This window comes from Leucopleurus acutus (genome assembly GCF_964270905.1).
Source record: "Leucopleurus acutus genome assembly, chromosome: 1".
NCBI classification, from domain to species: Eukaryota; Metazoa; Chordata; class Mammalia; order Artiodactyla; family Delphinidae; genus Leucopleurus; species Leucopleurus acutus.
In genome coordinates, this window is record NC_139142.1 from 5,071,157 (window position 1) to 5,354,126 (window position 282,970).

Genomic DNA, 282,970 nt, shown 5'->3' on the forward strand with positions numbered 1-282,970 from the left:
AAAAATTTCAAGACAGTAACAGCAGAGCATTAAACCAAGCGTGGGCACTTCAGAGACGGAGCCCCGGGTAAGCACACAGCCCGCACATCCATGAAGCCGGACTCAGGTGCAGGCTTTACTGAACACCTGCTACGTACCAGGAGAAGCACAGGGGTGAACAAGACCAGCTTGGTTCCTGCCCCCTCAGCTCAACCCCACCTGCTGACCAGCAGGAGGCAGTCAGGAGCTGACTTCCAGTTCAGAAGCCTCCAAGGCTGGTGCCCAGGAGTTTCCACATACTCTGGAGCTGCCTCCACTTCGGAGCGTGAAATGGAGAATTTGGCATCTTCAGAAAATGTTGATCTCGTCCCTTACTCCCTTCTATGCCTGTCAATCACCTATTGATACTTTCAGGCCCTGCTCAGTCATCCCCTCCTCTGGGAAGCCCTCCTGACTGCCCCTGTGCTGGGCTTCCCCAGCACTGCTCACAGGCTCTCTGAGGCTGGACTCGAGTGGACCGAGTGTGGGTCTGTCTCCCCGACTTGGGTATGAGGTACTCGCCAACTCTGTTGCTTTGGCCCTGGCACAAAGCCTGACCCAGCAGAGGGGTTTGGGAAGTGTTGGCAAAATTCATTGAATTTCTGTGTTCAGGTGGCTTGGGCACTCCTGGGAGACGGCAGAAGGGAAAAAGGAGAATCGGGGTAAAAAAAAGGGGTTTCATCTAGACCCATTTTCCAGATGAGATAACCGAGTCCCAGAGGGAGACCCTAAGCTGGGAGAAGGACCCAGCAACCAGAGGCCCAGGTCAGGGTTCTCTGTCAGCTCCAGCTGTCGATGCACTGGCCACAAAGCCACCCTAGGTCAGCAGCCTGGAGGAGGTAAGAGTTCTGCCATCCTCGGGCTTCCTTATTTCCTCTCCCAAGACACCCAGTTCAGCTGCCCTTACATGGAGAGGCTAGGGTGGGAATAATTAAGAACTGGTGGTCCAGTGGTTAGAATTCCACGCTTCCACTACAGGAAGCCCGGGTTCAATCCCTGGTCAGGGAACTAAGATCCTACAAGCTGCACGGTATGGCAAAAAACCAAACACACAAACAAAAAATTCATTTCACAGGAGGCTGGAAGGGTCCTCAGGTAACCAACAGATCCTTCCACCTTATTAAACAAGCAAAAAAAAAACACAGAAATTGAGCACATTCTAGACTCTAAGTGCTGTATGTGTATGAACAGGTCTCAGACAACCCTAGTAAGCAGGTACTATGATCATTTTGCAGGTGAGGAAACTGAAGCACAGAGTGGTGAAGTAAACCGGCTCAAGGTCACATGGCTAACAAGCGTGCCAGGCTTTGAACACAGGCCATCTCAGCTGTACTTTTAAACATCATGCCAGGTGTGTAACTTCCCTGGGCCTCTCTGGTCCTCAGTTTTCCCCCTCTATACAGCAGGAGAACGAGATGGTCCTGAGTCTCCGTAAGCTCCCCTGGGGAGAGAGTCTGACCCACAGCAGGCTTGGGAGGTATGTTCTACCCCCTCTGAAACCTGTTTGGGGTGTGACTCATCCCAACCCCTCTCCCAGACACACACACACACACCCTCTAGGGGCTCAGTGGGTGGAGGCAACACTGCCATAAAGCATGGCTCCACGGGTCCCACGGGCAGACCCCAGCTGGAGCCCCAGCTCCCCTCTCTCCAGCAGGGTGACCTCTCTGGCCTGTTGGCGCAACGGCAGGTCCTGGCTCACAGGAGCCAGATGGCCCCGGGGCTGTCAAGGGTGTTGTACATTCCCCCACCTTTCACCTCTGCAGTCCCTGCCCCCTCAGAAATGTTGTTAGGCCACTTACCCGCTCATGAAGTCTCCGAAAATGTAGAGGCCGTTCAGGTTCGGGTACTCGCAGCCCCGGTACACGTAGCCCCCAGTGACCGACTTGCCCAGTTTGTGCGGATAGGCGAAAATCGGCAGCACATCATCTGCAGAGGCCGGAGAAGCTGGGTGAGTCTGCGGCCGGTTCCCAACAAGGCTTCTTGGGTGGTCCTGAGTCTTGCGGGGTGGGGGTGGGGAGGAGGGAGGGGATGGGGGGAGGTTCCCGAGAGGGCCCCAGACAGTCAACCAGAAAGGGTGGTGTTTCAAGTTTGTAAAGCGGGGGGAGGGCATGGGTTTGCGCGGGCAAGGAAGTCCCGGTCGGGGGCGCGGTTGGCCACGGAGGGAGGCGCGGGCGCACAGCCGTGGAGTGGAGGGCAGATCCGGGGAGACAGATTCTCGAGGGCGCGGGGGTAGGGGGCGGGGGGCGGTCACCGAGGGAGGTGTTGGCACACAGCTTGCGGTCGTAGCACTCAAAGCCCTCGCGGGCGCGCCAGCCGTAGTTGCGGCCGCGCTCCACCAGGTCCACCTCCTCGAACTTGTTCTGGCCCACGTCGCCGCAGAAGAGGCGCCCGCGGCCCGCGCCCGACGCCGGGTCGCCGCGGTCGAAGGAGCAGCGCCACATGTTGCGCACCCCGAGGGCGTAGACCTCTGGCCGCGCGGCGGGGTCGCCCACGAATGGGTTGTCGGACGGGATGCGGTAGAGCGGGCCGCGCTCGTTGCGGTTCACGTCGATGCGCAGCACCTTGCCCAGCAGCGCCGACCTGCGGGCCGGGTGAGAGAAGGAGCCGGCTCGGGGTGTCCCCGCGCCAGGGGCTCGGGCAGCGCGGGGCAGGTGCGGGGATGGGTGTGCCGGGGCCCGGGGCCCACGGCCAACCCAGGTGCAAGGAGAGCCTCGGCTGTGCGGCCAGAGACCCCAGGTTCACGACCTCCTCAGCCACTTACCAGCTGGGTAACCTCATTCATTCATTCAACATTTATGGGGCACCTTACCAAGTCCCAGGCCCTGTCCTAAGTATTGGGCATACGTACCATCTATTGCTTTGTTTCATCCTCACAACGAATCTTTTAGGTAGGTGGGTGCTATTGTGATCCCCTTTTTACAGATGGGGCAGCTGAGCTCAGAAAGGGCATAAAACATTCCCAGGAAATGATAGGACTGGGATCCAGCCTAGGCAGCCTGGCTGCAGAAATCCAAGCTCTTTACCACACTTTCTAATCTCCCCGGACCTTGGTGTCGTCCACTGTGATATTAGGTGGTCCCTCTCTTTCCTGCCTACTCACAGGGCTGTGCTACAGGGTGCAAATCATACCAGAAAAATTATTTCTATTTACAGCTTTCTTCCAGCACCTAGCACAGTGACTGGCACGTAGCAGGTGCTCATGAAGTGTTTGCTGAGTGAATGAATGAACACCTGCAATCAAAGTCAAGTGCCCCATACAAGAGTACAGGCCAGGGCAGAGAGACGAGAGAGAGAGCACCTCAGATCTTAGCAGGAAACGGGAGGCTGGGGTACTCGCCATCTCTCTCATACACCCCCAGTGCCATCGCAGCATGTCAGAGAGCCAAACAGGCCTCAGAAGCGGTTTAATTCACCCCACACTCCACACACCACCCTGATCTCAAAGATGAGGGGGACAACTTGCCAGGTCCCTCAGGCAGCTCTGGACCGGAAGCGAGGCCACTCGTCGGCACTGTGCAACATCAACTTCTGGAGCCCTTGGAGCGAGGAGACCTCAGGATGTGCCCTCCAGAGCCACGCAGAACGGGGTGCAGCCCTAACCTCCATGCAGCCACTGGGGGTGAGCGGCTTTTGGGTCTCATTCATCGCATAACAAAAGTGACACATGATGGAGCCTGTAACATGCTTAAAGATGTACGCCCTCTTCATCTGTGATTTTTTGATGCGCTTACTTACTGCGTGGTTTTCCCCAGCTGTTAGCATTTTGTTGCACTCCCTTTGGCTTGCTTTTCAAGGCAGGACTGGCTGGTCCGCCCATTTGATGCAACTGTGTACCCCATCATTCTCACATAGCATCAGCACCCAAGCTTTTCCCTCCTCATTAAAGGTACCTCACAAGTATTCTCTTTCATGATGATAAAACGCTCTCCCCCAGTAGATGTCCCACAGTTAATCCCCTATTGCGGACTTCTAGGTTTTGCCCCAGTGAGTTCCTCTCATACGCTCCAGTCTGCTCACCACCAAGCTACAGATTACTCCCCGGAGCCCATACGCCACGCACCAAGCTTTGATACATAAGTGGGCAAAACTCATAACAGCAAAGTAATGTTTTAAGTCCTGTCCAATTATCCACAAATCCTTAATTTCTATTTTCTCAACTTCATCTCTAAATACATCCCAAACATGAGAACGCTGCAATGATTCTTACACTGTCACATATGAAAGCACAAGTCACAAATTGGGAGCACTTTAATTACTGTAATCAACGGCATACTCGCTATTTTTACTTTCTGGGCTGAGGAAGGTTTTGTGATTTTGACTAAAAGAATGGAGGAGGCTGCCCTGAGACTCCTAGATATCCTCATCTATATGCACTAGGTGTGTGTGTGTGTGTGTGTGTGTGTGTGTGTGTGTGTGTGTGTGTGTGTAAGGAGGGGAATGGTGGCAGGCCATCTACTCAAGTCCAGAAGTGAGGAACTGAAAGCAAGACTATGCTTCAATTTCTGGGCCATCTTGGGTGACCCTTGGGGCAGAAAACCCACATGCCCATCCACACAGCCCTGCCCCAACCAGCCCACACTCCCCATTAGGTCTGAAAAACACCCTTTTCCTTCCTCTGGCTCCAGCAGGGCTGGGCAGACTTCAGAGAAAATCTGATCTTCCCAGAGGCTCTGTGATGTCACCTCTCAGGTACCCATGACAACGTGATCACCTTTATTCTTCATGACTAGATAATGATGATGATGATTATTCCCTCCATGGGGATTCTTCTTCTCTAACTGATGAGAGGAAGTGACTGGGTTCCCCAGCTAGCTAGCTGCAGACTGAGCTGGGGTCCAAAGCCCTTTCTACTACCCTACACTTCGTGGCTGAGGAAGTAACTCCCCCTCCAGGATAGTATGTAAACTAGGAGTATGTAAAACAACCCACCAGCCAACCAAATCAGAACATACTTGTTTTGGGCATTTCCAAACTTTCCAAAGGGGTCTCCAGCCATCCCGCCATCTCCAGTAAAGATGTAGAGGTACCCATCATCCCCAAAGAGCAGCTGGCCCCCATTATGGTTCGAGGCTGGTTCTTCGATCTCCAGGATTATCCTAAAAGAAGATAAGCACCCCGCCCCCCCCAAAAAAAACCTCAGCCAAAACACAAAACAAGATCACAGCAATAAAACCTCCTGTCTCCTGGATGCGGTTTCATAGTTGGAAAGACTTTTCATATCCTTTATAGCAGGTGATTTTCATAAGGATCTGGCAGGCTGGGCAGGAGGAATAATTCACGCCATTGTGCCAATGAGAACCGAGAGGCTCAGAGAGGTTGAGCAACTTGCCCGAGGTCACACAGCCCGTAGATAGCAGGGGTGGGACTAGAACTCAGGACTTCTAGTTCTGGTCTAGCGCTTTTTCCACTCTCCCCACAGCTAGCACCTGCCCTGTTAGGATCAGGCGAAGCTGTTGACCCAATCACGGGCACAACTGGTTTCTTCGTCATCACAGCTACCCACACGCCAGCCACTTCAGCTGAGCACTTCTGACACACTCTCTCATTGATCATGTGCCGTAGCTTCTAAGGAGGTGGGCTGGATGGTGTGGGCTGTGCTCCATCACACTCATTCCTCAGCAACCTCCTTTCCTGCCAGGGCGGAACCTTCCACCATACTGCCAGCCAGCTGGCTTCCGCTTAGGGGCTTGCCAACGGAGGATGGAAGGCAAGGAGAAGGGAGGGGCCACATTTCCCTGGTTTCTGGTGCTGCCTCCAGAAGGGGTGGTTGCAGGAAGGGCAACAGTGGCTGGCAAATATGGACTCCTGGGTTTCCACCCAGACATCTGGGTGCCAGGAGGGGCAAAACTCAGAAGCACAAAGATGCTTGTGCCTTTTCTTCCTCTAGCTTCTCACAGGAACTCATCTTTAGGTAACCTGACCATCCCCTTTTCCTTCTCCATCCCTCCCGATCCCTTTGTAGCAACTCCTTGTACTAAATTCCCTCTGATCGAAATGCTGAGGCTGGTTTAGGTTTTCCAGGATTGGTGACTGACTTGCCAAGCCCGTATTAATAAAGATGAGAAACCCGAGATACAGAAATGTCAAGCAACTTGAACCCAGGACTTTGGACCTTCAGAGCCAAGACCAGAAGCCTTTCTATTGTGAGGCCAACACACACGACTTGGTAAGTCATACACAACCCCAAACTCCAGGTCCTCCATGGAGAGGACAGCTCAGACTGTCGGTCATCCATCTCCCATTGGGGTCTCAGCCCTGAGAAGAGAGACTGACAGCTGACTCAGGCAAGGATGATCACTCCCTCCTGGTTCTGCCCTGAGCCAGCTGTGACTACTTCTGCCCCTGCAAGAGTCAATTACTTGGCTTGTACTAGTGAGGTCCCCATAGAGCCTTTGCTGAACCCTAACTCTGCAATATATTCATCTGTTTATTTTGTGTTCCATCTTCAGTCTTCATCAGGAATCAATATTTAAAAGTCACCATTGAAGACACATCCGCTCTGTCCCTCTCTCTCCCCTCTGTGAGATCCATGTGATAAACTTGGCCTCTCTTGGAGAACTGGTTGTGCAGCCTCATATAAGGTAATGAGAATTACGTTTTCTCCTTTTGCCCTGGCTGCCGGGAAGCTCACAGGCAAAATCTACATTAGACCTCACATTAGCCAGCATATTTAACTCCTTCTTTTTATAAGTTCAATGTCAAGAGTTTACAATTTTATTGAATGCATCATGTGCTATTATTTGTCTATTTGCCCTCAGATCAGTCCTGGTCCTCCCCTTACATGCTCCTCTACTTCAGGGGGCCAGCTCCTGAAAACTACATTTCCCATGCTCCTCCGCACTGTGGCCTCCAGCTAGGTTCAGCCAGTGGAAGGCATTAGCCAGAGACTGGAGGGCGGAGAGTGGGGAGTAGCAGGTGGAGAGGCAGCGGTATTTCTCTCTCTCTCTCTCTCTGTTTCAGGCAGTGTCTTGGCAGTCCCTGACTCCAGCTGGCTTCAGCTCCCCCCACCCAGGTCCACCATGGTTCTAGCTTCCACCAAGTGGCCCCAGCTCAGGGGCTCCAGTAACCCCACTTCTCACAGCCCAAGAGACGGAGGCAGCTCCCTCCAGTTGTTAAGCCCAGAGTTGCCTCCCTTCTTCTCCAGGTTGCTCTTTCATCATTTCCAACACCCGAGGAACTAATTCCCAGTATCAAATTCTGCCTATTTGAGTTACCTGGTACAGGATTTATTTTCCCATTGGAGACAGATTATGTATGCCCTTCTTGCCAGTCTAGGTCAAACCTGTTTTGAAAACAGTTGGGGCATAACTAATACCCAGAGAGCAGGCTGGGTGTTGAGAGGAGCAGAGGCCTGGAGGCAAGGAACAGATAAAGCTGTTGGGGGAGGGTGGGGAGGAGAGCAATCTGCCTGGGGGGCAGAAGGTCCAGGTGAGGAATAGGAGGTGGGGCCAGGTGAGACTGGGGCCTTGGGGCCATAGTGCCCTGGTAGGAGCAGTGGGTTGGGCCTGGGAGGGAGGCAGACAGACCAGGGTTCCAGCTCTGACACTTCCTAGCTGTGTGACCTAACAGTCCCATCACCTCTCTGAGCCTCCACTTCTTGTAAAATGGGGCTGTATGAGAACCAAATGAAAGGCACCATCTAAAGTACCTGATCCAGGAGTTGGACATGAGCCGGTGATGTCTGTTTGGCAACTACGCCTCCCCTGACCCCAGAACAGGGGGTTCGGCCCCCTCACCAAGCGTGACATTCAAAATATTTCACAACTCCTGGGGGGCGCAACTCCAATTGGCCATGTGTGGTCACGCCAGGGCTCATCCACGCTCGCAGCCCCGCCCCTCCCGCCTGGGCTCCCGGGGAACCACCTCTCCGAGTCGTGGTCCACAGCGTTCATGTCATCCTCTGAGACCCTGAACTCGCTGATGCGTATCCACTCGTGGAAGCCCACACCCACTGAGTAGTAGACGTAGAGCTTGCCATTGTGCCGGAAGCGGGGGTGGAAGGCGAGGCCCAGGAAGCCCCGCTCGTCGCCCTCCCAGGGCGAGGTGAGCACGGCCCGGCTGATGTTCAGGAAGGGCTTCTCCAGCCGCGAGCGGTCAGGCAGGTAGACCCAGACCAGCCCCAGCTGCTCGGCCACGAAGAAGCGGTGGGAGCCGTCCTGGGCGTGGACCATGGCCACGGGGTTGCGCAGCCCATTGGCCACCTCCTCCAGACATAGCTGCAGGCAGCCCATGGCGTCGGCCACCACACGGCCCAGGTTGGAGTTGAGGTTCTCATTGACCAGCAGGTACGGGAAGCAGTAGTCCGTGTCGTCCAGGGACAGGTAGCGGCAGAACTTGGCACGGTTGCCCTCCAGCGTCCAGAGCTCGCGGTCGGGCGACAGGTGGCGGAAGAGGCCCCGGCACGACTGCCACAGGTCCAGGCAGTAGTCCTCGCAGAGCCCGGGCACGGTCCTCAGGGGCGTGGACGGATCCTCTGCGTCGTAGAGGTGGGCCGCATACGGCGAGCATTCCTGCACAGACAGGGACGGCTCAGGGATGCTCTGGGGTGGTCTTAGCAGCTATGTGACCTCAGGCAGGTCATCCCATCTCCTAGAACCTCAGTCTGCTGATCTGTAAAATGGGAGGACGCCATCTGTCCATTACCACCAACTGTCTCAACCACAGCAGCAGCTACACAGGGCCTGTATCTCCTTGCCTTCATTCCTTCTCTCTCACCTGATGCTTCTGTTAGAATAACCACACTATTACTACTACTACTAACATTAGCATCAGGAGCTAATCTTAAGGACCTACTGTGTGCCAGAAAGGATCTGAGGCCTTTTTATACACTTTCTCTTTTAATATGCTGCCTCTGCCCTATGCCTCCATGATTCACTCCACTTTTTAAATTTTTAAAATTAATTAACTTTTTTGGCCACGCCATATGGCACGCAGGATATTAGTTCCCCGACCAGGGATCGAACCTGCATCTCTTGCATTGGAAGCATGGATTCTTAACCACTGGACCACCAGGGAATTCCCTCACTGCACTTTTTTTAGATCCCTACTCAAGGGGCACCTCCAGGAAGTCTTCCCTGACCGCCCAGCCATCAGCTCCATTCCCTCCTGGCCTCTGACTCGGCTTAAAAAACAAAAGAACAAAATCTTAACATTCCCTGATATTATTACAAAATCAGTGTGTTTACATGTTTATTGTCTGCCTTCCTCAGAACCTAAATTCCACGAGGGCAGGAATGTTGCCTGTCTTGGGCACTGCCGTATTCCAGAGCCTGAGACCATGTCCAGCACATAGGAGGCCCACAGTGAACACCTAGGGAGTGTGCTGAGCACTGACCCACCCTGACCAGCCCTTAACAGGGAATAAGGGCTCCTCCCTCCATTATTCATTTAATCATCACAAGGGCCCATGAAGGGGGGGCTTCCCTGGTGGCGCAGTGGTTAAGAATCCTCCTGCCAATGCAGGACACATGGGTTCGAGCCCTGGTCCGGGAAGATCCCACATGCTGCGGAGCAACGAAGCCCGTGCGCCACAACTACCGAGCCTGCGCTCTAGAGCCTGCGAGCCACAACTACTGAGGTCCGCGCGCCTAGAGCCGGAGCTCTGCAACAAGAGAAGCCACTGCAATGAGAAGCCCACGCGCCGCAACGAAGAGTAGCCCCCGCTTGGCATAACTAGAGAAAGCCACGCGCAGCAACAAAGACCCAGTGCAGCCAAAAATAAATAATAAATTAATTAATTAATTGAAAAAAAAAAAAAGAGCCCATGAGGGTGAGAGTGCTACAGGTGGGGAGACCCAGGTGTGGGCCCTCCAGTGTCACCCAGCGCCATCGGTCAACATGGAGGATCTGGGTTTGGTCTCAGGCCAACCTCATCCTCCCAGCACCGGGGAGGCTGGTGCATGTGCACGTGTGAGTGTGTTGATTACGCACATGCCCACATGTCCCCCTGACCACCGGGACCCCCTTCCTCCATCCCTTAGTCACCTTGGGCTCAGCCCCTCCCAGGCAGGGCCCTGCGGCTGTCCTCTGCTGCCAGAGCTGTTGTTCTGTGACACAAATGAATCAGGAACCCCCCCAGCCCCGGGCACCTCTTCAGACCTTCTTGACCTCACTGGTCCTGGGGTCTAACGTCACAGGGCAAAACCCAGCAGCCGTGGCTCACCCCTCACCTCCCACCGAGGGCATCCCCATTGATGAGACGCTTGGGACCCTACTCATCTCCCACGTGGGCCCCAGCCGGAATGTGGGGGAGTTAATGCCTGATGTGACAGACCTTTGGCCCCTGGGAAAAGGGAGCTTACAGATAACCTGCTCCGCCTTCCTCCCCCCAGTCCCCGCCCCAGGACAGTCCTGATTCACAGTTTGTGTGGTTTTCTTGGAACCCCAGTCTTGCCAATTCAAGCAGCAGTCACGTTTGGCAGCAGCCGACTCGCAACTGCATTCCTGACCGGGCTCTCCCTCTGCCCCTTGCCACGTCTGCTTACAGCGTCCTCTCACCATAATAAGGGAAAGAGCCATGAGCTTTGCCCCGGGTTCTGCTTTCTGGGAACCCAGGCAGTGGCAACAAATGTGACCAGGCCTCTCCCAGCTTCAGGCTCCAGTGCCCACCACCTGAGAGCTGAGCGCTGAGAGCCCCCCAGAGCAGAGGCCTCAGCACCCCAGGGACTCCCTCGGCTAGAGCCTCTGACCTGAGCATATGTAACTGTTATGAGTCCGGTACCCCCCGCCCACCCCCTGCGTGAGCTCACCAGGCCAAGGCCCGGTCTGACTCAAGCCTGGGCCCCCGAGGCATCAGGGGATGCTCTTCCCACAGCAGGGGAGGCGCAGACAGGCACACGCTCCGCCCTCACAGGCAGGGCCAGGCTGGGTTCCAACAGGAGGCCCTCAGGGGCAGAGGGTGGCAGGCTGCCCTCCTGACCGTGTTCTCAGGCTCCTGGCCAGGGGCCGTACCCTCCCTTTACACGACTGGGGCTTTTAGTCACACCACGGCCTGTCCTCCTGGCCCAACTACTGCTACTGTGGGGCTGAGGGCCACTTGGTGACGTGCTTGTGTTTCTGGTCAGTACTGCCCAGGCCCAGACAGGGAAAGCGTTTCCACATGTTCCGGACAGCCAGGCCCTGGCCTCTGTGCAGTGCCGCCTCTCCCACGGTTCCCCTGGGGCCTCTTGTGAGTGCAGCTAGCAGCCGTGGGTGGACCAGGGAGGGTCTGTGTGCGCACACGCCTCATTTAGTCATTGCGAGGTAGGGTCATTGTGATTTCTACTGTACAGATGAGAACCTGAGGCTTCAAGAAGGCCAGGTGCCAAAAAGTGGCCAAGCCGAGGCTCAGACCCGGGCCCCACGATGCCCAGACCAGGGCTTTTCTCAGATTACTCAGCAGAGTTTCATTCAACAAGCGTTTACTGGGTACCGACTCTGTGCCAGGCACTGTCCTCGGCTCCAGAGACACAGTGGGGAGCAAAACAGACTTCTGAAAGCCAATCTGAAAGCCTCCACTCATCCAAACCCCACCCAGAACTAGAGATGGAGCAGGGAGGGCCTCCAGGGAGCCAGGCTGGAATTTCAGCATCCATGCGTCAAACCCACTGGGTCCGGCCAACCCTTACTCATGACCCATGCACTCTTACTTACACACAATACAAACCTGGTGCCCAGGCCTGAGTAGTCCAGAGCAGGAAATGACAAGAGGGTGCAGCGGTCGCTGCTCACAAGGAGTTCAGTCGGCAACTAGCCTCACGGTTGTCAGTGAGGGGGAGGCAGCAGAAAACCCATGGAAAACCAACCCAGTATGACATTGCTTAGCTGTCTGGGCCTTTCAGCACAGGGGCAAACAGCCTGCCCACATTATTGCCCCGAGGTTGCCAATGTGCCGTCACTGACACTCATGACCCATGGTCCTGAGTCCCGAAGGCTTCTTATGTCCACCGTCTGCTCTCGAGGTGGACCAAGTCTATTGTTTTTTGGTTCCACCATGCAGCTTGCAGGATCTGAGTTCCCCGACCAGGGATTGAACCCGGGCCCTCAGCAGTGAAAATGCTGAGTCCTATCACTGGACCGCCAGGGAATTCCCCAGGAAGACTGAGTCTTTGTACACAATATTCTCTTATAGGACGTTCCCTCCTCGCCCACTTCTGCATCTGGCAAACTCCTATTCATGACTCAAAGTGCAACTCAACAGTCTTCCCTTACACCTCTATTCTCTCAGGGCCCTGATCCCCCAGCCCCTGTGGATGATCCTACAGCTCTCTGTCCGTATCTCAGACACAGCACTCACCAAACTGTAATTCTGTAGCTTGCAGTGTGAGCTCTCCACTTCTGCTGTCTCCCCACTGCTCAGCTGGTCTGCTTGACTAGGACTTAATTACCTCTTTGTGTGTCCACCCCATAGGCTGTGAGACCGTCCAGGGCAGGGACCCCAGGGCCCAGTACATGGTGGGGCTTCAAGAAGGCAGGCAAAGTGATTAAGAGAGGGGTTTTGGAGTCAGAGCACACTGGAGACTGAGTCTACCATTCCCTGAATGACCTTGGGCAATTTCCTTAACCTCTCTGTGCCTATGTCTTCATCTATAAAAGGGGAAAAAATTCCAACCTCATAGAATCATTGGGAGGAATAAACTGAAATGATGCATGTGTTTGTTGAAATAATGCTCAGACAATATGGACTATCAAGAGGCAACTCAGTGTCCCCTCCTCCAGGAAGGCTTCCCTGACTTTTTCAGGGTAAGTGTGGCCTTTCTCACTATGGCTCCACAGTCACCCTTGGGAAGCCTTTTGGCCATTCTGGTAAGTGTCTGTGTGTCTGTCTCCTGAAATGAACAAGGGAACTTTTGAGACTGAGCTTGCTACTGGCCAACTGCCTCTGGGCCCAGCATCCAGCATAGGGCCAACTCCTAACAGGCTCCGAGGAAATGTCTGCCCAGTACCTGAGCCTGCAGAGCATGTTTTGCACAGACTTCTATCAGAAACCATGCTTTGATGATTTTAGGTACTTAAAGAGGCCATCTCAGTTACATGGGAAGTTCGCTATGTGGACTGGCTCCCATCAATCTGGGACCTGAGCTGCCATGTGTCACAAGTTGTCTCTTCTCCTCCTGATGACATAGGCATCAGATGGACGAGGGCAAAGCCCCAAGAAAGGGTCTGAAGGGGCCAGGAGGGACTACTGGCCTCTGGCTAAGGAGCCATCCTGGGCATCTATAGGAGTTGTGGGTGCCAGATAGGGGCAGGTTCGGGGGGGGACTTGGGCGTAGGCATGGTTTCATGGTCTCTCTCCCCATCTGGAGTCCAAGCAGATGTGGATCCCTGAATGCCGTCATTGACTGAAACTTGTAAATAAAGTACCTTGGCCGCCTCCCCTCGTGGAAATCAGGAGGTGCTGAATCCAGACGCAGCCTTGGCTTGCAGAGAATACCATCCCCCATCTAGCATTCTCCTTCCCTCCCTCCCACGAGGCCCTGGCAGGGAAACTGTGATGCAGCCTCGGGTGTACTCTCCAAGCTTGCTGCAGACAGGAGGTCACTCCCAGAAGCGCCTGGGGTGAGATGCTAGTGGCCCTTCTACCTCTGCTTGCTCAAGGCCAGGCCGTACTGGGAAGGTTCCCAAGGGGAGAGGGAGCCTCCTGCCAGGGGAGGGGTAGCAGGCCTGACCCTTCCCTTCTCCCTCCTCAGACCTGCACACCTTTGGGCCCTGCTGAGCCTGGCACATAGTAAATGCTCAATTAAAAAAAGTGGGGTGGATGCATGTACTCTGCTATGTGACCAGGGTGGGAAGACCAGAAGATCTGCCCCAGGAGTCCCCAGGCAGGTGAGCTAGGGGGACACCTGAACAGACCATTCCGGCTCCCCTGAGCTGCACAGTGTAGGTGCTCAGCAGACTCCGCCAAAGGACAGCTGCCCACCCCCTTGCATTCTGGAGCTCCCCAGGGTCTGTCTCCTTGTCTGCTCCCAGCCCCCCCTTATTTCTTACCCGGATGGCTCATTCACATGGCAACGATCGTGGTCCAAGTGCCACCACTGAGTTGTGTGACCACCAAGCAAGTCCCTGCCACTCTGGGCGTTCCCTGAATCAGCTTGTAGGCCCCACTCAGTCCCTGCTCAGGGCAGGGCAACCAGTGGGGACCAAGGAAGCACTAGAGAAACCCAGGCAGAATCGTCCACTGAGCCCTGAGTATGTGTCATTTAGTCTTCATGGCAACCCTGGGGGGGAAGCTAGGGTCACCCCTGTTGTAAACACGATGCAACTGAAGTGCAGTGATGACCTGCCCAGGGTCGCAAAGCCAGGAAGTGGCAGAGCCAGGATCGAACCCTAGTATGTCTGGATCTAAGCCAGCCCTCTCGCTCCTCCCATCAGCGCCTGCCCCTGCCAGCTGAAGGCTACGACTCTGTGCTGTGTGGGCAGGACCCCTCCACCCATGGGTCCTCCCACTGTCCAGCTGCGGGGCCAGGGCCAGCCTTAGGACTTCTCAGCCTCCACCCATTGCCGGCCAGGGCTTCTGCTCAGGCACTCCGGAATCAGGAAAACGAACAGCTAAGGCACAGTCTGGTGCGAGCAGAAGCGGGAACTCAGCCCCCACAGGGGCAGAGGGGTTTCACCAAAGGGATCTCACTGGGGTAGTCTTGGAGGATGAGAGTGCCTCTGCCTACGCCGGGTGGGAGTGCCATCCCGGGAAAAGGGCACAGCACAAACCAAGGTATGGTCTGGAATCACCTGAGACATCTCAGCACCGGGGGTCACCCAGGATCGAGCACCAGCGCATGTCAGGATCCCGGAGTACTGAGGGGCTGTCAGACAGCTCCTCCAGGTTGCGGGAAGGGCCCTCGCTGGGAGCAGTGTGCCCCAAACCCCGCGGCAAACCCAAGTCCAGCGCCTTGACCATGCCCTCTGCAGGGGTCTGCGGGTCCCATCTCCCCGGGGGGCAGCGCAGGGGCGCCCCGAGCGGGACAGAGGCTTCCCACCCTGGTACTCCGACAAGGGCAGGGCTCTCCAGGGCCGCGGCACTGGGGGTCTTTAGGCGGTGCCAGGGCAGAAGAGCCCCCCAAACTCTGAGGGAGTGATGACCTCATCAGGAGGGGAAACCGAGGCCCAGATAAAGCCCAAGTCACAAAGCTAATGATGGCAAAGCCCAGAGCCATCCCAGGATGCCCGAATCTCTGCCACGTGCCCAGTTACTCCTGCGGGGGTGGGGGTGGGGGCTCGGGTTACAAAGCCCGCCGCCCACCCTTGATCTTGTCCCAGTGGGGTTGCCAGAGCCGACCTCCCATCTAGGAACTAGGCCCCTGGCGCGCGCCCCGCGCGCCCGCTCACCTGGCACAGCAGGTCAAGCGCGTAGCCGGCGCACTCGGCCCAAATCGCGGCGTCCACGCGCGCCGCCAGGGCCCCGAAGCGCCGGGCCAGCGCCGCGTCGTGCTCGGGAGCGCAGCAGCCGAAGGCCGAGTACTGCGCGCAGAAGCGCAGCGGCTGCGGGGGCCGGAAGGGCGGCCTGAAGTCCAGGCACTGCGGGTGCGCCGCGGCGCCGAGCGCCCGCAGCGCCAGCAGCGCAAGCAGCGTCCAGACCCCGGTCCCGGCCCCGGCCCGCCGGCCCGCCATGCCGCCGCCCCGCTCCGCCCCGGCCCGGCCCGGCCCGCGGAGGAAGAGGCGGAGGGAGGGCACCCCCGGCCCAGTGCGGCCCACAAGTAGCCGCCGGCCGCGCCCTGAGCGCCCGCCCCTCGCCCCGCCAGCACCCTCCCGGGGCGCCCGCCCCGCAGGGCCTGGGGTTTGGAGACCTCCCCTGCTAGGAGGTCACCTCTGGTCGGGGACGTCCCGGCGGGACTGAAGGAAGAGGGGCGCGGTGCAAAACTCGGAACTCGTCGCAACCTCTGTTCCCGCCGTTGGGGCAGCCCTTTCCTCCTGGACCTGGAGTCTTTCCAGTTATAATGGCAGTGACCCGGCCTCCTGGGGCCTGGGTGTGGACTGTGTTTCCCGTTGCCGTCTGGGACGCAGCTGGCCCCCACCCCCGGCGCTTTTTAGCGCAGGACGTGCAGGAGCCCCCAGCAGAGGTTTGGACCCCTGGATTCCCAGTCCTACCTCTGACTGGGCCAGAGGAGGAACACGATGGAGCCAGTGGTTGGGAGTGCTCACAGAATCACTTAAAAATGGGACTGCAGCCGTGTAAAGGGCTGGTGGTGTTGCCCTGACACTCACAAGAAGTGAAACCTCGGCCCGGGGTGGGGAGGGAGGATGGGGCAGACTCTAGAATCCAACCTTGGCCCCCACCCCAGGCTTCTTCCCTTCCTGCCCTCCTGGGCCAGCAGATTCCCTGACAGCCTGGGACTGCAGGCCGGCCCCTCCCCACCCCCCACCCCCCGCCCACTCCTGTGTACCTCCTGGGTGGGCATCCAGTCCATCCTCCAGCTCCTGCCCCAGCTTCTGCCCTGCATCACGCACCTGGGTTATGGAACCAGCTTCCCCAGCAGCCCCAGGCCTCTCCTCCCTCCCCATCACCACCACTCCACAGAACCAGAGAGGTTTTTCTGAAAAGCAAATACCATGGGGTCCTTCCCCTGCTGAACCAGGTCTGAGGCCTCTCGGAGCCCAGGGCAGTGGTTTGCACACTCTTTGGAGCAAGCCAGCCCCCTAAGAATGGACCTCTGAGGCCCAGAGATTGTTACGGCCCCTACAAAACTCTAATTCAAGAAATTCTGGGATCACTCTTTGAGCAGCCCTGGTGTACAACACACAGAGCAGGCCGGGACTCAGCCTCAGCTCCTGCTGCTCAGACAGGACCCCCTATATGCACGCGCACGCGCACACACACACGGCCCCCCCCCCCAGAATCTCATGGCACCAAACCGCCCCCCACCCCTGGGCAATTTCCCAAGTGGACCTCAGCACTTGCTCCTCCCAGGAATGCCTTTCCCCATCTTCTCTGTCTGGCAAACTCCTACTTAGCCTTCATGGCCCCAACTCACAAACCCAGCCTGGGCAGGTCTCTTTGGGCTGCCCTGGGGAAGGGGATCTGTGTCTTTGTGCCACCCCTCATGGCAGGACTGGGGGTGGATTCGATTCTGCAGGACTGTGAGCTCCCTGAGTTCTGCGGCTTAGGCCCAAACAGGTGCCGTGTATGAGCCAGAGAGTACACAGAAGATCAAACATCTCTAAGTATTTAAAACAAGGGGAATTTAATGCAGAGAATTGATGGCCAAGAAGCCATACAGGGGACAGTGAGGCAACCTTGAGACTAGCAACAGCAGGAATATTCCACAAGTCCCTGACTGACGGAACAGCAGGAAATGTTACTAAAGCCAAGGGGCGAGGGTCACCTGGTCAAAGCCAGACACCCAGTGGGTCTGTGTGGTGGAACTGGAGGAGGCAAGCCCTTCAGAGATTCTGCCTGAGACAGAGGGAGAGAAATTCCCTGGCTTCTCCCTTCCTCTGGCCTTCCAGCTCCTTTCACTGGCCTACCTAGCAGGTGGAGGCTGGAGCTGAAGCCTGGGAAATGCAGCCCTCAGGGGCCCTCCTGCACACGATCTGGGCAAGGGCAGAGCCAAGACAGGAGCTGAAAAGGGCTTCTGCAATGGCCCCTTCCTCCCAGCCTGGAGTCAGACAGGGTGATGATACCTGTCTCAGTCTGCTCAGGCTGCTATAACAAAATACCACAAACTGGGTGGCTTGCAAGCAACAGAAATTTATTTCTCACAGGTCTAGAGGCTGGAAGTTTAAGATCAGGGTGCCAGCACAGTTGGGTTCTGGTGATGGTTCCCTTCTGCGTTGCAAATGGCTTTCTTATCATATCCTTATATGGCAGAAAGAGTGATAGGAAGCAAGCTCGTGTCTTTTTACAAGGGCACTAATCCCACTCATGGGGGCTCCACCCTTGTGACCTAATCACCTCCCAAAGGCCCCACTTCCTAATACCATTGTCTTGGGGGTTAGAATTTCAACATATGAATTTTGGAGGGACACAAACATTCAGACCATAATAATAAATAACATCAACACAGGGCCCTGGAAAGGGTGTATGGGGATGGGAGAGAAGGGGGAGACACGGAGCCTGGGCTATAGCCATGAACTTTGGGGACAGCCTCATCAATGCCCAATGTCATTCCCACAGGAGATGGCCAGGCAGACACCCTCCCCACCAACATACGCACCTGGCATGGCCAGTTACCGAGGCACAGTCTGAGACCAGCGCATGGAGTCATGCTGAGCCCCCATCCCCATCCGGGTGGAGAACCTAGAGATGTGTTCATTAGTTCCTTTAATAAATGTTTATTAAGCAGCTATGGGGCACTAGGCTCGAGGCCCCTGTGCCCACCTGGCTGTTTTCTGGTGTGCTGGGCTGTCTGACCTCAGAGAAGGCCTGCTGCCTGAGGTCACGGGGAGGGAGGCTGGAGGGCCCGGACTCTGGTGACTCCACCACGGACTCACATTTGCCAGGGTCCCCAACACGCCTGTTGTGACAGGTCTTGGCAGCACGTGGCCACAGAGTCTTTGTGTTGAGACCCGCTAGACAGACGAGGAAACACAGGCTGCGTCACACAGCAAGCTGGTGCCCGAGAGTCTCTGGTTCCTCTCTGGCGTGTAGGAGCTTGGAAGTTGTTGCTCCTGTCTTGCCACTAAGAAAGAGGCTGAACAAACTGAAAACTGGTGACTTTTCCCAGACCCATTTGAGAACTGAGGTCCGAGGGTCAACCGCCACCCCCAAGTCTGGAGAGACAAATAAGTCCAGAGTCCCAGCGGTGATCTGGTCACCTGGAGCAGAAGTTTCTGGAACCAGAGCCTGTCGGCAGGCTTCAAAGGTCATGTTGACGAATTGCTGGGCGCTCAGTGCAGAGGAACGTGAGGCTGAGGAGCTCCCGGGGCGGGGGTGGGATTTCACAGTCTAAAGGAGGGGCCGTGGTTTGGGGACTTTACCTCTAGGGAGCCCTCAAGCCCCCCTCACAGCTCTTGCGGGGGAAGGGAAAGTGGCCCTCAGTGAAATACTCCCAGAGTGGTCTCCATAACAAAGGCCTACTCTCCAGGATTAAAGGCTTTCTCAGAGGCTGTCCTCCACCCCACCACGGCAGTCCCCCAACTCCAGCCCCGTCTAACCTGCCTTCTTACCTAAGCGGGGGACAAGCTAAGAAGCACCAGTGAATGTCATAGCCCCTGAGGCCTGGGCTCCTGCCAGAGCGGGGGGCCATGGGCTAGATGGCCCGGACGATTTCACCAAATGCCATCTGGAGCCAGGGACATTTGTCAGGGGGAGGGGGACACTACCTAAGCAGCAGGAACAAAGCTGGTTCTTTGAGCCCCACGTGATGGAAACAGTGGCGGAAGCCAGGCCTGTGGCTAAGGAAACCTCCGGATTTTCTTCCCCAAACACTGGCTTCGTGTGTGCTGTCAGCAGATGCCTCAGGGCCCAAAGGCTGCCTTCTTGCCCAGCCAGGCCCCTCCTGGCACAAGAGGACACCCAATCCTGCTGTCGACTCCCCTTGTGACCCTAGGTAGGACCCTGCCTCAAACTCAGCCCCAATTTCCCTACCTCTTGAGTGGGGGTAGGGTGGAGGTGAGACCAGGCCACTGCTGGCCGCTCTGGGTCCCAGCCCATTGGTCCTGAGGATTGCCGGAGGGTCCAGGCGCATTGCCCACATTTCCGGGAGCCCAGAGGGCACCGCCAGATGCCAGAACCAGGACACACAGGCCAGAGGAACACCCAAAGCCTATGCTAGCCAGACTGGGGCAGTGTGGGCAGCCAGCCATGCATCAGCTCCTGCCGACCAGACGCCCGCTATTACACAGCCATCAGTTTCTTCCCCAGAGCGATGGGAAAGGCCATGGGCCAACCTGTCTGCCCAGCGGGGCCACTTGCCCTCCCTGTCTCGATGGGGCAGCCCAGGTATTGGCTGATTCTTTCTCCCCAGGGCCCAGGCCACCCAGCCGCAGCAGGAGAATATGCTAGGCGTCATCTCATGAGCACTGTGGGGGGAGGGAGGGGTGAGCTGGTCATTGCTCAGCCACCCGGGGAAGCTGGGCTACCGGTGTGATGTGGGTCATGGCCGGGCAAAGGGCCTAGGGCCAGAAGAGGCTTTTGTAAACATTTCACACCTACAGGAAATTATACAGCACAGAAGAAAGAACACCCGAGGACACACCACCAGACTTCACCCATGTTAATATTTGACCACAACTGCTGTAGACTCTTAAGTCTTTTCTCAAAACACGAGGAACGCTGAGCCATAGTGTGAGAGGCGATGTGGGTTAGTAATCCAGAGCGTGGCCTCTGCCACCTACTGTGTGACTTTGGACAGGCCGCTTGACCGCTCTGTGCCTCAGTCTACTCATCTGTTAAATGGGCTGGTAGGCGAGCCTGTTAGAAGAGTACCTGGCACGTAGTATGTGCTCAATACAGACCTAGTCGGCTCCCGCCTCCTGCACCTCACATCAGCCTCATGGCCTTTTCCTCTGCTCCTGAGGGAAGGTTCTCCTGAAGGTGGGTGCACACAGGCACCACAAAGAATATAGAACATCGTCTAACATCTTAAACTTGCTACAACTGAGCTCGTGCTGTGTACTTTTCCTCCTGTGACTTGCTTCTTTCCCCTCGCCCCGGTGTTAGAGATATGTCCGCAAGGATCAGGGTGCTCACTCATCGAGCTGCCACCTAGGACCACAGGGCTAGGTGGACCGTCAGGGCTCCCTTCTGCCTATCTCGCTAGTCACCAAAAGGCAGCTCAGGCCGTCCCCGAAGACCTGCTCGCCTGCCAGTCTGCTGGTCTCTTTTCAAAACATCTATTTTTAATTTTAAACTTGGAAGAAGAAGAAAAAAGCAGAAGACAGAGTTAGCGTTTATTGAAGACCTGCAGGGGTGGGTGTTGGGGCTTTGTCCGTGCCACCTCGTGCAGGCCTCACACAGCACGGCTGCACACATGAGCTGCGTGCCACCAGGTCTCAGGTGCCGCGGGAGCCACACGGACCCGCATGCCGCCTCCACCCCACCCCTGTGCCTGCAGGATCCCCGGGTCTCCCCAGCTGCTCCGAGTCTCTGGGGGTGCGGCATGAACTCAGGGGCAAGCTTGTTGATGTCTCGCAGCCCTCGAAGACCTCCCTCGCCTCTTGCCTGCACCAGCCCATGTTGCCACTGAGGTCCCTGTCACATGCAGTTGGAGACAGTGAGGCACGGGGTGCTGATGACAAGGCATCACGATGGGGTCAGGAAATGACGGGGCCGGGATTTGAACCCAGGGCTCAGTGTCAGGATGCTTCCCAGAGGCCCTGAGGGTGAAGGCAGCAGACTCTGTCACCTCAGCCTGCTTCCTCCCTCTGACTGGCTGCCAGCTATGTGGCCTCATCGCTCCAGCCCTGCCTCGTTATCCTGCTGATAAATCAGGCGGACAGGCGGCAACCGCCTGCTTATCACCCCGTGGCTTTGGTGAAGCCTCCAGTTTAATGAACTAGCCCCAGCCACACTCCAGCCCTCTCCTAGGAAAGGGTGCTCTAGGCTGATTCTCAGGGCCCTGGTCCTCTCGGGCAGCACCTCCAGCCTGTGGCCTGGGTGCAGAGAGGCCGGCGGCTGGGGCGGGATATTAACTCCAGGCCGAACTCGGAGCCCCGATGGCCCCAGGAGCCGATGCCAGAAAGGGAGTGTGGAGAGGGTGGCCGTGCCGACAGGATCGGGCTCAGCCCTTGGAGAGCGGGCTCCCTGCGTCAAGGAATAAATAACTCTTTCTTTAGTCGGAGGGGCCCAAGGGCCAACCTGAAGGCGGAGGGGTGGGAGGCCGAGAGGAAAGTCGCCTGGACACCGTACAGTCCTGGGCTCAAATCTGCATTCTAAGTTGACCTTGGAGAAATCCCTCCCTGAGCCTCAGTTTTCTCATTTGCACCACGGGAAGATGGCCCAGCTGTTCTGGGGGATCCGGATTTTACATGTTCTCTTCTGACATTTCCTATGCGCTGTTCTGTAGAGTAGGGGTCCTGGGCGCTCTTATCAGGGGCTGGGCTGTGTGGGGTGCCACGGTCAGGTGAGTTTGGGAAACACCACATTCCAAGCCTCTCCTAGAGATTCAGGACGCACCTCTGCATGCTAAAGGCTCTGAGAAGTCCTGCAGCCAAAGCCTGGTTTATTTATTTGCTCAGATAAGACTTCAAAAGGACTTCCCCAGTGGTCCAGTGGTTAACACTCTGCGCTTCCGCTGCAGGGGGCATAGGTTCTATCCCTGGGTGGGGAACTAAGATCCCACATGCCGTTTAACTCAGCCCACACAAAAAAAGAAAAAAAAAAGTAAGGCTTTTTCTTTGGCCACACTCTGCGGCATGTGGGATCTTAGTTCCCCGGGCAGGGATCGAACCCATGCCCCCTGTATTGGGAATGCCAGTCTTAACCGCTGGACTGCCAGGGAGGCTAAAACCAGGACCCAGAAGTAAGGCTTCTTATTTTCCCAGCACACATGTTAACACTCTTCTAGTCTGTTGCCTTGATACGTCTCTAAGTCAGAACCCTCACATCTGCACTTCCTCATCTGTAAAAACGAATCGCATTCTCACCCTAGGAGGAGTGGAGAAGACTTAGATGGGAAATGCAATGGAAGGGCCCCCAGAGGGGGGGCTGGTAGATGATGGCCCTGTCCCCCAGCATCTCTAGAGCACACGCACCTCCTCTCCCAGCCCTAGATAGAGGTTAACCCTCACTCCTGCTCAGAAGCCCTGGGGAAGATGTTCCCACATGCTGAGCACCCTTCCCCTAGGGGTCTGGGGCTGGGAGATTTTTCTGGAGCAGACTGTGAGAGCTTCTGCCTTCTGGGAAGCCTCCTTTCCTCATCCCGAGATTCCATGAAGAATAAATGCCCGCTTTGCTCCTGTCCTGCCGGGCTCCCAGCAGTGGGAGCTGCAGCCTTGCTCTAGGACAGACCTGAACCCCTCTGGCCCACTGTGGGCTGTTCAATCGTGTCCTGGAAGTGCAAGGAAGGAAGGAACGGCAATCAAAAGACATCAGAGCCCTTGTTTCAAAATCAAAGGTCTGGGGAAAATCCCAGCAGGCGGATGTCAGCTGGAAACCGGGCTGTCATTTCATAGACAGGAAGGCTGAGGCTATCTGATCTCCTCTGCCTTCCCTCTGCTTCCTGGAAGGACAGTGGCCCCTGGAAAGAGTCCGTGAAGACAGCCTCGCTCACCTGATGACCCTGGACTTGGGAAGTGGGATAAGTTAAAGCTGTCTTAGAACTGTTGCCAGGCGTCTCTTCTAAATCTGCCCCTTCTCTGCCCAGAACCCACCCACAGCGCCTGTATGGTACCCCCAGAACAGTCTGTACCCTAATGCTGGCCTCAGGGAGCCCCTGGCTGGGGCTGACTCATCCCTCCCAATCCTGCAGGTCTCAAGCCATAGGGGCCCACACTCCATTGGTTGTGACATGGCTCTGGGGTCCCCCGGCTTGAGATGTGTTGCAAATAGTTCTGCTTAGTTCCTTTGGGGGGTCTGCCTGACAGCATAGATTCTCCCTTAGGTGTCCCCACAATGCCTGGCAGCTGGTGCTCCCCTGAGGCTTCAGCTGAAGCAACAGAGGGCTTGATAGGTGCAGGTGTGCTGGGCTTGGGTCACCCCCCCTCCCCCTCCAGGGTTGTGGGCTGCAGCATCTTATAGGGCTTCCCTGGAGTGGCTGCCTTCCCCAGTGTGCTCCTAGCCCCTCATGCGTGGCCCTCCTGCCCTTAGAAGGCTCCTCATCCATCCGGTCAGGCCCACCCATCACTTGGCTGGACATGGCCAGACTTGCCCAGGTGGGTGCAAGTCCCAGCCATGGATAGAGCTGAGACCCCAGATGGAAACCTCTCTCCACCCCTCTCCCCCTCATCAGTAGGTACATTCAAATATGTGTATATGTATATATATTCATATGTATATATTTCTTCATAGTGTGGGTTTGGAATAATGTAAATCCCACGGCTCCATCCTGTCCACTCACTGGCAGCGGCCTGGGTGGGGCAGACCCATCTCCTCCATCACCACCTCTGGCTCCTCTCACCCCACAGTGTGCGTCAACTATCATCTTACTTGATACTCACAGCGACCTTCTAGGGCAAGCATTATTATTAACCCATTTTACAGATGAGGAAACTGAGGCTCCGGGATGTTGATACTGAAGACCGATCCGAGGCGCCGGATCAGAACATGACAACACAAGGGCATTTCTGTAGACACTGGACAGGAGGAAGAGGGGCAAGAGGATGCAGCAAGAGGAGTTTATGGGTACTGTGCGTGGATGGGGGAGCTGGGCAGCAGGGCCTTCTCCCTGTTGGTACAAACAGCTGCCTGCCCTGTGTGTGGTGGGCGAGTCCTATATTGGCTGGGGGCTTGTACACAATGGCCTCAGAGTCCCACCTGTTGCTGGGATTCCAGAAACTGGACTCTGAGTTTGTTGGAGGCTAAAACCAGGACCCACGGCTCCAGGAGATGCTCAGCCAGTACTAAACATCCTACTGATACTCAAAAGGTCATCCCAGGAGAGGGAGTTTAAACCAGGGAGATATGTTTCTGTCCATAGACAGAGGGTCTTTCCAGACTGGGAGCTGACCCGTTAAGGAGTAAGCTTCCCATTGCTGGAGGCGTGCAAGTCAGTGCTGCTATAACAGGGGGAAGATCTGATCACTTCCAAGTTCCTTTCTGTCGCTCAATCTGTGAGTCTATGAATGTTTAGATCTTTCATGTACTATATATATATATATGTGTGTATATATATATATATATTTATTTATTTATTTATTTATTTATGTATTTATTGGCTGGGTTGGGTTTTCGTTGCTGTGCGCAGGCTTTCTCCAGTTGCGCTGAGCGGGGGCTACTCTTCGTTGCGGTGCGAGGGCTTCCTATTGTGGTGACTTCTCTTGTTGCAGAGCACGGGATCTAGGCGTGCAGGCTTCAGTAGTTGTGGCACGTGGGCTTCAGTAGTTGTGGCTCACGGGGTCTAGAGCACAGGCTCAGTAGTTGTGGCGCACGGGCTTAGGTGCTCCGCGGCATGTGGAATCTTCCCGGACCAGGGCTCGAACCCGTGTCCCCAGCATTGGCAGGTGGATTCTTAACCACTGCGCCACTAGGGAAGCCCCTTTTCATGTACTTTTAAGTATAGGCAATATTTCTATAGAGTTCAAAAACCAGAAAGCACGAAACTAAACCGGTGAAAAGGGCTCCTTCCCACCTATGCCCAGGCCTCAGGTCCCCTTCTGGAAGCCATGGGTGATACCAGGCTCTGTGCCATCCCCCGGAGTCTGTGTGCGCCAGCACACTCGCTCTTAATTTTTCAAATAAATACATGCTCATGTTATTTTTAATTGTACTCTGTCTCTTGCTTGTCTCTCTGACAATGGTTTTTTGGCGGCAGCCTGATGATTCAGGACAGTCCCCTCCAGGTGTCCACATGTATAAAGTGGAGGTAACCCCTACCTCATGGGGCTGTTTGGAGGTGACCTTTCCCTGGTGACACCCAGCAAAGCACCTGGCAGGCGTTCAGCTTCCTGAGAACGGTCCTATGTCAGGGAGTGTCCGGGAGTGAGCCAGCCCCGGCCTGCATGTCTGCAGGAACTCCTCAGGCCACCAGGGGGCCCCATAGAGCGGCCCGGTCCTGCTGGTGGCCACACCATGTCCCGAGGTGACCAACACAACACCGGAGGCTCCTTGGCGGGAGGGAGGCACCTGGGCTGGGATTCAGCATCTTGAATTTCCAGGAGCACTGCCTCTCCCTCCATCCTGTCACTGTCCTCCTTGTCCAGGAATGCAAGGGCAAGAAGCTGAGGTCACCTGTGACCCCACTTACCTCTCCTGAAAAGAGCAACAGTTTTTTTTTTTTTTTTTTTTTTGCGGTACGCGGGCCTCTCACTGCTGTGGCCTCTCCCGTTGCGGAGCACAGGCTCCGGACGCGCAGGCTCAGTGGCCATGGCTCACGGGCCCAGCCGCTCCGCGGCATGTGGGATCTTCCCGGATTGGGGCACGAACCGCGTCCCCGGCATCGGCAGGCGGACTCTCAACCACTGCGCCACCAGGGAAGCCCAAGGGCAACAGTTTTTAAGCCATCTTTTTGGGTTTTTTCATTCAAAGACAGAGAGGAAGAGGTTGTCCCATGCACAGCCACTGCCCACCTGCCCCGTCCCGTCCTAACCCCTCAGCACCTGGGCCCTCGGCTGTTCCTGGATGCTGGGACCCCAGCCTGCCTTAGCAACACTCCCTGGGGACCTTGGTCCCTGTGGGACCTCATCACCTTCATGCTATCCATTTGCTGAAGGAACCTTGCAAATCCACCCTCTCCTCCTCTTTGCTCACGCTGGTGCCTCCCCTCTGGGTGCCCCAGGTTTTCTCAACCCTGTGTCTGCGAGCTAGCCTTCTGGGCAGCCTGCAGGCCAGGCACCCATCCTGCTGGGAGCCTGCAGGGCCAGCTTTGGGCTGACACAGGCGCTGGCGCTGGATTCCCCATTCGGAGGCCGAGACTTAGAGACTTGGTCTCTAAGCCCAGAGCTGGGGCAGCTGGGCGGGCTGTGTCCCAGAGGCTGGAAATGGGTCTTCAGCAGTTTCTACCCCTGTCTCTTGGTCCCAGATGCAGGACAGACCAGAACAAGATGGAACTGGAATCCTGGCTGGAGCAGGGAAGCAGGGAACCTGTTAGGCAGGCTCCACCGGGGCCTCTCAGCTCCATGGGAACGAGGACCCCCAGGGACAGCAAGCCCTCTGGCTTCACCAGCCCAGAGCCGATTCCCCCTGGGGCTACAGGGCTGTCCCAGCCACACATGGAGACCACCACGCCACAGGGTCTATCACCATCAAGTCCCGTCCTGGTGACCCCACCTCTTCTCCAGCATCAGGGCAGACAGCCCCTTCTTCAGCTGACCCCACCTGGAGGGATAATGGTGCAAACGTTTATTGGACACCAGCACAGGCCAAGCACACTTCCAGCCCGCGGTCCTCACAATGACCTTGAGCTTTGCCCTGTTGTGCAGATGGGGAAACAGAGCAGCAGCTGAAGTCACTTGTCCAGGGTCACACAGGGAACAAGCAGGAGCGCCAGGATTTGAGCCCAGGGACCATGCGCTTACCCAGCAGGATGCACTGCCTTTTGGAGCAGGGATACTTAGCTTGCCTGGGGGGTAGGTCTGGGGGGACTCTGCTTTATGGAAACAGTGAGTGCCTCTGGTTGAATTTTCAGTGTTCCCATCCATGAATCTCTGCTGTATCCATCACCAAATGCTTCCAGGAGCAGATGGGCACTGAGTGGCTGCCAGTCCAGGATCTGCCAGAGGGTGGGAGAGACCCCATGTTGTTGACCCAGCCTGCAGACTCAGGCCGCATGATGGGGCCTCACATCTTCAGTGTAGTCCTGGAGCCAGATGGGACAGGACTCTGCCGAACCCTGGACACCAACCAGGCACCTGGTCCCCATGACGCAGCCACCCAGACCTGCCTGCCGAGGGCACTGCCCTCAATAATAATAATTACAACCAGTATGAGTCTTCTATTGTGATGATGGTAATAACCCTGGAAGCAGTTTTGGCGTGGTGGCCAGGACACCAGACTCTGTGTCAGGCAAACTGACACACCTTGGCTGCAAGACTTTCTGCCAGTGACGTGACCTCCCTGACCTCAGTTTCCGCCTCTGCAAAGTGGGATGAGGTTGTGGAGAGGTGTCAGTTCCTATGGGCTGCCCGGGGGTCGGGCTGCCCAGGGCAGGGTCCCGGACAGCCTGGTGGGGACCGAGTTGCACCCACAGGAAAGGAGGCCCCGAGATGCTGCCACGTGGTGGAGCCTGAACCCACCAGCAGCTCAGGGAACCTACAATCCCACGTTCCGTGGGCTGCAGCACCTGTCTGTCATCAACAGACGCCCTCGGCTGGTGGCTTCTGCGCTTCACCCTCAAGGCAGTTTCACTAGGTCAGGGACTAGTGTTTTCTCCAGACTCCTCTCTGTTAAGCAGATTTGAAATGGATGGGCTGCCCATTTTATTTATTTATTTTTATTTTAATTTTTTTGGCTGTGCCGCGAGGCAGGTGGGATCTTACTTCCCCGACCAGACACTGAACCTGTGCCCCCTGCAGTGGAAGCGTGGAGTCTTAACCACCGGACAGCCAGGGAAGCCCCTGGGCTGCCCATTTTAGAGATACGGTGACTGAGGCACACGGGAGGCCAAGGGCTTGCTTCGGATCTTAGAGAGGGGCCCAAGGCCAGTAGTTCAAGCAGGGATTCCGAATCTGGCCTCCTCTGTGTAGTGAACTAGGCTCCTGGGGGAAAGAAAAAGGGACACAGATCACAGTTGCATGAACACGGGAGCGAGAAGGGAGTCGGGTGGCTTACAGAGGCCACCAGTGCCGTGAAAAAACTCACGCTTACAGGCCTGCTGCTCCAGCTGCCACCAGCCTGCTCTCCTCAGATCGCAGGATGGGGACACGGGGGAGGAGAAGCCAGGTCCCACTTCTGCCACTACCAGGGTCAGAGAAGGGGCAGGGTGTCCCCAGGTCGGGAGCTGGGGCTATAAATGCCTCATCCTGTGTAAGTGGATAAGGAGGCCAGACTTGTCCTTTACCGAGCCCTTTTGCCCAGACACCGTGTCACCGGCTTTGCATGTCTCCAGTTGCCACAACAGCCCCCCTTGGGGTAGGCACTGTTGCTACCCTATCCACAGGGGAGGTGAAGTCCAAGAGGTGAAGCGACTGTTTAGGCCACACAGCTGGTGGAGGGCAGGGCTGCCCTGGAACCTGGGTCGGGGAGCCTCCAGGACCCTTGCATTGTCTCATCTCACGCTCCAGGGAGCCCCCCTGCCAAGGAGAAAGAGGAACAGCTGGGTGTTTAGAACAGAGCGAGGTGGAGAGTTAGGTCTGGGCTTGAATTCCAGCTCAGCTCCGCTAAGCCCTTGTCCTTCTGAGATCCCATCCCCTCGCCTCGCGTGCAGGCATGGGTAACTCCCCCGCCTTGCCAGGCTGTCTCGTAGACTTGAAGGCAGTGCAGGGGTGCCCAGCTCACGTAGCGGATGCTCATTAACAGTAACTTTCCATCTTCCTTTCCCTTGATAATAAAGCACTTAGTAGGTGCTCAATAAAAGTTAGTTTCCAACTTCCTTTCCCTCGGTAATAAAGCAAAATGTTCCCTCTCCCAGATAAAATATTTACATTTTAGTAGAAACCCTTGTCTTAAGAAGGAACGTCTTTATGACCGCCTGGAGGGGTGGGATAGGGAGGGTGGGGGGGAGGAAGATGCAAGAGGGAAGAGATATGGGAACATATGTATATGTATAACTGATTCACTTTGTTATAAAGCAGAAGCTAACACACCATTGTAAAGCAATTATACCCCAATAAAGATGTTTAAAAAAATTTTAAAAATAAAATAAAAAAGAAGGAACGTGCGGGATAGTGGAATTCGAGGCGGCGGCATGCTGTGTCAGGCCAGGAGGCTGCTAGGAAAGGCTCTTCGTGAGCGGCCCCAGGGAAGCTGGCGCTGCCAGGGTCCTGCCCCCCTCCCCTGCCAAGCGGGGTTATCATCATCTCAAAAGCACCACTTCTAAAAATCACCCAAATTCTCCTGAGCTGAGCTCATTCCACAATCTTGAGATAATAGAGAAGGACTTCCCTGGGCTCATACATACCTTTGGGAATCGTGGTTCTCAGAGCCAGCCTCAAAGGGAAACAGGCATTCAAAGAAATACAGAATAAGGCTGCTCCAGCACCATTCATCCCTATTAAATCACACACGCACGCACACACACACAGCCGTACATCATTAAAATGATAAAAGCCAGTGCTGGCAGCTCTGTAGGAAACAGCACACCCAGGAAGGCTAGAATGTTCTTCCCCAACTCTGCTGCCTACAGAAATGGGGAGCCCCCTTTCAGGCCCAGCACATGCATCTCCTCTACCACGAAGCCTTCCTAGCTTCTCACTGGAATCACTGCTCCTCCCGGCAGCTCCCATAGCACATTAGTCTCATTTAAGGCATGACTCTCTGTCCCCTTCTCTAGCCCCAGCCACACTGTGAACTTGATGACGGGGACCGTGGCACCTGGCTCATTCAGCCGATGGACACAGAGAGCCCGCCCCACGCTGAGCATTTTGTCCACATGATCTGTGATCCTCAGTAAGCCTTGACCCGGCGAGCGTCCTCATTGGACAAACGAGGAAACTGAGGCTCAGAGAGGTTCAACCATTTGCCTGAGCCCAGCTGGCCCCGAGCCTGGGCTCTTTCAACAGTACAGAGCTTCCTCTTCAGGTGCCGGGTCCTGCCTGGGCTTTGGGAACCCCGGGAACCCCAGGGTGTAAGTGGGGGGCTGGGCAGACAGGGCCAGCACTGTGCATGGGAGCCACGACCAGAGAAGCCAGGGGCCTGTGGGAGCCTCATGGATTGGGAGGGGGGTGTGGAGACAGACTTTACAAACCTGTGTCCTGGCGTGGGAGTCAGCCAGGTGAGGAGGACGGACAGGGCATCAAAGGGACAAAGGGAACACTGTGGCCCAAGGCATGGAGGTGTGAAAGATAAGAGTGTGTCTAGGGGACAAGCTCTTTATGTTGTCCTTTTGGTGGAATGGAAAATGTAGGCTGGAGAGCAGAGCAGTTAGGAGGGAAGTCATAACTCCCTGGACAGAGTGACGTAGGGACAAAGTTCACCTTGTAAATCAGTGCAATCTGATATGAGGGTCTCTAAAGATGGGCCATAGGTCTCTGCCTTCAGCTCTGTTCACTTCCATCCAGCAACTGCATGGAGCCACGGGAGGCTTGCTTATCAGATGTGCAAATGGCAACGCCCCATGAGAACACAGCATTTCCAGGAACCTCAGCAGGTGAAACAAGGGACTGAAACCAACAGACTGGAATTGAACAAGGAGAGCCAGAATAACCCGCCTTGAGGCACAGAAGGTTGTATGCACAGACTGACATGGCATTGGTGAGGCTATTTTCCCCGCAAATTGTCTTAAAAATGGGCATCTCCTGTGGCTGAGATGGGGAGACCTGTTTCCTGGGCCTGCCCACAGAAGGTTCTTTATAGACTTTCTGTGGTCTGTGGGCCCCAGAAGGATGTCCTGTACCATCAGGTGTCCTGGCCCTGGGAGGGTCCTTCAGAGGAGGCGGCCAGCGGCCTGGCTCCAGGAAAGGCATCCCCAGCCATGCCTGTAAAGCTCCCCTACCCCCTCACAACAGCTGGGGTTGGCCTAACCCACATAAGCCCTCAGTCCCACCCAGGAACAGCCATCCCCGCTGCCCTGAGACCAAAGAGGGCCACTGCCGGGTGAATGGAAGCTCTGGGGCAAGGCGAGAGGAGTTAACTCCTTTCCTGTGGGAGTGGATGGACGGTGGCTACCTGTGCCTGTGATGAAATACAGACAATGGCTGGGAAAACTGGTCAAGGGGAGACTCAGGAAGCAAGGCAGCCTGGCGCACAGCAGGTGCTCCGTAAACAGTGATGAGTCGTGAATGAGTCAGCCGTCTTCAGATCACCAGGCAAGCCGATTTAGCCCCTGTGCCTCAGTTTCTGCAGCTGTAAAGTGGGTATAACCTCCAGAGAAGAGTAAGTATTGGGCAAGCAGTGGCGTAGGCTGGGCACTGAGCCCAGGAAGACCCTTCTACCCAGCCATGGTCCATGCTGCCTTAGCTTGTGCACCTCCAGGGACAGAGAGCTCACTTCCTGGAGTCTGAAACAGAGCAGACACCAGCCTGCCTTCAAAGAATTCATAGTGGGTGGTGGTAGAAGGGAGCACACTAGTGCCAGGCTCTGTAGGACCATGGACACTGAGAGGCTGGCCTCGTAGGGCTGACTCTCCCTGCTCCTATTAGAGGCGTTCCCATAGGGGTGGGCCAGAGTGTCCCATAGAGGGGCCCTGGAGGCGTGGCCCCCACCTCAGGCAGGTCAGAGGGGCCAGGGGCCAGAAGCCCTTCGCTGTCTGAAAAGACAAGGAATGATCAGCCCACTGGGTTTCCAGGCCTTCTTTCTGGCCTCTCCCAAAGCTGCTGACAGATCTGCCTCCCCAGGGAGGTGAGGGATGGTTTTCTCGCTTCCTGTGACCTCCACGGAGAAAATCCATCACCTGCTGGTGGACCAATCCGGGCGGGCCCCAGAAAGATGGCATTGAGTCACCTGGGCCCTCGCTGCTCTGACAGCCGTGAACGCGTCAAGCCGGTAATTAGCTCTTACAGGAAAGGGCCAGATCTGTCATTTTCCTCCGGAAGTGCCAAGGGGGACTTGCCGGCTGCCCCTCCTTGAAGCCAGAGAAAGGCCGGATCCTCGTCCTGGTGCTAGACTAGATCAGGGGTGTGGATAGGAGCGGGAAAACATCCATCCTTCCGCTCAGGAATCCCACTTCTGGGAACTCATCCCAAGGAAACAATCCGACAGGAAAACCAAGCTGTGCACAAACACGTCCCCACGGGAGTTATTTATAATAGTTCAGCCCTGGAAATAAACCTCGTGTCCAGCAGTGGGGGAGCAGCTAAGCACCTCTGCTGTTTAAATATCACACCCAGTTGTGAAACGGGGTGAACTGGGGGGTGGTGCTTGGAGGTCCTGGATCAGTCACCCTGCGATTCCTGATGGCCCCATCCCCAGCCTGGCCCCATCAAACAGACCAACTCCAGGCTTTACCCGGAGGTGGTGCATCAGAATCTCCAGGGAAGGGGTCCGGGTGACAAGCGTCCCACGTGATTCTTATCACCAGGCAGGTGTGGGAAACCCTGCTCACAGCTAAAATTGCAACTTCAGCAATGCAATTATTTAAACCTTGGTAAGTCTTAGTTTTTGCATCTGTGAAATGGGCCTAGCACCGGGCCTACCCGTGGGATGCTGGGAGGGTTAGTGAGATTATGGTTCCGATGGCCCCATTGGGATACGGGGTTCTGTGAGCTTCTGTCGCCACTTACACAGGCTGTGTGTGCCTCTTCCTCTCCCCAACCCCGTCCTATCACCACCAGGGGAATTTACAGCTGTGCATTGCACTCAAGCCACACAGGCTGGTTTGAGGACATCAGTGCCAAGGGGTGTGGGAAGGCTGGTGTGATGTTTCTGCGGGGGTCTTCTCCCTGCTCCCCACTGCCCGGCCGGGCTCAGTTTCAGTCAGCGGAGGGGAGGAGGGAGGCTCTCGTGAGAGCGTGGCCAGCCCTGCGCACCAGGGTGTGTCAGGCTCCAGAAGGGGGACTGCTGCTCCCCTTCCCATTCCTTTCCTACCTGGGCCCCCAAGAGCCGGGGTGTTCCTGGGTGTTTCTGAGCCCCTGCTCTGTACCCAACCTGGTCCAAGCATTGGGAGGGGCCCCGTGGAGGGAGGCTCCTGAGGGAAGCAGCTGGGCTGAGTTCCCAAGAATCTTCCAGAGAGAAAGAAAGGCCAGGCAAAGGCCTGGGGCTGTTAGCTTTTCAGCTGAGGGAACAAGGCTAAGGGGACATTAGGGAAGTGGTTGTACATGCAGGTCCAGAGCTTCGGGTCCTAGTGGGTTTATTTTTTATATTTTTTTATTTAAAAAAAATTTTGGCCACACCGTGCAGCATGCAGGATATTAGTTCCCCAACCAGGGATCGAACCAGTGCCCCCTGAATGGAAGATGGAGTCTTAACCACTGGGCCACCAGGGAAGTCCCCCGAGTGGGTTTAAAAGGCATGAGGCTATAGAAGCAATTATAAAGCCGGGCTGGGTGTGCCTCTCCAGGCAACCAGGAAGATCTAGGCGCAGAGTCCGCGGAGGATGAGGGTGTCCCACTCCTTGGATGGACGAGTCTCTTTCTTCCGAATAACTCTCGGTATCTCCGTGTGTTCACTGGAGGGACTGGACCAGGTTGGTGGTCCTGAGCCATTGCGTATGCTCAAGGGGCGTTTTTGTTTTGTTTTGTTTTTTCTTTTTTGCCGTGCCATGCTCCATGAGGGATCTTAGTTCCCCGACCAGGGATGGAACCATGTCCCCTGCAATGGAAACGTGGAGTCTTAACCACGGGACCACCGGGGAACTCCCCCGAGGGGCCCTTTTGAATCTTAAGAGTTTGGGGCTACAAACCTAGATAGATTGGACAACAGCAAACTCGTCAGCAATAAGCATGACTCGGAGCCCATCTCAGAAGCACGGAGACCCCTGGAGCCACCCCTGCCCCCGTCGGCTGCACCTTCCGCTTGGAGGTGCCTGTCCACTGCCCTGCCGGCTCTCTCACAGCCCCCAGGATGCCGCATCTAAGTGCAGTCCCAGCTGATGCCAGCCCTTCCTTGGCAGCTGGTGGTACCCCCTCGACAGGACACCCCCCACCTGCTAGGCGAAATGCTCCTTCCATCGGACACTGGGGGTGGCGTGTGTGACTACATATTAGGAAAGATAAACTGTAGAGTCGAGTGAAGAGTTTGCAGCCTCCCTGCTGAGCACCTCCAGCCCAGGAGGGGTGACTCCAGCCCTGAAATCCCAGTGAGGCTGCCTCTCCCTGGCTCTTCAATGGGTCTTCCACCGGCCTTTGTAGCAGGTGCACCTGCCATGGCAGGGACCGGTTACGGACCCCCAGATACACACAGAACCTCAGCTTCTGTGGGCACGAATGGGCGTAATAATTCCCGCTCACCTCGCAGGCTTGCTGGGAGGATGGGAGGAGGAGGCTGCCCAGAGAATGCTTTGTAAACTGGAAATGGCCATGAAGAATGTCGGGGTGGATTAGGCTGGGCTGGCCGCCAACGGGCGAGGCTGCAGGGCCTAGGCTGCAGCTGACGAGGGTCAGGTCTGGGGGCTTCTGTCAGGGAGCATCGCTGGTTCTTCTCTCGTTCTTTTTCTTTCTTTAACTTTTCACTTTATATTGGAGTATAGCTGATTAACAGTGTTGTGTTAGTTTCAGGTGTACAGCAAAGTGATTCAGTTAGACATATACATGCATCTATTCTTTTTCAAATTCTTTTCCCATTTAGGTTGTTGCATAATATTGAGCAGAGTTCCCTGTGCGCTAGACAGTAGGTCCTTGTTGGTCCTCCTCTCTTGTTTAGCACACGCTGGCCTGGATGTAGGTTTTATTATTATTATTTATTTATTTATTTATTTTTTTGCGGTACGTGGGCCTCTCACTGTTGTGGCCTCTCCCATTGTGGAGCACAGGCTCCGGACGCTCAGGCTCAGCAGCCATGGCTCACGGGCCCAGCCGCTCCGCGGCATGTGGGATCTTCCCGGACCGGGTCACGAACCCGTGTCCCCTGCATCGGCAGGCAGACTCTCAACCACTGTGCCACCAGGGAAGCCCAGATTAATTATTTTTATACTGCAAACAAAACAATGTATGAACTTAGGTTAAAAAAAAATCAAATAACATGAAAAGGTTCAGAAGGAAATGAAATATTTCCCTGGCCCTTCCTCCCCTTCCCCACTCCCCAGAACCACCTGTTTCCACATTTAGTTGTTCCTTTTGGTTTTGGTCTCCATGTTTCTCAGTAAGATGCTCCCGTGGCTATTTCTTGATTTTTCAATTCTAGACGTTTCTAGAATTCCTTCCGGTCATGACAGACGAGGCTTCAGCTCCCACTCCCTCAGCATCCCCTCAAAGGCTCTACCCAATTCTTAGTTGACCAGTGGTCCAGGGTTTTATTATTATTCTGTAAATGTTACCTGTGAAAGCACCTAGTAGGGCTTCCACTGGTGGTGCAGTGGTTAAGGATCCGTCTGCCGATGCAGGGGACACGGGTTCGAGCCCTGGTCCGGGAAGATCCCACATGCCGTGGAGCAACTAAGCCCTTGTGCCACAACTACTGAGCCTGCGCTCTAGAGCCCACGAGCCACAGCTACTGAGCCCATGTGCCACAACTCCCGAAGCCCTCACTCCTAGAGCCCGTGCTCTGCAACAAGAGCAGCCACTGCAATGAGAAGCCCGCGCACCGCAACAAAGAGTAGCCCTCGCTCGCCGCAACTAGAGAAAGCCCACGCGCAGCAACGAAGACCCAAAGCAGCCAAAAATAAATAAATTTATTAGAAAAAAAAAGGAAGTACCTAGTGGTTCCTTTTATGGTGGAGCTTTGTTTGTTTATGTCCTGGCGTTAATGCGCTTTAAAAAAAAACAAACTTGGGAATTCCCTGGCGGTCCAGTGTTTAGGCCTCCTCGCTTCCACTGCAGGGGGGCAGGGGTTCGATCCCTGGTTGGGGAACTAAGATCCCACAAGCCGTGTGGTGCAGCCAAAACAAACAACCAAACAACAAAAAAACGTGTTAGGTCTTTATGTGTCTCTTCTTACGTTCTCTATCCGTTACACTCTCACCTAGTGGTAGGATGGTCAAACGCCCAGGCATTTGGATATCTTATCTAGCCCCTCCGGGCCTGGGCTCTTCCAGGCTGAGCCGTCCACCCCCTGCTTTGGGGCCTGGGCCTGACCCTCCCCCTGCTCCCACCAGGAAAGGACCTGCCCTCCTGGGGAGCCCTCCTGTGCCCTGGTCTACTCTCAGCATCTCGAGGAGCATGTGCTTCCAAAGCTTCCTGAGAGGTGCACAGCAGTTCACTTTTTTCCTTTTCATGACGACCTTGCATTTCCGAAAATGTTTAGATTCCAGTCTCATACATGGCTCTCTGTGGGCCTAGAATCCAGGCAGGAAATCCTTTTCCCTCAGACTTTTAAGGCAACTGATTGCTCTGTGATCTTCTAGCTTCCAGGGTTTCTAATGAGAAGTCCAATGCCAAGCTTTTTAAAAAATGTATTAATTTAAAAACACGTGCACAGGGTTTTCCCTGGTGGCGCAGTGGTTAAGAATCTGCCTGCCAATGCAGGGGACACGGGTTCAAGCCCTGGTCTGGGAAGATCCCACATGACGTGAAGCAGCTAAGCCTGTGAGCCACAACTACTGAGCCCGTGTGCCACAACTACTGAAGTCCGCACGCCTAGAGCCCATGCTCCACAACGAGAGAAGCCACCGGGATCAGAAGCCCGCGCACCGCAACGAAGAGTAGCCCCCGTTCGCCGCAACTAGAGAAAGCCCGTGCGCAGCAACGAAGACCCAACACGGCCAAAAATAAAAACAAAAAAAACCAAAACACGTGCACAGAGTTTCAAAAATCAAATACGGTTATAAAACTTAAAAGAAAAAAACCCAAAAAACAATCCCTTGCCTCATGGCTCCGCCCCTGATTCCTGCTTCCCAGAAGCAACTACTTTCGATTCTTCTGTGACTTTTCTCCACATTTGAAAACAACACACTTACACTGCTCTTGACGCTCCAGTTTAGGTAGTACCACTGCCTTTCTCTCAGGGACCAGGAAGGTTTAGTCTACTCATGCGCCCACCCTCACACATGCCACCCCTTCCCCCACCCTCCTAGTATAACTGTATCGCAATTTTTTGGTTAAATCAATGATGTTTACATATTATACTATTTAAACACTATGGCCAACAGAGCCACGATATGTCCTATGACTGTATTTCCTTCCTTGTAGGACTTCTGGGTTTCCCTGGTGATTATTAGTTGCCTCCTTATTTTGACTTGCTTGGTTTTCTTTGTGCTTGTCACTATTTCACCACCAGACTCTCTGACATAGCTCTGATGTTCCTCTCAAGACATCCAAGGCCCCAGGGACTCCATGAGTTGTGTTCTCTTTCTTGGCCAGATCCTCCTGGCATCCTCCCTCCCTGTTCCAATCTGCACTGACTGCTTCTAGCCCTGAAGCCCTCCCTGTCTCACTCCCCTATACCATCACTTTGGGATTCCCCATTTCCTGAATTTGGGTCCTTTCGTTTCTTTATTTAATTCCTAAGTTTAGAGAAAGAATGTCTGAGAGGTAATTTTTATTTTTTTAATCTGAACATGTCATACTCTACCCTCATACTTAATTGACTGGATACTGAAATAATTTTCCTTCAGAATCTCGAATGCATTGTTCCTTAGTCTTCTAGTTTTTGGAGATACTGTAGAGAGTGGCTCCTAGGGAAACCTGCTGCCAACGAACAAGAGCTTCATCTAACCCAGCGCTTCTCAGCCCTGCCTGATGGACTCCCATCCTCCAGATGTTCTGATGGGATGGGTCTGGGGTGGGGTCTGAGCGTCTGCATTTTACCAGCTTTTAGGTGATTCTAACCAGTGCCCAGAGCTGGGAACCGCTGCGCTGACCCACTGGCCTTGTTCAGAGTTAGCCTGACTAGCTGCGTCCTTAGGACACTGACTTGTTCACAGGGGCTCTGAGCGCTTAGGAGGCTAAGATGTGATTCTTCGTTGCAAAGCTGTGTCCTGGTATTGGGTCTTGGGGGTGCTGAGCCTGTTCTGGAAAGAAGGCTCAACTCTTCTCTTAGGGTCTCAGAGTCTCAGGCTGGGCTCTGGGGCATTCCCAGGCCTTCCCCTAGCAGACCAGCACCCCACCTGCCTCATTGTGTGGCTTGTGGTTCAGGCCTACCTTTTCTTGTGCATTTGAGTCTCTTTCTACCCCAGGAGGAGGCTTGGAATGATTCCATTTCCAGGTAAGGTCCAGAGGCTCGGAGAAGGGCAGGACTCCCCAGGGCTACCCTGCTAGGAAATATCAAGTCAGAGACACAGATTCTAACTCCAGGGCTTTTCTACTTAACCCAGCTTCCTCCTGTACCGTTCATTATTCCACAAGCACTCACTGAGTCCCCAGGCTCTCTGCTGGGAGGGCACCAGGGAGCAGCGATGAACAAAAAGGTGAACCTGATGGTCCAGTTTTAAAGTTATTCATGTCACAGCTTCTCTGCCCAGCTGTGGGCTCAACTGGGGGCTGGGGGGACAGCTTGACTTCAGCCCAGCCTCGCCCAGAGCAGGTCACAGGAGGAATTACTGTTACTGCTGTTGCTGTATCAAACAGGAGGAGCAGAGAGAGAGGGTGGGGAAGGCTGGTGCTGCGGTCGGCCAGCAGCCACATTAACAATTAAGGTCGTCACCGACTTCGTTCCACCATCAGGGCATAAAATATTCAGGCAGTGGAGGAGGCTGGTCTCCAGTGTCTGCAGAGGGCAGGGCTGGGAGGGGCAGCGTTGCTGGCTGTAGATACTGGGCCAAGGGCAGCCTCCAAGGCCTGGGGTGCAAGGCATCTGGAGGCTGTAGGGGCTGGATGGGCGTGGCACGGGGGTGTCTCATGCAGATGGCGCAGCTGCAGACACCCATGGAACACCACGGGGACCAGGCCCCTGAGGGCCCTGGAGAAGAGGGGGCTTTGTCCTCAAGGACAGTGCAGCTGCGGGGAGGCAGATGAAAACCACCCACCACAGGTGGGCCCGCCCGCCTGGGCTTCACGCTTCCCAGCACAGTGACGCCGGCAGTCACAGAGATACACAGCTGGCCTCAAAGACCGTGTGTCTGGGGTCTGGAACTTATCACCTGGAGTAAACCCTGCGAATCTGACGAGTAGCATAAGTCTTGTAGCATTGTATTTGTGCATGTGTGAAAGCGTCAATTTTTTTTTTTTTTTTGCTGTACGCGGGCCTCTCACTGTTGTGGCCTCTCCCGTTGTGGAGCACAGGCCCCCGGACGCGCAGGCTCAGTGGCCATGGCTCACAGGCCCAGCCGCTCCACGGCATGTGGGATCGTCCCGGACCGGGGCATGAACCCGCGTCCCCTGCATTGGCAGGTGGACTGTCAACCACTGCACCACCAGGGAAGCCCCGAAAGCGTCAATTTGATAAAACAGACATTTCAAAGAAGTCATGGTAGGCAAGGCTGCTATACTGTTTCTTCTTTTTTTTCTCCCTTAATATACAGGGTGCCTCGAATATAAAATTTGACCTGGGTTTCTCCTGTGCTCTGAGAGCTATGAGAGTACAGACCCCAGAGAAGCTTGTGCCCCTGAGCATCAGGACCCATGTACAGGGATGTCCATGGCAGCATTGCTGGTTACAGCAAGAAAACTAGAAACAAATGTCCTTCAACAGGAGAAAAGTAAAGGTAATGTATTCATGCAATGGAAATTAGATGGCAGAGTTCTCAGCGGGGGAGATTTTGCCCCCAGGGGCCATTTGGCAAGGTCTGGAGACATTTTTGGGTTTGTTTATTAATTTTTATTTTATAATTGGGGTATAGTTGATTTACAATGTTGTGTTAGTTTCGGGTGTACAGCAAAGAGGTTCAGTTATACATATACATATGTCTATTCTTTTTCAGATTCTTTTCCCATTTAGGTCATTACAGAATATTGAGTATAGTTTCCTGTGCTATACGGTAGGTCCTTGTTGATTATCTATTTTATATATAGCAGTATGTATCTGTTAATCCCAAATTCCTAACTTATCCCTCCCCCCACTCCCAGCTTTCCTCTTTGGTAACCATAAATTTGTTTTCTAAGTCTGTGAGTCTGTTTCTATTTTGTAAATAAGTTCATTTGTATCATTTTGTAAGATTGGAGACATTTTTGGTTTTCACAACAATAGGGGCAGGGGTGCCACTTCCATCTAACTGGTGAAGGCCAGAGATGCTGGTAAACATTCGGCAGTGCCGAGGGACGGCCCCTGCCGGCCCCGACAATAAAGACTTCTCCAGTCCAAATTGTCAACATGCTGAGGCTGAGAAACCTCTTTATACAGCCAGCCGCACAGATAAATGAACCACAGTTACATATATCAACATAATAATACAGGACTTAAAAGCTTGTTGCCAAAGAACACATGAAGTATAATACCATTCAAATAAAGTTCAAACACATGCAAAATTAAGCAGTATATTAGAAGGGAGAAATACAGTATTGTGAAAGCACAGGAATACGCAATGCAGCATTCAGGATCGTGCTTACCCTGGGGTCAGGTGGGCTGCCCAGGTGACCAGGAGGGGCTCCAGGGGCCGGCGAAAGTGGTGATTCCTTAAGCCGGGCAGTTGGGCTCCAGGCACCTGCTGCTCCGCAGTTTGTTGTGATAGGAAATCGTTCATAATAAGAATAGCGTTTATAAGTGCACTGAGGTGGGAGCTGGTCCTGCAGAGAGCTCCCCTGACTCAGTTTCCCCGTGATTGAGCATCATCCCTGCCCTGCTCCTCGGGGCAATGGTCTGAGTGGATGTCAGCATTTGAAAGGGGAGGAGGGTATTTCAGTGGCTCCAGCTGGGAAGGGAGAGACAGGGAGGAGGGATGCAGATGCTGATACCTGCCCCCCCACCATTGGTCCCTAAAGGCACCTTTCCCCCACCTCTGCCCTGGCCTCTGGCCAGCCTGGCTTTGTAGCCTCCTGCCTGTCTCCTGGCCTCAGCGGACCCTCTCTGATCCATTCTTCCCCTCACACCTCCTGTCACCTGCTATCAAACAAAAGTCTGCCAGTTTTCTCTTTGCTCTATACTCTTCTGTGGTTCCCACCGCCCTCAGGTTAACCTTGAGGCTTTTGCCTGTGACATCCGCAGTTCCAGGCAACCATCCTATGCATCACTGACTTCCTGATCCCCAGAACAGGGCCTGACCATTGGATAATGGTGTGAGTGAACGAGCCCACCCTCCCCCCAGGCCGCCGAGTGCTGCCCTCCAAGGGGTCGACATCCCCGCAAACTTGCCTACTGGTGGCCCCAGCATCAGTGCAGTTTCCTCACCTAAAAATGTGGGAGTTGAGACAGTTCATCACTAAACCCCATATTCCATGCTGCGTCCATCCCAGAAGGAAGCTGGTGGCAGCCCAGGGCCATAGCTAGCATCCTTTGTAGTCCCGTTTGCCAGGGGCAAGCACTAGGCTTCCAGGAGAGCCCTTGTTTCCATGTACCTCAGGGTTTGCATCTGGAAAATGGGTGCAATTTCAATGTACATTATGGGAAGACTGTCCTGATCCAGAGGGTAGGGAGAACGCACAGGGAAGGGAGGCACGTGCATCTCTCCAGAGCTGGGCAAGAGCCCTGCTAGCTGCTTGACACTGGCCCTTGTGGAGGAAGGCTCGTATGAGAAAACTGTGGCTCAGAGAGGTTAAGGAACTGGCCTAAGGTCACCAGCAAGTTGGTGAGAGAGGAGCTGTGAGATGGAGCTAACAACATGCAGTGACTGATCTGTCAGCAGGAAGAGCTGGAAAGCTCTTCCCAGTGGTCCATCCAGAGGCTCGGGGAGTCTCTCTGGCTTGGTGACAATGTGGAAGGCTGAAGTAGGAGGAAGCTGGGTGATGGACATGGTCTGGGCACAGCGTAGGCCTCCACATTGTAGAACCAGAGTCACAGTGAAAGGGATGTCACAGAGCAATTGCAGCACAGGAGGCTGTAGTCTATGGGGTAAGGTGCACTCTTGGGCCGAGGTGGTCGTGTGTTTCAATCCCAGCTCATTCACTTGCTTGCTGTGTGACTTTGGACAAGTGACTTAACCTATGAGCCTCAGTTTGCCCCTTTGTAAAATGGGGATAGAGGCTCCTAACTCACGGGACTGCAGCGAGGGCTCAACGAGACAATCCTTGTAAAGCATTAGCACAGTGCTGGGTAGATACATAAAAAGTGCTCAACTGCGAGTTCCCTGGTGGCCTAGTGGTTAGGGTTCTGGGCTTTCACTGCTGTGGCCCTGGGGCTCAATCCCTGGTCGGGGAACTGAGATCCCGCAAGTCACGTGGCAAAAAAAAAAAAAAAAGTGCTCAACCAACACTATCCTTTATTAATAATAATGACAGCTGCTTTTGCATGAGCCCTGATTTTTCATCATAGCCCCTCCTCTGTGCATGGTGACTTCCCCTGTTCAGGATCCTCCCTGAGGTGGGGTGCAGGGAAGAAACCCCAGAGCCCAGCCCCAGACCTGGTCAGCTGCCACTGCCTTGCTGACCTGCAGAAATAGTCAGCCACCACGCAAACCTCCACTGGCCACACCAGAGCCCTTGAGCATCCAGCAGCCTCCGAACACTGCCCATAAGTTCACACACAGTGGTCTGAGCTTTGTGGAGACAAACAATCTAGCCAACAGGAATCCACGTTAAATCCTGAAGAGCTAATGACACCACCATTCTGATCATCACGTGAGGGCTGGTTTGGAACCCCTGGCACCCACTGGGCGCTGGGTAAGTGGTAGGAGGTGGTAGTTATTATTATTGCTGTTGTTGCTGCTGTTAACTATCAGAGCCCCAGGGAGGGGGCCACACTTCCTCTGTGACTATTCCCCGCTGTTCTCTGCCTCTCCTGTATGTTCCGGCAATAAGGCACGGCTGTGTCTACACACACCCCTCGCCATTGCTCACCTCTAGGCCTTGGCTTTGTTGTTCCCTCCACCTGGATTATCCCAACCCTCACCTTCCCCATCTACAATCTGATAAACTCCTACTCACTCTGCAAGATTCACCGGGGGGGGAGGGGGGGTCACCGCCTCCGGGAAGCTGCTCCCACTGCCTTAGGATGCTCCCACAATGATGTGTTTTGCCCCGCTCTTCTGTGGTACTTACAAAGTGTGCACAATGCATATGGGATTGCACATACACATATGAATTTATGCATAAATACTTAACCAATTATGCTTGTGTGTTCAGGAAATCAGTGAATGAAAGTGACCTTGGGCAAGTCATTTCCCTTCTGGGGCTCAGTTTCCTCATCTTCAAAATGAGGGGCTCAGACTCAATTGGTCACGTACTGAAGGGTCACACATTCACTCAGCAAACAGCAAATAATGGCTGCTCTGAGGTCTCTGTTCAGCGCCCCAGCCACAGAGGAGATAGGAAAGCCCCATCCCCTCTCAGTGAGGAGACAGTCTGCTTACTGCCAGTGTGCTCTCACCATTTCCCAGGTTCACAGACACTGCGATCGGGAATTATTTTGTCTACTATGTATTAGTGTACTGGCTCTCAAAAACATTTGTGTGGCTTTAAATGGACACACACAGTCCTGGAGATTCAGAAGAAAAAAAATTGGGGAGTGGTGGTACATCTTTATTTTTTAAAAGACCCACAACTACTTTTACTGGGCATCTAGAGAATTACTGTATTAGAGGTCCATGATTTGGTTTTACGGATTTCATGACAAAGCAGAGCTAAAACAGCAAAGACACTTGACATTTCAGATCCTGGCTCGGGGTACAGGGTCTGTTGGATGGTGAGTATTCGAGGGGGCTTGGCACCTCTTGCAGGACCCTTAGGGAGGGGGCTCTGGCTTAGATGGTTCCCCTTGCTTCAGGACCCTTTTTTAGCTCTGGACCCTCTCAATCTCCTGCCGTCTATCCTGCTCTGCCCCAGCCTGTCCAGCCATGGTGTGGAGAGCAAAGACTGTCCCTGGGACCACCCACCCAGGAGCCTCATCTCTAGCACCTTGTCTTTGCTGCACCAGGGGGGTGTTAGGGATGCTCTCCTGAGTCTTGGTGAGGGGGACCCATGGTCCCACAGTCTGTAGATGATGCAAGCAAGCCCCGTCTAGATGGAAGCTTTTTTTTTTTTTTCTCTTGGAGAGTTCAGCTGAAGCTGCCAGCTCTGCAGGATCAGAGGGCAGAGATGCAGGCCATGGGAACCACCTGGGGCCACACACAAAGTTGGGGTGGCGGTTCCCACAAGCAGTGTTAACCATCTCAGCAACTTCCCTAGTGAGCCCATGTGTCCTGTGCTCACCCCTCACTCTCCCAGCTCAGGCTTTGTTCTGGGGAGAGCCTCCAGTGAGCTATTTAATCTGGTTGGCCTTTTGGGGTAAGAAAGACCTGTACCCTGCCCAAGCGGGAGCTGGAACCCTTTCTCTCCTCAAACTCAAACTCAGATGCCCTGGGCTGGGTCCTCGAAGCACATGCCCCAGTGGGGAGGGTGACCCCCAGCAGGCTCACCTGCCTGGGGGAACCTCAGCTACCCTGGAGCTTGACCCTCAAAGTTATGCTCTGCCTGGCACATCCTCTCCCTGAACATCTATATGGAGAGAGGGGGAGAAGGGTGGGGAATGAGGTCCTGAATCTGGACCTCTCTGCAACGCCCCCCACCCCCATCCCTTCTCCACACATGGGCCAGAGTGAGTCTCTTAAAAGGCAAATCAGGTCATATTGCATCCTGCTAACCCCCCACTGCTTTCCCAGCTGCCTTAGAATCATGGATGATCTGGCCCCTCTGACCTCATCTCTCACTCTTCTTCCCGAGCCCCCTCCCAGCCCCATTGGCCTTCTTTGAATAGGCCACTAACAGGCCAGCCCTCGGGCCTCTGCACTAGCTGTTCCCTTCACCTGGAGTGCCCTTCCCCCTTATCTTTGTCCTTCTTGTCACTCAGGTATCAGCTTAAACGCACCTCCTCAGAGGTCCTCCCTGACCACGGGATCTAAAGTAACTGATAATCACCTTCTGTGACATCAGCTTGTCTTAATCCCCTGCACAGCACTTATTACAGACTCATAGCTATCTAGTTTATTATCGTCTCTCCCCTCCTCCCCGCAGGGTGCAAAGTCCCCCCCCCCCAGAGGGCAGTGGCCTCTGCCATTGTCCCCTACAGAATCCCCCAGTGGTCTAGAAGAGGCCTGGCTTACAGTAGGGGCTGTACACAGTTGTCCAATGAATGGCTGAACAGCTGTAAATGGGGACATCAGCTGTTGCGCGGGCGCGCGCGCCAGGCCGTGGCGCTCACGGTCGAGTGCGCGGATTTTATCTCGTTGCGGGTCCCGGGGGAGGGACGCCCACCTCTGGCCGGCTGGCAGCAGACGCGCAGTAAATGCACTTCAGGGACGCGAGGATAAACGAGACGGACTCACACAGACAGTGGGAGGACCCGGGTGCCGGGCCAGGCTGCGGTGGGGAAGGCTTTTCGCCGCCGACTCGGCGCCCCCACAGTTAAGACCCCAGTGGGAGACCATCTTCCACCTTCCCCAGTGGTCTCCACGTCGTGAATCACAGATTCTCTCCCGAATTCCGGGACGAGCGGTCGGGTTGGCGGGGGAACGGTGCATGTCCCCGGCGCCTTCGCCCCCTCCTGGCAGGGAAGAGGGTACGGACCGTGCTCCGGGACGGTTGGCGAGGCCATGGCCTTCCCGGTGCGCAACCCGGGGCTGGAATGGAACGCCGCAACCTCGGCGCGCTCCGGCAGGGGACGGGGGTGGAAATGGGGGCGGAGGAGCCGGGGGCAGGGAAGGGGACAAAGAGCCGCTCTGCCGCCGGGGAGAGCGACCCCCGTGTCAGAGTCCTATTGTCCGTCGTATCTCACACTAAGCTGGACTCTGGTGCCCCCGGGAGGGAGAAGGGGAGCTGTCCTTCGGATCTTGGGTATTTGTTTATTTGGGGCGGGGGAGGCCGGGCGGGGCACGCGGGCCCAGGAAGGGGCTGGGCGACCATTTCCGCGCGTCTCCTTTAAGGGAAGCCCTGCCCTACCTTTCCCACCTTCCCCCTCCTTGCAGCCGTACCTGCATTTTAAAAGCGCCCTGTAGCCCTGGGATTGGCCGAGGCCGCGTCCTCCCGGCGCAGAAACTTGAACCGCCAGTGGACTGTACCATCTCCGTGGCGTCCCCCGCTTGCGCCCCGCCCCTCCCGCACACCCCCGGAGAGGCCCAATCGGACGGGCTGGGGGCGGGACCACGGCTCGAGGGCGCCTGTGGCAGGGCCCCGGGCGGGCGGGCGCACGGCGCGGAGGGACGTGGGGGCAGGCCGTGCCTTGCTCGCTCCCTTCCCCGGAGGCGGGGCCGGGCCGCGGCGCCCCGCCCCTCCCCGCCCGGAGTGGGCGGGGCGGCTGGGGCTCCGGAGCTGGGCCGGGGGCGGGCCTCCGCTTGCTTCGCCTAAGCCCGGAGAGCGCCCGGCACTGTAGCCGCCGACGCAGCAGCGGTCCCAGCTCGCTGAGCCTCGAGACACGCGGGTTCCCGGGCGGCCCGGGAGGGCGCTGCGTGAGGGCGCGCGAGGCGGCGCGGGGCAGGCCGCACGAGCCCCTGGTCGCCCCCCGCCCGCGGGCGGACCGGCCCAGCGCAGCCCCGGCACGGGGAGCGCCGGCCGGGCGAGGGCGCGGGCGATGCCGCGGTGACGGCCCCGCCATGGCGAAGCCCCCGGCGGCAGCGGCGGCGGCGGCGGCGGCGTCGTCGGAGGAGCTGAGCCAGGTGCCGGACGAGGAGCTGCTGCGCTGGAGCAAGGAGGAGCTGGCGCGGCGGCTGCGGCGCGCCGAGGGCGAGAAGGTGGGCCTCATGCTGGAGCACGGCGGCCTGATGCGCGACGTGAACCGGCGGCTGCAGCAGCACCTGCTGGAGATCCGCGGCCTCAAGGACGTGAACCAGCGGCTGCAGGACGACAACCAGGAACTGCGCGAGCTCTGCTGCTTCCTCGACGACGACCGGCAGAAGGGGCGCAAGCTGGCGCGCGAGTGGCAGCGCTTCGGGCGCCACGCGGCCGGCGCCGTGTGGCACGAGGTGGCCCGCTCGCAGCAGAAGCTGCGCGAGCTCGAGGCGCGCCAGGAGGCCCTGCTGCGTGAGAACCTGGAGCTCAAGGAGCTGGTGCTGCTGCTGGACGAGGAGCGCGCGGCGCTGGCGGGGGGCGCGGGTGGCGGCGGCGGCGGCGGTGGCGGTGGTGGTGGTGGCGCCGGCTCCCGTAGCTCCATCGACAGCCAGGCCAGCCTGAGCGGGCCGCTGGCGGGCGGCGCGGCCGGAGCGGGGACCCGCGACGTGGGCGACGGCAGTAGCACGTCGAGCGCCGGCAGCGGCGGCAGCCCCGACCACCACCACCACGTCCCGCCCCCGCTGCTGCCCCCCGGGCCGCACAAGGCCCCGGACGGCAAAGCTGTCGCAACGCGCAGGTCCCTGGACGACCTGTCGGCGCCACCGCACCACCGAAGTATCCCCAACGGCCTGCACGGTAAGGACGGCACCTGCCTGGCGGCGCGGGTCTCGGGCCCAGAGTCCCTTCCCCCGCGGGCGGCCGCCACTCCAGACCCCTCCTCCAGCTGGCATCCAGAGGCTCCCGAGCCCACCAGCAGTGGGGCTTTGGGTGGTAATTTTCTGGTTAAGTGATGGAGGCGTGCCCCTGCCCCTCTGAATACGCAGCGGGCCGGGGGCCGCCAGACCCCAGAAAAGTTTCTCTCCTGCGGAGTTTATCAGTATCAGTCTGGCACTGTAGGGCTGGCCGGAGGCACCGCATCCCTGCCTGGAAACCGTTGTCCGGGAGCGGGAAGTTTTTAATGGAAAAGAAAGAAAGAAAGGCCCTTTGAGGGAAAGTGAAATTCCCTCTCTTATCTGGAGCAACAGGCAGCCCCAAACCTAAGCAGTGTTCACCTGTGTGCTGGGGCTGGAATTCCACCTGACCTCCCTGCTGCCTGCCCGCTGGGAAGGATCAGAGGCAGGTGGGCCAGAGTACCCGGGGCTAAGAGCCTTCCTCGGTTGTTGTTAGTCCTGCCTTTCTCAGGGCTCAGGGACCTTTCTCAACTCAGGCTCTAAAACTTTCCAGAGGAATGCGGGCTTGGAATGAATCCTGGCTTTTTGTCTCTGCAGGCCTCGGTTTTCTTATCTGTAGAATGGAGCCAATGATCCCTACCTCCTGGATTTGAGGTGGAGATAAAAGCCTCTGAAGGGTTTGTAAACTGTTGGTCACCTTACAGGAAGTGCCACAGTCGTCTGCGGTGGCCAGGGTGTGGGTGGGAGGACCTTTGGCCTCAGGAAAGCTCAGCTACTGTCTTCCACGCCTGTGTGACTGTCGGGCCCAAGGCAGAGGGCTCTGTAGGAGCGGAGCAGCCGGCCCCCATCCCCAGCCCTCTGATCAGTGGTTCTGCCTGCTGCCTGTCTCCTCTCCCACCTCCCTGTCCTTCCACATTTTTCAGTGGCTTGGCTCCTACTTCTGGTGGCATTTGCTGCTGCCTGAACTCTTTGCCTGAAGGTGGAGATTAAACAGCCCTTTCTGGTTCTCCTTAAAGGCTCTCCTAGTTCAGAGAAAGTGTATCTAGGCTTTAAGTGACTGTTCTTCCCCAGAGTGACAGCCTGGAGGGGGGGTGGGGTGGGGACAGGGCGCTCTCTCTTTGGTTTGGTGGCCAAGTGGCCTCGCAGGTGCCTTGGGGGGGGCGGGCTGGGGTGGGAACTGGACTCCGGGAGGTGGGGTGATAGCCCAGCACCGTTTTTCCTTCGTTTACCTTCCCAGCCTGTGAGTTCAGGGCAGGACTAGGTTTAGAGGGATATTTTGTTACTGATTAGCAATCTAAGGCTACAACTTGGGTTTCTCTCGGTAACTCTGTATCCACCCCACCTCCCACCAGCAGTCTCCTTAAGGCCAGTGGGAGTAGCTCAGCGTTAGGAGGTTTAATATGTTAAGGTTGCACCATCTGGGAAGTGAGGAGTCCCAGGCCCAGCCTCTCTGGCCTCGGCTTCTTGGGGGCCTTGGGAGGGTCAGATTTCTGGGCCTCGGTTTGCCCGAGTGCAGTACGAGGCGGGGGGTTGCTGCAGTCCTGCCTGTGGCTAGGAAATGAAACGGTTCTGGTTTTCAGCTGCGTCATCAGTGACACTTGGCGAGGGCGATTCTCAGCAGGGCACTGAAGCTCTGGAGTGTCAGAGCATATTTGCTGAGAAGTTCTGTCATGTTTTGGACAAGGAGACGCGGACCCCGTCTGGCTCAGCGTTTTGCTGCCTCAGTGAACAGAGCAGGAGTGAGGTTCCCACCCCACTGGGGGAGGGCGGGACGGGTGGAGCTGTAGGGTTTCCTGCAGAACCCATGCTGCCACCAGTCCCATGCACACTCGGAACAGGACTGCCACAGATTTTGTGGTGGCAAAGCTTTGTGTTGGGGTGACATGAACATTCAGCATTCTCATCATGAATTTCAGTTGTCGGTGGCATCGCTGTCGTTTAGTTTTGTCTCATAAAGTCAGGCGTGGCCTTGAGTTGTTCTCCAACAATATGAGTAGGATGCCTGGAAACAAGGAAAGGCCCATCTCTTAGAAAACACTTTTCTGTACTTGGACCTGTAGTTTTGAGCGGAGAGCGAGCCAGAGATGGAGGCAGGTAACAGGCCTCAGTCTGGGTGGTGGCGAAAGGAGTCGGATACCAGGGTTGTGCCTCGGGCCCTTATCCCCATTTTAAAGCCAAGCAAGTGGAGGCTCAGAGAGGTTCTGAGCGTTTCCTGGGAAAGCAACTGAGATTCAGGTGTCTCAGTCCCAGCTGCCTGGGTGGTGCCCTGGGGGTCCTCTCCTGCCCAGACCCGTGGGCTGGCTTGCCTCTCCAGCAGCCCGCTGTCACTGTGGCCGATAATATTCATCAGCAGACACTGCTGACTCCCTATTCTTGGTTCCTGACCCACGTTTGCCCTCCTTCTCCTGTCCTGGGAAGTGTCACTTCCTTATCGGTGACCACTGAGCAGATGGCTGATAACCCCGATACCCAGAGGGCTCAGACTGTCTCGTGTTCAAGTCTACACTCTTCCCTCTTCTCTTTGGCCAGTGACGTAACTGCCCTGAGCCCCTTTCTGCTCTTCTGTAGAGTGGGGCAAAACCCAGAGTGCCCCCTTTATCCCTACACACAGCGGGCCTCGACGGTTGTCAGCATCCTTGCCGTGCATCCTTCTTCCAAGGCTCCTCAGGAAAAAGAGAGGGACCTGTTGGGGGTTTGCCAGGTAGACATCGGTGTTCTCTTTGAAACTCTGTTTGCTGTTTAGACAGACAGCTCGCTTGAGTGTCTGCGACTGAGCCGGCGTCTGGTGACACTTGCGGATGTGCTGGGGAGCAGTGGCCCTGTAATCCTCTCTCGGAAGCTGCAGGGTACCTGCAGCCCTTCAGGATGCCGTAAGGGCCCTAAGCAGCTGTGCTGGGTGGTGGCCCATCGGTATTCCAGGCCGTCCCTGGCTGGGGCTGGGCCTGGTGGGCCTGTGAATGGGGATGCAAATAGGCCTTTCTCTGGGTTGTTTTGTTTTGTTTTGTTTTGGTAGAGGTCTGGGCTGGGCTGACTAAAGTCTGGGCTGGGATGCTCTTTACTCTAATCCGGTGGGGCAAACTGAGGCAGGCGAACCCCAAACATCAGAAGGTCAGGTTTGCCACTCTGAGCTGATACAATTTCCAAACAAAAGTACTTTCAACAATTCTCCCCTCCCCCTCCCCATCCTGGGTGTCCCACCTTCTTTCTCCCTTCCCCCCCACGTCCCCATTCACATCTGTCCCAGTCCCCCCATCACACCACGGGGTCCACTCCCCTTTAGCTAACCCACAGAAACCGGGGCCTCCAGCAGCCTTTGTGTGGGCCCTGTTTACTTTTAAAAGTTTGGATTAAAAATTTGAGCTTCTCAAAATAAGATGGGCTTGTCCTCCTGCTTGTGTTTTTGTTGGTTTAAAGGGAGGATGGAGCGAGGGTGGTCTGGGCCTCTGGCCCTGAATAGGTCTTTTATGAGGGGCCTCCCGGCTCAGCAGCTCCTGGGCAGGATGCTAATAAGGCAGCTTTTCCTAAACCCAGTCAGGCCTGGGGGCAAAGGTCAGCAAAGACAATGGGGCAGGTTGAATAAGCTTTTCCCCCTCCCTCCGCATCCTGACCCTGACCATCCGTCACTGGCCTTGGGGTACGGAGCCCCCAGGGCCACATACCAAAGGGGGCTGGTGGTAAGGAGCTCACTGGCCTGTAGCCCAGGGTGGGACCAGGGTGTGCCCAGCACTTCACAGTTTACCACAGAGGGTGTCCCAGTCCCAGCTCCATTCTGTTCAGAGCTCCCAAATGGTCCCATATCGCAGGTGGGGAAACTGAGGCATGGAGCGGTATGGTGACCTGCTCCCAGTCCCGTGGGCTGGCTGGGGGGCCTGGGATCAGTCTGGGGAATCAGTCTTGGCCTCCGGTGTCAGTCTGGGCCTGCTGCCCTGTGCCTGCTGCCCCTCTGGACCGGGACAGCCTGAGACTCCCATGGGAGACCCCCACCAACAGTGGAAGGCTGTCCGGAGCTTGGTCCTGGGCAGGGCCCCCTGTAGATGGACCCAGGCAGGATGGGGCGGGAGCTCCAGGGGCTGGACCTGTGTAGCAAAGGTGTGGCACCTGTTCTCAGTCCAGACCCAGAGGCTCAGTCATGCTGTCCTGTTTCCTGGCATGACAGTTCACGGTTCCGGACATCAGTGGGATGAGGAAAGCGCAGGCTTCCGCGCACGGAGTCCCTCCTCACTTATAGTTTTCATTCCCTCGCTTCCCTGCCAGGCTGGTTTCCCTCTGCTGTCGTGGCCCCAGCAGACCCCTTACCCATGGCCCGGCCTCTGAGTTCTTAGGACACACACTTGGTTTCGTATCGTTCCTGGGGCAGCGCGATTAGCAAGGAAATCCTCTGCTGCTCATCGTCAGTGTTTTGCACCCATGGGGATTTTCTGTGCCGTGTTTGTCCTTCTCATCAGCACAAGGAATTGGAAGCCTACGACTCTGTTCGAGTTCCAGGACCCCTGTGGACCTCTGTTTTCTCATCTGCAAAGTGGGAAGCCGTTGCCCGCCCTTGGGTTGAGGGAGGAGGGAGTGTGGTGAAGTGTGTAAACTGTGCAGCACGTGTGAGGTGACAGCTTACTGCACCTCGAAGCCTCATCTGTGTCTCGAGGATGATACTACTCTGGTCCTAGAACTGAGCCTTAAAGGATGGGTTCAGTGACCCTCCACTGTCACCTGGACCCTGCAGACTTGCCTCCTTGGGGTGGGGATGGGGGAACCCCCTGACACATGCTCATGAGGGGGGCCCTTGTGCCCACCCCGTGTTAGAGTCAAATGAGTTGTTGTCTAGTTGAACAGAAGGGGGGTGGCCTTCCAGCGGCAGCAGCAGGTCTGCAGGTGGATCTGGACCATGGGTGCCGAGAGCCCAGGGCCTGTGAGGTGTTCTCATAACGCGTGGGGGAGGCCCGGGGCCTGGAAGCCTCCTCATGGGAACAGAAAGAACCAGAACATTGAGCCGGGGGAAGAAAAGCTTTGGGGCTGGGGAGCTGCTGCTGGGCGGGGAGAGCTGTCAGCCCAGCGGGGTCAGTGCTGTGTGTAGCCCCCAGGGTGGACCCCCAAAGTTCCAGCGATTCGGATTTCAGCCCTCACAGACAAGAGCGGTCCAGGTGGACTAGGTTGCATCTGGAGGTGGGGAGCTCCCTGTCGGGGGAGGCATGCAAGCACAGGGCATTCCTGAACCCACTGTAATGGGACACCCAGAGAGCTGGGCATCTGGTTGTGTGAGTACAAAACAGCGAGTAGAGAATAGTCAGGGAGGTGGACGGGCATGGCTGGGTGGCTGAGAGAATTCACCCTTCAAGCAGGAAGGAAGACAAGAGCAGACGTTTATTGAGTGGTTACTCAGTCTGAATTCTGAGTGCCGCTCACGGTGATTCATGTAGCCGGGCTTGGGGAGCGGCGGTTCCGGAGCATTAACCTGGGGTCTGTCGTGGTGGCGGCCAGGCTGGGGACAGAGGGGCAGGAAGCTTGGGGCCTCCAGGGTGGCGATAGCTGTGACCGTGGTCATGGGAGGGAACCTTCTCTGAGGTTCTCAGATCAGGAGGGTCTGCCCCAAAGCCCTGCCCCCCCCCCCCCCCCCCCCGTCTGCCTGCTTGTGACTCCTGACCTGTGGGGTCAGGGGTCAGTCCTGAGCCGCCCTGGGGCTCGGGCAGAGCAGCACCTGTGGGCGACAAACTCTCTCTCTCTGCAGCCTCACTGCACCTCTCCACAGGATGGTTACACCCACGGTTGCTCTGCCCACACCTGCAACCTGGGTGCCCGGGATCCAGGCAGGGAGTGCTCTGGGATTTCATCAGAGCTGGGGAGGCCATGAGGGGACCCCAGTGGCTTCCCCAAAGCCTGGAGACAGAGGAACAAACTTGTCTGCTAAAGGGACGTGTCGCTCCTTTGATCATGAACAGGGGAATGGTGCCCCTCTTCCCAGGCACCCAGAGCTGGTCATTGTCACACGTTCCCCTCTTGCTGTCCTCTGCTGCCACAGGCCAGAGGGGGCAGGTGGGTGGAGTGTGATAGGGCAGGTCTGGAGCTGGGTCAGTCCCCTGGTGATGAGTGCCTGCCTGCTCTCGAATGAGTCACTGTTGGTCTCTGCTGTCTGGGGAGCAGGGCAGAAGGATCAGGAGTTTTATCGATTCGTTTGTAAGTGTTCTTGGGGTCACCCTGCGTATGATGTTTAAACAGAGGTGCGGAGCATCACTTAACCAAAGCAGAAGCCGGGCGCCCTGGGACGTAGGTGAGGGTCTGTTTCCCTTTCCTCCTTCCTGCTTCCCCATTGGCCAGAGGCCTTCGTCATTTGTTATTTCCTGAATTCAAAGATGGGCTTTCCCCTCCTCTGTGGCAGTGCAGGGTGCATCTTAGAATCAGTGTGTGTGTTTACTGCACGGTCTTCCCCTCCCTTACTCTGGAAAATTGGGCATCTGTGACTGATGGTATCTTAGAGTGGAGGAAATGCCATGCCTGGGAAAGCCGGAAACCCTGGAGCAAACTGCCCGGAGCCCTAAAGGCGCTCAGAGGAGACTTGGAAGGGAAGGGGGAACCGCCCCAGGCTTGGCCACAACGGTGCTGAGATGCACTGGGGTCCCCGTTTCTGCTGAGGAAAAGGCTCAGGGCAATGAGACAAGTCACATCAGATCATGTGGGGTGGGGAGGGGGCCGTCCGGCGTGATGCTGGAGCCTGCGCCCACCTGTGCCCCCCTCGTCCCCGTATGAGTGTTCATCAAGCCCCTTTCACTCTTGGAAGTGCCCTAGTTTGGCTCTCAACCCCTTCAGGTGTGCCGGGAGCTCAGCGGAGGGGGTGGCTGGAGTTGGGAGCTGAGATGGGCCTGGGAGGTGGAGCCGGTCAGTACAAGCAGAGGAGAGTAGGGGAGAGGCCAGGCATGGCGGGAGGAACAGCTGGGGAGCAGGCACATCTGGCTCTGAGGGCTGACGGGTGACTGGGCGATGCTGGGCAGGTGGGGTCTGTGGCACTCCTCCCACTGTACCTGCATTCCCCCTCCCACCCCCCCCCCGAAGTCCCTGGGGTGGGCTTTTCTAGCTGTGAGTGGTTCCAGCTGTGACCTTCTCTGAGAGTTTTTCCACAGTTACGTGTGAGGGGTGTACTCAGAAACCAGTACTTTTACATAGACCATCCCCTCCCTTTCCCCTGTGCCCCACTTAATACATAATACTTAATACACGGGTGGCCCCAGCAGCTGATATGGTCGCTACATCTGGGGCTTTGGGGACGTGGCTGTGCCCTCCAGGGCTGTTCTGTGTGGATTAGATGACACAGAACGAGCAGCTTGAGCCCACTTGTGACGTGACCTAATGCAAGCCCCTTGTTTGCCCATCTGTAAAATGGGAAGCTTGGATGGGCCCCGCCCAGGGTCCCAGAGACCCTAGCATCCTCTACAACTGGCAGAGCCACAGGGAAAGGGCCACCTGCCCTGCCCATCCTGCCTCTTGTTGTTACCTTTGTGGTTAGTCTCCTGGTGCCTGGCCCTCAGCTTGGGGCAGGTCTGGGTGGTGGCGGTGCTGTGGTTGCCATGACACACAGGCACTGCTCTGTCCAGCACTGGCTGAGACCGAGACCCCTGGCTGGCCAGCCTGTCCTCGTGAGGGGCTGTGGTGAGTGCCCCGGTGGAATTACCTGCTTCTGCCATCCGATCACCTCCTGCAGGGCTGGGTAGCAGGTTTGGTGCTAGAGGAGAATGCCTGGCTCTGGTTCCCTGGTGTGGGGTTGCCCGGGACGAGGCCACCTGTTCTGGACTTTTGCCATTTGCTGTCCTATCTCTGCCCAAGACCATAACCTTCCCCAGGGCGGGGTCCAGTCTTCTTGGCACATGGTGGGTGCTCAGTAAATGTCGGAGTGAGAAATGGGCAGCCCGGAGGCACTGGACGAGGTCTCCCTCTTGTTTTAAACCCGACAGTGATCAAGCCACTTTGGCCACTTGCCTTTCTTTTTTGCATTTGTTCCATTTGGCACCAAATGGTCTTCAGCTTCTTCAAAACAAACAAACAAACCTGCCCCCACTCCCAGGATGGTAACTTGTACATCCCGCTGCCTCGCCTCTCCCCAACTTCCCTGTTTCCTTTTAACAGTTACTAAAAAATACATGTTTGCTTTTTTTCGCTTGTTGTTTTTGGTTTATTTTTATTTGTTTAATTAGTTATCTGTTTTATACGTATTAGTGTATATATGTCAATCCCAATCTCCCAATTCATCCCCCGCACCCCCGGCTTTCCCCCGCCCTTGGTGTCCATACGTTTGTTCTCTATGTCTGCATCTCTGTTTCTGCTTTGCAAACCGGTTCACCTGTACCATTTTTCTAGATTCCACATAATACGCATTAATATACGATAGTTGTTTTTCTCTCACTGACTTACTTCACTCTGTATGACAGTCTCTAGGTCCATCCACGTCTCTACAAATGACCCAATTTCATTCCTTTTTATGGCTGAGTAATATTCCATTGTATATATGTACCACATCTTCTTTATCCATTCATCTGTTGATGGGCATTTAGGTTGCATCCATGACCTGGCTATTGTAAATAGTGCTGCAGTGAATATTGGGGTGCATGTGTCTTTCTGAATTATGGTTTTCTCTGGGTATATGCCCAGTAGTGGGATTGCTGGGTCATATGGTAATTCTATTTTTAGTTTTTTTTTTAAATTAATTATTTATTTATTTATTTATGGCTGTGTTGGGTCTTCGTTTCTGTGCGAGGGCTTTCTCTAGCTGTGGCAAGCGGGGGCCATTCTTCATCGCGGTGCGCGGGCCTCTCACTATCGCGGCCTCTCCCGTTGCAGAGCACAGGCTCCAGACGCGCAGGCTCAGTAATTGTGGCTCACGGGCCCAGTTGCTCCGCGGCATGTGGGATCTTCCCAGACCAGGGCTTGAACCCGTGTCCCCTGCATTGGCAGGCAGATTCTCAACCACTGCGCCACCAGGGAAGCCCCTATTTTTAGTTTTTTAAGGAACCTCCATATTGTTCTCCATAGCGGCTGTACCAATTCACATTCCCACCAGCAGTGCAAGAGGCTTCCCTTTTCTCCACGCCGTCTCCAGCATTTATTGTTTCTAGATTTTTTGATGATGGCCATTCTGACTGGTGTGAGGTGATACCTCCTTGTAGTTTTGATTTGCATTTCTCTATAATTAGTGATGTTGAGCATCCTTTCATGTGTTGGTTGGCCATCTGTATGTCTCCTTTGGAGAAATGTCTATTTAGGTCTTCTGCCCATTTTTGGATTGGGTTGTTTTTTTTAAAATATTGAGCTGCATGAGCTGTTTATATATTTTGGAGATTAATCCTTTGTCTGTTGATTTGTTTGCAAATATTTTCTCCCATTCTGAGAGTTGTCTTTTCGTCTTGTTTATGGTTTCCTTTGCTATATACACGTTTGCTTTTATCAGTCGTTCCCAACCTCGGCTGCATATTAGATATCACCTCGGGAAACTTTAAAAAGTGCCACTGCCTGGACAAACCCCCAGAGATGGGCACCAGTTGGTCCTGGAGCCTCCCGTGGTTGTAGACGTTCCTGGGCGTTCTGCTGACTGCAGAGCCACTGTGGGAAGCTCTGGGAGAGAAGCTGCTGGGTCCGCAGGGCTGCTCAAGCTGGAGATGGCCCATCAGCAGGTGAGCCGGAGGCAAGGACGTGGCCCCACACTGGGGCATCACGGAGCCTGGCCCGCAGGGCGGGGAGGCTGGTGTCAGCTCACGTTAGCCGTGAGGGTGAAACAGGCCCGTTTGTACACTGCCTTGCCGACATTCGCCGTGTGGATGCCCCGGGAGCTGGCTTTGGTTCGCCCGGCGGGGCTCCCAGGCAGCAGTGGAAAGCTGGGTTTGAGCCTGGCCTTGCATTTCCTGAGCACCTACCCCAGCTCTGGACACAGCCCGGTTTGCTCCCCCAGCTCCCCGCCCTGGGAGCTAGAATAGACTGCCAGGCATCGGCACGGAGGCGCTGCCTTTGCCACCCCTGTTGTGGGGTGCTAGGCCGCCCCAGACGGGGTGGGGGCCTTTTAAGGCTGCGGTCAAGGGAGCAGAGGCAGGCTGGGCCAGTGGCACCCAGACGGCAGCTTGGGAGAAGAGCCGACCCATTTCCAAAAATAGCCCATCCACTGTCAGGGGAAGCATCTCTTTGTCTTCCCAAATCTGTCTTTCCGTCGGCTCCCGGGTTGTAAGGCTAGAAGGAGGCACGCTCTTGTCTTGGAATCAGAGGCTCCGGGAGGCACCCTCCCACCCCCCCCCCCCCCACAAGGGCCCGATTGTCCGGCGGCCCTGAATGAGCCCGCCCGTCACGGAGCGCGCCGCACCGGCTCCTCTCCCTAATGAGCCCGCTCTGGGAGTGGCCCTTTGTGGCGGGTTCCGGCCACGCTGCCTGTGCCAGGGCTCTCAGAAGGCTCGATTTCCCGGCCGCTTCACATCTCTCGGAGCTGATGGGACAATGGGAGGCTCCCGCCGTGCCCTTTCTCCTTTTTTTTCTGTGTTTTCTGGAACGTGCACACACCGCCCTTATACGGGACAGAAAATTAAGCAGCAGGTTTCTCCCTCTCTCAGCACCCTCTGCCCTGGCGGGGAGGGGTCCCCGCCTCTCCTCGCCTTTCCCAGCCCTTCCCGTGGGACCTCCCCCCACCATTGTCTCCCTCCTCTTGTTCCCGGGTCTCTCCGGGCTCCTTCCCCTGAAAACAGGCTCATGTTTCCTAGTCCAAAGCAATAAACAAAATCTTCTCCTTTCTGTTTTCCTGCCCCCGGCTCCCTTCCTTCCCCACCCAATCCTCTGAGGAGCACCAGAGGCCCAGCCCACCTGCCCACCTGCAGCTTCTTGGCCCCTGGCAGTCCTGGACCCCGGGAAAGGCAGTTCCAGCTTGGTCCAGTGGCCTGTTCTCATCCTGACCTCTTGGTGGTGTTTGATGCCCACTGTGGGCTTGTCTTCTAGAACAGGGCAGGGTGGCTGGGCACCGCCGACCTCCCTGGCAGCAGCTCCTGGCTTTCTCTAACTGTCTCCTGCCCGTACTGGGAAGCATCGCTCCCGGGCTAAGCCCCCAGTCTTTCTCTACCTTTCGCTCCTGACCTGGAGACCCAGCAGTCCCGTGTCATCCTGGTCACCATCCTGTTGACTCTGTGCCCTCTGAGTTTGGGCCCCTTCGTCTCACCTACACTCCTGTCCCCTCTGCCTAACGGGTGGCGACCCCACTTCAGGGTTTCCTGGCTCTAGCCCTGAGCTGCCCACTAGTCACATGAGGCTGTTTCAATTCAACTTAATTAGGATTGAGTAACACGAGCGTTTCAGTTTCTGAGCTGCGCTTAGCCCCCTTGCCAGTGCTCTGCACCGTGTCATTGCAGAAAAGGAACATCTCCGTCCTTCCAGAGAGTTCTGTCGGCAGCGCTGATCTGGACGACTCCTTGCTGCGCCGTGCACTGCACTTGTGCACAGAAAGAAGCTCTGCGTGTGAGCGTGGTGTCGGGGGCTCTGTCCCTTCCTGCCAGGCTCCACGCACGATCCCAGGGTCTGCTTGCCTTGCCGGTGCACAGCAGGCCCTTAGGGCTTCTACTGGCAGGAATTGCCCTTTCTTACCTCCTGCACCCACTGAGATCCCGCCCTTCCCTTGAGGCTTAGGTCTGTCCTTAGAGATGGACAGTCACAGGATGTGTGACCAGCAGCCCTCGTCCACTCCTCGTCTGCAGGAGCCTCAAGCCGGGCTCTTGCCGTTTGCCCTGCAGCCATGGATGGATGCCACTCCCGCTGGTGGCCTTGTGTGTGGGTTCACGTGTACGTGTAGGACACCCAAGCCCAAGAGGCCACGGGGCTCCAGGAGGCTGCAGAGGTCTCCCCCGTAGAGCCCAGCCCCCCACTCCCAGCCACCAGCTCCTTATCCTCGAAACAAGGCCAGGAGGCCTGCGGGATCCGAAAACAAAGAAAATGGCTTTTCAGACGGTGGGGTGAGGTGGGGTAGGTTGTGGGGGATGGACACAGGCCCCCTCCTCCCTCCCCTCTGTGTAGAGGAGGGTGCGGACCTGCTCCGGCCGGTCCCCCTCCGGCCCTCTGTGCGTGGCTGTGACGGGCAGCAGGCGTTCTCACCATCTCGGGGTTAACGGAGCTGCCTGGGTGCAGCTGGGGTCATTGCGCCAGCCGCTCCCTGGCGGGTGAAGCCATTACGCACCGCACCTGGTGCTCTGGCCCTGGCCTCGACCCCCCTGGTTACTGCCCTTCCTGTGCCCTTGAGCCCACTGTTGGGTGTGTGTGTGTGTGTGTGGCGGGGAGCATCAGGGCAACCGGTGAGATGATAGCAGCATGGCTCCCCCACGCCCCCTCCCCCCTTTGAAGGCCTGATGAGGCACTGGCTTGGACCCGGGAAGAGGGGCTCATATTCGGGCTTCCCTGACCTTGGGGGCCAGGAAGGTCTGAGGAGAGCCCCATTCTGAGGTATCTTACTCTGGAGATGCAGTTGGCGGTGGGGGGCTGGCGGGAGGGGGCGATCCTTGGCGTCAGCTCCCTGGAGGCCCCCAGCACCCCGTGCAGCCGCTGGGCCCCGTTCCTGCTGCTGTCACTCCTCTGCTGAGGGCATTTCCTGGCTTGGGGCCGAGGGTTTCCTGTGAGCCCTGCTCCACGCCCCCATGCAGCCCCTGCAGCCCCTGCCCCGCCTGTGGGAACTCCTGCTGACCCGCAGCAGCTCCTCAGTGTGTCCAGGAGGCCCCCCGGGATGCTCCCTGCCCTCCCTCCAAGGTCCCCGCCCTGGAGGGTGGTCCCCAGCACCGTGCTGTTTTCATCTCGCCTCTCTCCCTGCAGAGTCCATAATCCCTGTCCCCCGAGTTAAGGCCTCGTTCCTGTGAGCTGGCCTGGTTGTGGGCAATGTGATCCGCTCCCAAGCGTGTGGGGCTGAAACACTGTGGGTAATGCTGGATGAAAAGACCCCTTGTTTGTGGTGCAACCCAAACTCATGAGCGGGAAAGTGGCGGGGGGGGAGGTCGGGGTGGTGGCCGGCCCCCCCGAGTCTGCCCCCTTGCCCTCCAAAAATGCGGCACAGGTGGGGTCACTGGAACCTCCTGGCCTGGGGCTTTATTTGGGGGGTTGTGACGGGAGGGAGACACCCGGGTCAGCTCAGCCTCCTCTGGTCCCTCCGCAGTCCCTGCTGCTTCAAGGTCAGCTGTGCCCTGCTCTGTGCTGACCTTCAGTGGACACACGCTCAGTGGTCTCCTTAATCTGGGCATGACAGGCTTTGGGGAGCCCTGGGCCCCCAACATGGCTGTGTACTTATGCAGGTTCTCAGAGGTGGAGAGTGGTCTGTGGCCCAGGAAAGATCCAGAACCACAGTGGGAGGGGTAGTGAAATCCCTCCCTGAAGCCTTTAACAAATTTTTTTAAAAAATTTATTTATATATATGTATATATATTTTAAAAATTTTGTTCAGTTTCTTTTTTAAAATTTTTACTGAAAGAGTTGATTTAGTTAGTGTGTGTTGTGTTTCAGGTGTACAGCAAAGTGATTCAGTTGTACTTATATATAAAAATATACTTTTTTTACATTCTCTTCCATTGTAGGTTATTACAAGATATTGAGTATAGTTCCCTGTGCTAAACAGTAGGTCCTTGTTGGTAATCTATTTTATATACAGTAGTGTGTATATTTCAATCCCAAACTCCTAGTTTATCCCTCCTCCCCCTTCTTCTTTGGTAACCGTAAGTTTGTTTACTAAGTCTGTGAGTCTATTTCTGTTTTGTAAATAAGTTCATTTGTATCATTTTTTTTAGATTCCACATATAAGTGATATCATATGATAATTTTCTTTCTCCGTCTGGCTTACTTCACTGAGTATGACAATCTCTAGGTCCAATGCCATTGCTGCAAATGGCATTATTTCGTTCTTTTTTATGGCTGAGTAATATTCCATTGCGTATATATACTGCATCTTTATCCAGTCCTCTGTCAGTGGACATTAAGGTTGCTTCCCCTTGAAGCCTTTAAAAAGTAAAAATGAATGAGCTTAATGCACGCGCCTTGCCGGGAGGCTCCACGCAAGAGTCAGAGTGAAATCTAAAGGCCGCCTTGGTTTGAGCCTGTGGTCTGGGAGGTGTGGGTGTTGAGCTCTGGCTCACGCCCACCCCATCCTCTGTTCTCAGGAGTCACACCTCTTGTTCCTCTTTCCTGAAGTTGTCTGTATTCATGTGAGGGTTTAGAGTTGGGTAGATGTTTCCACGTACATCTATCTTTGCTTCCTGGACTTTTCTCTACGTGTTGCTTCCTTTCTGCCTCGTTTTCCCTGGGCCTCAGTTTACCCAGCTGGGAGATGAGGCAGTTGGACCAGGTCCATGGGGGCTCAGAGACCCTGGAGGAACTTGAGGAAGTTCCTCCCTGGGTATCAGCCTTGCCCTGGTGGCTGTTCCCAGCCTGGCCCCTTCTCCCCATGCAGCTGAACCAGTGCCATTGGGCCTTCTTTTCTGTGTGACATTCCTGCCACGCTGGGGCTTTCAGCATCCACGGTGGCCCAGTTTCTAACCTCAGGCCCTCACCTTCCAAGTGCTTGCCCAGGTGGGGGACTGATCTGACCCAAAATCAGAAAGCAGTGGCCAGGAGGGATCGCTTGCTGCCCTCCTCCACCGCACCCACCGAGGCTTCGCTTTCCAAGCTCCGCCCCCGCCCCAGAGGCACACATGCCAACTCCCTGCGGCTGTGGGCACAGCAGCCATTGCCAGCGGGAGCAGAATGAAAGTGGGAAAGTCTTCTAATTTCCTTCTTTTGAATTGCAACCTTGATCCTTCCTCTCTCCTCCTACAGACCACGCCTCTGGTGACTTTTGACTAGGTCTGTGGGCTCCCTTTTCTCCGGCTGAAAATATATGCAGTAGTGTCTCATTTGCCTTAATGAAAATGGCAGGCTTAGGGCCCTGGGGGGAGGGGGAGGCCTGGGGGCGAGGAGAAGGCGATTTGGACTGCCGGGCCAGCGCCCAGCCAATGACTTTGACTCTGAAAGGTGCTCATTCACTCACGTGCAAGCTGGTGTTTGCAGCCTCCTGGGGACCAGTGGGGCAGGGCAGCTTTGGGGGAGGGGGGAGCCCTGCATCCAGCCGAGAGGCCGTGTCTCCCGGTGGCATCCCCACTGGCCCTTCCGTGGTTCGCTGATTAGTGCCTGGAAGAAGCGGAAAGGACGGTCCCAAGGGGAGAATGGGGTCTAGGAGGCCTCAGGGGGTATGCGGGGGGCGCCAAGGGGAGATGGAAGGCATGCTGGGCTGGGTTCTCTGTGTTCCCCGCGAGGACGGGGAGGGTGACGTGGCTTCGGTACTCGCGCGGCAGACATTTCTGAGGCTGTCAGTGGTGTGGACCTGCGGGCGCGAGTGACTGCCTGCTGCTGTGTCCTATTCCTGTACCTGGGAATGAGCCTGCGGGAGGAGGGGTCAGCCCACCGCAGGGACAGGGAGGTGGGGAGGGGCAGGGAATCCTCAGGTGCACCTGCTCTGCCGTGACCACCTCCCCACGGCGCGGTGCACTCGGGTGTAGACCACGCCGGGCCCTCTGCTGGTCCAGTTGGGCCGCGGAGCCCCTCAGTCAGGGGAGCGGTGAGTGACAGTCTGACCTTGTTGAGGCCCCTCCCCCCTCCCCTCCCCTCCCAATCGTCAGGCTCCACTTTGTCACCAGTGAAGCAGACCCTTGGGTTAGGGATCTCGAAGGGCCCCTTCATAGGGGGTTGGAATAAATCCACATACGCCATTCTCTGATGTGTTAGAAGACCAGCATACACAACCTCCCTCAGTGGTCTTGAACGAGGCTTAGTTCTGACCGTTTACTGCAGGCACCGAGGCTGTTTTTGGTCACGATTCATAGAGGACGAGGGGGGAGAAAGTCTTGGCAGGGAGAATGGCCCATGTCAGTGGGGGCGGTCAGGCCCAGAGAGTCCTGCCCTGAACCACTGGGCACTGGGCCTCCCCCGAAGCAGGTGGCCGCCTCGGATAAGGCGCCCTCGCGTCCTCCCTGCTGTCCTTAGGGTTGCCCTTTTAATACTCGGGGTGCGTGCGGTGTCCAGCAGGCCCGGGAGGGGAATTTGTGGGGAGGAGGAGGTCCCAGTGGGAGGCTGCCCTGCTGGAGGGAAGGTGAGGCGGCCTGGCTGGGCCCCTGCTCTGCCGGTACCTGTCCTGGGTCAGGAAGGCAGGGACCCAGCTCCGGAGGTTTGCCTGTGGCTGCAGGGCTTAGCTGCGGCACGCCAGCCCTGAGGCCGCCTGGTAGGATTCGGGGACCTGGACCGGCAGCGGCAGGGGTGGGGGAAGGGCCAGTGGGGCCGGGGGCTGGCTCGCTGGCTCAGCACTATTCCCGTCCATGTCCCGAGAGGCTCAGACAAGGAGACGCTTGTGAGCCAGAGTTGTGAGTTGGCATCTGGAAATGATGCCTCATTACAGAGCTTGCTTCCCAAACATGCGTGCATTTATCATGAAGGGCCTTTAGGAGAAGTCCTCGGGGCTGCCGGGGCCCGGATGTGGGGAGGTGGAGCTGGCACGGCCCCGTGGCACAGATGAGGACACGCAGTCCGCAGGCCCATGGGATTTCACAGATACCGCCGCCCCATCCCTGTGCCTCAGTTTCCTGCCTGTCTCCCGGGGGCAGAGTGGGGATTTTGGTGGTCTTCTCAGCTCCGTGCTGTGCTGTCTCAAGCAGAGTGCCTCCAGCTGTGAGGGGTGGTAATGGTGGATGGGGCCCGGCCCCTGGTGCCTGCTGACCGCTGCGTCCCTCCCTGCAGGCTGCTGGCCCCTGCTCGGGAGACACTTAGGGTCTGGTGTGTCTCTGAGTTGTGTGTGTGTGTGTGTGTGTGTGTGTGTCTGTGTGTGTGTCTGTGTGGTGGGCAGTCTTCTGGAGAAGCCCTGGAGGAGGGTCAGGGGCCTTGGTCTGGCCTCAGCCTGTCCTGGACCCCTCTGTGGGCCTCATCTGTAAGGGGCCCCTGAGGTCCCCCAGCCCTGCCCATATCTGGGCCTTAGAGTCACGTTGGGGTCATTATTACCGTTTGGTCTGAGCACCGCCCAAGGCAGGCAGGGGCCATCAGGAAAGAAAGATCTGCCCAGAATGGGATGGTCCTCCCTGCAGGGAGGAGGAAGGAGTTCCCCGGTGGCTGGCCTGGCCCCTGTCCCTGGGCCCTGAGCGTGGCCACCTCTCAGCCTCCCGCCTGAGGTCCAGGGAAGAGGGGCTCTGGCCATTCACACACCCCACTGCTGTGCTTGGCCAAGGCCAACTCACCCAGCGGGTCCCAGCTGAGGCTGTGATTCTGTTACCTGGCTGACACCGGGTGCCACCTGATAGGGTCCAGATGGAGGGTCCTGAGCTCTGGTCGTGGGTCCACCTGTGTAAACCCAGGCAGGTCACACACACCTGTGTGCCTCACCCTTCCGCCTCTGTTAGATGGAGTGACCGCATCCAGTTCATCTTAGGGCTCTCGAGGATGGACCAAGATGCTCGCATAGTAATAGTGGGAACAGTAGTAACTCGTGGGTGCTCAGTGCTGTCTGCGTATCCACTCCTTTAACCCTCACAAAGCGCAGGCACCTCTGTTTTCCCCGTTGGACAGGAAGAGGAAGCGGAGGCCCAGAGGTTAAGCTGCCCAGGTCCCGTGGAGAAAGGGGCAGAGCGGTGCCCGGCTCTGGGGCCCGCATCCCTGACCACGGCCTTGCACTGCCTCTCCACGCACAAGCCGCATCGTTCCCATGGATGCATCTTCTTCTCCTAAAACAATTGCCTGTTTATTATAGACAATTTAGAAAAATAATCACCTTGGGCCCCAGCACCCAGACGGCCTCTGTGTACCAGTGCGGTGTGGCCAGCGGCGGTATTGTCAGTAATCGGTACATTTTCTCACTTCCCGTGGGAGGCCTGGCCATTGAAATGGGTGGGTTAAGGAGACAGTCAGGAACATTCTAGTTCTGAGTGCGATTTTCCTCCTCTCTGTGGGCAGTGGGGCAGTTAGTGGGCTTGAAACGTGCGCATCCGTAGAACGCGTTTTCTGGAACCTCTTGGCTCCAAAGCCCCTTTTGCAACATGGCGCACATTATAGATATCTCCCAGTGCATCACATGCCGCAGTCTGGGGACACACAGCCCCCTCTTGCAAGCCTGAGCTCAGCCTTCCTAATTTATCCTGGGGTCCCCTGACAGGAGTTCCCAGGGGGCTAGAATGTCTGCTGATGCGTGAACCCCACTGGGGATGGGGAGCGAGGCAGCCCCTTCTTTGTCTGGACTCTGTGGGTGGGAGTGTGTGAGGAGCTCCGGACTTCGTTCCGGACAAATGTCGTGTCCAGCTGGGGGTGGGGATACCCCTACAGTTGTCGTCTCACCTGGTCCTTTCAGGCTGCAGACTCCAACCCCCCGTGGTTTATCCTGGCGGAGACGCAGAGTATTGCCCACCCCTAAACAATCCTTTGCTTATTGTGTGCCCGTAATGGGGGGCTTGGGAGGTACTGGAAGGCTCAACATGGAAATTTGAAAATCACCTATAATCCTGCCCTCTGCAGAGAACAGATATTAACGTTTTCCTTCTTTCCTAAAGGAGGAAATGCTGGGTGGAAAAGGGAAGTCTGTATACACCTTCTGTTAATTTTTTTTTTTTAACAATGTATTGAATATAGTTCCCTGTGCTATACAGTAGGTCCTTGTTGTTTATCTATTTTATATATAGTAGTATGTATCTGTCAATCCCAAATTCCTAATTTATCCCCTCCACCCCCTTTCCCCTTTGGTAACCATGAGTTTGTTTTCTATGTCTGTGAGTCTGCAGATAATGCCATTTGCAGCAACATGGATGGACCTAGAGATGATCATACTGAGTGAAGGAAGTTAGACAGAGAAAGACACATAGCACATGATGTCACTTACATGTGCAATCTAAACAGAATGATTCAAATGAACTTATATACAAAACAGAGGTAAACTCACAGACCTAGAAAACAAATTCTCTTAACTTTTTATTTTGAACTAATTATAGACTCCTAAGAAGTTGCAGTTGTAGCATAGAGGGCTCTCGTGTGCCCTTCCCTCCAGCAGTGACATCCTCGTGAGAACAGGACATTATCACTTCTTTTAAAAAATTTAATTTTATCTATTTTTTATACAGCAGATTCTTATAAGTTATCCATTTTATACATATCAGTGTATATATGTCAATCCCCATCCCCAATTCATCACCCCCCGCCCCCCCCCCGCAACTTCCCCCGCCTTGGTGTCCGTACGTTTGGAGAACGGGGCATTACTGAAACCAGGACAGTGACGTCGGCACCACACAGTGAGTGACCAGACCTCAGACCCTCCCTCTGACAGCGCCTGTCTTTCTGTGCTCTCACTCCTATGTGTGTGGAGAGTTTTATGAGCTCTTGCCACATGTGTAGAGTTGTTATACACACTTTTAAAAATAAATGTTGCTGTTTAGAACTGTTTTTAGATTTACAGAATCATGGAGAAGATAGCAGGGTTCCCATAAACCCTGCGCCCCGTTCCCTGGTTGCTCACTTCATCCGCTGGTATATTGGTGCATCCGTTACAATTCACGAGCTGACATTGATACACTGAGTGAGTCCACACTCCACATTTCCTTAGCTTTTCCCTAACGTCCTTCTTCTGTTCAGGATCTAATCTAAGACATGCATTTTATTTATTTATTTTGCGGTACGCGGGCCTCTCACTGTCATGGCCTCTCCCTTTGCGGAGCACAGGCTCCGGACGCGCAGGCTCAGCGGCCATGGCTCACGGGCCCAGCCGCTCCGCGGCATGTGGGATCTTCCCGGACCGGGGCACGAACCCGTGTCCCCTGCAGCGGCAGGCGGACTCTCAACCACTGCGCCACCAGGGAAGCCCTAAGACATGCATTTTAAAAATCAACTTTTGCCATGTTGTATTACAGTTTGTAATCCCTTTTTTTCCCCCGGGAGCATGTTGAGAATATCCTTTTTTTTTTTTTTTTTTACCTTTTATTGAAGTATAGTTGATTTACAGGTTGTGTTGAGAGTATATTATCAGAGCATCACTGGCAGTTCTTACATGCCGGTTTGAGTGGCCCTCTGCTCATCCCACCTTGTGGGCGTCCCCGCCGGGGCCTTCAGAAGGGGTACCGTGCTCCCCCTTGGCTTCTTTGGTCGTGTCAGCACCCCGCCCCCCCTCGGGTGGTCCGAGGGGCAGGCCTGGCACCCCTTCCTTGTGAGGTGGGGCAGCTTTGGGGGAACACAGGCCCCTCCCAGGGCGCCCCTGGGTCCCCAGACTGGATGAGGTCACGCGGGAGGGCAGAGCGTGGCAGCAGGGTGGCTGGTTTGGAGGAGGAGGGCTGGCTCTGCCCGCCACGGCCCCACGTGCCTGGGCGAGTCCCACCACCTGCGGACGACCTTGCAGCCCAACGATCGCTTGGGCTAGAGTAACCACTCGCGTCCGGGGCCAGTCCCAAAGGCTCGTTGGCCCCCACCCGCTTTGTGGCCTTTCCAGGCAAGGCCAGGAGCCGCAGGTCCCGCCGACAGGATGTTTCTCCACAAGCCCATGGAGAGATCCCTCTGGAAATCCTCCTTTGGCCCTGGTGCAGGCGGGCGAGAGAATTGAGGACAATGGGACCTCAGAACAAAAGGCAGTTGTTGGGCAGGGTCAGTGGATGCCCCAGGCCAGGGCAGGCCTACCATCAGGCGGGTCACTGGATCTCTGCCCATCAGGGGGCTGGCCCCGAAGGAGGGGAGTCAGGTCCCAGGCCTGAGATGCCACACTGCGTGCTGTAGAGCTTGGAGTTTAACTTTGGGGCCCGTGTGCTTTGCAGGAGGTCCAGACACACAGGGGGTCTGCCCGGCTTGGCGTGGCGCAGTCCATGGCCTACTCCCGCCTTGCGCAGGTCTTTGCTGCCCCGCCGAGCATGTGGTTTATGGTGAACCGGTGGCACCGTGAGTGTGGGTCTGTGATGTCCAGGTGTGGGGCGCTCCTGCCCCGCTCTGTCGCTGCTGGTGCTGGGACTTCACCCCCCAGGCCCGCCTCTGCTCCAGCCTCCCAGGTGGCCTCCCTGCCTCCAGGGTCTCCACCTCCAGCCCTCTCTCTGCCCTTACAGAATGTTCTTCTGGAAATACAGCCCCCACCTTGCGCCTCACCCACAGGGACCCTCAGCCTCAACATCAAACCCAGGCTCCTGGGAACACGGCTGGAGGCTCTCTGTGATCTGACCCTGACTCCTTTTCCATGCCCCCTCCCAGAAGCTTCCGTGACTCCAGGCCAGTAGCGTTTCCGAATGCTATCCAGGCATTTCCATACGCCCCTGCCTTTGCCCTGACTGTCTCCTCCACCTCCAACCCCCTTCCCCTCCCCTCCCCTCCATTTCCATTTGGAAAATCCTGCTGGTGTGCAAGCTGTGGCTGAAATGCCACCCCCTTTTCACAGTTCCAGCCACCCTTTCCCCCCAGTGCTTAGCATGGGTCTCTCTGAGTCATGTCTCACTCTGCCGGGGCTGCATGCGGCTGTTTCCGCATCAGCCTCTGCTGTGAATTCCCAGGACGGCCCCACGTCTGAACCGTCGTTGGTCTGGCACCCACTGCCCGCGTGGGGAGTGCCCTGTGGGTGCCTGGTGCCTCCCCTGCCCGACGCCGCGTGCCACACCGAGCTGCCCGTCCCCTGCTTCCTCAGGGGCCCCGGTGGCCAGGCCGCCTGCTTCCTGTCCCAGTGGCTCCATCCACCTCGGTGACCGAGTTCCTGGAAGGCGTCTGCTCTCCAGCAGCGGCCCAGGATTGTGAGGCTTTGATGAAGTGGCCAGCCTCGCCCTGGTGACTCGCTCCGGGGTGTGTGTGGTTTGCCACAGTGGCCGCTGCTGGGGTCACTCCATGTCCCAACCCCAGGCCAACGCCCAGAGCTATTGACGCAGCCAGATGGGGTGGTCAGGGGTGTCTCAGGCCACCTGCGGGCGGACAGCCTGACACCCTCTGTGCCTTGGTGTCCTGTTGGTAAGATGAGGACAAGTGAGGGTCAGGAGAGGTGGCGGCGGGCAGGAGGTGGTGTGGGAGCCCCTCCCCCAGCGGCCCTGCCCTCGCGGCCTCTCAGCAGGTGGGGGTGGGCAGGGCCCTGAGAGTCACCAGGCAGCCCCGCCGTCCCATGCCCTCCTGGGTCACGAGGGCACCCCGCCTGCCCTCAGCGATCCTGAACCTGCTCCTTGCCTTCTGGGCTCTGCCCCGTCCATCTGTGTTTCTTGCCTGGACTCTTTGGGGCTGGGTTTCGGCAAGGCTCGGAGGAGGGTGGGCTGAGTCAGTCACTGGCCCCCCGGCCGCCAGGGGCATCTGGAGCGCCCGGGGCCCATCATGGGTGCCTGGGGGTCCTGAGGGGTCCTGTGGGGCGAGCTGGCAGGAGGCTGGGGTTCGGGGTCCCCCCGCCTGCCCCTGAGCCCCGGGTCTCCTGACTGTGGAGTCAGCCACCAGCTTCTTGGATTAACTCAGCTGCAGCGATGACCCGGGAAGCGGAGGGAGCATGGCCTCTCTCAGCGTCCCCTTGACCAGGCTGCTGGGAACAGGGCCCCCCTGGGCTGCCCTGGGCCCAGTGCCTGGCGTGGGGAGCCGAGGGGATTGGCTTGGGGAAGACATGGGGCGGCCGGGATGGAAGGGGTGTGAGTGTGTGTGCATGTGAGAGAGTGCATCTATGTGAGTGTCTGAGTGTGAGTGAGAATGTGTGTGTGTGTCTGTCTACATGTTTGTGTCTACCTGTCTACATGTTGTGTCTACTCATACCTGTCTGTATGAGTGTGTGTGAACGTGTGAGCCTCCAGCCTGCCCACACAGCCTGTCCCCGCTCCCCTCGGTCACGTTCAATAGCCTGAAAGCATCCCTCCCCACGGCTTCTATTTCTTGCTTTGAAGTCACCTTTATTTAAATGCTCACAACTGCTGGGCCTTCGGTGTGGTGCTGAGTTTATCACGTGTAATTGGGAGAGAGGGCGATTTCATTGCTTTTAGCACCCATGCTGCCCACCCCCTCCAGCCCCTCCCCAGAATAGAGCTGACTTCTGCAAGCTTTTTCCTGGGGTGAGGATTCAATGATCTGCCGGGTGGTGTGACTGCACCCACGGAAGGTTCTAGGTGACAAGCCAGTGCTGTCTGTATCCGTGTTGGTGTTTACACACTCACGGCACCCTCCCTCCATCCGCACGTCCTGTTGAATGCGTGGGAGGGTGGGCGTTTGCTGAGCTGTGCCCCTGTGGGAACACCGGCCCTTCCTCTTCGCTGCATCTGAAGCCTCAGTGCAGGTGAGGAAACCGAGGCCCAGAGCTCAGAGGGAGCTGCCTGCTCATGCAGCAGACACCTGGCAGACCCAGGTGGCCCTGAGCCCTGAGGTGCCCCTGAGATGGTGCCCGGGAGACGCTGGACCAATGGGACAGAGAAGTGGAGGGGCTGGGCGCCCACCATAGGCAGCGTCCTCGCCGTGGTGTCCCCATGGCGTGCCGGTGACACACCCTGGAACCTGCAGGCCAGTGGAGGAGGAACCGCCCTGGGGGCGTGCCGGGCCGGGGGGTCCAGTGTGACTTGCCGCCCACTCGCTGGGCAAGTTGCCCACCTCACCTGGACTTAGTCTCCGTGGCTTTAAGTGGACTCAGGGACACTCAGGTGGTTCCGTGCAGGTCGGGGGCCCACACCCAGCACAGAGCAGGCTCTCAGTGGTAGAGATGCCTTTGTTCATCCAATATATGTTTATTAAGCACCCTGAGCGCGAGAGACGAGCAAGATGCAGACTGGAAACCAGAGAGGAGACAGGCCAGGAGTATTGTTTCTGGGGTTGGAACCGGTCCAGCGGGGCGCAGGTGCAGCCGCATCCCCTGCCGGTGTCTGCTGTGACGCTGAGGCCTCCGGCCGGCCGCAGAGCTCATCAGGAGTGGGGGCCCCTGGGGCCTATGGTGGCCCCCCTGTGAGCCCAGGCAGCCTGGGCCCGGTGGGACAGCTCATCCATGGGTGTGGGCAGGGGCTCTGACAGGGGCATCCAGGGTGGTGGGGTGGGCAGGGTGGTGTGGAAAGAGTTGCTGACTTGCTGTGTTACCTCGGGCATGTGTTCTTACCCTCTCTGAGCCCTGATTTCCTGCCGAGTGACTGAGAGTCTGTCCCTCTCCCCCTGCCCCCCGAGTCCCCAGGGTGTTGTGGGGTAAGAGGGCTGTAAGCCTGAAAGAGGCCTTGCAAATGTTTGCTGCTATCCAAGCGCCCCTCATCAGGAAGCCCGTTCTCAGCAGGTCTGGTGGGAAAGGGCTCGGGGTGAGCATGGGCCTGGGGGAGCTGCGGGCGAGCTCTGTAGCCGTGTGCGCCCTGCATGCTCCCGGCATCCCTGCGTGGATGTGGGCCTCGGCTCCTTGCTGATTACTCCCTGGATCGCACAGGTTCTCGGAGGTGAGGCTGCCGTGCCAGAGAGGTAGGTGCCACAGGTGAGGTTCGTGGCGTGTGAGTGGACGGCGCCGTTCTGTCCTGGGGACGGTGTGTGACCAGGCAGAGGTGGGGGTGAGCCTCCCGGGAGCCCCTTCTCCCAGGGCAGCCTGGTCCCGTGTGTCGGAACCGGGATGGACGCCATGCACTGTGGCCGGCTCACCCCATGTGCAGGGACCCTCAGGATCACGCTCGCTGTCTCGAGGCCTCTGGCCCTGGGTTTTAGATGTGGTCAGTGGGGAAGGTTAGCAGCCACACTTTACGAAGGCATCTAGAAATCCCCGCCACATGTCACCGCTTGATCTGGTGATCTGTCACCCCCTTGGATGTGCCCTTGGCCCCCTTCGTGGGATTGTGGTTTCTCTTTGGGGATGGGGGGAGATGTGACTGTCAGTCTAGCCATGCCCATTAGAACTGCATGGACAGGGGAGATTTGTGGGGTGGGCGGAGGACGCACACCCTGGGTTTCCCCAGCGTTTCCTGTCGCGACTTGAGTTCTGGACGGGAATGGAGGGGATCGCTGGCCCCCAGGTATCTGATTTGGCCTGGGAGGTGATTCGGATTCCTGACTTCCACCCCATCCCTCCGGCCAGCAGCCGTGAAACACAGGCCATCTGTGAGGGGTCAGCCTGTGGGGAGCGTGCCGACCTTCTGTCCTGGGTGTCCCGGGCTGGGAAGCTGCCTTCCCGTTGGTTTTGTTTTCTCTGATGGCCTGTGACTGTCGCTGTGACTCAGGGCAGGGCTGCGAAGCCTGGAGTAGGTTAACCTCTGCTGTAGGGCCTGGGGCACGAGTGTTCCCTGCACGGAGCACGGCTCGGAGATGGTCTGAAGCACGTGAGTGTGTGGAGGTCTGCCGCTTTGTGGAAACGTTTGTGAATGATTTCCTCCGGTGCGGTCGGCGCGGGCTTCTGTGCAGCACTGTGCTCCAGAGAGCTTCCTCCGTTTCTTGCTGGGTCCTCATGGCAGCCCTGCAAGGCCCATTACTGACAGAAGGGGACCAGGCTCACGGAGCGATTACTGGGTGCTTGTGTCCTCCGCGCCCTGCGGGGTGAGCGGTGTGCCATGGGCCCAGGTGGCAGAGGCGGCCCAGCACCGTGGGTGTGAAGCCGCGGGGCCTCTGCGTCTCCCGAGGTCCTTGCCAGTCCCCTGGTTCGGTCACATTAATGCCTGCTGAGCGTCCTAATCCCCCGCGCTGGCCCAGGGTTAGGAAGCGGGCCCCACCCCGTGGCTCCCGTGTCAGGGAACTCGGCGGGATCCTGGGGGTGGTGCTAGTTAAACAGGAAGGAGGAAGCACAGGCCGTCCCCGCAGAGGCCGGGACTGAGCCCCATTCTGGATGAGATCCTGAAGGCTGCCCTCTGGCTGCAGTCCCCACCTCCAGGAAGCCTTTCCTCCCTGTCGCTGGTCGAAGCCATTTGCTTGGTGACCTTGGCAGTCACTCGCTTCTCAGGGACTCCGGGCGTCAAAGTGGGATGCCCCGCGGGGTGGCCGGCGTCCCACTGAGCAGCTTCCGCAGCCCATCCCTGGGTGAGGACCTGACCCATGGCCTCGTCATCCTCCAGAATGCCCTGTGGCGGGTCCTTCTTTGGTCCCTCTTTGCACTTGTGGGAACATGTTTAGGAATGTGCCCAGGTCACGGAGCTGTGAGTGGCGGGGCCGCAGGCACACCCCAGCCTGCCCGCTGGTGTACCGCTCAGGGCAAGTGTGAGGGCCAACACAATCATTTCACTTTTTGTTTTCTGGCTGCGCTGCGTGGCACGCGGGATCTTAGCTCCCAGGGATCAAACTCACACCCCCTGCGCTGGAAGTGCGGAGTCTTAACCACTGGACCGCCAGGGAAGTCCCAGAATCGGTTCACGTCGACGAAGCCCCTGGTCAGTGCTCGGAACCCCAGCAGATGTGCCTTTAGCCCTGATTGCCTCTCTTCTTTTCGACCCTTATCTCCCTACATTCCCTAAATTCCAGGCCCTCCTGCCTCCCAGGTCCCCTTCATCTTTATCCCCTCCCCCGCCCGCACTCCCCCGGATCTGGATTGAACTTGTTGGGTTCTCTGTGCCTCAGCCTGGGACGGGCGGGGGGAGTATGCTATGCGTGTGCCAGGCCCTGGTTGGGGGGAGAGCCAGCTGCGGTTGGGATACTGCTCAGCCAGCATCTCTGCCTCCCTGATCCAGGAAAGATTTATGCTGAGATCTAACTGCTTCTGTGAACACACAGAAACCCCCAGAGCAATTTTCAGTTCTTCATTGAGCTGCCTGCCCCCCCCACCCCCCTCACCCCCACCCCCGGTCCTCTGCTGCGAGGTGGTGGGAGGCCAGAGAGGAAAGAGCAGGTGTCGCAGAATTTAACCCCTGCACGAAGCTGGCAGGTGAACGTGCCCTCCATGAGCAAAGATGTCCGGCCAAGATCCCGGGTTCCAGATGGCAGCTCCTGCATTCAGCCGTCCCCGTCTGCCCTTCACATCCCAGGATAACGAGCAGCAGGATTCCAGCAAGGCAGGATCTGGAGACGCCCTGGACTGCCCCTCACTTGTGTATGGGCTGTGGGGACCAGAGGCTTTCTGCAGGTCGGGGGGCAAGTGTTAACACGCCCAGGAACCTGAGGCTCAGAGATGTGGAGGGACTTGCTCAGGGTCACCCAGCAGCTGCCTGGGCCTGACGCAGGCTCGTCTCTTTGCCTGCCCCGCCACCCTTCCATGGGGAAGGAGCAGAGGGCATTGAGCGTCTAGGTGGGGTCGTGGTGAGGGGTGCATTGGGCGACGGCGGTTGTAAAAACCAAGTCGTTCTGGAAGGCTGACACCCCTCCTCCCCCACCAACCCCGGCAGCACACACCTGCCAGCGATTGTGGAGGACGGGGGCTGTGTGGAATGGGGGCATGGTGCTGCCTGGGGCTCTTTGGAGACAGGAGGTTGGAGCCAGGGCCGAATGCTGCTGCCCAGGGCCCCGACCCGGGCGGGAGTACAGCCTCCTGGGTACGCACTGCTCTTCGAGCCAGAGCAGCTGGGCTGCGGGGACCTCATCACTGACCAAGCAAGGCCCTGTTCAGCCCGCTCCTCTAAGGGGACATCAAGGCCCAGAGCGGGGGAGGGTGGTGACGACTGTGAAGCCTGTGGCCTCAGCCAGTGCCTGCAATTTGGTGACAGCAGAGGGTCCTGTGCTTCTAAGTGAGACCAAATGGCCTTTGGTGATGTTAAACCTCCCCTGAGCAGTCAGGCAGTGCAGGCTGCGGAGGGGGGCAGCACCCATTCCTCGTTGGTGCGGGCTGGTGTAACAGAATACCACTGCCTGGGGGGGGTTATGGAAACAGAAGTTATTGCTTACACTTCTGGAGTTTGGACGTCCAAGATCAAGGCGCCAGCGTGGTCGGGTTCCTGGTTCACAGCTGGCACCTTCTCGCTGTGCCCTCACAGGGTGGCAGGGGCAAGGGAGCTCTCTGGACTGGAGCCCATGGTAAGGCACTCATCCCATTCATGGGGTGCCGCCTTCATGGCTTAAGCTCCGCCCAAAGGCCCCGCCTCCAGCAGCATCACCTTTGGGGGTTAGGGTTTCAGTATGAATTCTGGAGGCGCACAGACATTCAGACCATAAGAACCCCCGCGCCAGGCAGAGCCAGCTCCCTGGGGGCTCCCGTTAGAGTCTTGGCCACCCAGGGCTCCTTCCTCTGCCGGGAGCACCCAGGGGGCTGGCGTTCACTCTGGGTGGTCCGCCCAGCTGCGGGCGTGGTGAGCAGTGACAGCAGCGGGGCCGCCAGGGATGCTGGGGGCTCCAGGAGATGTTAAGTGGTGTGTGCACGGTGGCCATCTCTGCCTGGTTTCTGAGTGCCCCCAGAAACGGTGGCAGCCTTACTTCTCCCCTTTGGCACCGGGCACGTGGCGTCGTCTCCCGTGGTCACCGTGGCGCTCTGAGGTTTTCACCATCCCATCTTATGCACAGGGAAGGTGGAGCTCAGAGGTCCAGGAGCCTGGTCAGAGTGGTCCCGTGCCCTTCACCCTCTGCGGTGCCCGGGGCGTGTGCTGTCAGCTGTTTATCGAGCACCCGTTTCATGTCGGGGCCCCGTTTCCACGCTCTTGGGATATTCCCAGGAGAAAAATAGAGCTCTCACTGGGGAGACAAACTAGCCGACAGATCAATGGACAAGAGGGTTTTGTGTACTGGTGAGTGCTGGGAATGGACCAGAGATGGGGGCAGGGGTTGCATCTGGGAGGAGGGCCGCCTGGACTGGGCCTGCATGAGCAGCAGCTGTCCCTGGAGGTCTTGCAGCCCAGGGAGGATGCGGAGGTGGGTGGGGATGAGCCCGGTGCTTTTCAGGACAGCACGGAGGCCGCTGTGGCTGGAGTCTGGTAACCGAGGGGGCAGAGTGGGCGGAACTGTTGGAGTTGGGATTTTATCTAAGTTGGGCAGAGATGACACCATCTCATCTCACTTACACTTCTCGATGTGTTCTGGTTTCCCGGTGGAGGATGGGCTCGGAGTGAGGTGTGGGTGCCTGCATTGGAGGACCCCTGCGGTGTCCTGGTGACAAAGGCCCTGTACACAGCTTTCAGCCTAGGGGGAGGAGGTGACACCCCAACATGCTGGCGTTGGAACTTATGTATTATTTCTTAGAGAAAAGTAATTCATTTTGTAAAAACAATTCATTTTGGGGGACTTCCCTGGTGGCGCAGTGATTTAGAATCTGGTTTAGAACCTGCCGATGCAGGGGACTCGGGTTCGAGCCCTGGTCCGGGAAGATCCCACATGCCGCGGAGCAACTAAGCCCGTGCGCCACAACTACTGAGCCTATACTCTAGAGCCTGCGAGCCACAACTACTGAACCCGTGTGCCACAACTACTGAAACCCATGCGTACCTAGAGCCTGTGCTCTGCAACAAGAGAAGCCACCGCAATGAGAAGCCCGCGCACCGCAATGAAGAGTAGCCCCTGCTCGCCACAACTAGAGAAAGACCGCGTGCAGCAACAAAGACCCAAAGCAGCCAAAAATAAATAAAATAAATTTATAAAAATAAATAAATAAATATATAAAAATAAATTAAATAATAAAGAGAAGTGAATCTAACACCTGGCACATATTCTTTTTTTTAATTTTTAAATTTTATTTATTTATTTTTGGCTGCGTTGGGTCTTGCTTGCTGTGTGCGGGCTTTCCCTGGTTGCGGCGAGCGGGGGCCACTCCTTGTTGCCGTGCGTGGGCTTCTCATTGCAGTGGCTTCTCTTGTTGCAGAGCTCGGGCTCTAGGCGCGCGGGCTTCAGTAGTTGTGGCACGTGGGCTCAGTAGTTGTGGCTCGCAGGCTCTAGAGCACAGGCTCAGTAGTTGTGGTGCATGGGCCCAGTTGCTCCACAGCATGTGGGATCTTCCCAGACCAGGGCTCGAAACTGTGTCCCCTGCATCGGCAGGCGGACTCTCAACCACTGCGCCACCAGGGGAGCCCGTGGCACATATTCTTAAAAAAAAAAGACCCCAAAACCAATTCGTTTTTGAAGGGGGCGTGGCTGTCCCCCCGGGGATGGAGGACTTCCCAGGGTGGCCGCAGCTTGGCCGTTCACAAACATTGCTCCCCACCCCCTCCCCACCAAGGCTGGCTGTGTGGAGCCAGCGTCACAGGAAGCCCACCCCCTTGGTTCCCCCAGGACCTACCGCCCTGTGAAGGTGAGCCCATGGGCTTGGGAGAGCGTGTAGAGAATTTCACCCCACCCCTGACTTCCAGAGGCTTCCAGAGCCTGGAGTAGGGTTCGGGTTATAGGGCCGCGTGTGGGGAGCCTCTGGGCCTCATGAAGACGCCCCGCTGGGGGTAGGAGGCCCACACTGAGCAGTTTCTAGCTCCTTTGCCCAAACCCCTCACCCCGTCCCTTCAGCCCCTCTCCCTGTGGCTCAGGGCCAAGATAAAGGGCGAAGAGGCCGGGCAGGTGTGATGGTCCCTGCTTCCCATGGGTCAGGAGGCAGGAGGGAAGGGGCGAGAGGGATTTGTTGTTCTAATCAGCCTGGCGGAGCCTGGCTCATGAAACCAGGGTCCTGGAACCTGGCATCTGCCTGCCCAAAATATGTACATCCGTCAGCCCCCGGACAGGCCACAAATTACCCTGTGCCTGTGATTCAGGTTCCCACCCACCTTTTTCTCCAAGGAGTTCCTGGCATCCTAAATCTTGCTGCATACAGAGGGGAAGAAAGGAGTCCGAGGTGGTACGGAGCGCTCTAGCATCCATGGACCAAGTTTGACCTTCCTGGTGGTAGAGTACCCGGCCGGCCCGCATCCCTAGCGTCCTGCCCAGGGACGCCCTGTTACCTTGGCCTTGGGCCCGCCCTTCGCTTCTCTGAACTGCTGCTTACCTGTCACATGGGGCTGGGGAGCAGCTCAGCGCCACGCATGTACAACGGGCACTTGGTCATCATAGCAGTCAGAGCTGGGTGTTTTTAATTAAATTGTTGGCTGTTATTATCGCTGCTGTGGTAGCCCCGGCTGGCAGACCTCGGCGAGGTGAGAAGGCCTGGTGGCCCCGTGCTGGGCTTCCTTTGACTCAGTCCTCCTTCCTGTGCGTTGCCCTCTCGCTGGGGTGGTTTGTTGGAGAGAGTGAGCCCCTGGCAAAGGTGGGGATGGCGGGGCTGGGGGGACAGTGAGTGGGTGGTGGTGGGGACCCTAAAGGCTGGCCTTGCCGCTTGGAGCTGGGGAGGTGGCAGGGAAGGGGTCCTCTTTCTGTCACCTGGGACCCCCCCAGACTGCTGCCAGCCCCAGCGCCAGCCCCAGCATGTGCCACCGTCTCCATGTTTGCTTTTGCCCTTCAATTTGTATCAGGGCCTGAGTCTGCTTCTCTCCGAAGCCACATATACCCATAAGGTTTGTGTTTTCTGAGGTCAGTGGCCAAGGAGGTCAACACCTGGATAAGGTGCACTTGGCTCCAGGAGGACCGCTCGTTCCCAGGGGCCCGCAGGGCATATCTTGAGGTCCAGGGACGCGTTTTCATTTCTCCTATCTGTCCTGTCAGGTTGTAGCCTCATGCTCCCCTCTGACCGCCCCCTGCTGGCCTGTCACCACCTTAGAAGCCTCTGCCTGGGCCACTTCTGGTCCCTTTTGTGGTTCTATAGAGTGGGGTTGATAAGGGACCCACATCACAGGGTCTGTGTACAGTAAGGGGCCAGGCACGCAGGCCACCCCCGCATTCCTGACCATCCTGAGGCCGGTGGGAGGAAGCTCTCTGTCCAGGGCCCTTTGAGGGTTCACAGAAAACCCCAGTGTTGGCTGCTGTGTGGCTTTGGGCTGGCCGGTTAACCTCTCTGTGCCTCTTTCCTCATGGGTCTAGTGGGGGACTGTTAGAACCTTCCTTACTGCAGGGTGTGGTGAACACTGGCTGGGATGAGGTGTGTGAGGTGCTCAGATGTGTAAAGGAGCGAGGCCGTGATGTCCGCACGTGGATGTCACTCCCTGCGGAGGGTGAGTTGGTTTTGGGAAAGCATATTTCCAGCCCCACATCAAGGGTTCCTTCTTTGGAGCCATTCTCACTTGCACAGGTCCCGTCCTGCTCTCATTGTAAGCTGCCCGGTGGAGGCTGGCCCTTAGCTCAGGATCTTTCCCACCAGCTCAGCGGCAGCAAATGTCCTAAATGAGCCCGCGTCTGGGACGGTAACTTTAATAGTGATGGTCCGCACCTTTGTGTGGAGACACCACACTCAGCACTCCTGTGTGGTACCTCAGAGGTGTGAGATCGGAATGAAGGTCTCAGGCTCTAACGAGGACGCCTGGGGTGGTGTGGGATCCCAGTGTGAGGTCGGATGCTCTTGGTTTTCACGTGTTGGTTCTGGAGTGTCCTGGCTTTTTAGCCTCAGGCAGCTGGGTCCCTGTCTCTTGTCTTCTTAGGGCCTCTCTGGATAGGAGACGTTGACTTTTGTGGCTGCAGGTTTTGCCTTGGCACCAGGGGCCCCCCCGTAACTGCCAAGAGCCCCGGGCAGCGGTGGTGTGCTGCCCCCAGCCACACGCACTGTTTCGGAATCCCGCCTGGTGCAGCTGAGCAAACACCCTGCTGGCCAGTGGCCTGTTGGCTGGGGGCATCAGCGCTTCAGAAACCGGAGCCCTGTGTCGTGTGGTTTCCAGCTTCCTGGTTCCTGGGCTTATAGCTTCCTTGCCGTGGGACCACACTTGGGAGTTAGAATTTGTTATTTTATTTTATTTTTTTTGCGGTACGCGGGCCTCTCACTGTCGTGGCCTCTCCCGTTGCGGAGCACAGGCTCTGGACGCGCAGGCTTAGCGGCCATGGCTCACGGGCCCAGCCGCTCCGCGGCACGTGGGATCCTCCCGGACTGGGGCACGAACCTGTGTCCCCTGCATCGGCAGGCGGACTCTCAACCACTGCGCCACCAGGGAAGCCGGGAGTTACAATTTGGATCTTCCTTTGTGGATAAGGCATGAGGTCACATGGGTCTTTTGTCAAAGTTGGCTGTTGCGTGGCCGGGTTTGGGGGCAGGGGCTGGACTGTCGGGCCGAGGCTTGGGGTCTGACCATCCCTCTCTGCCCCCTTTCTCCCTGTAGCAGCCACCCCCTCGCGATCCCCGGGACCCTCGGTCAGCCCACCGAGGGGGCTGTTTCTGGGGCCCATGTTCCTGCTGCTGTACCAGGCACCGGCCTCCCCAGGAGAGAGTGCCCTGCCTGCCTTTCAGGACCACGTTCAAGGTGGAGCAGGGGTGGGGACGCTGGAGAAGCCGGATGGGAGTGCTCCCACCCTCACATCGTTTCCAGTTCTGTCTCTGACGAGGTAATCCTCTCCTTTGTTGACAGCCTGACTGAAGTCATGTTTTATCTGCCCTTTTCTCTGAGCCTGTCTGGCTTTTGGCCAAACCACTAGTAATCACACAGCTCGCAGTAATCCTTACAGTTGTGGGATGTGTGGCCCGGCCCTGTCCCACAGCCCCAGAAAGGCCCAGCTTCCTCCTCCCTGAGGACGCTGCACCCTCGTCAGCTGGTCTGCGTCCCCCTCCGTGTGGGCACAGGGTCCGGCGGCGACTTCTCTCCTTCAGCGGTGTCCTCACGTCTGCTCACCTGCCAGCCCGTCAGGAGGACGCTGTCTTCTGAGCGTTGGCGTGTGTCCAGGGGTCCACAGAGGAGGCCCCTGGGGCTCGCCCGCACCCTGCAAGGCAGCTAGGGAGGTGGGATGTGCCTCGAGATGCCTGGGACAGAGGTTCCAGGGCGAGGAGGGGCAGAGGAGGTTGGAGGACGTTGGAGGGGGCCCAGGGGCCCTGGGATCGTCCTCCTTCCCAGGCCCTCGGAAATGCACACACCTGGCTAGCAGCCCCCCACCTTGGGTCTGGAGGCCTGGGTTACACAGCAAAGAGGCCTTTCCCACTGCCGCTCTGTTGAACAGCTGTGGATGCCCCCAAGTACACAAGGCTGGCCCTCCACTCCCAGCAGAAAATGGGCACCAAAGTGGCAGAGGCAGGACTATAGATGCTGGAACTCTGGGACCCTGGCCTTCCCTAGGCAGAGGCCGGAGGGCACAGGGGCTGGCCCAGTGTCCTGACTCCGGCCAGTCTGGGCCAGTGGCCCCTTGAGGGCTAGCCCTGGGTCAGTGAGGCCAGAGTCAGGGAGCAAATTCATGGGTAGCAGGGAAAGGTTACAGACACTGGCCCCTGAGGGTGTCCCGGGCCGGGGGTCCCTTCTGCCGTGAGAACAAGGCTCTCATGGAACTCTTTACAAAAAGTGTGCTGTCCTGTCTCATCGGTCAACACGCCGTGTCCTGGTGCCTGGGTCAGGGCGGCTTTTCCAGGGGCTCCTGGGACTGCTCCTGCCGTTTCATCCTCGTGTCAGCCAGACCGGGGATGGGGGCCTGCCTTGCCTGTTCCTCAGATGAGGGGCCCCAATGGAGGCCCAGACACGGGCCGAGCTGGCAGCTCGGGGACTTGGGGCAGCTCTCCGCGTGACTTGGGGAAGCTCTCTGCGTGACTTGGGGAGGCCAGGGGGTTTGGGATCTGCGGGCCTCGCCCTGCCTCGTGGCGTCTGGGTGCGGCAGGCGTGGCATCACAGCAGCACCCTGACCGTGGCGGGTTGCGCAGAAGTTCCAGCCTCCTCAGCCGCTGCCGCTTTGGGGATCAGAGCCACCGAGCCCCTTCCTTTCAGCGGAGGGTGAGGGACAGTGAAGCGGCCGAGAGCCCACTGCCACTTGCAGAAGGCAGGTGCCCAGCCGGGAGGGACACGTGGGGCGGTGGACCGTGCTGGACTCCGGTCTAAGGGGGTCGCTGGGCATGGGGCGGGTGGCGGACGTGCTTGAGGCCTTTTCAGGGCAGCAGACACCTGGCAGGAGGCGGGCGCCTGCCCAGACCCTGATACTGAGAATCTCTCCCGCTGTAAACGCGTGCAGGGTTCACAGGGTCAGGCGGGGAGCTGTAGGACCTGGGCACCTTGCTCACGCTCCAGGAGGGGTTGAACAGGACGCCTCCCCCCCTGGATGGCTGGCGGCGGGTGGGGGCGGGGAGCAGGGAGGCAGGAGACCGTAGGTTAGGGATGAAGAGCCCAGCTCTGAGAGGGTCAGCCCTGGACTCAAGGTCTTAGATCCACCAGCTACCATTCTGGATGATGTGGGCCCTTGACACCACCCCCCTGGAGCCTCAGTTTCCCCGTCTGGAAAATAGGGCGATGACGGCGCATCCCTCGTAGGCCTGAGTAATTCGTGTGATGTGTTTGGCAGAGTGCCTGGCACGTAGCAAGTGCTGAGCAGACTTTGGCAGTGGCCGTGACGGCTGTGTGTGAGCCTTCCCCGCAGTCAGTGCTCAGGAAAGACCAGCTTCCTTTTGCAGTAGCACCCAGTTTAAGCCGGGAGGATGCGGGGTCCCTTGCCGCGCCCCTTCCGATCTCCCGGGACCCTCTATAAAGTTGCCCCGTTGTGGCCCACAGCTGCCTTCCCTTGCCTTGGGGTGGGGGGCCGCCAGCGTGCCCCTCCTGCATCATGATGCCTCTTCTTTGGGGTCCCCCTGCTCTGCTGGAGGCCTGTTTGTGTTTGTGGCTGTTCTGCTCGGGTCCAGTTCTGTTAATAGAAGAGCAGACAATGGTTATGAAGCGGCAGGGGCTGGCGAGTGGGGCGGGGCATGGGGGTGCCGCTGGCGTCCTGCTGGGCTCCCACGTCCATCACGCGGCAGGAGGAGGTGGCAGCCTGCCCGCACCCAGCCTGGGCACGTACCGCCCTCTCTCCCAGGGCTACATAAATCATGGGGACACTCTGCCCCTGGGTCAGTGCAGTGGAGCTCGTTACCTGTCTGGTTTTTAGGTCTCCTTGTGCTGGTCCCAGGTTAGTGCCACTCAGCTTTTGGATCATCTCTGGTAGAGGGTCCTAGGTGGCCCGTCTTGTACGAGGGGGACTGAAGTCCCTCCCTCTCGGCACAGTGCAGGGCGTTGTGTGCCAGAGGGGTGCCCGGCCCGGTGCCCCCCGCCGGGGGTCAGCTCTCCTCCCCCTACATGCATGCTCCACGTCCTGGGAGATCCTCTGAGAGCCTGAGTCCCGGGCTGTGGTCGCAGTGGAGGAGGGGACCACTGCAAGGAAGGGGACAGCGCGTCCAAGTGTCCTGGACAGGAGCAGAGGCATTGCACTGTTGGCAGGTGTGGGAGGGACTCATTGCTGTTCATGCCTCTTCCCGGGGCTCCCGGAGGCCCGTGGCGCCTGGCGTGGCCCTTCCCGGCTGACTTTTCAAAACCATCCACTGCCCGCTCCCCCGCAGGTCTGGGGAACGCCGAGGGAGTCCCAGCCCAGCCCTGTAGTGGGACTCAGCCACCCTACCTCCTTCAATTTCCTTCTCCCCTCCAGGCCCCTCTGTCTCCATGTTCAGGGACCTTGGCCCGGTAGCTGGCCTCTGGGGCTGGCGTTTTCTTGTGACCGCCCCTGGGCTTTAACTCCCGGGCTTTCGGTGGGACGGAGCGGTGTGCTCAAGCCGTGCTCTGCTGGGTTGTGCAGGCTTGTTGTGTGGCCCCCTCCCCCTTCTGCAGTCTTGTTTGCCTCGGCTGGCAGGCGGGTGTCTGTACCATGTGAGATGCTCTCGGCGGGGCACGGAGCTGTGTCTGGGCCTGCAGGCAGACGATCTGGGCGCACATCCTGCGCCCTCATTTGTGGAGTACACTTGGTCAGTGGGGGACTCTGAGCCTCAGTTTCTTTGTTGGTTAGATGGGAGAACTTAATGTAAGCTGGTCCATGAGGCTGTTGGGAGGCTCAGACGAAGTGATGGGGCAAATGAGTTTTGTGTCTGTAAATAGACCTCCTCAGGATGGACATCCCAGCTTCGTGTAATCGGTGGGCACGTCTGCCGCCTGCCCTGAGACGGTGAGCGCCAAGGGCGGGAGCTACAGGTGCCGCATCCCCGAGTGAGGCCCAGGGTGGTGCGCCTCTGTCTTCGGACCCCCGTCCCCCTCTGCAGCCCCCCTTATCCCTGCCCACCCAGGCCCACCCCCATATCTTGGGGGTGGGATGCAGGGAGGCCCCCATCAGCTGAGTGTCACGGGTCAGCTCTCCCTTGGTGACGTCGTATCTGACCTGTCAGGTCCTGTGACTACACGGCCCCTCAGCCCGGTAGCTGTGAGAGGACTGCGGACTGGCTGGGAGGAGGGGAGGGGTGGCAGGAGTTGACGCAGTGCTTGGGGACCAGGGTCCCCAGGCGGCTGTGCTTTAGCCTGAGCTGACTGTCACTGGTGAACCCAGCTGGGGGACAGTGCGATCAGTGGCCCGTGACTAAGCTCCGGAGCGGCCGCTTGGCTGCGTGCTCAGAGGCCCGAGGCCACCTGGGGAGGGGCCGTTTCCCTTCTTCTTTGGGGCTGGTTGTCCCCGGTGGCCGCTGCTCCCGCCCGTATTCCTGGCAGTTCCAGAGCATTCCGGGGACAAGCACACTTTCCTCACAGACCGTTTTCTCCTGCATCTGCCCCCACCTACTCCCCACCCTCCATCCAGTCGCCCTGTAAACCCATGCAGCCTGTCCCGAAGGTCTCAGGTTGGCCACATGCCCATCTTTCTGTAAAGACAGTTTAATTTGGAGCGTCCCCGAGGGGGCTTGACAGGCTAGACATTGTTCCTGGTATCGGGAGATGAGCCCGGATGAGCCACCAGCCAGCTCCCCCCGCCTCAGCTCCCTGACGGCTTTAACCGGCCACTTCCCGCCGTCAGGATCCATGCCAGGCACCATCCAGGGAGACGCACACACGTGACCTGAGAGACGCACACACATGACCTGAGAGACGCACACACAGGTTGGCCGAGTCCCGGCCCTCAGGGAGCTCACAGTCAGATGGTGGAGGCTGATTCGGGGAAAAGGTGACACAATGAGACGAGAATCAAAGAGAGCTTGAAGCTCTGGTGCAGGTAGCTGGAGAGCACGCGTCCCCAGCGGGGCAATTCTAGAAGGCTCTGTGGAGGAGGGGGGCCTCAGAAAAGGGGTGACTTGTGCCTGCTGAACTCGACGCTGGGATACACACATCTGCCGAGCTGCAGGGGGTTGTGTCCCGGGGTGAGCCGGGTCCTGCTCCCCTTTTCCAGCCATGCCAGCCAGGGGTGCGGGGGTGCGGGGGGGCCAACACCGGCCAGAGGAGGCACTTCCCCGGGTGAGAGGACCAGAAAGCAGCGAGCAGGCGGCATGCGGAGCCTAAAAGGCCTCCAGCCGGCTAACTCCTTCTCTTCAAAGAACAAAGGACGAGACAGAAAACTTTTCTCATACGTGCTAATGGGAGACGGAGGCTGTCATGCACGCTAATGGGAGTGTGAATGGGGCCAGGCCCTATGGAGGGCAGTTTGGTGACTTAGAAAATTGCAGAGGCATGTCCCCTTTGGCCCAGCAATCCCACTGCCGGGAATTTATCCTACAGCGGACAGCACGCGTGCAGATGGGGCACGCCCAGGCCCTCATGGCAGCGGTGCTTGTGATGGTTGAGATTGGAGACAGCCCAGGGGTCCACTGCCTAGGACTGGTGCCTGCCATCCCCCCACCCCATGCCCCGTGCGCCGTGGGAGCCATCCTCAGAGGGAAGGCGGGACTCAGCCAGCCCAGTCTGGCGTGTCCCCAGGAGTTGCAGAGCCCACCTGCTCCCTCGTGTGCCGTGCACAGGACCCCTTTCCCTTGGAGAAGCACGCTGGGGCTGCTGGCACATGGAGGCCAGGGCAGCCCATGGGAGGGGATGATTTATGCCTGCCTGCTGGGAAGCACTGCGCCTTCTGCCAGCACTCGGGGAGTGTGGTGCCTGGCGTCTCCCTGCCTGCTCTGTCGCCCTTCCCATTTCGTCCCGGTGTCTTGCAGATACAGTGACCACTTAATCACCCCGTGGTTCTGCCTACTCCCCTGGCGGCGATACACCTGCCTGAGGTCCTCTTGATGGTCCAGCTGTGCCCTAGGCCGCCTGTGCCTGAGGGCCAGGGACCAGGAGGCGGTCAGGGCAGGGGCGAGCGAGGCGTGGCTTGGGCCAGTTCCCGAGTGTCCTGCCCACAGCCCCCGCTGGGTCCCGACAGGATGAGCGATTGGCTTGAAGGGGCCGCCGGCCACGCCATGCCATCTGGCAGGGCCATTGTGGACCACACAAAGGATGGAGCATGGCAGGGCAGGGGCCAGCCGAGCAGTGGACAGAGGAGCGGGAGGGAGGACGCCAGCCTCCCAGCCCACACCCTGCCGGCGGGAGCCGGCCCGTTTGTTCTTGCCGTGGACGCGGCTTCAGAGCAGAGACCTGGGTTATCACTTCCTGGGGCGCCGAGGGGTGATTTCTCACCGTGCCCCCCCCCCCCCGAATCTTCGGCTAGAATGCTTTAAACAACTCTGGCTCTGAGCTGATTTATTGCTCTGCTAAGATGCAAAGGCAGTTTTATGTACTAGGTAATTAAGTGGCATTATAGATGGGTCGAGAGTAAGTGGCGCTGTTTTAATAATTAAAATAAATGACCCCTTGACTGCTTCCCAGCTCAATACTTTTTCCTCAGTGTCGAGACCCTGGAGAGAGGCGGGGCACGTGTGTGGGTGCATCCCCGTGTGAATGTGTGTACGTGGGAGTGTGTGCGTACGTGCACACGTGCGAGCTCACGTGCGAGCTCACGTGTGTGAGTGTGAGGTGTGCAGGGGAAGGAGAAGTGGGTGGCTCCTTCGCAATGTCTGGTCTCCAGCACAGCCCTCGGGGAGCACGTGTCACTCGGGCCAGGCGGCGCGCTGTCCCGGATAGTTTATCTCTCTTCCGCTTGTGAGGCCAGGCTGACCCGGGGTGGGCGCTGGATGTCACCCCGCCCCTGTGAGGCAGCCCTGATTCAGACCCCAGCTCTGGTGCCCTCTGGCTGTGGTCAGGCTGCCCCCTTGGAGGCTCAGTTTCAGTTCCCGTACGACGTGGTGACAGTCCCCGTCTCTGTACTGGGTGCCAGGCACCCAGGGGCATGTTAGCTCTCCTCTGAGGATTGAGAGGCAGGGAGCTCCAGCTCTGTTGTGGCACTGGGTGGGGGTGGCCACCGCCCTTGAGACCTGAGTGAGCAGTAGGCTTGCCAGAGGGGTGCAAGGTCATGGGCAGCAGAGGCAAAATGGGGAGCAGGACTTGTGGCCGGGGAGGGACCTCGGCCCCGGCTGGCTGGATCGTCTGTCCCTCCGAACATCTGCTGCCTGCCGGGGGCTGCACGAGCCCAGGAGGCAGCGGGCCAGCCTGCTGGGGCACGTCATTGTCTTCTGCCCCAGACTGTGCTTTTGTTTTGTGGGAGGGTGGCCTTCCCCCAAAGACGTGGGCTGTGGCGAAACACACAGGCACCTCCGTGGGGCTGACCCTTGGCTGGCTGCCCGCTGGGCATTTCTGAGGGAGGATGGCATTGAAGGAAGCAAGAGGCCCAGTGGGCAGCTCTGCACCGAGGTCATCACATGCGTGGCCGGGGAGGGGAAGGAGGAGACGTACACATCGCTGGGGGTAAGGCCTCCCCACGTCCTGTGTCCTGCAGAATTGAGTTTGATTGAATCTTACCGGCTCTGCAGCAAAGGTGCTTCTTTCACAGCTGGGAGAGTGGCAACGCAGGGGCCCAAGTCACAAGGCGGGGCCGGGTGTGAAGTCCCCTCCCTCCTGGCCCCCGATCCTCGGTCTGGCCTCCCACTGAAGTGTCCTAGGCCGCAGTGCGTGCAGGCAGGGTGCTGGGAGCTCATGAGTGGAATGTGGCTGGACCGAGCCGGGCCCCCAGGCAGAGGCGGCCCTGGCGCAGCCTGGCCCTCGGAGGGCGTGTGCTGCCCTGTCTGCGGGTGCCTCACTCTGGCCCCCTCCCTTTTGCTGCTGTGAGCTCCCAGGGCGAACCCTTGTGCTCAGTCTGCCTCCAGGGCCTGGCACGGTGGGGGGCACCCACTGAGCGTCATCTGGGCCTGGGTCTGCCCATCGGGGCACAGCTCTGTGGTTCGAAGCCCCTCTTCCTCTGCCCCTCTGACCCTACCGCTCTGGGAGGCCCCAGCCAGCCCCCCGGCACGTCTTTCGCTAGGGCGCGAGTGTCTTTTCAAGCCGGGTAAATGGAGTGAGGCCAGTGAGGTTTGGTTGCCAGAGGAGCTCGCCCGGGCTCAGGCGGTCCCAGCGCTCACATCCAGACACGTCTAGGCTTAGCGTTGCCTGTCGCAGCAGGGGCAGCCATGCGAAGGCCACCCTCGGGTGCTCTTGCTTCCTGAGGGACCCTGGAGCTGTGGGGGACATCGCTCCAGACGGGCACAGCCTCCTGAGGCTGCCCCGTGAGCACCCTTCCCGACAGGGCCGCAGGCTGGGGTCCTACTTCTTGTGGGCAGAGGTGAGGTACCTGCAGGCCCGGGAGGGAGAGCGTGGCGTGGGGTGGACTCGGGCAGGGCCTGTCTGCGCTGTGGCTCCCTGAGGACCTGCTGCTGCCTGTCCCCACCCCCCCACTGCCCCGCCGCCTGTGTAATCACTGAATTTTGGAGCCTGGGGACTGAAGATGGTCCTGAAGATCGAGGAGCTTGCCCGGCACCAGGCAGGGGGTGTGAAATAAGCCTTGCTTCTTCCCCTCGCTCCCCTTGGAGCCCTGGAGAAGGGCCGGTGCCACCTGAGGCTTCTCTCCTGCGGTGGGATGGGCTCCGGCCCAGGCTGCGTTTGGGCCTCGGGGTAGGAGGAAGTCGCGAGAAGCAGAGAACCACGTCAGAGGTGTTCTGGTCCAGCCCACCGTACAGGCTGGGACCACACAGTGAGGGGTGGCAGGCCAGGGCTCCACCTGGCCTGGTGCAGAGAGGCCATTGATGCCCCACATGGTGCCCTCCAGGGGCAGTGCCACCTGATGGTGCCTGCACGTGAGTGAATTGCCCTGGCTGGACGGAGGGCGCTGGCCTGTGGCTGCAGCCAGTCCCCCGGTGCAGCTGGAATCCCCCCAACGCTGCGGGGGGGGGGGGCAGTGGGCGGGCCCTGGCTTCTCATCCTGGCTCTGTGACTCCCCGAGAGGCTGGACCCCTCTCTGGATCTTGGTTCCCTGCAGAAGGGATTTCTCAGGCTCCTGCGGGCTCCAGCGTCGGGGCAGAGCTGGGCAGTGGTTGTTAATTAACCAAACTGCGCCCTTGGGGGTGTGCGACCAGCACAGGGACTCTCTCAGCTGGGAGTTTTCTTGCATGTGTGACCTCTCTCCAGGCCGTGGACCCACCTGGGCGGAGGAGCATGCTTTGAATAGCTGACTCCCTCCAGGGCCCTCTGAGAGGGAATGTCTCCTTTGCACTCTTACTCAGTGGCATGGGAATGTCCGCGGGGAAAGGGCAGGACCCACTGGACGTTACCGAGCCCCCTCCCTGCCTCTCCAAAGCGAACCTGGTGCTGTGGCCTCGTGGGCTGCTCTGAGAGTCAAGATGGGGAGCGCTGAGGGCCTGTCCGGCGCCTGGCCTGCTGCAGGGGAGGGCTCTAGAATTGCTCCATGAGGGCTTTGTCATTCCCCTGTCTGCCCCTGGACTTTTATTCAAGGCGATTTTGCCAGCACTGCTGCCTTCCAGTGATCGCACCACGTGTGTGACCATCACCGTTTCCCGGATGGGAAACTGAGACTCAGAGGGCTCATCCCAGGATCTCCCAGTCCAGACCCTCCCGCCTGCCCCTGTGCTGGTCTGAAGACCCCTCTGTTGGCCGGGACAAGTGGGCAGCCTTGGGTGGCAACCACTCAGAGGCAGCTCTGGCCCGAGAGCTCCTGGGTCTCGTCCCTTGTGTCCAGGGCACGTCTACCCGGGGAGGCAGCTGGTGTGAGCCAGTTCCGACAAGGAGAGGAATTCCGTGGCTGCGCAGGGCGGGGAATTGATTTGATCGATTTTATTTCTAAGGCGATTTTATTTCTTGTTAGAGAAACAGGAAGATTTGGAAAAGTAGAAAGAAAATCAAAACATGTTTAGCCCAGGGCTTCCCTGGTGGCGCGGTGGTTGAGAGTCCGCCTGCCGATGCAGGGGACATGGGTTCGTGCCCCGGTCTGGGAGGATCCCACGTGCCGCGGAGCGGCTGGGCCCGTGAGCCATGGCCGCTGAGCCTGCGCTTCCGGAGCCTGTGCTCCGCAACGGGAGAGGCCACAGCACTGAGAGACCCGCGTACTGCAAAAAAAAAAAAACCCAAAAAACCCCCAAAAAACATATTTAGCCCAGTCCCCTCCCGCACCCCGACCCTGCTCTGAAAATCTCCCACTACAATGGCAGTGTTTTATCCCCCACCCCTCCCCCTCTCCCCCCCACCTCTCCCGCCTCCCCTCCCCCTCCCCCCACCTCTCTCCCCCCCCGTCCCCCCCCCCCCCCGCCCCCAGCGTGTTTTGGCTGCTGGTTATCTCGCTGTGTGTTTAGTGTAGAATCTGGCTTTTTTCCCTCAACATTGCATCAGACGCGCTTTTCCTCTTGGTCTTCGTAAACCTTGTTAGTGTCTATACAACACCCCTTCAAGTGAGTTACCCAGAATTTACGTGACTGGCGCTCTGTTGTTGGAAAGCATAGGTTGTCTCCTGGCGTGTTGGCAGCTACGTTTCCTGCATGCAGTGCTTTAGGTCAGTGGTCAGCCTCTGCCTGGGAGGAGGGCTGTCGGTTTGGGGGCTGTGACAGGGACTCCAAGGCCCCGCCGTGGACAACCCTCTGGGCAGCACGGCAGGGTGACGCCCGGGATGGCTCATGGCTCATGTCGGAGGTGATGTGTGTGGCTGCGAGTTGCTTGGCATGTCCCATTCTTGCCCTTAAACATCCCTAAGAGAGAGTGTGTTAGTTTCCTCATCACTTGGTCATTCCTTCCCTGTAGGTGGGCTGTCCTTCCCCTGAACCATTTGAGAGAAGTTGGGGTTAACACACCCCTTCAGCCTCAACACTCCAGTGTGGGTTTCCTAGGATCGAGGACTTTCACTTAGGTGGTGACAGTACGGTGACAGTGTCCGGAGATTGAAGCTGGCCCGCTGCGCGTCCCAGCACGGTGTTTTAGAACAGTTGCTTTCTGGTCGGGGATCCAGCGCAGGATCACACACTCCCTTTAGCCTTCCTTCATTCGGAAAGTCTCCTCCCTCCGCCTTTGACATGTCATCTACGTTTTGAAGACCACAGACCAGCCCCGCGTTTGGCTCACGGTTGGATGCAGGCTGTGTGTTTGGGGCAGGAACGACCCCGAGGGGTTGCTGTGCTGTCGGCCTGTCCTGCCAGGAGGTACCTGGTGTGGCCCGTCTTGGGAGCAAACTTCCATCCGTTGGGTCAGGAGGTCTCCCCACTGTGAGGTTAGTACATATAACTTTGTAATTAATAAGTAACTTGTGGGAGGCACTTTGAGGTCACACAGGTGTCTTGATCCTCACCGGGCGCCCACAAGGCTTGCGTCCATTGGCACCGCTCTGGCGGTGGTAATGATGACTTGCTAACTTGTCTGTCCGTCTGCACCCAGCAGCTGGAATTCTGCTGTGAGGGGCCTTCCCCTTCTCCCTCACTGGGCTGTGTGTGTGGACGTGTCTTTTATCAGTGTGGATTCTTATTTTATCCAACGTGATTGTAATCTCTGGCTCTCACTGTCATTGTCATTGTCACCTTGCCCGGCACAAACAGCTGGCTAGATGCCGGGGAGGAGAAGGGAGTTGGGATTTGACATGTGTCCACTGTAGGGCCTGGGGGCCAGGATGACCTGTGACCTCAGGCAAGTTGGTGAGTACCTCGGGGTTCCTCGTTACCCTGATGTTAGCAAGAGAGGTTGGGCTGACCTTGAAGGCCCTTTTGCTCCCTTTGGGGTCTCCTTCCAGGCCTTGTGCTGTCCCCCTGCTGAGACTGGGAGTTGGCTGTGGGGCAGTTCCTGGTGGCCAGCTGTCACCTGTCGTCTGTGGGCGTGATGACGCAGAGGGAGGCTCCTTGGTCCCGCCCACCTCACTTCCCCATGGTGCTTCTCCAGCAGGGCCCTTCCTGTGCAGGACTGAGGTCTGTTTATTCTCGTTAGTAACCAAACACTGACCTCATCCTGGCACCAGCTCTCCTGACCTTTGGGTCTGTTAGCGTTCATATCTTTCTTAAAGAAACACAGCTGCGTGGGCTGGCGGAGTGCTGCAGTGATGGCCCCTACCCCCTGTGCCCACCTGTGCTCGCCAGGCCGGAAGGGCCCTTGGAGGCTTCCAACTCCCTCATTGTGCAGAGAGGTGTTCTGGGGCCCAGAGAAGGGAGGGGACCTGCCCAGGGTCACACAGCAAGTGATGGCAGGACCCGGCCCCTGGTGCGTAGAATCTACTCCCCTCACTGCTGGTGCCCACCCGCCCTTTCCAATGCCGAGCCTCGCCGTCCCCTCTCAGCGCCCGGGCGGGGTGTTTGATGCCGGGGAGAGGGCTGATGTTTCCTGCTCTGTGTAGCGTACAGGAATGTGAGGGTTGCCAGCCTTCTCCAGGTGCTGTCTTGGTGTGTGACACAGCCCTGCAAGAACTTGCAAAGGGGCGTGAGGGGCGGGCACACTCCAGTAAGAAGCACCCTGCAGCCCAGGACCCAGCGCATCCCGGGGGAGTGCCTCACCTGCCAGCTTGGGCAGGGACTGGGGGTCTCCCCCGCAGCTGAGGCTTGGCCAGAGGCGCCGTGGAGGAGTTGCTGTGTGGGGACAACCACAGTCACCTTCGGCTGAGGGTGAGGAAGTGAGGGCATGGGGGGAGGGGGAGTTCAGGCAGGAAAGCAGGGGGGCAGATCCGTGCAGCGAGTGGAACAGGATGTCTCCAGCAGTCCTGGGTGGTGGGAGGAGGGTCTGCAGGGGCTCTGCGTGCAGTCACAGAGCAGCCCGGCGGGCCACCCTGAGAAGCAGGCCTGCCTCTGCAGGTGGCGAGGCCGAGGCCCTAGGGAAGTCCCTTGCTCAAGTGCCACACGGGGATGCGAACTCTGAACTTGTGCTTGTGGAGACTCTGGAAGGATCTGTGAGAAGACTGTCTCCACCCCCCCCACCCCCGCCCCAATTCTAGGCTGCAGGGGCCCGGCCTGGGTGTTCCAGAGTCCTCCCCGCAGCCCAGTGAGGAGAAGCATCATTCCTCCCATTATGAGGACGCAGAGGCTCAGAGATGTTTAGTCGCTAATGTGAGGTCGCAGGGCAGGTCCCTCTCCCGTGGAGGATCACATCCCGGCACATCCTTAGCGGCCTGGGGTGACCAAGTGCGTGGCGAGTAGGATGTTGAGCTCCAGGCTTGCCAGTCCCATTGTGAGCCACCGACTGAGGTCACGGTGGGAAGTGGAGGGTTTTCCAAGCCCTGCCCAAGGTGAGCAGGTGACCTTTGAGTCCTGGAAGCTTGTGCACCCTCTCCCTTGTGCGGAAAGCTGTGGGTCCAAAGGGCAATTTCAACTCAGTTTACTGGGTGAAAGGCAGCCCGGGCCGCAGGGTCATTCAGAGAGCTGAGCCGATGAGCGATGGCAGGACCGGAGTGCACCTGGGGTGACGCGTGAATCCCAAACACCCAGAGCCCCCCATCAGCACCAACACCTGCAACGCCGTGGCCCTTCTCTGGAAGGGTGTTGGGCAGGGAGCAGGCCCTTCCTTTTGGGAGGCTCGGGGAACCTGCTCTGTCTTTTTGGTTCCCAGGGCACACTGAGGCTTGGGCGGGGATGCCCCTGTCCAGCAAATGCAGCCGGCTCGGACCTGCCGACCCCATGCCCAGGCCCTCTCTGCTGTGTGGTGGGGATTGGGGCGGTGCCCGTTTCCTTGCTGCCAGCTGGGCCGGTCCATGCCTCCCTGGAGCCAGCCTTGAGAAGGCCCCCACGATGACCTGGGGTGGACACGCAGGTCTGTGAGCTTTCTCAGAGCTGTTGGGTCACACAGCAAGCTCACGGCACCCCCAGGCAGCAGCCCGGGTCCTGCCCACCCGCCCTGGATCCGGGAGGAGACCCCTCCATTCTTCTGGCGTGGGAGCCATCTGGGCACAGGCTCCTCTGGCCTGGGAGAGCTTTGTCCTTCCTCTCCCTGAGTCTCACACCTGGACCCCCAGCTTCGGGGTTTGCCCCATCATTGCAGCATTCGAATCAGACCTCCAGGCGACCTGTGACCACGGACGTCCTCCCTGGTCTCCCTCAGCCTGGGCTTCTCATTGCCACATGGGCCTGGGGCCTGGTTAGTGCCAGCTTGGGCCATTTCTCCTCTCGCCACGTTCCTTTCCTCTTTTCTAGACCCACTTTCTGCCTGGACTTGGCTCGGACTGTCTCTTTGAGACCTGTTTCCCAGGGGGCTTTGAACTGGGGTGGGGCGCAATTTGCTGGGAGGCGGGGGGCTGAACCTGGACTCACCTGCTCGCTCATTCCCTCCCTCCCTCTAGGCTGCCTGCTGTGCGTCCATGAACACAGGGCTGGGCGCGGGCTGTCAGTCACTAGGGTCTGTCCAGCCCCAGTGGTCCAGGCACACAGGACCCTCACCCGCCCCAGGACTCTGCTTACGGTGGGGAGGTCTTCCCTGCGGTGTATGGAACCGGCCTCGGTTTGTTCCCCCATCACAGCCAGCTCAGCGGTCCCTGTACTCCATGCTCTACAAAAATCTCAACTTAAAATAGAGAAGGGGGCCTTTGCTTTATGAGCAAACAATACCACCTTTGCTTCAGATAACCTCCGAGTGTGACATTCCTAAATTGGATTCACTTTTAAAAGTTTGTGGTGATGCACCAGCCTTTGCTAGATTTGAAAGGGAGGCAAATGCAGGGGGCTCGGGTGGGCCAGGCCCCAGGTGGGCAGTCATGCAGTGGAGGTGAGCGTGGCCTGATTTCTGCCGTCTCCATGGTGACCTGATGCTGGTGTGCCCTCATCTGGCAGCGTGGAAGCCTCAGCTCGCCGTTCTTTCCCATCAAGGTCATGCCACTGGAGTGTCAGCAGTGGAGAGGTTGAGGCTGGTTTTTATTGAGCATCTACTAAGGAATTGCCAGGCACGATGCCAGGGGCTTTTAGAGCTGCTCCCTTTCTTAATCCTCACAGCAGCCTTCCAAGGTTGGTGTTTTAAATCTCATTTTTAAATGAAACTGAGGTTCAGAGTGGCTAGGCAAGTCACCTGAAGTCGCACAGCCACAGCTTTTAGTTCCTCTGTTAGATTCCTGTGGCTGCTGTCACAAATTACAACCTTGGTGGCTTGAACAACACAAATGTATTATCTTAGAGCTCTGGAGGTCAGAAGTGCTAAAATCAAGGTGTCAGCAGGGCTGCGCTCTTTCTGGAGACCTGAGGGGGAATCCTTCTCCTGCCTCTTCCAGCTTCTAGACGCCACCCACATTCCTTGGCTCGTGGCCCCGTTCCTGTCTTCAGAGCCAGCAACAGGGCGTTTCTCTGACCATTCCTCAGTCACCTCTCTTGACCACAGCCAGGAAGGGCTCTCCGTTTTTACACAGTCATGAGGTTAAATTGGGTCCACCTGGATCATGCAGGCTAATCCCCCCTCTTGACCGCCATAACCTTAATCGCATCTGCAAAGTCTCTTTGGCCGCGTGAGGTCACATATTCACAGATTCCAGGGGTTGAGCGTGGGCATCTTTGGGTGGACAGTAGTCTGCCAAGTACAGTTCATAAGCGCAGGCTGATATCTTTATTGTGATGTCATTTGGGGAGACTGAGGCCCGAGGGTGCTGCCGGAGCTGCAACGTTTCACCAGTTTTCTCCTCTTGCGACACGCCCTGGCCACAAAAGGAGTTGGTCCTTCACTGGCTGGAAGGACGCGCCCTCCCCAGGACCTCGGGGGATGCACCCTGAAGCACAGTCTTGTCCATGATCTTCTGGTCGGCAGTCACCTGCTGTGGGTTTTCTGTGAAGGGGGAGGGGCAGTTTGCTGTCCTCGTGCCGAGTCTGTGTCATTTTGACGGGCGGGTCCTTGCTGCCCTGCCTATTTGCAGGGATGCGGCCTTGTAGGCGCTCTTGAGTCACATCTCTGTCCTGCCCTCTGACCCTCTGGGTCACCTGGGCCTCCTGCCTGCATCTCTCTGGGCCTGGGTGAGGGAAAGGGCTTGGTCAAGGTCACAGAGCAGTTGGGGCAGAGAGGGAACCCGCTCTTGTCCCCAAGCGGTCTGTGGGAGGGTGGTTTCCCACTGCTGTCAGCCTCCCATCCCTGTGGCCCTTCCTCCCCATAGGCTCCTGACCTGCTGCCATTTCACTGCTCCCAAGGGGTGGGGGGCGGCACCAAAGGAGGCTCGTTGCCAGGGATGTTGTGAGGTTTTTCCAAAGGCAGCCCGGGAATTGGGACCGAGGGAGGGGGTGTTCCAACATCAAAAGCTTCCAGTATCTTTTCTGGAGTGTCTGTTGCGCTGCCCCAACTCTCTTCCTTTTACTTAAAAAATGTTATCATTCCTATTATTGTGAAGAAATATATAAAAAGAAACAAACTTGGAGAATAATGAGACTATTGATTCCACTGCCCACCTTTATCAGATTGCCAACAATAAAGCCTTTTAGCATCAGATCCTTTTGAGAAATAAAGTGTTACAGGTAGAGTTGAGGCATCTTGTGTGTCACCTCCTCACCCCCGCCTCCCCAGAACCTTCCCTCGCCAGGAATTCGGTACCTAACCCCTCTCCTGCACAGATGTTATTTCTCTTACAGGTTGTATGTCCATAAGCAACGTACGATGATGCTTTGCAGGTTTTCCGACTTTATAAATGATGTCACATTTATATGTGTCCCTCGGTTCCGCCTCCCCGCCCCTCCCCCCATCGTGCTTTTGAGATGTATCCTTGTTGATGGTACCTGTAATTCCACTTCATTCGTTTCCAGTTCTGCATAGTATTTCATTGTTTGGTTAAACCACAATTCATCTGGTCTCCCAGGGAGGACTTTGAGGCGGTCTCCATTTTTTTCACTACTTTGGCCAGCGCCGGGACACGTTCTTGTACCTGTTTCTGCACGCCTGGACCGCCGGGGGTCCTTGAAGGCAGGTGCATCTTCAGTGGCGGGAAGCCATGCCGGGTGGCTGTCTGATCTGCTGTGCCAGGGCGCCCCGTGTCCCGCTTCCTGCTTCTTACGCTCTTGCCATCACATGAGTGACCACTATTCACTTTCTGTCGGTCAAATGGCTGAAACTGTCTCATTGTCTTTGTTTGCAGGAGGCTGGTCTTCTGACTGTGCTCACAGATCTGTGGTCTGCTGTTGGGCAGGGTTTTTAATGTTCACACAGTTGAGTGTGACAGGTCTTCCCTTTATGGTTTGTTCGTTTTGCTTCTTGATTAAGAAATCCTTTCCTACTTGAAAGCTGGAACTGCTCTTTTTATTTTTTTTCTTCTTTTTCTTGTTTTTCCTCCCTCCCTCCCTCCCTCCCTCCCTTCCTCCCTTTTTGGAGTTGCTCTTTTTATTGAATTTGTTACAATATTGCTTCTGTTTTATGTTTTGGTTTTTTGGCCGCGAGGCATGTGGGATCTTAGCTCCCCGCCCAGGGATCGAACCTGCACCCCCTGAGCATTGGAACCCGAGCATTGGAAGGCGAAGTCTTAACCACTGGACCGCCAGGGAAGTCCTGGAGTTGTTCTTTTTTAACAACAGCTGTACTGAGACAAAATTCACACAGCTAATATATACATGGAAGTCTACAATTCATTGCTTTTTACTACATTCAGAGTTGCCCAACCATCACTGTCTAATTCCAGGTCATTTTTATCACCCCAGAGAGAGAGTCTGTGCTCGTCCGCAGTTACTCCGTGTTCTTCCTCCCCCTCGGCCCTCGGCAGCCACCAATCTATTTTCCGTCTCTGTGAATTTGCCGACTCTGGACATTTCATATAAATGGAGTCGTACAAGATGTGGTGTTTTGTGACTGGCTTCTTGCCTGTAGCATAAGTTGTCACCCCCTTTGTATGAAACAAGCCCAAGTCTTTAGAGTTGTTTTTTCCCATAGAACTCTCTGTCCTTCTCGGAACTGCCTTCTGTGTGTGGTGTGAGGTTGGGATTGAATTTTTACTCTCCGCACCCGCCGCAGTCCCTTTCATGAAACAATTCAGCCTTCCCCCACCGGCACAGAATGCTGCAGGGCATGCGTGCCAGGCGCGCAGAGCTTCTGTGGGCCCTCGCCACCCCGGGAATCCCTCCACCTTTCTTGTGATGACTTATTCTTGTTTTTACTGAATCAGCAAAGCACTGTCCAGACATGGCGCTGCCACCAGAGCTGACTGCTTGGAGCCCCTCTTCCTCTTTCTCTTGCTTCCTATGCTTTGAGCCCCAGCTCTGCTGCTCACGCGTAGGGTGGGGTTCCTGCTGAGGTGTCAGATCTCCGGCTGGACTTCCAGCCACTCCCCTGTGTCCGATGACGCAGCCGCACCTAGATTTTCTGTGTGCTGGGCCCGCTCCACCTGCCACAGCTCCCCGCACCTCACCGCCTCTGCAGGCGGCTGGAGTGTGCCCTGCCGTCCTGCCCCCTCCCTCCTGCCTCCTCTGCTGGACAGTTGGCTCCATTCTGGGCCCACCAGCTTTACATGCTTGGTAGAGACATGCATGATGTCTAACAACGAAAGCAAACTCCCTTTCCCCCAAAACCAGCAAGGTCTCCACTTCTGGCTACCAAGGGGCTTGGCACATACACTCAGGGGCTCCCTGAATGTTTACCCGCCTACCCCCTTTCCTCACCACCTTCAGACATCCGTCCCGCATGTCCTGGCCGCCTCGGAGCCCCTGTGGTATGGCTGTGTTTGCAGGGGTTGAGCCCAGTGAGTAGTCAGGGCCAGGAGGTGTGGGGTCCCTCGGGAAAGGAGCCCGAGAGGGGGACAATTTGAACAGTCACTGCTCAGCATAGATCAGGGGTCCCCAGCCCTGTGTGCACGTTAGAATCACCTGGAGGACGTTTAAAAAGTATGGACATCCAGGCCCCTTCGCTGGAGTCCAGTTTAGTTGGTTCCAGGGGAGAAGAGATCAAATGTTAAAATGTCCCCAGGGAGACCCAGGCCAGGTGTGACTTGCCTTCTGTGTGGCTAGGTGGCCATGCTGGGGCCTCTAGGTGGTCTGTTCAGCCTCTATCAATAATTCCCAATCATTCAGAGTTAAATCAGGCTGGGGGGGAGGGGACATGAACAGTGCTGACACCTGAACTGTCACCTAAGCACACAGGTTAATTTCTGGGCCTGATAATTGAAGGCACAGGAAAGGAATTCTTTTTTTCCTGTTTTCCCCTGGTTTTGAAGTAATGACGCAGTTTCACTTTGGGATGGTCGGGCCTCCCAAGCGGTAGATGGAAAATTAAGTTTGAGTTTTCAGCTTGAGAGCACCCGTGGCTGCAGGCGGATCCAAACCGGGCTGTATTCTACTTTTTGTTTTTTTTTTGCGGTACGCGGGCCTCTCAGTGCTGTGGCCTCTCCCGTTGCGGAGCACAGGCTCCGGACGCGCAGGCTCAGCGGCCATGGCTCACGGGCCCAGCCGCTCCGCGGCACGTGGGATCTTCCCGGACCAGGGCACGAACCCGCATCCCCTGCATCGGCAGGCGGACTCCCAACCACTGCGCCACCAGGGAAGCCCCAAACCGGGGTGTGTTCTAAATGAGCCGGGTTGGACTCGGCCTCCTGCTTGGTCACTCCGTCGAGATTTCAGCGCAGGTTGAATTAAATGCCAGGCGGCCCCGGGTGGACAGAGCACCGATCCGTGGGGTCCTGGTCTGTGTGTGTGGCACACGGAGGGGCAGGTGGGAGCCAGGAGACAGCCGTGCGCCTCGTCAGGAGAGGCCGAGCGGCCAGCGTGGCGAGATCTCAGTTCGCATCAATGCAGTTGTTCCTTTCTCTCTGTGCCCATTAATTTTCTTGCCTCTGCAGTCTCAGGATGGAGAGGGTGGGTCACGGCTGTCCACTTGAGTTGGGGATGTGGGATTTGAGGTTTCCAGGATCCCACGTATCAGGGCATGGAGGGGGGGAGCTTGGGAGGGGCTGGGGGCCAGCCTTTCGGACATTCATGACCCCATGAGGCCCAGAGTCTTGGGGCTTGCAGGTGCCCTGGGGTGGGGGTCCCAGGGGCGAGAGGGCCAGGAGAACGCCATCCAGGGTGGAGTTCCCTGGAGCCTGGGCCCAGTCTTAGAGGCTGAGAGTCTCCAGAACTGCCCCACGAAGAGAATTTTTGCTCAGGGAGGGGAGGGGAGCCATGAGTCTTCCCAAGCCCTGCCCTTCTCTGCCTCAGTGGGTGGCCTGGAGGAGCACCGGGTTTGGGGATGGAGACACACACGCACGCACGCGCACGTCTTGACTTTCAGCCCTGCTTTTATGACTCTGTGACTGGACCGGTTACTGGGCCCCTCCTGAACCTTGGTTTCTGTGTCTCCCTGGCAGAGTCAAGGCTTGGAATGAGCAGTGCCAGCCACCACGGTGCTGATGTTCTGCGAGGCCCAGGGTGATCGTATGGGGCCCCCAGGGCTGCTGGGGGAGCTTTGAGGCAGGGTGGAAAGAACCTTGGCTCTGGACAAACCTGGGTTCAAATCCCAGCCCTGCAGTGTTTTTGCTGTGTGACTTTGGACTTGCTACTTAACCTCTCTGAGTCTCAGGCTCCTCTGCAGTAAACAGGGATAGCTCGGTGTGAGGATTACGGGGGTGTGCTGGGAGGGCTGGGGTTTTGCTTGGCGTCTGCTGGCACATAAGAGGTGCTCAGTAACATCTGCGTGTGCGAATGGGAAAGAAGGGTCCCTTCTCGATGTCCTGTGTGGACAGGGGAACTCTTCTTCACGCCCGAGGCTCTGGTAGTCATCTCAGAGTTTGCAGCCGGCTGCTTTGGCCTGCCCACCCTGCAGACCTACTGGTGGGCAGCTCAGGTGGGCAGGCCCGCCTGGAGGAGGGAGGGGCAGGGGCAGCCCTCCCCGCCCAGCGCTGCCACTCCTCCTCGCAGGAACCTGATGTTCCTCTGATATGCCTCCTCAGCCTTTTCGCCTTCATCCATAAATAATATCTGTCTCACATTCAGCCCGCACCTCCTGGGGCCGCGATGTATGCCAGGAGGCAGATGCGCCCTCAGCTGGGACTCGCCTTCCATCCTCCCCATCCCCACCCTGCCTTGTCTGCCTGTCAGAGTCCTGCTTGCTCTTAGGTGCTCAGCTCAGATGCTGCCTCCTTCAGGAAGGAGTCTCTGATTTCTCCCCATCAGCGCATCCTTGCTCTCGGCCCCCCTCGTCCCTGGGTTGAGCCTCTTCACTCCACCCTTTGCCCTTCCGCAAACGTGGTTATTCCTGCAGCTCCTGCATTAGGCTGAGAGACCCTCGCAGTAGGGGACCATGCCCTTACACGAGCATGCGTGATTGCTGGTCCTGCCGGTGCCTGGCTCTGCGACGTCGGGTGGACCCATTCACTCGCTGAGCGTTCTTTTTGTCCTCTATATGATAGGCCTTCTGCCGCCCACCTGGCAGGGTCCCTGGGGGATCTAGAGGGTAGTAGAGTGAGTACGTTGGCACCGGGGCCCTCTTCCCAGCTATGTGGGGAAACTTCAGTGTTCCAGGGGCTCCCATCCAGTACTGAGCTTCTGCTTGCTTTTCCCTACTGATGGGGAGCTCACAGCCCCCTGGTAGCCTGGACGGTCGTGAAACAGGTAACTTGCCTTTCTAGTGCTGGATTTGGGGACCCACTGCTCTGCAAGGATTCAGTCCTTTGGTGACCTTTGGGATTGTTCAGCGTCTGGGGAGTAGGTGGGCCTGGGGTTGGAACATCCTCCAAGTCCTTGAAGAAGGCAGGACCGTTCCCAGGCTCCGCCGGATCAGTGTCCCGGGCCTTGATGGGGCTGTGCATTCATCAGAGGTGAGGGCAGCAGGGACACCAGCCTGGTCTGTGGGCAGGGTGGGAGGGCAGCGGCCGCTCTGGCACTGAGTACCGGCCTGTTTCCCAGCAGGACTGGGTACTGCAGAAAGTGTGGCCTTTGCCTTGAGCCCAGGGCTGCACTGAGCCCGAGGTAGGGAAGGCTGCCTGGGGAGAGCAGGTTGCCCTGTCACTGCCTGGTCCGCAGCTGTCCCTTCACTTCCCGGAGCCTCAGTTTCTTCATCTGTAAACAGGGGTCGGTACCTGCTCACAGTGAGAGACGATGAGGACGATTGCCTGTAAGTAAGGCACACCGTTGGTGCTCATTAAGTGTGTGGTTACTGCTGCTTCTTGCTGGAATGACCTCGCCTTGCTCTGTGTCTGTCTGAACTGTTCGAGCTGCTATAACAGAATACCACAGACTGGGTGGCTCATAAACAGCAGGAACTTCTCTCTGGTCTGGAGGCTGGAAGCCCAAGGCCAGGGCGCTGGCAGACTGAGTGTCTGGAGAGGGCCACTTCCTGGTTCACAGACGGTTGTCTCCCTGCTGTGTCTTCGTTTGGCGGAAGAGGCAAGAGAGCTCTGTGGGGGTCTCTTTGGTTAGGACACTAATCTCACTCACAAGGGCTCCACCCTCGTGACCTAATCACCTCCCAAAGGCCCTGCCTCCTAACACCATCACATTGGGCATTAGGTTTCAACATATGCATCTTGGGGGACACCGACATCCAGACCATAGCACTGTCCCTGGTGCCCGGGGCTGGTCCGAGCTCCCTGGGGGTGGTGCTCCTGGTGGCCCTGCCTGTGTGACTTTGTGCATCACTGCGTCCTTGTTTCTGTGCCTGTGGGGGGATGGGGATACCTCCCCAGGGGGGTGAAGTGTCTGAGGTTACCTGTGAGAGCTGACAGCTCCACCACATCCTGGGCAGGTGGGAGGCACGGGTGGAGACTGAGGCTCCGTGGTGCAGAGTGGGCCTGCCCTACTTGGTTTTGATTTCCACGGCCCGCAGGTATGTGTGGCACTCACCTGTCCCCTTGGGGGCCAGTCCTGGGGCGGGGGAGAAAGGAGAGAAGCCCAGGAACCGACTCATGGGAAGGCAGATGCTCTCAGGAGCTGCCCTCATCCTCTGGGGCAGAGAGGGAGGGAAGCCTGGAATGGTGAGGGTGCTTCTGCTTAATGAGGCCCTTCCACCTCGGTGGAGCCACTGGCCCCGGTGCCACAGCCGACCCCTCGTAATGAAGTGGAAGGAGAAGGGAATTGAATCAGCTGGGCTGCGTTGTGGAAATGCCAGCCATCTCACGGCAGAGCTGCTGGGTGTGAGCAGGGGCCCAAGGTGTGGCGTTGCTGAGTCTCCTGCTGATGACCTGCCGCAAAGCCTGCCTGTCCCCGAGACCTTATAGGGACCCCGCTCAGGGAGAGGGGGTAGAAGGGAGGCAGGGCTGGTGGGGACCCTGGAAGAGGCAGCAGCTGGAGAATCAGGCCCCGCATGTGGCTGTGTGTCACGGTGCCACCCCCCAGTCCCCTGCCCCAGCCTCCATCCACTTCCTCCTTTGCACAAAGGGAAAGTTGTACTTTTTCCCAAGCTGTGGCAGATACTGTGGGCGCCCTGCCCAGATCCCCGTGGCGCTCACCGCCTCCGTGCCCACCGCCCGCTTCACCTGTGGGCACCTGCAGCTCTGCCTGGGAGCTTGCCCTGTCCCCTCTCCAGGTGGGCACTCCTGGGGCATGAACACCACCCTCCTGCCATGAGCGGCTCCCACCAGGGAGCCCTTGGGCAGGCGAGCAACTGTGAGACCCCCAGCGGGTTCACACCCTTCTCATCAGCTCCCATTCCCCGCCTCACCTCTCCACACCCTCACCTGGGCTTCCTGGGGTCACCTCCCACGTAACCCGCTTGTATGCGAATCCTTGTCTCACCCAAATTAAGATGAAAGTTCCTGGTGAAGTTGGCACAAGACAACAGGGTGAATGCTGTGGGCTGAGGTCTGAGGGACAGTTGCCCTTGGCCGCTGGCATGCTGTACCCTCTGTGGCCTTGGGGGTGCCAGGTCACTGTCACAGGCTGAGCGCTTCTTACTGTCATTGCAGCTGCTGCTGATGGGAGCTCATAGGATTGAGTCAACTCGTTTGGGGAAACCTGTTCGACCCAGCCTGTAGGACTGATTCCTGTTAGGTCTTCAGGTTTTTCCAAGGGCCTACTGCGTGCTTAGCGGTGAGCTAGGTGGGGAGGGGGTGACAGGGGTGGTTGGACATGGCCTCTGGCCCCCAAATTCTTGCAGTTTGGACCGATGGTGAGGCTGGGGTGACATTGCCTAGGCAGGCAGGGGGCCAGGCTGCAGGGGGCGGAGATGTGACCTGGCAGCTTCCGGGAGGGCAGAGTGCCCTGATGGTCAACGCCAGCACCTGGCACAGGACTCCTCGGTGGAGCCGATCAGCGCCAGTGGGGAGGGGCTTGCAGACCCTCGGCTCCAGGACTCCACCCACCCACGGGCTGCTCTGGTCCTGCACGACCCGGGAACAAGGACCTGTGAGGAGGGGCGTAGGAGGGCTGATGTTCAGGCTCCTGTGGGCGAGAATGTTGCGGGAGCTCTCCCTGTCACTCCAGATGGAAGGTGGATCGTGATTCCCCCAGAATTGGACCAGTGGGCCCTGGGAGGGTCAGGGAATGTCCAGGGGATACCTTGGCCAGCCTGGCTCGGGGTCCTTTTCGTAGTCACCTCCCTCATTCCATTCCCCCCCGCCCCCCAGCAGTCAAGCCAGGAAATGGCTCTTCCCTCCCTGCTGGCTCTACTCCTTGTTACTGCAAACCTGGGATTAATTTAATTACACGCTTGTCTCCAAGAGGCGGGGGCATGGAGGCGCCCCGTGGGATTGTGAGTTGCCCGAGGCTGCTGGGAAGGATTGTCCTCCCAGGGAGCCGGGCCCTTCCTGGCATCCCCTGCCCTCCTGCTCTCGCCCCTGCCACCAACCCCGACTTGAGGGTCCACCTAGCTCTCACTCTTCCCCACGGCAGGGCACCTGCTCTGACCCCCAGGTGACCAGATGTCCGACTCCCTGGCTCCTGGCAGCATGCAGAGCCTGGCTTGGGGAGCTGAGGGTAGGGGCGGTGGGGACGGGGTCCCGTGTGGCCGGGGAGGCTTATCTGGGTCTTTGAGGAGGCGGCCTCATAGCCTGTTAAACTCTGCAGGATCGGGCAGGCTCGGGGCTGAGCCTGGGCCTCGGAAAAGGCCCCCAGAGCAGAGCTGGGGGCAGTGGGCAGAGGGTGGCCGATGGGGCCCACTTTCCACGCCATCCTCTGGGCCACCCTTCTGTTTCCCTTGACATTAACATGGGACTCTGCGATGTGAAGGTACAATCGTTTAGTCCCTTCTCCTTTTTTATAAAGAAAGATTTCTCCCTATTCTAAAGGAAGATTACTTGAAAATTAACAAGAAACAGTGTGAATAAATAAAGTCACCCATCTCCTCGTGAGCAACACCACGGTCAGTATCTCTGTGTGCCTCGTTCCTGGATTTCTGTTTCAATATTTTTAAACATAATAGCAATTCTACGTGCAGTTTTGTGTCCAGTTCTTTTCACGGGCGTTTAAGTGTTTTTCTTACCGTTGAGGAGAGAGACTCTCCTAAACGTCGTTGGTTGGCGACAAGGGTATAAACTCTGCTGTTGTTGGACGAAGAGTTGTTTCCAGTTTGGGTCACTGTAACGCTGTCTGCATTCTTCATGATTGCAATTAATTCCTTAGGACACGTTCCATTGGGAGCACTGGGTGATTAAAGGCATTTTAAGCTTCTCACGTTGTTCTTTTGAAATTCAAAAGAAAAACCCAACAAACCTTGATGTCTGAAGCGTAGTTCATCCTCTGCAGCCTCTTGGGGTTTGGGGCGAACCCAGACAGATGGGCTGAGCGGAGCGGCTCCTTGCTCTGGGGCCGTGGACGCGGCCTGTGGTTTGTGGGATGAGCGATGGCCTGTGTCCCTTCTCGTGGCGCTGGCTCTGTCGCCGCTCCTTCTTCCCGACTGCCATCCTGGGAGGTGGGCGTGAGGCTGCGGAGTGGCGGTGTGCCCGGCCCGCCTGTTGCCCAGCGCGGGCGCTAAGCTGGTCGGCACGTCTGCTGACTCCCTCCCACCCAGGCCAAGCTCCAGCGGCAGTCTGACAGAGAAGGGCAGGGCTGGGAGCTCCTGGCTCAGCGCATCGGAATGGCAGAGGGACACAAAATCGCCCCCACAGCCAGGAGACCATGGGCGGGCGGTGTGCCCACCTTCCGGGTGGCTCTGCGACCGTACAGGGCAGCGTGAGAGTTAGTGACCTGACTCAGGTCGCTGGTCCTTCTCCTGGCTTCAGGGCTGTGCCTGGCAGCACATCCCCTGGTGGGGCTGCGGTGCGCAAAGGGGCTGGCTTGCGGCCGTGCCCGCGGGTTGGGCAGTAGTGGGGCGTCCAGGGGAGTCGCTTGACCAAGGGCCACGTCTCATTAGGGACCTCTGCCGGCTTCTCACAATGGCACGGTGCTGTCAGCTCCTCTCAGAGCGGCGGGACACTTGGGGTCCTGAGCACTGACCTATGGGGGTGGGCCTGGGTGGTGGGGAGAGGGTCTGGAAGTCTGGGCCCTGGGCCCCCCTGCTCGCCTGCCAGCAAGTAGGGACACTATTCCTTGTGGCCTCCTCGTCTGGAAAACGGGGACGATGTCTTTTGGCCCCTGTGAGCCTTCAAGGAGGCGCCAGGTGCAGGGGCTGCCGTGCGTCACACAGGGGGTGAATGGGGGGGACCTTCCCTCCCCCGCCGACCCCACCCAGAGGGGGACCACATAGGGGTCAGGGGTTGTTTTAACGTGTAAGGTTGAGGGAGCTGGGAGGGTCTGGAGTTTACCTTATCCGCTGTTTCCCGGGTGGTGTTCCAGGGAACCCTCCTGCCGGCAGCAGGTGGAGGACACAGAGGATTGGGGAGGCCAGGCTGCGCCCCATCTCCGTCCCCCTGCTCACAGGGCCCAGCACCCCTGGAACACTGAGGCCCTTCCCATCAGGCCTGTTCGTGAGGGTGGGTGCGGACACGATGTGGGAACTGCTGGTCAGTTTGGGCTGATTGACAGGTAAACCGAGGCCGGGGGCCAGCATGGGGCGTGAACTGTAGTGACTGCTGAGGGTCCCCTGCCCGGGCCCTGGGCACAGGGAAGCCTCTGCAGTCCCCGCCTGGGGTCTGGTCCCCCCACCCTGCCCCGCCACTGCCCCGCGTGTGTATGAAGAAGCCATTGCGCCTCTCGCAGGTCACACAGCGGGGCTCCTCGCAGAGCTGCCCTGTGTTACCAGGGTCTCCCTGGGAGTGAGGGGGAGTGGCCTGGCCAGTGACCCTCTTCCTCTCCAGAAGGCTCCGCATTCCTGAGAGGTGACTGGCAGGGAGCAGGGGGGAGGAGTTGGTTATGTAATTGGGGCGGGGTGGGCCGCCCCCCATTCCTGCCCAGGGCGGGGCTGAGGGCTCCTGGGCCTGGTCCAGGGCTGGGGAGACAAGGCTCCTGAGGGTATGCTTGGGGACCACAGTGACCCACAGCAGGCAGGTCAAGGGGCACGTGGGCACCTCCTGTAACTGGGGGCACGTCAGAGGCAGCAGCTCGGCGCTGCTGATGGGCGGAAGCTCGTGAAGCCTGGGCCAGCCTCCAGCGCAGGGGGCTTGGGGCCCTGGGGAGGGGGCCACTGGCCGCCGCATCCTCACAGGGCGCCCGTGGACCCCTCCTCTGCCGGCAGGCCCTGTTGGGGAGGGGCACGGCGTCCGCGTCACACACCTAAGGGCCCAGGGTTCGCCCGCGGTCATGCTGACTGTGCTGGCGTGGATGCATGACGGTCCCGCTTGTCCTTTGCCTGCACCTCAGCCCCCTTTGCCCACCTGGGAAGGTTAAGAGCCCCCTCGGGGGGGCAGTGGTGTGGGGCATTAGGGAGCTGGCTTTGGTCGAAGGTCTGGTGCCTTCTGAGATGAAGGGCCGCTGGTGTGGTCCGGGAAGACCCTGAGTCCTGCTGGGGGTTGGGGCCGGTGGGTACAGCAGGAACAGCAACTGGCCCAGGGGTGGGCAGGGCCCAGGCTGGCGTCTGGGCTGTGTGGCCTCTGGCCGGGCGCTCATGCGGGTCAGAGGAGCATAGCCGTCCCTTAGCAGGTGGCAGCAGGCCTCCTGGGGGAGGTACCCTATGCTGTCACAGAGGTGCTCAGACCCACCTTTCTTCCCTCGGCACCGGCACCTGCTGTGACTCTCCGGTCCCCTTGCCTACCCTACCCTGTGTTAACCTTCCCTGTCCCGTGTTCTGCCTCCCTCCCCTTGCCCTCTCTGCCCCATGTCACCCTTGGCCTCCACCCAGGCAGGCTCCCTTGTCCTGGCCTGGAGTGAGTTAGTCATTAGTTTTCTCTTCTGAGCTGATTTCCAGCCCAATGGGGAGGTAGGACCAGGGCTGTGGGTAGGCAGGGTGGCGGAATTTCTCCCGCTTCTTTTTTTTTTTAATAGAGACAGGATGCTTTAAGGTGGTTTTTAAAAATTAATTAATTACTTAGCTTATATTTTGGCTGCGTCGGGTCTTCGTTGCTGTGCGTGGGCTTTCTCTAGTTGCGGCGAGCAGAGGCTTCTCTTGTTGCGGAGCACAGGCTCTAGGTGCGTGGGCTTCAGTAGTTGTGGCACTCAGGCTCAGTAGTTGTGGCACACGGGCTTAGTGGCTCCGCGGCATGTGGGATCTTCCCGGACCAGGGCTCGAACCCGTGTCCCCTGCATTGGCAGGAGGATTCTTAACCACCACGCCACCGGGGCAGTCCCTCTCCCACTTCTGATGTGATTGTGCAGCGGGGTCAGCGTGGTGAGGGAAGGTGGATTTCACCCCCTCCGCGTTCAGGAACTGGGGGCGTGTGGCTGGAGGTATCTCACTGGCCTCTGACTGCAGGAGGGGTGGTGGGTTATCTGTGTTACGCAGCCCCCCGAACAGATCGCTTGCAGAAGTTCTGTGCGTCAGGCAGGATGGAGCAGAGGAAGCCCAGATGCTGACTTGGCATGCTTGGGGCCTCAGTTTCCCCCCTGAGCAGGGGAGGGCCTCCCTGGACCCTGGGCCTTGGGGTGGGCTGCCCCTGGGTGAGGGTCCCATCAGGGGAGCATTTGTGAGAACTCTTTTTGGACCTGAAGCATTGTGGAAGTTGAAGGAATCAGCTCAGGACGAGCTGGTGAGGGAACCCATCACCCACTTTCTGCAGGTCAGGGAAACCTGGGCTCAGAGGCCCACCGGAGGGGGCCCAGGGGAGGGTGGGCCCTCCTGTTGGATACAGTTTGCTGACGGGTGACATGCCCCCTTTGTGTCGTTACAGATCCCTCGTCCACCTACATCAGGCAGCTGGAGACCAAGGTGAAGCTGCTGGAGGGTGACAAGCTCCTGGCACAGGTAGGCTGGCTGTGGGCCAACCCCACCCTGAGGGCCAGCGCAGGCCCTGCTGCCCACCCACCACTCTCGCCCCAGCACGCCTGGGGTTCCCTTCCCCCTTCCCACCCCTAACCTTCCACCTGCCCCCGACTCCTGCCCGGAGTCACCTCCTGGGACACCTGGCCGAGGACGGCCACCTGCCTTCCCTCCATCACAGCCTTTCCCTGTCTGTCCCCGCTGTGGTCTGCGAGCTCCTTGGGGGCTGGCGCTGGGCCCGTCCCAGAGATGGTGCAGAACACACACGCAAGTGCTGAAGAAATGGACTGCTTTGCCCTCTGGATGGGCGCATCAAGGCCCAAGAGGCAGGCTGGCCCGTCCCCGCTCAGACCCCCGTGGAAACTTCCCTGCCCCTGCTGTGCCAGTTTCTCTCTGGGCTGGGGTCTGCCCTCCTCCCTCCTGCCTGGCCTGAGTCCACGGACAGGTGAGCCAGGCCTCGTCCCCGGCCTGCCCCTGGCCTGTCCGCAGCACAGGGACGGCGGGTTAGAGACGGGTGACGGGGTCAGTGCTGGGAGGAGGTGGTGCAGGATGAGAGGTGGGGGGTGGGCGTCTGTGCCCTTGGCGACTGCGCTGGAGCGTGGAGGGGGCGTGGCTGCCGGGACGAGGCTGTTGGCAGGGTGGTGATGGGGGGCTGTGATCAGCCCGGTCGGTCGGGGTGTCTGGGGCCAGCTGGCTCGGCTGACCCTCCAGCCTCTTTCTCCCTTGTACTCATCCCTGACTTCATCTCAGTATCCCTCTCCCCTGCCACATCTGCTGGCCCATAAGTGGCTGGCCGGGATGCCCAGAGCGTTTCTCTGGGAACCAGCCCCAGGGAGGGCTCAGCTGCCTGGCCTCGTTGCTAGGCGACCCGTGGGCTTGGCGCCACTGCCCTGCTCAGACACCCTCTCTGCCCACTGGGCGGCGGCTGGGATGCTCACAGCCCCAAGTGCAGCCCGACAGCTGCCATCCCACCTCTCGCCCTCGCAGGGGCTGCTGGAAATTCCCCCTAGCTCGGCAGGACCCTGCAGAGTATGTGGTTCACGTTTGGGTCTTTGCTCCCCCACATCCCATGGCCACCACATTGTGTCAGGCGCATAGCCAGGCACTGAATCGCAAGGCTTGTTTTCAAACAAAATGTGTCACTTGTTAAGGTGCTGGAAGGGCCTGGCTGCAAGATATGCTGGCTCCTCGGGGCTGGCAAGGGCAGGGAGGGGCTGGGGCCTCGCCAGGCGGTGGGCTAGGGCTCCTTAGACCTGAACACTCCATGTGGGCTTGTCCTGGTTGCTAAGGAGGGTGTGTGGGGCGGGCTGCAGGAGCTGTAGGCAGGGGCGATGGGGGCAGCCTCAGGACTTGGGGGCCTTTGCTCTGGGGCTGGTTCCCATCCAGCGAGTAGGGAAGCAAGTCACTCACTTCAGCCATGTACAGCAGGGTGAAGGCCAGGACCTCGCTCTGGCAGTGGAAGCCTCCGACCAGCGGGTCAGCAGCCTTGTGAGTCTGCCCCAGCCCAGCTGTTCTTTGTGTCACTGTTTCTGGGGAGAGCTTGGACCCCAGATTTGGGATGCCATTTGCAATGCTGTTCTGCGGTCCAGGCAGGGCATGGCTTGTGGTCCTGTTTCCAAGGACAAGGACAGGCTGCAGAGTGGCAGTCCTTCCTCTTCCTCCTGCCTCTGGGAGCCCCCTGGTCTCATAAGGGAGCCCCCCATAGCTGTGTCCCCTTGCCCCGTGCCCACAAGTGCAGAGGTGGAGGTTGACGGGGCCCTGTGTCTGGAGCATCAGGGGTGCGGGCCGCCACCTGCGCAGGGGGTTTCTCTGCCTGGTCCCTCCCCACCAAGCCTGCTCTGACCTGCTCCCAGGGGTCAGACCGGGGACATTGTCCTTGTCCTGGAGGCAGCAGCAGTGGGCTTCTGTCCCCGACCTGTACCACGCCAGGCTCTCCGGAAACACACAGCCATCAGATGGGGGCGCGACCTCTCGCCCGGGCCCAGGCTTGTTGGCTTGAGGCAGATGGGGCTTTAGGGACAAGAACATGCTTTGGCCCGGCTCCTCGCTGGTACAGGAGAAGTGCTGGGAACTCAGAGACCATCCAGTGTGCCAGTGTGCCAAGTTTCTTGTTTCCTGAGTAGACTTTTCTTTCTCCCCAGATGAAGCCTTGTGAGGCTGAGCTGCTCCGGTGATAGCTGTGGGTGCTTGTGTGTGTCATGGGGGTGGGGCCCCTGGGTCCTATCCTCGTCTCTTCCTCACGAGGACTCTGCTGGCGAGTGGGGGTCTTGCCCAGGGTCTCCCAGTGAGCGGTGTCAGGGCCGTACCCAGCATCCCGAGAAGGGGGCAGCCGTGTGGTGCTGGGGCCTTGGCCCTCCAGTGCACTGCATAGCCACCTGCCCTGGTCCCCTTGCTTCAGCTGAAGGCTGACCCTCAAGCTACAGTATGCAAAAGCACCCAGGGGCCAGGGTGTGGGCAGGGCATCTCCAGGGTCATGGGCGGGACTCCTGTTGCCCCTGCCACCCGCTGCCACCAGGGCTTGGCCTTGAGGGTGGGTGGGTGCCCTGGAGGAGGGCGTTGCTGTTCTGAGCCACGCAGGGGATGTGAGAAACAGTGAGAGGAGGGTCGCTTCTGGCCTGCTCAGGGCTTCCTGGCAGAAGTTGACACCTTGCCTGCCTCTGGGTTCCTAGGGTGGCTCAGGCGGCATCAGCTTTATGAGGACCCTTGAGCCACTTCCTCTCCCCTGGCCTCTGTTTGCTTACCTGTAAAATGGGCACTCGCTCACTCCATGTGTAACTGATCACCTGCTGTGTGCATGGCCGGCGGGTGGGTGGGTGGGTGTACAGTGGTGTCCAAGCAGAGGCCTACCCACAGGGGGCACTCTTGTGCTGCCTCCTTGTCCTGGCCAGCAGGCTCATGTATACGGGGGGGCTGTGGAGGACAGTGGAGGTGGGGAGAACTCTGTGGGCAGGGCTCAGCCCACAAGTAGAGTACTCGTCTTATTTTGATGAGTACTGGTCCAGGGAAGATGGGGTTTTCTTAGCCTCCTTCCTCCTGGCCTCCTGCCAGTAGCCTTCCCCAGCCACCCCCAGGTGGCCCGGCACTTGCTCTGGGCTCTCTCAGCCCCATAGGCTGCCTCTCTTGCTGATGGGATATTGGGATCCTCCTTGTGAAGCCTGGCCCTGACCCCTGCTGGACTGTTAGGTACTCAAGGACTGGGCTGCTGGGTCTCAGTGGTCACATCTGTGTCTCAATGCCCAACTGGACTTGGTGGATGCATCTTGGGGAACCCTGGCTGCACCTGCCTGGTCTCCCAGGCTGGGAGGGGAGGCTGGTTCTTGCCCAGAATAAGGAAGGTCTGCTTAACCCAGGGAGAGTGGCTTCATAAGGTAGTGAGTGTACCATCTGTGGAGGTAATCAAGTGTGGATGGATGGATAGATGGATGGATGGGGGTGATGGATGACCATGTTTGGGAATATTGAAGAAGGAGATTGCTGCCATGGGTGGGATTCTGGCCACGGTCTCATGGGCTCTAGCTTGTGAGATTTTATGACTCTGGCACCTATATCTTTTCAGTGAAATCAAATTGCACAGAAACCTCCAGCTCTGTGCAAAGTGGAAAATCTGCCTTTGGCGAAAAGCAGGGGAGAGCAGTGTTATTCTTTTAACTGTCTTCGGGTGACGTGGCTTTGGGGTTTGGGTGGGAGGGCAGAGAGCCGCTGTGGATTCCCGTTCCCCACTGCCCACCCTCTCCCTCCACGGCCTCTATTTAACTCCAAAACAGCTTTAATTAAAAATGTGCCAGAGTGTTCACAGGCTAAATTACTGTATTGCAGTTCATATTTTCTTTCTCATGTCGGCTTTAAAATTTCATCAACACAGCTGCTTCCTCTGCAGTGATTCATCTGGAGCCCAGTATGTGCTATGATTTTTCCCGTGGATTCTGTGCCTAGCCGGGCTGGGCTGGAGGCGGCTCTGATTGACGCGGGGGCCTACGCTCTGTGGTTCCCTCCATTCACTTCCCTGCTGGGCTGATCAATGAAGGCTCCGCATGTGCCCAGAAGCCAGCTTCACAAAAGAGCAAGAAGCAGGTTGGGCAGGAGCGGGCGGCCGTCTGGGGGAGAGGAGGCAGCGGTCCAGGCCCGTGGCTGTGACGGGTCCCAGCCGGCCCCCCTTCGCCTGTCCCCGGGGCCCGCTCTTCCCATCCCGCCATGCCACACAGGGTCACTGTATACTCAGGTTGGAAGTGACCCCAGGATTTACACCAAGCATGGATGGGGAAACTGAGGCCTGGGTGGAGGAGGATTTCCTGGGACAGGTGATTGTATTCGTTTGCTAGAGCTGCCGTAACAAAGAACCATGCACTTTGTCGGAGCGGGGTGCGTGGAGGAGGGGCTTAAGCAACTGAAATGTATTGAATGTATTGTCTCACAGTTCTGGGGAGCATGGGGTCAACAGGTCAGCATATGAATTTGATTGGGACACAGTTCAACCTGTAGCAATGATGTTGTTGGCCTGATGGTATAAGAAAGTGGGTTTGAGCCCCAGAGGAGCCTGGATTCAGATAATCCCTGCTCCACCACTCACCGGCTGTGTGGCTTTAGGTAAGATACCTTATGTCCCGGCGCCTGGTTTCCTCACCTATAAGACAGGGGCGATGGTGATGCCTGCTACAGCACTGACTGGAACCTGGGGGCGCCCAGGCAGTGCTTGCCCTTCTCTCCTTTTCCTGGTCTTGGGAGCCTGGGATTTTTCAAGGTCTGGCAGCCCACGCCTGTTCAGCCGGGCTTGGTCCCTGATGGACTGCTCCTTCTTGCCTTTTGTCTGCGTTTTGAACCATCCAGGCCTTGGGACTGAGGAACAGTCTGCTACTATCTGAGCCCATTGCTGACACCTCAGTACTGTTTCCCGCCTCCCCAGGGAGGGCTGTTTTGGTTGGTTGGTCCCCTTGCCCAAGCCCTGCAGAGATGCTGGCCTCATGGTGTGTCTGTGGTGGCAGTGCTGCTCGCTGGCATCTTCTGTGACGTGCTGGTTTGTTGACAGGCTCTGGGCTGTCCCTGCTTCGCCCGTTTGGTGTTCCGGGGTTGGCTGTCATGTCCCCGCCCCTTCTGTCTTGAGAGATGTGGTCTCCGGAGGGCTTCATCTGCTTCATTAGCAGAACCTTAGAACCAGTCCAGCCTCTTCCTCAGCCAGGGAGGAAACCCCCTCTTTCCATCATCCAAGCAGATGGTCAGTCTAGCAACGTGGGCAGGAAGAGAGACAAGGAATTCTACCTCTGTCCCTTACGCCCGAGGCTTAACCAGTGTCCACCGTGAGCCAGACACCAGGTGCTCAGCATGGTAAGAGGCTAACCCCAGAGCCAGAGGGCCTGGTTCCAACCCGCAAAGTGCCACTTACCAGCTGGGTGGCATTGGGCCAGTGGGTTAACCTCTCTGTGCCTCAGGTTTCCCAGCTGTAAAACGGGGACACTAACGGTGTCTGCTCCAGGATTAAAGGGCAAATCACGGAAAGCACTGAGGGCCGGGGCTGGCTGGCGATAAGGGTCGTGGGTCAGCCACTGTGACCTCACCTGTGGGCCATCCAGCAGCTGAGTGTCCTACTGGACCCCAATTGACATGCAGGCAAACAGAGACCTGGAAGTGGGCGAGTTGCTCAGGTCCACTCAGTTGCGATGGGATTTGGATTTTGCAACACCTGTGCCCTCCAGAGTCCCCCACCTGCCTCCACAGAGGTTACATGGCCCGCCCCTCACTCACCTCATCGGAGCAAGTAATGGTCCCACCAGGGGACCCGTGAGGGGATGACGGTCATTGCGGTTGGGACCCGGTCAGCGCGGTACCCATCAGTTACAGGCCACGTGGTTCTGGGCAGTACACACATCCGGGTTTGAAAAATGGTTTAGGACCTGAAGTCGCATGGGGGTAGGGGGCAGTACCAGCTGCGGGTGAGACATCAGCCACGCGTTAACCGCACGTGGACGACACGCTGCCTCGTCTGAACAGTAACCGGGAGAACCCGTGGATCCCCGGCCACGCCGCAGCCCCTTTGATTCACGGCCTGCTAATGAGTTCTCGTAAAATTAAAGGGGGAAAAAAGCAGGTAAATCTGGTTGGTAGGACCTGTATGTTCTCGTGAGAGGCCTTGCAGGCCACATTCGCCCTGAGGACGGGCAGATATCTGGCCTCGCCCAGCTGGCTGGGATCTCGGGGTGCCTCTCAGAAGGGCAGCTGTGTTCCGGTGTGAGCCTCGGGGAGGGCTGTGAAGGGGTTGGGGCCCCAGTTCCTGGCGCGTGGTAGGCACGCTGTCAGTCCTTGTGCAATCTGGAGTTTCTAAAAACACGGGGCTCCTGTGAGGCGCCTTGGGGACCCCGACCTCGGCCCTTGGCCTCCCTACGGCAGCCCAGCCGAGGTCCTGGCGGCTTTGGGCTAATGGGCGTCCAGGGGAGGGAGGGCAGAGGTGAGGGTCGTGGTTGGCATCGCTGGGTGACACTTGCTCTCTTCCCTTCCAGCTGCCCCGCCCCTATGGCCGCCCGAGAAGCTGGCTTCAGGTAGAGCTGCCCGGCAGGGCTTGTTTGCAGTGCTGTGTGGGGTGGGGGCTGCTTGCAGTGCTGTGTGATGCCCTGTCTGCTCTGGGTGCCCCCCTCAGCGCCCTTCCATCTCTTCCTGGGAGCTGACCACCACCCAGGGTGCCCTGATCCTGCCTTTAGATTCATTGTGGGATCCGCCCTCTCTCTGAGCTGGTGTTACTGCCCGGTTTTACAAAGTAACAGCAAAAGAGTTATGAGACAGTGGCCTCTTGTGATGCTGCACCCAGGCCCCTGCTTACCCACCTCTCACCGGATCTGCCCGGCTTGTGAGGTCAGGGGGCAGGTCGAGATCTGCACTTTGCAGGAGAACCTGCAGTGCCTGGTAGGGTGAGGGCTTGCCGAGGCCACGGGAGTTAGTGCTGGCTCCCAGCTGGCCCAGGTCCTCGGGCGAGGTCTCCAGGGATGCCTGGAGGTAGGAAGAACCCACCAGCGCCCAGTGCTGGGCTCCCGCCCTCTCCTAGCGCTACAGCCTTGCCACCCCTGGGAGGTAGGCGTCACTGCCCTGTGTTAGGGTTTCGGAAAGCGGGGCTGGTGTCACTTGTCACCTGTCCCCATGATAGAGACATCGACACCTCCCTGTACCACGAGGGCTGGCAGGCTGAGGGCTGGCTCCCACTGATGGGGTCCTGCCCCTGGTCACTGCATACACATCGGCCCATGGGCCCTGCGTCTGGGGATCTGAGCGGTCACCTGCGGGCGGATTGCCAGATGGAGACGCCCGGGCGCCCCCGTGTCGGTGCTCACCTTCCATCTCCGCAGTGGCAGGCCCTGCTTCACCTGTCAGGCGCTGCCTCCCTGCCTGGGTGCACCTGGTAGGACCATGTCCTGTTGTAGCCTGCGGCCCACCCGAGGGGCTGAGAGCCCTTTGGGACCAGGAAGGCAGGGCGAGTAGCTGCCTCTGAGCGAGCCCAGAAAGCGGCCCCCCAGTGAGGAGCCCTGAGTGGAGGGGCGGGGAGGTGGGCGCCTAGCCTTGTTTTCTCTGAGTTCTGCCCTTGGCCCGTTTCTGTGCAGCACCTCCTTTGGCGGTGCTCCCCAGGAGGCTCTGCAGGTGGCCTCAAGGGATCCCCCGGCTTTGCAAGCAGGAGTCCCTGGGCAGGTGATGACTAGGTGCTTCTGTGGCTGGGGGCCTCCTTGCAGCCCCACAGAGGCCCGGAGAGGCCGGGGTAGCCTGAGTTCACACCACCCACCGCGACCCGCTCTGAGCTGGATAGCGTTGCAGTGATGGCCCTGGACGGAGGCCCCGGTGCCCTTAACAGTGGGATGGGAGGCTCTGCAGCCTCCTGGGTCTCTCCCTCCCGGTCCAGAACTCTTGTGCTGCTTTCTCGTGGGGGACAGGGCGGGGTGGAAGCGGCCGTTGCCGTAGCTGCAGCGCTGGATCGTTTCCTTCCCTTTTAAGGATCCGGGCAACCCTGTTCCAGCTCCTGCTCTGTGTGTCAGATCCGCTTCCCTGTGTCCCGAGGGACCCCGTTAGGGGGCCTGGGGGGCAGGGCAGTCCTCTCCTGGGGAGCAGTGGTGCGCCCCGTGTCCTGCCCGCCCCGCCGCCCCAGAAGGCCCCTTCAGCTTCGCTCCACCTCAGTGGTGAAACCCTAGGGATTTCATCTTCCAGGGCACCAAGAGGCAAGAGGCAGGAGTTTTAATTGGGTGTGAGTGCAGTCGTGTTGCTTCATGTCGATGCGTCATTAGCTGCGCTGCCCCAGCATTCTCCCCGCCAGCTTTGTGGCTTTTTGCCCATCAAGTGCTGTGGGCTCGCAAATAGTTATGGACATCGCCGGAGGCAGGGGTAGGAATTGCGTGCTGCTAAGTAAAAACTCCCCACCCTCTTGCACACACACCTCCTCCCCAGGGAATTATCTGCCGGGAGGGAGGAGACACACAGACCTGTGTTTTCAGTAGCAGCACGTGGGCTGCTTCTGAACCCATTTGGTCCGGGATCAGAGACGCTGTGGAGGAGGGGAGACTCAGCCCAGAGCAGAATCTAGACGGGGTGCGGGTAAGGACAGGGCAGCACCCGCCGTCCTGGTCCCAGGGGCCGACGGGAGAGAGCAGTGGCTCCAATGCCTGGCCCTGTGGTCAAATCCATGCCAGTGTGTGTGTGGCCTGCGGCCCCAGGGGTGGACGTTCAGCATGTTGAGTTGAGAACGCGCTTTCCACTGGAGAAGATTTTGTAACTGTCACAGAGATCTGGCCAGGAAAATAATTGGCTTTGGGATTTTTGCCTATAAATGGAGCTGGGGGGGCGGATCCCCATGGGAGGGTGAATGAGTGCTGGGCGAGGGGCGGCGTCTCCTTCCTGTTGGCGCCCGGTGGCAGAGGCTCGCTCAGATAGACCCCTGGCTGGGCCAGGGAGGGTCAGTATGCCTTGGGCTCTAACGCCTCAGGTTAACCCAAACAGGCCTTGGTCGGTGCGTGACAGTCCCATTTTAAGATAGAGGACTGTGACCGAGATCCCCCTGTAAGACCCTGCTGCAACTCAGGGGACCCCACTTCTCTCCCCTCTGTGTCCCTTGGTGACCTTGGCCACACTCCGGTGCTCCCTAGGCCACGAGAACAGTTCTTAGCTAGGCGGCTGGTCTCGGCTCTCCTGGGGCCGGCGGGAGCCTGGGGTGGGGATGGGATGGGAGTGGGGTAATGAGGGGAGTGACTGCCTTTCTCCTGTTCCTCCGGGCCGCCTCCGCTCCTGTCCTACAGATACTTACAGGGCACTGCTGTGTGTGCCCAAGCCCTTGAGACCTGGGGCGTCTGACCTGGGTCTGATGGGGGCGGGAAGGCAGAACCCAGGGAGTTGATGAGGCTGGAGGCCCCGTGAGAAATGGGGGCCTGGGTCCAGTGGCGGCGGGGGGGAAGATGGGTGTGTGCGGGGACCCCCGGGCAGAGCAGGGGAGTGCTGGAGAGGAGGAGGGGCCCCCAGGAGTGGCTGCCGCCCTGTCTTGCTCCCCCAGCCCTGGCCTCTTCCCCTCCAAGGGTTTGTTTGGGCAACTCAACGGCCTGCTGCTGATTTATGGGACGTTCCGCTGCATTTTATCTGCCCAGAAGTGTTTCCGCAGTTCCTTTGAAGTAGAAGAGGGTGTCGGGGTCAGAAGCGCCACCCCAGGGCTGTAGTGATGCAGAGGGTCCAGAAGCCAAGGTTTCTGCTCAGCGGGACCAGGGGGCCTCCGCTGGATTGAGCGTGACCCCCGGGTCCCCCCCCCCCCACCCCCGCTCTGGGTCCAGCCCCAGCTTCTGCGCGGCTCTGCTTTGCCCCGAGGGGAACCACCTAAGACCAAATAGATGCTTGTTCATTCATTCACTCACTCACCCATTCATTCAGCAATTCATTCATTCCTGCTTCCCCCCCCTTCTGAGCGTGCCCTGGGCATTCATTAGTCATGAGCCCGGCTGCGCTGGCACCTGTGGATACAGAGGGTGAGGCCCAGGGCTCACACTTACGCGCTGCTTTCTGACGGCGGAGGCTCACGGGCAGCGTGTCAGAGCGCTGTGCAGGCTCACACCTTGGGCAGCCCCAGCCCCGTGGAGGCGGGAGGACTTTCCCGAGGACGTGGGCCCCAGGGGCTGCAGAGGCCGTTCCCCAGGCCATTCGGGGACCGAGTGCAGGGTGCTGGAGCAGAGGAACGAGGGGGGCGGGGCGGGGCGAGCCACGCTCCCATTCACTCACCTGTCTATTCAGCCATGCAACAAACGTTTATAAAATACACAGCAGGGAGCGAAACGAAGCCCCTGGCCTCGTGGCTCTGACACTTGAACAGAGAGATGGATGTCAATGGCTACTGATGACAGTGGCAGTGAGATAAAATTGGGGTGGGGGCGGAGGGAGGGTGCACAGGCTGGGCCTCCAGGCAGGTGTGAGGAACAGAGAGGAGGGAACCCACGGAGGGAGCCCTGCCTGGACCGGGCAGGGGTGTCTCATCCAGCGGTCCGAGGACCTGACGGGAACATCCTCGGCCCCCTCCGCCCAGCCCCTCGCCCCTCACGTCTAACCCCTCTCCTCCCCTTCTCTCTCACGCAGCAGGCAGGCTCCGGAGAGTTCCGGACACTGCGGAAAGGCTTCTCCCCGTACCACTCGGAGTCCCAGCTCTCCAGCCTGCCGCCCTCCTACCAGGATGCCCTGCAGAATGTAAGTGTCCCTCTCGCAAGAGCCCCACTGTTCCCATGTGGACCGCCCACCTCCGGAAGTGGAGGGGTGAGGCTCAGACCGGCTGGTGACCTGCCCAGGGCACGAGGATGGTCCACGGCTGAGCTGGGATTGGGATCCTCAGCTTCTGCCCGAGCTGCTTCCAGGGCAAGGCTTGGACGGCGCCTGGGCTCCCGACCCTTGACCCTCCACCCTCGACCCTTAGAACCTTGTAAGGGCCCGGCGTGGTGGTGAGAGGTGGAGGCCCAACTTGGGATACCGTTGCCGGCAGTGCAGGCTGGGGCAGAGGCCACGCGGCCCAGCCGCTGTCTGTCTGTGCAACTCGTCCGCCTCTGTCACTCCTTGGACACAGCAGGGAGTGGCTGCCCTGTGTGTACGTGAGGGCGACTACCCCAGACTTTATAACGGAGGTGGGGGAGGAGCTCAAGTTTATGACCGTGGGCTTCCGTTATCACCAGGGCGCCTCCAAGGTGATCCTGGCTTCTCGCCTGGGCTCTGACCTGCCCTGGGTGGGACAGGGAGGGCAGCGTGCGGCCAGCTCCCTGGGATGTGCATGCCCGGCTCAGGACTGCTCCCTGTGGGTGAATGTGCCCGTCATCCCTCTGTGACCGAGGGATATATTCTTGTATTCAGAATACGCAGATCTACAGAAGCAGAAAGTACATTAGTGGTTGCCGGGGGCTGGCAGGAGGCAGGAGGAGGTGATGAAAACGTTCTGTTGGATGACTGTACAAATCTGTGAATGTGCAAAAACTACCTCCCAAGAAGCACGCGTTCGCATGAGCTCTGTAGATGTTTATTGAGCATCTGCTACGTGCAGGGCCGTGCTGGGCGCTCTCCACACACAGAAGCCCTGCAGCAAGGCAGGGACTTGGTGAGAAGTCCCCATGGAACAGATGAGAAACCGAGCTGGCCTGAGGTCCCTTGCAAGGTGGGCCTGGACTCTCCCCCAGGGTCCCAGCCCGGCTGTCTCCCTTCCATCCCAGCCAGCGAGGGCAGCCCCGGGGCTCCTCCCTGGGCCTCTGCACTGGCAGGAACAGGCCGATGCTGCCGCTGGCTGCTGGCCGAGCGCTCTGCTGTTTCTCTTCTGAGGCCCTCGCACCTTCTCCAGGAATGTAGCTGCTGACGCTGTGCAGGCAGCAAAGCCTGCTGATGACAGATAATCCAAATATTTATCCAGGAACCCCGTGGCTGAATGAGGCTCCATGATGAAGGGCTCTCAAAGCCCAGCATTGCATTGCCCCCACAGGAGTGGCTCCCCCGGCCCTTCATACCCTCTGCCCTCTGTTCATTCTGATTGACTGTGGGAATCCTAACAGCTAACGGGACTGGGCACTGAAGACTTCTTGGTGAACTGCAAACTGTAAAGTGCTGTGCAAGCCTGGCTGGCTCCTAGGACGTGCAGATGGGAGCAGAGGGAGCTCACTCCCCGAGGCTGAGCCCCTGAGGCCTTGACAGTGCTAGCGGAGGGCATGAGTCTTCCGGAAGGCTTCCTGGAGGAGGCCTTAGGAGGGGCTCCCTGTGCCTTCTTTAGGCTGCCTGCATGCCATAGGCTGTCACCCCCTTTGGAGGGAAGGAAGCTGAGGCCCACCGGGATGGGGTGGGGTGGAATGGGACGGTTTGCCAGGGTCGCATGGCTAGTGCGTGCCAGCACCAGGCCAAGCCGGGCTTGGAGGCCAGGGGCCGGCGTGCAGCACGAGGCCGCGGGCAGGTTGTTGGGGCAGACAGAGAGGGTGATAGTGTCTTGTGGGAGGGGCAGCCACAGAGGCTGCTGAGGAGGCAGTAGAGGGGCCGGAGCTGAGGTGGGAGTTCAGAGGCTAGGCCCCTATAGGGCGCTGAGCCCTTGCTGGGCCCTGGAGGGCCCGTGGGTCCACAGGGAGAGGAGGTTTGTGTGGGGGGACCCCCTGTGCTCTGATGCTGCCGGGGGCCTCGTCTCTTCCACAGCTAGGTGTGGGCACGTTTTCTGTAAGGCTACCTGCATGTCCACATGTCAGAGAATCCCGGGGTGAAGCAGGTGACCCTGTGGGGTGGGGACACCTCCTCCCTGCCCAGCTGGATGTCCCCACCCTCCCCGACCCCATCCCTACCCACTTCTCCCACCCACTGCCTGTCAGTGGGGCGAGCAACGGAGGTTGCACCCATCAGGGTCTGAGAGGAGGAGGCTTTTGACAGCTCCCTCGGGGAAACTGGTTTCCCTACTTTTTTTTGGTCAGTTGACTATTTTTAAGTGTCCATTTCAGTGGATTTTAGAATCTTCACAGATTTGTGCAGTCATCGCGGCAGAACATTTTCATCACCCTGGAAAGAAACCCCGTGCTCCTTAGCAATCCCTCCCCGCAGCCCCCCGCCCCCAGCCCCTTGGCAACCGCTAATCTACTTGCTGCCTCTCCGCATTTGCCTTTTCTGGATATTTCATATAAACCGGAATCATAAAACATGCCATTCTTTGTGACTGGCTTCTTTCACTTAGCACCGCGTTTCTGAGATTCGTCCATATCGTAGCCTGTGTCAGACCTTCATTGCTTTTTATTGTCAAATTTTATTGTCCACATAAATTTGGACAGAGTTTTATGTGCAACAGCTGTGTGGGTGCCCCACATCTTGTGTGTCGTTCATCAGTTGCTGTGCATTGGTTTGTTTCCATTTTCTGCCTGTTGTGACTCGTGCTTCTCTGAACACCCCTGCACGGGCACGTGTGTGGACGCCTGTGTTCAGTGCTCTTGGGAGCACCTCCCCGCTTTTGGCTCCAGCGCTGGAGTCCCACAGACCCGGGGTGGAGGCTCGGCCCCCTGGTTTACTAGCTCTGTGGCCTTGGCAAGTCGTGCAGCCGCCCCTTACTCATCTGTAAAGTGGGAGCATAGAAAGACAGAGTCTGCGCAGAGGGTTGCAATCGGCACTCCGTGGGCTGCTCTGCTCCGAGTGGGCTCTTAGGAAGTCGGGGGGAGGCATCACCGGGCTTTCCAGGCTGTGGTCCTCCTGCCATGGCAGGCCTGCAGGGGTGAGCTGGGTTTGGGAAATGCTCTAAAGGTCGCAGTCCTGACCGCTGTCCGGTGGTGGCTTCAGTCGCAGGAAGCCGCGGCTACGCTCTCATTAGCACCTGCCGTCTGTTTGGTGGGGTGGCCCAGGAAGCGGTTGGATTGCACGGCCTATCGTGGCCACTCCTAGTCTTTGCTTCAGAATCGGCCCCCTTACAGTGCGGGCGGTCAGGGAGCCCCAGGCGCAGACAGGACCTGAGGCCAGAGGAGCCCAGGGCCAGGCGCCTTCCTGGGCTGTACTTGTGTGCGGTCGCCCCCTGCTGGCCTTTAGTGGGGAGGGCAGCCTTCTGCCTCAGGGTGCGCACCTATGTGTGTGTGACCCGCCCCCCACCTGTCTCCCAGAAGCCACTTTGGTTTCCCCCGCATGACACACCCGGCCGGGATCCAGAGACCGGGCAGCCTGGGCCAGAGTTAGGGAAACAGCATCCCAGGCTCTCCATACAGCCTGGGACACAGGGACCCTAGCTGTCGTGCAGACAAGGAAACCGAGGTGCAGAGTGGGTCGGGCCTGCCTGGAGAACCCTGCCCAAGCCCAGCTCTGCTGGACATCAAGGCTGTGGGGTCTGGCCTCTGCCTGGAGCCAAGAGCAGGGCGAGCCTGCGAGGCTCTGGGATCAGGTCCGGGCCATGCGGGCCGGTGGGGAGAAGGCAGAGGGTGGCTGCTGGTGGTGGAAGATTCCAGGCCCCGAGGTTCCCCGCACAGCGTGGTCTGGCTGGGCAGGGTCCCAGGGCGATGGCCTCATGAGCCGAGCTCACTGAGTTGGCCTGGTCTCTGGAGGGGTCATCGGGGGCCACCGACGGAGAAGGAAACCAAGACTCAGAGACAGGAAGGCTGCCCAGACGCCAGGGTCTCCCCTTCATGCACTCCCTGGGGTGTTCTTGGTGTTTAATCTCTGCCTTCCAGCATCCGGCCGGTTCCCCTCAGGTCCCCTCCCAGCGTCTCCTGACCTCCCGGGTCCTGCCGCCCCGCGGTTGCATCGGCCTCCTTGTGTGTGGGCTCCTTCTGTGTGGCCCTGATCCCTTCTTGGCCTTGCTCTGGGGCCGGGGTCCCCGCTGCAGCCCCAGCCAAAAGCCCTGCCTTCCGCCCCATGGACACCTGGCCAGCCGGGGAGAAGCCGGGCAGACAGACACTCGGCTTCCGACACGGGCGGGCAGAGGGCCAGGGAGTGGGTCCCTTTCTCTCCCGGCCTGCCTCCCGGCCCCTCAGGCTGATGTGGGTGGTGGGCACATGGTTGCCAGTTAGGGTGTTGGCAGAAAGAGGTGGCACTGTTCCTGGGTGGCCGGACAGAACTGGGAGGGTCAGGGCTGGAAGCCCCAGGAATGCCCTGGGGGGTGGAGGCTGGGGAGGGAGAGAGACCTTAGGAGGCAGGCCGCCTGGGGCTGGAGCCCAGGTCCTTCGCATCTTCCCGGGTGACCGGCAAAACAGACAGCAGACCTTCCCTGTGGGCTGTTTAGAGGAGCCTGCGGGATGTGTGTGGGGAGTCCCGATGCTGCCCCCCTGCCTCACGCCCAGCCTCCTCTCCCCCGTCACCTCCACCCCCATTTCCTCCCGCCTGGGCCCTGGCCACGCAGACGCAGTGCCCTCTCCCAGCTGCTGGCACACCTGTGGCTGCCACCTGGGAGCCAGCCAGGGCGAGCTGAGACGCACTTCCTTCCCACAGGGCCCGGCCTGCACGGTTCCCGAGCTGTCCCCCCCGCCCTCGGGCGGCTACAGCTCTGCGGGACAGAAGCCCGAGGCTGTCGTACACGCGATGAAGGTGAGGGCCAGGCCCTGCCGCTCCCTCGGGGGCCCCCAGATCCTGCTGCACTTCAGGAACCTGTGACCTTGGACCCCACGTTTGCCCTTTCTGAGCCTGGGGGCAGCTGAGCGGCAGGGCAGGGACTTTGGCCTCTGGGTGGCCGTGGCTGCCTGGAGCACCGTGGTGTGGGGATTCCGCGGGGTGCTGGGTAGCGGCCAGGGAAGCTGAGGCCTGGGGGAGGTGGGGGGAGGGCTGGCACTCCTCAGGGTCGGGGATGGGGGTTGGGGGGTGAGGCTCAGGCTCCCAGGCCCACTCTCCTCCTGTGCCCTGCTCAGGGCCTCCGGGTGCGCCGTGCGGTGCATCTCCCAGCATGGCATCCCCATCCCTTCACGTGTATGCGCGCCGCGGACGCAGTGCACGGTCCCCCGGGTGTGAGGCCTGGCACGGCTGCACAGACACGGCACACTCGCGCCTGTGCGGGCGGTGACCGGGACACACCCCTGACGTGCATGAGCCGGGCCGCCCTGAGGCCCAAGTGGGGGCCCGGGGGCGGAGTGAGTCCCCCCGTGTGACAGTGGTCCCCACCCCACCTGTCCTCCCTGCTCCCGTGTGACCTGTCTTCAGCTCTGCCCCCGATGCTGACACGGGGTGCTGCTTCCCTCGTGCAGCGTCCCCGGTGTCGCTGTACCGCGGGGAGAGGACGCGAAGCGGGGAAGGACCACCTGGCCCTTAGGCCTCTCCATGCCCCTGTTCCCTGCACACCACCCCTCCGTCCCGGGACCCCACGGCTCCCGTTTGCAGCCGGGGCTCAGGGCGACCTGCCTGAGGCCTGCCTGGTGGCTTCTGCCCCTGACCCTGGGCCCTGTCCCCTGCAGGTCCTAGAGGTACATGAGAACCTGGACCGGCAGCTCCAGGACAGCTGTGAGGAGGACCTGAGCGAGAAGGAGAAGGCCATCGTCCGAGAGATGTGCAACGTGAGCCTCCTGGGCCCGGGCCGGGGGTGACCTGGGGGGGTGGGCCCTGTGTGGCCATTACTCCCCCAGGAGGGGCCGGTGACCTGGGGGGCTGGGAGCGGGTGCTGGGGCCTCGGGAGCCCTGGCCTCTCTTTGTCCACTTGACTTCCTCCCCCCTCCCGCCTCCCTTCCCTCTTCCCTTCCCCTCCCCTCCCCCTTTCCTTTTCCCCCCCTCCCTCTCTCTCCTTTCCCCTCCTTTCCTTCCCCCCTTCCCTCCCCAAGAACAGGGTCCCTGATCTCTGGTCTTGCTCGCCCCATTTATCCTGACCCTTGGCCCCTGTCCCCTGATGTCTGTCTGGCTCCCAGCCTCCCAGCATGCTGGTGCCCCTGCTGGCTGCTAGCGCACAGGTGCTGTTCACGGGGGTGCAGGTGGAACGCTCCATTCTGCAGCACGCCCCACCCTGGAGCTAGCTGCCTTGGCTTTTGGAAGCTGGGCTTCTCTGGGTCTTTGGGGAGGCAGAGCGTCATCCCCCGACCCGCCTGGCCAATACGCATGGTCTCCTTGGACTCGTGAGGGAGCCAGCAGGGAAGGTGGATCACGGGGTGCACCTGGGCCTCGCTTGGGGTGAGGTGTCCCGAATCCCCCTCCTCTGCCGCCTCCTGGGTCTGTAGGCCCCACTGGACAGCCGCGAGGCCAAGTCTGCCCCCAGATGTGACCTGCTCGGGGTGGGAGGTGTGGTTGTGAAGGGTGGACGTGCAAAGACGTACTCTGAGGGTCTCTGGGCCTCACGCGGCCTCCGTGTCCCCTCCTGGCCCCATGGCTCTCGGGACGCAGGTGATTCTGAAGAGCGATGGGGCAGTCTGTGCGCACAGGCCCCTGGGCAGGCTTGGGATGGGCCCTCCACTCACAGCTCGCCCCTCCCCACAGGTGGTCTGGAGAAAACTGGGAGATGCCGCCAGCTCCAAGCCCTCCATCCGGCAGCACCTGTCTGGAAACCAGTTCAAAGGGCCTTTGTAGGGCCGTTCCCCTGTGGACGTGGACTGGCCCTGCCTGGGGTCCCCAGACGTGGGCAGGCCCTCGCGCCGAGCCACTGTCTTCTTTTTCCGTGGTGAATTGTACATAGGACGCTGCCTGCTGTGGCCTGGCTGCCGGGGGTGCGACTCCATTTCCCACCTCTCACACACCAGCAAACCGGGAAGACTATTCCCCGCAGCAGAGCGGCCTGGACAACCTCGTTCCTGCTCGGGGGCCCGGGCTCTGGGCTCCATTGGCGAGAGGCTGAGGCTGCTCAGAGATGTCCGGCCCAGGAACCGTGCCGGGCTGTGCCCAGCCTTGGTGGAGGGGCACCTCATCAAGACCTCCATCCCCGGCTGCCACCTGTGCTGGACAGAGGCCGCTGGCAGCTGGACTGATGCACGGGGCACCACTTCTGACCCGCCTGCTGTGGCCTGAACACTGGCTCCATAAGCAGTGGGTCCCCAGAGTCGTGGACGAGGAAACTCACCCGCGACCCTTCCTCTGGCTCCAGGGCCCAGCCTCCCCGCTGCCGGCTCTGCTTGTTTTTAGAGTTCACGCCCCTACCCCTAGCCACACACTCTGCAGTGTCCCCTCACCCTGTCCTAGGCTGTGCCCTATCCTTTTGGGTCCCTCCTGCCCAGGGCCCGAGGCACCTCCATTTCTGTGCTTCGCATCATGGGCTGTGTGGAGTCTCTGGGCTGGGCCTCTCTCTCTGCATGGGTGGCACCGGGCCGTGGCCAGGCCTCTGCTCAGGAACGGTTGCCCCCGGAGCTTGGACCCCTCTTGGATCACTGTGGACGGAGTCACGTGGCCGTAGGTGAAGGAGTTCTGCCCTCCTTGGGAGGAGCCCTGCTTGGCTCTGGTTTTCATTTTCCTGTGTGACCCTCAGCAAGTCACTCAGCCTCTCTGGGCCCCTGGTCGGGAAAGGAGGGCTCAGAGGTTCGAGGCCATCAGCTCTAGTCAGCCTGTATCCTCACTCACAGCACGCAAGCCAACGGGATCCTCCTGCTGGAGAGGCGGCTGGTGGGTGGGCTGGGAGGGGCGGAGGCCCCAGCTGAGTTCCGCTGCCTTGCTGCCTCCTCTCGGTGGACGGTCACCTCCCTTCCTGAGCCTCAAGTCCTCCCCTGCAGAGTGGGCAGCCTAAGGTCCTCCTTGCAGGGCTCTGGGGATCAAGTAAGACCTTCAGTGTAAAAGGATCGTGTATAAACTGTAAAGCGAGACATGTAAATTTTAAAGTTTGTGTGCGAGGGCAGTGAGGCCCCGAGGGCGTAAGTGATCAGTGGCGTATCACAAACGAGATCCCAGAGCCTGGGGGGCGGGGACAGGCCGCTGTTGTAACCAGCGCCCCCCCCCCCCCCCCCCCCCCCCCGGTCCACCCGCTGTCTGCAGTTCCTCCCCCATCGCTGGACTCCAGTGGTCATTAGAGCTCTGTGCGCGGGCGAGCGAAGAGCCCGAGAGGCCGGCTTGGCATCGGACAGGCCTCATCCGAGGCTCACGCGAGGGATGGGGACCAGGTGAGGGAACGGACGAGGCTGCCCCGTCCCTCTCCCCAGCGGGGACGCTGAGCCGTCCCCACCGCCTGTCTGCCATCGGCACCCTTGGGTCGACACTCAGGGGAAAGGCCCGCGGCCCTCACTGTGCCCGAGGAGTGCTGAACGGGTGCCGGTGACGGCGTCGGGCACGGCCCTCTTGCCCTGGGTGTTACAGGAAGCTATGGGCTCTCTGGAAGGAGCTGGTCCCTAGGTCATGTGGTGAGTTCCCTGTCATTAGGGGTGTGCACTTGGAGCTGGGTGAACATCCTCGGTCATGTTCTGGGTGACTTCTGCCCGGGTGGGCAGTCAGCTGGAGGGCAGAGGCCCCCTCCCGGGTCCTGGAGTCCAAAGAACCATGGAGCAGCTCGAGGGGGGGTCTGGGTCTCTTGGGTGGGAGCCACATCTGAGAACCCGTGTGTCACGTCTGGGTCAGGCTGGCTTGGCCACCACTGAAAATAAGCAATAAGTCAGGTGTCCTGGTGACTGCAGGTCTCCTGCAAACTGACCCAGGGAAGAACAGCCTCCAAGGGACCTTTCCCTGCCAGAGGGAGGTGACCGTGTCCCCTAGTGCTGCGGTGGCGTCCGGGGAGTGGGTCAGGCGTTCCCTCCAGAAGCAGCCTCCCGCCCGCCATGGGGGCAGCACCAGCTGGTGCCGACGTCTCCTTCCTGCCCCTGCCTGTGTCCCGGAGCCAGCACTGCATGGGAATGGCTTTTGAGGGCAGAATCGTACCTGTGACGGCATCTCTTTTAACATAAGCTGTCGAAAAGCCTGCAGCGCCTCTGCGCGCCCCACGCCGGCCTGGGGCCCAGCTGCAGCGGGAGCCCACGGCTGGGAGGAGGGTCCCGGGGGCCAGCTCGGGGTGAGTCCCTGCTCTGCCACTAGCAGGGAGTGTGCAGGGGGTGACACCGGCGAACCTCCCATCTGGAGCCTCAGCTCTGAGAGCTCGTGGTGGGGTGTTGCTGAACCTGATGACCTTTCATAAACACACTGTTTCTAGCGCCCGAAGCCCCGTGTGACACCTGTGCTGTGGCTTCCTTTCCCACTGTGATGGATGTCACCCTTCCAGCCTCATCCCAGGTGGCCAAGCCCATCCTGGAGTCGGAATCCACTGAGCACATTTTTATCCAAAAGTTATTAGCCACACATCAGTGTTGTTTAAAGAGAAAAAAGTGACCTTTTTTCTTTTTCTTGAAAACTTGAGAGGAAACAATACATACTACTGACTTTTTTTTTTTAAGAAACAAAGGAAATGCATGACTGCAGAGCGGGAGAGGTGTATATTTTTCATAACGTGGGGGAAGTACTTGTGCTGCTCTCTGGGAATGGGCGGACCGCCTGGCCCCTGGCCCCAGGCCGGCAGCCGCGCTCTATCTACCTTCTGTCGGATGTGACCGCCCGAGTACTGGGGCCGCCCCCTCCCCAGCTCTGGGCAGAGCTGGGAGCCCTGGACTCCTGTGCCCGTTTCTACCTTCTATTGAACCACTTTGATTTGGGGAGAGAAAAAAAATTAGAACTTTTTGATAGTGTGGTAAAAACATTGATTTGAACTATTTTAGTAAAAGGAGTAACAGAAGATTGTGATAGTGTATACTTTGCGCTAGATAAATAAAGGCTCTTGCAAGCCTCTGGTGGGTACGCAGTGCTCATTTGTTTTGGGTGATGGGGCCCCTCAGGGTGGATGGTGGGGGCAGCTGACTGCTGCTCCATGGCCTCTAGTCATAGGCCAGAAATGCAAAGCATTTCAAATCCAAACCCTGGTCTAACCCAGGACCCTGTCTATTGGAGGGACACTGACAGTTCCAAACCAGCTTGAAATTCAACTGCTTCCTCCCAAGAAAGCCCACGCAGGCACTGGACGTGGGAGGCTGCCCCATGAGGGTACTGCCCAGGGAGGGGCTTGGGTCTGGCCGGTGGCCAGGCCTCTCCTGGGCAGCGTTCCTCCACTGCCTGCTGCTTGGCCCCCAGGGTCCAGAAGGAGAACATCTGCTTCTGGGCTGCAAACCCAGGGGCTGCTAAGGCTTGGAGCCCCACCTCATGCCCGTAACAAACAAAGGCGTCATTTCAGAACTGATTTTATTTGGGTAACTGACTGAAGGAGTCTCATTTGTAACCAACCAAGATGGAATTCACAGTATGTTGTTACATTCACACTTAAAAAATATATCTCTATGTATAGGAATTTGCAAATTGATGTAAACATACATTACTTCCAAGTACATTTCTCCCCTTCTTCCTGGAGGAAAAAGAATAGAGCCATCCAGCAAGTCAACCCCTTCAAAATAACTTAAACGCAAAGGATGTAAGTATCTCTAAATCAAAAATGTGGTTCAATTGACCTACACGTGTCATGGGAGAGAACATCATGGAATGACAGCAATGACAACAGCTTGACTTCAGATGGAACCGGACTATTTAAAATGGAGTTTCCAGGAAAAATAGGCACTGATTTCTAGAAGGAAATTCACTCCTTACTGAAGCTATTTATTGAGCCAATATGGCTGGTTAACATTCTCACTAGTGTAAAGTAACTCAGCGCAGGACTCGCGGACGACGCTGGTTGAGACCAAACGCACAGTCGGGTCACAACCGGCTCTGCCTGGGCTCCAGTGAGAGCTGCTGTCCCCACTCCCCAGATGTGGAGGACCACCCCAATTTCACCTTGGGGGTCCGGTCCATTTCTTCCCATACTACAACTGTGTAGCATTATACAAGGTACCCTGCGGCTTACCCACTTAAACTACTTTTCAAGTTAATTAGAAAAACTTTTCTTTAAAAAACAAAGGAAGAAAGAAGGGCGCCAGGTTACCTCATCCAGGCTGCCCGCCCCAGCCCCCCGACTGGAGGCATGCCAGGTGGCGGGATGGGTGGGGGCACAGGCGGCTGCCCTCCAGGGGGCACAGCTGGAGGCGGGTAGCTAGCCGGTGGCAGGCCCAGGCCTGGAGGAGGGTGAGGGGGCACTGCGTGGGTGGGCGGCATGCGGGGGGGTGGCGGCGGGAAATTGGGGTTGTAGGTGGGCGGGGGGGGCGGGTAGCCAGGGGCGGGGGGAGGGATGGCGGGTGGCGGGAAGGAGGCTGGCGGCGGTGGCACGGGCGGCGGGGGCGGGTTTGGGGGGTAGACGTGCGGATGATAGGGCAGGTGAGCCGGCGGGCCGTAGGCGGGGGGCAGAGCCCCGTAGGAGGGGCCCTCGGTCTTCATCATGGACTGGAGGCTCTGGTAGCCCTCTCCGGACATGTAGGAGCTGCTGGTAGACATGCCGGTGATGTAGCTGGAGGGCGGCGGGGGCGGGGGCCGGTGCGGCAGTGGTGGAGGCTGGTGCACCGGGGCCGGGTGGGCCGGAGGGGGGATCTGGACTTTGGGGAGGTCACCGGCTTCCACAGGGCCTGGCGGCTCAGCCTCGCCCAAGGCGGCTGCAAGGGGTGGCTTCCGGTCTGCAGAAGGGAGACAGGCCACTGCCAGCTCTGGAACGGCTCCCGGCAGGGCGCCCCTGGGGGCTGCGCGTGTAGGGGGGGATCCACCAACTCCCTCGGGGCAGGGAAGCCCCCCCCGCAACCCCGACAGCTCACGGCCACCCCGGGGGTTCCTGGCCCTGTCACAGCACCGTGGGCCGTCTTCCAGAGGAGCGGCAAGCAGCTGTCACCTTTGTGGCCAGACAGCACGGCCTGCGCCCGTGTCCCGAAGCCAGCGGCTCATGTGCTGTCACGCAGGCCCTGCACCTCGCCTCCAGCCACTCTGGGTGTTCCCTCCCCGCTCCCCAGCGCACCAGGCACGGGCAGTCCCGGGGGCGCACGGAGTCCCTTCCGCCCAGACCCCCAGCCCTCTTTCTAGTACAAACGTGCGCGGGGCCCCTTCTTTCTGCCCGTCTTGCCTCCAGAGGCTGTGAGCCCAGGGCCAGGATGCAGCACCGTCTGCGGGCGGCACTGGCATTTGGCAGGACGCCTGAGAGGTGGTCACACGAGTGACGTGGCGTTAAACACATGCCGGGACGGCCTCTGACACCCCAACGACCCACGTGAGCGGCATTCTGGCCCGTGCCCTGTGTGGCGGGGGCACCGCTCCCCGCCCCGGCTCCCTGGCGGCCAGCAGCTGACTGGAAGAGCTGAAGCCCCCAGAAGCTCAGAAGTCGCTGGAGTATCTCCCACCTTCTGGCACACACACCCTAACTCCTGCCTTCTCTAGTTGGACACTTCACCTTCCAAAGTGTCGCCACAGCTGAAGAATGAAAGTTCTTTACAACCTCTCCTCTATTTTTAATGCCGCTGAGGAAGCGTCCCAGTTCACTGTGTGCCTGTGAAGGCCTTTTCACTCTATTCTCCACATGACTCCATGAACAACTGCTTACTCTCCAAAGGGTACTGAGGAGACGCCCTGCCAACGGGAAGCCGACGCGAGAGCCTGGAGTCTAAGGTCGACAGCGATCTGCCCAGATCTCGACAATGTTCCTAAGTTGCAGGGCTTTGTTTTCCTAAAACTGATTCTAAAGTCATTTATCCTCCACCATTTCTGGATGCGAGAGGTCAGAGAATATTCAGATATACTTAGAATTCACATCCTCAAGCTATCTGGTTGTAAAAAAACCAATTTTTTGAAAAATTCTAGGTCATTAACGTCTCTCTAAATTTCTGAAATTCTTCCATAAATCCTCCCCAGGATTTCCCAAGTGTGCCCTTCAAAAAGGCAGCGAGAAAAGCTGGCCCTCCCAGCTGCCTGCAGGCAACTCTTACCTGGAGGTGGATGGGCTGGAGGCAATGGAGGGTGAGGGGGCTCAATTTTGGGAATTTTAGGTGGTGGTGGTTCTGAAAAGAAAAAGTAGATTAAAAAGCTACTCTTCATATAGAGTAAGTATGTCAGAGAGAGCGAGAGAGGAGAAAAAGAAAAATGCACTGTTAAGGAATTTTCTGGGGGAAAAGGCTGATATGACCAAGGCTTGAAGGGAAGCTGAGGAAGGCACCAGCTAAACCATCCTTTTAAAAGAACAAAACAAATGAAACAAATACATCCCCCCTCCAGCTCCTGCCACCCCACGCCTCTCACCTCCTTCCAAAAGTAAAAACCCTCTCGCTTCTTACAGTCCGCCAGCCCATTTTCCACCTCTGCCCAACTTCCTCCTGACCACTTAAGACGAGCCCTCCAATGACATGAGAGCAGCAGACTGCATCTCAGTTACCAAGGGGTACCCGTCAGGGTCCTCACTCACACACAGAGCACCGAGAAAGGCCCCAAGTGCTCCCAGGAGAAGCCGGCACCTTTTATCTCTTGTCTAGGCACACTTAAGTTTGTTTTCTCTCTCACAAATGTTTACTCCTAGTTATAGCAGCACACCTGAACTGGCGTCGGTAGAGACCTGGAGGCTGGCGAATGGACAGAAAAGCAAGGTAGTTGGGACCGCTTGGGGCAGAGGACAGAGCCCATCCTTTAGGGTTGAGCGGCTGCATGTAACCAGCATCCTCACTGACAATCCTAAGTCGCCAAGACAGGCTACGCCACATCCAGCACCTTCCGTCTGTGACGGCAGAGAGTGCGCGCACACTACCAAAAAAGAATGCCTTCTCTTCGCTTGTATGGTTTGGTTCTTTCTTCCTGAAACTCACTTTATTCTGGCTCGTACGCTGCTCTGCTCTGCTTCTGCTCTGGCACTGCTCAACGTTCTTGGCTTCCTGTGTCCCAGACACACGCTGGGTTCAAGGTCCAGGGACATCCCTCTCTCTATTCTCTTCCTCAGAGACCAAATCCCCCGTCTCTAGGCAGAGGAGCTGCAGATCTATGCCTCTGCCTTCCATCTCTCCTCCCAAACCGTGGAGCAGGCTCCTGGGCCCTGTCCCGAGACCGAGCAGCCCACCCCTCTCACGCAGGCGCCCCCCTCCAGCCCCTCCCACAGACGGCTGAGCTGAGGTCATCTAGGTCAGTGCTGTCCGACAGAAATATAAGGAGAGCCACACAGGCAATTTTACATCTTCTAGTAGCCACGCTGAAAAGTACAAAGAGGTGAAATTAATTTTAATACGGTCTTTGATTCAACCTGGTATTATCAAGAATTTTGTCATCTTAATGTGGAATCAATGTAGAATTTTATTAATGAGATTTTTAATGTTCTTTTCTCTAACTCTTAGAGATCTGTGTGTCTTCTGCACTGAGGGCACGTGGTGTTTTTGGAGTAGGCCACATGTCAAGCGCTCACCAGCCCTCTGCAACCCAGAGCACAGTGGGGTCCTGCTTCCAGGCCCCAAGGCACCCCCGACACCACGTCTCACTCTGGGGCTCGCAGGCTCCTCCCCATTCCCCACCCTCTTGCCATTACTGCTGCCAGGGGAACTCTCTCTACAATGAACTCAGAGCGTGCCATTCTCCTGCTCAAACGCCTCCACTGGCTCCCCTGCCTATGCAGAATCCACCCTCCACCAGGTGGGCGCTACCACCTGCTTCTAGCACATTTTCAGTCCTAGCAAAAGCTACTCCTTTTTAACCCTTCACAGTCCAGTAAGACTCCCCTCTCTGTTATCGCCCAAATTCTCCACCCCACTGTTCACTCTGCTCCTCTGCCTGAAGGCTCCACCCTGTCAGCCCTTGTTGCTCAAGGCAAGTCCCCCTCCAAGGCCACCCGGGCTCCTTTCTGCCTCTTGAAGACACAGCGCCAGCTCAGCTGACCCAACATCCATGCGGCACGGAGTGCAGCCCCCTCTTCTGTGTCTCGCACTTACTGTTTGCCCATCTGGAGCTAAAAAAACTCCCCTGTAATGAACTCATCATCCCCACAAAGATCCTGAGAAAAAGGAGCTTTACTGTAACTTGAAGATCTCACAATAGTTCAATAAATAATTCACTGGGTTCCTACCCTGGAACTAAGTGACAGAGAAACAGAAATGAGTAAACATGGTCTGTGCCAGCACAGGGTTCAGTACTGCAGGCTGACCCGGAGACAAAACACTTCTGGTTTTCTCCTCTGTGATCTTTCAGGTTTTGCTCACACTTTGTTAGTTTCCAATACAGAAACAAGTTAATCAACTCTGGGCTCCACAAATATGGGGGAAAAAACGTGTTTAAAAGAAGCCTGCCCCCGTAAGCAGCAGGGCAGCACGCCTACTGCGGCTCCGATCCTTTCTACCCATCGCTCTGCTGCTTGGTGCTCAGTCTGGGGGTGCCGGGGCCCTTCACTCTGTCGACTGTGGTGGGCTTAACTAACCTCCAAAAATAAATGTTGCTGCAGCAGTTCGCCTACTTTCCTAATTATATTTTGATATACAGTCGGCCCTTCGCATCCGTGGACAGGGAGGGTGGACTACGAAACCCAAGCATCTGCGAGTTCTGGCATCCAAGGCGGGTCCTAGAGCCAATTCCCCGTGGATACCGAGGGATGACTTATGTTACCAAGCACAATTTTATTGCCACTAATTTTTTTTTTTCTGTATTGATACTGTTAAAGTACAATCCAAAAATATACAGTCAGGGAATACACAGAGAAGACAACGCAGCTAGCGTAAAGTTTTTGATGGGCTCTAACGTTAAATTTTAAGGCCAATCTAAATCTGAAAGGAAACAACTTTTGACTAAGAATTTAAAGTCTTGATAAACAACATATAAAACTAAAAATCGAAACACAAGAACATAAAATTACCTGATGCTTTGCTCTCTTCTTTGGGAGAAACAACCTGTTACAAAAGAAAATACACAACTGTTAACCAAGGCCCTAGATGCAGTGAGGAAAAACTGATTATTCAGGCACTGAACAGAATCATAGCCAGAACGTGGACTCAGACAAAAATTAATTTTGGCTTGAACTTGCAGAGCAAACCATGGCACCTAACAGATCATTTCTGCCTCCTTCCTCTTCCCCTTTCAAATCAGACAGCAGGCAGAATTACTAACTTTTCTGACTAGTGAGTTCTGAGCACTAAGTTTCATGCCCTCCATCGAGCTGTCTTAACCGTGGTGAGGGTGCTTGCTGACCGCCCCTATCCCGTGGGGCTTCCTTGGGGTCTGTGTCACAACGTACGGCTTCCTCCACTGGCGCGGCTGCTACCATGGGGAGAAACTTTTACAAGTTTAAAGACATGGGAGACACCTATTCCGGCAGTCAGTGTGCAGATGCGGAAACTACACCCGGGCACGTTTTGGGGCCCTGACACAGGCAGCAGCAGCTGGAGGAGGACAGAGCCGTCCTGGCTCCAAAAGGTACCTCTCCTCTGACCACGCCAGCTGTCAGGCTGCCTGTGGCCATACAGGCAGACGGGGAGGTGGATCGTGTCACTCCCTGCTTTTGGTGTTCCGTGTGCTGCCTCAGAAAGGGGAACACACACAGGTGGGGTGTCGCCACAGGAAGCCGGCCGCACCCAGTGCCAACCTGGCGCACTCACCACGGCGCGCTTCGCCTGCCGGGGGGGACTAGGCTGCGGGGACGGTTTCTTGGGCTGCTGGGCCGGTGGTGGTGGCTGCGGCTGGGCTGGCTGCTGCGAGTCCTTCTGCGGGGGCTGGGGCAGCTCGGAGCCTTGAGCCGACTGTGACTGTGGCACTTGTGGTGCTTGCGGTGTGGGCTGGAGAGGTGGGGGCTGCTGCAGCTGATGGGGCGTGTGATGAGGCATCTGTTGTTTCCCTTGTGAGTAAAGATCCAGGATTTGGTGGCAGATGTCTAAATGATAGGAAACAATTACATTTGCCACAAATTGATATTTTAAATAAAATTCTACCTAGAAAAAAACATACTCCCATTTCCCTTGCAGGTGCGATTCCCCTACAAGGGCCAATATGTGGCTGTCATATTTGTAATTCACCAATCCCTGGTGTGCACAGCACTGGTGTGCATTTTTAGTTCACCAAAACTATGTGTTTGGATAGAATGAACATTACATTAGAGAATTTAATTAAAGAATAGTTTGCATGGACTTGTTTGGGAGAATCCATTCTCGGGACTCATTCTTCCTCACAGGGAAGAATGATCTAATGTGGAACACCCTGCAGAAAGCTCAGCACGCCCCGTACCTTCCAAAACATCCACAGGGACGTCTTGCACAAACTGCTCCCACCATCTCCGGTACATGGGTTTGGAGGTCCATTCCTGTATTTCAAATTTGCACAAACGTCCCGCAAGATACATCACTGCCACTGCTATGATCTCTGGTTCCCACTGTAGTGACAAGGTCGTGCAGAGACTAGTTCAACAAGAAAAAGAGGTGACTTGACTTGGATGAGCAAACGTTTATGATTAACCCAATGCATGGAGATTAGATGCCATATCTAAATGTCAGTTTGCTTATTTTTCCCTATACATGATCAAATAAAGTATTATAAAGAAGCAAGTTTTTAGTCTTCTAAATGTACCGAGATAAGTTACTTTAACTATAGCTACTAATTTGTTCCTTAAAAAATCAGAATTCCAGCACATTCAAAAGTTGCTATGTTGGGCTTCCCTGGTGGCGCAGTGGTTGAGAGTCCGCCTGCCAATGCAGGGGACGCGGGTTTGTGCCCCGGTCCAGGAAGATCCCACATGCCACGGAGTGGCTGGGCCCATGAGCCATGGCCGCTGGGCCTGTGCGTCCAGAGCCTGTGCTCCGCAACGGGAGAGGTCACAACAGTGAGAGGCCCGCGTACCGCAAAAAAAAAAAAAATTGCTATGTCATGAAATACAAATGAAAATGCTTAAGTTCTTCAAACGGCTGGAACCCTAGCACTGAACCATCTCCTTACATGATGGCAACTCGCGGGCATTCTGTTCCCTATCCAGCACCTCCTTAGATCTCTCAGCTCCAAGAACATCAAGGTTCTAAAACCACTACAAGGATGTATAAAGTTGCAAATATATAGTTTGCAATTTTGCAAAATGAAATGGATTTAAGTATATACTTGTCAGAATTCTCTGGTGTATTGTTTAGGACTTATGTTTCAAACCGGTGATAAGATTTCAGCATCCTATACCACCGTGATGTGGCAGGGTATCCCCTCTGCCGGGAAGCAGGTGACCTGGACTTTAACTCCAAGTCTGCCGTTAACTGGCTCCTTAAGCTGGGGCAAGTCAGTTTCCTGACTACAAAATAAGGGGTTTGGATTAGATGACACGTAAAGTCCCTACCTATTTTAAAACACCATAATTAAACCAACATTTGAACCCATGTACCTGTCGTTTACGAATGTCCAAGCCATTTGAACCAACTTTTGAATTTTGTTTTTATCACCTAGAAACGGGGAAGAAAAGGCAAATTAGTAATAGAAAGAAAAAAAAAAAAAAGAAGAATGAATGAGAAGCAACAAGTACTTATTTAAAGCCTACTGTGTGCTTAGCACCACCCCCAATACACAGCAAAGAGCTTCTGCCTGGGAAACAAGGACAAATGAGCAGGCCCAAGCCCCACCTCTGTCCCCTTTCTGCATGACCTACACTGAACCACCATTTATGGGAAACCTGGCTCCAAGCCTGATTTTATTAGGCTATTTAAAAAATCCTTGCTCATTTTCCTGCCTCATATCACTTGGCAACTGGATGACAGAATCTGTTTATACATAAAAGGAAACAGCGTTAACAGCTATAATATTGAATTATCTGGCAAGCTATGGCCTAGGTACTTCACACACTGAACTTTCTGCTGTCCTCTTTTGAGAAGCGTAATCTGAGTATCATCAAATTATTATAAAGATCTGATTTCAGAATGAAAAAGTTCTCTTAACTTTTTTTTCTTACCTTTGAGCTGTTTCGCATACTTGAGTAGGAATTGGTACGGATGTTCCACCTGTAAATCAAACTTTATGGTCTGTAGTAAGATTCTCTCCAGAACCATTACTTCTTCCTAAAAATGAAATAACAAATGTTGAGACAGTAATTTCAATCACACGTCAGAAACAGCATTAAAAAAGTGAGCTTTCCTTTTATTCTCTCTTCAAGTTATATTTTAGCAACTATTTTTCATTCCTTTTCTCCTCTCTCCCACTCAGGCCTTTAACATGCTCACAGACAATGATAAATTCTGAAAAGAACTAAAAGTAGGAAGACAAAACAATCAGTTAATTTTTAAAACCTACTTGAAACAAAGTAAACATTCTTAGAAATGTTATTATTTTCCATACAGATGAGCCCCCTTTACAAAATAGACCTTTACTTTACAGATACTTTAGTTTCCTTCCAGACCTCCATTAAAAAAATGCAATCTTCCAGGCATTTACATTGAAAATTTTAAGCAAGTAAGATTATGACAGTGGCAGCTTCATGCAAACCTGGACAGTGAATTTTGTGTGTGTGTGTCTGTGTGTGAGAGAGAGAGAGCGAGAGAGAGAGAGAGAGAGAGAGAGAGAGAAAGAGAGAGAATGCGGGAACATCATTTTTGTGTTTTAATCATTCATCTACCTGAAACAAGGTATCCCAATGTCATTTACTAAGTAAATTATCATTTTCTCTTCTATTAAGCCACATCCTGAACTGTCTATACACACACACACACGTGCGCATATACACACAATCTTTTCTGTTCACTGCTCTGTTTGTCTACTTCTGTACCAGGATCAGAGATTTAACATTTGGAAGGGACAGTTCAATGATTATTCCTCTTTTAAAAACCTTTCTTGTTTTAGCCATGTTCCCCCCACCACCTGCATTTTAATATCATTTTATTTAGTATCATTCTAGGAAAAATGAAAGCTACTGATGTTCTGATTGGGAACTCACTGAATTTACAGAATAATTTAGGGAAATGGGCATTTTAAACTACACTGAATCTTCCTATCAAAAATTTATTTATGAAAATCTTCTTTTCAGTCCTTCAGTAGTTTTAAAGCCTCCCCGCCCCAACATGGTTTCCACAAATTTATTATAAGGTTTATTCCTGGATATATTATCTTACTGCTGCTACTGTAAATGGAATCTCTTCTTTTATTATGCTTTCTAATGTCCATAAACAACTGCTTGAATTCAACCTCTGTAGAGCCTGACTGTCCGAGCACTTATAATTTTCCTTGATTGTAAAATACAATTAAGATGCTCTGTGTGGCAAGAACAATTACAATCACTTGTTTGAGTCGAAGAAGAAAGGGCCTTGGAGAGACTGACAATCTCATCATTAACAGCTGCATAAACCCGTTAACTCTGGGAAGAGAAGCCACGTAGATAACTGGCTTTCAGGTTAAAGTATGGCACCACACTTCACAGAATGTAGAGATGATTCTACCATGAGTGTTATTCCAAATGGCAGGGCAAGGTGAATGTCTTTCCACCCTTGTTTCCCAAGTGTTCTCTCAGGAAAGCGTCTTAAAATCTTAAGGTTTTCACACAGTATCAAAAAAAATCCCACTATCACTGTCCCCCCACCCCACTTTTGTTACCATCTGTTTTCCAGAAGTTTCAACATATCCCTTAAATTTAGAAACAATCTTTTACCAAGTGTCCAGACTGTAGCCCATATAGTATTACGAGACAGCCCAAGGCCTGGCCTCCCTTTGTGTTTCAAATACTCAATTAATGGAATAATTATAGGTCTGTGTGCCAACATGATTCCTCAGGGAACTTTCCCTCAGCCCCACACTTCCTGTCTGGAGAACCTGTCTAGGTTCCCAGATCGAATGCCCTCACCGCACCTTTCAATAACTTTTATAGCATTTATCACAACTCATAATCAGGTAGCTGGCTATCTGAATATTTGATTAAAATCTGTCCCACCACTCGACTGTAAAATCCATGAGAGCAAAAGCCAGGCCTGCTTTGCCACCTGTTCATGTCTAGTGCCTAATGCAGAGCCTGGAACAAATATTTGTTGAACACACGAGAAATTAATGTAACAGGGAGAAACCACAGAGTTAGGGCAAAGCTAAGTAAGACAAAAAAGTTGCACATGATTCAGGACCGTATTTTTTCTAATTGTTTATATTGCCGCCTCCCCCCAAACTTCCCTCCTCTCCTCTCCGGCGAGGAAAATGTCTTCCACAATGTCCTCACCGCTCCCAGATCCTGGGTTCCTTCCTTTGGCCCCGACACCCAGTCATGCCTGGGGAGACTGCACATGAGAGAGGGGAGGGCAGGCTGCAAAGCCCCTCTGCCCACCTGAGTCAGGCTGGCCTGGCTTAAAAGCCTCATTAGCATGGCTGTTGCCCTCTTCCTGACTTCTGGGCCCTGGAGCTGCAGAACTTCTGCCTCACTGTGCCTGGCCGGGATCTCGGTTTCCTGATGTGTTGGTACAGTGGGTAAAGGCTGAAAGCAGAAGGGGACTCCTCCAAAGGCGCCCTGGACAGAACACGCCAGCTGCTGCCACGTGCCCTTGCCCTGCGGTGCTTCCAGATCTTTGCGACTCCTTCTGCGTAACCACAGCTCATCAGCCACAAGGTCCCTCTGCCCCTGTGACCAAGACCTGACTAAAGCACAACACATTCCTACAACTGTCTCCCTGCTGTGTGAAAATCAAAAACCCACAGGCACTGGAAACATTATCTGATGCTACGTTACTTTTATAAAAGTACATTTTTGACCACTGTTAGTATGAATTCCTCATGGGCTCACATTTTTATAAACAGGTGAATGGATTTATAAAATAAGTTCAAGGGACAGAGTTATCCACACTGACATTACTTACAAATCACGACCACAGTATGTGCAAAAGCATTCTGGGCCTGTTACCTCCTGGAAGGCACACACGTTACAGACACACACACAGATTCTGCTGGGTGGGGGAGGCCGACTACCGTGGGAGGCAGTACCAGCTGACTAGGAAAAACAGGGCTGTGGACGTGCTGAACGGCATCGTCTGGCTTAGTTTTGCTTTAACTGTGATTCTGAGTTTCTCCCCACATCCTTAGTTTGTCATTTATTCAACAAGTACCTGTTGAATGCCTACTCTATCTAGCCACTGCACTAGGTATCAGGCAAAACAGACAGGGTCTTAGCTCTCACAGATCTACAGTTGAGAAGAGGAATGTTCTTTGTGTGATTATCTGGTTAAAATCTATCCAATTGTGAGCTGTGACAAACATTATGAAGGCTAATTCGCAAGTGCTATAAGGGTTACAATGGGGGGACCTTGACAAGAACAGGGGAGGAGGAAAGCTGCCACCGACCCGAAGGTGGTCTCTTTAGAACATAATAAAATCATGTATACAATTATTTTACCATCATTTCCTGACATTAGCAGGGGTTGTGGGGAAGGGACAGGATGGATAGTATATCAACCTGGGTGTCTGCAAATGTTAATACCTTCCACCACTCTTGGGAAGCAAAAGACACACAGCACACGTAGACACACTTGTACATCCAGCATCTGTACATTCTGTCTTCCCAGAAGCCAGCTGGAGATGAACCCAAGAAGCCAAACTGCTTCTGGGCCTAGGAGTGCTAAGGGCCACGAGAGGACTTTGCTCACACATGTTCCATGTGCTACTGCCCCTAACAGGCTCACAACCCAGCATGGCACATTAGCAGATGCTACCTAAGTGTAGGCTACGTTATCTTCCCTCCTTTCTCACAGAAGCAAGGAAGAATACCTTCTGCGTAAGTCCTCTTAGGGACACAGGGGACTGGCAGATACAGGGCCACGGCCGTTGTCAACACAGGGAACTCTATCATAATGCTGTTGTGAGGAATCAAGGCCTGAAGGCAGGAAGTTATGACTCTTACCTTTGGGTCATCTCCAAACTGGCCAAATTGTACATCATTTAATAAACTCCGAGCTGTTTTGATGATATCTTTACATTTTTTTGGTGTTTCTTCTACTTTCCCAGCCAGAAAGAGACAACAAGCTCCTGTCACCTAAAAGGGAGACAAAAGCTCCTGAGACCCTGTTATCAAAGCTCACGCAGAACAGAAAAAGCATTTTGGGCCTTCACAACAAACTGGGCTCCCTCACTCTCCTGCCGGCTTCTTTCTCATTTGCAAACACCTGGACACTCTAAAATCTTGAAGGAAATGTCACATACAAATACTCCACCCGCCCCGCCATTTGGCTTCATAAATTATTTTAAATTTAGTTTTCTGAATAAAATGTCATGTAAACAAAGTAGCCACCAGAAAGGTAAAAAAGTCACAGAAACAAATTTTCTTTTCACATTGCAATCTTAAAGACACTGACTCCCTGACTGGTGCACCCAAATGCATGTCCTCTGGAATTCGCCTCTGCACCACTGCCCACGCTTTCTCTTTCCTCCTCACGCTGCCTGGCTCCTGGTCCAGTTCCTACTCCACTGCGATCTTCTCACTGCTCTACCTTCAGCTTTTCTTTGCCCGCTCGCTGCAGTCTCTCCTACATGCCCCTCCCTCCACAGAATCCTGACCACGTTAGACATCAGTGAGATCCTGTGCCGGGGTACAAAGCGGATCCTGACACGGTCTCCTTCCCCTAGAACGTCACAAATTAATGAGGAAGATGTGTACAAAACTAAGTAAAATCTTAGCAAAAGGAAGACCCCCAGCAGACTAACTTCCTGTTACATCTAATTCTTCTCTTCATGAAACCCTTCCATCACTTCAGTTTACCTACTGAAGCCACAGTTCCCTAGTCTGGCATTCAAGGCCCACTATGGTCTGGTTCAGTCTACCTGGCACCCAGGGTCCCAGCATGCCCTTCCCGCCGAGAGGCGTCCTGGCTGCCGCGCAGGCCTCCGCCAGGCCTTGGCTCACGCTGCTTTCTGTAGGACTGCTGCTCTGTCCCATCTCAGCACGGGTAAGTCCTACTTACAGTCAAGGCTTAACCCAGTGCTGGCACCTCCTCCCCAGCATTTTCCTCGATCCCTCTATGATGTAGTTAATCTCTCCCTTGAATGCTACAGCCTTCCTTCTGTACCTCTCCTATGGCCTCACTCTCTACAGTGTGTTTTGTACCTGTCATACCATCTACCCTGGACTGAAAGCTACTTGAGGCAGACTCTCCCACAGAGCATAAGACAGTCCATGTCTTAAGGAGTAACTGAAGAATAACGGATATGGTATAAAGAACTTATGCAGTCTTGGCCTTTGTTGGCTCTCAACTGTAAGGCCAATTTTATCTTGGGAAAAGTAACAAGGAAGCAAATTTTCACACTAAGTACAATATGATTATGGTTCATATTGGACTAAATAAAAAACTTAAAAATACTTTAATACAGTTAATTGGGAAAAAAACAAATTTTAGGCTGTTTTTGTTTATATATAATATGTACCATACAAAAATAAATACTTTCTGGAAAATAAAATAGAAAGAGAGACTACAATCTGTCCACTAAACTGTGTGGAAATAATAACATGTGATAGAAAATTATAATAAAATTCAAACACTTACATATCTTGGGAATTGCTTGAAGGAATGAAACATATAGAAGCGATGAAAATAAATTATTCCAGTTGCCAGGGTATCATAGTGTCTGTTGTTCTGGTTAAGGGTTTTGGCCAAGAATTTTTACAGGTTACGTCTTAGTTAAATGTGGGAAAAACAGTAAAGACAAACAATAACAACAAGAGCAGTGGGAAAGCAAACACTATCAGTGGCAAAGCAGGCGAATGGGAATCTCCGGGTGTCGGAATTCTGGTACAAGCTGAAGTCTATGCTTTAGTAAGGCAGGGCTTCACTATCCTTTAGAAATACTTCAACTGAGGTCACTGGGTGCTATTTTCCATCCTGGTGGCCACCTGCTCAAAGGCTAATTCTACACATTTAAATGATAAAAAGGAAATAGAAAATCCCTGAAAAGCCAAGCAAATCTGAAGCAACATTTAAATAAGAAAGCTAATTAAGAGCTGCTTTAGTCAGGGATGCTACTTGGTCTTTTGTCTATAGCATTTAATTTAATTTGTGGTGCTGGTGGGGAGTCTGTCTATCACAGGTCCCAGAATCAGGATACAGTCCCAAACGTGTGCCCACATCAAAGATGAACCGAGCCCCTTCTCGGCGGTAGCGGGCCTCAGTGGCCGGATCGAGTCCTTCTAGTTGAGAGGGTGTATGAGCCAAGTCTTTTTTATCCCAGTACCAACATGGTTTTGTGTGGTCCAGGTTTGCTGAGGTTACTGAAGGGCTTGAATTTTCCTTATTCTCCTTCATTTATTGAAGTAGACTTGTTCTTTCCAACAGACTTTCTGAAAATGTTAGAATCCTAAAAGAAAGAGAAGAAGCAGTAATGTTGGAAAGGGATACCTCACGTTAAATAATCTCAATCATTATAAACAGTCTACGATCACAGATTTGTACTTGATAAAAATTTTTCAATAGAAGAAGCACTACTGATTGGTAGTTAGAAGCCCAGGCATACCTCCAAACACAAATTTAATATTTAAGTGACTCACAGTATGATAAATCCCAAATTTCATTGCTTAAAAGGAGGAGCTTTTCTGTCCCATTTCCTTCTGCCTTTTTTCACTAGGCCCACCTCCCTTATGCTGGTCTAGATTCTGTTCTTCAGTAAAACCCAGGTTGGTCCTAACCCCCCCAAAAGATTTATCCTCCAAAATTATCCATTTCTTCCATCCAGCATCCAGTCAAAATTTTCCCTTTTTTAGTTTACTTGATTTCATTTAGGTACTTTCACTTAGAAAAGCCACCAGACTGGATGAATTCATATCTGCACAAGCCACTGAACTGAGCAATGTAGATCGGGTGTGGGTGTGGTGATCTGGGGAGAAAGGATGGAGGGAGGTAGTCCACAAGGGAAAGAAGGAGTTCCTTTAAATTTTTCTTGCTTTCTCATCCTCTTCTCTTTCATTCAGAATGAAGAGATTCTCTAAAAGCTGTATGCTGAGAAAAGAAAACAAAAAATAAGGACTCTCACCTAGAGGCCATTATAATATGGAAATTGTTTGTAAACTGGATCAGAGAATAGACATTTTCATACAGGGCAGCAAAAGGGTTCTAAAAGAGGTAGCTAGAACCAGGTTGGTCTGGTTCAGCAAGAAAATAGCAGTTCGGCAGCCAGGCTCTGGGCCAGGGCCATCAGTTAATCTGGAAGCCTAACTTCTCCTGTGTGCTGCCTCATTTCTGGTGGGAAAGGTGACATGGAGGGCTGACCGCTCTCCTCCTTGCACCTGGGAGCTCTAAAGAGAAACGTTCCCTCCAACAGGAAGAATTAAGTACTACCTGGAGAAAAGTAATCTTCTTGAACTAATTTACACTCTGTGTGACTGAACTGGGCAACGGGTGGGGGCTGGGGGAGACCGGTTAACTAAAGCCTCAGTATGTATGAAGAGTTCCCAATCAGATGCTCAGTAAGAGTATGAAGAGCTGGGAGTTAGATGTCATACTAGATATATTTTCTCACCTATCAGATTGGCAAAAAGTCCAAAAGTTTGACAATATACTCTGTTGGCAAGGCCAGGGAGAAGCAGGTAATCTCTTACGTCGCTGGTGGGAGTACAAAGCGGAACCACTCTCACAGAGATTCGGAATTTGGCAATATCTAACAAAATTACATACACATTTGCTCCTGGATTTAGCAATTCCACTTTTAAGTATTTACTCTGACAATAAGATCACAATTATGAAACAACAAGTGCACAAGATCATTCAAAGTATTGTTTATAACAGCAAAAACTGTAAACAACGTGAAAGTCCATTAGGGCACTGGTTGAATAATATGGTACATTAACACAAATGTGTACCATGTAGCTATTAAAAAAGACTGAGAAAGATCTGTAAGTACTTGTATAAAGAAATTTCCAGGATCAGCAAGGTGCAGGAAAGCATACATAGCTATGTTAGTATCTAAGTAAGAAAAGCGGGGAAATACTAAGTAGAAATATCTATTCTTTTTTTCTTTTTTTTTTGTGGTACGCGGGCCTCTCACTGTTGTGGCCTCTCCCCTTGCGGAGCACAGGCTCCGGATGCGCAAGCTCAGCGGCCATGGCTCACGGGCCCAGCCGCTCCGCGGCATGTGGGATCTTCCCGGACCGGGTCACGAACCCATGTCCCCTACATCGGCAGGCACACTCTCAACCACTGTGCCACCAGGGAAGCCCCACAACTGAGTTTTGATAAATTTAATAATTCCTGGCAAATTTACATCTTGTTAGTTTTGGTCTATAATTTCAGCCTTTAAGAACTCTTGAATCCTGAGTGCCATCTAACGTACTGGCTAACTATCACTACAGGTTTTGAGTGCATTTATTAATTTGAGAAGCATGCCTCATATATTTAAAGTTGGTAATAAAAAAAAAAGTGCTAACCAGAGTAAGGGCAAGGCCAGAGCCCTGCAACTTATCGCTAAAGACCTCTCTTCAGGTTGACATCAACCCATTAATCAGCATTTGGGGTTTGGTAATTTGAACGGACATATATCCATCTAACTAGACCTTACCCAGTATACTTCTCTCTTGTGTCTATTAGGATAGGAAGAGGGATTATGTTCAGCGTCCTAAGGAAATCTAAATAGACTCATGTCTAGCAATCCCCCATCCACCACCAGTCTAGTAAACTTATAACAAAAGAAAACATGATTTGTGTCACCTGGTTTTCTTAAACTGAAGCTCTGTTGGTCTGAGGGTATGAGCCCTTTTTCCCAAGTACTTAGAAGCTCTCTTCTTGTTGTCCCAACAAGACTCTAAAACAGATTACTAATAAGCTCTAGCATCCAAAGCCACCCAATTGCTCTCTGCAAAAACTGACACATTTATCAGACTCCAGTCTTCTATCATTAACTGCACTTTTAAGATTCCTCAAAACCTATGAACAATAATTTCACAATCTTATCTGCATGTATTTTGGTATATCATTTATTTGACCCTGAAAATAGAATTAGATGTAATCCAATTAGATATTCTTTATAATCTCCTCAATTACCTTGAACTTAATCCTTCTTGATTTTGTCTTGACCTAGTTTTAGAGACAACAAAACATTTTTCCTTCTAGATACTTAGCAAACTCTCATTGCTTTCAAATATAATCTCCTGAAACGAACAATTTATTTTGTAAGCCAAAACTATGACCATTGTTTTTCTTTATGACGTTCAATTTTAGAAATGGCATTTAAGAGTTAACGATCTCATTAGCAAGTAAAATGTTTCTTTATTGCTTGTTGGTGTAAACTGCGTTTTCAAAATGGAATGTTTAACATGCTTTATACAAGAATCAACTAATGTTTCTCAACAAAGCATCAAAAGATAATCAAAAGGAGACAAAAGTAAAAAAAAACAAAACTAAAATTAGACACCAACGGTAGTCACTCTGAAGAAACAAAGCAATCCTGGATAACTATTACATTCATAGTCAAGATTATTTAACAAGCAGGCATCTAAGAACACTAAGAATCTTAACCAAATGTCTATCAATACCGCAACTATTACCATCATCCATCCATTCATTCAGCAATGAAGACAGTTTACTATCTGTCAGGCAGTGCTCTAGGTGCTGAGGATATAAAGCTCCTTCGTGGAGCTTTCATTCTAGCAACATCATTCATACAAACCTTAACCAGCGCCAGAATTGTAAGGCAGTGTGCTAGGTATCTTTAACGATACACAAGAGATACACAAGCATTATCAAGTTTACCTGAAAAACATAAAACAGGCCATCTTCAACTAAATGCTGTGAGAAGCCGTTCCTAACGTCAGAAAATTTAGCGAAAGCTCCGTTTGACTGGCAAGCCAAATTTCGGGAGCGCTACCGACCATGCTTTGTGCGGGGAATAGTCTGAGAGCTTTTAGATATCCTCTTGCCTTACGCCTCAACCTTCTAAAGAACAATTCCTCTGGTAACAAACCAAACAACCCAGGAGAGGGTCGGTAAGCGTGATGTGTCGGCAAAAACGAAACTAACCGCGGAAGTGCCTTTTCCTCATTCCTAGTCCCACCCTTGTTACACGGGTCTTCAGGTTCCGAAGTCAGAGTACCCCAGATGTGGAACGATACCCAAAGTCTCAGGCGTTACCAAGGTTGGGACCAACACACTGCGAAATAACCGGAAAGAAGTGGGTAGTCTTCGGTTGTACCGCTGAGTGTGTGCGCGCCTAAGACCCCTGCCCTTTCTCCCCACCTTCCAGAAAGTCCCCGAACCCTAACCGCCCTTCACTTGGAGCGTCGCTACCTGCTCTACGGTCCGCGCCGGCCTCCCTGACCCGCTCCTGCGCCTCAGACCCTCTCCCGGAGCGCGTCTCGCGGCCCCGCCGTCGCCCGCTAACTTCGATCTGCACCCGGGGGGTAGCGGAGGGAGGCGGAAGCCGGAAAGAGAGACTCCGCCAGCGGATGGAGGCAGGTGGCCATACCCTAATCCGACCTCCAGGTACGCGGGACTTGAGTGGCGCTGCCCGCGGTCCGTCGGTCACTCACCCCTCGCCTCAGGCAAGCCCCTTAGCAACGTCTCTCCTTGTTGACTGCGGCCATCTTGGACGTGGAATGTCGGGAAATCTACGTCATCGCGCTGCGTCCGGGACTAGAAATAAGCGACCGGAGGGACGCCTGTCAACCAATGAGAAGAAAGTAGAGCTCTCAAACGTGGAACGAGCCGCCAGTCTTCTCCTGGCCCCTCCCCGCGGGTCAGCGGTCGCTGCGTGAGGGAGGAGGAGCCCACCAGAGGGCCCATCCCGTCGGAGAGAGGGAATTCGGGAGCAACCGAACCTGCTAACGGAACTTGGGCGCGAGAGGCGGGGCTCGGGGTGCCGGTCTTCCAATTAACGCCCGGGCATGGGCTCAGCCCAGCCAATTATGGCCCGGAACCTGGCGGGGGCCGAGCAGGCCGCTCTGGCCCCGGAGCCCGCCGGCCCAATGGCTGGGCAGGAACCCGAGCGGAACGGTCGGGGGGCGGTGGGGCGGTGCCGCGCCCATGCGACTGAACCGCGGGCCAATAGGCGGCGGCGGCGGCGGCTCGGGGGCGGGGCCTGGGGCGGGCGGAACCGGGTTGGGCCGCGGCGGCGGGGCCGTCTCAGGCAGCGGTCCCGCCCCCTCCTGTCCGGCCGCAGCCGCCGCCGCCACCGCCTGGGGCTTGGTTGAGGTGGACTGTGGGTCCCGGCGGAGTGTGGCGCCGCCGCCGCTGCGCGAAGGGGCAAGCGGGCAGGTGAGTGCCGGCGGCGGCCCCTCCGCGCGCGTGGCCCGCGGGGCAGACTCGCGTCGCAACCCCCCCCACCGCCCAGAGTGCTGCGAGGCTGCCCCCAACCCCGGCCGGCGCCCCTCGGCCGTGGTCCGGCCCGCGCCCCGCCGGCCGCTCTGGGCCCAGGGTGCAGGGGTCGGTGTGCGCCCTGGGGCCCGGCGGGCAAGGCTGGGTGCCGGGGGCCCGGCGAGGTCGGAGGGCGCCGCACGGTCTCTGCCCTCCGGCCTTCCTGGGGCGGGGGCGCGCTCACCGCTACCCAGCGTCCCTTCCCGGCGGCCGTAGCTCCGTTCCCCGCTCTGCCCGCCCAGAGGTGGCAGCAGGTGCAGGAAGCGCCCGGCCCCTCGGCACCCACCGGGTGGGGCCGGGGTCGGTCCCTCTCGCTTTCGTCGGCTCGGCTCTGCGTGGGGCTGGCTCGCGCACCCGTTTCCTTCCTCTCTCCCTCCCTCCCTCCTGTCGTCACTCGGCTGCTTAGGCGAGGACGGTGTGGCTCTCATGTTCCTCTCTCCAAACCTCAGGTGCCCTCGGGGGTGCTCGGGGACTAGCCCCTGCTTCTCTCCCTCAATTTCCAGTTATAAAAACAGTCGTTGAAAATAGGTCATGTTTCTTCCCACGCGCCCTGGCCATCTTCCCCACGCTCCGTGCCCTACTAGGGAGAAGAATTCAGTGCTTTGGAGTTTGTCATTCCAGCATCAAACTCTTCCTCCTCGTGGCTCCAGCCTGGCGATGCAACTGTGTATCCTCTATCCCCAGTGTCTGCTCGGGGGTGGGGGGTGGGGTGGGTGGGGGGGGGTGGGCGGGCGGGGGAGGAGCCGATTAGCGTTGGGCGCCACTTGCGGCGGGGGAGGGGGGGGCTTACCCCTGCCGTGTGTTGACTGGTGTAGGATCACTTGGGATCCTAAATGAAGGAGGTGACGTCTTGCATTTCCAAATGAAGGAGGTGATGTTTGGAAAGAAAAAATCCTTTCTAAAGTATGTTGACAGGTGAATTTTGCTTTTAAGAGCCTCCGAAGAGTTAACCCTTTAGTGATGGATCTGCACAGAGCTTGATTGTGGTGTGGTTACAACAGCTGTATGCGTTCGGCAGAACTGGCAGAACTGGACACTGAGAAGTTTGAATTTTGCCGTGTGTAGATGATAACCTCTTCCTCCCCGATTTTTTTCTCCAAAATGACCCTACTGCTATTTCAAAACTGAAGGAACCAGAAATAATTTTGGAAAGGTTTTTCTTACCATTTTAAGTGAATGAATTTAACTTAAGAATATAGCAAAATAAACGCAGCTTTCCTCTGTACCCTTAAAATTTGTCAAGACTTACTTGAACCATGATATATTGTGTCCATACAGAGTCTACTATGTATGCAGTCTCATCTTAGCACATTAGTTGCTGGGGCTGCTGTGATTGATAGTTTGGAAAAGTTCCAGCATTTTAAGGAGTTTTTCTCGGGCCTAGGAAAGTAATTTGAAAAGCCAAGTTCTCAGAGAGCCGCAGAACAGCTTGTTGTTGGGCCCCAAAGGCCTGTGTTTTCCTTCTGCTACCCCTTCCTGTCTGCCCTCTTTTATATATATTCAAAGTTGTAACTTAATGTCTGAAATGAAACTCTAGTCTGAACGAGTAAAATGGTTGCTGCTTCTCATCTCTTCTCCAGTGATCCCTGGGATAGGAATGGTGTTGGACTCGCAGATTAAAACATTTATGTCTACGTGTGCTGTAGAAATGAAAGTTTCTGTTCAGTTCTGTTGATAGGAGTGCAATAAGATTGTCAGGAAGAAAGTAACACTTGCTGAACACTTAGGCCCCGTTTTCAGTGACGATTAAACCTTTGCTTTAGAAGCCACTGGAAACTGAGAGAGCTGTGAAGGTTGTACTGAAATAGTTATCCATTCTAAAGTTCAACCCCTGGAAAACTGTTTTGTTCTGAGAGCTCTGATAACTGGTCACAACCGTTTCCTTAAAACTTGCCGCTCTCATGATCCAGAAGAGAATGGCAAAGGAGATGACAGCTGGAGGAGAGTATCTACAGTACGCTGGAGTCTGCTCGCAGTAAATATTTAGCAGATAATCATTGAATTCAATGGGAACCAGGTACCTACTCGGTGGCGCGTGGAATTTTAGTAAAAATATGAATGAAAACCTTACCTCCTGGCTCAGGGTTTCTCTTTCTTTTTACTAGATGTCAGTTTAGTTTGAAGCTTTCCAAATCTCTCAAAATGTTTGAATTACATAGTCTCCTTTTTTCTTATCACTAATCTGCAGTAGCTTTTAGAAATGTAACTAATAATACTGTATCTTTTTTGGTGTAGTTTGATGAATATCTATCACTGGGAGGTTTTTTTTATCTTTAGAAACTGGTTTGTCTTCTCTGGCTTCTGTGAGGAGTAGGGAGGAAGAGTTTCAAGTGTGTTTTCTCTTCGTGTACCTCAGTCCTGGGAGTGGGACCTAGATTTTGTTCCCGCACAAAGGAAATGGAGTCATTTATTACTATGGCATTAAACATATTTAACAGAATAGTGAAGAGTGAATATATCTTTATTCTTATGGTACTTTGGAAGTTGCTTGTGGCCAGTTAATTTGTTTTCTCAATGAACAAGAATTATATTTGGGCCCATTAATTTATCAGAAAGAGTATTTTGATTTGCTGTGCATCCTTTTTTTCTTGCTACAGTTGAAGAAGTGTTTATCTTGGGTATCAGTTCATTCTGAGTCATATTAAGGGTGTCAGATTAAGGATTCCTTGGCTTTTAAATTTTTCTGGTTTTCACTTTTGTTGCATATACAAGTGTACCTTACTTGACAAAATTGACTTCTGTACGTTGGATTTCCTTATGTCATCTCATTTTCCTACTCATAAAATTGGAGATTGTTAAATAGTTTGATCTGCATATATAATTTACATAATATTCTCAAAGTAAAAATAAATTTCTAACAAAATATTAATACACATTTTATTACAAAGAAGTTGAGACTTGTTTTTTTTTTTCAAGTCATTTTAATAGTCTTATGGGGAAAAAGTTGATTAACAGAATAGAATCCTTTTTGTTGTTAACTTCATTCAGTAACTCAAGCCAGAGATTAGCTGTGTAGACTCCATTTCCATTTGGGAGTTTCTTCTAGGTTTAGAAGTAAACAGATCGTAAAACCAGAGGTACAAACACAGCTATTGACAATTTTCAACTGAAATATATTTGAATGGAAGAAAAATGATTCCAAATGATTATAAAATTCAAATACCAAAGTTAAGACTTTGAACATTTTTTTCTTATTCAAGTCCTTTCCAGGTAGAAGTTAATTAATAATCAAGATAAGTCCAAACACTCTTGACTGGCAATGGAAGACAAGTCCAGCTCTGAAGTTAAGATTTTGAAAGGGAGCTGAGTGATACTGATTACCAAGCCAGAGTAAAATTTTAACCTCTTACATGTGTAGGCTGAATAATGGGGGTACAGAGGGACGGGGGGCAGAGGGACAGGGCAGGAAAAAGTGCTTTCACTATTTTTTAGAAGGACTAAAAAATTGTCTAGAGAATTAGATAAGCAGGTGTCTACATAGAACTCTTAATAAGTATGCAGTATTTTAGCCTTATTACCTATCTACCATCCTGAATTTCACTTTCCACTTTGTTTACGATACACTTCATTAGAACATAACAAGGTCTAAAAATTCTACGACCAAACCTTTAAGGTTTCAATCTCAGAAAATAGGCCTGACTCTTCAGTATCAATAGTTTTCTGTTAAGCACAGTTAAGAGAAAGTAAGGGTTAGTGTTGAAAAATACTCATGAAAGTTGCCTTTATCATAAAATTTGGAAGTTTTGTTCATGTCCCAAATTTAAGCTGAGGCCACTCCTTTGTATTTGGACAAGGCCAGCATAATGACTCTATAGTTTTAAAAGGCCAAAGGGGTAAAAGGTTTACATGGTATGTTTTACAACTGCAAAGGAATACTGTTATTTAGAATTTCAGAGATAATGAACCTTCAGAGCCTCTCTAAGGGGGTTGGTTTTGCACTGAATCCATGAAATACTATTGGGCATCAGTGACGTTTGACATCGAGCTGTGCTAATGAGGCTGTGCTACTAGCTGTCTGTCATGCTGCATAAATTTATTAACCTCACTAAACTTCGGCTTTCTCATCTGTAAAGTGGGCATAATATCTTTCTTTGTCTAGTGTGTAAAATGCTTACCTCAGTTCCTGATATAGGAAGTATGCCTGATGATGCAATTATGATGAAGACGGTCATGTTGGGGGCCTGCCCCAGGGCACACACAGGTTCAACAGCCCAGAAACAAACAACGTGACAGCATGAATAATTTGCATTTAGGTTCCAAAACTCAGTTGTTTAACGTAGCACATGTATCTGGCTGAAGGTCAGTTTATGTAACAAAGGGTGTAGTTGGTTACCACCTTATCCTCAAGACTGTGGGACCACGTCTCACTTATCCCTGCATTTCATATTAGATACTCAAGAAATGTGCACTGAATGCAAGCATGAATTCACTCATTCACTTGGCTGGTAGAAAAGTAAGGCAGTGTTAGCTATACCGATCTTCCTGGAGTTATGATGGGGTTACATCCTGATAGCGTGTTGAAAATACCATTGTCGAAAATGCATTTAACATACCTAATGTACCAAACATCACAGCTTAGCCTAGCCGACCTTAAAAGCGCTCAGAACACTTAATTTGCCTACAGTTGCGCAAAATCATCTAACACAAAGCCTGTTTTGTAATAAAGTGCTGAATATCTCATGTTATTTTTTGAACACTGTACCGAAAGTGAAAAACAGAATGGCTGTCTGTTCAGAAGGGTTGTAAGTGTGTTCGTTGTTTACCCTCATGCTCCGTGTAACCGGTGGGGAGCTGAGGCTTGCCGCCACTGCCCAGCATCACCAGAGGGTATCACACTGCATATCACTAGCCTGGGAAAAGATAAAAATTCAAGGTTTCTACTGAATGTGTATGCGCTTGCACCGTCTGTATTAGAGTTGAAGTATCTGAACGTGAACCACAGTAAGTTGGGGACTCGTCTCCTTGGGTTGAATTTGGCAGTGGAGAGCAAAGCACTTTGATAACCATACCTGCTACATAATATTAGATATCTTTATTTTAAAGATGTTCAGGCTTGAGGGTTAACACAGATAGCCCCAGAGGTCTCTTCCAAACCTGATGTTCCACAATTCTAGAATCTAGAATCCTTATGGGAGGAATGTGGGTGGTTTGAAAGTAATTTCTTGACAGATTATAGCTAGCTGTTCCTTCACCCTTAACATTTTTCTTTTAGAAAGCTATAATAGGAGATGGTTATTCATGATACTGAATGATTCTTTGCTTTATGAAGAGTTTGTTTTGCAACTTCCTTTAAATAGGAGCCTCATTTTAAGTGTATTTACAACTTAATTCAATAGCAGTTTAAAACTAAGACTATTACGTATTGAAAAGTCAATCAAAGATGCTTTAAGTGTCTCTAAAATTATCATGTGTATTAGTGGAAATATAGCAAAAACATTGTAGAGAGCAAGTTTAAATCTCAAGTTTGTGTATATCTGTATCTATCTACGTATCTATCTATATATGTATATATGACAGCCCAGATTGTTCTGTATAAAGATTGAAATTTTAATTACATGCAGCTTATAGGTCTACATTCATCTTGGTATGTATGTAGCTACTGAGTTGAAATTAATTCCATCATCTCGCCTGTCTGCTTGCCCTGACTTCTTGGTACTTTTGAGCTGTGACACATCAGTGTCTCCTTTGATAGAGATTGGAATGATGAGTGCTAGTTAGCCACTTGAACCTGTATAAGTTAGTAAGGCTTGACTCTGTTACTAGATCCTGCTACTGTGCAAAGAGAGGTGTTTCCAGTATTTCAGTTAACATGGTACCAACGCAAGGACCATGTATGCTTCATCAGTTTTTGGAGGAGAGAGAGCTTAGCACAGTTAAATGCTTTTCAATTTGGGAGTGCTTTCATTTTCCTAGGCCATCATCCTGTAGTTTGTGTATTTAATTCAGTATGTAGTAATCTGATCCTAATGGCCTGTGAAGTATTTTAGTGAGATTCTTTTCTTCCTCCAAAAGATTAGGCAGGCTTCACACTCCCTTCAAGTCCGTTTACAGCTGGGAGCCTGAGGTGGGAGGAAGCCCTAGGACCATTCTCTCCCTTAGTCAAACCAGCTGTAAAGTTGGGAAGATGCAGCATACATTGAAAAACAGATGCTGGGTTTGAGCTAAGGTTTTCTGGTTTACCAAATTACCAAATAAGTATAATCAAAAATGTTTATTCTAGTTGTATTTAGTTGAAAGCAACTCAAGAATATCGCAAATATACATTCATTCCGTTTAGAATTTTGGGGGAAAGAAAAAAAACCCCACACAGCTGAATTCCATCTCAGTCTGTTCAGTAGGTGTGAAGTATACTTTGTAAAAATGGGTTAAGTATCCCCCTCACCACGCCCACCACGCCATCAGCCAAGTTCCTTAAATGCACTGTGTTCTTATTTCTCCTCACTTAGGCAGATTATGTGTGAAAGAATCACTTCACTGGTCAGAAGTGGTTGTTGATTACAGATGACACTTGCATATTAGTCAGCAATTTAAATAATAATTGAATATGCCATCTATTTTACTGTTTTCTAAAGTTTGTTATATCTCTTAGGTGGAGAGATTGTTGATGGACTTGCTAAATAGTTTATGGTGTTATAAAGAGCCAGATTTTGAGGATTTTGTAGATTTTTAAAATATCTTGGTGGTGAAGCAATGTAGATATGTGTGGAACTCTTAGCTTGCTGTTTCTTTTTATAGATGCCCCTTCCTTTGAAGGACTGTCACTGTAATTGTTTACTGTAGAATCCTTTTGCCTGTCAATCCTATTGCTTTTCTGCATATTATTTTCTTTTGTCTTAAGTATTGTTTAAGTCCTTTTTTACTGTATATTTGTTTTCCCCAGATAATTCATTAAGAATTTGCAAATTATACCTGCTTTCGATCTAAACTTTGGGGGAAAAAATCTTTCATTTAGCATTGTACCTTCGGCTAAAATTTGGCATTTAACTTTGTGTGTGCATACACATATCTAATTTAGCACATCTTTGTATTTTTCTAATATACATATTTGAAATAAATATTGAAGAGAAATATTTGGTCTTTGTAGGAAATTGATGAATTAAACTAATAGGTACTGTTTTTCCACTGAGAGCACTAAGAATATTCAGGATACCTATTTGGCTCTTTCATTTGTTGAAACTTGGAATCTAGCCCCGGATTCAGCTGAACTCACAATGAAAATTATTCATTGTATGTAACAAGTTTTTGAATCATAAATGAACAGGGTAGGTAGTTATTTTAAATCCATGAAGTTGGGGAAATCTTTGTTAGCTAAACAAGGCAGAAGGGGGTTGAGTTTAGGAAACCACTCAGCCTGGATTCTAACACTTTCTCAGACTGAATCTGAACATCTAGTCCTTCTTCTTTACCTGTACTTTATTCCTTACCCCTCTCTGTTTGGTTACTTTGCCCGCACATTTTAGGAGTTATCCAGGCTGAGTCCAGGGTCCTCATCTCCTCACCCTTGTGGCCCGCAGGGCTGGCTGTCCCTCATCTGGCTGTGGTCATCTTCTGCAGCAGCTGGTGTGGTCCTGGCATGTGGATGTAGGAGACCTTGTTTAGTTGCAAATGTGCTGGATATAACACAGGGTTTCAGGTTGAAGCTGTAGGTCCGCTGCTTGTTGGCTGTGGGCTCTTGGCCAAGTCATAGCCATGCCTGAGCACCCTGCCAGGCCAGTGGTCACCACTGGCCTCTGCAGGCTGTGGCGGGAACGTGTCTGGCCAGTGCAGAGAGCTGTACAGATGCTCGTGCCCTCAGTCACAAGTGCCCCTGGAGCTTGAAGTTGTGCTTGAGTAGCAGCTCTTCCATTTCTATTGGAAATGGACTTATTCCTGCTTGGTGGTTTTCTAAGAGACCAAAAACACTTTAAAAATTCAGTTTGTGTTTATTGGAGAGATTCTTTTATGAACTTTAATACCTTAAAGCTTTTCTAACAACAAACTACGGTTTCCCAAAGGAAACTATTTTTTAAATGTGAATTTTATATGTATAAATTTATGTTTTGACTTTTAAGAGTCATCCTAGTTCTTAGAAGTAGTAGTTAAGTATTAAGTAAATGTCTCATTTTGGCTACTGTTCTGTTACTGGTGGGAGAATATATCAAAATGGTTCCTTGCTGTATAATCTTACTATTGTGATGGGAAATAAATCTTACCCATAAGTAACACTAGTAAATTCAAATAAGATTTTCCTTCATTCAACAAATATTTGACCCTCAACTGTGTCCGTGGCACCATACTAGACCCTACAGATAATTGAGAAATGGAAGTTTTGGGTTTTTTCTGCCACAAGACAGAAAGCCACACCAGTGGGTGAGGTAGGCACATAAATGATGTCAGCTACAGCGCGTGAGGCCGTGGGGGCTCCAGGGCTGAGCTCTGCAGGGTGTGGAGTGGGGAGGGGGCCGTCGGTGAGCTGGGGTTTGAGTCAAGACTCAGACACCGTCACCAAGGGCTGAAGGCACGTAGGCCGCAGAGAAGAGGGAGCGTGTGGATCAGAGGATGGCATGGGGCCGAGGGGCTGAGGGAGCTGGCAGAGGGTGGCAGGAGGGCCTAATGCTTTGTGGGGTGAAAAGAAGTAAATGCGGGGCTACCACCTTTGAGGTACTTTTGGTGGTACATTGGTCACACAAATGCGAGAAGAATTGGTGCCAAACCATATCGAATCCAGAGGCAAATGAATCTTATAGACATTGACGTCTGTAAAGTTCAGAAAAATGGCTGCTGGGCCATAGAACTGGGTACAGAGAACCCCCGCCCTCCAGAAATGTTAGTTCTTCAAGTACACACTTGAGGACATGCCTCTGATTCAGTGCGCCGGGGGCTGAGTAATTAGGAGCTCCGGGACAGAGTGGGTCCAAGTGACTGGAGGCTTTCCTGGGTGAGGTCACTGTCAACCCGGTTTCTGGGTAGAACAGATTAAGAGCTGGTCTGGACCTAGGGTCTTGTACCCCAGGGAGGTACATCCCCTGGGGAGAAGGACAGCCATCTCCCTACCCCTCCTTAATTGAGAAGCGAGTTAATGCCTACTGGGAGATTCTTACTGTCTAACCTGGGCAGGCTGCTTTCTCTCTTTAGGGCTTATATCCCTGTGGGAGGGAAACAGTCCAAAGAGAATTCCAAAAGACTGATCTCAAGGTAAGCCAAGCCTTTAGCATCTGTTAATCACCTTGAACTTGACCCGTTCTTACAGATTTGCATGGAAGTGAGGGCTGCATGGAGGAGCCCGGAATTTCCTCAAGGCCATGGGGGACATTTTGACTGAGTATGTGAAAAATTTTGCCAGGAGGAGACAGGGTTAGCAGAGGGTAGCTTTATTTCAGGAAAAGGGGAGAACAAGAGCAAATCCTAGAGCTGTGTTGTGTAAGCGGTGATGGGAAGAATAAAGCCGGGCAAGAAAAATGGGGTGAAGCAGTAAAGGGCCCTGAGGGCTGTGCTGGGGAGCTTAGGTGTCACCTTAGAGCCATGGAAAGACCTTGCGTTGAGCAAAAGAAGCCTACATGTTGTATAATTTCATGTGTATGAAGTTCAAGGACAGCTGCTCTCCCAGGTGCTAATTTCCTGATGTGTTTTGAAGTTTCACCTGTGTTGTATATTGGTACCTGTTACTCAGTGGGGGCAGATTTAAGTGGCAGGGGTGGGCTTGGGCAGGGAGAATGCAGGACACTTACAGTCTAAGCAAGAGATGAATTCAAGATGAGCAGGTGGCCTGAGATACTCAGGGTGTTACCACTTGGCCGGATGTTGTCGGTGTCGGGTCTGGAAGACGTGTCCGCCCTCCTGCTCCCTGCGGAGCCCTGTGCTTTTGCTCTGCATGTCACAGAAGCAGTGGGGCAGTGGCCGAGCACAGGCACCTCTAACCTTGGACAAAGATGGAGGACTTCACCTTTTTGAGAATGTCATCTAAAAGGTGAGGCTAATACCTACTGATTAGAGTGTCCGGGAAGATCAAATGAAGAGATGATCTTAGCCCAGTGCCTGGCAGAGGTTAAGGACTGCACACAGGGTCACTACTGCTGCTGCTTTAATTAACGATTGTTATTTCAGGACAGGTATCTAGATGCCAGAGAGTGATGGGAGTTGGAGGGATTCCTGAGGGAAGACTTGGGGTGGGGAGGGGAAAGGGGCTGCAGGCAGAGTGAAGAAGCCTGTTTTGTAGCCCTCGGGTCTTCGTGCTGGGGAGACTGGTGTAGGCGGGGCGCGGCTGCCTTGGGTTCACTGTGCCCCAGGCCTGCTAAGAGGAGGGAAGGGTCTTGGAGTTACTATCTGAGTGATGTTTTTGAGTTGACGCCTAACACACAGAAGGTCACGCTGGCAGGGAGAGGCCGGCAAGCCCATCTCTGACAGCGGGCTTCACAGTTCTTCCTGCCACGCTATATTTGGAAGTGTGATTAAAGCCCTACTTTCCAGGCTTACTGGTAGTCTTAGTTGTTTTCAGGTCAAGTTCAGTGGTCCTCCGCAGAGATGCCGTTGGTAGATGTGGAGAGGGCCTGGTGCAAAGAAGAGCGGCAGGTGCTCTGTCCAGGGCTCTCAGCCGTGAGCTAGTAAACCCGGGAGCTTCCTTCTCGTTTAGTCCTTGAGCTTAAGGAAAGGTGCTTAAACCATTCCCCCGCCTGCTCCCCCCACCCCACACTTTTTTTTTCCTTCTGCTTTTGATCTCAAAATAACTAATTCTCTTTGCTGCCGAAGTTTTAGGTATTGTTATCTGTTCACTTTTGTTCCAGGGTGCCTGGCACTATGTGTTCCACTCTTGTGTTTTAGAAGGCTATGTAGATACGTAAGTTACAAAGTATACTTCATGCATCAGACGCATCAGAGAAGCTACATAAGATAGCCCTTTAATAGAATGCTATTTTCTGTTGTTTTAGCATGGCCTGTATTTGCATGGAGTCATTGCAGTGGAATCAGTGATCAGCTAGGCTGCAGGAGAATATGCATTTTCAACCTTTTGTCCCATCACAGCTCTCCACACTACAATAGTCATTTCTCTTTGTAAAAAACAAGTAGGTCAGAGTTCGCCTTTTGGTTCTCCCTTGAGATTAATTGTAGCTTGTTGGCGAGGGGTCCATGGAGCATCATCGTGGTGTGTGGTATTCATTAGTGTGGGTGGCTCCAGTGGCTTCTCTGGGGGGATCTCTCTCCGTCTTCTTGGGTTGTCATCCTCAAGCGCTTCTGTCTTAGGAGGAATGCTCAGATCAAAGTCCTCAGACAACAGTTGCAGCCCTACTGCAGCTGGGGTCCTCTTTCCCACCGCTCCCCACAGAGACCTCTCCACCTGGGGTGCTGTGCCCCCTGCCCTGCCATGTGCTTCCCTCATTCCTGCCCTGCCTTTGAGTTGCCCACCCTTTCTTCATACATCCCAGTCCCTTTCTTTCTTCAAGACACATCTCCTGACTCACTGCTATAAAATGTTTTCAGACAGATGTTATAAACATCTCTGCCCGGCATCTATCGGTGCATCCCCTGTCCCACTGTCTCATCTGCTTGTGGCATATCCTGGCCATTTCTTATTTGTTAGACCATTGAGGGCTCCAGGGTGGTTGAAGTGCCAGGCTGGGAGGCAGTGGAGACCTCTTTCGAGGGTAGGGTCTGCCATCGACTTCCTGTGAAACCCTGGGCAAGGTACTTTGGATTTTCCTTGAAGCAAGATTAAGGAATTGAATTAGCTCTCTGAAGTTTCTTTGATCTCTAAAATGTCTTCAGCATGTGTCTAGAGGGTCTAATCTGTTGCTTATGATATAGTTACTCTTTATGGGAAATTATTCGTTTAAAGCAGAGGGAGGAGAGAATATATAGGTTTTTGTGGCCATGTGATAGTTTGTGATACATGAATGTAGATGTAACTTCTATCTATGTAGTATCACAGAATACTAGGATATACAATGAAGTCTATGTAATTTGAAAAAAATTCTAGAGTAAATCTTGCTTCTACTGTAGTTTTTGTAGGTGAAAAGGAACGAACTTTTCTTCCAGAGACTACAAAGCAGCTTTTTTTTCACATTTGAGTGCCTCCAAATACTAGTATTAGTTACACGTTGCTTTTTCTGGAGGGAAACTTCAGGATATGGCACCTTTGAGGTAAGATCTTAATGTCTCAAGGCCGAGCCACTGCTGTGCCACGTTTTATTACTCAGTTTTGTTCTTTGGAAATGTAATGCTTTCTCTTTGTTTTTTCTTTTTCTTCTCCGTAGTCAGAAAATGGGTAAGAAGAGTCGAGTAAAAACGCAGAAATCAGGCACTGGTGCTACGGCAAGCGTGTCCCCGAAGGAAACCTTGAACCTAACCAGTGAGCTGTTGCAGAGTAAGTCTCGGCTCGGCCTTCCCGCCTCTGTGTGGGACACGTGTGTCTCTCTCCTCACACCCATGCACCGCGTGGGGGTCCCTGGTCTGGGGAGCAGGAGGTGAAACAAGCTTGTGTTCAGATCGCAGCTTGTTTAGCCATGGGACCTGGCGCATTACAGATCTTCCCCAGCCTGCAGCTTCCCTGCCTGTAAAAATGGAGGTACGGTACCAACAGGTTCCAACAGGTAACTTTTACCTAACAGGTGCGGTACCAACTGTAACTATGGTTAAAGGAGGCTTGGACGACAGAAAGAATGAATGTAGATAACCACCCCCCGCCTGCACCGGTGGGCCAGGCCAAACTCCACTGCTTTTTAACAGTGTGGCCTTGGACCAGTTCCTTAACTCTGCTGAGTCGCAGTGTTTGCATCAGTAAATAGAGTGTCTTGAGCCCCATGTGAGCTACGGCACGTGAAGGTTGAAGGTCATTGGGCCGTGAAGCCAGAGGTGAGCGCAGCGTGCCGCTCAGAGAGCAAACGTAGGAACTGGGCTCCCTCCCCTTTACTTTCAGTGATTCGTAATAGTTTTCCAGTTTCACGTATGGAGGTTATCCGTTCTTGCTCTAGGAAATTAAGTATCTGTTAAGTGCCAATACTTGCTTTAGCAAGTTAGTGTAAGCTGGTAACTTCTTTCTTTAAATTGGAATTTAAGTTGGTGCTCTGTATGTTTCAGATTTAGCCGTGGTCACTCTATTAACTAACTACATTTGTCTCATTTTCTTGGCCCCTTATTTTAGATTATGTGAGAGGCTAACCCCCAAATAAAAATTGCGCTTTCTTTCCCTGACACAGGCAGGCAGGCAGGCAGCAACTGAGTCAGGGTCAGGTCCCTCCCTGAGTTCTCCCATCGCCCCTGTGGGGAGCCCCCCAGAAGGTCAGTGTGGGCTCCCACAGAGCACGGCTGTACCTGCCCGCCCCCACCTGTCTCTCTTGCTGGACTACAGGCGGCCTCAGGACAGGCTCCTGTATTCTGGGGCCTCAGTCAGTGTTTGTTGATGGAAGAGTGAAGTAAGACTGGTTAACCTAAGTTATGAGTCAATGCATAACTAGTTATTGTTAATTATTATTAATTTTTAAATTAATTTTTATTGGAGTATAGCTGCTTTACAATGTTGTGTTAGTTTCTACTGTACAGCAAAATGAATCAGCTATACATATACATATATCCCCTCTTTTTGGATTTCCTTCCCATTTAGGTCACCACAGAGCATTGAGTAGAGTTGCCTGAGCTATACAGCAGGTTCTCATTAGTGGTCTATTTTATACATGGTATCAATGGTGTGTATGTGTCAGTCCCCATCTCCCAGTTCCTACCCCCACAACCCCTGTTGATTATTTACCACATCTAGTCTCCTCTGGGGGGAACAAAGGGGGCCAGGAGGTTTATCAGGAATGTGGTCGGGGTCTCTCTCTTTAAACTGATACTGTCTTAAAAGGTCAGGGCCGCTGACAGGCCGGGTGCCCGGGGTGCGGCCTTCCACTGCCATGGCTCCGGTCTTAGCGGGTAGGTCTTTCGGTTTTGGCCTGACAGAATCTTAGCTTCTTTTTTAGCGGCAACTGTGCCATCTCTTTTTGTAACTCCCCCAGAGTGCTTATTATAGAGCCTTACACAAGGATGTGAAATGTTTGTTGACTAATTGTCCTTATGTCCAATTTAACTGGTTCCCTTAGGGAATCATTGTTATGGAGTTTAACTAGAAAAAAATGTTGACTCTTAATATACCTTCTTTTCACCATCCACAAGAGTTTTCAGGAAAATGTTTTGCATTTTAGCTTAGCTTTTTAGATTTTCCTGTTATGAGTGTTCTGAGGAAAATTGATCAGAGCAGCAAGAATGGGGTAGATGCAAGTTAGGTGCTCACACCTGTGTCCTGTGGTCACAGTGTAATATGTGGCCTGGGTGGTTTCAGAGGGTTTACGTGCTTTAAAAAGTACACCTGGTTTATGGGCTTCCCTGGTGGCACAGTGGTGAAGAATCCACCTGCCGATGCAGGGGACACGGGTTCGAGCCCTGGTCCGGGAAGATCCCACATGCCGCGGAGCAGCTAAGTCCGCGAGCCACAACTGCTGAGCCTGCATGCTTCAACTACGGAAGCCTGCTTGCCTAGAGCCCGTGCTCCGCAACAAGAGAAGCCACCACAATGAGAAGCCCGCGCGCCGCAATGAAGATGAGCCCCCGCTCGCCACGACTAGAGAAAGCCCGCGTGCAGCAACGAAGACCCAACGCAGCCAAAAAACAAATATTAATTAATTAATTAATTAAAAAAAAGTATACCTGGTTTATACTTCTCACCTCTGTCATCACGGCTATATACCTTTGTCCTTTAAAAAGAAACCAACAGCAACAACAAAACCCAGATCCTCTTTCTTCTGAAGACTAACAGGTTAAGCTGAAAGAAATGTTTGGGTGCCATGGTTTTTGTGTTACAGAATGCAGTAGTCCTGCCCCTGGCCCAGGAAAAGAATGGGAAGAGTATGTGCAGATCCGGTCTCTAGTTGAGAAAATACGAAAAAAACAAAAAGGTAAATTTCCTCAAATGATCATCACATTTTAATAATATCCTGTGGAAACCTGGCATAAGCAGAGAGGCTTTGAGAATGAAGGTCTCGGCATCAGCCCTCAGGCCTCCGTGCCTGTCTGGGTGGTGGTTGTAGAAGGGCTCCTAGATATTGGGAGGGAAACTACATTGGGAATCCATCAGGATTTTCCCCATTTTTGAGGTGCCTTTGCTGCTTTGGAAGGGATAAAAATGTTGAGCTTCAGCAGGGACAGTTTTTCTATCTGGGGACTAAGATGGTATAACTTTCATTTTTTTTATTTTATGAAATACATATTTAAATTTGTTTTTGCATCCTGTGTTTCCTTTAGGGTTTGAGGCCAGTACATGGTGTTGTGTGGTCAACACACAAATATATACGGATTGGTTAGTGTCTTGTCAAGATTTACAATGAGCTCAAATATGTCTTGATTTAATAAGAGATGTAGTTATATTTCTCAAGCTGTGTTTTTCCAGGGTGTATTCAGTAGGCATCTTAATGATTCCCAGTCAGGCTGGCAATGGGGCCAAGTGTCAATTCGGAAAAGCGTATTCAATATACCTATTGTTTTTGTGCTGTAAAGCACAAAAAGTAGATTTGTATGCAGGCCACACGGAAGGTAGAAGGAGAAAGCATAATAAGGAGCCTGCGTTCAGAAGGATGAGAGAACTTCTTTGACTCCCCTTTTATTTATTGCCATGAAAGTTAGTGGGAAGACGGTTTGTTTTGTATTTGCCCTCTTAGGGAGTAGTTTTACCGCTCTCCCATGCACATCTGCAAACATGCAGTCTTTAGGTTAGATAGTCTCAAACCCTCAATGGGGACGGGTTCTTTTATAATGTGTTAATTTGCATTAAATGGTAGACTGTGCTAATCCTGGCTCACCAAATTGGTTGCTGAAAAGTTTTTTTATATCCTGAGTTTCTGTGCTGAGTAGAGACCATTTACTATAACTGGCACTGAAGTTAGAGCGTTCACTAGTTCTCAATAAGGGAAGAGTAAATTCTCTTCTAGAGTATCCCTAACAAAATCAGTTTTCTCCATTTAGCAGGTACCTTTGCAGACCTAGCCTGGCACGGCGTCAGGCCAGGCAGTCCTGCTTCACAGATCTAGTTAACCATGAATTGTATCTTGGGGACATGGCCACAGGCCCTGGGCTGGGTTCTGTGCCCAGCACCTCATGTGGTCGAAGCTCCTGTTCCTCTCTCTTTATTCCTCAGAAAAATAATGATTTTTCCTATGCATGGCTTTTCATCTTTTTTGATATTTCAAACGTGCTGAAAAGTGCCGAAAATAACACCTAAGCAGCTACTATCTCAATTGGATACATGCCAGAGTCTTGTGGGTTCAAGTTCTTCTTTCCTTCCTTCTCACCTACTGGTCCGATCTCTTCCCCTCCCTCCGTGCTTTGATTGGTTCTTATATTTGTTTTTAAGAAATTAGGCGTTTCAGGCACAGCTGAAGCCCCACACTTCCATCCCACTCCCTCCTCTCCCCTCCCCTCCCCCTCGGGGGGCGTTGTCTTTACAGTGAATGTGTTTCTGCTTCATATATAACCCCATACAAATAGATGGTAGTAATTGGTATTTTAACAATTTACGTAAATGGTATCATACTACTGGACTTTCAGAAAACCAGCGTTAAGTTTTGTGTTTCGCTTACAGTGATACATATAGATGCTGCTCATTTAAGTTGCTGGACGAAATTCAGAGCGTTCCAGTTTTGTGCTCTTAGAATCAGGGTCTAGGGCTCCTCCTTACAGACGTCTCCTTGTGCATGTATGTATGTGAGCTACTGATTTTTGTTTTTGTGGGAGTTTTGTTAAAGCAAGTGTGCACATGAGAGATGGCAGGTTGCTCTAGGAACCTGCAGTGGTCATGAAGGCTTTCCCCATCCCTGTTATTGCACCTAATAGAACCTGACCGCCAATATTCATATCACCTGGGACCAGCAGCTATTGCTCTGTAACCAGCAGGGCGTTCAGGATTTTAACTCACCTTTCCTGTCACTAGTTAAGGTATGTACTGTGACATCTGGTGGTCAGTTTTGATTTTTTTTTTTTCAAGATCGGAGTCTTATTACTATTTCTAGGTAGTTAGTTCCAGTGGTCTGTTTTTTATTTTCTGAGAGCAGCATGACTGATATGTTCTAAAAGTAGCTCTTGTTTTCTAAAACACGGATTGATATAGGTCTGTCTGTTACTTTTGATGGAAAAAGAGAAGATTACTTTCCTGATCTAATGAAATGGGCCTCTGAAAATGGAGCCTCTGTTGAGGGTTTTGAAATGGTGAACTTCAAAGAAGAGGGCTTCGGTTTGAGAGCGACAAGAGATATCAAGGTGAGTTTGTAGGTGAGCTGCTGGTCTGGGGGGCGGGCTCTAAGAGCATCTGGGTGGTGTGGCGTGGAGGGCCCAGGACTTGGAGACAGGCGTCTCGGGCTGTCCTGAGCACACTGTGGGCGTGTCGGCAGCGTGCAGCCCACCTCCCTCTCCCTGACCTGCGGTCTCCCGGCTGGCCCCGTGGTCCTGAGGGGCCTCAGCCCAGGGCTCTAGACAGCCCCTCCCAGGTTGTCCTCCTTGGAACTGTGCTATCAGCCAGTGAGTGGGGCAAGTCGGGTCACATCTCCGAACCTCTGTTAGGAGACCAGAGAACATGTCTCGCGGGATTTTGAGATTTGAGTGAAGAGGAGGATGTGAGCTTGGGTGGTTTGGAGGAAGAGCACACAGGGCCCTGTGATGGATTGGATGTGGGTGGGGTGGAGGGTGGGCAGTGTCGAGATGCGGACCGGTTTTCTGGAGTGGGTAACTGAGTGGCTGGAGGTACCACTTACGGAGACAGCAGCAGCAGAGGGGAGGGGAAAGAAGAAGAGAAATATCCATGTGCTAAGGGACAAAGCTCTTCTCCACTCTCGGTCCTTCCTTCCAGATGAAGGGAGCAGCAGCCCCCGGCGGGGCTCTAGGCCTCTCTCTGGCCCTCATCATGCCGCTCCTAGAGAGGAGGTGTAACGATCTGATGGTTCTGGAAGAAGGATCTGGGCTTGGCCTTTTTCTCCGTGGGAGCTGGTTGCCATATGTGTTCTCTCCCCTGCTCTCTCCACCCTGGGAGTTTTACAGGGCAGGCCACACGTGGGGAGGCCTGTCGGGGCTCCAGTCCTGCCTGTAACTAGGTGGGGAGTCTGTCTAATTCTGGGATTCCGTAGGTGATATTTTGTGTCACCATCTGTTGTATTCTTGTGTCTCTCTCAGTTGGTTCAGAACTTGGGTGGAGGAAATGGATGTTATTTATTTGGGTCCCTTCAAACTTCCAGCAGCATCTCTGGTCAAGTCGTAGTTTACTTTTCAGTGATACCTTGATAAACCATACACTGGTTTATTAGATACCTGTTAAATATCTAGTGTGTGAATAGTACCTTGCTTGTTATTATACCATGCTTCCCAAAACACCAGGATCTCTTCCTTCATGAGGCTGATATAGTAAGGGATGAGACACACATAAAAATAAATAGTAGACATTGGTAAATGGCAAGAGTAAACCAGCTGTCACACTTTGTTCTCATCTCTGATGAGAAGCATCATTAGTATGGATGCTGCCCAGAATATCTTAGCGGTGGTCCGTCTTCACTATGTGCATGTTTTTTTAAGCTTTATTGAGGCATAATTGATATACAAAATCACACATATTTAACGTATATGTTTTGATGAGCTGGGACATATGCATATACCCGTGACACCATCACCACACTCAAGGTACTATGTTGATGTGCATGCTTTAGGCAGTATAGACACATGGACAGGACTTCCTGAAAGAAGCATCTCATGTTGCCAAAGTAGTGAGATAATGCCTTGGGAAAAAATTAGTAACCAATGTATGTCTTACGGGCTTGTGCTTTCGCTGGTATCCGTGTGCTTTAAGGTCAAGCATGTGGAGGAAGGAATGTTACTCTAGCTTCAGAAACTCAATAGCAATTCACACTGGCAGGTTAGGGTTTTTGTTGGAGGTAGAATTTTTTTTTGTTTTGTTTTTAGAACTTAAGTACAGCAAAGAATAAATAAGCACCCTTGTGCTCTATTCCCAAATTGTTATATTTGCTTCGAATTGCTTTTTTGATTTTTTTTTTCCCCAGTGTATATAGTTTTTCTTTGGAAACAGGATTCGAGACGATGCTTCTACTCATTTAACTGTGACATAAATGTGTACATTTAAAAGCGTATTTGATAATTAGAAATAAAATGCTTATAGGCAACCTTAAGTTGTATTTCATTGTGATTGGATTTCTGACCATAGATGTAGCTGGACTGACAATTGTAACATGTCTTGGTGATTCTACTATTATTTTTTTCCTCCTAGGCAGAAGAATTATTTTTATGGGTTCCACGAAAATTACTAATGACTGTTGAATCTGCTAAAAATTCAGTGCTGGGTGAGAATAATTTCTGTTTGTTCAAGGCAGAGCAAAAATGATAAAAATATATAAAATTTCATTTTGTGGCGCTAGGGACTATATTTGGTCGTTTTCTCAACTAGTGAAATATTTCCCCAAATCCACACGAAGTGTTTTCCACACTTGTAATCTGACATAGTAGAAGAATGTCAAAAGAAGAGGGCACCTTACCTTAAATGTTACATGACTATCAAGATATTCCTATAACTTTAATATATATTTTGAATAAACACTTTTTAAAGCAGTGTGTGGAACTGATGCTGTTACCTTCTGGGTTAATTCAGGGCCCTTGTATTCTCAAGACCGAATTCTTCAAGCCATGGGAAACATCACACTGGCCTTTCATCTGCTGTGTGAGCGAGCCGACCCTAACTCTTTCTGGCAGCCCTACATTCAGACCCTCCCCAGCGAATACGACACCCCTCTCTACTTCGAAGAGGATGAGGTTCGCTACCTTCAGTCCACACAGGCCATACATGACATCTTCAGCCAGTATAAGAACACAGCACGGCAGTACGCCTACTTCTATAAGGTCATCCAGGTGAGCGGCTGGGAGCTGTTTAAAGGATGTGTTACAGGGTGGGGAAGGAGGGAAATTGATTGCTTAAATGTTCCACCTAAACATTTTGCTTTTTAAGGTAAAAGGCATCGAGTGCATTGTTTCTGTTTTTACAGAAATGTCAATGAAATGTGGTTGGAATACATCTGACTTCCTCAGTGCCCAGTGTTAAAACAAGCAGCGGTTGCTCCTAAGTTATGAAAGTCACTACATTTTCTGAAAACGAAAGACAACCATGGACTTTTAGAAGCTCTACAATCTATCTAGTACAAAAAGATATGCCCCATGTCTAAATTTTCCAAGGAAATGAAAGTCCATTTGTGGGTTCTTCATACGTATATTAGTAGTAAAATATTGACAATTGATTTCTTTATGTTTTGCAAAGTGTACTGTGTATTATATTAATTTTGATTAGTTCTAAGTAGACGTGTCATATGGAAATCTCTATAAGGTCATGAACATTTGAATTACGCCTGATTGCTCCTTGCTGTGTTTTGGCAGTTCAGCCAGCGTTCTCTTTCTTTTCCAGCTGAACAGCACTCAGACAGCTGAGGGCCAGTGTCAGGGTTCCCTTGGGAGCTAAGAAAGGGCGAGTGTCTCTGCCTCTTGACTCGCCCCTTTCTCATATGCCCACGAATCGGCTCCTGGGCTGCTGTACCTAATAGGTGGCAAGTGGGAAAGTGAGCTGCTCCCTTTCCCTTTTCTTTGGGTAATTGGATAACCTGGATTAGGCGTGATTTGGTTTTTCCTTAGCTGGTCTGTCTCTGCTCTGTTTTCATTGCTACAGGAAATAATGTTTGGGTGTTCATCATTTAACCTTACAGCATGCCTACTGCGCAAGAATGTCACACTCAAAATTATATCCTCCCCTGTATCAAATACTTCAGATACATAAAAAACTATGACTCTTGTCTTCAAGTAGAAGTCGCTGCTTTTCTAAACTTTAAACTTCAGGAAGCCTTTAAGAATTATCATATAACATGTATATAGCATTTATTTTGAGTGTGCTTGGTTTGAAAAATATTGATGGAGCCAGGCCAAAACTCTGATTATTCGGTTAGTTTGCACCTACAGTCCTGCAATCTAAAGTGTGACGTGGCTCTTCGTGACCTGAAAGGGTTGTGCTTTTATTCCTAGTTGTTTTTTTGTTTGTTTGCGGTACACGGGCCTCTCACTGTTGTGGCCTCTCCCGTGGTGGAGCACAGGCTCTGGATGCGCAGGCTCAGTGGCCATGGCTCACGGGCCCAGCCGCTCCGCGGCATGTGGGATCTTCCCGGACCGGGGCACGAACCCGTGTCCCCTGCATCGGCAGGTGTACTCTCAACCACTGCACCACCAGGGAAGCCCTATTCCTAGTTCTTAATTGTGTTTCTTCAATGACTAATAAAAGTGAAGCTGACCCTAGCAGGTCTAAGCCTTTGTCATTTCCTATTGTTAGGCAACAAACTGGAAACCAGCTCTTTTCACGAATGTGTTTCTCAAATCGGGGCTGTGAGATGGCGAAGGCTGGCGGCCTACCCTGAGAGGAGCTGCCTCTGGTCAGGTCGAGGGTTCTGGAACGATGCCGAGTCTCCCGACAGCTGGCTTGGCGTGATCTTTGGATTTTCATTACACTCACCGGTCTGTTTATTTCAGTATTAACAAAGTAGTGCAGTTTTGCTTCAAGGTTCAATGAGATTTTAAATGACCGTGAGTCACTAAAATACTCTGTTCATTTTGATGGAACCGTCTCATGCCAGGTCTCTTAATAACCCTCTGAAATAAACCCCTTTAGATGATGTTTAGGTGACTGAATTATACCACAGTCTGTGTAGTAAATAGTATTATTGTGAACATCTCAGGAACTAGAGAACATTCTAAAAATAAACTTTAATTCAGAAGTTTTTCTAAGAGTAATAAAATTCTCACATGACTAACAAGAACAATTTGGATAACTTATAATGAATCCGAATATCCTTTTTAAAAAAACAACCACAGTCTTAAAGCATTAATGAATCTATCCGTTATTCCTTTTTAGTATTCCTTTATTTATTTATTCTTCCTTTTTATTGAAAACTTTGATTAATAAATGTGAAACAAGGTATATCCAAATGTGGAATTATCAGACAATCAAATGTTGGCTTTTTTGCATAATTAAGCCAATCTTGAGTATTTGAAAATAATGGTCGTGATTTTAAAAATGGGTGAAGGGGTTCAAAAGGTAAAAAGAAAAAATATATATGCAGAATCATAAATTTTAAAAATGATTTAAAGATGCAATCAAACTGTACTTTTCTTGACTGTCAAAAGCATCAAACCGAAGAGAAAGCAAGGTGTGTCTGTGACCGCATAATAGCTTCTTCTGTGTTACATCAGTGCATCTCAACTGGGCGGTTGAGAGGGTATTTGCCCTTGAGAGAGTATTTGGTAACAGTTGGAGACAGTTTTGATTGTTAGGTTTGGGGGTGGGGGGAATGCCACTGGCCTCCAGGCTGGGGTTGCTGCTGGACTTCTCATGATGTGCAGGGCAGTCCCCAAACAAGGAATTGTCCAGCCCAAAATGTCAATAGTGCTAAGGCCGAGACCCCCTGCTTTGTATTTATATATAGAGGACAGAGCACCTCAAATACCTATGTGATTCCAGAAATCACCATCAATCCCTTCTAGTGATTGGATGCCTGGGGCCTGACTGGCATTGGTTGCTGGTCACTGTCTCCATATGTCAGAAAGTCTTCGTGGGCCAGTTCCAGATCCCCCCGGCTTTAGCTGCCTGCTGTAGCTAGGAGAATATATTTTAAAGTGCTTTTCTGCTTGCTGTCATTTAACAAACATCACTTCTTTTTAAAAACTTACAGATATAAGACTAGGTTTGGAGATGTTTGACTTGTTAAGGATGTAAGTACAGGGGAACAAAGATTGAAAAACTCTAAGTGTAAAATTCAGATTACTCTTTACAAACACAGACTTGGACCAAGGAGTCGAGTCGAGATCCTTGAAATTGCGTTTTGAAAATGAACTTTATGTGGTGGGCTATCATCATTTCTCCACATAAGCTGGTGAGAGTTCAGTCAGGAAGGGGGCATTTAACTGATGGGAGGGGAAGGACCATGCGCCCCGAACGGGGCAGCTTTGACTGAGGGTGGTTTCAGGAAGGGTCGAAGCAGCAGTGGGATAATCTGCCCAAGAGAGAGAGGCCGCACAGAAAGAGCCTGCGCTTTGTAGTCAGACAAACCTGAGTTGAAATCCTAATAAATGTATTTACTATTAAATTAAATATAATTTGGCATTTGTTGCTTTACCCTACCCCTCTGTGTTTGTCTCCTGATCTGTTAGGTAGAAGACCCATTTTTCAGTGTAACTGCTGTCAGCCCAAGTTGGGCTGTTCATCATAGCCCCCAGCACAGTGCCAGGCTGCAGTGCCTGTGGCATGAGGAAACACCAAGGAGGTCACGGTTGAAGCCACCCGAGCCAGGGCGGCATGGTAGTGGAGAGGGTGGGCTCTGGGGCTGGCCTGCCAGGGTTCCAATCCCCACAGCATCGTTTTTGCCAGGTCTCTGTGCTTCTGTTTCCTTTTCTGCAAAATGAGATAATACAGCACCTGTCTCCCAGGGTTGCTGACTGGACGAAATGAGTTGATCTGCGTGAGGCCCTCAGTACAGCAGTACTTGTCATAGAAATGCTCCATTTCTGTTACTGTTTTGTGTTTTGATCCTTCAGGCCGTGCCGTTCGGTTGTTTTGTGTTAATTGTTTTAAGTTGCATCTCCCCTGTCCCTGCAGTACCTTATGGTAGTATTTCTTAACTTTCCTACTAAAAACTCCTATTGGCCACGGATAGTGAAGAGTATTCCTGCAAGACTAGGGCCTAGACCCAAGTGACTCTTCACAAACTCAGATTGCTTCGATATCTCATGCTTTTGTTGTTACTGTCATTGGTTTTTTATCTCATGTTTTTAAATATTAAAAATTTGTGCAGTTGTTTGTTTGCTGTGGTTTAACAGTCATGTGAAATGACTTACTATCAGGTCAGACTGGCACTGTAGGAAAACAGCCCAATTTCTCCCATGACCCTACCTGCCGCTGTGCATCCCTGGAACCCACATTCCAGCGGGAGAAGCGTGGCTTTATGTGGAGTAAATGCCGTGAGCCCCACAATGTGGCCAGTCTAAGGGTGGTTCTTTTTCAGTAAAAGAAAATGTGACAGTCACTTAACGTTAGTAAAAATAGGCAGCAGAAGATATGATTGCACATTGAAGTTACATCAGAATGAGCTTTGGCAGAAAATTTCTTAATCGATGATTTGATTTCTGTGCCTGATGGAATAGGACCTCAAGGCAGCCCAGAATGAGACGTACTGCTGAGACAACCAGGGGGTCTAGGCTGTGGAGGAGAAGGTTTTTGCATAAGAATTCATGACAAAGAAAAATGGATTTAAGCAAGAGTTATCTTTTTAAAAATCATATTTTGAGTCTAGCTGTTTTTCTAGTTTCAGGATGTTCCCACTGCTTATAGAAGTCTTCAGTAACAATTGAGAGTAAACATGAATGTTAACACGGTACTGCTGTTATTTTGTGTGTCATGTTTTCTCACTTCAGTACCAAACCATACATCTTATGCTTTTCCAGGCTTGGATGTTGGGCTTTTTCTCCCTTTTAGCAGACAGATCACTTCAGCAATGCATTATCACTCAGGGGAGAGTGAGTAGGATTACAGCAGTTCATGTTTAACATTTTCAGTACAGCGACCTGCCCTCAGTTTGATTTTTTCTTTTTTTTCTTTTGCATTGTAGCTCTTAACCTTTTTCAGGGTCTTGGGAACCCTCTTTCCAGAGATGTGTATGTGTGCTATAATCACAAACCCTGGCGTCCCATTTGGGGGCTCAAATTCCAGAACCTGATTCGCAGGATTTTGTTATGACTTCCAATTTAAAGTCATTTTTCTGGCGATGCAGACCAAACTCTGCTCTGAGCCGAAACTCATTCTTTTTCTCCTGAGCTGGCCACTGGCCTGAAGGTCTGCCAGCCCCGGCCCGGCCACTGTCTCCTGGGGGCACCAGCAGTGTGACGCAAGCACGGCTGGTCCCTGTGTGGTGGCGATCCCAAGTCCCTGGGAGAGGAGCACAGAGACGTGTTTATAGTCATCTTGCGTCAGCCTTTAGGATGTTTATTCTAAAAGAAAACTGGCACTAATACTAACTTCTAGGAATTATAAATGCCTCTAGGTAAATTTCTCTGCATTGCATTCTTAATGTTTAGAGAAACCTCTCTCTGTCTCTCTCTCTCTCTCTGTCTCTCTCTCTCTCTCTCTCTCTCTCTCTCTCTCTCTCTCTGCTTGTTGTTGCCTAAGAACTAGGAAAATAATTTCCTCCCAGCATATTTTCTTGGTCAAAGGCTTTTGAGTGCGGCCGCTTGGTAGTTCAGGTTACTTTCTGTCTTTAGTTTGCTTCACAGAGTTGGTTTAAAAGTCTTTCCAGGACTCTGCTCGTCCTCTTCTGTGCAGTAGCGCTTGGGCTTCACGGTTCTTTAAGGTTTTTACATTGTACCTGCATTGTATTCTTCTTGAGATGTGCAGTATACAATGTGTCCTTTAGGTATCTAACAGATGATAGTATGTAACCAGAAGCCTCAAACTCAGGGAATTTTTTGTGCATACCTGCAGTTAAGATCTCACACCTGCTGGTGAAACATTCTGCTGCGGTTTTATGGTTGAGAAATGTCAGCACCCAAGCTCAGGAAGCTGAATTTAGAAATTGTGGCTCAGCCAAACGCTGGAAAAGGCTCGTGGGGATTGAGAACCTGAGTGGTGGTAGAATTTCTTCCTGTCAGTTTGTGAAGGGGGACGCGAGGGAAGAAGAGAGGATTAATAGTAGAGGCAGAACTTGGCCCTTAAAACTGCTGCAGAGCTTTAACCTATAAAAGTACACCTGACAGACCAGGACATTCCAAAGTTCAGCTCCAAGTTGGGACTGTTGCATGGAAATATATGACTAGTTTTGTGATAGAAATCAGTGGGAAAAAAAGTAGGATTTGGCTTAAACCCAACTTTGAAGTGGTGTGATTGTGAGAAAATGAAGAAAATCATATCTTAACGTAGATGAATGATAGTCCAAATATTTCTCACCCGTGTCAATGGAAAAGAAATGAGCAGATCCTGTGAATGAGCTGTTGGTCTAGTTGACAATCCCATGTAGTGGGCTGGGCACTGCGATGTGGAGCGCCAGCTGTCCCAAGGTTAAGAGCTCTCTTGGGATGAGCACATTTTCCTGTGCTGTTGAGCTTGAATGTGATGCTCTTTTAAGTAAATTCAAGTGTACGGGGTTGAACAGCATAGAGGCATATCTATAAAATTACTATTTTCCCATTGATCTCATCGTTTAAGTGATTTATCCCACCTTACTTGGATCTCCTCTTTTTGCGCTGATCGAATCTGAGAGGTACAGGGGAAGGGCTGATGGAGAAATGCCTGTGTGTGTTAAGTGCTGTGAATTTTATTTCAAGGCTTCCGCCTTTCCTGCCTAATGCTGCAGGACGGGGGGAGGCTGTGTTAAGTTGGCCGGACAGGCAGCTTCTCCCACCTGGCCAGGCCCGTGGTGGCAGGAGACCCGCGCAGCCAGACTCACAGCTTGCTGCGAACAGGGCCTGCCCAGAGGCCAAGGAAGGTGCCACTTCTGGCTCTCGGCATCCCGTGGCAGTTGTGGCTGAACGTCAGTTGCTGTCCCATTTCTCGCTGTTCTCCTTGTCCCTGATGGAGCCACAGGAGAAGAGCACAGACGTGAATTTTTGCTGGAGATAGATTTACCTCTGTTTTCCTGAAGCTCATAGAGAAGATCTGATCATGCATGAGGCCTACAGGAATAACATTAGATTTGAGTAAAGCCCCTGGGCCTCAGCATACTTTAAAGATCCAGCGCCTTGACACATGCAGGCGATGTACGTGGGCGTCAAATGCTGTCCTAGACACGTGTGGGTGCACGTACCCGAGAGCCCCGCAACGGAGGATGTGCACTTGCGTTCATGGAACTTGACTTCCGCTGGTGGCTGAGGTGGTGGCGGGCACCCCCGGTTTATGTGCAAGTTTACTCCACGTCATCCCTGAGGCCATGGGGAGCTTGGAGGGCTCTCCGTAGCTGGCTTCTCCCTCCGTTGGCCCTTCCCCTCCGCCTAGAAACCTGGGTAAGGGTCTTCCTTCCAGATAAACCAACCCACCTTCTCCTCCTGACCTTGGATTCACTCCCCTTTCTTTTTGTATTTAGCCCACTGTATCCTCCTGATTGTTCATTCAACCACTGTTTATTGAGGATCTCAAGCGTGAGGCACCACACCTGGGGACCGGGACTAATGTCCCTGGGGGTACAAAGAGGTGTTTTTGAACTTTTTATCTTGAAATAATTTTTTCGACTTAGGAAAAAGTTGTAAACATAGTACAAAGTTGAAAGCCTGGCCGTGGCACCACCTCCTGGATACCCTGCTCCTGCCCTCGTTCCCACATAAGTTCCCTTCCGGAGGCACGTGTGTTCCGTACGTAACGCTCTTGTTCTCAGCCAAATTCCTGACAATGTCACGACTCCTGACGCAGGGTGGGGGGTATGGGACACCGAGGAGGTGAGTCAGAGGTGAGGGTGAGGATGAGAGAAGGTGCTTCAGTGGCTGGGGGTATCGAAGTAAACGTGGGTTCTGTGGTGAGGGCACTGGTTGGAGGTGCAGGATGTGATGGGGAGAGAATGAAGCCCTCTGATTCCAAGCTGTGCCCGAAGTCCGAGGGGCCTCTTCCCATCCTGTGAGTCGTGTTCTGTGCCGGGTGCCCTGGAGCTCTGGCCGGACCGGGAGGTGGGAGTGGCTCCTGAGCTTGTTGTATGGACCTGAGGTCACTAACAGAAGATGCTTCGTGGGGACGGAGCTGCCCCATCGGTGTGACCCTCCCTGGGCTCTCTCCTCAGGACTTTAGTCCTGCCAGTCACCCTGTGAGGGAGGCAGTGTCCATCCTCCCTTTGCAGAGGAGCAGTGGGAGATGTGGGGTTCCCAGGCCCAGGTCAGAGCAGGCCGGCCGGACCCGAGCCCTCCCAGACTGGGGTCGACAGGTCACAGTCTTTCTCTACGGCTCTTTCTGGTCTTACTTTTGGGGCAAAGAAGTGGTCTAGTGTTTTTTTTTTTTTTTAAATAAATTTATTTGTTTTTATTTATTTTAATTTTGGCTGCGTCGGGTCTTCATTGCTGTGCGCGGGCTTTCTCTAGTTGCGGCGAGCGGGGGCTACTCTTCGTTGCGGTGCGCGGCCTTCTCACTGCGGCGGCTCCTCTTGTGTGGAGCATGGGCTCTCAGCGCGCAGGCTCCAGTAGTTGTGGCTCACGGGCTCAGTAGTTGTGGCTCATGGGCTCTAGAGTGCAGGCTCAGTAGTTGTGGCACACAGGCTTAGTTGCTCTGCGGCACTTGGGATCTTCCTGGACCAGGGTTCGAACCCGTGTCCCCTGAATTTATAGGCAGATTCCTAACCACTGCGCCACTAGGGAAGCCCAGAAGTGGTCTGGTTTTAAGGGCAGGGCAGTCTTGTTCAAAGTCTCTTTTGGGCTCTTATCTTGCAGATAAGAGCCTGGGCCTTATCCCCTGGGCCTGCACAGGACACCTGCTGGGGTTCCTTCCAGCTCCTGGAGGGGCCCCCGTCCAGCCTCAGTCTCACTCTGTGCAGAGGTGGGAGAGGGCACACGCGGAGGACGCCGTAGGCTGCTGGCTTTCCCCCACGCTGGGATGAAGCTGATGAAGCTCTCTCTCTCTCTTTCTTTTTTTTATCCTTACCAACTTGACTTTTAATGTTATAAAAAAGTGGAAACACTGGAACTTAGGAAAATCACTCCAGGCTTGCATGTTCTCTGGAGAGTTTCCAGCGACTTGGTGATCTTTGTAGAGCCTCTGGCTGTCTTGCTGAGATGCACTGACCTGTGTCCTTGCTTTTTCCTGATAGCTGACCTTGTGCATTACTAACTTGTGTTAAATGTGTATGAGTGTTGTCCTTATCATGTCCTTATTTAAGGTTTCTGACTTTGTAGATTATTCATTCTGAACGTGTGTCTAATTTTCACCATTTTTATAAATACAGGCTGCAGATATGACATTTAAAAACATCTAATTTGTGGTTTTAACAGTTTGCTTGTTTTGTATAATGTTATAGAAATTCAAATAGATATAGACTTCACCTGCTGGGAATCTAGTGTTCTTTGTTTTTTCCAGTTTTTGTTTCAGCAGCCTTTGAGGGACTCAAGAAACGAAATGCTCTTTCTCTGTATTCTTGGTTCTAAATGGGGGAAGCCATACCTGCGTCCAGTTGGTGGCGCATATTCCTTCTTGGCAGTTATTAAGGAAGGTCACCGTTTTGTGGTGTCTGTACAAGCGGGGAGGCTGGGCAGCCCCACGCTCTGTGTCCTCCTGTAGAAGTTTTCCAGGTAAGGTTCCCAGATCTCCGGGCTGCCGTGGTTGCTAGGGCACTCCTGTCTCCTGCCCTTGGCTGGCCCGCTGGCTCTTCTGTCTGGCAGTCCTCCTGTGAATGACAGCCTTCCTGCCCTTGCTCGGCTTGTCACCTGGGCCCCTTGAGAAACGCTTCCAACTTTGCTGATCAGAGTTGGGAACGGAAGTCCAACAAAGCCATTACAAGGGTAATCATTCATGGCAATGCCGCCTATGTGTCCAGCACTGTGAGAGCTTTCTTGCCTTTTATTCCAGGAACTACTGCCTTCCCATGAGAATCTGAGACAGAATTAACCAAATTAGATTCAGCGGAAACCTCCAGTCCCAGGGCCTGAGTCTTTGGGGCATCACCCCGTTTTACAGGTGAGGAAATGGGCTGAGTGGCGAGTCAGGATTGAAGGCCAGATCCTCCCGATCCTAGAGGCTGTTTTTCCCACTTCCCTCGTCTCCACAGACCCATCTTCTCTACAATTCCTTCTCTCCCCTTCTAGCCCCCGCTTTACCAGTCCTGGGTCTTTCCCACAAGTCTGATCAGTAGAACTTTTTTGAAAATACAAGTTTAAAAACAAAAGCTTCAAAATTGTTTTTTCTTGAAACCTGCTTTTTTTCCCAGCCCCCTAAGGTCTGTATCTGGTGATTACATTCCCTGTTCTCTGGGATAGGAATTCTGGTTTTATTTTTGTTTTGTTTTGAGTGTGTGTGATAAGACGAGAGCCTGCTTCTGTTTTTTGAGACCTCTGACAAGCGCCCTTACGAGAACACTCTCCTGAGTGAGCAGACACATTGGCAGCCACTCATGCTGGTTGACGTTGACATGCAGATTCCGTCCCTTCCCTGCACAGCTGTACTGCTTTCATAATTGCTTATGACCTAAGAAATTCTGGCTTAGGCTGCAACCTTCCCATGGCCACTCTGCGTATCCTTCTCGCCTTCTCTCAGGGAGAAAAGCATTTACAGTAGAAGCATGAAAAGGAATTAGAGGCAGTAGAGGAACCTCCATAACATCAGGGATTATATTATTAATACATCCTTTTTACTCGGGTTGGGCCGGGACCTCTCGGCAGCTGGATGTGGAGGCACAGCTGGGACTGTCCACCCCCTCTGCATTTGAGTACCAAGCGGAAGAGTGGATCAAGCTCACCCTCCGGCGAGCTTGAGGGAGTGTGTAGACCTGCATGGAGTGAGATGGTGAGGATGATCGCTTTAACAGAATCGGTAGGTTAGTGAGCGTTCACAGGCAGGGAACATAGGCGCCTGTGTTCTGTTGCCCTGATTCCATAAGGTGCTGTGGATTAGACACAGCCGCAGTCCACTCCGCCTGACTTCCTTGGAATTGAGAGCCCGAGCGTAGGTGGGGCTTTGCTGTTGGTATTCATCGGGCTCTGCTTCCTGCATTTGCAGAGGTGCTCCGATTTGAGTATTTAGTGCTTCATTCTAGCCCTGGGGGGTTAGATCAGGTGGATCACATCTTTTACCTTTACGGAAACTCATTTTAGCAGCGTGTTTCTGCTGGGCAGATTATCCAAAAAATTGCCCATGCAATATAATAATTTTTAAATAGTCTTTTTAACAGCAGCTTCTTCCGACTCTGCCTAGCCATCCATTCTGCACCCAGCTTGCCAGTTTTCGGAGGAGTCGGTGTCCTGTAGAAGAAAGAATAGTCCGTCCGGGTCTGAGCTTGTCACCCGCTAGGTAAATCTGGTCAGGTTAAGTTGGAGTCTGTGAGTTCCCTTATCTGTAGAAAGGAGATATGGGTGCCCGCCAGCCAGGCTGTGTGGGAGTGGAGAAGAGGCATCTCTGTGGGGCTCAGCATACAGATGCCAGCCCTGCAGACTCAGTGGGTCAGCCATACCCTCTCCTGGGCCGTCCTCTGGCCTCTGCTAGAACACGGTCCCTGCTCAGGGCCCGATCTGACAAGGCAGCCCTTCCCAGTGTGAGGACTGCTTAGAGGACCAGCCCTTGTACAGAGGCAAAGCATGCCTCCCTGGAACGTTCATCTGAGTCGTTTCCTGACTCGAGAGCAAAAGAGTAGATTTCGCCTTCTGCCACGACTCCTTCCCTCCCCGTCTACCCCCTCCCCCCCCCCCCCCCCCCCCCCCCCCCCGGCTGAGGCATTCGTTCAGCAGACACCTCTCTGCAAGGTGCACCTGCTTGGAATTGACAGTTTACCAAGTTAGTCAGAAGCTTGCTTGCTGGGCCTGTAAAATTAATTCAGTAAAAAGTGATATTTGAGGGCATAGATTGAAAGAGAAGGAAGAGTCCTTCCAGCTGAGAAGTTGAGGAGGACTTCTTTTGGTTTTTGTCATTTTTAAATGGGAGCAGTGGTGGTTGGAGAAGGTGATCTCAGAGACAGGCCCCCGCAGCTCTTTGACCTCGCCTTTGGCCTATTTTTTCTCAAAGCACATTAGTACTTGACAGCATATGTGTATTTCTTCATTCATTTGTCTGTCTTCCCAACCAGAATGTCAGCACACTGGGGGCAGGGACTGTGTTTTATCCTCAGCTGGAAGGTGCCTAACACCTAGCAAGGGCTCAGTCGCAGTTTGTTGGTGAATAAAGCCACCAGCCAGTAGCTGAAACAGCAGCAAGTAGCATTTAATAAAACTGGTCAGACACTGTGCCTTAGTTCATTTCCTCCTGTCAGCATCCAGTGAGAGGTGCGATTCCTCCTTCCTGCTGAAGAGCAGACCTGCCGGGCCTCACGGGTGGTCTCAGGTTTGGCTCAGACCCTAGAGCCTGTGCTCTCTGCAGGCTGCAATCCTCCCTGCCCCCCTGAGAGTCCCAGAACTCAGGCCACCTGTCACTCAATCATCTGTTTTGTGGCTCTTCTGGAACCTGCAGGGGGTCAGGAGCAGACTTGTCTTCTGTGTTCCCTAGCTTAATTCTCTTCTGTTCTATGGGGATGTTTGCCTGTTTTCTGTGTTCAGATAGCTTTCTAATTTTTCGTGGTCACCAGCAATGACTATGGTCACATGTACAAGTTTTTTCAATATTCAAGTCATTTAATTTTGTTTGTTTGCTTTATTTTTGGTCTGGAGCAATTCTGACTTGTTTAAAATGGCCAGTGGCTTTCTTACTGTCGTTTCTCTTACTTTGGAATTCATTTTCCTTCCAGTGATGATGGACACCCAGTCCAGGCCACTGTCCTGCCTTCCAGAGGGTCTCTCCACTCTTAACCCTCCTGTCTGGGTCTGTGTGCAGAACTAGAGAGATCTTTTCGTAACATAAATTATATCATGCTGCTGGTTTACCATCACACTTGGAAAAACTCAAAGGGCAGGGCTGCTGAGATGGCCTCTCCTCCCACTTCAGATGACTCCTTGGGTACCCCTTCCTCCCCATCACTGCAGCCCGCTCCCTGTGGCTGTGATCAGTTCGCTGGTCTCGCCCAGCCTCTCTGGCCCCATCTGCTCCCTTTCTGCAGCGCCTTCCCCCAGTTCTGGGCATGGCTGCCTCCTTCTCAGTCTTCTGGTTTCAGCTAAAATGTTGCAGTTTGAGTGAGGCTTTCCCTTACCCTGAAGTAGATCTGCCTTATCCACTATGTTAGTGTGTTAGTCAGGACTCTTCTGAGAAACAGAACCAACAGGATGTGTTTATGTGTATAGAAGGAGATTTATTTTAAGGAATTGGCTCACATGATTATGGAGGCTGGCAAATCCAAAATTTACAGGCCAGGCCGGCAGGCTGGAGACCCAGGGAAGAGCTGATGTTTTAGTTCAAGTCCGAAGGCCTTCTGCTGCAGACTTCCCGCTAGCTTGGGGGAGGTCAGGCTTTTGTTCTGTTCAGGCCTTCAGCTGACTAGATGAGAAGGAGAGCAGTTAGGGAGGGCAATCTGCTTTACCCAGAGTCCACCAATTTAAATGTTAAGCTCATCCAAGAACAGCTTCACAGACACATCCGGAATAAAGTTTCACCAAATATTTGGGCATGTGGCCCAGCCAAGTTGACAGATAAAATTCACCATCACAGTTAGCATGCTTTTTTAAAATTTGTGTATTGACTTATTATCCGTGTTCTCCTCTGGAGTGACCCTGCTCTCCAGGCGCCACCGTGGCACTGTTGCCGGCACAGTGCCTGGCACACAGAGCCCGGGCAGAGCTTGTTCAGTGGGGAGCCGGTTGCCTGCCGGCTCTCCAAGTGAGTCTCGCATGGCCAGGGCCTCGTGGGAGGTGGATGGCCAAAGTCCAACCTGTCCTCGGCTCCCTAAGCTGTGTCCCCTCAAAGCTGCATCCTAACAGGCAGGCAACTTCTTCCAATTTGTACAAAGGTCCTCTGATGTCCCTAAACCTGTTGGGACATCAGAGGAGCCATGTAAATGAGGACTGCCGCAAGTCTAACAGAGCATGCCATCACTCTGCCCAAAGCTCGATGGCCCTGGCCTTTCTTCCTCTGTCTTCCCAGATGTGAAACTTACAGTGAGGGGAGGATTTATCACATCCTCTGCTTTTAGCAGACTTAATCTAGTAGCTGTCCATAAAACTGGTTTATACTCTCTTGGGCTACTGTGTTTTTCTCTGTAAAAAATAAAATACCGTCTATATTTTCCAAAAGATTAGGTGACGTGAAATGTACTTCACAACACTGTCGGCTTCTGTTGTGCTTTCATTCTTACCCGGTGTTCACGACCAGGCTCTTATGCTCAGGTTCAGAGCCTTCTGCAGATGTGCTCTGGGCCACTTTTCTTCACTTCCCACCAGATGCCCTCCACTGCCATGCTCCCTCCGCTGACTCCGCTCTAGCCAGGGCTTCCTGTTGCCCTCCACTGCATGCTCCCTCCGCTGACTCCGCTCTAGCCAGGGCTTCTGGCTGTGCTGGGCCTGATGGCTGCTCCTTACGTTGCTCCAGGGAACGGCTCCTCCTCGGCGTGTTGTCGTGTGGCCATCCGAGGCCGTATGCATTCCTTCTGACCCTCTCCCCAGCTGTTTCCTCCTGGAAATCACTGGGTATCTCCGGCTCACATATGACTGTAGCAAAATGCCCTACAGTTATTGACAGTTTAAGCTTGAATTATATTTTGGGGGAGCTGTTACTTTTAGGCCCACCTGTGTTCTTTAGTCCTTGAGCTTTGTCATGTGTTACAATTTGGGTAATTTTTTCATTTCACAAATCAATTTTATTCTTTTGGCGTACAAGGAAAAGTGAGTTCTAAATATTAGTGATTGAAAACATATCATGGATACTGTGTTTATTTTTATTTACATTCAGCCTCAGGAAAAAATTATAATAGTATTCATTAAAAATTTTAAGTCAAATAACTACCTATTTAAAATACCTTCTAATAATAATGGTGTTTTGCTGAATGCTGGCTTCTCCTCCAGGCCAGTGGTAGGTGCTATAAGGAGATAGAGAAGTAATCTGAGTCCTTGCCTTGTAGAAATTTATAGTAGAGATGGGAGGAAAACAACTGGCAAGAGACGTTGAAGAGCAGAAATGGGAAACTGAGGCAGTGACTGCCGTCTGAGCTCCTGGGGGGCAGTCAGGTGGTACCTGAGTTGGGGCTCGAAAGGCAAAATTGTCTGGTAGAGGGAGGGAACTACTGTCAGCAAAGGTGTGGAGTTGGGGGGCGGCAGGACACATTCCGAGGAGGGGAGACAGCCGAGGCCAAGCAAAGGCCGCAGCTGCTGGATTTGAGGGAGGTCATTTCGGGGTTTGCAGCAGGGACCAACTCCCAGAAGTTGGGTCCCTGCATCTCCCTGGGATTCCTGTAGCTCAGGCCATTATGGGGTGAAATGGCTGTGGCCTCAGTAGTTGTATTTTATGCCACCTGCTCAAGTGGCTCAAACTCTCTGAGCCTCAGTTGCCACAATTACCTCCCACCCTGTCTCACAGCCGAGCTGTCAGGGAATAAAATGTGGTTTTAAAACGTAGCATTCTGTTAATGTAATTAACCAGAAGCTGGATTTGAGCACACTTCTGTGATGTCAGAAAGGAAAGTTCCAGTACTGGATGTGAAAGGCAGGAGGATGAAACAGAAAAGCCCATTCCCAGGAGCTGGGATGGAGGGTGCAGGAAGGAGGGAGGGTGGGAGGGCACGAGGGCCTTCAGCAGGCTTTGGGGTTTCTGCCCTGCATGTCGTAGGGAGCCCTGGGCAGCAGAGTGATCAGGTTGGCCTGGGTTTGTTTGCTCGCTTAAAGATAACCTCGTGGCAGGGAGGCCAGAAGACCAGGTAGCCTGAGGAATTTGAGAAGTATCTGAAGGTTGGATTGACCGCATCTGCTGACAAACTGGATGAGAGGAGTTTGGGAGAGAGTTAGTTTAGGATGACCTTGAGGTTTCTGGAATAAACTGGTTTTAAGTTTACTATTCCCCCCTTATTCCTAAGCTGACTTTACCAGCCTTTCTCTATTTCTAACCTTTATGGTTTAGAAAGGAAACTTTTGATCCTAAATTTCTAGCTTATTCTAACTTGTTTGAATGCAAGGCACCGAAAGTAATCTTTGTATCTGAGTTTTCAGTCCAGACAGGTTTATTTTGTACTTTGGAATAGATATTTCAAGCAGAAATCTTTTGTATGCAAAAGTCAAGCCTGGAGCAAATCTTTATTGTGAAATTATAAGCTCGTGAAGGTGAAGGTTTTAATGGAAGCGCTCACCCAACCTTAACCGTAGTGACACACGCACAATAGCACGTCTGAACGAAAAGCTGTCAGACGAGCAGCGTTCAATTTAAATATATTAGTGATTTCAAGACTGTCTCTAATGAGTTCTGAAATCTATGTGTCAGCCTCATGTTTTTTCCTTAAATGCTGTGAAATCATTTAAAATTAATAAGCCAGATTTTATTTGGTGGCGTTTACATCAGAACTGCTACCATCAGCGTGGAGGTCCTTGCTCTTGTGTGGTCTTCTCATCAGTCTAGTGGCTGTGGTTTCTAGAAGCAGAAGGACAGCAGCTTCCTGTTAACAGGTCATTACGCTAACGAGAGGGACCTCCTAGATACAGCTGCTGGGTGTCAATGCTGGAACTTCGTCACCTGAACGTGGGCGGTGTAGTGACAAGGGCAGTGTTTCAGTTACTGCTAATGTAGATGTGAAATGAAGCTTCCTCGAGGGTGTGAAGTGTTGGACCAGGGTGTATGGAGGACTTAGGAGTATTATTCCCAAGCCGGGAAAGGTCTGTTGGCAGGGATCAGTTCTGTCCGTGTCACACACACACACCCCCGCACGTCGCAGAATCACGCAGAAGTCCCGCTGCGCCTAGGCCTTTGCTCTCTGGCAGTCAGCCTCTGTCACGCAGCACCACTGATGTGTGCAGAGCACTGGTAGGTGCTGGGGCTGCAGACGTGGTTTGGCCTCAAGGAGCTCTCCGTCTAGCAGAAAACCAAATCTTGTCCCGTAAGAGAAGAGCGAGGGGTAGGGGGCGCTAGCCCAGAGGCGAGGGGAGAGCCGAGAGACTGGGGAGTCAGGAGAGGCTTCTCAGAGGCGGGTGAGGTAACTGACCCCGAGGAAGGTCCGGGCTTTACTGGGGGGAGTGGGCAAAGGGCACAGGCTGGCCACTCAGTGCAGCTGGAGCGTGGTGTGCACGGGGCAGAGGAAGTGAGGGTGGAGAGACAGGCTGCACGGGGGCGGGAAAGCAGGACCGGCGCTGCAGTAGCACTTCATTTGGTGCCCAGATACTCATTAAGCACACTGAGTCCTCACAACCACCCTCCCGGGTCTGGCTGTGATTCCTGTTTGACAAAACGGAGGACTGTTTGCTGGTCTGTCTGTTCCAGGACTTGAACTCATACCCAGTTACTGGTACAGAAGAACTTAGATTCCTACCTGAGTCTAATGTACCTTCCGGATCTCCAGTATCATGCTGACTTCACCCTGTAACCAAGGGAGCTGGTCGCTCACTCTGTAAGCATTTACGGGGTGCCCACAGCTCAGTAACTAATCTGGTTTGTATTTCAGCGTAAGCAGTTACAATGCTTTAAGTGGTGGACGTGCACTCACGAGTCCTGCTAAAGCGGAAGCACCACAGAGGCAGGGGTTGGCCTGCGTGGATCGGGCACCCAGCCCAGTGAGTGCTGGCGCGCAGCGAGAGCTTGGTAACCAGTTACCAAGAAATACAACTCTTGGGTGAGGCCGAGAGTAGGTGGGGACCGACCCACGGTGTCAACACTTTTGGACGCAATTCTGGATTTTCTTTCCAGTGTGTGGGTAGCAGTAGCTTCCTGGACAGGCTGCTCTAGGAATGAAAAGCACATAAGAACATAGCTGTGGACCAGATCGAACCTGCATTAAGAAAAAATCTTTCCAAGCCAGCTTCACCTACTGTTTTTCTTTTTTAATTTAAAGGAGGTGCTTAATTTCAGCAAGACACTCATGCTGGTGCCTTAGTAGAGGAACAGGGAGGGACTCTCAGTGTGGTCGGAGAGATGGCAGGTGGTGTCAGGCTCTCTTCCTGGGCCTGTCCTGCCAAGCACTTTTGTCGGGATGGTGAAAAGACCTAGGAGGCATGCTGGTCAAATTTCTGGGTGGTGAAAAACCCAGGAGACTCCCTACGTAGGCTAAGCCGGTCTTGATTCACAAAGCTCTTGGCCGCACTAGAAGGGTGCGACTGAGCAGGAATCACTGGGAAGGCAGTGGGCATAGCAGGAGGACCGGTGACTGGACCTCAGAGCCCTGGAGCCCTGTTCTCTGACAGTAGCTCATTTTGTGACCGTGGACCAGTCACTCACGCTCTCTCAGCCTCACTTATTAAAAAAGGGAAACCTGCCCTGTGTCCCCTACAGGAGGGTGGGGCAGGTGAGAAATGAAGGGAAGCTGTTTTTAGGTAATAGAGAATTTTACAAATGCATGTTTTTTTAGGTAATAGAGAATTTTACAAATGCATGTTTTTAAAAAAGAAGCCACCTGTCACTGCCCTTCGGGGGTCCTGAAGGGGCAAATCGTGGATGAGGTGTGATGGGAGCTGGCTGGCCAGCCAGGGTTCCTCCCAGTTCAGAGAACCACGGTGTGGCTGCTACAGTCACGGCCCTGTCACGGCCCTGTGGGTGCAAAACTCAGGCCTGCTCTCCCCTCAGTCTAGTGGGGGAAAGCTAAATGGCAGTAAAGCATGCAAACAACAGTTTATGGCAATAGAAGGCTCTTGCTGGTTGGTACAGGGCCAGTTACCAAAATTCTAGGGGAAGCTGCTAAGAGAACTTTAGAGGCAGGAAAGACACAAGCGATTTGAGTTTATCACAATGAAACAGAGCTACACTTGAAAGGCAGTAAAGGTCAAAAATTGCTTCCAAACATCAAACATTATAAACGGTTTTTTAATAAGATTTATCTTCAGTCTCTCCACATGGCAAGTAATGGAAAAAGGTAAACATAGTGTGTATCTATTGATGGATTATATCATATATAACAAATAAGCCTTTGCAACGCCAGTTATTTAGAATGGTCAGTATTAATGGAATAAATATATGATAGAAAAAAAAGGCAGGGCCATCTAGTAGCTCTCCGTAGTAGTACCTTCTGTGGCAAAGATGAACAGTTTGGGAAATGTTCTGTTGACTTTTTAAATGGAGGTTTAGTTTATACACTAGAGCACACATGCATTAAGTATAGATTAGTCTTTATACTAAGTAGCTAAATCAAAGTCAAGATGTGGAACATTTTTACCATCCCAGGAAGCTCCCCAGTCTCCTTTCCCAGGCTGTGCCCACCCACCCTTTTCCAGAGGTGGCCACTGTCCCGATTCTGTCGCCATGGGTGAGTCTTGCCTGCTCACGAGCCTCCTGTCATTAGGGTCGTGCAGCGCGCACTCGCTTGCATCTGCCTGCCTTTTTGCTCAGTGTAATGTCTGTGAGATCCATCCAGGTTGCTGGGTGCAGCGGTAGTTTACTCCCTTATTGTGGCTGCATAGCTTTCCGGTGTTTGAATAACCACATGTATCCATTCTCTTATGGACGGACATTTTGGTGGTTCCCACTTTTTGGCTGTTGTAAAGGAAGCTGCTGTAAGTAATCCTGTATGTGTCTTCTTGTGGACCCATGCATTCCTTTCTCCTGGGTGTTCTTGGAAGAAGACTTGCTGGGGTATTGGGTGGTCATATATGTGACCACCCAACCTCAGTAGATATCGATGAACCATTTTCTGAGCGACTAAACCCATTTGGTGGCGGGAGAAGCGCTCGAACATTCTGGTTGCTCAGCTTCCTCCCAGCCTGGGCTGCAGGGCCGTCCTGTGGGCATGCGTGTAGTCCCGACTTCCATTCCCCAGCGACTAATGGTGCTGAGTGTGTTTTCACCTGCTTATTAATTACTTGGGTATCTCCTTCAGGGAAGTGCCTGTTGGAATCTTTTACTCATTTAAAACAAAATTATAATAATATACTTTATTTAACCCAATAGAGCTGAAAGATTATCCTTTAAAAATATAGTCAGTATAAAGTGATTTATGATATATTTCACTTTTTTTGCAGTAAATCTTTGAAGTCCAGTGTGTATTTTTGGGGAGAGTAGTATATTATGTTATTAAGTTTTTAAATTGAGGCAAGATATATGTAACATAAAATTTGCCATTTTGACCATTTTTAAGCGTACAATTCAGTGGCGTTAATTACATTCATCGTGTTGTGCAACCATCACCTCTATCAAAACTTTTTCATCACCTTAAACAGAAACTCTGTAAACGTTAAGCCGTAGCTTCCCCCCCCCCGCCCCGCCCCGTCGCCTGTTTGTGATTTGGCATTTTCTTCTGATTACGTGCCCTTTATAAGACATGTTTTGACTCTCTCCTCCCAGACTGTGACTTGCCTAGTGCTTTCTTAATGTGTCATTTGATGAACAGAAGTTCTTAATTTTGATCAAGTCTGATCTATCAGTCTTATTTTTTAAAGATGGTGTGTTTTTGTGTCCTTTTAACGAATTCTCTGCCTAACCAAGGGGCTCTCAACCAAGAGCGGTCTGCGCCTTGGAGGATAGAGACATTTTTGGCTCTCACAGCTGGGCCAGGGACGCCGCCAAGCCTGCAACGCCCAGGACATTCCCCACAACAAAGAATCATCTGGCCCCGAAGTGTCAGGCGTGCTGAGGTGGGGAGGGCTTGGTCTGGCACAGGGTTGTGAAGATGTTCTTGTACGTTTGCTTCTGGAAGTTCTACTGCTTCACCTTTCACATTTAAGTCTATGAGCCGTCTCTCTTTAACTCATGTGTATGGGATGAGAAGAAATTGAGAAAAATCTTGATTCTTCCACATCTGTGCCCCTAGCCTTTTATTTAAAACAAAACTCAGTGCATTAATTATCAGGAGCTTTCTGTGGAGCATTTTAACATCTAGAGCTACAGTTTCAGTGTTTGCTGGTCTAAAGGCAATGTTTGAAGCATGAAGTAAATGGCCTGGCGTGTGCAGAAACTGAAGATTTTTTTCCCTTCCAACGTGCTTATTAAGGACTTGATTTAGAGTATTTGTTCTTGTGTTTTTTTAACTTTCAGGTTACAACCATAATGAAAATGCCCACACGGAAGATGCAATTCATAAAATAAATTGACTCTGAAGTGTGCTGTTTTAATTAGACTGTAATCTGGTTCTTTACATATAAGCGTCATGATTAGACATTTGCCAGAGAGAAGGGAATTTGGTAGTTTTTCCATTGTAGTTCAGTTGTATGCCTACTTGTCAGGTCTTCCACAAAACTGACCACTTAAATATTCAAATCCTAGTAAAATAGGTTGTGATGTTTTAGGATCGGTAGGAGGAGAGAATACCTTCAGAAGTGGTGCCCTTAAACCACGTGGACAGCTGTTCTTCAAGAGGGTGGCAAGGACAGAAGCGTTGTTATGAGAAATTGTCCCTGTGTTTAATGGTCATGTCCGGTACATTCATAGTATTCTTATATTAAAATCTAATTTTATATAAGAATTTATGGCTGTTGAGTGGTCAGATGGGGAAAATATCACCTTGTTCAGCATACGTTGTGGGATGGTAATTGTTCTGCTGTTGAAACTGACCCTGACAAGGCAATCAGTGGTTCTAGGGTTAGATGCTTAGATCTTGCTTTAAAATCCGTAAAAACACATGTTGCTATTTTAAGGCCACACTAGTTCCCCTTTTTCTGCATTTGTGTGAATGGTGTATGCCAGAAAGGTGCTAATTTGGAATCAACAGCTGGGTTTGAGTCACAGCCCTGCCTCCAAATAACCTAGAGATGGCAGGTCACCTAGCCTCAGTTTCCACATCTGACATTGGAGGCGCCAGTCACTGCCTCATGTTGGTCCTGGAGGATTGAATGAGAAGTATAAGAGCATTTTGTGCAGTACAGATCTTCACAGAAACGTGGGGTGCCCACTTTGTGGGCCCACCCAATAATCTTTTTAAAAAATTTCTTACCATTATATGTGTTATATTTACATAGAGGCAGCACTTGAAGTTAGATGAATGGATTTGGAAACTCCTCCACTTCCTAGCTAGGTGACCTGGGGCACGTTTCTTCTGGGGCATAGTTTCTTTATCTGTAAAATGGGGGTGATGGTGGTACCTATCTCACAGGGTTCCTGCGAGGTTTAACTTGGTTAATACTGTAAAATGCCTAGGATATTTTATGTGCATGGCACATAGTAGGTACTCAATAAATGTTAATTGTTATTTTATTGTTACTGTAGAGTTGATTTGGATGATAATGCCATTCAGCACCTGCCTCAGTCAGACCCTTTTCTGCACACAGTGACCAGTCCTCTGGAAGCGGGCTGATGAGTTCCTGACATAGAGACTGTGGCCCTCGGCACTAGGAAGTTAGGCAGGGGTGACGGGCATGGAGGTTCTGTCGTGGGGAGGAAAGTGATACGTGAGCCAGCAGCGCCACATTTACCTGCATCTTCACTACTCAGCAGATTGAGAAGTTTAATTGTTCATTAATGAGTCACCTGCATAATTTCACTAATTTCTGTTTAATGGGGCCATTTTGAGCCCCTAAAGGGCTGAGAACAGACTTTCTTCAGTTTTGTTTCCCCAGCTCCTAGCCTGACGTTTGGCACATGATAAATATATGTTGAATAAATTTTAATTATCAGTTATTTGCAGGTCAAGTCCAAAACTGTGTTAGAGATCCTGAGAATCTAAGTAATATGGATGGAGTTGGAGACCTTTAGATTACTTTAGAGGAAAAAGTAATACGGCTGAGTCCTTGGCCTTGCTCTCAGCGGCCTTTTTGACTTTTTTCTTTTAAGTGAAATTATTTTAAAATTAGAAACCATACATATGTACAGTAGAAAATATTAGAAAATACAATAGCTTAAGGAGGAGAATTAAAGTTTTATATATTCTGTTTGGCAGAGTTTCAATGACCCGGAACCTCAACAGGGCAGATCTGGACAAAGATGGGGCCAGAAACGCTAGTGTGAAATTTAGCTTCTCCCAGACTGCATTTTGCCACCATTCATCTGTGTGTGCATATGTACCTGCATGTGCATATGTACCTGCAAGGCATGGGGAGGGGTTTAATCAGATAGCAAAGATCTTCACTTCCTCCTCCTTGGTGGCAGCTGGCAATATACCCAGTTCCTAGATTCAACTCAAGTGAGGATAAGTCACCTGCAAACTTGTTAAAAATGGCGCTTCCTGAGCTCCACTCTTGGTGTCCGTAGGTCTGGACTGAGGCCTGGATGCAGTGCACCCAGACAGCAGTGTCCTGGACTGTAGGACTTGGGAAGAGCAAAGAGCTTGCTGTTGGAGCCTGTCCAGAATGTCTTACAATTCCCTTTATGTATCACAGTTTTCATCTGATTTACAGATCAAAAGCAGGTGTATGGAATTGAAGAGACCAAAATAAGTCCATAAGCGTGTGAGCTGGGCCTCATGGAGGCCTTCACATTGCCTGATTTTCATAAGTAACTTTGGAGATTAAAGAGACTCAGATGGGTTTCTATATTGGATTTGATCCTCTTTGAGATTGCCAGTGTAGAAGCAACTGTTTATCACATCTTAACTAGCCAGTGTCTTTGTTCAGAGTACAAAGCATATGTTTCAAAGAACTCGGATGTCTCCAAAAGCTGTAAATTTGGGATTGAAATAAAGTATTAGTTTTCAGGTGACTGAGTGAATGCTGAGCACAAGTGGGGCCAAGGGGACAAGAGACTGTATCACCACACTAATGATCGTAAAGCAGACCAAATGCCCCTCATTCTAAGCACAAGCTCCTGCCTCCAATAGGAAGAGAATTGAGGTGTTTTGTCCACCTTTAGTTTCCATGCCTTTTCTCTGTCCTTCTCGGAATTTCCCCTTACCGTCACCATCCTCTTTTGTCTTCACCTTCCTCTCCTTGTCCAGGCCAACCCTTCACCTGTGTTCTTGGTAACATAATGCCCCCGTGTCTTTGTCCTGTCACTTACTCCCCAGCCTGTGCATTTTCTTCCTTTTTTTCCAGTAAATATGTTCATTTCCCCTTTCCTAAAAGGCAGAAAGGTGCTAACATTTACTGAAGACACTTGTTACTACAGCAGCTCCTAGCCCATCCTGACCGATAAGGTATGTATGTGCTCGTGTGGACTTTCTTGAGAAGTACTCCCAGGCCCATAGTTGTCTGTTTTTTAGAGACTTAAAACAGTGCACCCTTACTCTCGCACGGGTGGTATTGGGAACCCAGGAATCCAGGCATAGCCTCACCGGGTCCTGTGTTCCAGGGTGTTTCTCAGGCTGCAGTCAGTGTGTGCTCTCATCTGAGGGCTCGACTGGAGGAGGACCAGCGTCTGCACTCCATCTCCTGACTGGTGGCAGGATTCTGCTCCTTGGGGACTCAGTTCTCACTGGTGGTTGGCCGAGGCCTTGCCACCTTAGACCCAATGTTTTTATCAGGTTCACCAGCCCCCTCCCCACACTCTCCATTTCCTCTGCTCTCTGTTTTGATCCATCCTTTGGTACGTTACTTTCCCTAAAGAAGACCTTCTTCATCATTTCCATTAATTTACCAATGTCTACTGAATTTAAGTCCCTTCCTCTGGAGGGCTACTAACTTACTGATGCCTCTCAGGTGCCAGCAGACCTCGGGGGTGGGCCCTGTCTTCCATTTACACGTGAGGCAGCTGACCAGTAGGGCCCCTCCAGAGCTGCTGCCCTGTGCACCGCGCCCTCTGCAGGGCCCTCGCGTGCCCACCAGCCTTTCCCTGCTGCTTCCCTACACGAGCTTTTCCACCCAGCACACCTCAGCCCCTCCTCCTCCTGCACCGATGTTCCTGGTACGGTCTGGGGCACTTTCTCCCTTCCCACCTGGAGACCTGACTCACGTGCCCCCTCCTCCCTGAGTCACTGCCTGATCGCTCTGTTGCCAACAACGTCTGCAGCCCCTTCTCTGTGATTCCAGCACACGGCATGTGTTCTGGTGCCAAAACACAGTCATGTTTTGCCCACCTGGATGCCCTGCGATGGTGTCATTACTCTTGTGCATAGGGAACCCGTCTTACTCATTGTCCCCCACGGGGCCTGACCCGTAGCAGGAACAGTGAACTGGAGTCCGGCTGTGTTTATCAGCTCCTTGTGTTTGACAGGTTCAGCGGGAGAGCCCAGGGCTCCCTGTGCCCGTCCCTTCTCCCTCCCTGGATCCACCTGCCACCCGCCCCCTGCCGGACTGGATCACTTCCCCCTGCTCTGCATTCTTCCCCTCAGCCGCTCTCATCCCGACCATAACTGTGTCTAGTACCCGCCGCCCAGCAGACAGGAAGCTCTGGGAGGAAGGCAGGGGCCTGAGCCATCTTGCTTACTTGTTCCCCATTCCCTGGCACAGCATTTCACTCGAGAGCGGGCACTCTGTAATATTTGTTGAATAAGGGAGTGGGTAAACGAGTGAATGAATGAATGGATCAACTCAAGAGCAGTTTAACATGGTGTAAGGTCAGGCACCAGCTGGTATTTTGCAGACTTCTGTGTTGGAAACGCAGAGGTCACTGGAGGGCATCTGAAGGTTTGAAGGAAGAGGGATATCAAACCATCTTAGGGTTGGCAGAGTGAATCAGTGGAAGGGAGGTAAATCTTTCTGATCTGGAAAGTAATATCAAATTGTAGTTATGAAAATTGGGGGAAACTTTTCCACATCATGTTTTTTTCAGGGATATATAAGATTGCTTCCAGGTTTTACAACTTTTTTTTTTTTTTTTTTTTTTTTTTAGAAATTAGAAGATGACTAGAAAAACAATGGCCATTTTGCCGAGGAGAGTCTTAATTGACAAAGCTAATGATCTAGAAAAACCTATGTTGGAAAATGTCACTTTATTATATGTGTCTGGAAGTGCAGATGGGAAAACAGGTTTTTTTCTTTTTGCAGCAGATTCATTAAGTGTTTAGAAAGAGGTTCTCTCTGTACCGCCTTCCCCAGCCTGAGAAGCTTGAGACTAAATCTAAACTTTCTTCTCTCGTGTCTGTTATGAAGCAGGTGGCTGTGCTGCCCTTCATAGCAGACCTGCAGCCTCCGCACCATCCTGTCTCAGCCTCTGTTCCCGGGCCCCAGAGCATCAGCAGGAGTGTCCAGGTGACAGTTAACTCTGAGCCAGGTCAGACCGTAGCCTGGCCAGAGAGATGCCTTATCACACCTCGCTGACTGTCTCATCCCCCAGGTGTTGTTTCAGAGTCTCTGCAGCCCTGAGCTGCCCCCAGGCTCACGCGTTCCCAGTTTACTAAGAGAAAACTCAGACCAGATGACAGGAATTTCTTCTATTTCTTGTTGTCTCCATCTCAGTTTCTTTGTGTCTTTGCCTCTCTCGGTCCCTCTGAGAAGGAGTCCTGGCCAGCAGCTAAGGTGAGCCTGGTGGCCCGTGCCCAGAGCTCTGTGACATTGCTCTGGGTGCCGTCTCTCCATCCCCATCTTTCTCATCCTTTCCTTGCTGCCCAGCTTTAGCCCTTGGGTTTACAGAACGTCCCTGTGCCTTTGAGATAACATCCTGTCCCCTTCTGTCTTTAACCACAGCATGTACCAAGAATATTCCATGCTTGAGAGTTCTTCGAGCCCCTGTGGTCTAGGCCCTCCCACTGCCCCACCAGTGACATACCCCCTGATGGGTCCCTGGGCCACCAGTTGTCCGATCCCGTGGCTGTCCCACTGCCCTGTCTCGTCGACCTCCGTGACGTTCCTGCTGACCCTTCAAGCTCGCTCTTCCCGGGGCTTCTCTCACTGCCATTCCTGCCCCCCCCCCCGAATAGAAGTGCTCCCCAACTTTCGGGACTCTGGGTTAGGAGTTAGACCTGGTTTTCAAAACCCAGTTCTAAAATCTTCTCTCATATATGACTGTAATCAAAAGTCATCTTATATCGAAAGGTGACTTAAGTTAATATATTGGATTTCTTGCTTTCGGTTCCAAGTGAACAATTTGATAATTGCCTGTTGTATAGGTAGTGCTTAAAAGCTATGCACTGATTAAACTGTTCTTTCACTGAAAATTTGTATCCAGATATTGACTGCTCCAACAAAATGGTATTATTCTTAGAAAGTGAGACAGTATTTTCTCTGATAAAAACGAGAGTGAAATCCATCTCATAACTATTGATCAGTAAAGCATCTAATTAAGGAAATATAAGGCAAAGCATATTTTTTGTGGAAAAAGAAGTAGACTTGCATTGTCTCACTTGTCCTGCTGGGCTCTCACTTGGGCTTATCTTCAGGGATGGAAGCTGGGCAGAGCCTGGTACAGTCCTGCACGATTTGATCGGCCCTTTTCCTCTTCTTGATTTTATACCTGGTTCTGTTTCAAGGTAGACTCTAACTTTACAGAAGAATTTTTTTTATGACTTCTTTTCCCTAAGAAATTTTGATGCCAGTAGGGAAATAGCCTGGTTTTTAAATTTTTATCTTTTGGTAGAACAACGCTCGAAAGAGTTATGGTACCTTTTCTGGACTCAAAAGGAGAGAGGGAAATTTTTTTATCAACTGAAGCCGAATATAAAATAATTTTGCTTAATCAAAAAGAAAGCTCTCAGCTACTTTACCCAAAGGCACGGACATTTTAAATTACATTTGGTTAGTCAAGTGAGTTGTCGCGACTTACTGTAATAACATTCTGTTGTGCCTCTAATAAATTGTAGCCCTGTAATTCAGTTCATTGTAGTTTTAATGGGGGCATTTCTACCAAAAATGTTAAAAAATTTTTTTATTTATCAAATCTCAGGGTGATAGGTTTGAAAGTTCCCTTTTCAGGGGATACAAAAAAGGTTTTCTATTCTGAGCAATAGCTCTTTATCAGTGACTTTGTATTGTTCATACCTCCCTCCCTCCCTCCCTCCCTCTGTCTCTCTCCGTCTCTCTCCGTCTTTCTGTCTGTCTCTCTCCTGGAGATACAGAGAGCTTTCCTGTGTACCCAGCCATGGAGCAAGAGGAGTGGCCTCTGTACCTCTCCTCCTTGGTTGGAACATTTGTGGTTTTGCTCTCCTGATGGGGAGGGGACCCAGAGAAGTAGTGTTGGGGATTTTCTCTTTGGTACCTTGTAGCACAGTTTAAGCATCCGGAATACAGAAAAGGAAGGGAGAGGAGTAGTCTGCGATGGTGGGGGCACCAGCGCCCTCACCACTGGTCGCGTACACGCCCCCTGTGGACCCCAGCACCTGCAGGGGTCGTGAAGACGCACTGAACCTTGGTGCTGTGATCTCAGCCACCCACTCTTACCCGCCTCCCTTGTGACCAGCAGCTGGCTGTGTGCAGCAGGGACCTTTACCCTGGATTTTGTTATCCTTGGGATTTACCGGAGTTAGCTCATAGCAGCTGGTGACCAAGTAGCATGTGTGATGTGTGGATCCCTGTGATGTGCCGGAGCGTGTGAGGGTTTCAGAGGCTTGCTCAGCGGTGGGAACCCTCCTGAATCCTTAGGATTGATGTATTACGTCAGAATGTGGCTGGTCTTTATCAGAATCCCAAGTCTGAAATACGCGGGTTCTCAGGCTCCGTGGTGCACCCCTGGGTTCATCGCTTACTAGCTGCTCGTGACTTCAGCTTCCTTTAGGCTTAAAGGCAGGACATTTAAGGCGCCAAAGTTCATTCCTCTAACAACTTGACAACGAGGAGAGTTGCAAGTAGCCAAAGAGATGGTACCCGTGTAAGCACTTGGAGGTAACACTGGTTTAATGATTGATAAAGCTGCGGGGTGTCTTAGAGGCTGTTCAGAGTTATCATGAAAATGATAGGCGTTCCAGGTAATGTAATATTGGAAGTTGTTGGGACACCAATGTGGCATAATTCTAATGAAGAAAATACCAGAAAGTGAATTCCAGATATGACCTCTATGTTTTAAAGTGTATTACAGGCAAAGAGTGTACCTATCTACATGTATTTGGTACATATGTGTTTTCTGGGACCAGGGTTCTTCATGTCCAGAATAACAGGGGAATTGGGCTAGATGATCTCTAAGTTACCACCTGGGTCTGAGATTTTATGACTATAGATAGCGACTTTAACTAAATATGGCGTGCTTTCTGGTGGTTTGGAAATAACAGACATAAACATTCTTAGTTTTGGTAATATTACCTGCCACTAAGCTTTGTAATGTCCTTTAAAATATCTCTGTGCTGAATTTTAAATGAGAGCAATATTTACCAAGCATTTTCCTAGAATTTCAGCAGGAAAAAAACGTGTTTACCGTATCAGAACTTAACCTTAATTTATAAAAGCGGGACAACTAATTATCCTTTGCCTTTCAGTAAGCTCCAGAAAACTTTTGCCTGGTTATTATCCCAGCCCCATCATTTATTAACTGGGTAATGACCTTGGACATGCTGTTAATTTCTCTGTCCCTCAGTTTTTGCAGCAACAGAATGGGTCTACTAATAGTGCCTATTTCACAGGAAGCAGGATGATTAAATTATGTAATACACGTAAAGTTCAGTAAAGCTCGCAAGAGTTCCTTGCACAGACTGCTTAGTAAATGGTGACTGTTAATCCGTCCCTTCCTCCTTCCCTCTCAGTTTCTCAGTCTCTCTCTGTCTCTCTGTCTGTCTCTGTGTCTCTGTCTTCTAGAGATACAGAGAGCTTTCCTGTGTACCAAGCCACGGTAATTCCTTTTCTGGGACAAGGTTTGTATGCATCTCTGAACATCAGTCTCCCTATCAAGGAGATGGGCTTCATAATGGTGGTCAGAATGCTCTCCACTTATGAATGACTGGTGCCCCGAATCATGCTAGCTTGATTAATTTAACCAGAGTCCAAAGTCTCTATCCTGAATTGTTGAAATCTAAAGTAGCCGAAATGAAAAATAAAATTCTATGAAGCTGATGATAAATAATTCTAGCCTGCTTTTCTGATGCAAATGCATCCTTCTAAAAATGAAAACTGCTTTTTACCATTCTGTTTATTTCTAGTTTCTTTGGTGATAAGTTGAGGAGTTGCAAGTATTGCTTGCTTGCTGGAGTTATTATCTTTTTGCAGACCAGAAGAGAGATTCGATCATGGTTTGGAGTCCTCAAGTTAATCAGCAGATTGAGATATTTGGGGGTGGGGGAGTGTCAAAGGCAAAGAAACAAAAGATTTAAGAGCTTAGAAAAAAGATAGAGGCTGCTCTCTGACCCCCTTTTCAGATGAGGAGACGGAGGCTCGGCGTCAGGTGATCTGAGGTGACCAGGGAGGATGAGGCTGTCTCTGTTAAGGTGCACCGCTGCTGGGGTGAGTTGGAGTGGCACGGTGGAGGGCCATTTGGGACAGGGAACTGCTGGGCTTGGTCCATTTTGCCCCTTATTGGATTCTTAAAGTAGAGTAAAGCTTTCTCAGATATGCTTGAAGATAGATTTTTGGGGAAAAAAGAGAGAAGATTCTTTGACCCTAGATGGTGGGAAAATACCCTATTCATGAGAGATGGCAGACAGAAGGAAAGGAAGCCCAGATCTGTTTCTCCGGAAGCCCGTGGGCAGTGCCTGTGTGCGGTGCTGCAGGGGAGGAGCGTGGCAAGCACGTGACCCTGGGGTGGGGTCTGGTCACCGCCAGATCGCCAGCTTACCCCGGCGCTGCCTCTCGCCACCTTTGGAGTCGCCACTCCTCTGTCCCACTTGTCACTTTGGCCATGACGGGTCCACCGAGAGGAAATCTCCTAGCCCCCAGGTCGCGGCTCGCCCTTCGCTGCTGCCCAGGGCAGAGGGCAGGGGGAGCGTTTCCCTCTCACTGTGGAGGAGAGCGTTTCTCAGAATGAGGCATCGTGCGAGGCACCGGGGGTTCCCTAGTGGTAAAAAGGACGTCGTCCCTGCCCCGCTCACCTCCTCGGGCAAAGAATTGTGAACCGAATGTGCCTGTGTGCGTGTACACGCACACACATGCATACGCACGCACGCACTTGCACACACGTGCGCGTGCGCGTGTGCACACGGTGGGAAAGAAGGGCCCAGGACTGGGAGGACACAGAGCAGAGAAACCTGGTGGTCGGAGAAGGAGGGTCTGGGCTGTAACCTCTGGCATCACCTTTCTATTTAAAGTCACTTATCTGACTGCTGCCTGGCAGGACCCCTCTGAGGATGGTGACTGTGTCCTCCTGTCACACAGCACCTCGCAGAGCATTCAAGATAGTCAGTAAATGCAGTATTTGTTGAATTTCTAGTCCTAACCTATTCAGCTTTTTTCTGAGTCAATGAATATTTGTTGAGTGAACAAAATGATTGACAGTCAAAAATGTAGATTGATTATGACTAAATTTGATTCGTGGCTGATTGCCCCTCTTCAGGGAATACAAATGGTAACCAATAAAGTTTTTGAACAGGCATATCTTTTTCAGTGTTTCAGTAGATTTCAATTTAATCTAAACTGGATGTAGGTTATAGATTTCAGTGTTCCAATGAAAAAACCAATTCTTCCATCCTAAAGTAATTTTATGAATTTATTGAACAGCGTTGATATTTCTCTACTAAACTCATTTACTTAATTAAAATTTTTGTATTATAAGGTAATACCCATTTGCTATAAAAATTAAGTATAAGGGAAAAGCAGACAGTTTAAATTTAATGTGTATTGATGTATTTATTTGATCGTATTGAGTGAATTCAAAGAACTTTATGATGAAAAATTCCCTGAAGAGTTGGGTGTAATCTGTGTTTAAAAATGAAAGTCTTTAAAATTGATTTTTTTCCCTCAAGAGCCAAACGCGTGAACCGTGCTTTGATTCTGATTTATGGTCATCAAAACTAAGTTCTAGATTCAAAAGATATTTTGCAATTTGTCATTCAGTTAAACTGTGTTATATCCACTTAGAAAATGAAATACGAGCAGGAGGGTTGAGGACCTACTAGAGATTGCTGCCTGACGTGCTGCTTCTAGTTAGCCTGTTTTTGGAGCAGGAGGGGGAACCTCAGTGTTCTAAGTGTAAATTTTCCTTCTGCCCCTCCCCTGCCCCCTGCCTTTTAATACATATGCCAGATACAGTCTTTGACATGTTTTAGTTAGGAAGTTCAAATTGCATGCTACTGTGGTTTTTTATCGGAACAAAATAGGTACAACTTCTAAATTATGTTTTGTCATTCCTGATACTATAGAGCCATTAATAGGTCACTGAACTACCATACATATTTTTCAAGTTAACAATTGGTTATATATTACAGCAGGTTATAAATTCTTTAAAATACAGTATTTAGGAGTCATTTTTATGAACTGAGCTACTTTCCTTTTAATATATTTAAATGCCTCATTGAAGGTGATTATTAAATGTATTCAACTCAGTTTCCATATAAAAACTGGTCAAGGTTAGAGATGAGTATTCTTTAGAAAAGTAAAGATCTGATTTTGAGAAGTGTTTGTGTCCTAGAGGCCATTTGTGTGTTTTAATCTTTTTTTGTTTAATTTCCTTAGAGTGTTTTGAATCTTTCTTTAGGTTAAATGTGTTTTTTTTTAAAGAATTATTTTAGGAAATACCTGTCCATATATTTATGAAAGTGCTTGTCTTTATTTTATTTTTTGAAATGTTTACTGTTAAATATTAAAAACAAGAAGCAGCTTTAACTCAAATGTATTTTGTTCCTGTGCAGAGCTGTTGCAAAGCTGTTTCACATACTAGATGTTTCTGAATTAGGAATTCACATAATAATGAATTCTGCTTATTTTGCTTCTCCACCAAGATTTGTTGTGTGAGCTTAAAATAAGGCTGCAGCTGATTCGTGTAGCACATATTAACTGTTTATTTAGTTTAAGTACATGTCTGTATCTTTCATTTCTGATCAACCTGAAAAATTTGCATGCTACACAGCAGTCATCTTCTTTATACTTTATTAAATATCTGTCAATTATAAATATCAAGGTTTTACATTAATGTCAAGATAGTACATCAAAAATTCATGGAATATGTGACTTTTTCCAAGGGTATTTAATACTTAATGCATTTGTGTCATTTTTCTTTCCCGAGATATTGACAGGTTTTATTAAGTGTTTGTTAGGGAGATTTCATTTTTATCAAGGGACTATAAAGAGAAGCTGCATGCTAAATCAATTTTTAAAAGCCAGAATATTGTTCATTTTTTCATCTTCAACTCTTGTAATCCATAGGTTTTATTTAAATTTCTTCTTGGTTTATTTTTGTTTTATGTGAGTGATAGTTCAAGACAGAACTTTAATAAGGATCAAATATGCTGACTGTAGTGGTTTTTAATTTCCTTAAGCATAGCTACCAGACCCATGCAATATGGTAAATTCTTCAAAATGTCATACTTACATATTTAGCAATATTACTTCTTTTTATTGAAGCCAAACAAACGATTTTAGATATTAATCTTCCCCAAACATAGTGATTATTTTGTACTAGGTACAATATTACTGTGTCTCATCTGGAACACCTCCTATGATAGAAGAGGGAATGGGAGAGAGCGTCCCTGGGTTGTCAGGCTTGACTTAAGGAAACAAGAATCCTCTTTTAAAAGTAAGCTCTATAGGGCTTCAAGTCTGATTGTGAGCTACAGGAACTGTTCATATCTCCAACTTCAGATGTTTATAATGCACAAGAAAGTGAAAATGTCGATCACTTAAAAAATATGGGCTTGTTTCTAAACCTGTATTTATGGGGTGGGTGGGGAGTGGGGAGGAAGTTAATGCTTGGTGGACCCTATGGCCTGCTCCTTTTGGGCCCTGGTACCTGAGAGACCCCATCACTGTCGTCTTTCTCTACTGCCAGACAGACCCTCACTCATCCCATGTGTAGCTAGATCTTGGAAACAGCTATCTCAACTAAAACTAATTAGCCACAATGAGTAAGTTTTCTGCTTTCATTTACAGTTTTTAAAGTACAGGTTAGGAATGTCTTCTATTGGAGATGAACAAAACCCTTATAAGATTTTGCTCTATAAAGTGAGGAGTGTTCAGTTATCCTCCCCATAAAGTGTGAACTTAATGACTTTCATCTAAGAACATTTTTAGGAGCTTTCAAGTAACTTCAGGTTAATATTATAATTTTTGGAAAATGTATTTTTAAATGTTAAGGCTTGATGTGTTAAAAAAAAAAAATTCTGTCCAGAGCTTAGTGTTTGGAATAGACATATTTCTTATTCTTGTTTATTTTTTCAGGGTATGTGAAAATACTTATTTTTAAAGTTAAATGCTTTTCACGTGAAAATCACTTCAATATTTGAATGTTTCAAGATCCTTGTAAAGCTATTATATAATAATTTAAAGAGGTAGGTTGGTTTCTTTTTTTTTTTTTTTTTTTTTTTTAGAAACCAAATTTCTCTTGAGTAAAGCTGAGCCAGTAGCCATTCTGGATAAACCCCGGTTTGCTTTAGGATAAGTTGCTCTGGGGGCCTTGCCCTAGGAAATAATTCAAGAACTCTGCAGCTGTAACCGATTCCACCATGACGCCAGTAGGTGGCGCTGGTGTCACAGCAGTGAGGGCCCCGTTGGAATGGAAGATACTTGCCTTTCTCTATAGCCTCAAATTCCACTTCAGTATAACTGTTAAGTGCATGTGTCTGTGGTAGAATAGCTTTTTTTTAAAACCAGAATTACGTACAGTGGGCACACCTTATTTTTGAAGCAGATAAGAACAACTATTTCTAACAGATTCTGCAAATATTACGTAACTCTATAGCCAAAATAATCTTCAAAATTAACCTGAAGAAAGCATTTGCGTATTTTTTCCCTTGCGTATTCTTTACGACTTCGTCAGGCCTGTGAACATAAACTTGTATTTTTGGTAAGAAATGTATATAAATAGTAGGAAGGGAGACATTTTGGAGAGTTAATTTTCCATCTTTTTGGTCCTTGGGGAGGCTGCCCTTGTTTGAAGAGTTTTCTTCGTAGAGTCCAAAGCTATTTAAAGATCTTTGAGTGTTTGGAACATTTTTCCACAAGTCGTTTTGACATTCAGCATTCTAATTTTGAAAATTGTCATCTCTTCTCCTATTCAGTAAGTCAAACTTTTCGAGGGGGAGGGGTCGAATTTTTAATACTCAGGGGTTTTATCATTGGAATTTACCAGCTTTCAAAATACCACAGGGCATTCCCCAGTTTAAATGAATTTAAAACATTTTAAAATAACAAAAGCAACAATGCTTTCCCCCCTCCTAGAGTTTGAGAAGAGATAGGATGTGCAACATTCCCAGCAGGTCAGACTGTGTGAAGCTTCATTTTATTATAAGTGAAAGGAAATTTTAGCAATGGAATTTCTTTTCTTTAAAGTTCTGAAAAATTTCTATGGTACTTATCATCAAATTAGTTTTGGGTGGAGGGGCAGTTCTTATCTGCGGAATTTGTACTCTTACGAGGAAAAACCTGAGCACCCTTATGGTCAAGTTCCGTAATTAAATGGAAAGCTTCTTTAGGACTCTTAGGACACAGGCTTGCATTTCACTCATTACAAAGAAGAGGCAATAAGAAGCTTCTCCTCGAATCTTTGCTGTGCTTGACCATGGTATTGGGTTTTTTTTTTAAACCAGAGATAGTTTTTTCTAATCTTCCTAGCTAGAATAATGCAGCTGGAGAATGCCCCTGAGTGATAGGTTATTTTATATTTTGACCTAAATTATATCTTCTTTAATTTCATTTTTATTGTCAGAACATTTACATATTATGTGACTGTATTTCCATATGTTGACTTTTCTTCCAAAGGGTTAAAACTGGGTTTAGGATCAGAGGGGAGAAGCAGGCACCTGGGAGCTAGCACCCAATTGGCAGCCTTTTGTAATATATAATTTGCCTAAAGTTGCGCGCCGAGCACAAGCTTTTGTTTTCTAATTGATTTACGGTTCGAGCCACTTTTACCTCATCTCCTACTGTCCTGCATACGGTGCCAGCGAGTACAGTGCAGTGAGCGATGATAAATTACCATATGCACTTGTGATGGTAATGCGTCAAAAGTCAAAACTGCATACTGCACGGGGCTCCGTGCATTTACAGTGCTGCAGAGACAGTGCAGCCGGATCGCACTGGTATCTGAGAAGTCACCATTTGATCACTTACTGCAATCTGTCTGTCAGCCTGTAATGGAAACCGAAGATTAAAATTATACTGTTACAGCTTTGAATTTCTTAGTTGAGACACAGTTTTTTAAGTGCTCGAAAGGCCCAAGGTGGGGGGAGTATTGTGGAGAGAGAGGATGTGAGATGTGTACAATTTTCTCTAAAGTGTGAAGTTTTGGATATTTTTATCAAATGTTCTTTTGTCCAGAGACAAAAAGAAAAGGAGTAAAATTCACGTATGCCGATCTCGATTTTATCTTTATTACATTTGTTTGTAAAATTTAATTCATAATTTCACAAAACTGTGTTTTTCTTGATTTTCTGTATTTGAGCTGCATCTGCCATGTTGTATGATTCATTTGCACGTAACAAGTTGATTTCCTTCCAAATGATTTTAAGTCAGAGATAAATGAAAGAAGTTTCAATTTATTAGAGTGCCTTTAATTGTTCCTTTTATTGATACAAGAAGAGATTTGGACTATTCGTGAGGGCTGTACAGCACATTAAGGCAAGAGATGCAAAGGGAGGCCGGAACAGACACCTGACTTGGAGACTCCAGGTTTCCGTGTAGACGAGAGACTTATGGTGTGGATGTGCCTACCTTTTGTAAACTCAGTCCACCTTAAATTTTATTTCTGTGCCGTGTCTGTGGGTCCTGGTATCGAAATATGAAGCAGCAGATTTATGGCGGCTGCTGGGCACAACAAATTAAGTTGACAGTGATGCATGAGAGCATAATAGCACGATGGCCCCTCAGTAGCGCGGCTGGGCGCCTCCTGCTCCATTTGGCTCTTGTTAGGATCTGTTAGGCAGCTAAATAATGAAATTTTGCTGACTGATTTCTGTTTTCCCTTTTTCTCTTTTCACCCCTGCTTTCTAAAACTTCTAATTCCCAGACCCATCCTCATGCCCACAAACTGCCCTTGAAGGATTCTTTCACTTATGAGGACTACAGGTTGGTGTGAGGGGTGTGTGTGTGTGTGTGTGTGTGTTGGGGTGTGTGTGGGGTGTGGTGTACGTATGTGCGAGGCATGTGTTGGAGGGTGGTTTCTGAGTGAAATTGGGATCTCAGAAGTGCGAAGGGCTTGGGTAAGAAGTGACTTGCATGACCATTTAAAGCCTTAAAAAAGAGATTGTTCTTTCTGGCAGTTACACTGGACCCCGGGGCAGGGAGCAGCGTTTTAATAGCCATGTGGAAATTGCCATTAACCTGTGTTGGTGGGGATTAGTTGATAGAGCCAAGTGATGCTCAAGATTAACATTAGTGTGGGGTGAGGATTTTTTTTCTTTCAAACAGACTGTTTTAGCTCTTTAAAGTAGGGACTTTTTTTTAACAAAAAGATTTAATGCAGTGCACAACACAGTAAAAAAAAAATACCATTCCACATTTTGTAGCGTTCTTAGAGGATTCCGATCAGAAAGGAGTTAGTGTTTGCTTTTCAGTGAGGCTCAAAATAGGTACAGAGTCAGCGTTTGGGTAAAAGAGGGGTGGGGTCTCTCCGCAGCAACGCGGACCGGGACCAGCTGAGGCCTGGCTGACTCTGTTCTAGGCCCTTCTTCCAGGCCGCTTTCTCCCGGGAACGTCCTCCCTTAATCTCTCACTCCTAGATTTCCCCTGGCTCCCTTTTCCTTCCATATCCCCCCTCCTCTTCTCTTTACCCTAGACTTAATTTTAAATGATGATGAACATCACCTTTGCGACTTAGGAAAGGGTTTTGAAAATTCGTGAGAGGTCAGGCACACCTCGGTTTTGGTTGAGTTGTGACTGCCGTGGGCTTTCAGATGTGCCGGCCATAATTCGCCTCTTTTCTGATTGTTACAGGTGGGCGGTCTCTTCCGTTATGACTCGACAAAACCAGATTCCCACGGAGGATGGTTCCCGGGTGACCCTGGCGCTGATTCCTCTGTGGGACATGTGCAATCACACCAACGGCCTGGTAAGGACCTCCTCGGGTCGTGTTCATTAACCGGCGAAGTTCTGCCTACAAGTCACTGTCCCCTACTGCCCCCGCCAAGAGGAGCAGACAACGCCAAACCTCGCCCCCCATGAGTAGAGGCTGGCGGTTTTTTCTGTGTTTACTTAACCCTGAAAACGTGAGTCTTTTATCACTTTCAGAAGCCACAGTGAACTGCATTTCTTTGCTAAGCCACGATTCCAGCCTAGACATACATTTTCTTATCTTATTGGATGACAGACTTAAACCAAAGTTTCTTTTTTCTTATTCTTTTTAAAATACCAATTTATTGAAAAAAAAATCCTTTCTCCTTCTGGGTTTTCCTTTTGTGTTGCTTGTTTTCTCTCCTTGCTGACTGTATTATCAGTTACTTAAGTTTCTCTGATTCTTTCCTGCCCCCTTTCCCTTCACCTGCTATGCAGACACATCCTTGGCCCCGTTGATTAACCTGCTTTTGTTCAGGAGCCAGTCCTGGTGTCCCTGGCAGTGGGGCGGGAGGAGGTGCACTTCGGCGTTTGGCTCTTGGCCTTGGATGCAGGAGTCAGTTGGCATCATCAGACGTTGGAAAGATAGGGAGATGCTGTGAGGATTGTTAATCATGACGCATAGAGGAGGCTGCCTCTGTTTCTCAGCATTCTTCAGATTCTGAACCTCGGAGCAGGTTGCTGTGCTCTTGGTGCTGAGAAAGATTTCCTGATATTACTAGTTGGAAATATGATCAACTTCAGAACGTTCTGAATTTTTAAATATTATAATCGTATACTGGTTTGGTTAGTTTTTTGTTCATCTTTTCTCAGTGTCAGCTTTCTTTGTTATTATTAGCAGTATTATAAATAGACTGGTGCTATAAATGAGTATTTCACATCTAATTCCACAAAATGGCCAGAACACATGCCACGTGTGCCAAACACTTGAGAGAAACCCTAGTGTGAACCTGGGAAGGTCTAGCCACAGCACACTCTTAAATTGGAGAGAATGAATATCTATACTTTTATAATTATATTTTTGCCTTAATTTAGATGTGCTTAATTTAGCCGTTTTGAGGCGTATTAGCGTATTTTATCATTTATTTTCATTAATGAATACAATTTTATATTTTGTTCTTTTTGTTTTCTTTCAGAGCTATTTTAAATGATTATAACATTGACGTTTAAAAATTTTTCAAATAGCTTTTAATATTTGACAGTAACATTTTTCTTTTTCTTGGATTAGGTCATTGGTTCCCAAACTTGATTGATCATCGGGGTTTATTTTATTCTTTCTAAAATTTAACAAGTACATACTTTACTGTAAACAAAGAAAACCAGTTAAAGAAAACAGAAGCCTCTGCAGTGAAACTCGGAGGTCCCCTACCAGTCCTGGGCCCCGGCGGCCCCGTGGCTGGTCCACTCGACGCCTCCTGGGTAGCTGGCTACTGGCTTTCTGCACATCTCTCCCACTCTTTTGCTGTGCATTTGCACCTTCACATACTCACATACACACTGGTTTTGTGTGGCTTTCATGTAAACTACTCACTCTTTTCCCCCCAAAAGTAAAAAAAAAAAAAAAAAAGTTAGTTTATCTCAAAATAAAAATAACGAATTGATGACAACTACTAATACTGTCTTTTTCCTAATACTGTTCATCAGGTCTCAGCCACCGCAGTCCTGGCAGAAACACTGCTAACCTTGAGAAGGTTTATCCAAGATGTTAGTGCTTTTTCTTACAGCGGTTATCTTCTCTGCACACTTAACTCTACTACACCTTTGTTGGACAGTTTCCCACTGTAAAAATAACACTTGATGGGAAATTTTGTCTGGTAGGATTTCAGAATCTCTTTTAGCACTATGAAGTTGTATGTCATACATATTAACAGTTAATCTCTTTTAAAATAAGGTACTTGAAAGAAAGGCTTAGCTTTTCAGACAGTAGATTTCTTTTTTGTGTGTGTCTGTCCTGACAGTCGTTGTCTGTCTGATCTGACTACCACTGGGGGAGCTGATAGAAATTTGTAGCCCAGCAACGCTGCGTGCTTCTAACTGTCCCCAAACCTGGTTATGGGGGTAGAAATGGAGGAATCAAGCCTGTGACAGTGATTCCAAACCAGCAGCAGCAAGGAAAAGCACGAGAAATTAAGAGGCTGGATGAATATCTAGGCCGGGCTGGAGACTCTAGCGAATGTGATCTATTTCCTACCCACTCCGAGAAACAAACGTAGACAGGTTTATAAGGCGGCGTGTTGGGCTGTGAGGCATAATGTATCTAAATTCTGCGTGGCTTGTTCAGAACTAACGGGAACAGGTCTGCTTTCCCTTTTTTGAGGTTGTTCAGTTTATACAGAGAAGGATACTTCTAAGTGGGCTTCGGCCTCTGTATGAGTTCCAACAGGTAAAGCGTGTTGGAATGATCAGCCCTTGTATTTGGATACGTGACCCTACCAACCAGGATGAAAGGGCTTTGGAAGATTCAAGCAGAATTGCAGGGGTTTCTTTTTCGAGGCCCTTCTGTTTGAGTGTTGAAGATCTGAAACATTTAGATGTGCATGAGGCTTCCAGTCTCAAGGTGAAAGCCCAGGTGTTTACAGTAGCAGACGGGGCCCCCTGCTCAGCCTGTCCTCGCTACACCCCAGTCTGTCTGGGCCCTACACGCCCACCGGGGGCCTCTGCGCTGACTGTTCCCGCTGCTTCCCCAGGCTGGGCCATCCTGAGCACCACGCATAGGATGGCCACACCTCCCCACCCACGGGCCTCCCTTCCTGTCCTCCACCGTCTGTCTCCTGTGCTTCCGCGTGCTCCTCTTATAGATTGTTGGCCCTCCCCCTTCCCTCCTGCTTCCCCTGACTTCCTTCTGCCTGTTCGTGCTCCTGTCAGGCCCCTGGGTACTGCCTGCACCATGGAATGCCAGCCTTCTAGGGCTGGGAGGTCATGGGCAATCCCCACTCTGTACCTTATCATCAGGGTCATGTTTGGGGGTCATAAAAGTGATTTTGATATTGGGCAGGAACTTCATGGAGCTGATTTTTTTATCAAGTGTTTAAGCTGTTCTGTGAGTGAAAATGAGCCAGAACACCTGCCTTCATTTAGTCCTCGTTGCTTTCATATTTCTCATTGGTCTTGGTTCTGGGGATACTGGGTTTAAAGAGGAGTGTTATCTGCCCTTCCATCCCCAAATGCCATTCCCTGGACTCAAAAGTAATCTTTTGAGCTGTTGATACCTTGAATAGCAAAATAGCACTTGTAGCCGTCTTGAATTTTGATTCTCCAGGATAAAATGAGGAGATCGAAGTAATTAATGAGCATTTACAGACAATCTAAGAGATTGGGGGCTGCTCTGAGGGACAGACTTCTGAGAAGGAGCTTTTAATATAAATTGGAGAGCCTATTCTTTTCCCTGCATCAAGCAGATATTCTCAAGGGCGAGGGCAGTGTCAGGTGTTGGGCCCGGTGAGCTAAGCTCCAGGCGCCGAGGTGAAAAGGGCTAGGCTGCAGGTCTGGCTGGTGGGGGGTGCACAGATATAAATACCCTATTACTGGGTGGGAGAGGCTTTGGGGAACAGAGAGGGAGGGTGGGATGAAGGGGGGCATCTCCAGAGAAGCCGGGGCTCAGGCAAAGCAGGAGCTGAAGGTGGTCGCAGGCACGAGGGAGCGGGGACGGCGCCCGGAGTGGCAGGCGAGTGGCGTGTCCAGAGACCGTAGGGAGGTGTGGGCCTCCTTGTAAACTGGCCTTGCTCAAAAATTTGGATGTTTTCCACAAGGCAAAGTGGAGCACCACTGAAAAGTTTTAAACAGGAGGTCAAACACGTATGCCACACGGGACACGGGAGGGACAGTTCTGGAATTTGAGACCAGTTGGAAGGGTTTTGCACGTGTTGAGCTGGGTGAGAAGAGCCAGGGGACGGCAGGACAAACAAAATGCAAAGGGTGACTCGGAAGGTAAAATACTGACCAGTTGAGGCCCAGAGAATTTTGTGGTGACTTCAGTGCCGAGACCACGACATCACCTGCCCCCCTCCCACACCCCTTGACAGGAGAGATTAGGAAGAGATGCAGATTGTCAGTGTGGTTAGTGGATTTGGGGGTTCAGAAACTCTCACAGTATAGCTTTCAGCATAAAGAGACTGAATAGGATACAACTAAGTTGTTTTATTTTTCCTTTGCTTATCTGAAAGTTTTAATTTCTCTAGTTCCAGAGTAAAATAAGTACATAATTCGGAAACAGAGCTTTTCTTTCTCCCTGATTCTTTATCCAGTGGGAAACCCGCCTTGTGTTCTTAATGACCAAATACTAAAGATGCTGTTTGCAAGTCAGTTCGAGTTCTCCAGAGATCCCGCTTCCCTCCTTGCGGGAGCGCAGGTCCTGTGGGTGGGTGGCTGGCTGGAGATTGCCGGGGGGGGGGGGGGATGAGCTCAAAGCCTGTAACTTTGTAATGAATGATTATGTTTGGTTGAGACCAGCAAGGGATAACCTATACGATACATTTTCCGAAGAGTATGTCCCTCACTGCACTGTCCCTCCTTCCATTAGGATTTCTGGTGTGAGTAGAATCAATGAAAATAACCAAGCAGTTCTTTGCTCAGTTTGGTGAAGCAAGCAGAGTGCACCCCTTTAAGTAGCTTTGCGTGTCTTTTATCCTCTAATCGCCGGAAAAAGGCCCTCCTGAGCGAGAGCACTTAGACGCTGTCCTGTCATCCTTCCTCCCGTGTACAGATCACCACCGGCTACAACCTGGAGGACGACCGCTGTGAGTGTGTAGCCCTGCAGGACTTCCGGGCCGGAGAGCAGGTGGGTTCCACACGGAGTCCCTCACCTCAGACTGTGTTGATCAATTTTAAAAAGTATTTAACTTGGGCAGGAAATTTTGAGATTTGTATTTAAGGCTTGTTTTCTGGAATACATATTGAGACCCAAAGCCGTAATAAATATGCCGTGCTCTGAATGGGACGTTCGGGTCCACCAGGGAGAAAGATGTGAACGCAGTTATTTGTACAACCATCTACTGTGTGTAACACCGTCAACTGAGAATAAATTGTGTTACGACAGTAGAACAGATTTTTCGATTGTATAGACTGCATTGTTTTCGTATCTTTTTCTGTTGATTAGAACCTTCTTTAAAAGGAGGCAGTTTATTTAAGCGGCAAAACCATAAGGGAATCAGGAACCGCAAGAGCTGCCTTCTTGTACTTTCACTTTAATCTGTGAAGTTTTAAGTAATATTTGGGGTGGGGTTGAACATGTGCACGAATGGACACCTGCACTCTGCCTGGGAGTCCTGTGACCAAACAGGGAACACAAAAGACAGAACCGACACAGACCACTGATGTTCGAGCTGGGACAGAGTGAAAATACTAGCCTAACAAAGTGCCTGGAGACAGTGCAGAATGGCCGCAGCATCTAGAAGTGGATTTCTGACAGACACTGCCTTAAACCCTGGTTCCAGGAGACGCTCTTGTAGTTAAAGGAGAGGGAGAAAAGAACATGGTGAATTTTAAAGTGCAGTCGTAAAGCAGCAGTCTCGCTGTGACTGGGAGTGTGAGGGGGTATGAGAAAGGCTGGGACGACGGGGTCCGGCTCCTCTGGGTGCTAGGAGGTCGGTGTGTGCTCTCCTCAGCCCGCCCGGCCCCGCCCGGCAGCACACGATGTTCAGGACAGGGACATGGTCACTTCAGAGCTGTTTGTCTCCTTAGTGTGAAGTTGCGTTAAATATATGAGAACTGATCCTTTGCCCTGCTCTGTACTGAGAATGGATGTTAAGTTTCTTTTATATCCCTTTATTTTTTCTTTACTGCATCTCAGATTTACATTTTTTATGGCACTCGGTCAAATGCAGAGTTTGTGATCCACAGTGGTTTTTTCTTTGACAATAATTCACACGACAGAGTGAAAATAAAGCTTGGAGTGAGTAAAAGTGACAGGCTGTACGCCATGAAGGCCGAGGTCCTGGCTCGCGCTGGCATCCCAACGTACGTAGAAAACATCTGTCAGCTCTTTACTGTGGTACTTGAAATATTTCCAGTCGCGTAGTGTTTAACTGGCGTGTTAGTAAAACTTCTCTACTGTAGTTTGTCTTAATCCCTTTATCCCTCTTACACTGCAAAGTTAAACCGTTGAGATGCATGGTGATCTACCAGCGTTTTCAGATCAACGTAATTGTGTCGCTGGAAGCGTCCACAGCCAGTTCCAGGGGATGTGGCCTGAAATCCTCATTCAGTTAAATTAGTGTCTCCATGTCATTGATGCCTTTCACCTTGAAAAGGTTAATGACCTGGATCAATTTGTTTCATTTAATTCTTTGCCGCCATTAGTTTCTGTAATGAAGTCATGATAGTCAGTGATTTCAAGAATTTCTGGTTAAATCAAATCTTAAGATTTTCTTGCATTTGAGGTGCAAAATGATAAGGACAAGAATTATGATTTATTGGTTCTCCAGGGAGTGGAAAGAACCATTCTTAATGAAAATGGATTATCTAGACCTTTTTTTATTGAACTTGTCAATATTTGATTAATGATTAAAATGTGAACTCAACATAAATTATTGTTAACCTTTCTTAGGAGCCATGGGTATGCTTAATTCTCCTGATGTGTTGTGTGCACCCGAGATGAAGGCTATTAGACTAAGAACTGCAGGCAGTGATGGTTACCGCCACCCTCCTCGGCCAGCCCAGGCCTTCCGCATTTCGCCAGGGCTGAAAATTCTGTTTTTAGAGTTCTGGTGAGGAGGTGGGGTCCCTCATGCTGGCCGAGGCTCCCTGAGGCCCACACACGGAGTGCAGATTCAGAGATTTCACTGAGGGGCGAGGAGGCCACTGCAGCAGGGCCTGATCTTTCTTCTTCCTCTCGTCAGCTCCAGTGTCTTTGCATTGCATTTTACGGAGCCACCCATCTCTGCCCAACTTCTGGCTTTTCTCCGAGTCTTCTGCATGACCGAAGGTAAATCATTTCAGGAAAAAAAAAAATGTTGCGTTTTTTTCTTTTTTTAATTCATGAAGTGTGAGACACAGGGATTCAGATTAAAGATAAAATTACTTAAAATTAAAGCACTTTGGGGGGAAGAGGTAATATTGGAGAAAGAAGAAATTGATCTGTTTTATCCTGGAAGTATTTTATTAAATCCTCAGTGTGTTGTCAGTATACGCTTGTAATAAACAAATAATTCTCTACTGCATTGGAAGAAAACTTAATACATCTTGGATTGTCTGCCTGTATCAAAATTCGACATTTGTAGATGGGAGCTTCTGATGTGCCTGTTACCCGGGACGACAGAGCCTAAATGTCCTCGCGGTGAATGGTCATTCGACACTGAAGTCAGGTGGTCGGCCGTGACCCACGCGGGCCAGAGGCCTTCATTTGTTAACCAGCTCTGTAGTGTGAATCTGAAATTGCCAGCAGGCCTTTCAGTGCCAGGCATCCAGTTGGAGTAAATAACACTGCAAACAGAACCTGTTTAAACTGCAAATATTCCTGTCTACAGCCTCTTATTTCAGGCACAAAAAGTTAAATGTATGCATTGAGCATTACTTTTATGTTTCCTTAAGACAAGCCGTTTGGGATCTCTGGCACTGAGATGTGATCTATTGCGGTTGTGTTTTCACTTTTCATCTGAAAATATACTCCTCCAAATCCCCTGGTTGTGAGGTTCCATTTTTAATTGTGTGTGAGTTTGCTGTTGTTGTAAACTACCCTGGATCCTGTGCACAGCGGATTGGGTGGGAATGAGTGACAGTGAGTGCGTGCCACCTAACTGAAGAGACAGACAAGTGTTCTTCTGAAGGAAGCTGTCCGAGCGCTAGAGCAAGGGCAGCCCAGGGCCGGAGCAGAAATGACGGCCGTGGAGGGAGTCTGCTGGTCTCTGCCGTCTGGCTCCCTCCCTTCATGTCTGCGGCCAGAGAAGTGCCACCCAGGTCCTGCCTTGACATTGGAAGTAGAAGAAACTGAGTCCTGAAACACAGACAGCCAACTGCAGAGCCCAGAGAGGTGTTAGGTGGTCCTTGTCCCTCGCTCGCAGCCACACTGCTCTAGACTCCCTGTCACTCACGTGGGAGCTTCTGGTGATTTTGTGCTTTGGCACTGGTTCCTCACTTCAATTTAGTGAACACGAGTTAAGGGTTAACCGTGGGCTTTTCTTGCGTGTAATTTAGGGTTACAAAGTTGAATGTCACAGTTCATATCCTGATGAGGGATGACGACGATGATAATCCCCATAATTTGGGAGCCCTCTCTCTGTGCCGGGCACGATGCTGAACGTGGTGCAGGCTCTGTTCATCCTCATCAGCCTTGCTGGAGGGAGGTGGGGCTCCCACTTGACTGACGTAGAAGCTCCCATGCAAAGAGGAGAGTAACTTGGCCACTCAGCTGGCCGGCGATGACCCTGACTTGGGACCCAGCTCTGCCGCCTCAGGGCCTGTACCCCAGGCCCCCACGTGGCTCCTGCGGGTTTGCAAGACCGATAGCCCACGGAAGAGATTCTAGCGCTGCAGGGTGTCCAGGGGCCAGGCTGGGGGCCACCAAACCACACTCTTGCGGTGGGCAGGGAATGCAGGAAATCCAGGAAGGGCTTGTCAGCAAGAGGGAAGAGGGGGAAGAAACCTGCCCCCGGAGCCTGTGGTTCACTTCCTGAGTGTTCCAGGCAGGGTGATGGCCTTTCGTGGGTTTTATTTCTCCAGGCATGTGAAGCCAGTCCAGTATCACTGTTAAGAGCGGCAGAGAGAAAACTCTGCTTCGGCCCCTCACCTTCCCAATGTTAATTAAAGGGTGCAACTCGGTAGGTTGAGGAGGAAAACAGAAATTGTAACCTTAGTATTGGGGGCGTCTAAAAAGAAACTTCTTCCACTTAAAAAGCATTTTAAAAATCTTCATTGCTTTATGCAGAGAATATAAACTGAAGGATCAAAAATCTAAAAATCCTGAATTTCATCATGACCTTTTGCTAACAAATGCAACTTAAGAAATTTCTTTTCTGAATATTAGATTAACTTCTCTTTTCTTAAAAAAACCCCAGCAAACCTGCTTTTGAATCATCTTAGCTCCATTGATTCTCTTTAGTTTCTCTTTAGTCATAGACAGTTTGTCTTGTCAAGACAATTGATGCATTCTTTGAATCACTCTCGCTAATACTAATAAAAGTTTGGTTTGCTGGCAGCAGAAGTTCTTCCATTTGAATTGTAAATAGTGACAGCTGTAGGGCATTTTGCTCTGAAAGAGATACTGTCTCATAATTACATAAGAAGCACGGTTGTATTTCTTGAGCATGAATAGGATCGGCATGTTTTGGTCTTTTGAAGATAATGTGCCAGGAGATAAAATGCTCAGAGCAGTTGCTGAATTCTTTCCTCTTCTTACATATATTTGAAGGCAGTTGAGATGTGCACTTGTGTTTATTTGTAATTCCTTTTTAAATTCCTGACAAGTGAGGGATATAGACACATATTTCATTAACTAAGATTTTTCTAGTCCATTTTTGGGTTTCAGTTTGTGGTTTACTTGTTGTAAGACGAGACAAATAGCTTTGTCAGGTCAACTGCTGGAATTAGCATCTGTCAGATTTCAGTCTAGAAGGATCACTGGGTTGTTGTGCTGTTGTTTGTTTTCACAGTTTACGTTGCTCACCTACATGTCTTTTTGACCCAGTTGCTGTGACTGGGCTCAGAGTTTGCAAGAGGGGTGTTGTCAAAATAAGGCGTGTGTCGCTACAGATGGTCTTTAAGAAGTATCTTCCGAAACCATCTAAAGGCTCTCGGGATCCCTCTTAAAAACAGTCAACAGTGTGGAGGGCTGGCCCAGCAAGGCTTGGTCTGGGTTCCAAATCAGGAAGACCTCCCCTCTTTCTCCCCTGAAACAGCTCTGGCTCTGCTCTGGAGAGCCTAGCCACGGCCTGGCTGATGGATCAGGGAGAACTCTTCACCACAGGAAGATGACATGGTTGGGAAAGATGTTCTGTGAGGTGGGCTGCTGGTGAAAATGAGAAGTAGTGCTGTTTCCCCTAACAGATGGCTGTTTGTGTTCTTGTAGAAGAATTGAAAGAACATTTGCTGGGCGATAATGCCATTGACAGAATCTTCACCTTGGGGAACTCTGAGTACCCTGTTAGCTGGGACAATGAGGTCAAACTGTGGACATTTCTTGAAGATCGAGCCTCACTTCTTTTAAAAACATATAAAACAACCATTGAGGTAATTCTGTCGATTAAGGGAGGATTTGTGCTTTGTCATGTTTTAAAAGATGTTTAATAAGAGAGTCTTTCTTAAATGTAAATTACTGTCGTGCTTTAGCAAAATCATTGTGTATTTGACATTTTTCATTAAACTTATTAATATTTTTCTATTTTACATGTTTACCCCTACCAAAAGAGTCACACTGAGGCATTGTTGATTAGAATATAAATTTTTTACATTATTTAACATTTTTCCATAATTTCTAATTCATATGATACAAACACAAGTTTACTCTTGGGTCACTGACTTCAAGTGCCTGTCATTCAGCCATCGTTCAGCCAGGTGCCGAGCCCTGGGCTCCATCAGGGCACAAGACAGCAGGGTTTTAGAAATAAGTGGAGTTCTGTCAGTGTCCACGCACCATTTGGTTTAGGCTCTTCTTTTTTGTTTTATAATCATTTACTTAGGTATAATTTACATAGAGTAAAATTCACACTTCTGAAGTGTACGCTTGGGTTTAAGCGTGCAGTCATGGCAGCCACCTCCACAGTCAAGTTCCAGAACCTTCTGTCACCGCCCCCCCCCCACCCCCCCCCCCCCCGTCACTCCCAATTTCTCTCATGCTTTCGTCCCCGGCAGCAACTGATCTGCCTTCTGGCACTATCGTTTTGCTGGTTTAGACTTGCTGTAGTTAATTTTGCTCTGTTTCCTTTTCCAGGAAGATAAGTCCTTCTTGAAAAACCATGCCCTTTCCGTTCGTGCCACGATGGCCATCAAGTTGCGCTTAGGTGAGAAAGAGATCTTGGAAAAAGCGGTCAAGAGCGCGGCCGCGAACCGAGAGCACTGCCGCAGGCAGGTGGAGGGGCACGCCCCGCTCCCCAAGTACGAGGAGAGTAACCCGGGGCTGCTGGAGGGCGTGGCGGACTCGCGGCTGCCCCTGGTCCTCAGGGACCCGGACGGGGAGGCTGGCGCACAGGAGGCCTTGACCCTCACTGAGGCTGTCCGCAGGGCAAAGGCTGCAGAGCACGGGCTGGTCAACGGCGAAAACTCTATACCCAACGGGACCAGTTCGGAAAAGGAAAGTTTAAATCAAGAGGAAAGTAAAAGAGCGACCGGAGACGCCAAAGAATCTTCTTCCGACAGCGCCGAGGAAGTTGGAAAGTAGCTCTGAGTCTGTCGGGGGACCCAGTTTAGCAGAAGCGTATGAACGGCCCCGTTTACATCGCTGTGTTTCCTTGTTCACGGTTTTCTTTCTGCAGAGAGGAAAATATGTTTTTGCTGCTTTATATAAAAATGATTTTTTTAAGTTATTTAAAAAATCTAGCTTCCCTTTCTGATTAAGATTGCCATCTTGCTTCTTGGCCAAACAAACAAGTTATCGAGCAGAGCACAGAGGGGGAAGAGGTGCCTCGGAAGACTGTGCAGACCCATTGCGGGCAAATGTATCTTCTTCCCGGGGAAGAAGTCAGTTCCTCTGTCAGCGGTGCTTTTGTGGGCCTGTCATCTTGACAACCAGAATCAAAGCCTGCCCTGCCTCCTGCCAGCGGGGCTTGACGGTGGCGCTCTGGGGGTGCAGTGCGAAGGTGGGGCATTTGGCTGCACAGTGGAAAACAGGCTTGAGGTTAGGAAACTTGAGAGGCTGGGCAAAAAAAAAAAAAAAAAAAAATTTCCTAAAAAAATAACACCCCAGTACCAAAAGAAAAGGTAAGGTGGCAACCTTATTTTTAATAGTTTTAAATGTTGATGATAATCCTAATTATATAAACACACACACACACACACACACACACACACACACACACACACATCTAGTGATTTCTAAAGATTTGTTTACTTTTTGTGTTTTGTTTTACTGTATTGAGAACTTGTCCTTTCTCCTTGAATCCAAGTAGGACATACATCCTCCTCCTGATTTTAAATGTTGGCTCTGATTGTAAAGTGGTGCATTTGCCCTCGAGCCCTGGTGCCGGGGAGCTGCGAGGGTACCATGTTCAAGGCAAGGCCGCTCCTGGCTTCTCTGGTTGTCACAACAAGCTAGAGATTTTCAAAGCTACACTTTTGAGTAAAAAGCCTTATTAAAAGGAAAACGTAATTAATATTTTTGTCTATTCCTTTTCTTTGGAGTGCGACAGGCCCCTTGAATCGAGCTTTTATGCAAACCATCCTGCTTATCCGCGGGGTTTCGAACCTGACCCGTGCTGTGTGTTGCCCCCCCCTGGGGACTCAGAGATGGACGAGAGGCGTGTGCTCAGCCCCCTCCCTAGCCTGCAGGGCGTGCTCAGGGAGGGCTGGTGGCACCAGGAACACAGGAAGAGGAGTTCTTAACTTTCAGGGGAAGTAGAGGCTTGGGGTGGTGTCCTGGGGGTGAGGTGGGATCCATCCCCAGAAAGCCACCAGTCTTCAGGTTATGGATTGCCGGTCTTCCTTAACTACAAATGTTCACATCGTCTCTGATGTCCTCACTATTAAGTACATCGCTCATTTTGGAAAAGGCTATGTGAATTATTCCCCCGACCATCCCGGTAAACATCACTGCACACAGGTAGTCTTCAGGGTGCTCTCAGTGTTTCTCCTTGGAGAAGACAGCTCTGCCAATAACTTGCTTTATTCTCTACCAAGGACACCCCACCTCCCAGGGCTCCGCATGTCACGTGTACCTGCTTCCTTGGACGCTAGAGACAGGTTTCATCTTTACGTGAGGTCGGCGCCTGTAACTTCCTATGTTGTTAATGTGAACACAATCTGAACTGCCTCAGAAGAGGATGCCAGTGACATCAGCTCTCCTATCAGCCCTGTACCTGAGATACTTTACCAAAGATATGAAGTAGTCTGGGAAACCTACGTACTAATTTCCAAAAGGCAGAAGCACGGTGGTACTCAAGGAGTTTTCTCTCTGGAACAGGAGCCCCAGAAGAGATGAAGAATGCTCATGACTGATTTGCCTGTAGATGAGTTTCTCATTGGATGACAGCTTTCAAGTCTAATGTTAAATATATGTCCTTTGGGAAAAAAAAAAAAAAAAAAATATATATACACACACACACACACACACACACACACACACACACACACACACACACACACACACACACACACACACACACACACACACACACACACACTCTTCAGATGTAAAGTAGCTTCATGAGATAGAATAGTTTTCAAAATACTCCCTGGAGAAGATTCGAGTTCAGGTGGAGCTGGACGCGGGTCAGGACAAGCCCTGGTCCTCACGGCACCACTGGAGGGTGCAGGGACCTGACGCTCGGGCCTCAGTTCCCTCATTTACTTGGGAGGTGAGGGAACAGTACTAAATTATCAGTGGTCCCTGCTTAAAAATTCAGACACTTTTCTGTCCATGAATTGCCCATCCACAGTGTCTCTTTGTTAAGGTTATTGGACCAAAAAACGATTATATAGGTTACACTCCAATCAAGGAGACTGTGACAAAAAGGGTGCTCATAGAACGCTTTTGATGTCGGAAGACAGAGTGTGTTGAATAACATGATTTCCTAGGTCGGATAGAATCACCCTTGCAGGACTCTGGGGGGGTCAGCGAGACCACAGTGCATGTCATCAGCCCTCTGCGCCCGTGAGGGATGCAGCGCTGCTGCACAGACACTTGGGTTCACAACTGAAGCATTTGAAAACTGAGGAAAAGTGATTAAATTGGCATTGAAGAACCTCACTGCCATCTGTCATGAAAATAGACCTTTCTCTCAAATCATTTTAAAGTTTACTTTCTTCTTAATGCTTTTGGATAAGAGGCTGCTCAGGCTAGTCATTGGAAAAATGCCAGCTTCTGCTTCTGTTTCGTTCGCTCTGTGTGTTATTTGTGTAAACAGGAATTAGATATCACCAGCCTAGAAAAATCACCCCGTCTTTCCACTCAGGCTGCCAATTGATGGGTGATTTCCCCCAATAGTTTCTAGAATAGGCTCACTAGAAGATGTATTTAATTTTTTGGAGAGGTGAGGTAAGACATTAAAAGTATAATATACCCAGGTTCCCAATATGCAGGGTTATGCTAAATTAAACTTTCACTTAAAAATGAGGGAATTTGGGCTTCCCTGGTGGCGCAGTGGTTGAGAGTCCGCCTGCCGATGCAGGGGACGCGGGTTCGTGCCCGGGTCTGGGAAGATCCCACATGCCGCGGAGCGGCTGTGCCCGTGAGCCATGGCCGCTGAGCCTGCACTTCCGGAGCCTGTGCTCCGCAACGGGAGAGGCCACAACAGTGAGAGGCCCACGTACCGCAAAAAAAAAAAAAAAAAAAATTAGGGAATTCGTTTTCTGTAAGTCATCACTTACTATGTGTTTGATGGTTAAAGCGTACATGTTGGAGTGAAAGAATTCAAAACAAAACAAAACCCAAAGAAAGTACCTACAACTTGAGTTCAGAACTAAAATAGCACTGGCTGTAAAGAAAATAGGGGATCATGATTAGTGGTGGTTGGTTTTGGGGGTGAGTTTCAGGAAGCCCAGATCTTGAAGTGTTGGCTGTAACCATGGCTACGGTGAGCAGCTTTTTATGTGATATACCGTGCCATGTTCACATTATTACCAATCTGGCAAAATGAACATGTTTATTATTAATAGGATGTAGCCTTAACCTGACCCAAGAATCTGGCTCACTTTTATTTAAATGTCAATTTCAGGTAAGTATACAGTGGAATCCAGTAACCTCATTAGGGGTCACCCTACTATTGTAATCAGCAGCACGTTATATAGTGTATTCCTAAAATTCTGTGTGTAAATCGAATTGGAGTAACTCAAATTGTATTTAGATGCACTGGCGAATTTGTTATTTAAATGAAGCTGCAGTGCTGGCCCTGGGTATTTGAAGAACTGTCACGGGAAGGAGGGATGGGACTCACTCTGTCTCTGCAGAAGGCACAGCCAGGGCCAGTGGGCCGGGAGGCAGATCCCCGCAGAGGGAGGGGCGCTTCCTAACAATGCAAGCTGCTCTGGACGTGGGCATGGACGTGAACACATCGCCGGCCGTGGGAAGAGGGTGTTCTAAGTGTCTGGGGCACTTTGATTTTATTTATCTTTATGCAGAGGGTGGGGAGGCTCTCCACGGTGGCTGAGAGTGCAAGTTCCAGGCCACATGGCTCTGGGTTCCTGACCCAGCCCCGCTTCTCTCCTGGGACCTGGGGACAGTCCTTGGATGTGTTTGTACCCACCTTTAGTGCGTCTGTGCTTCCTACCTCTAGAGGGTCCGGGAGGACCAGATGAGGTAACGGGTATGAAAGCTTCTGGCACAGTGTCTGCCGCGTGCTAAGCGTTCAGTAAATGTGAGTCATTACTCTTTTCCAAGTCTGAGCCACTCCTGGGAGGCAGGAAATGTTAGTGGGACTGGGTGGGGGGACTGGGGGGCAGCAAAATCATCCCTGCTCTGCAGGCAGGCTGCTGGCATCTGTCCACTGAGACAGACCTGGACTGAGCAACAGTTGTGTTCCTGGTGTAATGCCAGGTTCTGTGTAATTCAGATTCCTAAGAAGCCCTTGCTGCCCCCGCAGGTGGTGAGGCAAGCATTTGAACAAATAACCGTAACCCCAGGCAGAGCACGCCACGCTTCTGGAGACGGGGTGCTCTGCGCACTCTGGAACTCGGGAAAAGAAGCGCTGGAGGAAGTGGCACCTGGGCTTTCAGGGGTTCGTCTGTGAGCAGTGGAGTGGGGACAGGGCAGTGCCAGGCTGGAGGTGGGGGGTAGGAAGTTGAGGTCCCCCTGAGGAATCCCGCAGGAGGCTCCTGAACTGGCTGGTGCCCAGGGACCCCAAGGAGAGCTCCTGCAGAGTTTCACCTACCTTGTAATGAATGAACTTCTTTAGATGGAAAAATGTAGCAATGGCCAGCTGCTTGAGAAGACCATTGGTATTTCCCGTAGAAACGAGATAAAACGGCAGAGAAACCTGTGTTCATGGGCGCCTTAGCCTGACTGCGGGGTTAGGAAAGTTAGCCCAGATTGTCACACTCATTTCGGCGCTAACTCCTAGGTTTATTCATTCTCCTAACGCCCTCTTACGACTCAGGCATACCTGTGTGTGTGTCCATACATATATTTTACATGTATACATTTACACAAATGTGTGTGTGTATGTATACATGTGCACATAAGATTTTCTCAAAACTCGTGTTCTTCAGTTTCAGGCAACAGAGAAGGTGCTCGGCATGGCTGAGGGCAGACTTCACCCAGCTGGTGCGATGTGAGTGCCGGTGCCTTTGTGGCTCATCTTTCATTTCCTGGTGCCTCGTGCAGGACCTGGCGCCTAGTGCGTGCTCTGAAAAGACTTCCTCACAGGTGGAGCACCCCCAGCAGTGGGAGACCTCCACCTCGGCGGCTGTGATTTACACGCTCCTGCGGAGAAGCTCCAGGCTGACGCTAAAATCCCGCTCTTCTGCCCCGGCTGGATCAAATCAAGGGCACAGGAGTAACCCCCCTCCCCCCTCACATCCATCCTCTCCCCTTAGGAAGCAGGTGTTAGAACAGACACACTGACACCACCAGCTCTACCAGCAGCTGTACAAAGGTGGTGTTTTACAGAAAAGCCTTTATAGGGTTATTTTTGCCAGACTTGGGTGCTGAGGGTGTTGAGGTGGAGAGCAGGCTCGTGGTGTGCGTGTTTGCTGCCTGCTGAGATGCTCTGGGAATTGGTGACTCATGCGCCGACGACATTACCAAAAGCTACCGAGTGTTTCAGGGAACGGGCCGGGCCATTCCGCGTAAGTTAACTGGGTGGAGCTCTCAGAGTGCCAGGAGCCCCGTCCTTTGGGGTGACAGGAGCGGCTGTCTCCTCCCCCAGGCCCTCAGCCCTGCGACATGAGTGGACCAGCGGTCGTGCAAGGGTGAGCAAGGGCCCCCATGGGACCCAGCAGTTTTCCAGGTCAGACTTCTTGGAAGCTCAGACGGCAAAGACTTCAGACCTTCAAGGTGTGGGTTCTTCCCCACAGGGACCCAAACAGCCTTGGTCTGCTGCTATCTCGCACTGCACCCCGGTGGCAGGGGCAGGTGGCAGAAGCCCTGTTTTCCAGATGACAAAGCACAGGTCCAGGTGCCGTGTTGAGCTGCCGGGAAAGTGAGACACGGGTGGCCACAGGCTCCCATCCCAGTTCCTCTTCCTTAATAAGCTTTGATTCAGTGACACCTGTCGATTCACCCAACAGTTGTTGGAGTATCTGATCAGTGCTGGGGGTGCAAACAGCGTACCCCCAGCCTCTCGCCCACAAGGAGCTCCAGGAGCAGCGGTCCTGGCACCCAGCCCATGTCTGGAGGCTGCAGGGCGCCTCCTGGGGAAGTTACACCCAAACTAGGTCTTGAGGCACATTCCTTTGTTTCTATCCCTAACAGAAAAGAGACTGTCCAGGGCTTTTAATTCCACAGTCTACAGAATGGTAGATTACCTGTAATTCTCTCTTAGACTAATTTTTATTCCTTATCCCCCCCTCCCCAAAAGGTTCATTTCTATTACCAAATAATACAGAATTTAAGTCTCTGATTTCTTTTCACAACTTAAGTGCTTTGAACACATGCCTCAGGGAACTAGAATCTTCTTCATGTTTACAGATACCACATTTCGAGATTTCCTAACATTCTGGGATCTTCCGAATGAGGGTGGAATGATAAGAGGGGAACCCCAGCATCATAGCTTTGGGGTGACTCCAGATAAATGACCGTGAAATCCCTGTTTCCTTTGCTGAAACAGAAACCCGTTATGAGACTGGTACGTGAGAGCGTGAATGGTTTCCCCAAACTAGTCCACGAGCACCCATCCCAGAATGATGACATTTAAAGAAAACCACCTGTTAATCCTGTGGGGTTTGACTAGGCCACACTTACTTCAGTCTATCTCAAACGGACAATTAACAAGGAAATGAGAGGATCCAGCCTCGGTGACACACCACATCTGGGCATAGAAGCTTGTCACCTGTTTCCCTGTCATTCCTGTGATAAGTTTTGTTGTTTACCGCCCAAGTTGCCTTTGGCCAAAGCGGCTAGGCTGTCTGTCCACGACATTTCAGTGTCTAGAAATCCAAACGAATAAATACTCCCCTGAAACAAATATAAAATGACGCCCGTAGGCATCAAATAATTCTGCAGGCTATCTCCAAGGAAGCCGGAATTTCCAGCAGCAATTAAATTGCATGACTGGATACAGGAAAAATGTTATAATTGCTCACAGGTAGCAATTTATTAGGATAGATGTTACTTGTGACATGTGTCAAAAAGGTCAGAGTTTATATTTCCTTGGACATTAACCTACTCTTTGAAACTCTAGAAGTTACACTTTTTGGTCATTAATTTTTTTTTTACAAGCAGAGATTTTGACAATTAACCCAGTTAATAAAGGTCAAATTTCAATTTTTTCTTTTCCAATTTCTGGAGCACTCAACTTACTCCTTTTTGAAAATGGGAAGATAGAGGATAAACAGTTATTAAATGAATACAAGGATGTAGTTCTGCTGTCAGGGTGATGATTATAAAACAGCTGTTACTGGAAGAATAGAATTGCTGTGTATGTGATGGGGAGGAAAGTAGATTACAAGCCGAGGAAATAGAAAAATTAAGCCCCAATAATGTGTGCAGTTAGTAGGATAATATGAGTATATGCGCTTGTTAAATCATCTCAGGATTCTAGTCATTCAATTATGGAGACTTCAGGCTTCAACTATTGAATCTGCACATTTAAAAATAAGTGCTTTCTGCAAACTCGCAACGAAGGGCAACGTGAGTTAAGAACAAAAGCGTCACCCTCCAGGTTGCATCCCCGAAATGACCCACAGGCAGACGGGCAAACAGAGCAATCAAGGCAGCTCGGCCGCCAGCGGCCAGAGGCCAAGGGTGAAGCCCATTCCCTGCACCACCACCGCGGGCAGCCTTCCCGGATCGGTGTCCACGAGGAAGGGAATTCTATCATCTCTTCATGGCATGGGAAACAGCAGAGAAAGTCCACCAAGACCTCCTCTGCCACCAAAACAAGACAAGCCAAACCTCCCTTTTCACCCTCATCCAACCCGACCCCACGCCCCTCCCTCTGGCCCTGGGTCCCACCTCCCCGCAGGCTTCATAGGAGCCCCTACCTGGGCAATCTCCTTTCCCCTGCTCCGTTTGCGCCCCCTGGTGGCAGTGCCAGCTAGGACGAACCGCCCTCCAGGAAGCCGCCGGGGGAAACGAAGCCAAGTTCTAGGAGGTACCTTCCCAGACCGAGCCAAGAACTTGATCCGAGAGGTGGATTTTTTTTTTCGCATTATGTGTGTTTGGGGTTTGTTGGTGCTCCTGTTGTGTTGTATAAATAAACGCTTCTCAGTACAGATGTGCTCAACGTTAAGGAATATGTAAGACCCACAATTACACCTGTTTATCCAGCAAATACCAACGATGTGCACGGAGCCAGGACCCTGCCCTGTCTGCGGGTGCCCTCTGGCCCTGGACATCTCCCCGCCATCCAGCTTCTCCATCCTTAAACTGTGGCTGAGGCCCTGCACGTCCACGGCACATTGTAGCGCCCTCGCCACGAGATTTCATTTTGCAATTGATACGCGAGGCCCCGTTTACAGCCCGCGGCTGTGCCCGCGGCTCCTTGCACAGTGTAGGTGCCCAGAAGAGGCCCAAGAGAAAGGAAGTCCAAGGCAGTTGGCTCAGCAAGAGGGCTGGAAACTGTAAACAGCAAGAAATAGTCTTCGACAAAATATAATTTGGAAAATTGTTAGAATGGTGACTTTCACTATAATGCTTTATTCCCAACAATTCCACAACGTTATGCCTGCGGGCAGAGTGGACAGATGGATGGATAGGAACTCACAGGGTGATCGCATACTCTTAAGAAGGACAGATCACTTTCCCAAAGAATCGTGGTTGGGAGGCAAAGACGCGACTCGCTTTACAGAACTGGTAGCAGCCTGTCCTCGGGGACGCGTGGCGCGCAGGGAGTGCCACCTGCCCGGGGACACCAACGGAAAGGAAAGGCAGGCGAACGGAGCAGCGTCTGCCAATCCCGAAATATCCCTGCAGGCTGCAAACCTGTGTTAAATCTGAGCGCACCTGATGCTCTGGGCCCCTCGTGGGGCTTGGTTAGAATAGGCCGTCGTGGCTTTGCCAGGAAACTGTAGGGAAGGGGACTCTGGCCTGCATTTTTTCCCCTGTTGACCTCCTCCACTCACAAGTCACCTGCCCCACAGGCTGTAGGATGCCCCCCTCGGGCCTCATCCTCTTGCCCACCTCTCCGCCCCACGTCCTGCCCGCTCCACAGCGCTCTTTCTACCCCATGTCTCCTCTCCCTTTTCCACAGTAGACTTTTCCAGAGATTTTATTGTATCTAAGATTTACCCAATACCTACAGCGGGGGGAAGACCCCCAGACTGGAAGGAATCAGGGCTGGTCTGGGTACATCAGAGCGACACAGGGGTGGCCGCCGGGGAGGTGGTGTGGGAGCCTGGCCCCAGCAGACAGCAGCACCTTCCCCAGTGGACAGGGAGGCAGCTGATGCCTGGCTCTTCTGACGCTGGGGGGCTGGAGCCAGGGGTGGGGCTGAAGTGGAGGAGGGCCCTTGGAAGGCTGAAGGCTGGTCACAGAGCATCCCGCACCCCCACGCCAGGCAAAAGAAATGGGGCTTTTCTCCTTTAGGGAGGGGCCCTCTGAATTTTGGGGGAGATCCCTGTGGGGTCCTACACAGTGCACTGGGGGGACCAGGCTGGAGTAGGGAGCCGCTCAAGTGTCTGCAGCAGTGAACCCCAGGGAAGGTGAAGGGGTCCAGCCAGGAGGTCCAGGAGGAAAGCAGATCTGAGGGAGGTGCCTGTTGGGGAGAGGAAAGCCCAGGACTGCTGGGGCCTGGGGGCTGGAGATGCCATTAAGCAAAAACTGCTCTGGGGATGGGAAGCAGGTCTCCTGGGGGAGCCAAAAGCCCCCTTCCCACCTCTGCAAAGCCAGCAGGCTGCAGTGACAAGTGTGAGCCCCGTGGACTCACACTTCCGCCTGTGGACTTCCACCTGTGGACTCAGCCCAGCCCTTCCACCACTTGACGGGGTTATTTAACCGAACTCCAGTTTCTCTGCCCGGACAATGGGTCAGCAGTGAAAGAGCGTGGTAAAACGGCAGCACTGAATCCGCAAGCTCAGACGGTCCCCTTCCCCACCCTCCCTCCATGTGTGCTCGGAGGGGCACGGGCCCCTGGCCTTGTACCTCGCTACGTCTTCATGAAGCGTGGGTGGCCAGCTCCATTTTGGCAGACCCACCGGAATCTGAAGTGTGTGGGGAGCCACCTGTGTAAGTGAGTCCCTTTGTAATCCTTTCAAGCCCCACAGTAAACTGGCCTGTCTTCTATTTCCAGCAGACCCTTCCACCTTCCCCTGCCTGCTCCTGCCCTTGCCCCCCACCATCAACACCCCCCTCCCCACTTTAAAAGACTGCACTCAGGGACAGGTAAAGACTCTCTAACTTTCCCTCAAAACCCGGTGGCAACACAAGATGGATAGATTTGACTACATAATTGTTTTAAAAAATTTTAGTGGATTATAGTTGAGTTACAAAGTTGTGTTAGTTTCAGGTATACAGCAAAGTGATTCAGTTACCTATAGATACATATATTCATTCTTTTTCAGATTCTTTTCTCATATAAGTTATCACAGAATACTGAGTAGAGTTCCCTGTGCTGTACAGTAGGTCTTTGTTGGATATCCATCTTACCTATGGTAGTGTGTGTATGTTAATCCGAAGCTCCTGACTTATCTCTCCCCAAAACGTGTCTCCTTTGGTCCCCATAAATTTGTTTTCGATATCTGTCTGTTTCTGTTTTGTAAATAAGTTCATTTGTATCATTTTTTAAAAAATCAGATTCCACATATGAGTGATGTCATATTTGTCTTTCTCTCTATGACTTACTTCACTTAGTAGGATCATCTCTAGGTCCATCCATGTTGCTGCAAATGGCATTATTTTGTTCTTTTTTATGGCTGAGTAGTATTCTATTGTATATAGGTACCACATCTACTTTATCCGTTCCTCTGCTGATGGACATTTAGGTTGTTTCCATGTCCTGGCTATTGTAAATAGTGCTGCAGTGAACATGGGGGCGCATGTATCTTTTCGAATTATGCCCAGGAGTGGGACTGCTGGATCCTGTGGTAGTTTTATTTCTAGTTTTATAAGGAACCTCCCCACCGTTCTCCATAGTGGCTGTATCAATTTACATTCCCACCAACAGTGTAGGAAATTTCCCACAATTTTTAAAAACTGCATTAAAAAGCCCACCATAGGGCTTCCCTGGTGGCACACTGGTTGAGAGTCCGCCTGCCGATGCAGGGGACGCGGGTTTGTGCCCCGGTCCGGGAGGATCCCGCATACCGCGGAGCAGCTGGGCCCATGGGCCATGGCTGCTGGGCCTGCGCGTCCGGAGCCTGTGCTCCGCAACGGGAGAGGCCACGACAGTCAGAGGCCCGCGTACCGCAAAAAAAAAAAAAAAAAAAAAAAAAGCCCACCATAAACAAAGTCAAAAGATGTTCTCTCCCAGTAAACTGGAAGAAGATATTTACAACATTTACCAAAGGACTAATATTTCTATTATATAAAGAATTTTTAAAAATTGAGAGAAAAATGGGAAAAAAGACATGAACAGACAATTCACACACAAAGTCCTCAAACACACAAAAAGTGTCCAAATTCATTCGTTATGGAGAAATGCAATTTAAAGCAACACTGACATACCATTTTCCCCGTACTGGACTAACAAAAATTAAAATACAGCCACATATTCTGTTGGTGAGCCTCTGGGAAAACAGGTCTTCTCATGCACTTTTGCATTTGCACTCCTGCAAATTAGTACAACACCTTTGAAGGGAACTTGGCAAAACCAAGCAGAGCTACACACGCACTTACCTGTCAGCGCAGCAATCCCACTTCTAGGAATCTGTCTTGAAGACACACCTGCAACATACAAAAATAGACACACACAAGGTTGTGCGCTACAATGTTGGTTGTTATCGCAAAATACTGGAAACTGCTCAAAAGTTCATAAACAGGAGAGGGGTTGAATCAACTCTGGAACCTCCACACAGTGGAGGAGGAAGAGATCTCCGTGAACTGACGTGGAGTGATTTCCAGGACATGCGGTGAAGTGAAGAAAGCAAAGTGCGAGAGAGTTTCTGAGGCATGGTATCCTTCATGTGGAAAAGAAGGAGGTCTAGGGAAATACACTCGTTTGTGTAAAATAGATACAGGAAGAAAAACAGACACTAAAGAGATGAGTTACATGGAGTGGGTGAAAAGGAGTGGGGAATGGGGCTAGATGGCAGGGAGGGGGCTCGGGTGGCCAGGCTCTGAGTCTTTCCTTTGGTCCAGCTATGACTCAGGACCTTTGCAATGTTTCACAGACCTTCATTTGTCCTTCACATTCCCCCCAGAATAAACCAAACAAACCTGGATATGAGGGTAACCCCAAATGAAATACCCTCCCCAAAAAATGAACCAAGCCATATTACAAATGAATAGCGCAACCACACTGAAGGGTGTGGGGAAGGAACTAATATAAGCAACTTTGGAATTCAGTGTCTTGGCTGGTTACTATAAGGGCACAGGGGAAAGAGCTGTACACAAACCTAGTCAGTAAATGCATTTCTTGAAGGGGAACGGGTCAGCAATTCTGAAACTACCCTCTACAACCATGAGAATTGAACAAAGAATCATTATATTGTAGATAATAAGAGCTGGGTTTCTCCCTGTTGGAGAAAAGTTACAAAGAAGGAAAAGAGGAAAGCTAAAATGATCCCTGTGATCAATATGAACTCACGGTCTTTACTGTGTATAAGATAGGGAGACCCAGAATCATGGATGTGTGTGGGTGTGGTTTAGCGCATGTATAGCACATGTGTTTCCCAGCTGTGTCCACTGAGTGGGCCTGGAAACAATGATGCCCCAGTAACGGCACCCTTAGTGCCTCATCTTGGTTTCCAAGCACCATCCTCCAATAAAGGCTCCTGGGAGAAATGGTCTCAGGACTAGAGCAGGGAAAGTACAAAATGAGCTCGTATCGGGCATCTTGTGGCGTCAAGAAGTTAGGAGGTGGTGAAAAAGGATGGGGTCTTGTTGAGAGAACACAGGAGTCAAAATGAGGAGGCTCCCAATGGCTAAATTGGAACAATTTGTGCAATACAATAAATAACAGTAGTATTGGATTATAATACATAGATTACAACAAATGCCCACGGGTCCATACTGATATAAACAACCAATTCAATAAATAAATGGAGAGAAGGGACAGCTCTTCCTTACAGTCAATTTCCTATTTATTAATATAAAGAAAAGAAGAAAATAGAAAGTGACCTTTTGGCAAACATCACACTAATAATTGTTGTGGACAGGATTCACCGATGGACGTTAAAATTAATGGGTGAACGTTTGAGAAGAAACAGAATCTGCATGGTCTCAGAGTACCTCCCTCAAGACATGTATTAGTTAGAAAGGAAAGATAGGAACTTGACTGTGGAGAAGCCTGGCAGACACCACCTTAAACAAGTGATCAAGGTCAACATCACCAATGAAGAGACACGGCCACCATGAACCCCTGATATGAGGCACCGAGCAGGACACAGAATCACCTCTGTGGGATTCTTGCCAAAAACGCACCACCTCGGTCCAATCCTGACAAAACATCACACAAGCCCAAATTGAGGATCATTCTACGAAATAACTGATCGGTACACTTCAGAAGTGCCAGGATCATGAAAGACAAGGAAAGACTGAGGAACTGTTACAGATTGGAAGGGACGAGGGAGCCAGGACAACTAAGTGATGTGGGATCTTAGACGGGACACTGGAACGGGAAAGGACACTCGTGGGAAACCTGGTGACATCTGAGTTAGGTCTGAGGTTTAGTTAGGAGCTGTGTATGATGTTCATTGCCTGGGTTGGCTCACTGCTCTCTGGTCATGCAAGACGTGAACTTGAGGGGAAGCTGTGTGAGGGATATATGGAAACTCTGCACTGTTTTTATAGCTTTTCTATAAGTCTAAAATTAGTTCAAAAATACAGAACAAAGCCCTGTGTCCTGGTGACGACTGCCTGGGCCTGAACCCTGCCCTTCCACTCCTCACTGTGCATCAGGGTCCCGGTCCCGCCCACACGAACAGGATCACAGTGAGAGAGCCCAAGGGAAGCTCTAAGGACTGTGCCCAGGGCCGGCTGCTGCATTCTCGGGGCTGCAGGAAAAATCAGCCGAGAGCCTGCACAGAGAGCGTAAAACATTTTTTAAAATTTCCTTTTTAAAAGTACAGCAAGAACTGCAGACAAATCTGTAGCAGCACGTGAGGGTCCAAGTAGTGCTTTTTTGTTTTTGAAATGAAATGCTGAGAGACTGGTAGCCAAAACAGAGGAAAAAGGACAGGGTTTTTCAGGCAATTAAGCTCAGCCAGTAGCAGCACACACGGGTGCTCATCTCCAGGGGAAGGCGACCACATGCACAGAGCACTGATCTGTCCGCTGGGCTCTCCAGGTGCTAGCCCACGGTTCCCAGCCAGCCAGGGAGGGAGGGTCACCTTGCCACGTCACCGAGGGCTTCCTCCAAGGCCCCGGCCCTGCCTCCCCCTGGCCTGGAGCAACCTGGAATGCCCTTCCCGACACCATCTGCCTGACAAACTCCTCCTTTCCTGGCTCTGCACGCCCGCTGCCCACCTGTGCCCTCCCCCACCTCGTGGACCTGAACACTCGCCTGGGGCGCCAAGCCTGCCCCCCACTATCACCAGGACCTGGGTGTTGCACGGGGGCTGGATTATGGTGTCCCTCTGAGGCCGCCTGAGTCCCCCCACCGACCACCCCCCCCCCCCTCCGCCCCAGGGGTGACTGGCAGCGACAGGAGGAAGAAGTAACGGGATGGATCACCACGTGCTGCCCATACACTGTGTGCTTCCCATGTGCCAAACGCCGCCCCCTCTGAGGCTCCGGGGCCACCTCTCTTGACAGCCTAGGAAGCTGAGGCCCGGCGAGGTTAGTGCACACGTGTGCCTGCATAGGAGTGTGTGTGTGTGTGTGTGCATCTGTGTGAGTGTGTGTGCATGCACGTGTGACTGGGACCTGGGCAGGCTGGCTGCAGAGCCTGTGCCCTCGCACCCACATCGACACTACAGGCTGTGATTACCGCCTTTTTCCAGACAAGGAACTGGGCGCAGAGAGGACCGTGGCCCACCCAGGGCACAGCCAGGGAGAGGCCAAGTGGGGCTGCCCACTGAGCAGCCTGCCCTCGGCTCAAAGCCTCGGGCAGCTTAGGAGAGGCCCTTCCGACCTCAGATAGAAACATCCCAGAAGCAAGGGAGACCCTTTTCCTGCAGGACATAGCTTGGACGGCAACTCGCAAAAGCGGGAGGTCCTTCCTGCTGCCTCTCCCCTTGGCCTTCTCAGCGGGACTTTGATGATTTGTTTCTATGTCCACCTCCACCACTAAACTGTGAGCGCCTCAAGGTCAAAGGCTCTTCGAATTCAGCTTTGAGACGTCCCTATTTCTAAACCCCGGGTCACACATACTCCAGTGCCAGCCCTGAGGACGCTCATTTCTTCCAGTGAGGTGTAAAGACATAATGGTGCTCCCGCTGCCTCCCTGAATCCTTGAGACTTGAAAGCACGTCTTATTTCTCCACCAAATTGCCAGGATCCCTCCACCCCTGAGCCCCTGAAGGATGTTACTAAATCTCCACGCCCCGGAAGAAGGTGGATTTTTTTACCCCCATTTTCTGGAGGAGGAAAACTGAGGCCTCAGAGGCCAAACTCATTCCCTCCCACCTGATGGGAGGGGAAGATGAGACTTGAACTCGGCCTTTGGGCTCTGGTCCCAGCCTCTTCCGACCACGCTGTCACCAGCCTGCAGAATTCCTTCCAGGGCTGTGCATTTCCTGTGTGGGCCCCGGAGGTTCTACTGCAAGGATGAAACTTCTTACCTCTCTTTTCTCTTATTTAAAAACAAACCAAGCAGGACTTCCCTGGTGGTCCAGTGGTTAAGAATCCACCTTGCAATGCAGCGGATGCGGGTTCGATCTCTGGTTGGGGAATTAGGATCCCACATTCCGTGGGGCAACCGAGCCCGAGCGTGCCACAACTACAGAGAAGCCCACGTGCTGCAACTAAGGCCCGACGCAGCCAAAGATAGATAAATAAATAAATATTTTTAAAAAACGAAGCTACTTTTTTTACCACCCACACGCTGTATCTAGCTATATTAAAACACTCCCTTCCTTGACTATATTCTGTTATGTGGTATTACTTTTCCACCAGTTATTTATCTTGCAAAAAGAAATCCACAATTCAGAAGCAGCTTCCTCCCCATCACAGTGAAGAGGCTCAGCACTTATTAGTCTGAGTCCACAGGACTGAAGTGAATGGTGTGCCCAGGTAGCCTGGGGACCGGTGAAGGCCCTCCAACAATGGGCCAGACGCACGAAGGTTTCAAGAAATAAACAGGCCTATGGAGCACGATGTGGGCGTCAACTGGGCACTTCTCGGCTTTCAGTGAACCTCTCAGCGGGAGGCGAGCCGGGTGTGAGGCCTGTTCACGTGGGGAACCTTCACACCCTCTCATCCAGGGGCGACTTGCAATCCCATCTGACCTTCACCATGGCCCCGAGATAGGCGGGTGCAGGGGTTTGTCCATCTTGTGGATGAGGAAACCAGGTCAGAGAGGTGAGCTGGGACAGGAATACAGGACTTAAGTCTCCAGCCAAGTTAAGCTCCCAGATTTCGGGGCTCACGGACCACGTTGGTCCCGCATCAGGGGAGGGAGGAGAGGGCCTGGGCCCTCGGGGGGGCTCCCATTCCGGAGGGAGAATCCTACAACACTCCAGGGCATAGCTAAGATGATTCCAGAGGCTGACAAGTACCTACAAGAAAGGAAAGCAGGTTGGTAGGTGGGCAGGTGGCTGAGGAGGGAAGGCTCTTTACTGGACGGTCGGGGAAGGCCTCTCGGGCGGCGTGACTCACAAGGGGCTGCAGCAAGTTCCCTGGGGTGGGAAGGAGCCTGGGGGGTGTGTGTGTGTGGTTTAAGGCACAGAAAGGCCATCATGGCCGGCGCAAGGGGGGCGAGTCAAGTGGGGTGACAAGATGAGGAATTGGCTGGGAGAGAAAGCAGGGAGTGGGGGTTGGTACCTGGTTCCAGCCAAGCCACTGGGTGGGTGGGTGGAAGCCATTTACTGGGGTGAGAAGGACACAGAGCGGAGGGGCGGGGGGCCAGGAGTCTGATTTTTGCCAAATTGCATTCAAGGTGCCTGCTGGCGGCCCAGCCAGCTGGAGGGAGATGGATGACAGCACCCAGAGGTGGAGCTGCTGACAGACGTGTGGAGGCGTGGGAAAGGCCTGAGACCGTGCCTGCCCTTGTCCTGGTTTTGCAGACTTAGGAACAAAACGGTACTTGGTCCAGGCTGCATCCGCCTGGAGAGGTGGGGTGATGGATGGCGCGGACTCACGGCTGAGTATCCTGCCCCTGCTCTGCCGTCTCATGTGGGTGGGGAAGCGGGCAGGCCCCAGGGGGCTGGCCTAGGCTCCTGCATCCACGGGGCTCCAGCCAGGTTGGCCTTGTGGGGACAGGGCTCTTGAGTTTCCTGAATGTCCGCTGGGACCTTCACTCTCTCAGAAAGTATCATCTGCACCTGTGTACAGTCCTGGTGTGGGATCCTGGGGCCCAGAAGCTGGCGCCTTGGGCCCAGTCTACCCTGCAGTGCCCGCAGGCAGAGAAGAGGGGCGTCCCAGGAAAAGCCGTCAGCTATGGGGAACACCGGCAGCCCCTCTGCCAGGTGAGCGACCACTGGATTTGCCCACGGGGAAGCTCCGTGGTGGATGGGGCAGGCAGAGTGTGGGCACACCTGGGGGAGGTGGGGGAGGGGAGACAAAGGCAGTGATTACCCAGACAGACAGACTCTCTTTAGGGGTGCGGGCAGCAGGAGTGAGCATCTGGGGAATGATGAGAAGGTGAGGAAAGGTAGTTCTGCGGGGGTCGGAGCCGGCCCACCAGTCACGGCCTCCAAGAGGACCCTCCGGCACAGAGGCGTGCTTTTCTCCAGCCATCGCTGGCCGCTTTGGCGCGGGCATGAAGCATGAGGTCTAATCCATTTGGCAAAACCCCCGCTGCGGTTTGGGGTTCAGAGGCAAAGGGACAAGGTGGTGAGGCGCACGGTTGGGTGAGAAGACAGGTGGGCACCTGAGAGGTGAGGCTGATGAAGGGACGGGGTCTCCTGAGCCCCAGAGCTGCGGAGTGAGGGTGCAGAGGGGGGGCGCTGGAGGGCAGGAGGGGGTGGCCAGAGGGGGCAAGCTGGGGCTGCTGTTTGGAGGGGTGACGATGGTCAGGTTGTGGCCACGGCTGGGGGACTGAGATGAGGTGGACGGCAAGACCACAGGAAGCAGGAGGTCACATCGCTGGGCAGCTGAGAACTTGTCCCCTGGTGGCTGCAGGGGCCCCCGGGGAGGGGATGGGGGCAGAGAGCTGCATTCCAAGCAGGGTTCATTCTTTGTTCACCAAGGACATCATTTGTGGCTTGGCCGAGGGTGAGGGACCCCCTGGGAAGGAAGCCCCTTCTCTTATCAGGAGGCGGAACGCTGCAAACAGAGCTGGTCATCTCAGCTTTATTGAAAATACTCAGTAATTTCTGGTAATGACCAGCCGGAACTGAAGAACAAGCTCTCCTGAAAGGTCGTTTCTCCGAGAGAAGAAAATTACTCCTTTTCCTGGAGGCTGTCATCTTTCGCTTTAATTAATGTGAAACGTGTGCACGCTTAGCAGTGGCTTCAAATGTTTGAGTGGACTTCCTGTGACATTTTTAATAAAAGAAAATGTAAGTCCTCCTGGGATAACCGAGGTGTTCATCAGAGCCTTCTTGGTCGCACGGATGCTGGCACCGCCAGCGGCCCGGCGAGGACCGTCTCCCTCGAGGAGGAGGACAGCATCACCCCGGCGAGGACTTCCCTGGCACGTGTGCTGCTCTATGCGTCCGTTCGCTGGGAAATGATATGGGAGAACAGGATTGTCTGTTCGCTTCATAGCTGCCTGGGCAAGTGAGCTAACCCCCTGCCTCAACTTCTCCACCTATAAAATGGGGCAGCAGTGGCACCTATTTCATACGGCTGTTTCATGGATTTACATCAAATACTTTATGTGGGCTGCTTAGCACAGAGCACAGACTCTGTGACTGAGGCTGGAGTGATTTGTCACTTATGCCCATCCCCACGCACCTGGCGCTGTGCTAGGCGCCAGGATGACCTGGATGGATGGGCCGAGTCTGGTGGTTTTGCTCTTCAAATCCAGGGTGGCTGTCGGTCTCTCGTTCTTCCCCAGGGGTCCCCAAGGCATGCGCCCCATTGTGTTATGGTTGTTTATGTGCCTGCCACACCCACCAGACTGAAGGCAGGCCCATGTCCAATTTATCCTGGTCCACAGGCATCTAGCTCAGGGGCTGGCTGATCACAGGGCCCTGGGAAACAAGAGCCAGCATGGACCAGGGCTCTGAAGGGTAGGAAGGGTGTGGTCCAGGGGCCCAGTTTGGGGTGCTGGACTGCCTGACAGTCACTGGGACCTCAGATTCTCTCCACATACCTGCAACAGACTGTCCAGTCCAATTCCTTTATTACTCTTTCCATTTTGCCAACAAGAAAATTGAAGCTGAGTTACAGGATTTTGGCCCAAATCACAAAGCCAACCTATTCTTTTTTTTTTTTTTTTTTTTTTTTAAAGGGCTTCAAATGCTTGGCTTTTTTCTTTATTTATTTTTGGCTGTGCTGGGTCTTCATTTCTGTGCGAGGGCTTTCTCTCGTTGTGGCGAGCGGGGACCACTCTTCATCGCGGTACGCGGGCCTCTCACTGTTGCGGCCTCTCTTGTTGCAGAGCACAGGCTCCAGACGCGCAGGCTCAGTAGTTGTGGCTCACGGGCCCAGTTGCTCCGCGGCATGTGGGATCCTCCCAGACCAGGGCTCGAACCCGTGTCCTCTGCATTAGCAGGCGGATTCTCAACCACTGCGCCACCAGGGAAGCCCCGCCAACCTATTCTTTAAGGAATCAAGAGATGAACACGGTCCTAGGAGCAACCCTTCTCCGATAAGCAGGTTAGCTTTGTGATTCCCAAACTCCCCCTTTAAAGACCCCCCTATAAAGTGCCTACTACACGCCAGCACCTCACTGGTGATTGAGACAGACCCAGTCACCCCTTCTGGAGGTCAAAGTGCAGTGAAGGCTCGTCCCTCAGCTACACCCACAAAGGCTCAGGTAGAGCAAGGGTAGCGTAGAGAACTTTCTTTTCCTGAACACTATTTGAAGGTGCCCCCACAATCCCCTATCAAACACCAGCCCCACTTCCTGCAAAAAAAGCAACAAATCAAAGCAAAAAACCTTGGCGTGTATTTCCTACAAACAAGGACATTCTCCACCTGATCACCTTACAACCACCAAGGCAGGAAATTGACGCTGGTGCATTACGACCACCCGATGCTCAGACCCCGTCTAAGCTTCACCAGAGGTCCCAGAGCGTCTTTTATAGTGAAAGGATCCCAGATCACGCCTCACGTTTAGTTGTCGCACCCCTTTAATTGTCTTCATCTGGAGAGTTCCTTCACTTTCCCAGCCTTGACTCTTCCGAGGACCCCAGGCCTGCTCTTTCCCAGAATGCCCCTCAGCTGGGGTTTGTCATGTGTGGGTTCAGGCTCCGCACCTTCTCAGGAACCCTACGGAAGCGATGCCGCGTTCCGCTCCCTGCATCCTAGGATGTGGGACAGGATTTCTATTTGTCCCAGAGCCAACTAGGGTGACTTTATTCATTTGACTGTGGTCGTTTCTGCCATATTTACCAGCTGTGGAGTTACTTTCTCAGTAATTAATTATCTCCTGTGTGTGTGTGTGTGTGTGTGTGTGTGTGTGTGTGTGTGTATGCGGGGGTATTACATTTGTATGTGTATGATATGTAAATAGCCCTTTCCTCTTCTATTACTGTCATTATTATCATTTATATTTTTTACCATTATTTATTTTGATATTGAACTTGGTCCTGATTTGGCCAGTGGGTTAGCCTTTCAAGCTGGCCCTGGTCCTCAACATCCTTTGAGCACCTCCTTACCTTCTGTCACGAGATATTCCAGATGTATCTTGTTCTTTCCCTGCCCCGGCCCCGGATCGATGGCTCATGCCCTGTTCCTGTTTAGTGGAGTGTGGTGTTAGCAGCCCAGATCTGGACAGGATGTGTGCTCATTACTATTGGGGGTGTCGGCTGCCAGGCTCTCTCAGTGAACAGAGCTAAACACACACGTTTACACACTCATTTACCTCTACATTCCTCTATCTCTCTATATAATTCATACCTCCAATTCCATTCCAACACCAGAGTTCATCCTGGTTTTCTACCTTCCAAGTTTGTAGCTCCCTTCCCCAACAGCGAGACTCCAGGGTCCCATTATCCTCAAAATAATTGCTTATGGGATCAATCCTCCAGTAGGTGATCAATCTCCCATTGCCACCACCATCTCCCTTGGATGTCCCCTTACTCTGCCCAGGCTCCCACACCCCACCACCATCACCCTTGTGTACAGGGACCCTCCTTACGTTTCTCCCTGCTTTGGCTCTGATACCTTGTGCTCACCTGCCCCGACACCCTCTCATCCCCGTGGGGCCTTTGATTCCCCACATCACTGGCCCTCAACATGGCAAATCTTGCCCCCTTGGACCCATTCAGTCTCGACACCCATGCTAGGCTGCTACACCCTTCCTCCCTCTGGTGTGGACACCCACCCTGCCCAGCTTTGTCTAATGGCTTTTGGTCTGAATATTCAAGAAGAAAAGAAGGCAGGCAGGCTGCATAAGAAATTTTAATAGATATTGCCATATTAGTCTCCAAAGTGACGTCATCCATTTGTAATCTCACCAGCAGTGTATGAGAGGACCTACCTCCCTACACTTGATGTTGACACATTTAAATCTTTGCCAAACTAATGGGAAAAAAATGTCAAATTAATTTGCATTCCCTCTTTTTACTAATAAGTTGAGCATTTGTCTTAACCCTTTACAATTTCTGTTCTGCATCTTATCCACTCATATCCTTTTCCTATTTTCTTATTAAAGGAATTCTTTGTATATTTTGAATACTAATCCTTAGTTTGTTATATATGCTGTAAATATTTTCTCCTTATCTGCCACTCCTCTTTTAACTTTACATTATCTTTCTTCATACAGACTTTTAAATTCCGTAGTGAAATTTATGAATCTCGCTTTTCTTTAAATCTTGTTTAAGGTTCCTCAAGGTCATAAATACATTTTATGTATTTTTTTCTTCTGTTATTCTTGCAGGGTTTAAAAAATTATATCTTTATTCCATTAATTTTGGTTAATGGCATGAAGAGGAAATTTAATTTTAAACTGTTCCAATATTTATTGACTAATCCACCTTTTCCCCACTGATTTGAAATGCCACTTTTCTTCATATCCTAAATTCCAGTATACACATGGGTCTGTTTTTTTGATCTTCTAGTTTTGTTCCAAGGATCTATTTATCTATTCATGTGCTAATATCATATTATATTTATTAAAATTACTTTATAATATACTTTGACATCTTGTCAGGCAAAATTCCCCTCTTTGTTTTTCCTTTTTTCAAGCTATCTTGGCTAGTCTTGAACATTTACTCTTCCATCTGAATATTAGAATCAGCTTGTCAAATCCCATTAAAATCTTGATCAGGTTTTGATTGGAATTGTGTTGAATTTATGGATCTATTGGGGAGATTAAAATGGAGCAAAAATATTAATCCTTAGCATTGTGATATGGCCCAGAGAATGTGCACACTCACGAACGGGCTCTCTGGCCCACCGAGGCTAGCTCTGGCCCTGGGGTCCCAGTGCCTAGTGTGTGGCTTGGGTCATGCAGGGCCACCAGGGCCCCCTCCAGAGGGTCTGTGGGGACCTCCCTGGGATACAGAATTCTGGCCCAGAAGGACTGATCCCAACATCACTCACCATCATCAAATGCTCACTGAGCACCTGCCGGGGGTGTCCAGGTGCCAGGGGTGAGGGTGACCCGGGGGCCAGGCAACAAACTCCTGCCTGTGGAGTAGGGTGTGGGATCCAGAGGAAAGGGCCACTGGCTGCTATCTGGAGAGGACAGCCTCTAAGGTCAGCTCTGCAGGATGGGTCAGTTTTCCCGGCAGCGCAGGGAATGGGGCAGTGCAGGGAGATGACAGTAGTGTGGGCAGGAATTGGGGGGAATGGAGTGGCCTGAGTTGAGGGGAAGGGCAGCTGGCGATGAGGCCCCTCAGCATCAGGTCATGTCAAGGTCTGCTTGGGTGTACTGTGCCATACAGAGGGGTGCCCAGGGCGAGTGCCAGGTGGACGACTGGGGCTGCAGGTAGGAGGCCTGGGGGTGTATCCTGTCCATGGGGATGGGACCAGGAGAAGACCATTTGGGCAGCCTGGGGGTAGCTGCATGTTTCAAGGGCCGATGGAATTTATTTCCATGTAGCTCTCAATGTTTATTAAAAGTAAGTCATAGAAATATTTTAGGGCTTCCCAGGTGGCGCAGTGGTTGAGAGTCCGCCTGCCGACGCAGGGGACACGGGTTCGTGCCCCGGTCCGGGAAGATCCCACGTGCCGCGGAGCGGCTGGGCCCGTTAGCCATGGCCGCTGAGCCTGCGCGTCCGGAGCCTGTGCTCCGCAGCGGGAGAGGCCCCAGCAGTGAGAGGCCCGTGTACCGCAAACAAACAAACAAACAAAAAAACCCCCAAAACTTTAAAAATCATTAAAACTCAACAGTAACTGCAGCTATTGTTTACGAGTCAGACCAGGAGGAGGTTTTTTTTTTCAGGGCCGGTTATTTATCACTGACATTGTATAGAATTGCAGGCACATGGTGATAATAAAAAGCAGACCGACTTTCAGTCAGTTTTATTATGTTTTAAATTCTATACAAACAATGTACCTGGCGGACCATTCCTACCAACCCCACCCCGGGGACACCGCCACCCTGACCCCACGTGTCTCTCCAGCCACCTCCTCCTGTCTCTATTCCCTTTCACAGCAGACCCCAGCCTCCCCCTAAACCACATTCTCTGTGAAATGTGTGCTTAGTTCGATTGCAGGACTCACAAAAGAGCATCTGGGAAAATGCATGAGGTATAAAGAGTGACTACACAGGAGCCCTGGGGTGCCCAGCACCCAGTGTAAGAAACAAGGCCGGACGTCGACTCCAAGGTCCTCTGTGCACTCTCCCAGATCCCGCCCCCTGCCCACCTTCCCTCAGAGCAACCACGTGCCTTGATTTCTATCCATTTATCATTCTCCTGTTGTGCTTTATTGTTCTGTGTGTACGTGGCCCTAAACGTGACACTGTTTAGTTTTGCATGTTTCTGATCTTCATGTAATTGAGCCCTTTTGTGTGCATCTTTCTACCCTCTGCTTTGTTTCCTCCACATGGTGGTACTGAGATGATATACACTGCGCGCACAGCAGTTTACTCTTTCTCGTCCCTGTGTAGCATCCCGCCCTATGAACAGGCCACAATGCATGGACTCATTCTTCTGCTGAGGAAATTTGGGGGGTTTCCAGATGTTTGTTTTTGCTTTGCTTTGCCCTCATGACAGTGCTGCTTCTACAAGGCCCGTCTCACGGTGCTCATGGGTCAGAATTCTCTGAGGTATAGACCCTGGCGTAGAACTGCTGGGTCATGGGGTGTTCTTTTCTTCAACTTTATTGCATAACGTAAAAGTGGCTTTGGTCATTTTGACTCCCACCAGCAAAGTTCCCAATCTTCCAAATAGTGGGCAATAATTGATACTGTCATTGGCTAGAATGTAAAATCTTAAAAAATTTGGCACTCGCATATCAATGATATGAATGATCATGACCAGGTATAGAAGTCTGAGGTCACTGCCTTTTTTTTCCCCCCCTCAATAGACTCTCAAACATTTTCAGATCAAAAGGGCACACCAAGTTTCAGGCAGGATTAGTCTGCTGAAATTCCTAAATTCTAGGGGAAACTTCTTTAAAGCTCTCAAAATTCCAGGTAGAGGAAAACAGTTAAGTTACTAAGAGACTCTAGACCAAAATCAGAGTTCTCATTTCCTGTCCTGGAAATCAGAAGACAGAAGAATAATGACTCATTATAACAAGCACATAAAGTCAGAACTGTTATTATCCCCACTTTATAGCTGAGGACACAGAGAGGTTGGGTAAGTTCTTTAAGGTTACAAATCTAGTACGTAACTTATGATTCAGACCTACACTCTCTGACTCCAGAATACACATTTTTAACTACTACACTCTCCTAAGTAAGATGCAATATAAGAAAACTACTTAAACATGTAAAGACCTTTTCCCAAACTGAGAAGCAAACAGAAATTCTAAAGCCACTGTCATTACAATTAGGACTAAGAGAGGATGCCTGTTACCACCACTATTATTCGACACTGTCCTAGCTAATGCACTGTTCTAGAAAATGAACAAAGATGATCCTAATATGTAAAAAGAAGTGATACAATTGCCTTTATTTTCAGGTTATAAATTATGTATATATAAAATTCAAGCAATTCAACAACAAAAAAGGGTAAGGTGGCTGGATGCTAGATAAGTAAGCAACAACAAAGTAGCTTTTCTTTACACTAGCAATAAACAAAAATGGAAATGGAAAAACCACCACATTCACAATGGCAAGAAAACTATTTTTTGAAATATCTCAAAAACATTAGGAATAGTCTATTTATGATAGCATCAGAAGAATAAAATACCTAGGAATAAACTTAACAAAAGTAGCACAAAACTTACCCTCTGAAACTACAAAACATTGTTGAAAGAATTTAAAGAAGGTGTAAATAAGTGGAGAAACATCCCATATTCATAGATTGTAAGACTTAGTATTGTTAAGATGGCTCTATCTCTAAATTATCTATAGATTAAATGCAATCCTTATCAGAACCCCAGTTGACTTCTTTGTAGAAATTACCAAGATGATTCTAAAATTCATATGAAATTGCAAGGGACCCAGAATGGCTAAAACAATTGTGCAAAAAGAGAAACAAAGTTGGAGGACTCACAGTTCTGATTTCAAAACTTAGTACAAAGCAAGTGCAACGAAGACTGTGTGGTATGGGCATAAGGATAGACATATAGATCAGTGGAATAGAATTGAGAATCTAGAAATAACCCCCTGTGTCTATGGTAAATTGATTAAAATTTTTAAAATTAAAGTACAGTTGATGTACAATATTATGTAATATACAGGTGTACAATACAGTGATTCACAATTTTTAAAGGTTACACTCCATTTATAGTTATTATAAAATATTGGCTATGTTCCCCATGTTGTATGATATATCCTTGTAGCTTATTTGTACCTCCCACTCCCCCACCCCTATACTGCCTCTCTCTCCTTCCCTCTCCCCACTGGTACCCACCAGTTTGTTCTCTATATTGTGAGTCTGCTTCATTTTTGTTATATTCACTAGTTGTAGTTTTTAGATTCCACATATAAGTGATATCATACAGTATTTGTCTTTCTCTGTCTGACTTATTTCACTTAGCATAATGCCCTCCAAGTCCATCCATGTTGCTGCAAATGGCAAAATTTCATTCTTTTTTATGGCCGAGTAGTATTCCATTGTATATATATACTACATCTTCTTTATCCATGATGAACTGATTTTTTTTCTTTTTTTTACAGAAATGGTAAAAGACCCAAAATGGTGCCAAGACCATTCAACGGGGGAAAGGACAGTCTTTTCAACGAGTGGTGCTGGGACAACTAGACAGTCACATGCAAAAGCATAAGGTTGACCTTACACCATACAAAAGAATTAACTCAAAACGTCTCAATGAACTAAACTAACCCAAACCGAAGCTTATAAAACTCTTAGCAGAAAATACAAGGGTAAATCTTAATGATCTCAGTTTTGTCAGTGGATTCTTAGATATGACACCAAAAGCATGACCAACAAAGGAAAGAACAGTTCAGTTGGACTTCCTCAAAACTGAAAATTTTTGTGCTTCAAAGAACATTATCAATAAAGTGAGAAGACAACCCACTACAGAATGGGAGAAAATATCTTCAAATCATTTATCTGAAAGGGATCTATATCTAGAACAGATAAAGATATCATATAACTCAAAAATAAAAGACAAAGAATCCAATTTACAAATGGGCCAATCACTTGAATAGACATTTCTCCAAAGAAAATATGCAAATAGCCAATAAGCAGCTGAAAAGATGCTCAACATCACTCGTCACTGGGGAAATGCAAATCAAACTACCACGAGATACCATTTCACACCCACTAGGATGGCTAGATTAAAAAGTCAGATAATAGCAAGTGATGAAGATATAGAGAAACTGGAACCGTCATACATAGCTGTTGGGAATGTAAAATGCTGTAGCCATGTTTAAGAACAGTCTGGCGGTTCTTTAAATGATTAAACATAGAGTTACCATGTGATTCAGTGATGCTACTCCTAGATATACGGCCAAGAAGAATGAAAATGTAAGTCCATACAAAAACTTGCACTAAGATGTTTATCTACACGATGTTTATCGCATCATTATTCATAATAGCCCAAAGGTGGAAACAACCCAAACGTCTATCAGCTGTTGAATGGATAACAAAATATGGTATGTCCACACAAGGGAATATTATTTGGCCACAAAAAGGAATGAAGTACTGACAATTGCTATGACATGGATGAACCTTGAAAATATTATGCTAAGTAAAAGAAGCCAGTTAATAGTATATGATTCCATTTATATAAACTGCCCAGAATAGGAACATCTGTAGACACAAAAAGTAGATTGTTTAGGGCTGGGAAGGATGGGGGAATAAAGGGGTGAATTGTAAGGGGGTGAACCATAGCTAAATGGTATGGGGTTTCCTTTTGAGGTGATGAAAATGTTCTAAAGTTAACTGTGAGGATGATGATGCCTATCTGTGAATATACTAAAACCTGTTGAATTATATGCCTTAAATGGGTCAATCGTATGGTATATGAATTATGTCTCAATAAAGCTGTGTTGCTGTGTGTGTGTTTTTTAAAGAATAAGTTGGAATGGGGACTTCCCAGGCGGTCCAGTGGTTAAGAATCCACTCTTCCAGTGCAGTGGGTGCAGGTTTGATCCCTGGTCGGGGAGCTAAGATCCTACATGCCTCGCAGCCAAAAAGCTAAAACATAAAACAGAAGCAATATTGTAACAAATTCAATAAAGACTTAAAAAAATAGTTTAAAATTAAAAAAAAAAAAAGAGTAAGTTGGAACAATGACCTGGAAAGATTTTTATTAGTGCTTAAGTGAAAAAAGAAAGTTGCAGAGTGTTATGAATCGAACTGTGACCCTGCCCCCCGCCCTGTCCCCCCTCCCACCCCCCACCCGCCATTCATATATTTAAGCCTTAACTCAGAGCACCTCAGAATGAGACCTTGTTTGGAAATAAGGTTGTTGCAGATGTAATCAGTTAAGATGTCATACTGGAGCAGGGTGGGCTGCTAATCCAATATGACTGGAATCCTTATAAAATAAAAAGGGGAACAACACCAAAAGTGAACTTTAATGTAAATCGTGGACTTTGAGTAAAAATGATGTGTCGATGTAAGTTCAATTGGTAACAAATGTCCCATTCTGCTGGGGGATGGTAACGTGGAGGAGGATGTGTATTTACAGAGTAGATGGGAAATCTCTGTACCTTCTGCTCAGTTTTGGTGTGAACCTAAAACTGCTCTAAAAAAATAAAGTCTAATGAAATTTAAAACAAATAAAAAGGGGAAATTTGGACACAGACATGCACAGACAGGGAGAATACCAAGTGAAGACTGGGGTTACACTGTCACAAGCCAAGGAATTACCAGAGGATAAGAGAGAGGACTGGAACGAATCCTTCCCTGGCACCTTTAGAGGGGGGCGTGGCCCTGCAGATACCTCGATTTCAAATTTCTAGTGACATTAGATTGTTGTGAGATAATAATTTTCTGCTGTTTAAGCCACTCAGTTTGTGGTACTTTGTTATGGCAGCCCTAGGGAACCTATACATAGAGTAACAATGGAAACAGAGGTTAATTTGTATTAATTCATTCTGTTAACATTGGTTATCTTATGGGATTGGACTGGAGTAGGACAGGCTATTAAATATGCTTTTATTGTTTGAATTGTTATAAGGGACACATACTCTTTTCTTTTGCATTTTAAAAACAATTTTTTTTTCTTTTTACAAGAGAGCTGGGCTTCAAGGGTTTGGAGGCTGTCTTCATTTTTTAAATTAATTAATTAACTTATCTTGGCTGTGCTGGGTCTTCGTTGCTGTGTGCAGGCTTTCTCTAGTTGCGGTGAGCGGGGGCTACTCTTTGCTGTGGTGCGCGGGCTTCTCATTGCGGTGGCTTCTCTTGTTGCAGAGCATGGGGCTCTAGGTGCACAGGCTTCAGTAGTTGTGGCACACGGGCTCAGTAGTTGTGGCTCGCGGGCTCTAGAGCGCAGGCTCAGTAGTTGTGGCGCACAGGCTTAGCCGCTCCGTGGCATGTGGGATCTTCCCAGACCAGGGATCGAACCCCTGTCCCCTGCATTGGCAGGTGGATTCTTAACCACTGCGCCACCAGGAAAGTCCCTGTCTTCATTTCTTCTGTCGCCTTCCAGGGTTAGACATTTTAACTGTCTTCTGTAGGGTCCTCCTTTCCAGCCCCCAAATTTCTTGGCCAAACGCATTCTCCGAAGCAGTCAGGAAAATTCCACAGCACACCGGGTACGGGGAAAGCGAGGCAGGAACGCAGCTCCTGCTGTCCTGGCTTGTGGATGCAGACTGTCACAGTGAGGATGAGGGTGCCGGTGATGACGGTGGTGATGGAGGAGGTCCAGGGTGGGGAGAATTAATGCACGTTGAAATCTCCAGGTGGCACTTTCCTCTTCCCCATGGAGCCTCACTTAATGCTCCAAGGCAACACCTCCCATTCACAGATTTGGAAACTGAGGCTCAGCGAGGTCACGTGACTTGGGTAGGGGCCCACGGCTAGTAAGTCGTGGAGCCGGGATCTGAGACTGGATTAACCCAGCTCCACCCCCCTTTTCCTTCCAACTCACTGACGCCTCAAACACCACAGAGGTTGGGAGTGGTACGGTGCCCCTCCATGCCTCTGTCCCCGCCCCCGCCCCATGTGTCAGGCCTCATCCTTAGCAGCGCAAGGACCTCTTGCAGTTCAAAACAGCCACGGGTTGGAATAAAAAATCGGGACCCATCCCACCACCCTTTCCCTCTGCAGTTTTCTAGCAGCCCCAGTTAATTTGCTGTGGTGTGGCGGCCTGCATTATTCAAGCGCATGGAATATTCAGGCTGTTGGACAGAGGCACTGAGCCTGTCGGGGCTGGCTGAGCGGCTGTCTCTCAAAAGGCCCCTGTGGGCTGGGGAAGCTGCCAGGCTCTGAGAGGCACCCTGCGCCTTGTTGCTGGGACAGATGTGGCTGTCGTCCCTGCCTGACCCAGGTGGAGGCGTGGGCTGCCTCTGTCACCTGATGGGTGTCCCCATTTGGGGGGAATGTATTACTGGGCACCTGGGCTCTTTCCAACCAGACTCCTGGACGAACCGGCTCAGCTGTGTCTCCGCTGGTGGGAGCCCCACAGAATCCACTCCCGGGGGAGCTGGCCCAGTGTGTCGGGGCCGTGCAGAACTTTCAGGGTCGTGGACACTCTTCCCTCAGTCCCTGCAGGGAGCTGACCTCCAGCAGGAAAACCTGGAACTCAGGACGCCCTGTGGTTTCAGCACCGTGTCAGCCTCGTGACTGCAAACATGCCAAACCATCAGGTTGAAAACCCGGTGTGTGATCAGGCTGCCCAAGATGGCTGTGCTCTTGCTGGCTGTACATCCCCTGCTTGATCAGCGCCTGCTTCCCCTATACCCTACTCACATGACTGACCTTCCTATGTTCTTGCCTCCGCCCCAGCTAGTGACTGCTCTAATCTTTAGATCAGAACATCTCCACCAGGATAGCTTATTAAAGGGGTGGTGAGGGGCATGCCACTCTGACAGTTTCCCTGATAACCAATGAGCCAACCTGACATCAGCTTCCCCTATAACTGGTAAACTTCTCCTCCCCCCAGGAGCCAAGACTGCCACCACGTCCTGCCCGCGGTCTGCCACACATGGTGGGGTGTCGCCCCAGGACCTTGATTCAGATGTGTAAGATCCCCCATGCGTTAAACCACCCATGTCCCTGTTGCTGACGGGCTTTTTCTTTGGTCTTGAGGCTGGGTAAGTACAGGCCTTGCAGGTCTGTGGGGTGCAGCCCGACACCCTGGTCCTCTGTGACGTTTGGGTTCCCATGAGGTCAGTGTGAATGGGGTCCCTAAGCAAGAGGTCGAATACTAGAACCCATGCTTCCAGAATCAGGGCACAGGTCTTCCTAAGCCTTTGCCCTCTTGAGTCCTTGATTGTAGATCTAGTGTCAAAATGCCACAGCATCCATTTCCAGAATCCTAGAGTCCTGGCGGGCGGTTCTGGAACCTTGGGGGTGGTTTTGCAATCTGAGCTCCCAGTCACACTGTGCAGAGCTCACCAGCCCCTTCCTGAGCTGAGCCTTCGGGGGCAGACCCCGTCTCTGAAAACATGGTTTATGGAGCACCTGGCAGGAGTGAAGGCAGGCGCCCTTAAAGATACAATTAAGGAAGAAATCCTGGAAAGTTCTTTGAACTTTCGACACAGCTTCTTGGCCTCAATTAGGGCTGCCACTGCTCTCACCTTCCTGGGCAGATTTACGTGGGTGGAGAGAGACCCTGGAGCCCCCTGCTCCCTCAGGTAGTCAGGGGAGCACACTTCTCCCAGGGGGGCCCCCGTTGTTCATGGCTCCCTCTGGGCACACTGTGGGTTTGGGGGCTTGGAAGGCTCTGACTCGGCGGAAGTCTGCCCGTGTTGTGATGACCTTGTCCTCCTCCCATTTTACAGATGGGGACTCTGAGGCTCTGAATGCTCTCGCGGGTCTAGACCTGGGTTTCCCAACCTCAGCACTGTTGACATTTTGGGTTGGATAATCCTTTTTGGGGGGGGTCTGTCCTGTGCACTGTAGGGCGCTGAGCGGCATCCCTGGCCTCAATGCATTAGATGCCAGCAGTCCTCCAGTGTGACAACGAAAAATGTCTCCAGACATTGCCCAATGTCCTCTGGGAAAAAAGAAATCTCCAATTGGGAAGCTTCGGTCTGTGGAATGGATTCCTGTGCCCTGTGTTGACTCTGCGGTGGGCCTCAGAACTGCCCTGCCAGCCCTGCCTGTTGCCTGACTGGCCCCTCTTCCCACCCTGAGATGCCCCAAGAGAATAATCCCATTATCCCCATTTTTCAGAGGAGGAAACAGTGGTACAGAGTTTTAAAAAGAGGTCTACACTGTTCAAGGTCACACAGCAAATCAGCGGCAGAATTAGGATTCAAACTCATATCTGTCTCTTTCAAAACTACCACACCGTCTCCCTGATTCCTGTTGAGATCCTGAGCTCACTCAGTCATTCAACAAATATTTTTTGAGTACATACTACAGACCAGGCCCTATTCTAGATGCTGAGTCAACAGCAGTCAACAAAACAAAGACTCCTGCCCTCATAGAGCTGATATTCTAGAGGGGTTGCAGGGCGAGGGGAGGTTGGAAAAGAAATACCCAGCTTGGAATCAGGCTGGAAGGCAAACGAGAGGACTCCCAAGTCTGCTCAAACGCCCCCTCCTCAGCTGGGCTGTGACTCAGAGCTATAAAAGCCACCATCAGTAATGGAATGGGTGGGTTCCCCCTTCACCCCCTGCCCCAGGAAACTGGGGCTCAGATAACTGCTAGTTCTAGGTCTTCTCTCCAGCCCCCAGGCACTCACATTCCTACACAGGGCTGAAGAGCCAGGCCAGGGCAGCAGCTCTGGGCAGGCCGCCTCCAGAAACTTTTCCCTTCTCCCACATCTGTCCAATTGTGAGCACGCGGCGCCCAGCCCGGCTGCGCAGACCCAGACCCCCATAAACTATGCACATCACTCCCATTTCTAGACAGAGGCGCTGGAGAAATTACAACTCCCATTAACTCACACTGCACAGGGAGGCCAGCTGTTTCTCCCGCTCCGGTCCTCCTGGGCTGGAAGGGATGGGCTTGGCCGTGGGAGGGCCGGAAACGCTCAGCTACTCCGAGCATTAATGCGCTGCGCCTGTAACTCCTTGGCAGAGAGGGGCCTTCCGTCCACAGCAGGAACGGTGCCGGTGCCTCGCTAGCTGGCCCGATGCTTGAAAAATTAGATGGAGAGGAAATGGTCGTGGAGGGGCCAGACTACGTGTCGCAGGTGCCGTCTGCACGCTGTGTATATAAGGGGCAGGGGGCTTCAGGCCACCTTCCAGGGGTCGCCTTCCCCTTCTCTCCCCTCCACTCGTGTCCTCGAGGTCCCCTGCATGTGGCAGCTGGACTGACCTCTCCCGGATGTGGCAGGAACTGGCCAGGAGCCAGTTCCTGTGTAAGGTAATACGAGCAGGGCCACTAGAGGACTTCACTGGACCCAATCTGCAGATGAGAGAGGAAGTGACTCGTCCAAGATGACCGTGTTATTTGGGGCAGCAACCGCCGAGGTGACCGAGCTCTCCTGGCTGCGGGCTCTTGGAGCAGGAACCCCCTGCACACACAGTGCCAGATACCCGCCTGCGTAGCTGATTGGACCAGGGCTTGGGGGAGGAGCCAAAGACAAACTCAGGTGGGTGGTGGCAGGCGTGAACTCTGCCCAATAGGAACTCCCCATACAGGAGTGTGGCGACTTGAGCCAATCAGAGCCTCCCACGGGGGCGCTATAAATGCTCAGGGCTGGCCAGCGCCTGGTTTTCGCCCTCTGTTTGCGTGTTCCTGCAGTGCAGTTCGTGGGCGTTGTTCCTTGCCTACCCTAGCAGCTTGGGAGCGCTGCCAGTGCCCTGGAACCGAACTCCTAGGTGGTGCCAACGCCCTCAGGTGAGAGCTAAGAGGTTCCCAGACCAGGCCTTCGGTGGTGACGAGAGGCCCGTGCAGTGGCAGCCGGCCGGGTACAGGTTTCAGTCATGTCACCACTAGTGAATTCCAGTGTCCACAGACAGACTGTTGAAGTTATTTACAGCAAGGCCCAGCGATATTGATCCGCATCAATACTTATAAAAGAGGCAGCTGTTTCTGTATTAAGGGTGTCTTCTGTTGGCCCTTAAAGATATTAAATCTTAGGCCCAGGGATATCAGAGCTGAGGGCCTGGAAAACCCAAACACCGCAAGTGATGAGTGTCCCTTTGCAGGCTGGAAAGCCGGCCCAGGCAGGAGTGGAGCCCAGCCCTAGCCCAGTCTCGGGCTCACAGTTTTCTTTGCATGGGAATGACTTCTGGGGTCTCTTTCCGTTTGCCTGATCTATGTGCTGTGGGTGAAGCTAATTAGAGCACATTTACTGTGCTGGACACCTTATATAAACTCTTCCTAAGCCCTCAATGGTAAGATTTCATGTCTTTATAAAGATGGGGAAACTGAAGACCGCAGGGTTAAGTAATTTACCCAAGATCATATCTCTAGAAAATGGTGACGCTGAAATCTGCAGCTCAGCTTCTGATTCCAAAGCCCTGCTCTCTGCTGCCTGTCTGGCCCTTGAGTTGGGTCTTGAGGGTCAAGGGTGGAAAACATTCATTTACTCACGAGTGTACTCGTTCATTCAGCGTGCTCATTTCACAGTTCTAGCATCATCCTTCTCAGGCTCTATAATGCCATTTTCTTGTTTATTCACTTGCTTTCTTCTTTGTCTGTGTCTCCCCCTAGAACGTGAGCTCCATGAAGGCAGAGCACGTGTGTATTTTATTCACTCCAGTATCCTCAGTGCCAGGCACAGCGCTAGTTCTCAAGAAATGTTGGCAGAATGTTGAAAGCATTGTAGGAAATTATATCAAGAAGTCGAGACTTTTTTAGTTCTCGAATGAAATTGCAAGTGATCAGGGTTGGATGGTTGCTCAAATGAATGAAAGGACTAGTCATGTCTGCTCTCTGAGGCTCAGTCTTCTCACCTGTGAAGTGAGGGTGGTAGCATTAATAGCTACTATCTACCTGCCTTGGAGAGGGTTAGTCACAATGTGTGGTAGTCATTAGGGCTGGTCACAGATTTTCCAGATCCTCCATGGGGTACACATTAGGAATGCAGGTCCCTGCCTCTTTGAAGTCGGGTGACTTACTTTGGCTAATGAAATATGAATACAAGTGACGAGAGTCCCTTACTTTGGCTTACTTACTTTGTGACTTACTTTGGCTAATGAAATATGGGTGTGATGAGCATCCCTTCCAGGTAAAGACTGTAAGAGCCAGTGAGAGGTGGAAAGAGTCACTGTATCCCCCACATCCAGAACAACCATGCAAGAGTGTAGCAGAGTGGACCCTCCAGATATATATATTGTGACTGAGATGTAAATTTTGTGTGTTAAGTTATTGAGAGTTTGGGTTGTTACTGCAGCAGGACCTAGCCTATCCTGACTAATGGAGTATGTGTATACAGTGTGTGATGCCAAGAGCAGAGTAGGAGTTGCAGAAAAGGTGCAGGTGAGATTCTCCTGCTCATCATAGTTAAGCAGGCCGTGTCTTTCCTGGATGCCAGGGCCACTGTCTAGGGACAATGGAGACATTTTTTTCTCCAGCTCTTTCCCAGTTGGCTCTGCCTCAGGAAAGCAGAGAAACCCAGACATGAAGTCACCGCTTGTTTTCACGAGAGAGCAAGAAAAAAGCCGTTGCAGTATTGTGTTTGCCTTATTAAGGCTCATTTTCTCATTACAATTTTCCCTCCTAATTGCTAATTTTTCCAGCTTCTCCAAGAGCCATTCTACTTCCGCCTTGTTCCTTCCCCCCTCCAAGAGTGCTTCGAGAAACTGCCACAGATGGGCAAAGGAGAAACACACATGCTTGTTTTTAATTTACTTGAAATCCTCTTCTCTTGGTGCTACTGGGACAAGCAGCTGCCAGGCTCTCCTGGCTGTGTGGCTGGGGACTCAGCCTTGAGGACTAACTCCCTCCCACAGAGGGAGGGGCTGGTCCAGGTCCAGTTCTTTCCCAAGGGCCTGACTTTTTGGCGTCATGGTGGCCTCTCCTGGCCAGGACCTCTGAGTCGTGGATTTGGTCCTTGGGCTACAGCATCCCCTGAGTACCAGTGCTGCTCCCCTGTGCCTGAGTGCATCCACTGTCCCTCATCAGGAGGGAGCAGGGGTCCCCCACTGTCAGATGGGGAGACAGACTCAGAGAACCGAGGAGCTTAGAGCAGTAGAACGGTGGAAATTTCTCCTAGGACGGTCTGTCTGAATTCCAGGGGTTCCTTCCACATGGCTGGCCTGTCCAGATCAGCAAGGAGCTGGTTGCAAGTGACACCCTTTTTCCCATCCTCCCTGAGCTGGCTCTCAAACTGATGAACCGCTACTCACTGGCCGTGGGACCTAGGTCAATCCCGGCCCTCCTCAGGGTCTGGGCCCCCACCTTCTGCCTGAGGGGATGGGATCGGATGATGCCTTTAGGTCTGATATTTGGACTCCAGGCACGATATGCTCTTGGGTCTCCTGATCCCCATGAGGCGGGGAGGGTGGGAACTTTGACCCGACATGAGAGGGAGAGTCAAAGGAGAGTTGTGCAATAGAGTGGCTTGGACTTGCCATGCTGGCCCTGCCGCTGGTGGGCTTTGTGAGTTTGGGCAAGCCGCTTCACCTCTCTGAGCCGTGGCTTCATCGTCTGCAAAGGCAGGGTCATCATCCCTACCTCACTGATGGGAATGCAAACATCAGTGTAAAGCTGTTAGCCTAGCGTCTGGCAACAAGCAGACATTCCCCAAACGGTAGCTGCTACAGCTGTTTGTCATCCGCATCCCTGTTGTTCTTGTTATACAGGTTTTTTTTAATGAATTGGAAAAAGTCCCACCTGCCACATACCAAAAAGGTCACCGGGTCCAACTTCTGTTTTTTACAAATTGGGAAACCAAGTCAAGAGAAGGGAAATGCCATGCTCAACCTACGATCAAAAGAGAGTTAGCAGGGGGCTTCCCTGGTGGCGCAGTGGTTGAGAGTCCCCCTGCCGATGCAGGGGGCACGGGTTTGTGCCCCGGTCCAGGAGGATCCCACATGCCGCGGAGCGGCTGGGCCCGTGAGCCATGGCCACTGAGCCTGCGCCTCCGGAGCCTGTGCTCTGCAACGGGAGAGGCCACAACGGTGAGAGGCCCGTGTACCGCAAAAAAAAAAAAAAAAAAAAAAAAAGAGAGCAGAACTCTGTTTTACCCTCTGCCTCCTCTTCCCCGCAGACAGAAAAAGAAAAGCAACTGCATTGATTTTTCAGACCCCCGTGGGAGGGGACCCCTTGGGCACAGTTCCTGCTGAGTAATGTACTATCACCAGAATGAGAGAGCCCTGTCCTCCATCGAGTTACCCAGATGCTGGGCAGCAGCAGAGGCCTGAGGACTTGGCACCAGTGGTCGCATCTGGGAGCTTTGGGGTTGGGCTAATGTCCTGGGGCGGGAAAAGGCCTGGCCCAAGATGTCTACCTAGGGCATCTGGACTGATCATAAGTGGCTGTTCTCCAAGGAACACGAACCCACATCATCGCCAGTTATTGACCAGACTGTCCTTATCCCTCGTTGCACTTGGCACAATCATAGCACATGACTGAACTTCAGAGTCTGTTTAAGCTGCACTGCAAGCTCACACCCAGTGCCCAGTATGTCACCGGGATTATTAGTTAGGGAGAAAGAAATGAACCACAGGTTGCTGAGTGGCATCCTTTGCATTTCTTCACCAGTTTTTAGTTCATGAAGTTCCTTCCTATCCATTTATCGCATTTCATCCCTCAAATCCCCTGAGAGATAGGGATTCGTAGGCCCATTTTATAGATTAGAAAACAGAGGCTCAGAATTTGAAGCTGGGTTGCCCGTGTGGTAGCTGTATGTGGCTATTTAAGTTAAAACGCAGTAAAGTGTAAAATGTTCTGTTCCTCGGTCGTGTTAGCCACATTCCATGCACTTAGTAAGCACGAGTGGCCGGGGACGAGCGTACCGGACACTGCAGTGTGGGGTATTTTCGACCTTGCAGACAGTTCTATCAGATGTCACCATTGCAAGGCTACTTAGTCATTACTCAGCAGAGGGGACCAGGAGCCCTGGTTTTCTGACTTCTAGTCCAGGTCCCTTTCCAGGGCCCCCTGAAAATGGAATTTGGAGTGTGCAGATGGGTGTGGGGAGAGCTCTCAGAAGTTCTCTGGATTTCAGGGGACCACCTTACGGGGGCAGGCAGGCAGGAGGGAGATTCAGGAACGGTCTTTCATCTTTCTCTAATAAGAGCAATTTATTTCCTGTTTTGCATAAAACTAGTAAGAACTGCTCCACCAACTCCAATGCAAACGTGGCCGTGTTGTGTCATTCTTCTAGTGAAACAAAATGGCATCAGTGGGATGTCTGGGGCCTGCCCTTGGACTTCGCTCTCCTTTTCCCAGAGTCCCCCGAGTCTGATACTCAGGCATCCTGAATGGGGTGCCAGTCTGTCCTCTTTCTCGGCCCAGTTGGACAGCATCTGGCCCTGGGCGCTGCGCTCCTTCCTGGGGTGGTCTGGGCTGTCCGGAACCATCCTGTCCATCTGCTGAGGATGCAGGGCCACTGCTGCCCAAGGGAGAAGACCTGAGCCTCGCTTCCCAGGCCAAGCATGGGCCACAGCATTTGGGGCTCAGCCCTTCAACCCACAGGCGGCCACAGTCCAGGGGACCCACAGCCTCTGGTGCTCCATCAGAACCAGGCTGGCTGGGGCTCTTCATGGGACCACGTCCCTTTCTCAGCTGCCCTTCCCTCTTTCCTGCCCTGGGAACCCAGGAGTCCTGGTTTATTCCTTTCTGCCCACCCTCGGGGGAGAAGCCTCAGGCACCTCGGCCTTCAGATCAGGGAGCTGTTCATAACCAAAGTGGTTCTGTCACCTCTCCCTAGATGAGCGTGATTTTTAGTATACTTGTGGTGGGGGGGCATTGTGGAATTTGAGTCAAGGTTTCAACAACTTAAAACAAACAGACTTGAAAGCCACTGGTCTTGTCCATTTCCCTTGTTTGTTGGACAGCCATTGGAGATCTAAGAAAGGACAGGGTCTTGTCCAAAACCAGTACTGACTGGCTTGTCACTGCCCCTGCTAACACCAGACAGGACCAGATCACCCCCTGGAGGCAGAGCAGTAGCCTCCCCATCAAGGGCGACACAGGTGGCAAATAGATTTTACCCTACGTGCCACCTCCCAGCAGCCCGGAGCATCAATTCTTAAGAAGGATTCTGGGGCTTCCCTGGTGGCGCAGTGGTTAAGAATCCGCCTGCCAATGCAGGGGACACGGGTTCGAGCCCTGGTTTGGGAAGATCCCACATGCCGTGGCGCAACTAAGCCCGTGCGCCACAACTACTGAGCCTGCGTTCTAGAGCCCACGAGCCACAACTACTGAGCCCGTGCGCCACAACTACTGAAGCCCGTGCGCCTAGAGCCTGTGCTGTGCAACAAAGAGAAACCACCGCAATGAGAAGCCCGGGCACCGCAACGAAGAGTAGCCCCCACTTGCTGCAACTAGAGAAAGCCCGCGTGCAGCCAAAAGAAAGGATTCTGATGCCATGTCCCACCTCAGTAAGGAGGAATGCTTGGATCAATGAGAAGTGTCTGCCAGGGGCCTGAGAGGTAAGAGCAGCCTGTGTGGGGTATGTGTGTTCTCGCGATTCCTGACTATAGACAAACATTTATCCCTTAGAATGGCATTTAGGCCTTTTATGTTCTGACCCTGTGCACTTCTCTAGTGTATTTCCCACTGTGTGACCACGCATGTAACACGTGCCTGTCTTTCCCACCTCTGTGCCATTGCCCACGCTGCTCCCACTGCATGGAAGTCCCCCTCCGCCTCTCCACATGTCCAGAGCTGCCCTGGTTCTCCCATCTCACTTCTAGTACCACCTCCTTCCAGAAGGCTTTCAGACTCCCTGTCGGCATCGGTCTCTCTCTCCCAGGGCGCCCACCGCTTTTTATCTCACCCCTCCTACGACCCTGTGTGGGTCTCCCTACGGCTGTTGTCAGTAGTGTATACTTTGTCCTCCGCTGGTCTGGGAGGGACGAATAGGGCATTTTGGTTGCAGTGACAGCCACCAAGCTGGAGCCAGCTCAGGCGGAAAGAAGTCCACAGCCGAGGTGAACAGCTGAATTGTGGGAAGGGTGAGGGTGCAGCAGAAATGCAGGAAAAGAGTGAGCCCAGGGAATGAAAGGCCCCTGGGCTGTTCTCCCCATCTCTCATCTCTGCCTCTTTGTGGACAAGCCTCGTCCTCTCTCTCCAGACCACCTTCTCCAAAGATTCACAGCTTACCACCGTATACAAGATCAACCTCTCTCTCTCGTTACAGAAACCTCAGGGAAGGGCTCTGACTGGCCTGCCTGGGCCAGGTGCTCCCCACTGGACCACTTGGCTGTGGCCAGTAGGTGGACTGTCCAAGAACATAGCCATAGGGAGGGTGATGGAGACGCCAGGGGCGGGAGATAGAGGGCTGCGCACTCCTTCTCCTGCGTGTTGAGCGGCTGTGCCCACCATGGACCCAGAGCACAGGGTATGGGGAAGGGAGGCAGGAGGGGGGTTGAGTGGGTGGGTGAGGCCAGCCACGGGGGGTGGTTTTGAGAGCCTGCCGGGGGACAGGGGTTGCTGGGGGCTTCTTTCCATATTTCCTCTTGCATTTAACCTTCATCATAATCCTTCCGTGTGAGGATTCTCTGTATTTCCAGGTCATACAGGTGATGACAAGCCGAGAATTCTGCGCACTTGGGTACCTCCTGGGGAGGCGTCATCACTTCTCTCCTGTACAGGTGGGGACAGGGGCGTGGAGCAGCTGAGCGGCTTCTCCAGGGCACGGACACTGGCTGCCCGCCTGGCTTCAAATTCGCACCAATTGACTCCCTGGCCCCTGCCTCTTGGGACAAAGGAGCCAAGACTTTTTTTTTTTTTTTTAACCCTGCAGCTCTGTGGTCTTTCAAAAACCTTGGGGAAAGGGAGGTGGGGCTGTGGGAAGGTAGGATGGGACTTTTCTCCAAATCTGGGGGTCGCCCTGGGGCATTCGCCTTCTCATTCTTGTTTCTGCCGCCCTGGAGTTTTCTCTGCCTCCGTATGTTAAAAAGAAAGAAAACAATTTAATGACAACCACACAAAAAAACTTAGATCATTTAAAAACATACAGAAAAGTCTGACTTATGTGAAATTTAATTTAATTTATTTTTATACCAGCAGCTGTCAGTTCAAAGAACAACAACAAAGTAGCCATCTGTGCTTAATTTCATCAATCCGCTGCCGATGGTCACGTGAGCGTGGCTCTTGGACTGAGGCAGAGCACGTGGCCAGATCCCAGCCCCCCCCCCAGGCCCCCGCCCCCAACCCCAGGGCCCTCCGTCCAGGGAGGGGTCTGGTGGCTTCTGCTGGGAGCAGAGGGGCACGGCACCTGGGCACTCTGGCCGAACTTGCCACCAGCGGGGCGAGCCCAGCAGTCCCTCCCCTGACTTTTCACGTTATTTCTGCCAGTGGTGAGTGGGGTTTTCAGCCCTGCTGAACAGATAGGGAAACTGAGTCTCAGAGGGGTCTCTGGCCCAGGGTCACACAGCCGACAAACAGATCCAAACCCTGGTTTGTCACCCTCCCGAACCCATGTCCTCACTAGGTGGGTGGCCTCCTGAGCTTGAAGCTACTACAAAACTCCAGAGGGGTTAGGGGATCAAAGAGAGCAGGGGCCCGGGGAGAGGAGGGCCTCTCCCATCACAGACCTGAGCCCCCTCCTGCCAGCCAGGAGGAGCGTGTTTCTAATGGACCCAGCTGCCCTCCCCGGGAGCTTCCTTCTCCCAGGGGAGGCCGCACGCGTTCCTCTGGGCTCTGAGAGGAGCGTGGGCGCTGTCACCCTTCCCCGGGCACAGCCCAGAGCGGAAGGCTCGGTCCCCACGTGGGGAACTTGCCTGAGGTCATATAAATAGTGAGCAGGGAAAGCAAGAACATGGTGCTCATCCAAACCACCAGAAAATCTGTCCAGAAGAACCCCGACCTGCACCACCGAATCACAGGACCTCTGGGATCAACCGGGCCTCCCTCCTGCAGCCTGAGAACCCAAGGCCTGAGGGGGAGAAGGACCCATCCAGGGTCGTGCAGGGTTGGCTGCGGAGCCCACCTGGGACAGTACAGCCTCAGACTTCAAACGCATGGCAAGGCCAGCTCGTCACCCGCTATGGTGGCCTGGCCTCTCTCAAGTGGGCTGGGTTGGGGGGGCCTTCCTGGGCCCCATTTCTTTCTGATTCAAGGAGCACCCTGGGGTTGAACTTGGCCCCTTCCAGTGGCAGAGGCAGGAAGGGTGTAACCTGGCAAAACCCTCCTACTCCCCCCAAAAGACCCAAACTCCTGAAGCAAAGTCAGAAGAAACCCCAGTAGGGATTCCTGGACAAATCACAGCTTTATTTACTGATGAATTAAGAGAAGTAAGAGTGAGCGAGTCAGAATCATTAAAATATAGATCAAGAAAGTCACATTTCTCGATTTGCCATATTAAAGAGAAGCGGGGGAAACACGCCAATTGGCTTGTCATCCTCTCATTAAATAACAGATGGTGGCTGAGTCACTGCTCCTGGTAGGCAGGACGCTGCTGTCTGCTGGCTCCCTCACTGGGGCCCAGCCGCTAGCTTGGGACTAAGGGGGCCTGTGGGGGGCAGAGGAGAAGGAAGCCCACCTCATTCCGCCTCCTCGTCCGTCCAGCCCCATTCCGACCCCCTGCCCCTCCAACTTCTGGAAGAGCCCATCTGTTCCTTCTCAGTAATGGTGCGAACACATGGAGAGCCCAGCCTGGAGGGAGACAGAAAACGGGCAATGATGTGGTACCCTGAAGTCAGGGTTATGGGAGAGGATGCCCAGGGGCCGTGGGCACCCAGCAAAGGAGGTGATGCGCCTGAAGGGCGGGGGCCAGGCCCCACACACAACTTGGCCAGGGGTTCTTCTCCCTGAAAATCACCGAGTCAGCCACCCCCAGACCCTCCGCTGCCCAGAGGTCTGCGTCTCCCCACCTGGAATCTGCTCTTCCTTCCAACGCCTTGCCCCTGGGGGCCTCCTTCCTCCCTTCTCGGTGTTCCTCCATCCTCCTGTCCCACTGGCCCCCTCGCCCCTGCCACTGCCACATATGCCTGCCAGACCCAGAGGTGGGCATGGAAGAGCAGTGACCCTTCCCTCCAGGGGAATTTCTGGCCCATAGATGCTCATTCCCAGGTCCCTTTCCCTGACAAGCTCTTAGGCTCTCATCATTGTTGCTTTCTGAGGGCTTGAGTGCAGACCCCACTGCTGTTGGCATCTCCTCACCTGGGCAGTGTGATTCAGACGGTGTCCCCACAGAGCTCTTGATGGGCCGAGTAGACCGGTAGTGTCAGTTGGAGGACAGGCAAGGGGGCTGTGATGGGCTGATGACTTTTAATGAGGTCCCCTTCAAAGAGAAATATGAACCAGTTGGAATTTCGATAGGATTGCATTGAATCCATAGAAGGCTTTGGGTAGTATTGGACATTTTAACAATATTAATTCTTGCAATCCATGCACCCGGGATATCTTTCCACTTGTTTGTGCCTTCTTCACTTTCTTTCATCAAAGCCTTGTAGGTTTCTACAGATCTTCCATGTCTTTGGTTAAATTTACTCCTGAGTATTTTATTGTTTTTGATGCTATAGTGCATGGGATAGTTTTAAAATTTCTTTTTCAGATGTTTTGTTGTTAGTGTATAGAAATGCAACTGATTTCTGTATGTTGATTTTACATCCTGCAACTTTACTGAATTTGTAGATTAGTTCTAACAGTTTTTTTGAGCCTAACAGTTGTTGAGGAGTCTTTAGGATTTTCTATATTTAAGACCACGTCGTCTGCAGATGATGACAATTTTACTTCCTCCTTTCTGATTTAGATGCATTTTATTTCTTTTTCTTGCCTAATTGCTGTGGCTAGGACTTCCAGGGCCATGTTGAATAGTAGTGGTGAGAGTGAGCACCCTTGTCTTATTCCTGATCTGAGGGGAAAAGCTTTCAGACTTTCACTGTTGAGGATGATGTTAGCTGTGCACTTGTCATTGATGGCCTTTATTATGCGTATGTATGTTTCTTCTCTACCCAGTTTGTTGAGGATTTTTATCATGAAAGGATATTGCTTTTTGTCAAATGCTTTTTCCTCCTCTATTGAGATGATCACATGATTTTTATCTTTCATTCTATTAATGTGGTATATCCCATTGATTTGTGTATGTTGAACCATCCATGCCTCCCAGGGAAAATCCCACTTGGTCTTGGTGTAGGATTCTTTGGATGCGTTGCTGAGAATTTGGGCCACTGGAGATTCTCAGCTCACACTCCTTGGTGTCTCCTCCTGCGTGTCACAGGCTCAGTTTGGATCCAGGCCCCACCAGCTGAGAGGCCTTGTTTTTGCAGGACATGAGACTTTGCTGTGACTGATGGTAGAGGCCATAACTCTGGTTTGTATCTTAATCAGAAGGAAATAATGAGCAATGCTGCATGTGTAAGACACCCAGGTGCTTCTTACACACCATCACATGTACCTAGGGAAACAGTCCAGCTTTAAAGAAGGAACTTGGGTTTGGGAGTTCAAGTGGGTTTTAACTGACCAGACATTCATTCTTGAAACATCTTAGACAAAGAATTCATTTGATCCTCAGTCCTAACTCCAAAGCTTGTGTGGAAATGTGCTGTGTTGGTTCCAGCAGTAGGAACTGGGCAAATTCCTTCCTTCTCCGCCCGTTGCCCCCCCCCCCCCCACTCCGCCCACAAATGGCAGGAGTGAGCCCTACAGCCTGGGCAGTGGTGAGGACTCAACAACACGGATGGGCCTGGCCCCCAGTGGGGGATGTTAGTGACACTGGGTTTTCAGGTCACAAGTGCATCAGAGAGGAGGGGTATTCAGAATGCCCGGGTCATCCAGGCTCCCTCCAGGAGCCCAGCTTTGGGACACCTGGATGCAGATGTTGCGACTTGTCCATGGAGGCATCTTTGCCCTCAGTGCAGGTGTTTATGGAGGTGTGTGTCTGACACCACCTGGCATCCATTGGTAACGCGTGGTCACACTCACCACCCCAGCCCTGCCGGAGAGCTCCCGGCCGACCAGCAACTCTAGGCTGCCTGCCCTGACCTTCACAGGCCCTTCTTGTCTGGGGGATAAATTATGAAATTCTTTGCATTTTTTGTGCAGCAACATCTGGTCTCCTTGATCCGCGGCCCCTGATGAATGGGTGTTGAGGTCTTTTTCCTGTCTACCCTCGACGGCTCGTATTTTCCACCTGTTTGAAATCAATATTCTTCGGTGTAAATCGTGACCCGTCCCCCGCACTGCACCCAGCCCGTCTCTCTCCAGACAGCTCCTCGGCACAAGTGTTGGCTGGTGGCCTCACGCCCTGCTGGTTCGGTTTGTGAAATGATTTCCAGGACCTTGGCCGGCAGCCCGCCGGGCCCAGCATTCTCATCACCTGGACGTCCTCCGACACCGACAATTCAGCATGTCCAAAACTCTCATCCCCTCTCCCCACATCTGCTCCCCTTGGCTTCCTGATCTCTGCGAAGGCTCTACCACCCGCCCACTCACCCAACCAGGAAACCTGCCCACCTACAACCCCATCCAGGAATTTCGTGGAGTCACATCCTAAGATGATCTAGAACCTCTTGCTTTCTGGTCCTCAGTACTGCTGAAGAGCTCTTTGATTCCCTGGCCTCCAGTCGTGCTCCTCTCTAAGCCGTCCTCTGCTGACCACAGGGGTACCCTATGATCCACACCTAATCATCTCGCTCCCCTTCTGGTTCTCTGTTGTCTTCAAGATGAAGCCTGGGCCTTTGAGCATTTCCTGCAAAGCTGCTTTGCTCAGGGCAGGCCCTCCCCTCTGCCCCATCCCCGCTTCACTCCTCTTCCTCCTGTTCTTAGTGAAGAACGAACACTCTTTTCACCCTCTGGCGGCTGAGTGACTTCGGTGACTCTTTTAAAACCTCTGTGACAAAGCGAGAGAGTGGCATGGACATATATACACTACCAAACGTAAAATACATAGCTAGTGGGAAGCAGCCGCATAGCACAGGGAGATCAGCTCTGTGCTTTGTGACCACCTAGAGGGGTGGGATAGGGAGGGTGGGAGGGAGGGAGACGCAATAGGGAAGAGATACGTGAGCATATGTATATGTATAACTGATTCACTTTGTTATAAAGCAGAAACTAACACACCATTGTAAAGCAATTATGCTCCAATAAAGATGTAAAAAAAAAAACCCAAAACAAAAACAAAAATCTCAGTCCTTTCTAGACTTAATCAGCACCTCTGTGCCTTATAAATACGTCTGGTAATTTCCTTGTCACCTGTCTGTGGAGAAGGCCAGGTATTCACCAAACCCTGAGGGTCTGAATCAAAACAGAGGGGAGCTGCCCACGGACCAGAAATCAATTGCATGGCAGCAGCTCATGTTACTCTAAACCATAGCCTGAGGGCTGAATCCAGCCCGCTGCCTATTTTTATAAATAAAGTTTTATTGAAACACACACCCATTCGCTTTGGCTGCCGTCATGCTGCGCAGAGCAGCAGAGTCGAGTAGTTGTGACAGAGACCGCGTGACCCACAAAGCCCCAGATAGTTCCTTTCTGGCCATTTGCAGAAGAAGTTTGCCAACCTCTGCTTTAAAATAATGTACTCTTCTGGGCTTCCCTGGTGGCGCGGTGGTCGGGAGTCCGCCTGCCGATGCAGGGGACACGGGTTCGAGCCGTGGTCCGGGAAGATCCCACATGCCGCGGAGCGGCTGGGCCCGTGAGCCATGGCCGCTGAGCCTGCGCGTCCGGAGCCTGTGCTCTGCAATGGGAGCGGCCACAACGGTGAGAGGCCTGCTAACTGCCAAAAAAAAATAAAATAAAATAAAATAAAATAATGTACTCCTCTGAATTCTTTATTGATGTGTTTGATTCCTTGTGAGTTGAATTCACCTACCTGAAACACCTAGCACGGTGTTGGTCAGAAGATGCCCGTTCAGTGCACGAATGGATGCCACTCAGATGGCCGTTGTTAATTTCCGCTGGCGCGCTGTTGGTGAGTAACCTAGTGAAAATATCAACTTCCTTCACCCAGACTTCAGTCGTCAGAATAACAGGCAATGCAGATGAGGCCTGGGTCCACGAGCCTCCCCGCAGGAGCCATCCAGAGCTGGAGAATCTTGCATGCCTTCAGGGTCCCAGCGGGGGGTGGGGTGGGGAAACCGTGGGGGGCAGTTAGCAGACAGCGGTGCCCAGGAAATGCAGGGCGACCTGCAGGAGCAGTGGGTGTCTTTCTGGGGTGCTGATATCAGGCGGGGCGGCGGATATGTGGTGGAGGGGCTGGAACCAAGGGGGAAAGGTGGGTGCACCCCGTGACTGTCCCACAGCTACTGCTCTTGTGCCTAAGACCCTCCAGAGGGAGCCCCCCAAGTACCTGAGCTGTTGGGTATGCGTGTGTGTAGTGGGGAGGCTTTGTGGGGGGGCTGTGGACTTTCATTAGAAGGTAGGAACAGGAAACAGTGGCACATGGGCCCCACGTTTGTTCATTAAACGAATTGTGGTGCAGCTGTCACCAAGCTTCCCCACCTTGAACGAGGCATCTGTGGCAGTGAGGGAGCTGAGGCTTCTGCTCTCCTGACCCCAGGGTTCAGCAGGGGGTTAGGCCACAGACAAAGGCCAGTGGTTTCCTTTTGGCCTAACCTACCCCAACCATACCAGAAAACCCATGTTTTGGGGAAAAAATGTCTACTGAACACAATAAAATGTTAAGGTGATATTTGATTTGCTCTCGGGGTTTTTAACCAAAGATGCATAAAACTGCTAATGGGTGCTGATGCAGCCAGGCTGATGGAGGTCCCCTAAAGCAAAGTCATGTGCTCTTTTAGTTTGTTGGTGAGGCTGGAAACATGGGTTCAACTGAACTTCCATTCATACCTTTGGAATATGGAATAACGTTCTGGTCCCACGATTACTGTCATGGGGGTCTTGGTGATGCCAGCCAGCCTGATACGTGAGTCCTCTGTGCACAGGGCTGAGTCCTGGGGCAGAAAGAGGCAGAAGGAGGGGAGTGGTGGGTCCCTGCATCACAGGGGCGTTGGGAGTTGAAAGAATAAGCATAAAAGGATAGTAGTAGGAGATTCATCGTTCTGGGGTATACTAAAACATGTTTTCCCTTTTGTGAACTTAACCATTCTGATCCACGTGCATTTTCTAAATGTCACTCCCTGTCGTGGTCTCTGATCCCCTTTGGGGACTTCTGCCCAACTGTGCCCACCTGGAAGGTGGGACCTGGCTTCTCTGGCCAGGCCTGTTAGAGCCCAAAGGCAGGACCTCTTTCTTCATTGTCTTTTAGAAAGGCTCTCATGCAGGCCCTGCCTCCTCTTGGATCCTTCGCGTGGACCGATTCTGCTCTTCCTTGGGTATCTGGCCTGGGCTTGGCCAACTCTGAATCTTGGCATGCCGAGCCCTTTGCATCTACCCCATTCTTAAACTTGATCTTTGTGGCTTTCCAACCCAGTTCCCAGCCCGTGGGATCTCTCCCCCAACTTGTGAAATGACCGGTAGTCCTCCACCCGCCCTCCTGGAACTCCATCAGGATTTCTGGGACCCCCCCACAAATGTTACCCAAGACATTGCCTAGAACCCCAACAAATACCATGTGGCAGTTCCAGATGTTTGAAACCCTGGCAAAATTCCACAGTATTTTACAAAGTCTTTGTTTGCTCTATACCCCTAGAGGATAGCCCTCAGGGGTTAAAAAAAATACGCTGCCTGAATAGGGGGATGGAGTCAAGAAGGCCGGATAGCATAGGATTCGCTCCTTTCCATCTACCTAAAATGGCTTGCAATTCAAGCCAACCAAGATGGACACCTAAACGAACTAAAGCCGGGATACACAAGATGGATGTTTACTCGTCAACGTGGCGCTTAGAGACAAATAAAACACAAATGTAATAACGTAGTGGGCAGTCCTAAATACTGGAATACAAGCACGCCCTCTCCCACCGCCCCTGCAGGACTGGAGACGGGGAGTGGGCCACGTCAGCCCAGCACTATGCTCGGTGCAGGCTTTGGAGTCCGAGTACGTAGGAGTCCAGTGCTAACCCCATCTACCTCCTCAGGTGTTTGAGGCTCAGGTGAGACAGTACCTGGTTCACAGAGGAGATGATACATGAGCGCAGGAGACTTTGGGCTCTTCCAGTGGACCAGCCTCTCACTGGAGCAACGAGGAACGGAGGCCAGAAAGAAGGGCCTCACCCAAGATCGCAAGACGGGCATCTCTTGATTCTCCATCCAATTAACTAAAAATACAAATTGAAAAATGCCCACCTGTGTGTGGCGCTCCAGTGTCTGACAGCTGGCAAAGCATTATGCTTCTGTCCTCACAATTATCCAGTGATGTAGAGGGCAGGGAGGAAAGAGGCACAGAGGAGTAATGGCTACGCGGAGACTGAAATGTAGATTCAGACACGCAGATGGCTGGATGCTTCCCTCCTGCCTCCCTGCCACATCCTTCCTTCCCCTGGTAGGCTTAGATCTCTCTCCACCGACCTCCCTGCAGAGAGCAGAACTCACAGAGCTGCGGTGGGACTTGGAGATCAGGAAGTCCAGAGGCCCCGGTTCGTGGATGAGGGCAGAGTCTCAGGGACACTGTAGGACCCGCCTAAGATTCCTCAGGTGTCCAGGGCAGGTCCTTGGATGCCAGGGCAGTGTCCTTCCCATCAGTGCCCATGTCCAGCTGCATGTCTGGCCCTTCAGGGCAGACATGGAGGACTTTGGGGCACCTGACTTGGCACTTTTTCAGCACCGATTGATTTGCCCCATAGTCACATGTGGTCCCACTTGGTCACGCCCCTCTGCTTGGGAAGCTGGGTGGCCATGTCTGCATCTCTGCAGATTTTCCCATTTACTGCTGAATTCTGAACTGGGTTCCAGGGGTTGGAGCAAGCCCCGTGGCGTGATGGTCATCAGAGAGCCCCTCGATGGGCCCCGCTTCCTCGGGGACTGGCTTATCTGCCTCTGGGAAGAATTACCTCCGCCACCTTCCAGTTCAAATGGCAGTCAGTTAACCTCCCCACATTCGTGGCTTTTGGGCAGTCTTCTCATGGTTACCTCCCTCTTGGGTTACCTTCTGACAACGGATTCCATCCTGGGCCACCTTGGCCAGGTCTTTCCCTCTCTGGCTTTGTTCCTCATCTGAGAAGGAAGGCTGTGTGTGTGTGAGTGTGTGTGTGTGCACGTGACCTGTAAGTGCCCTTCTGGGCTCCGTACTTTACGGCACCGGCTCTCTGTTTGTCTAAGACGAAAGTGTGAGGCTAATGGAGTCACACGCGAAATCTGTCCCAGTTTCCCCCATCACACCCTCCTGCTTTTATACCTGAGGATTCCCCAGCAAAAAAGGAGCTCAGGTCCCACGAACACTGAGACCAAGTTCCACACTTCCAAGTACAACTGAGTCTTTCTCATCTAGCACTTGGGATACAAAATGAGCACACAGCTCTTTCACTACTCAAATTAATCAGACTCAGAGCTCATCATCCCTGTGGGTCCTGGAGTGAAAGGTCGTGCTTCCCTTCCTAAAGTCGCCTTTGGTCATGATCCAAATACTCTAGGCAGGGACTCAGCAAAGGCTTTGGTCCTTGTGTCACAACTGAATCTGACTCAGACAATCCCCCTTGAGGCTGGGGGTCTTCATCACAGCCACTAGAGAACGATGGTCCCGACATAGATTGGCTGGGACTCCCAGGTATGGTTTTTTAGATGCTCTTTGTTTGTGCCAGGGTGGCTGATCAGATCGTGTTCCAGCAACCAGCTCTGCACCCCCCCACCCAAGAAACCCAAGTCACCTGGTAAGATCTCTTGTTCCTTACCATGCTTTCTCCTTTCAGGAGTCCCTGGAATCTTCTACTAGCTAACCTTACACGGGGCCATCTCAGTGTCTTGATTTTTACCTCACACATAGCTATCCATCCCAAAGACTGTTTCCCAGCTTCCCTTGTAGCTAAGTGAGTAATTTATGGCCAAGCGGAATATGAACAGTAGTGTCCTGTGGGACTTCCAGGAATTCATCTTAAAAAGTTAGGAGCATGCCCTTCTTTGATCCTTCCTTTGTCCTGCTGTCTGGAACATGGATGTGATAGACGGAACTCTAGCAGCCATTTTAGATCACGAGGGTCACACTTTAGTGAAGGTGGAGCAGCGTGCTAGAAAGAACCAAGGTTCCTGATGGCCCTGTGTCCCTCATATCAGTTCTGTGTTTCCTACTTCTGGATCTCTTTAGTGTGAAAGAGAAACACATTTCTCTTGTGTTCAAGTCACTGTTATTTTGGATCTTCAGTCACATGTGGCTGAACACGATCCTTACTGATATACCAAGCAAGCTTGATTTCTAAACAGAGAGGAACTCTGAGGGTATTTGCAGACCTCACATGTTCCCTTCCCTGTGGCAGTGATAAAGCCTGCCTGTCTTCTGTAAGGGGACACACAGATCCTTATGTACCTTGCTTAAGAACAAGAGACAATAGATACAATCTGTTAATCCCATCTGTTTTCCATAAGAGGGGAAAATGGTTACATGGTGATGATGGAAATTCTCAGGCTGGGTGGAGGGGATTTTCCGAGTGTTCCTTAACAGGGACATGGGGGACGGAGCGGACACAAAGAGGAGACGCTCGTGGAGCTGATCACAAGGGATTTATTATCTAGCACTGACAGAGTTTGTAATTTTCAAAGCCCATTTCATTCATTATAACCCCATTATCTCCTGTTCTTCTTTCTCCTACCAAGTACTCCCAGTGACAACATTACTATCCCCACTTCCCAGATGGAAAACCTGAGGCTCAAAGGGTTGTGAATGGTTAAGCAGGTCTGGCCCTATTTTGTTATATTTTGTTTTAGAGGAGGAAGAACAATCTAGCAACCACCTATCCTAGACTTCCCATAAAATTTCCAAGCTCATTCAATGTCTTTTTTTCCTACCAGAGAACATTTGTCCCAGAAAGATCACACACACTGAGTTTTGGTTTGGAAAGTATATTGAAAACAACTTTAAAAATCATCTTCCAAGGTAACAAGTATTTCTGGGAAGGATGGAGAAAGTGCTGGGAAGTTCAGAGGGAGTCAGGGAAGACTTCCTGGAGGAGGTGGTCTTTGGTCAAAGTATAGAAATAATGCTGAACTGGGATGGCAGAGGAATACCCTTTGGGGATAACTAGGACTCCAGAGAGGAGGTGATGGGGAGGAGGTGGTTATGGAATGTAAGAACATTCTGGAAGATGGAAGAGCATGTGAAATGCAAAGACCCAGGGGCTCTGGTGAAGTATCAGGGAGCTGGGATTCGTGTGATACACCCGGAGTGAGCGTGCTGGGAGCAAAGTGGTCCCTGTGAGAGATGGGGCAACCTCAACTAGGGCAGGGGCAGCAGGAAAGGAGAGGCAGAGACAGCAAGGAGGCCGACTCGGCAGGACAGGGCTTCCCACTGGTCAGACGTGGCGGGTGTGAGGGACGGGAGATGGGGGTCCCCAGGTTTCCGCCTTCAGCCCCGAGTGGATGCTGGTGCCCCCACACGTAATGATGGTGAGGCATGTGATCGGCACGTACAGGTTAGTAATTAATATGTGCCCCCATCCCCATAGGTATTCTTTAAATATTTGTTTAAAATTAAGTGTATGAGCTCAAGGAGAAATTGATTTTCTGTTGCTAAAAATGGCATTCAGAGAAGATGCACTTACTAATTCTCTTCCAAAGGGCTGAAAAATTTCAACCAAACATTTCTGGTACATTTTTATTTGTAGGTCTTCTTCTCAGTTCAGGTGTGTATGTGTGATTTTTTTTTTTTTTTTTTTTGGCTGTGCTGTGCAGCTTGCAGGAGCTCAGTTCTCTAACCAGGGATCAAACCCGAGCCACAGCAGTGGAAGCCCGGAATCCTAACCACTAGGCCACCAGGGAACTCCCTGTATCTGATATAGGGGAAAAAAGATCAAAAAGACAAACACCAAAGTATTAACAATCTTATCTATGTTTGGTGTAATTAAAGGCAATCAGTTATTTTTCTTTGTGTTTCCCAAGTATTCTTTACTAAGCAGAGAGGTATTAAAGAAACAGGTTACCTACAAAGAAAGAACAAACAGGCTCGTTCCAGATTTCTCCTCTGAATACTCAACACTAGAAGAAAATAAATGCTCTCTTCAGGATTTTGAGGGGAAAAATTTGTGGACCAAAAGTGATGTCCCCAGCCAAGTGTCGTTCGTGAGCAAAGGCTACAGGCAAATATTCTTGGATAGGCAGAGACTGGGAGAGATACAGCTCATGTTACCTTAAAAAATTATCCAACGGTGTATAGCCAACTGAGAGATGAGTCTAAATGAAGATCTCAAGAATGGAAACCAGTAGTATAAAAGGGCTGGCGAGAACATGGAAACCAGGAACTTCCCTGGTGGTCCAGTGGCTAAGACTCTGCACTCCCAATGCAGGGGGCCAAGGTTCGATCCCTGGTTAGGGAACTACATCCCACATGCCGCAACTAAGACCCAGTACAACCAAATAAATAAATTAAAAAAAAAAAAAGAAGCATGGAAACCAACTAAACATACAAGCGTATGTATAAATGCTGCTGTAAACTGGGCACAATAGAACGCAAAAAAAAAAAACTTATAAAATAAAAAAAAAGGTTTTTTTAAATAAGCTTCATCTGTAACCCCCAATTGAAACAACAAAGACTTGGGGAAGGGCAGGGAGGAAGGAAAGCAGGATGAATTACTAAAAGTACATAGTGATCCGTCAAGCCGTATTACATTGTTCTTACATTTGTTCTTGATATAAGCCTGATTTGATATAAGCCTATAAGCATTTGATTATCTTAAAGGAGATCACTAATGGCACTAAAAATTTGCACCAAAATATATTAGATGAAAAAAAGCCATGGTAGAAGGGTTTTCACATTTGTAGGAAAGAGGAAGACCCATGCACATGTAATGTTTGCACAAAGCTGGGCCACTGCCGGGGAGGGAGCCTGAGGTCCATCGGCTGATCTCCAGTGAGTATTCAGATCTTCTGGAACAATGTGGAAGGCATTTTTAAAAACGGCTTTATTAAGGTATAACAGACATAACTGCACGTATTTCAGATGTACAATGTCATACATATGTGTGCAACAGTGTAGCCGTCACCTCACCTGAGATTGTGAGCAAATGACCACGCCTAAACATCTCCTCCATCATCCCTCCCTCCTCCTTCTCCACAGGGACAGGTAACAGTAAGCATCACTTTACATAGATAGCAAGAAATAGAAAACAAAGAATAATAGGGAACTAAGAACCAGAAAGCATAAAATAAGATGACAGAAAGAAGGCTGTAAATGTTGAATATTTTAATAAAAGGCAAAGACTGTCTGAATGATAATATCAATAAAGTGTCTACCTGTTCACACACAAGTAAAGAAATCGCTTTATTTTCCAGCATCTGTGGGACATTGACCAGGGTCGAGCATATGCTAGGTCATAAAAATCTTACTGTGTTCCCCAAAACATAAATTTCACAGATCACATTTTCTGATCAAAACAAAATTAAACCATAAATAACTATTTCTTTTAAAAAAGTATTTTTAATAACAATGGGAACATAGAGGGATAAAATACATTTACAGAATATTTTGAAAGTAATGAAAATAAAAACTCTCTACCTAATAAGAATAAAGCTATTCTCCCAGGCAGAGTCATAGTTATTAAATGAATTATTTATCCAAAAAGGGAGCTAAAATGTGTATGATTTAAGCATTCAATTCCATAAATTAGGAAAGGAGGGAAAAGCAGCCCCAATAAAACAAAAAAGATGAAGCCACACTTCTTTCTTTGAATTTTATTTAATTAATTTTTTTATACAGCAGGTTCTTATTAGTTATCCATTTTATACATATTAGTGTATATGTGTCAATCCAAACTTAATGCAGTAAAAAACAGAGCTGATCTATAAATGTGAGTCAATTTGAAAAGATAAACTTCAGTAATCTGGTGACTTTAATTAAATAACAAGGTACAAAATACAAACAATATGACAAAGAGGACAGAACTTCAGAGGGGTGGTTTACCAAAAGAATAATATATATAATTATATGAATACTTTGAGAATCTCAGTGAAAATAAGCAATTATCTGGAGTACTGCAACTTACCAAAAATTTTGAGGAGATATCAAAAACTTCAAAAATATTAATAATTATAAGTCGCCATTGAAGGTTTTATAAAAATACTTTCAATAGAAGGTTGTGGGCTAGGTAGTTTTATATGTAAGTTGTTTAGGTTATTTAAGGAACAGATGAGTAACTTTTCCAAAGCATAGGAAAGACCAAAATTGATATCATTTATATGTGGAATCTAAAATATGACATAAATGAACTTTTATGAAACAGAAACAGACTCACAGACATAGAGAACAAACTTATGGTTGCCAAAGGTGGGGGTGTGTGTGAGAGTGTTGGAGTGGGAATTTGGGGTTAGCAGATGCAAACTATTATATGTAGCATGGGTAAACGACAAAGTCCTACTATATAGCACAGGGAACTATATTCAATATTCTATGATAAACCATAATGGAAAAGAATAAAAAAAGAATGTATAAATATATAAATATATATATATATATATATATATATATATATATATATATATATATATATATAAACTGGATCATTTTGCTGTAGACAATAAATTAACACAACACTGTAACTAAACTGTATTTCAATAAAAAGACCAAAATTTACCCAAATGATCTTGCAAAGTTAAAATAATCTTGTCACCAAAAATCTATCAAAGGTAACCTCAAAATGAAATGATCGACCAGTCTCACTTGTGAAAGCAGATGTGAAATTCTAAATAAACTCCTCACAAGTGAAATTCAACAGCATCTTAATTATTCATCCAAGTCCAGTAGACTTTGTTCTGGGAATGTAAGAATGGTTTAATGTTAAGGAAAATCTATTAGTATAAGAAGTTGTATCAATGGGTTATATAAGAAAAGATATATGATTATCTCAATAGATGTCTGAAAGGCTTTTGACCCAAATGAACATTTATTCTCATTCTCAGATAATATATTTAACACAGAATAGTTTTTACTATGTGCAGTCCACCTTGCTGAGGACTTGACATGGTTTATATCATTAAATACCCGTAGCAGCTCCCTGAGACGGGTCTCCTCTCCTACATAAGGCTGATTCCTCCACCTGTGTATCAAATCTTATCTCCTCCCCTTCTCAGGGACCTTATGCAATCAATGAATTACCCCTCTCCTATACGTTCACCTTGGCCCCTCCCCACATCTGGTTCCTTCCCATCAATATTTAAATAAGCTTAAGATCTTTTTAAAAAACCCCTTGACTCTGCATGACCCTCCAATGAAGACTTCTCGTAAGAATTGTTATGTTCACTCTGTTTCCTCAGGCTCCACCCACAGCCCCCTCCAGGCTGGTTTCTGCTCCTTTCACAGTTTCCCCAGGTGACCTACAGGCGGCCTAGCCCGCTGGTCCCTTGGCAATCACATTACAGGTGAAACGATGCTTAGAGGATGAAGCACCATCCGGTGAGGGTGAACAGCAAAAGAGCATGTGTGAGTCAGGGTGACGGTTGAGCTGTGCTAACAAACGTGGCCCCCACCAAATCCAGTGGCTTCATGAAGATGGGAGGGGTCCCGCCTCCATCGGCCCTGGGCAAGCAGACTCCTTAAGTGGGTAGCTCTGCTTCTGGTGGTGACACAGGGATTCAGGTCCATCCTTCCATTCTGTTTGTCCTTGAGGAAAATGATCATCCTTCATGTACAGATGGTTTTTTCCACTTTACAAAACGTGGACATTTTACAGAGCACAGGACCCCTGGAAGCTATTTATTATTATCCCAGTTTTGGAGGTATCGAGACTGAAGCTCAGAGCCCTTGTCAAGCAGACAAGCATCCCACAGCTAGAAAGAGGGGGGCCACGACCAAAACTCAGGTCCTGCCCGCTGGCCCCTAAGTCCACTGCTTCTGACAGGCAGTCACCTTTCACAGACTTACAGCCCTGTCCACCTCGACCCCTTGGTCACGGGGAGCCCGCCAGGAGGTGCTTTCCTTAGACTGGAGGCTCAGCAAGTCCCCATGGTGTCTGGAACTCTCTTCTCTCCTGCTCTGGAGTTTTGCCAGTGGGCCCGCCAGCCCCCTCCCATATGCATTCGGGGTTCTTCCAAGAGCCTTTCAAATGTTCCCCAAGAAAAGGCCAGACCCACTCCTTGGGCTCCACGGCTGGCCAGACACCACCCTCTTCTATGTCGCATGGAAATAAAGCATGGAGGTGACAAGCAGCTTGGAGGAGTAGAAATGTCAGCGTGACACCCTGAAATCTCCTCCGAGCACGTAACTCGGAGATGGTAAAGGTTGCCCAGAAAGCAAACTGTTAGCTAGGAACCGGGGGAAGTTCCTCCTCTGGGTTCTTGGAGCCAGGAGCTCCAGAAGATCTGCTGCGCGTGCCAGGAGCCCACCCTGCACTCAGGCAAGCTGACGCACGTGCCAGCACCCGCTCCACCCCTGCGGGGCCCCAGCCCTGCCAAACCACTTGTAGCTCCTGTGCGCCCTCCTGTCCCGTCCCCTCCAGCGTCCCCCTCCTGACTGCCTCTCCTGCCCCGGCTCCCGGCTCTGCTCTGCAGCCTCCCTCGCTCAGGCTGATCCCAGGCCTCCAGCTTCGAGATGGTGCCTTTCATGTCCATACCCTGGGGGCCTGGCGCAGAGGAGGGCTCCATCAGGATTTGTCCACTGAACAGGGGACACTTCCAGGAGAACAGCGTTTCGAGCAGACCGAGGTCACGCCCTGAAGTCCTTCCTAACGCCAGGCTGGCAGCTAAGAGGAAGGGCCACCGTGTCTGGGCCCCAGAGGCGAGGACACTGGGTGTGGAAAGATGGCCAGCCTGGGGGCACCTTTCCCAACACAGGGCTTCGGTTTCTTCGTTGGCAGAATGATGGGGGTCAGTGCCCTCCAGGGCCCGCCCAGGACCGGCTCTGTGCCTGAGTGCAGGGCATCTGAATTCCTCCTTCTCCTCGTGGGATGGATGCCAAACAGCCTTGCCCTGGCCTGGCGCCCGGCCTTGCTTCTGCCGCTGCCCGTTCCCACCCACCCTCCGCTTGTGCCAGACCCCTGAAGGACCCTGCAAACGAGGAGCCCTGAAGCCTGAGCTCCGTCCTCTCCACAAAGCACCCACCCTGAGGAGATGTTCACGTGGGCACATCTGCGTGCTGCGTGTGCCTCTTAGGTAGCAGAGGAGGTGCGTGGGTGTGGGTGTCTTGGTGTCTTTGTGTGTCACCCCCATAGGTTCGCTTAGGGGCAGGCCGGAATCAGGAGGGGGAGGTCCGGGGGAATGGACATCACCCCGAGGAGGGAGGTGTGTACACGGGCATGGGTGCAGGCACCCAGGACACCTGTCCTGTGTGTGGTTGGTAGACGTGCCTGTGGGCGGGAGAGGGTGTATGTGTGTGTTTGGCTGTGTGGGGGTTTGTGGGGGTTTGTGAGTTTGTGTGTTTACATGCGTTTCTTTGTGAGCACGTTTGTGTGCATGTTCACCCGTGTGTGTGTGTGTGTGTGTGTGTGCATGTCCCACCTCAGACCTGTTCAGAACCAAGAGGACATGTTCTGGTGGACAGGTGGGGGCCCTGGTGAGCAGACATCCTGCCGGCATCACCACTCACCTTTCCTTTTTTATCCATTTTAAAGTCTTGGTCGTCACGTCTGAAAATGCTGGAACGGCAGCCGAGGTTCTCTGAGCCAAAGTGCCGTGTGTGAACTGTGAAAACTGTCTACCCCGTGTGGGAGGCAGAGACGGTTTCTTATTTTAATTCTCTCGGAGACTCCAAAGGTTAGCAGTTTCTGCAGGTCCCACGGCAGGGTCACGAGCACGAGCCCCTCATGATCACCAGCACTTGCTGGTTGTGGGCAGCTGGAGAGACCCTTTCCCGAATGCATGGTGCCCTGGGAAGGGACATTCACAACGTGCTTTTCCTTCGGCATCATGACCTCAGAGCCATAAGGGAGCTTAGAGACTCCAATAGTTGAACCTTCCCATTGACAGCGGGGGACAGCTGTTCAGTGAACAAGTGACACATCCAAGGTCACAGGGGAACAGAAATGGAAAACCAGGTGCGTCCAGCCCCAAGGAGGGCATAGAGCAAGCTTGGGGCATGCTTGGGGGCGGCGGGATGGTGGGCAGCAGACTCAGGTGGGGGGAAGGCAGTGGGAGCCATCGATGGCGGCGGGATGGTGGCAGCAGACTCAGGTGGGGGGAGGCAGTGGGAGCCATCGATGGTTCTTGAGCAGGAGAGGCATCTGCTCTTTGACACATTTTAGGGAACTCAATCTGACCTCCATGGGGTGCAGAGTAGAGTGGGTGGGAAAGTGGGAGCGCCCCCTGGGGCTCTGGGGGAGCCTGCACAGCATCCAGGGGTGTTGAATGAATGAAGTAAGTGCAGGGCTTCCGCAGGTGGAGGAGGACAGGAAGAGCGTCCTGGGCAGAAGAAACCGCAGGTGCAAAGGCTGTGGGGGAGGGGAGGTCCTAGGAGCGCTTGGGGGCATCAGGCGCTCGCTCACGCGTGATTGGCGGGTCCCCATCAACGGTGGTGGCGGGTGGCGGAGACTGAGAGCCAGGCGGGGGCTTTGGCCTCTCTCCCGAGGGCCTTGGGTAGTCACTGGCGGCGTGGGTGCGCACCCTGCTAGACGCGTATTTCGGAAGGACACCCCAAAGCGCTGGGGGATGGGCTCCTTTCCAGTGGGGCTTAAGGCTGGGACGGCAAGGTGCTAGAAGAGTTAGTGGCCCCAATGTGGGAAGCAGCAGGGTGGGGAGGTGGTAAGGGGGGCCTCTGTGCTTGTCCCCCCACCCCCTTCCACCCTCCCAAGCTGTCTCTGGACATGCAGGGAGGCCATCAGCTGCAAAGTCCAGGGGTGAATGGGGGGAGAGGCAACGGGCAGTTCGGTCCTCCAAAGGGGCCCGGGCACCAGGAATACCCAGCATGTCGAGGTCAGAGGGCACAGGGCCAAGCACTGGCAAGGGGATGGAAGACCCTTTCCCATGGGCTTGCAAAGAGGCCTCCTGGAAACGAGACTCAGGGTGTGGGCAGCAGTGTCTGTGAAAAACGCAGCCCTCCTGCCAGGGGTGACCACACCTCTGCAGGCGGCTGCCCTGACCCTGCCGCACCTGTCTGCTCCCCACTCTGTCCCTCTCAGGGGCCCTGCGCACTCTCAGCCTTGTCTGAGAACTCTCTCGGTGCAGTGTCCTTGTCCTATGGACTCCCCAGGGAAGTCACCTCTGCAGGCTCAGTCCTGCAGCTCCTTCCCTCACCACCTCCCCAGGAAGGCGCTGGGGGCTCTATTTTGTAGGTGGGGAGACTGAGGCCCAGAGAGGCGAGTCATTTGCTTAAATAGCACAGCTGGTAGGAGTGGCTACCCACACACACCTGCCCGGCAAACAGGGGCAGGCTGTTTAGGAATGGGGGCTCTGGAGCCAGAGGGCCTGGCTTCAGATCCCACCTCCCCCCAGCAGGCCAGCTTCTGACCTGTATCCTCATCTCAAAGTAGAGGGCGGTTCCAGCGTCTGCCTTGCAGGGGCGGCCCAGGAAACACGGCAGGTGTTAGAGGATGTCTGCTGTGTGGACGGGTCACCCTTCTTCCTGGGAAGCAGGGTTCAAGTGCCTGCCTCACTGCTGTCCACACTGATTCCCACCGAATGCCTATCAGAATCTGTAATCATTTGCCAAGGCTGCCGTAACAAAGAACCACACACGGAGCAGCTTAAATAACAGGAATGTATCGTCCCGCAGTTCCTGAGGCCAGAGTCCAAGGTCAAGGTGTCGGCTGGGCTGGTCCCTTCTGAGGCTGGGAGGCAGGATCTGTTCCGGGCCACACCCGGAGCTTCTGGTGGTCTTTGGCATTCCTTGGCTTGTAGACCCATCACTCTAATTTTTGCTTTCAACTTCATGTGGCATCATCTCTGTGTGTGTGTGTGTGTGTGTGTGTGTGTGTGTGTGCGCGCGCGCATGTGTATGTATGCGTCCAAATTTCCCCTTTTTAAAGAACACAGTTATATTGGATTAGGGTCCACTGTCATGACCTCATCTTAACTTGGTCATCAGCAAAGACCTTATTCTGCGTTAGTCTCTGCCCGTGAGTGTCACGGTCTGGTGAGGGTTCAGACAGGTCAAAGGCAGGGGCATGATCGGGTGATGCGTGCCCTGAAAGAGTGGGCACAGGGTCTTGATCACAGGGTGGGGTGGGGAAGCACAGCTACACAGTTCTGGGGCTCCCGTGGCCCCTGGCCCGGCACACAGTAGGTGCTCACTGCCTCTTAGTGGATGGATGAGTGAATGAGAACAGATTAAGAGAAGGCACAGCGCTGTCATGTCCCAGAAGCACTGAAGCCACTTGAAGAGGCAGGACGGAATTTCTTGCCCTGGGCTCCAGCTCCTTGGGTGTTGAAAGACCAAATTCCTGGAATTCATTTCTTCTGTCTCTTGGGCCGTCCCTTTATCAAGCTTGGAGAGCTGGGGAAGTGCTGGCAGCGTGTTAGGGCTTGACGGCGGGGGGTTAGCTGGGCTCCACGTGCAGCCTGGATTCCAGACGCCGCCGCAGCCATCTTGATGTATGTGTGGTCTCAGCATAGAATTTCTCCATTACCCAACTGTTTAGAAACTGGAGGCAGAGTCCCTTTGAAATTGATGTTGTTTTTTGGAGCCATAGGACTGATAATTACTGGCGTGGAGACTCCCACCATCCTGCAAATGTAAAAGGCCCGATGTGGCCCAAAGCAGGGGCAGATGGACAGGGCTTTTCTGACTGTCGAGATGCTGCCATTGCTTCCTGCAATGCTGAAGCTGGTGTCTTGGTGGTTTGGGGGGCAGGAGTCCTGTGATGGGGCCACAGAGTGTCTTTAAGATCTCTTCAGTTGGTTCAGTGACCAGAGTGCGGGGGGGTGGTGGTGGTGGGAATCCTCCATCAGCCACCCCTCCTGCCTGTGCAATACTGGTGAGTCACTTTCCCTCTCTGAGCCTCAGTTTCCCCGTCTATACAACATGGACTAATATATTGGGTGTAGGATAACTTATTAGTTTGAAGCTTAATGGTTCTTTATGGCTTGAATGACTTTTATTACTACGGCGGAGGGTCTGAAGATCTTCTAAGCTGTTCTTATGGGGAGGCTGATAATAATCTGTCATTTGGGGGGAAGACTCGGCAGCAGCAAGATGATGTTGAACTTCACAGCAGGTGGGGGGAGTTGGTGGTTGGCCCATTCACTGCCCGTCCAGCAAGGATTCGCTTCGTGTCCTGTGTTGTACAGGCAGAGACAGAGGAGGACCAGACCGTTCTCCATCACCATCCATCTCTCTGCCTTCGAGCCTCTGCATCTCTGCCTCCGTCCCTCATTCTTCTGTCTTTCCCTCGAAGCACACTGCACATAAAATGGCAAAATGTGGGCTCCAGCCAATGTCAAGATCAACTAGCTCCTGTCAGCGTTAGCCAGACAGCCTTGGCCCAACGTCTGATCTTGGAAGACCACACCATTCTTTCCAGTATTTTCACCGCTAAGTTGGCATCCTGGAAGTCAGCATTTGTGAGCATTTCCAGCGTGTGGGGAGTACGTTCCAAGCTCTACCAATGAGCAAACCTTCACTGTTTGTTGAACAAATGGATGAGTGTTTATTCTGGGGCAGCTTGAAGGCTGGGTGAACCTCTCTACCCCGCTCACCTTGACACCAGCCAGCTTATGTGCTCCTCCTATAAAGAGAGTCACGGGATTTGGGGTAGAAGAACAGACTTGAGATTGAGAAGCAGGACTCTGGCGATGACGAAACAAGCTTGAGGGGTGAAGCGGGTCGTTGAAGATCGCACAATAACTTTGTGCGGAAGACGGGGTGCAGCCCGGTTCTCCCACCTCGCAGGGCAGACGCTCTTACGGGTGATCAGACCCAGGCTTGGCAGGTCTATCTGAAGCTGTCTGAGGTTTGTAGGTCTGTCCCCTGAGCAGAAGCATCTTGCCGGCTGCGTGGCCATGGTACGAGCATTTCTGTCTCAGGCTCTTCACACGCTGGGCTTAAGCACCTTCAGGCACCTCTGGGGCCCACACAGACACCCTGGGAGGAGTGACTTGGAGCAACTCAGGTCTCTGGGAAACAGGAGCCATGAGCCCTGTGCTGTGGACATAGATGACATTGCTCAGTAAACGTGCTCTGATCCAGGAGTTGGTACCAAGCGATCAAAGAGAGAGAGAGAGAGAGAGAGACAGTCCTTTGGCAGGACGGGGGGCGTGGGAAGCCACGCAGGGGTCCTGCACACACAGTAGGGCCACTCTGAGGGAGAGTCATGCAGAACACAGGGCAGGGCAGGCCACCCGGCCCCAAACCTAGTCTCTCTGTTCATCTCCCGAACCTGAAGGAAGCAAGGGAATCAGAATAAGGGAAAAACAATAGTAGGAACATAAGATGAAGTTGTGTAAGTAGTGCCTGGGACACATTTACACTAAAACAATTGTTTCAAGTGTTCTGAAATTCATATTTAACTGGGCACGCTGCATTTTTATTCACTACGTCTGGCAAAGTACACCCTGAGGAGATGGGGTGACGGGGCTGCCCGAATCCTCAGAGTGCCAACTCACCAGGAACCTTCCCAGCAGCTTCCCATATTGTCTTAAATTAGAGGAAAACGCCGAAGTGCATTTCAGCAAAGCCTGGTCTAAGGGTCTAAGTAAGCAGGCTTTCTGGTGCTCAGGCCTCCTCTTCCTGGTTTTATGTGTTAATTTGCCTGGGCCATGGGGCGCCCAAGACATTTGGTCAACATGATTCTGGGTATTCCTGTGAGGATGTTTTGGG

The 282,970-nt window shown here is 52.3% G+C and overlaps 4 protein-coding genes across 9 annotated transcripts in view; 2 read left to right on the top strand and 2 right to left on the bottom strand.

Annotated features, from left to right (window-relative positions):
* The window catches only part of HHIPL1 (HHIP like 1), a 24,617-nt gene extending 8,998 nt beyond the window's left edge, over positions 1 to 15,619 (bottom strand). For all 3 annotated transcript variants that reach the window (XM_082849272.1, XM_082849273.1, XM_082849274.1), the window contains exons 1-5: positions 15,325 to 15,619; positions 7,885 to 8,531; positions 4,974 to 5,117; positions 2,273 to 2,601; positions 1,821 to 1,947 (exon numbers count right to left, since the gene is read on the bottom strand). In XM_082849272.1, coding sequence (XP_082705398.1) covers positions 1,821 to 1,947; positions 2,273 to 2,601; positions 4,974 to 5,117; positions 7,885 to 8,531; positions 15,325 to 15,606 — 1,529 coding nt within the window. In that variant the 5' untranslated portion in view covers positions 15,607 to 15,619. The remainder of the gene's footprint in view (positions 1 to 1,820; positions 1,948 to 2,272; positions 2,602 to 4,973; positions 5,118 to 7,884; positions 8,532 to 15,324) is intronic.
* Positions 15,620 to 46,641: 31,022 nt separating this feature from the next.
* Positions 46,642 to 128,233, top strand: CCDC85C (coiled-coil domain containing 85C). Of its 3 annotated transcripts, none has more exons than XM_082853212.1 (6): positions 46,642 to 47,559; positions 109,356 to 109,429; positions 120,014 to 120,121; positions 124,835 to 124,930; positions 125,788 to 125,886; positions 126,794 to 128,233. In XM_082853212.1, the coding sequence occupies exons 1-6, from the start codon at positions 46,749 to 46,751 to the stop codon at positions 126,881 to 126,883; spliced, it is 1,278 nt and encodes a 425-aa protein (XP_082709338.1). In that variant the 5' UTR covers positions 46,642 to 46,748; the 3' UTR covers positions 126,884 to 128,233. The 3 variants fall into 3 exon arrangements, with proteins under 3 accessions (XP_082709338.1, XP_082709339.1, XP_082709340.1); XM_082853213.1 differs by having other exon boundaries at positions 120,017 to 120,121; XM_082853214.1 differs by lacking the exon at positions 124,835 to 124,930.
* A 2,985-nt stretch (positions 128,234 to 131,218) lies between these two features.
* CCNK (cyclin K) lies at positions 131,219 to 146,021 on the bottom strand (the record flags this gene model as incomplete). Its single annotated transcript, XM_082834859.1, has 11 exons — positions 145,916 to 146,021; positions 145,184 to 145,432; positions 144,625 to 144,706; positions 142,989 to 143,120; positions 139,080 to 139,185; positions 138,519 to 138,576; positions 137,387 to 137,556; positions 136,765 to 137,036; positions 136,026 to 136,059; positions 133,138 to 133,209; positions 131,219 to 131,844 (listed from the first exon to the last, which is right to left on the bottom strand). The coding sequence occupies exons 2-11, from the start codon at positions 145,378 to 145,380 to the stop codon at positions 131,219 to 131,221; spliced, it is 1,749 nt and encodes a 582-aa protein (XP_082690985.1). The 5' UTR covers positions 145,381 to 145,432; positions 145,916 to 146,021.
* A 4,237-nt stretch (positions 146,022 to 150,258) lies between these two features.
* Positions 150,259 to 219,902, top strand: SETD3 (SET domain containing 3, actin N3(tau)-histidine methyltransferase). Of its 2 annotated transcripts, none has more exons than XM_082849347.1 (13): positions 150,259 to 150,315; positions 162,642 to 162,751; positions 165,222 to 165,314; positions 167,519 to 167,667; positions 169,676 to 169,748; positions 170,054 to 170,310; positions 206,948 to 207,006; positions 207,874 to 207,988; positions 212,693 to 212,767; positions 213,779 to 213,945; positions 214,827 to 214,912; positions 217,991 to 218,151; positions 218,852 to 219,902. In XM_082849347.1, exons 2-13 carry the CDS (start codon positions 162,649 to 162,651, stop codon positions 219,296 to 219,298), a joined length of 1,785 nt encoding a protein of 594 aa, XP_082705473.1. In that variant the 5' UTR covers positions 150,259 to 150,315; positions 162,642 to 162,648; the 3' UTR covers positions 219,299 to 219,902. The 2 variants fall into 2 exon arrangements, with proteins under 2 accessions (XP_082705473.1, XP_082705472.1); XM_082849346.1 differs by lacking the exon at positions 150,259 to 150,315 and adding an exon at positions 162,489 to 162,528.
* Positions 219,903 to 282,970: the final 63,068 nt, after the last annotated feature.

What these genes read in the sequence shown, in the direction of transcription:
- CCDC85C (XM_082853212.1), top strand. Translation starts at nt 46,749, where the DNA reads ATGGCGAAGCCCCCGGCGGCAGCGGCGGCGGCGGCGGCGGCGTCGTCG. An exon ending in TATCCCCAACGGCCTGCACG is followed by an intron (nt 47,560 to 109,355) that starts GTAAGGACGGCA and finishes GTGTCGTTACAG; the next exon opens with ATCCCTCGTCCACCTACATC. An exon ending in ACCAGGATGCCCTGCAGAAT is followed by an intron (nt 120,122 to 124,834) that starts GTAAGTGTCCCT and finishes TCCTTCCCACAG; the next exon opens with GGCCCGGCCTGCACGGTTCC.
- SETD3 (XM_082849346.1), top strand. An exon ending in AACCAGTGAGCTGTTGCAGA is followed by an intron (nt 162,752 to 165,221) that starts GTAAGTCTCGGC and finishes TTTGTGTTACAG; the next exon opens with AATGCAGTAGTCCTGCCCCT. An exon ending in ACTTCCGGGCCGGAGAGCAG is followed by an intron (nt 212,768 to 213,778) that starts GTGGGTTCCACA and finishes ACTGCATCTCAG; the next exon opens with ATTTACATTTTTTATGGCAC.